The 288,358-nt window shown below is 43.5% G+C and overlaps 1 protein-coding gene across 1 annotated transcript; it reads left to right on the forward strand.

Annotated features, from left to right (window-relative positions):
* Positions 1-25,206: 25,206 nt before the first annotated feature.
* LOC308608491 (anosmin-1) lies at positions 25,207-220,780 on the forward strand. The gene is made up of 14 exons (XM_081221646.1): positions 25,207-25,483; positions 64,389-64,436; positions 140,491-140,553; positions 165,443-165,665; positions 174,916-175,100; positions 177,500-177,629; positions 190,240-190,445; positions 193,129-193,273; positions 202,210-202,356; positions 214,043-214,137; positions 215,261-215,432; positions 216,176-216,396; positions 217,509-217,650; positions 218,780-220,780. Exons 1-14 carry the CDS (start codon positions 25,286-25,288, stop codon positions 218,836-218,838), a joined length of 2,034 nt encoding a protein of 677 aa, XP_081077772.1. The 5' UTR covers positions 25,207-25,285; the 3' UTR covers positions 218,839-220,780.
* The last annotated feature ends 67,578 nt before the right edge of the window (positions 220,781-288,358 follow it).

Genomic DNA, 288,358 nt, shown 5'->3' on the forward strand with positions numbered 1-288,358 from the left:
GATTCCAGAGTATTTTCAACGCCCTGGAGAGAAATCCCACAGCCACTGGCGGCTCACCCTCCTTCACGCCTCGCCCCAGCGATTGGCAGCCACTAGTCTTCTTCTTCTGTCTCTGTGGATTGCGGACTGGTTGCTATTTAAGGCTCCCTTGAACTTGGGGATTCCGTTTCTGTGTCCCAGCTCACAGACACAAGCAGGCCTTTCCTGAGGGCAAGGAAGGCTCAGCAACTGGAGGTACTCTTACACTCATGTTCTGAGTACAAAGAACTGACAAGACACCTTCCTCATTTATTTATTTTTTAACATCTTTATTAGAGTATAATTGCTTTACAATGGTATGTTAGTTTCTGCTGTATAACAAAGTGAATCAGCTATACATATACGTACATCCCCATATCCCCTCCCTCTTGCGTCTCCCTCCCACCCTCCCTATGAGGCACCGTCTTTAAATCTCACATTGATCTCATGGCACTCACTCTCCATCTGAATAACCCTTAAGTGTTTACTGCACATAAACATGCACTGGTGAGTCTGTGACTTAAAGGAGAATCCTGAAGTCAAAAAGTGAAAACTCCATTTTACTCCTAGCCTCATTTGGTTCTACAGGAAATCTTAGTTTCTGTTCCTTTCTGACTGTTATGCAGTTACGGCTTGGTTAAAAGTATGAGTTCCCTTCCTCTCTCCCTTCCTTCCTTCCTTTCTTTCCTTCTCTTTCTTTCTATCTTCCTTTCGGAACTTGTGATTCTGAAAAGAGGAAGCAGGAAATTTAGAGCGCGCTTGCACTAAACCTCCTTGACATAGAGTGACTGGAGAAGATGTCCCTGGTCACAGTCATGATGAAGACGGGGGCAGGTCCCCCTTGTTCTGTGAGGACACCGGGTGGCCCCCATACTTGCGCTTCTTGGCTTTGCTTCAGCAGAGCATGCAAAGCCCGGCTACAGTCAGGCACTGAAGCGCCCGAGACATGCAGGATCAGATATGTTTTATGATAGGAGCATATTTAGGCTATGGTGGAGAGATCTGCTTTTTATTCCCAATATATCACATCTGGGTCGTCCTTAGCCAGAGGACAACCATGTTATAATTAAAAATGAATTTGAGTTCTTATAGAATTCAAAACTAGCAAGAGCCATGATTGAAAACACATGACAGTGACCGCTGGAAAAGCCAACACTTGTATTTATTTACTGTAAAGCTATCGTAAGAAAAGGGCTTATGTGGCAAAAGTAAAATACTCTGCAGCTAGACCCAAATACTTTCCCTGATGCTGTTCCTGCTCCTGGGGCTGTTCAGAGGGCTTTATACGTATTTGGAGTCTAGGAGAAGTTTCTGTTCAGTTCATGTGTAAGTTATGCACTCTGTGACGAAATACAGTGGATTCTTGGCCTCTAAATTTCATGAACTCACTTTTTTTCCTTAAGGAACTATCTTTGAATTTGATATAATTGAGGACAGTTAGTAGAGTCACCTCATACACTTGGAGCGATATGAGGATCTCGTGGCATCAACTGTTGTAGCACATAAATGCCTAGTGAATGGTGCATACGAGTTCTGGGGCTGCACAAGGAGAATCCTGACCTGCAGACCCGTGGGAAAAGTTTGCAAACCATTGAAAAACAGCACAAGGTACTAGTGGCTGTGTCACTGAGAGGACATCCTACATAATTGTGGCAAGCCACGATAGCCTGTGCTACGGAGCATCGGGACCCCAGCATGGGGCACTGGAGTCCATTAACAGAGGGTGTAAGCCAAGATGAAACCACCATGTGGTCCTGCCATCGCTAAGCACGGCCTGCAGCGTCTGCTGTCTGCTGGTCGGGCTGGCCACTCCTCCATGGACGTGGCCAGTGGGGACACAAGGAGCCCAGATGGATGCAGGCAGGGAGCAAGGTCAGCATGGCATTGGCTCCCCAGGACTCTGGTCTCACATGACAGCAAAGAACTCAAGCACGCAGATGGCAGAGGCCTTGAGCTGTGGGTGACTGAAACCAGGGACATGCAGCAGTGACCATCGGTGGGGGGAAGGGCTGGGAACGTGCCTCATAGCAGCTGCTCCCTAGGCTTCACTCCACCAGCTCCCAAAGGAATTGCAGGGTCTTCCACCAAGACGTGGGTTGAGGTGTGGTCAGCCTTTGCATGGGCGGCCTGTGGAGCACACACGAGATGCCAGGACACCACCGCGGAGGTGTTGCCTACAGAGAATTGCTCAGTGTCGGCAGGGGGGCATCTGTGCCCCCACGGTCCACAGCCCGGTCCCCTCGAATCTATCAGAAACTTGCAGTAGTAACTCTCCAAGGAATGTCTGGAGCCAGGCTTGGCTACGGGGGTGTTTAAGATTGTGCGGGGCTATGTGCTGGCGAAACTGGGACCAGAACTCAGTGAATCTTCCTTATCTTTCTTGGCTACTCATTCAGGCCTGGCGATAACACCCTGGACGACAGGGTAAAATAATTCCTCTGGCTTCTGTCCGCCCCAGCCCCCAGCCAAATCTCCTGTTCTGCGTCCTGCATCTATTTCAGTGTTTGTCCATGACACGTCAGTGCCCTGAAACGTGTGTGGACGCCATGGGGATGACCTCCCCCGTACAGGTCCAAGTTCTGAGTATTTCTCTCTCTGTCCTGAATATCAGTCAATCACTGTGGCCTGTTCCAGGATGTCTGAGGAGAAGGCAGTGACCACAGCTGTGGTTACTGGGGGTTTGGCCTGCGAGGTGCCCCGAGATCCACCAGAAAGGCCGTCCTCTCGTGATTCCCATGCATCAGTACAAACGTTTGCCCTCAGCAATTTCATGCTTCAGACTGGAGGGATTTTTCTTCATTCAGACGCTCATGGGTTGTCAGAATTCTTGTGCTATCTTATACTGTAATGCGGAAAGCGCAGCGGATGATGAGGACACCGAGATAGATTTAATGCGTCCCTTTGTGTAATTAAGGCCTCATGACGAATGACTTTGCCATATATGACTGTGATTCTACTGTACGTCGGATTATAGCTCTTGTCTACAATGGTGATTTATAGCGCATCTCTCTTGTGGTAATGGAGGAAACATTAAACCAGAGCTTATCTGCTAAACCTACTGAGAGGCTAAGTCACTTGGTTTTAGTCCGTGGTGAGTCATGAGTGTATCACTGGCCACTGCCTTGCTTCACTTTCTCCTACCTGACTTCCAAGAAGGCGTTAAACACAAGAAAGATAAATGTGTATTTCAAGGTCTACCAGGAAATCGGACAGTACTCTTGAGTATTTAAAACAGAGGGCACTTAATTCAGGAAGGTGGTGGCAGGGGATGGAAGAACTAAACAGCCAACCCGGGATGGGAGGGCAACGCAGAGCACAACCTCCAAAACCAGTAAGCCCCTTCGGGATGGAATGCAGGACGGAAGCAATGATTTCCAAACCCAGGGCCAGCACCGCCTGCTGGAAAGTGGAGGCACTGGGATCTGTTAAAAGACACAGAAGCCCAGACGCACTGCCCATTGGGCAATCCCAGCTGGAAGCCTGCTCCTTGGAGAGCCTGGGGACCAGCCTGGGGGGACCAGCCCCAGTACCAGGAAGGGACGACAGTGCAATACACAGAATGTTTGTGCCCCCTTCCGCTGCCAAAGTCCTCTGTTGAAATGCTATTGCCCAGTGTGATGGCATTAAGAGGTGGAGCCTTTGGGAGTGATGAGGTCATGAGGGTGGAGCCCCCCATGAATGGATTAGCTTCCTCGAGGGTAAAAGAGACCCCAGAGAGCTCCCGCACCCTGCCACCATGTGACGTTGTATTGAGAACGCAGCTATCCATGAACCAAGACGTGGGCCCTCACCAGACACTGAATCTGCCTGCACTTGATCTTGGACTTCTAGTCTCCAGACTGTGAGAAACAAATGCTTGTTGTTCATGCCTCCCAGGCTAGGGTATGTTTATATAGCAGCCCACACAGACAGGTACAAGAAATGGAGCAAATTGACAAAGACTTGAGCCTTCTTGAAGCTTCCCTTTTAGGGAGACATGATAAACAATAAGCATTTTATATCACTCATCATTACATAGCACATTATTATTCTAGTTTACCTAATGATAATTTTATGCTGCATTTTTTTAGACTTTAAAAGGGTGGTGAGTGTCACAGGGGAAAACAAGTTCAGCAGAGGAAGGGGGTCAAGAGGACTGGGGTGGAGGCAGTTCCCAGCCTTAGACGTGAAAGGCAGCGTGTGCTGACCTGACACGCTTGCCTCTGAGCAAAGACTGGACGGAGGCAAGTGTCGCTTACGTGAAATTCTTTCCCCTGGTGTATTTCAGGCAGAGGACACTGCAAGGACAAAGACCTCAAAAGAAAGCAGGCCAGAAATGTTCCAGAATCACAAAGAAAGAAAGAACGAAAGAGAGAAAGAAAGGGAGGGAGAGAGGAAGGGAGGAGGGAAGGAAGGAAGGAAAGAGAGAGAGAGAGACAGACAGAGAGAGAGAGGGAGAGAGGGAGGGAGGAAAGGGCAGTTTCGGAAGAGGTCAGAAAGGGAAGGGGGCACCAGATCACACACCCTGGGGAGAGGTACGGGCAGCTGTAAAGTAGAATCATCCCTTCAGTTTGGTCCAAAGGATGTAAATTATGTCAACAGAACAACAGGATCTGTGTATTATCAAGTAACATTTTATCTGTAAACATGGACAACTCACCCAATATTCGATAAATATTGAGTTCTTGTTGTGTGTCGAGTGGCAAATTTGATAGAAAAAAAGAAGTTCTTTCATGGAGATTCTATTCTAAGTAGACATAAAGAGCAAACAATAAAATAAATGTACAAACGCAGAATACAATCTCAGGCAGAGATAAGTGTTAGGAAGAAAAATGAAGCAGGGTCCAGTGAGTGATTGGGGATTGAGAGTATATACGTGACTAGAGATGGAGAAATCAGAACTTGACAAAAACATATTTTTCTTGGCTTCTTACAAGCCATTTTACAAATATTTTTGGTTAAAGTGATGATAGGGAAATACAAATCAACTTATGTACCATCTTTTATATATTGAGGATTTTGAGGAAAGTTGTCATTTCTTGTTTGATGACATTCAAAATGCAGTTCTCATAAAGACTAGGGGTATTTCTGCTGGACTTTGTGGAATTCTTTTCCTTGTGGCAAAGAGTGCGGTGGTGACACTGGCACGGGTGCTGGAGGATGAAGGGCTGATGTGGTGTAAAAATGTCTTTGGCTCTGGGAAACATTTGCTCACCTTCTGAGGAAGGAACAAGCTTGAAGTACAGCAAAATATACACTGGGGCCGGCGTGAACAGAACAAGGAGAGGACACAAGAGGGAGCCCGGGCCAACCAGGAAGGGCTGGAGGACAGGAAAAGAGATGGGGTTTAACCTACAAGTGATGCGGAGCCATGGTGGGTGGGGAGGTGGAGAGCTACATCATCTCCTTTGTACTTTGAGGGATCAGTCTGCTGACCTTGGTCAGTAGTAGGAAGGGTAGGTGTGAAGGCCAAGACCCCCTCGACAGCTCTCGAAGTAGTGAACAGAAAAGAGCAGTGTCAGAGGAGGTGCTAACGGAGGTCAGATGTGAAATAGGTGTGTCAGGGCTGTGTAACACGGTATCGCTGGCAAGACTCGGGCAAGAGTGCACAGGCAGGAGGCAAGCCACGTGGTTCCATCACACTGAGAATGCCATCTGCCCAACACTTGGTCTCTGCTTTATGCTAGGGGTGGGCAAACTTCTTCCATAAAGGTCAGGTAGTCCACCTTCTAAGCTTGGTACATAATAAGGTTTCTGTGACAACTACTCACCTCGGTCCGTGTAGTGTGAAAGCAGCCATAGATAGTATGCAAATGAGTGGAAGTGGCTCATTTTTTGTTCCAATAAAACTTTATTTAGAGAAACAAGGCAAGCAGTATTTGGCTCCTGGGCTCTAATTAGCTGGCCTTGTTTTAGAATCTTGGACCACCCGTAAAATTCCCTGACCTCTGCTCCGTGTAAGAGATTGTGGCCATGTTCTCTGGCCGTCCATGTGTCCAGGGACCCAAGCTTCTGGACATTTTGAGCCGGTCAGTACCTGCCACACACCCCCCCGCCAACTTCTGACCTGTAGGTTCACTTAGTCTCTGGACTACAATGAGTCTTTTGAGCAGCTCACTGAAATAATATCATTCTTCTTGGTGTTTACTTACAAATCTTTCACTTCTGTGTAAGATTTTAATGCTAGCCTTTAACTTCAGGATATTACAGATGAAGCTATGGGTGCATTTATTCTGCCTCCCAATTACTTTCTTCCTTCTATTATATCCTTGTCTGCATTTTTGGTGTCTGGAGGGATGGTCTAATGCAAAACGCGTGGAATTTGGAGTACCTGGACCTGGGTTTGGATAACAGATCCACACTTACCCACTGGGATTGGGCAATTGCTTAACTTCTGTGAACCTTCATTTCCTCATCTGAATACTCAGATAATATTTCCTTTGCAGCCTAGTTAATATTAAACGATAACCCTAAAGTACCAAAGTACCAGACATTGAAACAACTTAGGATTTCTTTCTTATTTTTTTAATTAATTTATACTGGAGTATAGTTGATTTACAATGTTAGTTTCTGCACAGCAAAGTGAATCAGTTATACACATACATATATCCACTCTTTTTTAGATTCTATTCCCATATAGGTCATTACAGAGTACTGAGTAGAGTTCCCTGTGCTCTACAGTAGGTCCTTATTAGTAATCTATTTTATATATAGGAGTGTGTCTATGTAAGTCCCAATCTCCCAGTTTATCCCTTCCCCCCTTCTCGCTTGGTAACCATAAGTTTGTTTTCTACATCTGTGACTCTATTTCTGTTTTGTAAATAGGTTCATTTGTACCATTTTTTAAAATGCCACATATAAGCGATATCATATGATATTTGTCTTCGTCTGACTTACTTCACTCAGTATGACAATCTCTAGGTCCATCCACGTCACTGCCAATGGTATTATTTCATTCTTTTTTATGGCTGAGTAACGTTCCATTGTATATATGTACCACATCTTCTTTATCCATTCCTCCGTCGATGGACATTTAGGTTGCTTCCATGTCCTGGTTATTGTAAATAGTGCTGCAATGAACATTGTAGTACATGTATCTTTTTGAATTATGGTTTTCTCCGGATATATGCCCAGGAGTGGGATTGCTGGGTCATATGGTAGCTCTATTTTTAGTTTTTTAAGGAATCTCCATACCGTTCTCCATAGTGGCTGTACCAATTTACATTCCCACCAACAGTGCAGGAGGGTTCCCTTTTCTCCACACCCTCTCCAGCATTTATTGTTTGTAGATTTTTTGATGATAGCCATTCTGACCAGTGTGAGGTGGTACCTAACTGTAGTTTTGATTTGCATTTATCTAATAATTAGGGATATTGAGCATCTTTTCACGTGCTTTTTGGCTGTCTGTATGCTTTGGAGAAATGTCTATTTAGATCTTCTGCCTATTTTTTGATTGGGTCGTTTTTTGGATATTGAGCTGCATGAGCTGTTTGTGTATTTTGGAGATTAATCCCTTGTTGGTTGCTTTGTTTGCAGATATTTTCTCCCATTCTGTTGGTTGTCTTTTCATCTTGTTTATGGTTTCCTTTGCTGTACAAAAGCTTTTAAGTTTAATGAGGTCCCATTTGTTTATTTTTGTTTTTATTTTCATTACTCTAGGTGGTGGATCAAAAAAGATCTTGACGTGATTTATGTCAGAGAGTGTCCTGCCTATGCTTTCCTCTAGGAGTTTAATAGTATCCAGTCTTACATTTAGGTCTTTAATCCATTTTGAGTTTATTTTTGTGTATGATGTTAGAAAATGTTCTAATTTCATTCTTTTACATGTAGCTGTCCAGTTTTCCAAGCATCACTTATTAAAGAGACTGTCTTTTCTCCATTGTATATTCTTGCCTCCTTTGTCGTAGATTAGGTGACCATAGGTGCATGGGTTTATCTCTGGACTTTCTATCCTGTTCCATTGATCTATATTTCTGTTTTTGTGCCACTACCATACTGTTTTGATAACTGTAGCTTTGTAGTATAGTCTGAGCCTGATTCCTCCAGCTCTGATTTTCTTTCTCAAGGTTGCTTTGGCTATTTGGCGTTTTTTGTGTTTCCATACAAATTGTAAAATTTTTTGTTCTAATTCTGTGAAAAATGCTATTGGTAATTTGATAGGGATTGCATTGAATCTGTAGATTACTTTGGGTAGGATTTCTTTCTTAACACATATCAAGTCAAATAGAAGGTGCTGAACCCACTAGAAAATGCTAAGATTTGTGAAACCTCCAATTAATATTTTACTGTTTTCTAATAGTTTCATAAAATTCCAGTGACCTCTTAATTTGACTGTTTATGAGTATTATGCAAATAAAGCACATCAACTCTAAGTATATATTTAGAAGAGATATTCAACTAATTAGTTATTCTTAGGGAATACAAGATGTAGAGCAGGAAAACCACATTTTCTAAATTTTTGTTAAAATGTCCTACCAATATACAGTGACAGAAATAGTGAATAGCTCTATAAGGGCAGAGATTTTTAATGTAGTGAGATAGGTGACAGTCACAAAACTCAAAATGTTTTAAGCCATTTACCAGTGCTTCATAAGTAGATATAAATACAGCTATAAGCATCGACATTATAATAGCATCATAAAAAGTGCCACACATTTTCTTTTATTCATTCCTAGTAGATCAACTTAATGTTTATGCTAGGCTTGGAAACCCAGCTAATAATCATCTACCAGCATCTTTATGTCCCAAGTTTCATTACATTATTTTGAACCAACAATTTCTTTTTCTCTTAAATTTCGTAGTTACTAGACTAGTCATTTAGCATGAAAAATAAAAATCAATACAGTCAGTCAGTGTAATTGCAAAGTCTGGGATGATGGTTCCATAATTGCTTTTAAACTATCTTCTAGAAATCTTGTGAGATTGCAAATAAATAATGGCCACACACATTTAGAGTATAGAGAGAAAACGCAGCCGAGTTGTAACCAGGGTGGCAGTTGTCGTCATACTGACTACAAGTAGAGTTGAGGTGTGTTCGAGCACCGTATTAGAAATCACGGCATCGGGTTAATTCAGGTTTTTGAAGAGACTTGCCCTCTTAACTCATTTTTATAGCTTTATTTTACAGAGATATTCATTCCATTTTTCATCCTATAAAGGATTTTAACATCATATGACAAATGTGGGTTCCTTTCTTATATTCTCTTCTGTCTTCATGGAAGGTACCAGGGTGCAGACAAATTCAGCTGGCCCAGAGAAGAAAGCAGGCAAGCAGTGCATGGCTTAAATGATAATGATGCTGAGTGTGTGCTATGACGTCCCATGCTTGTGTGCACAGGATAAAGATGAGTGCATTGCAGCCTCACAACCAAGCTGTGAGCAGGACTCTGCCCCCTAGTTCACAGATTCAGGAACATCTATTTTTACACATATTAACCTCTCTGAAATGGAGGTGGGGCTCCCAGCACAACCACAGCGTCTCACGGTCACGGGTGGCCAGACGGCAGGTGGGAGACAGTCATCTTCACCCGAACATCGTCACAGCCGTCGTTCACTTCTGCTGGGTTTTGTGAACTGGTGGTGCCACACACGCTGGTTCTCCATGCCCAGCAGATGACACGAACAGTGGGAGAAGTCTCCGGCTCTCCCCTTTGAGGAGCGGCTGTCAGCGTGCTGCTGGGCCCCTGTCCGTGCTGAACGCGGGTTCCGCAGAGGTTCTGTGCGTCTCCCACCTGACAGCCCCGTTTCAGGGCGGGTCACCTCTGACTCAGTGCCTAAGGACATGGGAAGGGCCCAGCAAGCCGCCTCGCTTGCCCCGCGTGAACGGGGCATTCAGGGAGGCACCTCGGCTTCCCACAGGGGCTGCTACCCCTTGGCGGGACCCTCTCGCTCCCACTGTCATCACCTGAAGCAAAGCCCTTGGTTCCCAGAGTTTCCCCTAAGTGCCGGGGTCTGGTTCACCAACGGTTTGGCTGAGATGAAACCCAGCAGGGTCCACCGGGCTGCAGTGGCTGTCCACCCTCAGCACCAGCAAGGCAGGTCCAAAGGTGGACAGCCCGCAAGGCCATTCTCACAGCTCTGAGCAACACTCGAATTGATGAACCCGTTTTATTTTACTGATCCTCAGGGGGTTGCCATTTAGACCACTCCAGACTTGACAGCTGTGATTAAACCCCGTGGCTCACCAACGCGGGTGACCCCAACCAGGGCCCCTTCTCTGCTGAGAGACTGATTGCAGTAAAGCTGCACCACCCAGATGGTCCCCAGTGCTACCTGGTGATGGGTGACCTTAGCGCTGCAGTCCCCCATCCGGGCTCTTCAAGGTGCCCTCCCCTGCTTGCTGTCAAAGCGTTCATTGCTTTTGAACTTATTCAACACAGTGTCAGGAATGCTTGTCAGACACCTCAAGACCAAGTGCAATTTGCTGGCTGGTTACAAAATAATCCCAGCAGACCAGTAACAGCCTTCACTTGCCTTCAAGTAGCTGGGTAGGCAAGTTCAACATTTTAAAAAACCCTCGTTCTTAGCATTCTTTGGAACTAGAAAAGTTCATTGGTTGAATATTTGTTGAAAAGAGAAGTTCATTCAATAAGGAAATGCAAACTGTAGGACTGAATATCATTGTCTAGAGTGATGTAAACATCTCCACCTATGAATAAGGAACCTCCAGAGGGTGGAGACTTTATTCTGTCTGTTACTGCGAGACAGCGTCTGGAACAGTGGTTGAAACATAGTGAGAGGCTCAGAGAGTCACTGAATGAATGAAGATTATTTTTAACTTGTTGCTGGACAAGTAAAATATAAAACTAATCATGTTAAAATCACGAGGCGGAGAGAGGAGAGCAAATGAGAAACAGAAACTGATTTAACTGTACCCCTGTCCTGCCAGGCGGAGGACAGGAGAAGGACAGCAGGTGAACGCATGGTCTTCCCTTCCGGGGGCTGCTTCTGGTCGCTGATTCAGGGGAAGAGGCCAGTCAAGTGCAGCCTGTGGGGACGGAGCTGTGGAGCCCTTAGCTGGAGGTGAGGCTGTGGAAGGGGGAGTTAGTTACAACCTTCCAGTAGTTAGGGAGAGAGAGAGAGGGAGAGGCTTTTATCTTCACAGGAAGCTCCACTGAGGCAATTTGAAGAGGGAGTGGAGTGAAGGCGGGGTAGGGGTGGGGATCCAGAAATGAAACCATACAAGAAACGGAAAGCTTTTATATGGTTCACTTCTAATTCAGAACATCCAGAACTTCATTTTGAAATATTGTGTCTCCTTTTTTTTTTTTTTTTTGGCATGGTTATATATTGTTGTTTTAATTGAAGGACACATTTGTTTATTTGTTTCATTTTTCCTAGAAGTACTGCTTGGATATCCTTCATGTAGGAATTAGTCACACTGGTGGTTCTCAACCTAGGAAAGGGAGCAAGATTGTCCCCCAGAGGCACGTGGCAGTGTCTGGAGACACCTTCGGTTGTCACACTGGGGAGAGGGTGCTACTGGCATCCAGTGGCTGGAGGCCAGAGATGCCACTCACCATCCTACAGTGCACAGGACAGACCTCGCAACAAAGAAGGATCCTGTTCAAAATGTGAATAGTGCTGATGTTGAGAAATCATGAGTTTCCTACCATTTTCATCAAATTCTCATAATTTTTCTCAAATCTATCATTTGAATTCACGGACAAAAATTCTTGTTGATTCTCAACTCTGGTGGCATCAAAATCACCTAAATGCTTTAAAAATTACTGATACCTGGGCTTCCCTGGTGGCGCAGTGGTTTAGAGTCCGCCTGCCGATGCAGGGGACAGGGGTTCGTGCTCCAGTCCGGGAAGATCCCACGTGCCGCGGAGCAGCTGGGCCCGTGAGCCATGGCCGCTGAGCCTGCGCGTCCGGAGCCTGTGCTCCGCAACAGGAGAGGCCACAACAGTGAGAGGCCCGCGTACTGCAAAAAAAAAAAAAAAAAAAAAAAAAAAAAATTACTGATACCTAAGCCACCCCAGACCATTAAATGAAGATGTCTTGAGTTGGGGCCTTGAGTTCGGCATCTGCATTTTTAAATTACTCATGGTCACAAGCATTGAGCAGCACTGATTTAAATGATGCAACACAAGAAATTAAAACCACCAGAGTTGATTTACCTTATCTGTGTTTAAAATATCTACAAATAAAATGATACAACTCTCCAGCTTAAATGAGAATATAATAGCTACCATTACTCCATGGCTTCCTATGTGCTTGCTTATATTTTGTAAAAGGATTTTCTTTCACTTAGATATGGAAAAATGTGCATTAAAAATGTTTCCTGTCTTGTAAAGATAGATCTGGAATAGGATAAAAATATTTACTTCTTTGTCTTGACATGTTGGTAGCAATGCTTAATTTCTAAGTCCTTATTTTTTTTAGTGAACATTTCAGTGACTTATTGGAGATACAAAATAATAGTAATAATAATAAAAGTTATAGAGTATTTTATGCTATTAGTGTGCTAGGCTGCAAGTCCAAATATAAGACCATTATAATTTCTCTATAAATAAAAACTGGAACATAAAATACCTATGGATTGGTAACTTTAAAATAACTTTTAGAATAATTGTGGTTTGGATTTAAACATTTTAGTTTTGGGTTGGATTATTAGTTTATTTACTTTCCTTTTAACTAAGTTTATGCTACTGTGCAAGTGTTGTGTTTTTGTTTTTCTTTCTCTTCAATGCCCTAGACTTTTCCAGAGTTACTTATGAGGTTAGAAATAGAAGCAGACTTTCATGTATTAGGATTCTCCAGAGAAACATAACTGATAGAAGATAGGTAGGTAGGTAGATAAATAGATAGACAAACAGATGATAGATAAATAGATTAGATACATGGATAACAGATAACTAGATGATACTGTAGATAGACATATAGATAGCCAAATATGCTAGATAAATAGAGATAGCTAGCTAGGCAGATAGATAGATAGATAGATAGAAAGAAGAGATAGAGATTTATTATAGGAATTGGCTCATGTGGTTATGGAGTCCAAGAAGCCCCACCATCTGTCAGCTGCTATCTGGAAAACCAGGAAGGTCCGTGGTGCAATTAGGTCTCAGTACCAAGACCTGAGAATTGTGGGGCAGATGACGTAGGTCCTGGTTTGAATCTGAAAGCCCAAGAACCAGGAATGTGGATGTGTGTGAACAGAAGCAGAAGAAGAAGCAGAGAGAGAGAAAAGGGCCCTTCCCCTGCCCTTTTGTTCTGATCAGGCCCTCAGTGGATTGGATGGTGGCCACCTGCACTGGTGAGGGCCATCTTTGTTCAGTCTACTGATTCATACGCTAATATCTTCCAAAGACACCCTCTCAGGCACACCCAGAAATAACATTTTGCCAGCCATCTGGGCGTCACTTAGCCTAGTCAAATCGACACGTGAAATTAACCATCACAGTTCCTTTATCATATTAATAAATGGTTTCCCACTAACGTGAAAAAGATCATGTTTGAAGAGAGTCTTTCCTAAAACTCACTCAAGTAATCAAAAAGGTAGATAAGTCTAACAAACATGGAGAAAACAATTTAGTAATATCATAGTAACAGAAAACCCTCAGATGGCTGATAGAAGGATTTCGGTTAGGTTAGGTTGTATCTGATACAGATACAATTAGGAACATATCTTTTCCTAATACTACATTACTTGAGACCTTCCCCAGATTACAGGTCTGGGTTTTCCAGACATCACCAACCCATGAGTCTAGGGAAGGCTTTGTTACAGTAGGAACTATTTTCCTGGCTTGTGATGGTCTTTAATCCTTGTAGCTCTTCCCTTTTACATATACCCATACTTGCTCCCCATGTGAGCTCACTCAGCCCGTGGTTTTGAGTATCATCTGTATGACGATGAGCCTTAAAATTTTCTGTTAGGAGAGTGAAGAGGTGAGAAACAAGGTGTCCCCTATCACTGGGCAGGCAGGAGGTGCACAGCAGACCATGCCATGGGCGGTGGTGGTTTAAACCCTGCAGTTCTCATAGTCTCCCAGTGAGTCAGTTCCCTGTCTTGTACTTTTTACCTTCTCATTTTTCTCACAGTCACGTATTGTCTTCCTAGGGACACGAAACAGTTCTACAAAGTCTGGAGCTATTGCATTCTCAAGGTCAACATTCTTCAGTCATTTGAACGCTACCTTTTTGTTCTTTATTATTCCCAAGAATAACTTTCGACTACTAAGACTTATTCTTCTCTGGCTATGTACTCAGAAAAAAAAAAAAAAGAATTGCTTTTTGACTTATTCTTTTAAGAAGAATACATTTAATATTACTCTAGAAGACCTGGGCCCTGAATTGCTGCTTAAATAAACATTTAGTATCTGTTACTGTTAATTTTACTTCATTTTATATATATATATATATAAGTCTATCTATTTATCTATCTATTTATTTATTTATTTATGTCTGCATTGGATTTTCATTGCTGTGCGTGCAAGCGGGGGCTACTCTTCGTTGCGGTGCGCAGGCTTCTCACTGCGGTGGCTTCTCTTGCTGTGGAGCACAGGCCCTAGGCATGCAGGCTTCAGTAGTTGTGGCACATGGGCTCAGTAGTTGTGGCTCACGGCCTCTAGAGCACAGGCTCAGTAGTTGTGGCACATGGGCTTAGTTGCTCTGTGGCATGTGGGATCTTCCCGGACCAGAGCTTGAACCTGTGTCCCCTGCATCAGCAGGCAGATTCTCAACCACTGCGCCACGAGGGAAGTCCCCCATATATATATATATATATATATATATATATATATATATATATATATATATATATATATATTTTTTTTTTTTGCGTTACGCGGGCCTCTCACTGCTGTGGCCTCTCCCGCTGCGGAGCACAGGCTCCGGACGCGCAAGCCCAGCAGCCATGGCTCACCGGCCCAGCCGCTCCGCGGCACGCGGGATCCTCCTGGCCCGGGGCACGAACCCGCGTCCCCTGCATCGGCAAGCGGACTCTCAACCACTGCACCACCAGGGAAGCCCCCCATTATATTTTTAAATTAAATTTCAGGAACATGGATGAATTATAATTCCTGGTCCAGACATTTTCACCATTTTCCAGATATGGCACCTTTTACGTATTCAACCAGCTATTTAATTAGTTATTGTTAAGAGTGTAATGGACACGAGAAAATCCCATTACCAACAACAAAAGCCAGGTCTTTCACAATCAACCAACCCTCTTGCTTTCTTCACCATAACCCTGCAATCTAGGTCAACTATCCCTTTTTCTTTCTTTTTAATGTAGATTTATTGCATATGTATGCTTACTAATTAATTTGATTCTACTTACCTTTAAGTTTATGAAAAGGATATCCTGCCATACTAATCTCTTGGCAGTTTTTTTCACTGCCAAGTTGTTTTCAGTTTTTAAGGTTGATCTTTAACATGTACATCTCAGTAATTAATTTATTTTGATAGCTGTATACGACTTCATTATGTGTATGCATCTGCTCTTCCACTGATAGACATTTTGTTGGTTTCAAGGTCTTGCTAATTTGAGCTGTGCTATTATAAAACTTGCTTGTCTGTGGTTTTTGCAATACACATGCAATAGCTTCTCTTGGGTTGCCCAGGAGTGTAATTGAGTGATCATCAGCTGTGTGAGTGGTTGGTTGTTTACAGGTGATGTCTGGCCCTTTTCCCGAGTCATTGCATCAATTTACAGCCCCACCAGCAATGAATAAAAGCTTCTGTGGAGCCACCTACTCTCTGAGATGTAGCATGGTCGGACTTTCAGTTGTAGCCGAGAGAAAGGGTGTAAAATCACATGTGCTCTGGTCTTATTTTAGATATTTTTTTCCCTGATCATCAGTGATGCCAAACATCCCTTCATCTGTCTTTTAGAAATATGTGTTTCCTCATCTGCCCGTGCTTGTTCATAACTGTTGTTTATTTTTCTTTTGGTCTGTTTGTGCTATTTTTATTGATTTGTAGGAATTCACTCCCTGGTCTTCATTCTAATATTTTGTCGGTGAAAATATTTTTCTTCCACTTTGTAATGAGTCTCTTTTCTTTCTTTAAGATGTTTTTGATGAACACTGTCTTAATTTTTAGTAGAACTGAATATATCTTTTTTTTAAATAGTGAATGCATTGTGTGTTTTATTTAAGAAATGCTTTTCTAGTCTGTAGTTCTGGATTTATCTTTGATCTAACCTCTGATTTGTCCTCTCATGTCAGATGATGGTTTGAGGACTTCCTCACTTTCCCGGGCCTAATTCAGGTTTTGCTGGAGGGTAAAGCTGAAGCTTTGAGCTGGAAGCTCTCTTACCTGGGACTGAGCTTCCGGCCCCAGCTCCACATCTCTGACTCTGGGGGCAAACGTTGGTGCTGCATCCCAGCCCTTTGCCGCCCCCTGCAGGCAGCTGTAACTAGAGTTGCTGCATTAAATCAGCCAAATTGCATGCTGGGAAGCAGAGAGAAGGGTGTGGCCTGATGAATTTCCATTTGTTTCAGGTCTCAATAATTTCAGATAATTCTTATGCGGTTCCTGAATCCCCACCTCATACTTTCAGAACCTCACATAGTTACAGGGATAAACTATTCCTGCATCAAACATGTTGAATTCAGAAACAACATGCTCCGTGAAAAAAAGCCAGAGACAACACTTCATACTGTCGTTTATATGACGTTGTGGAAAAGAGAAAAATGGAAGGACAGAAATCAGATCACTGGGAGCAAGGGCAGGAAATGGATACAACAGGGCACAAGAGAACTATTCGTGGTGCTGGGAATATTCTATATCACAGTCACATCGGTGGTCACACAACTGCACACTTTGTTAAGGCAAATTACGTCTTAACCATCCAATTGTTCATTTAAAATTTACAAATTGTATTTTATATAAGTTCTGTTTTTAGATTTACCTCCATAAAGCTGACGAAAAAGTCAAGAGTTTACTGAGGAAAAAATGTATAATTTAACTCCCCAACGATCAAATTTTATGCAGCAGGCACCTAAAGAGGTGTGTTTAAGATCAGGTAGAGTGTTTGACCAGGTGTAGAAAAACGGCTCTGGTGTTCACATCTGCTGTGCGAGTTCTTTTTGGATAACATCCGAGGTTTGACCGCTTGTCTTGGATACTTTGGAGAGGCAGGTGGTCGTTGTACCTGGGTATTTGCTTCTCTCTTTCGTCTGTCATCATTTATATATCGTCAAATAAGCTGTTTGGAGAAATCCTTTTAGAAAGTGGACTTGGTTTTCATGTTCAGAAGCTAATGTTCATTTCAGAAGTCATTTGAAAATCATCTTTACCTTTCCATTAGTGGGAACTGACTCCTTGCTCTAACACAGTGGTTCTCAGCTGGGAGTCATTGAGGAGACACGGTGCTATCGGGAGACAATTTTGTTAGATATGATTGTGTGGGGATGGGGTGTGGATGCTACTGACATCTAGTGGGTGGAAGCCAGATCAGCTTCCCATGGTAGAGGAAGCTCCCCATGGCAAATTATCCCCAAATGTCAATAGCGCTGAGGTTGGTATAAATTTTAGTATAATTTAGTATAAATTTTAGTATAAAATTTATACTAAAGGAGTAGTTAAAAAACAAAAACAAAACATACGTTATAAATCCATTGGTTAATACTGTGAATGCTATATGTACCTTGCCTAGTTTGGGCACTTATTATCAACTGAAGGCCTGTACCTAATCTTTTCCAAGTATTACTTCAGAATAATCCTGGGAGGTAGTTTCTGTTACGATCTCTGTTTTGCAATGGGAAGATACGGGAACGCAGGGAAGGGAAGGAATTTGCCTGGGTGGCACATCCCTCGTTGCTCCTGTTGACATTTTAACACCAGGTTGGTTCCGAACTGATATTTTTCACCCCTTCTGGTCTTCAAACTACATCATTTCTCACAATCCCTTAGCATCTGAAGAGGCACATATGAAGTCATAACTTTATAATTTTTACAGTTACAGCTATCATTTCAGTTCATTATTTGGCAGGGAGGGAAAAATCTCTAGGGTAAAAAGTCTTTGATATGAAATTAACATTGATTAACACTGAACATGTGCACCTAATTCTCTGAAAACAGGAAGGGGCTTAGATCACTTTCATTTCTTTCATTGTTTGTAATGACATGGAGCAGTAATGCACTTAGTGAGATCCTGCTAATGTGACAGAGTGAGCCAGATCTCAGTGATCCCAGACTCCGCTCACCTCCTCTTACTCTGCATCAGTGACCCAGGTACACGTCTGCCGGTATGGTTTCTCTCAACTGAACACTTTTCCTAGCACGGTCCTCACATATGAAGAACAGTATGAATATCAATATGTCGAACATACATTTCTCCAGGATGACTGTGGTCTGTAATCATCCAAAAGGGTAGCTACTAATTATTTGCAGGAGAAGAAAAAGAAACGGATTCAGAGTTCTTTTTGAGTTGAGAAGTTGTTGCATTGTCACCAAGGACCTTCTCTACATGGTGCAACATCCAGAAGGACTGTAAGAAAAATGTTCCCACTAGGAATCCCACTTAAACACTAGGGGAACCCCATTTACCATCTTTGATATCCAATTCTTGTCCATCTGTGTCCCAGAGAAGCACAGATTGCTAAGAAAACAGAGCGCACAGAGCAAAGCAGGCTTGGCATTCCTTGTCTGGAACTCAACGTCAACCTTTTGTGTGAGCCTGTGAAGAGGGGTGGGCAGGAGAAGGTCCAGAATCAAGTGTGTGGAGAGAGGAGGGAAGGGAACGACCTTTGATTTCTGATTCCTGGAAGCACCCAAAGGCAATCAAAGGGCAGAATAGCCTCCAGCTGGTTCCTGTTAGCCACTATAGAAAATCGTGGAAGTAAACCAAAACGTTTTTGTTTTTTGTTTTGTTTTGGTGCTAGGGGACACTTTTTTTTTAGCCCCTGCAGATACAGAAGAGAAAAATATTAATTCCGACCTTAGTTACATTCATCAGTCTATTTCCCTTGGTCCCAGGGTATCACAGTGCTTCCCTCAAATTCTTCAACGTGTTTATCTTAATCTCTTGACTGTTGGTTCATCTTGTGTAAAGTGGCCAGTGAGCGATGATGAAAGGCAGTTTCTGGGTCTTCCTTCTGTTTGCTAACACTGAAGATAAAGGCTGTCAACTTTATTTGCTTTAGTTTCCCCTTGTGTTGAATTTTATTCACCTAAGTCTCATATTTTAGGAAATCTTAACAAGCAAGCAACGCGTGAGCTGCAAAGGTGTTTGGAAAAGGAGCTACTTCAAATACAATTCACGCACAGGCTGCCTTTGTCATGTAGTTTTGTAGTGAATAGTTTGAGAAGTGCTTAAAAGCTGGGAAAAAATTCATTTGAAGACAGCTGTGCTCGTTTCCCTAGTTTAGTTCAGTGGGACCGTAGTTAAAGAGGAAAGCTTTGCTGTGTTGAAGTCCACAGTGGAATTAGTCTAGCTGCTATTAATTGACAACGTTGCATGATTATCCCAGTCAGATTTAGGCCTTAAAGTTGACGTCCTCAAATTAGCTTATCAAACAGAGGATTCTGTCGACGGCCATCATGTTTTATTTAGATGGCCAGCATGTGGCGCTGTTTCCTGCTAAAAGTTGCCTTTTTCATTTTCAGAAACTTCTCCGAATAATGGTATTTACATGGCTCAGTGAAAATTTCCATGGGCTGAACAACATCAAAGAACAGCCCCACTTCAGTCTTTCAACAGAATAGAGCTTCAGTTTTCTGAGGAGCACCTGTGTAGGTTTCTTTTCATGTTTAGGAATGAAAATCCGAATAAAAGTCTGATTATGTGAGCTTCATTTTAAAAAGCCAAAAAAGTCTCATTTTACAAAATTTTAAATATGAATTTTACTGCACTATTTATCATTCATTTCCCATGAAAAGCAGGCCTTTCAGAAGTGAGAAATGAGGTTTTTAGTTAAAGTTATCTCATTTAAGATTTGGGATAAAATTATATAATTTACATTTCTTTTAACTTGCTTATGCTGCTCAAAATGTATGTTTGGGGGCAAACTGGTCATATTTTGGTCATGTCAAGAACCTGAAATACACAAGTTACTTTTTATATTTTAGTGTCCAGCATTTGGCTGTTACATAGTATTTCTTTTACGGCTATTTATATGTTTTTCAGTATCTACAGCTTGTCTATAAAATCAAATGTGAGAACCCTGACTCTTTCTGGTTGCTCATTGTTGTGTTGCTAACATTAAAATTTGTGTAAAATCAGTTAATTGCCTGGTCTTTGGGACAAGTGTTCAATTCTACTGACATTGAGCATTCTTTGAAACCATGGGGTTTTAAAAACCCAGTGTTCCTTGCATGGGCAGCAGCTGTTATGCTCAAAGACACTAAAATCAACAAAAGCCCTCAAATAAGCTACAGTTAAAATTTTCTGGGGCTGGGAGGGTAAAAGCATTTACATTTGAACATCACCATCACCATACAATTGATCCCTGAAACATAAACATGCACACACTCCTATACATTTTTTTAGTAAGCACTTAAATTTTAGTAATTATTGCAGGAACAGAATAAAACTTTAGTGATGACTTAATCTGGAACAGGCTCTTAGCATGACTGCAGAACAGGCACCAAACAACTTTAACACTAATTGATGGATTGATGGTGACTTTGGGGGAGGGAAGGGAAAAAGGGCAAGGAGACAAATTCTTGAAGCGTAGTAGTAGCTTGAAATTGGGATATCTGACAATTTGTATATTTTGCAGAAAAAAGTTTAAAATTTTCATTAAAATATTCTTCAGCACGCAAAAGTAACAGCAAACACATTTCTGATACTTGTTAGTAATAGCTTAGTAAACATAGAGGTAATTAAAAATAATACCTTTAAACCTGTGGATATACTGCAACTGAATGTTTATAATCTTGCTGAGGAGGAACATGTCTTGTAAACTACAATTATCTCCAAATAGGATATTTACATTGCAAGATGAAAAAAGCAAGCAGATGATTGCAAATGGATATGTGTGTCCTTTTCCAAAAAGCTGAGTGTATATTCAGTGACCCAATGCAAAAAGCTGTAATTTTCGTTTGTAAATGATTAAATTTGCCATCAGGAAACAGATTGGTACAGCGCCACAGAGGTCCACCCCATTCTTACCTGAAATCATATTACAAAGGATACAAATCTGATATTTAGACATGCAGTTCTTAACTGCATCCGAGCTCCCCATTTCACGCTTTTTTTTTCTTTTTTCTTTTTTTAAGAGCTCTCTCTATGTTCCCTGGATCATGCAGTTCAAAGCTGAGCAGACAAGAGTTAAGTCTGGAGGAGGGGGAAAGCCCAGTTGAAGAAGAGATCTGGAAGAGTCTGGCTACCAAATTCTGACAACTCCGCATGCAGATGTAGAGGTGAGTATGGGGCCAAGGCTCTAGCATGGCTCACTTTTCGTTTTTTCTCAAGATGTTAATTTTTAATTTTTAAAAATTAATTTTAATTTCTCTGGATGTTAACTGCAGTTTCTGAGAGAAGATGCATGTTATTGCATCATCCAATGAAAGCAATTAAAAGGAAACTGGGCCCCATATGTAAGTTCCCTGCCCTCACGTCACTGTCCCCTATAACCCATAACCAATGACCATGGACCACACTAGGTTTAAAACTCATAAATGCCATCGAATTAAAGTATTGGTCTTCTCCAGTTTTAGAGCAAGCTCTCAATTTGCTTTTCCAAGAGGGGAATGTCAGAGAAAGATTGTGCTTGCTTCCTTCACAGTTTATTCTTATTGAATGCAGCTGAAAACCCTTTAAAAAGACAAGCCGCTGGCCCCCCAAGTGAGTCTAAGAGTGTCTTGGCTAAATGTTTTGGAAAAAATATATCAATATGATTATTAAGAAGTAGATAGGTATGTCCAATCTATATCAACACACATACCTAAAAAAGGTACTTTAAACAAAATGAAGTCCTAGATGCTACTGAAATCAAAGTTTCCACTCCATTTTAAATGGGGCACAGGTTTTCTAAATCAGTTCTCTCTCAAACCTGTCCCTGGCTCACTTGCTCTAGGATCAGGTGTTTCGAAGCTGAGATTCCAGGGCTGCCTTACCTCAGATATGCTTACTTAGAATCTCTGCACGTGGCGTCTTGGAGTGCACCTTTAGCAAACCTCTCAGGGGCCTCTTATTCTCTGCTTAAGAAAAAAAAGGAGAAGAAACTGATAACCTAAATCAATTGCAAGGAAGAGCATAGCTAACTTTTTGGAAACTGGGAATGGGGGCCTTGTTTTGTGTTTCTTCTGTAACCTGACTGAGATGGACCACACATTCTGGTCCAACTGTGTTCATATACATAGAGATAAGAGTTAATTAAGGCCCTTTTCTACTCTCTTTAATAGGTGGGTGTTTTGTCTATTTAAGTCCCACTGAAGTCAATATGAGGTTCATTTCTTCTCCACATTCAGACCGTGAGGTCCAACTTGGCTTTGAGGAAAGACATACTAAGCGCTTTCTTACTAAGGCACCTGGACGAGTCCCACCCATTCATTTACCTGTCATTCCTTCCACACCTACTTCTGGTTCCCCTCTCATGTGGTTGGCCTTCAGGATCGTAGGGTATGGCTTACCCAGTCATGTCAAAAGTTAGGGAGTCTCTGTGCCAATTCAAAGGGTGAGCTGTGTAATAGATTGCGCATATGTGAGCAGAATAAAATAGTAGATTTTGACTGTTATTCTGACTTTACCAAAATGCTTTCCTTTTTAAAGTTACTTTAAAGTGCAATTCAAATAAACAACATGAAAAAAGCCAGATGTCTGTGATAATTCTAAAAGAAGCAAGCAATATAACCGCAAGTATTATTTTAACATATGCATAATAAAGCAGCCCTATATGTTTAATCCTAAGCTTTTTGTGCAACTCACTAGATGTTCTTTTGTGGCTTATCATAAAATGCATTTATTCATGGAAATGAATATGTTATGTAACCCATATAAGCAGAACACACGTCGCTTTTTAAAAAAATACAGTGATTCCTTTGAACATTTAAAAGCTGTTTTAAAAGCTCAGCATGCTTGTCCTTGTGACTTCACTTTCTAGAATATAAATTTCACGATATAACATGCAGAGTTATAAATCAAAGATACCATAAGAAAATATAGGCATGCATAATATCCTTGCCTTCATGAAGACCAGGTATTTGCTTAACTTTAAAACTCAAACCCTGTGGGAAGGATCCACTGCAGCTTTTGGAAATGTTTGTAGTAATTCCTGAATGAAACCGATAACATTCAGAAGACAATCCCGGTATTTAGGTGCCTCTCCTCCGTTAGTTGACCTAAGGCTCAATGCACCTTCCTGCTTGGGGTCACCACGGTGAGCTTCTTTGCGCTTAGTCAATACTGAGTATGTTTAACATTCTTTAAGAATATTTCCATCCACAGTTCTGAGCATCTTTTAAACAAACTTATGAGTTCATGTGAGCTCATGTCTAAATTTTTTATGTTTCCGGCTCACGTGTAGCACTGTAATGCTAAAACCTACAGGTGCCGCCGGCTCTGTAATTCGTGGGACCTAGGGCGAAATGAGAATTCGGAGGACGGTGTTGAAAATGAACGTCAGGGTTGTGACAGAAGAGCATTACACAAGGTATGGATCCTTCTGAGGTCACACACCCATCAGGCCAGCTCTGCCTACAGAACCTTTTGAACAAAACAACTCTGGTTTTTAAAACTCACTGGGAAACACGCTAAGCAATTAATTTTATTGGCCTTGCTGATTTAAACTCTATGAAGAAATATACATGTAAGATGATGTAAAAGAAACATGGGTATAATAGGATAACTGCAGATGCTTGTCTTTACCATTGAACAGGAAGACCTCAAAATCTCAGAGTGGAAAATCTGCAGAGTTTTAGGGGGACAGGTATGGAGGTTGGAAAAAGCCACGGGCTCTATGGGAAGAAGACTCCAGCTTTGCGCGGTATCTTCGAGCAGGTTGTGTGCATCTAGACGCTCCAGCTACGCTTAGTGGCGTATTTAGGGAGATAGTGCGTTTTGGAATGTGTGAGTGCAATTCTGTATGAGAATGTGGCAGTGCCAGTTCATGGGAGTATCAGTCAGTTGTCCCGCATCCGAATGAGTGTGCGTAAGTCTTTTGGACTCTGCTGCGTTACATAAATATCCCCAAGTTTGGAGCACAGCCTTCCTCACATCCCAGCCCCTCTGTAGGCTCTCCTACCGGCAGGGGGCTGGAGCACAGTCACTTCCCAGTGGAGCTCAGGGCAGTCCAGAGCTTTGTTAGGGGTGGTGTGGCGTAGATGCTGCTGCGTCTCTTCCTCTGGTGGGGCCCTGGCTGGGGCTGGAGAACGCGCGTGGTGAAGGAGCATTGGAAGAGAGTACAAGAGGGGACGGGGCAGCAATTTTGCTGCTGAAAAGGCCCAATCAGAAGACTTGGGGCAAAGACCAGGAGAAGAGTGTAGGAAAGGTTTGTGTTGAATTAGTCACTCAGGCTGGGCGGGTGGTGCTTCCTAGAACAACAGACACCTGAGGAAACTAGGGGTGTGGGTCTCTGTAATAAATGCTCCCAGCTGCGCGCTCAGATCGGTTTCCACGGGACAATAGGAAGGAGGGAAGGAAAGGCCTGGAGAAAGGTCTGAAATGGAGGGAGGAAGAAGAGAGGGAACGAGGGAGGGAGGGAGGAGGAGGGTCGTGTCGGTCAAACGTCCCCGCCTGGCCTCTGTCTCGCCGTATTACACCCACCACGGTCCTGTCACTTGGCTCCTTCCCACTCCTCGGGAAAAGGGAAATTCAGACAAGCGAAAGCGTGAGCGGAGCTGAGCGCGGGGTAGGAACCGGGGAGAAAGCCCACAGCGCAGGGGCGCTCCGCCCTTCCTTAGCCTGTTCCCATGCCCTTGTGGGTGCCGAGGCCCTGCTGCCCGAGACAGCGCCTCACATCCAGGCCCGGGCTTGCTCGCACCTGACGTTCACCTGGACGGCGGGGGGAGGTGGGGCAGGAAGGAGCGCGAGCGGACCGTGGGGGAAGCTGCGTGGGAGCGGACCACCTGGAGAGGGGCGCGCGGCGGCGCTCGGCCGGCCTCCCCCTGCGCCGGAGCTCGCGGCTCGCTGCCCCTCAGACCTGCCCACGGCCCTCCGCCCGCCCCCCGTCACTCACTTCCCTTCCAGCCAATGGCGCGGCCGCCTGTCACCCTCGCCCCGCCCCTGGAGGCAGAGCGGGGAGGGCCTTGGCGGGGAGGGCGCGGGGCCGGAGTTGAATGATTGAACTTTCCAGCGGAGTTGCGGCGGCCGCGAGGTTCCCGGCAGTGCGGCCCCGGCGCGGAGCTGGGAGCCTCGGCCAGCGCCCGGCGCCCGCGCCCCCGACCCGCAGCCATGGTGCCCGGGGCGCCCCTGACCCTCTGCCTCTGGCTGGCGGCCTCCGGGGGATGCCTGGCGGCCGGCTCCGGCGCGACGGCCGCCCGGCGGCTGGACGAGTCGCTGTCGGCCGGGAGCGTCCAGCGCGCCCGCTGCGCCTCCAGGTGCCTCAGCCTGCAGATCACGCGCATCTCCGCCTTCTTCCAGCACTCCCAGGTACGAACCGCCGCCCGCCCGGGTCCTCCCCGGCGCTGCGGGCCGCGGCGGGTGCGCACGGGGCGCGCGCCTCCCGGCCTCTCCGCCCAAACTTCTCGCCCAGCTCAGCCGGCAGATCCGGCTTTCCCTCCGCGTGGATTTTACAGTCTGGGTGCGCGAACCTTCTTTTCCAGCCCCCTCCCTGCCCCTGAAAGGAAAAAGAAGCCTGCGGCGTCTTTACCTAACTCCCTTCTTCCGAGGGGGAGACGAAAGGCGGTTTCTCGGGGAAGGGAGAGCCGTTTTGTGGCTTCCAAGGGTGGGAGTGTGGGTTTGTTAGTTGCCCGGGACTCCCGCGCGGGACTGCGGGCTGCTGGCGAGTCCCGCAAACTCCTGGGCGCTCCGGGCCCTCGGCGCGGCGGGCGCGGCGGGCACAGCGAGCGAGGCCGGGAGGCGCGCACCGCTGCGCCCGGGGACCCGCGCGACGAGCCCCGGCCCCGCAGGTGCCGGCGGGCGGACACTTTTGTCTCTTTCGAGCTTTGCTTTCCCCCTCGGCGGGCCGAGAGCTCGCGGCGCACCCTTCGAGCCCTGGGCGGGGCACTTGGGCCAAGCCGTGCGTTCCAGCGCGTTTGTGTTGGGGCCCGGGGAGGCGGTGGTGATGGTAGCTGTGCGCGCCCCAGTTCGGAGCCCCAGAGCTTCCAGGTCTCGCCAACGAATGGCGTGGGGAGTAAGGGAAGGGATGCAGGGGATACGGGACTCGGAGGCGCCGTGTTTGGATGCTCTGAGCGGACTCCCGGGGGCCAGTATCTCCCCCCAGCCCTCGTAGGTTCTGTCGGCTTGAGGGTAGGAGAGCTTGTTTGTGGGAGCGTGGGTGTTGGGTGTGTAGAAGGTTCAGAGAACGGCACGCTTTTGGTGCCGTGGATGGCCGGGATCCTGGGGCGGGGTCCGGGGGGAGGGAGGGCGCCACAGAGGGGAGGACTCCCGCAGGACTTGCTCAGGGACACTGGCTGAGGGTGGGCGCACGGGAACCGCTCCCAGCCCCGACCGAGGTGCGTCCCACAGCTGCCTTCCGCAGCTGACCCGAGTGCGCGCACTCTGGAACCATTCACGCAGATATTAACCGAATCCCTCTCGTCTGCCCTGGTTCTCGCCCGCCCTGGTTCTCGCCCTCTCGTTTCGGTCCTATCCTTAGTTGCTCACCTGTTCCAAAGTCCCAGCTTCTCGCCGCAGGGAAAACTGCGGAGGCCAGAAGGAGACCGGGGCTCCTGGGTGGGCTTCTAAGCCGAGCCCTCTGCCCTTGAGAAATAAACTGGGCGTCTCTTCCACTCGGGCGGGATACATGAGCCTTCCCAGAGGCCCTGGGCACTAAGCTGCGACAGGAGGCCATCGTAATGACCGTGGAGGTGGGGATGAATTTCCGAAGTCTGAAGCGATGTTCATTCTAGCGTGAGAACTCCTGAAACCTCGCGCCGAGGGGCAAGAGGAGAACTAAAAGTTGGGCTCTGCAGAGAGTGAACCAGCAGGCGAAGTTTGCATGCGCCTGAGTGCGTGCTTCTCTGTCTTCTCCAAGAAGCGACATCGGTGGGTGTCAGAGATCTCGGCGCGCTCTGCTGTCCTCGTGGGTCTTCAGGGAAAGGGAAAAGGCAGTGTGGTCTCGTGCGCTGAAATTACGCGGACATCCTGGAGAGGGCTCCTTCCCAGCCCGCTGGTTTCCAAACCGCCGGCCCTGCGCCCGCAGTCACTCTCCTTAGGAGACGCCACACTCTTGTGTCAACGACAACAGAAAACAAAACGAAACGGCAGCCTGTTCCCAGGGAGAAAGAGTATCTTTTCTTTTTCTTCTTCCCTTCCTTTCTTTCTCCTTTCTTTCTTTAAATGGAATTGTCAGTTGCTGTAATTTATTTGTTTTACAGTTTCAGCGGCTAAAGAAGCAGTTTAGATCGAGCCAATTCCCGTGAAAGGCTTTTCTTGTGGTCTCTTGGCATGATTTCTCTTCGGAAGAAAAACTGCTGACAGAATCCACATTGCCAGACAATCCTGATTACATTTTAATTAGCTGGGTGAAATAAGCTGCAAATTACTCAGTTAGGACTTAATAACTGCTGTTTTTGCAATCAATTGCAAAGCCATTCTTGGAGGTTTAACCCTCACCTGGTAATGCCTATCTGATTTATCTAAATTGCAGGGATTAAGCGTTCTTTAGATTTGAGAAGACAGAACCACACACTCCTCATAAAGCGTCAAGCTTCCCTGCCCCTCCCCCTTTTAAATAATTGGAAGGATGCGGAAGAATCAGCCTGCGGGCAACTCATTACGCCGCACGTGGGATTCATTAATAGGCGGGAGCGGCTGGGCTGGGGGAAGGGTTCGGAAGAGCCCCTTCTCTCAGGGTCACCCCGCCCACTTGTACAAATAAACCGGAGCAGAAGGCTGTTTCTGGAGCAGGTGCCGGTTCGCAACTTCTGCACAGCTCCCGGCCTCCCTTAAAGGAGCTGCTAGGGACAGTGACCTAGGGTAGCAGGCCTGCAGAGGAGGCTGGGATCCAAACGTCCCCGCCCCAGTTCTGCACACGCTCCGGTGCCTCCCGGCCTTGCAGCTCGAGGCTGGAGGTGGATGGAGCGCACGCGTGCCTCCCCATGTGTGGGGCTAGGTCGGCTTCACTCGTCAATCATGTGGCTGCCAGCCTTGCCTGATGGCACAGGGGACTCAGTCCTGATGCCTGGAAGTGGGGGTGGTGATGGGGATACTGGAGTATCTGTATCCTGAATGGTCTGCCCACGGCCCCCCGACCTGAAGGCGCTTAGCATTTCATACTGCAAGGGAGATGGATGCTGAACTGAATCATTGATTTCACCACCGAGGGCTGCCTCTCATTTGTGAAAAGCAGAAACGGCTAGCATCTCACAGGTTATCAGTACCCGGCTCCACGATGCCGTGCGCAGGGCATCGGGCACGTTGCCATTTCAAGTTCACATGTATCATGCGTGCACGTGGCTAAAAGCCTGGCAACGGAGGCAGCTGGGAAGGGCGTCCTTTCCTCAGTGAATGCAGCCGAGGTCCGAGCTGTGGGGTAAGGAGCAGGGAGGTGGGCTCTGCAGCCGGGCAGGTGGGCTCTGCGTCAGGCTGAGCCACATGGCAGATATGTAGCTTGGGGAAGATCACCTTCCTGAGCTTCCAGCCTCTCGTGTGTCCGGTAGGACACCTGCCCAGCAAGGTGGAGGTCATAAAACCTGTTGGGGATAATGAAAGCGATGATAATAAAGGGGTCACTGTTCTGGGGGTCTTACAAGTCTGTCTCATTTCATCCCCATCACCGTCATACAAAGAAGGTACCGTTGGTGTCCTCCTAGAGCTGATAAGGACCCGGGATGCTGAGACGCTAATAGACGCGGGACCTGGGTTTCCAGCAAGGACAGCTACAGGTTTGGGATTTGTTCTTATTTTTAGGATCTTATTGGTTAGTGGTTTAACTTACTTCAGAACCGGCTGCCTTTTTCTCAGGCCGCAGCACCAAATGGAAACGTGCCGTCCATTATTCAGACAGCAAGAAGTGTTGTCGAAGGAACTAAAGTATAAAGCTTGTTCTTTCTTCTGTGACCCGTCTCTCTTGGAATTTGCTATCCAATGCTGTTCTCGGTAAAGCATAATTTAAACATGAAGTCATTCGCATGGATTTCACTGTTCATCTTTCTCTTGTGCAGTGCCAGTGTTACACGCAAACATCAGAGCATTTCACTTGTATGTGGAATCACCAGCAGTACACAGTTTTGATGTCCTGGGTCATCCCTGGAGGGAAAAGCGGGGACCAGACTCAGGAAGGTGGGAAGGAGGAAGCGAGGACCCCCAAAGTGCCCTGTGTAGGGTGTGCCCAGTGGGTGCCCCACAAGGGGATCTTGCAGGACACGTGCAGACCGTCCTGGGCACTTGGGGTCTGGCGAGCGCATAACGCCTGCTCAGGCACGGCACTTGCCCAGTGCCCTGTTCTGCCAGCTGCTGGACCAGCGCACCACACTTTGTTCTAGCCGGATCCTCAGGAAGCTGAGCTAGGGCTCTCCCCCTCCTACGCTCAACCTATAGCAGATGGTCAGCCCCCAGGTGTGCTTAGATCTGCTTGCCAGATGCAATTAGCTACCTGCCTGAGGGATGGGCAATAGGCTTGTTCCCGTGGAGTCTTGGACTCCGGCTGGCCATCCACCAAACACAGTATGATGGTCGCAGCCTGGGCCGGGGACAGCCACTACGAAATTCTGGGACACATCCACGCATGCATGCGCCACCCTGACCCTCGTCGTGCTCACTCAGGCCCCTGCAGAGGGTAGAGGGTGACAGTGACTTGGGGGTGAGGAGGGGGAGGCTGGGAGGGTTGGGGTGCCAGTGGGCCAGGGAGTGGGCAGCCGAGACTCTTCCCCGGGGAGGAGGTGGGTGGGGAGAGGCCGCATCATGCATGCCAGAGCCTCCAGAACACGCTCCCATATCCCACCAGACCGCACATACGAAACACAAGCTCAAAGACACGGTCGTTGAGGATTTCAGTATGGCCATCTCGGCACCTTAACCCTCAGGTGCAGGGCCCTTCTGAGCGAGGGCCACGTGCGCTGGTCATTTGTCCCTGAGGCTGGCCCCGGTTTGGGTTTTTTAACCCTTGGAAGAGGTAGGTTAAGCCCACTTGTCCTGGCGGTTCTTCATAGTCTTGCATCGTGTTCAAGGGCGCAGTGCTGACGTGCTCACTTGGGAATAACCTGCCGTGCACTTGTTTTGTCAACCTCGCTAGGAGATTAAAGAAGAGGGGGACAGTGACAATGTGCCTGGAATAAGGTGTCTGTTTGGGTGACTCTCATTTAACTTGAGGGTGGCCTCCTCCTCTGTGCTCCTTGGGACCTTCAGGGTGGAGACTCTGCCTGTCTCGCTAGGTTCCGCTCATCCTGGCAGTGATGGAGCTGAGTCACAGAGCCTTTCCACTGAGTATTAGCAGACCTGCAACCTGCTCTTTCTCTGCCCGAGTTTTCTCAAAGGTGGCTCAGTAGAATTGGGCTTGAGGAAAAAGAGGAGCCCACGTGTCATAAAATAGGAAGAGTGCGTCCGTCTATTTCTTTGCCAGATTTTGGGACCAGAGGGGAAAAGTGGGTGGAATCTTGTTGGAAGATAAGTAGCAAGTTGCTGGCAGCCTTGGTCCTAGGGCTCTAGAATTTTATTAGTGTTAAGAGATTCCAGCTTAATGGGACATTATTCAGTCTCCAAACTACTGGTGATAGACTCGTTTAGGTAGCTGATTAGAGATCAGAGGCTTTTTTTCTAGCAGTAATTGGAAGCTGTTTGTTTTGGCAAAAGAGAGAAGTAAGCTGGTGATTAGCTCATTCTGCTTAGAAGACTAGCCTCTCCTCTCAGAAAAAGTAAACAAACAATTAGCGCATCAGAAACCTTTAGCAGCCACAGAACTGCCCCAGGCTTGCAGATTTTTGGAGGAGCGATTTTGTGGTGAACATACTCAGCTGTGGTGTGTCCGTTTGGCCTGCCGTGAGATTGAAGTTATATGCTAGAAAGTCTCTGGGAAGAGAGGCCATCCTCAAGTTTGACCTTTATTTTTCCTGGTCTGGGTCACTGGATCTCTAGCTGTGGTTCTAAGAATTTCTGAATTTGACCCAAACTAAATATTAGGTTATTCATGGCAAATTTTCATGTTTTTAATACAGCATTTCTCCTTGAACCATGATTTACAAGTGTATCTTATTGTGACTATTACAGAACATTAAGAAAACACATTAGAAAATACGGACTTATTTATTTGTGCACTGTACTATTAGAGGAGAAATATTTATATTTATATATCTATATGTTTATATATTGAGTATAGTATGTATTTATATATATTTCAATATATTATATTAATAAATACATACATGTATGTATGTTTGGAGACCTACATTTAAAAGTTAATGTTGTTTAAGCATTCCCACCTTAATAACCTCCCAACTTATAATTTTTTTAATGTTTTTTTTTAAAATAGATTCATCAGATTTCACTGTATAACCTACCTGAGTATGTTTCGGCAAATGGGCATAAAACTTTCAGGCTAGGTAAAGAAACTTATCAAAGTGTCAGTGGGCATTGCTTGTATTCACTCAGAAATGGAGAAGTTCCTACGTGTGACTTGCTATTGCCTTCCGGAAATCTGATTCTTACACGATTTTGAGGGTTGGGCTTGGGACAGTGATCAGTGAAGCGTATCTGTATTATTGAGAGACATTTTTTATATGAACAATAGTACTGGGGAAAATAGCAAACGCCCTGTTGGAGTGCTTTGTCACATTACCCCATAACTCATGCTGTTGGTGCAGTGTCTGAGCTTCAAGTCCTTTCGAGTGCTGAAGCCAGCCACCTTTCAACATTTCCACTCAGCCTGCCCTCCATATTTTGAAAGTATGTTGTCTATCAACATATGGCCTTTATTAAGTATGACCTAGTTTTTCCTCTTCACATTAATCAAAGATATCCATAACTCCTTCAAACCTCAGATCAGCGTGAGGTCGCCCACAGTACCACAGCAGACTGATAAAACTGACATTCTTGACATTTTAGCTATTTTTGTACTATCTATCTTAGGAGAACGTGTAATTTGTTTTGGATTCTCTGAATATTGGAAATGGGTCATAGACACCTATTCCTTCTCAGGAGACGCTGTTGGTGACTTTCTGTCCCTCACCCTGCCAGCCCCCTGGCTCCTGGATCGGCAGCTAATAGCTTACAGCTGCTCCCCCTGAGAGACTAACCTTTAGCCCCTGGGCACCATCTTGCCAGCAGGGCAGTGTACCCTCCTTCCCTGATGAGGGCAGATCATGGCCATTGGCTCACTGCTGGGGGATCCAGGAGGCCAGCCCTCTGCTGGGATCAACTCTGGTGCAATTTATGCTCCAAAGCATTGCACGGGGCCAGGCTTATCAGGTCTCTAGCCGAGACCACATGCCTACTCAGGTCCTCCTGCATCCTTCCCTCCCCTTCCACTGAGAGCTTCCCCCCGAGACATCACATTCACAGAAAGACCCCCTTTCAGCCTCAGCTTCCAGGAAACCCAACCTCAGACACCTACCTTCAGATACCTCATCTAATTCAACCCTTTTGTTTTGCAGATTAGACAGCTTGATGCTTATAGGAATGATTCATTCAAGCACATACAGATAATAGATAGTAGAAGTAAAGCTATAACCCAGCGTTCACAACTCTCAGCTCAGACTTTCCCCACTATCCCCTTTGCTGGTTTTCTTCTTATTTATTTTTTTAACTTAATTTTTATTTTACATTGGAGTATAGCTGATATACAGTGTTGTGTAGTTTCAGGCATACAGCAAAGTGAATCAGTTATACATATACATATATCCATTCTTTTTCAGATTCTTTTCCCGTATAGGTTATTACAGAACATTGAGTAGAGTTCCCTGTGCTCTACAGCAGGTCCTTGGTGATGATGGAGTTTATATACTGTATAGTGGTGTGTACATGTTCATCCCAAACTCCTAATTTATCCCTCCCCCTCCTGTCCCCTTTGGTAACCATAAGTTTGTTAGATTCTAAGTCTGTGAGTCTGTTTCTGTTTTGTAATCCACATTCCCTTTAAAAAAAAAGTGAGAGTTTATACAAATTAAAAAGAGAATCCTTCTAGACGAGGAAGCACGAAAGAGCCGGTACGTTTTCTGTTATTTGAATTTAGTTTCTCTCTCCTGGTGATTTCAGTAAAAAGTCTCAAATCTTCATCCTAAGACATAAGCACATCATGCGCCTTCATTGCCTGTGTGAAAAAATATATATAGTCGGCGCTCCGTGTGTTCTGGTTCTGCCTGGCCGCAGCTGGTTGAATCCGCCAGTGAGGAACCCGTGGATACAGAGGACCGGCTATACTCTTATTATAATATGGACCAGCTGTCCGTATTACATAACGGAGTTGAGGATCCGCAGATTTGGTATCCACAGGGGTCCTGGAACCAATCCCCCAAGGTCTCAAGGGATGATGGTGCTCTTAAAGCCAGCTTGAAATAGTTGTCTGGTAGGTGGACAGTAGGTGGGGTGAGGGGACATCATTAACCTCAGTACCCCTGGCAGGTCTAAGAGGATGGCAAAGAGGACCAGTTAGTTCAGATATTAACCAACTTTGCATTTACTCAGCAAGTGACCAGGCTGCCACATCCCCCAGGACCTCGAGTCCCCTCCATATCTTTAAAAATTATGCACATGGTTTCAAAATAGTGAGCGGAGGCATTTTCCCTGATGGTGATGGAGAAGGTTAGATAAAAGTGGTTACCCCTGATAGCCAATAAGTAAGGATAGATTTATGGAAGCAGTGTTATGGCTCATTTTAATGTAAATCTCAGACCGTAGATGCTGGGTCTGTTTCTCCCTTCAAACAAACAAACAAAAAAACCCCCACAAAAAACGCCACTTGAATCACTTCTACTTATTTCAGCTAATATATCGATGGATTGCTGCAATTTCAAAGAGGAGGTGGTAAAATCCCTACTCCTGGGGGATTTATAGTCTGGTAGGTGCTAAGACTTATAAACAGACCACTGCAGTCCACAAGGGAGGGCTCAGGGAGAGTTATTTGTGTGAGATCTCAGGCTTGTTGCTGTAGGGGACGTGTCCTAGGGGAGATGACACTTGAGCTGAGCCTCAAAAGCTGGGCTCTTCCAACATAGAACAGCCGACGTGAGTAAATGCAGAGTCTTGCAGGAATTCGGTCTGTCTGTTGGGGGCTCTCGGTGGCTCCTAATGGACGGGATGCAGCGTCAGCCCGCCCAGCCAGCAGCCAGGCCTTGGGAACTTGTTGGTAAGAGCTGTGACAAAACTCAAGTGCTTTGTTCTCCAGGACGGGTTGAGAGCAGGTCATCACACTTGGTGGTCACACTTGGTGGTGTCTTCCTGCTTCTTGCTGATCTGGTTGAACATCGGGCCACACTACCAGCTGCCCTCATGCTACTGAGTTGATCTCTGTGGAGATCCTCGCCAGCACCCCTAAGAAAGAGCCCCAGATGAACATAAAAAGGAGAGAAGGGGGCTGCCTCTCCCATCTCCCTGCCATCATGCTTTGGTTTACGGAAGGACCCCAGTTCCGATTGGTGGGGCTGGATCCTAAGTAAGAAACTCTCCTGAATCACTGAGCCACTGGTTAGAAGGTATTTAGCGTTCATCGCATTTTTTGCTGTCTTGGTGCTGAGAAAGTAGTTTCACATAATATATATCTATTTGACCTTCACAACAACTCTTTGAGGTCAGGAGTGTTATTTTATTTTTACAGATAAGACAGCTGAAGGTTGTGAGCTATTGGGAAGTGAGATAACCAAGTCTTCGTAGCAGAAACTCAAGCCCTGATTGTCATGTTCCCAAATATTTATACTAAATGATCTGCTTCTCAGCATGTTGACAGTGAGAGAAGACAGAGTGAAAATATCAGCTGTAATGTCATCGACAATCATGGAGTTTTTTGGGGGAAACGGACCTCCATGTCTCACTCTCTCTTTGCCTCTTGGAGGTACCACTGCATCACGAAGTGGCACAATTGTGGACGACTGAAAGGTTGCTGGTGTGATAGGAAAAACCCATTCAAAATAGCAGTCCATCAACGACACCCGCTGTGCATCTGTCTACTCCAATCCTTCTTCCAACCAATATGGATCTGTCACACACAGTTGTTTTTCAGGTAGCTTAGATTCTTGGGACCCAGCATCAGTGACACGTGCTTCCTGCCCACAAAAGAATTATTTTCTACTAGAGAGAGAGGGAGAGAGAGAGACAGACATTTACACAAATAGTTGCAAAGAATTGTTAAAGTGAAGAAAGTGTTATGATCATGAATCATCTTTTAAATCTTTACGGAGAATTGTTTAACACATTGCCATAATTTCTTAGATGAAGAACTTTTTTCCCCCGTATAAGTTGATTTTGTTGAGGTCCACCCAGAATCCCACTTGTCTAGCAAAATAGCGGAGTAGTATTGTGATCCTTGCAGGAATGTTTCACGAACAGCTGAACACCTTGATGCCATGGAGGATGAGTTTGTTGTCTGGAAATAACAGAGGTCTCAGGGCTTCACCCTTGACCTTCATTCTTGGCTGCCTTTGCTGTTTTGTGCAGTGGTGGGACACATTTGGAATATTTGCAAGTGGTGTTCATGGCTTGTAGGTATGTGACAGCTACTTCTAAGAACTCAGTGTGTCTTATAAGTTTGCTTGCTTTTGTTTTGGTTTTGGGAGAGAGAGAGTGTGTGTGTGTGTGTGTGTGTGTTTACATTTTATCATTCTTTCCATCATCTCTGTAAGATATAAAAGTTGGGCAATAAGGAATTCTGAGAAGAGAATTTAGAAAATTCTCAAGGCTGCACATGAAAAGAAAATGGTGATGAATTGGGGTTCTTTAATCCCCCAGAGTGCAAAAATCTATCCTCAGGGGAATCTGAGAAACAATGGCTCATCAAGAGGGAAGAAAAGCTCTTAATTCACATGCTATTTATCCTTTTGTTTTTTTTTAACATCTTTATTGGGCTATAATTGCTTTACAATGGTGTGTTAGTTTCTGCTGTATAACGAAGTGAATCAGCTATACATATACATATATCCCCATATCTCCTCCCTCTTGCGTCTCCCTCCCACCCTCCCTATCCCACCCCTCTAGGTGGACGCAAAGCACCGAGCTGATCTCCCTGTGCTATGTGCTATCCTTTTGTTTTAAATTATAACTTTCGTCATTTAATAAGCTTTTCCGTCTCCAAGTGATTAATATCCTGCCAACTTGAGAAAATAGCATTCTGTTAGAGTGACCTCAAAATATATACTTTTGTATTTCGTATTACCTTCTTACTTTGAAAGATAAGGCACATATGCCGTCACCACTGAACGTCTGGTGACCGCCATCTTCATTTTAGGGAAGTGCGTGTTCTTACTGGCGTGCATAGGATCTCAAATAACCTTCAGAGAACAAAAATGGATGTTTCCCCTCAATTCAGTATCTAATTATCCTGGATGACTTTTTAAATTTCATAGCTAATTTATGGTTATATCCAAAGAAGGGACAATTTTGTAAGTCTGTAAGTGCAAACACAAAACAGAGGGTCCTTTTAGTGAAACAAGAAACATTAATTTTGCACAGTAATCCATCACCTTATGAAAATGTCATTAATCCTGCTGGTGCCGGGGACAAGAAAAATGCTGGGAATTCATTCACTTAAGCAACTTAGAGCTCTTTTCTCCATATTCTGTTGGCAGTTTATACCTTTTTCAACCCACTTTAATATTCTAATGCATTAATAATTCTTATGTGTGAAACGCATCACAGTGTTTTTGTTCTTCCTCTCTCCCTCCAATGCAAATGATGGTCTTGTCTGAGGACAAACCAGGTGGATCACATTCTTGGGAGATTACTGACAGCTTCTCTAAAAGAAAGACTGAAACGGTTGAGAAATTCTAAATGCAAACAAATATAAAGTTTTCAGGTTAAAGGTGATTTTACCGATTACTTATTGTTTCTCTGTTGAGTTCATATAAATGGTTCATCTGATGTATGTTTATCAACTCTTGTTTAATTCTCTGATAATGCGTAATTGAGAGAGACAGCACTTTCTAGACTTAAGTAAATGCCTCTATTCCTGTCTTTAAATGCCTACACTACTGGAATGAATAGCACTCTTTTGAAATTTATACTGTTTGTTATACTTTGTGGACTGGAAACAAAACTGACAAAGCCTTGCAATAGTGACAGAGATTTTGAAGAGGATGCACATCTTGTAGTGATATGTCACCCCAGCCGCTGAACAGGTTTCCAAGTGCTGTTATAGCAACTCAAATATGGCAAGGATCCTGGCATCTCAGGATCATTAGCTTGCTTTCCAACGGATGAGCAGACCCCTTCAGAATGCAAATACCAAGACCATTTCCAATCATGAGGGAATCATCACCACCACCACCATCATTATCACCATCATCATCATTATCACCATCACTACCATCACCATCATCATCACCACTATCACCATCATCACCACCACCACCACCACCACCATCATCATCATCATCATCATCACCACCACCACCATCATTATCACCATCATCATCATTATCACCATCACTACCATCACCATCATCATCACCACTATCACCATCATCACCACCACCACCACCATCATCATCATCATCATCACCACCACCACCACCATCATCACCATCAACACTATCACCACCATCATCATCATTATCATCACCATCATCACCACCACCATCACCATTATCACCATTATCATCATCATCACGACCACCATCACCATCATCATCATTATCACCATCACCACCATCACCATCATCATCACCACATTTGAAAATATGACACTGTTCCTTGAGAAATCTCTGTACAAACAATTCTGTTGAGATACTCAGATTACCATGCCTATCCATCATGACAGGCTACTTATTTTTGCTCCTGCTTACTGATGTCTGTTCTTCCCTTGATGGCCATTCCCCCAAGAAGAGGGTTTTGCTCACCATAGAGGAGAAACCTCTTGTGAAACAAGGATCAGAAGACCACCCAGGCATCTGGGGTGGCCCATTCTTGCCCAGCAGTCCTGCCATATGGATGATTCAAATGTAGGTACAGTTAAGAGCTGCAACATAGCGTAACTTGGAGCTTGCTTTCTGGAGTGGAAATGTGTTAGCGATAAGGATGCCAAGCTTATGCAGAAGTTACTGATTACTTTGAGGAACGATGAGCAGAAAATAGGAGACCGGTCTCTGCTAAAATGTTTTGGTAACTGCAGTTCTTTTACATTTCTTCTGTGGCAAGGAAGTGCAGAGAAATCCTCCAAGATGCTGCCCACAATTAAAGATAGTCATTGGTTGAAGGTGAGCACTTTCTTGGCTTCTCATTTTCTCGTTCACGTTTTGGGCTATTATAGCCGTTTAGAACTAGAACTTTGCCTTTAAAACCTAAGATATGTACCCCAGTTCCTTTCTTCCTCTTTTAGACATAGGTAGGCCCTTGGTAGAGGTCTGGCAAATATCCCTGGCACATGTTTGACTAGCAATGCACTTTCTCTCCCTTTCTGTCACCCCCTCCTCTCTCCCTCTCCTTCCTTTATTTTGACACTTGGCTGTACCATTCTGAAAGCAGCACAGCCAAACCCATTTGATGATCATTCCAGAAATGGCCTGCATCTGGGAAGTTATTTTCCCATTGGGCCAGAATGTAAAAGAAAGTACGGAACATCTTTTGTTGTTGTTGTTTCCACATTTTTTGTATCTGGAATTATGAGATAATGTCCTCACAGCTGCCAAGAAATAAAAAAACACTTCTGGACAGGATATATTCACTTGTTAAGTATCACCAGAGAAAAATATATTTAGAGGTGAGACTCCATGAGAACAGACATCCATTTGTATTTTGATGTTTCTCTTACACAGGGGCCATGGACTTGTATAATATTTTAAACCTGTTTTTTATTGGGCAAGATTGGCATACTCTAGTCCCATTTATGACTCCACAATTTTGAAAAAAAAGGAGGAAGTTTCTTCTTTTTTGAACAGCCGTATGAAGTTAGGGCCAAAATGTTTTTTTCCATATATACGTCTGTATGTGTATGATCCAGGAGTGTCTAGTTCATGGTTTCTCACCCTTGGCACTACTGACCTTTGGGGCCAGATTATTCTTTGTTATGGGGTCTGTGCTGTGCATTGTTGGATGTTTAGCAGCATCCCTGGTCTTTACCCACTAGATACCAGTAGCATCCCTCCTACCCCCAGTCATGACAAAAAAAATATCTCCAGACATTACAGTATGTGCCATAGGACAAAATCACCCTTGTTGAAAGCCACTGGGCTAGTTCTCTCTCTTTTTACTTTACATCTGTCTCGGTTGATGTGTCTCTAGTTCAATATCTGTATTCAGGTATGTATATCCATATGTAAATGTATATGTATGAGTCTTTTATTACATATTCAGTTACCCTCTTTGAAAGAAAAAACTCAGATATGAGAGTCAATAAATTGATTGCAGTAACAGTGTTCCTTTTCACTTATAACATGAGAGTTTGGAAAGGTGCTCATTTATGTCTCCATTTGAGAATCTAGGAAAGAATAAGGCACTTATTTTGAAAAAAATGCTTGTCTTCCATTCTATAGCAAACCTTCTCCTGAATGAAAACAGCAGTATCTCTGTCTTTAGCAGTGATGATTCTGAAGACATGTCATGGCATTTGTGGATGTGTATAAGAAAATCGGGGTTTTTCAGCCATGACCAGTCTAATGTGTAAAGTTGGTCATATTGCACCTTTGCCTTTAAATACCTGTTATGTTTTAAAATTCTGGTGAGCTGGTCCGAAAGTCTGATTCCCTTGGAACTTCTTTGCAAGTGAACTGTCTTTTCCTTTTAAGAAGCTTTTGTCTCTGAGCGTTCTTGCTGACTGCTCACGTGCTCTTCACCTCAAGTGCCTCGCCTGTAAAGCGGTGGCGATGGTAACACAGCTTCACTGGATCGTGCTGTGATGCCACACAATTCACTCGGAGCAGAACCTCCCGTGTACTTAGCTGTACAGAAGTACTGGCTGCTGTTGTTTAGGTGAGCGAGTGCTGGTGCTGAAGATCTTGGGACGGAAAAATGAGTCGTGTGCCCCCCTCGATCCTCCACAGGCTGGTCTGAGAGCAATAACAGGGAATTTAAACAACCTGATTTTCAAGTGCGCCAAAGACCTCAACTGACACCACACCGAAGAAAATATATAGATGGCAAACAAGCATATGCAAAGACGCTCCACATCACATGTCGTCAGGGAAGTGCAAATTAAAACAAGAAGATGACACCACGTACCCATTAGGATGGCCATAATCCAGAACTCTGACAGCACCAGGTGATGCCGGGGCTGTGCAGCAACAGGGACTCTCCTTCCTGCTGCTGGGAATGCAAAGTGGGACACTCACCTGGGGAGGTAAGCAGTTTCTTACAAAACGAAACGTACCCTTACTCCTCGGTGTTTCTTCAAATGAGACGAAAACTTACGTACACGATGTAACTTGCACTCAGATGTGTAAAGCAGCTTTATCCATAATTGCCCAAACCTGGAAGCAACCAAGATGTCGTTCAGTGAGTGAATGGATAAGGAAACGGAGGTACATCCAGATTATGGAATATCACTCAGCACTACACAGAAATGAGCTATCAAGCCGTGAAAAGACATGGAGGAACCTAAAATGCGTATCACTATGTGAAAGAGGCCCATCTGAAAAGGCTGCACACTGTATGATTCCAACTGTCTGTCATTCTGGGAAAAGCAAAACTGTGGAGACAGAAAGATCAGTGGTTGCCAGGGGCTGGGGATGGGGTCTGGGTAGGAATAAATAGATGGAGCACAGAGGATTTTTTCAGGATTTTAATTTTTGGGGGGGGAACCAACATGGTTTTCTTGTCAACAGAACCTGCCTGGGGAAGTAGGGGGCCCACTCTGCCCCCAGAGGGGCTATGGACCTTGGTTGTCTGGGGCCCGTGGGAGAGATGAGTGCACCCAGTGAGAACAGCTCTGGCCACCACTGGCACCTGGGTGGTCAGAGGCAGGGTCTGGGGGGCCAGCAGGGGGCATGGGAGCCCCCCGGGGACCTGAGTCTTGGTTCCCCCTGGCTCATCTGCAGGAAGCCAGTGAGGACGATCAGCTCAGGCCCACTGAGCCAGGCGGTGGGGCAGCCAGATGACGGAGTGGGGAGAACCCAGGGGGACATGACTGGGGGTGGGACTGGCAGTTTCAGAGAGCCCATCACCTGCTGAGGGGCCTGAGACAGGTGCAGGGGAACACACTGCCCACAGGGCAGCAGAGGGTCAGAAAGAAAGACATCTTCACAGCACATCCCTGGGAACCCTGCATCCCTGGGTACCCTGCATCCCTGGGTGGGTACTCTCCACTCTGATGTCCTGCTAGACTGGCCCTGAGGCCTCTGCCTGAGGCTGCTTTGTACAGAGGCCAGAATGAAGGATGGCACAGGGTATGATACTGTAGTTATGGACATGTCATTATACATTTGTCCAAACCCATAGAATATACAGCCAAGGGTGAACTCTAATGTAAACTATAGATTCTGGGTGATAATGACGTTTCAGTGTAGGTTCATCAGTTGTAACAAATGTGCCCCTGATTGGGATGTTGATAATGGGGGAGGCTATGTGTATGGGGGAACAGGGTGGGTATGGGAATCTCTGTACCTTTTAATTTTGCTATGAACCTAAAGTGCTCTAAAAAATAACTTTTTAAAAACAAATATTTTAAAATTTAATTTTTTAATTTAAAAAACCCTTTGAAGTTTCTTGGAAAGTTCTTAGTTCTAGGTGGTGAATGAAATTCAGATCTCTTATATGCTCTTGTCACTTAAAGATTTTCTGTTCCCGTATGATGCATGGGAATAGCTTAAGTAGATTTTTAAATTGAAATTTGAAATCCAGGATAGGTATTGTGTATGTAGAAAAGGCCATTGAATTCTAGGTCATCTATTCTATTAGGAAAACATAGTTGACTTCCCAGATGCTGGGTGCTTATAATTCTGCAGATAACATATTTTTCTTGAAATTGACTTTTTTTTTTTTTTTTTTTTTTGCAAAGCGAGGTCTTTTCTTGGGGTTATTGAGCTTTCTCTTGTATCCCATTTAATTCATCATGTTTTCTCAAGTGATCTCTCATTAAAACATACTATTTTTTTGAAGTTCATATTAAAATAACCCAGAATCATGATGAATGGACTAGAATATCATGTAAGTCAGGGTATAATGGACTATGAGGTGTTCTGTATTAGTTTGATTAATTATTCTGTACTCTCTAATGAATAGCATAAATTAGCACAATGAAGAAGCATATATCACAAGAAAACCATGTGACAAAAATCTGACTTAGTAAAGTCAATTAGAATGGGAAAACCATGTATCTCTAGTAATTCTTTTTTCCTGCTTAGGTTTTCTCCACTACAAATGAAAGTCAACTAAACTACATCCTGAGCCTTCCAGCCTATATGTGTGTATCAAGGTGGTAGACTTTGCTTTAGTATTAAAATAAGTCCTTCTAGGATTTATTGAGTGTATTCCAAAACGGGTTACTAAACTCTCGTGTAGGAATGCAAATAGTTTTCATTTATAGGGCCTTGTATGTTTTTTCAAGTAACATTTTTTAAATGGTTGTAGTGATAATAGCAATAGAATCCAGTTCATGTATCCAGTTCATGTTATCTGGCAACACATTGTCTCTGGTTACTATTAATGCTTCTGAGTAATTAGCTCGATAATTTAAAATTAATCCTTAGCCTCTGCTGGTCAACACACCAGAAACCAGGCCATAATGAGTCTTTTGGGAACTGCTTATTATGAACCACGGATCACCCCTGTCAAGTTTCACAGCTGCCAAGGATCTATTTTGAAAAATAATAGGGGACTTGAGAGTGCCTTTAAAGACTGCTGCGATTTTTCTCCTCACCGTTTTCCCAATCAATACATAGCATCTTCCTCGAGTTGTTTATTTTATGAAGATACTCAGAGACTGAGGTGAGGCTGAGACACAGTGGAGGCCAGCGTAGCCTGGACCTGCTGGGGATCATTGCCCTGGGTGATTCGTGCTCCCCGAGTTAGCGTCAGCCTTCGGGCTCAGAAGCAGAAACGGACTTGAGTTGGTGGAAAATTACACGTGCGCGCGCACGCACGCACACGCACACAGAGACATCCAAAGATCAATTTATTACTTGATACAGAGGATTGTATGTCTCAGTACCCAGAATGCTATGAGATACCTGAAGAGCTGGATGAAGTACTCAGGACTCTTCCTGGTAACATGGAGAGAGAGAAGGAAGCAACACTTGGAGTGGGATTCCGTGAAGTCCTGTGTAGCAAAGTATGACCAACAGTCCTCCTCCCTCTGCAGCCAGGTTCTCTAGCTTCAGCAAGCCTCAGAATCATTGGGTAGCCTTGTTAAAACACAGCTCACTGCCCCCCACCCTCAGAGCTTTTGATTCTGTGGATCTCGGGTCACACTCGAGATGTGCATGTCTGACAAGCTTCCAGCTGAGGCTGACACTGCTGGTCCCGGGACCCCACTTTGAGAACCACTGATGTAGGATTATTTATGCTCCGGGGCTTCTCTCTAGGGTCCTTCTCTGCTTGGTAAGTTGTGCCACGTTCCAGCATGGAAACCTTACGTTCTCTGCCCCCTGACCTCAGCATTCCTCTTCTGACCAACCTTCCTCCTTCGTTCAAAGTTACATAACATTTATTAAGATTTAGCTTATTAAGTAGGAGTCGGTGGTGGCTTCCTCAGCAGGAATGTCACCGAGGGCACAGTTTCAAAACAGTCACTTGTCTAGGGGGAGGGTTGGAGTCTCCGCTGGCCGTCATCTCTTTTGAAGCGTGGGTCACGGCTCCAATCTGTTGATGGGGGAAGAAGCTCATCACTGCTTCCTCTGACCATATGTGTTCAGGAAATCTAGGTGTAGGGGGAAGACGCCTTCACAAAGACCTCAGAGGGCAAAAGTCATTAGCAGTCAAGGTTTGTTATGAAATGAAGTCAAGAACATGACGTTGGGGGTCTGGACAGGGTAGAAAAAGCACTGTAAGAATGGACTGGTTCCCCTGTGGGGACAGCAGATGCTGGGCACGCCCACATCATCTCCTTGTGCCTGTGTGGTTGCTTATTTAAGAGGGCTGTTTTCTCCACAGACTGGACTGCTTGATCCTAAAGAGTCTACTTTATGGTTCACAAGTGTCTCCTTATGATGCAAGCATATGCCTTAAGTCCTTTCTGTAAAACACGAGGGACCGGTCGTCGCTGGCGAGATGGACAGACGATGGGACGTACGGAGACACTGCGCTCTGACCGATGCCGGGGGGTGGCAGGGAGGTCAAGGTGAGGGAATAAACCCCGACCGTGATTTTCTGAAGCAAGTGGAAAAACTGCATGAAAATATGAAGGCAGATTCTCAGTTGGGGTGGAGGTTGGCGTTTGGTTGAAACAACATAGCATGTCTTCCATGGCTTTGCTTTAGTTTTAGTCACTGTTATGGGATGAACTGTGTCCCCCACCCCCCAAATCCATATGCTGATGTCCTCCCCCCCAGTACCTCAGAAAATGAGCTTATGTGGAAATAGAGTTGTTGGAGATAGCATTGGTTAAGATGAGGTCATACTCGAGTAGCCTGAGCCCCTAATTCAATATGACTGGTGTCCTTGTAAAAAGGGCAGATTTGGACACAGACACGCATAGATGTGAGGACGCAGGTAGAAAACCATGTGACGATTGGATTTGCAAGGAGAACGGGCAGCTAACGCTTAAAGGACCCGCACTCCCTGTGGCTTTCGGAGGGGGTGCGGTTTAAAGGCATCATTTGGGGTAAGGGTTGCAGGGTGCATGACTTTCTTCTGATTGGTTGGTGGTGAGGGAACAGGAATCTTTAAATTTATTTATTTATTTATTTAGGCTGTGTTGGGTCTTCGTTTCTGTGCGAGGGCTTTCTCTAGTTGTGGCAAGCGGGGGCCACTCTTCATCGCGGTGCACGGGTCTCTCACTATCATGGCCTCTCTTGTTGCGGAGCACAGACTCCAGACGCTCAGGCTCAGTAGTTGTGGCTCACGGGCCCAGTTGCTCCGTGGCATTTGGGATCCTCCCAGACCAGGGCTCGAACCCGTATCGCCTGCATTGGCAGGCAGATTCTCAACCACTGCGCCACCAGGGAAGCCCAGTAACAGGAATCTTAATCATCAACCTCTGGTTCCAACCCGACTGGGTCTTGTGCTCTGTAGGTAGTCACCATCCTCCACCCGGGTGGGAGCCTTCGTTTCTGAAGAACAACTCAAAGATATGTGTCAGATGATGATGTATGTTCCTTGAAGAGCAACTAAGACTCTGTTTTACGCTGAACTAGTGTTTAAGCTCTCATTACTTTTTTTGCTTAACTGCTTTTCCTATGTTTCTGCATTCCCTCACTTCCCTAATTAGTAACTACTTAAGTCTGCTCTTTAGAACTTAGCGAAGGCTTAGAAGACTAAAGCCTTTTTCTGTAAACAAGGAACAGGGTACATGGAGGGGCTTTTGTACCAGGGAGGACCCTGCAGGGTCCTGCTCAGTTTCAGTCCCCCCTTTTCTTTGCTACTCCTTGGCCCTAATGGGAACAGGGACAGGACAAGCAAGGGAATAAAGTTTTGGATAGAGAGGTTAATTTTATACTTGGCAGGGGAACTCGGTTTTAGGGGGACTCAATTTGACCATAAAGCAAGGAACGGCTAAAAGTTAAGAGAAGGGCACGGACCAGATTCTCCCCTAGGGCCTTCGGAGAGGGTTTGGCTCTGCTGACACGTTGATCTCAGACCTCTAGCCTCCAGAGCTGTGAGATAATCTGTTTCTGTTGTTTAAACCATCTAGTTTGTGGTACTTTATTACAGCAGCACTAGGAAGCTTATTGTCACTGTGTTTCATTTTGAGATTTATATACTATTAGGAATAGTGTGATACTGTGATTTATAAGAATATATGTTTGGTTGTTCAGGTGACCAGAATATTTCTCATATTACGTATTTGGTCTTCACCCACCGGTTCCTGACTCACAACTCTTAAAATCCTTGCGATTTCCTGTAATAAGAGTGATGAAGGTATCTTTTGTTATGTTAATGAGAATGGGGGTGACTTTTGGAAAGCTCCTGGGCAATCTAAAGAAGGGGGTTGGTTGCCACCCCCTTCAGACATCCTGGGAGGGGAGGTGGGCTGGAGGTTGGATCAATCAACAGTGGCCCATGACTTAATCATACCTATGTAATAATAATAAGCCCTCTGTAAGAACTCAAAAGGATGGGATTCAGAGAGGTTTCGGGTGGGTGACCACATGGAGGTGCTGGGAGAGGGTTGAGCTCCGTGCCCCTGCCCCATGCCTTGCCCTGTGCATCATTTCCATTTGGCTGTTCCTGAGTGATATCCCTTTATAATACACCAGTAATCTAGGAAGTAAAATGTTCCTCTGGATCCTGTGGGCCGCTCTAGCAAATTAATCAAACCCAAGAAGGGGTCATGAGAACCCCTATTTGTAGCCAGTTGGTCACACGTATAGGTAACAACTTGGACTTGGAACTGGTGTTTAAAGCCAAGGAGGGATTGTTGGAACGGCCAATCTGTAGTTTGTTGGTCAGAAGCTCAGCTGATAGCCTGGGCTTGCTGGTGGCCTCTGAAGGCGGGGGGCAGTCTAGTGGGACTGAGCCCTGATCCTGTGGCATCTGCCACTGTCTCAGGGTAGATAGTGTCCTAATTGAATCACCCTGTTGATGTGCAAGAATTGCTTCGTGGGAGAAACTACCCTCCCCCTCGCAACACACATGTTGGAATCGGGTCCAGGAACTGCAAAGAAATAGTATTTGTTGTTATTAGATTTTTAATGTTCCCCCAAATGGGGTTATGAGTTATGAATTTAATTTAGTGCAGCTCTGCACTGAAGTACTGGTCTGAGCTATGCTTTGCATGGACCTCGTGCCTTTGCGAAGACTCCAACCAACCAGATGACATAGAAGTTCATGACTGACCTTATTCCTAAGCAGTTGAAAGTCATTTTCTTTATCATTAAATCAAAACTTATTGAGCGCTCTTAGAATTCTGACTTCTGCACAGTTAATCAATCACAGGAGCCAGGCAGGACTCCAGAACTCTCTGTGAACTTTTTCTAAGTTATTAAGAGTCACTGCTTGTGCGATGGATTTGCATCTTGCCAGCTAGACAGCAGCCTTGACTTTAGAGGATCCCAGGGGTCTTCATAAACATCTCTGTGAGGATCTTTATAAAAACACTCTTCTTCGCATTTTAGAAAAGAAGAAATTAATTTTTCCGAGAGCTCACAGTTTACGACGGAGAAGTGGCCTGGGATGCTAAGTAGGGTCTTCTGACTCCACATGAGGTGTGCTTTCTATTAACATATTTTGATTTGAATCAACAATGTGTTACCTATTTTTAGACTTCCTGGGGTCCACTGTCTGCATCAAGAGAGGGCATCGGTCCTGAATCTCCCTTAACTGTCCCAATTCTCATGACCTAGAATTTTCCTCAGAACCTGGTGTTGCCTGTATTGCTGATGGCTTTCATGTGTCATTCAAATCCATGATAATGAGTGACCCAAGTGGCGAGACAGTCCTAGGCCTGGTCATTCCGAGGTTTAGTGCCATCACTGGACACTTATAGCCTCCCTCCCCACGCATTGTGCACTTTCCCTTCTCCTCAGACCCTGGTGGGCATTTCTCAAAAAGTTCCCCATTTCACGTTCACTTCCAAGATGCGGGTTGTCTGCCTCATTATCTTGGTCCCGCTGTTGAGTTTCGTGGGGTTGAGGAACATCTCTGTGGTCTTCTCTCTTAGGACTCAGACTGAATGGACCCTGTGTTGTGTCTTTCTCATGTGGGTTTGGCTGTTCTTTGTAGACGTTGTAAATGTTTTGGAGAGTTATTATTAGAGGCGCTAGTTAATGAGAGGATAAAATATTAGCAGGAAGAAGGTCTGAAAGTTAATAACTTCTTACCCCTTTGCTCTTAAATGGTTTTGAGAGGTTTAGGTAGGAATTCAGGGATGGAAGCGTCGATGAGACAGGGTAACGTGACTGGGACACTGTAACCTCTTTCCTTTGGAAAGTGCCTTGTATTGTAAGACAATGGCATGTCATTAACGGCTTATATGTGTCTTGTTTTCAGCAAGAAGATGGATTAAATGACCCTCAAAGGTCTTCTCTGATTTGTAATTATATGGTAGCGTCTGAGTCAGAATTCTACAGTTTACAAACATTTTGAGTGGGTATTTGCCATCATGTCTTCGGTCCCTTTCCTTGTCCTGGTTGTACTTAGACAACAGGCTTGGTCTTGGTCGAATAGATCTTATATTTTCACAGAGAGGGATTGACAGAAATGCACACTGATGCAAATGCTTTGCACAAAAGGTGACTGTTTTAGTAATGTTGAAGGAGGTCTCAGCTCTGGGATCCCACGACTCATGTGATGAATGGTGGAGAGCCCTCAATAAGGTTTTTTTTTTTTTTTTTTTTTTTTTTTTTTGTGGTACGCGGGCCTCTCACTGCGTGGCCTCTCCCGTTGCGGAGCACAGGCTCCGGACGCGCAGGCTCAGCGGCCATGGCTCATGGGCCCAGCCAGTCCACGGCATGTGGGATCTTCCCGGACCGGGGCACGAACCCGCGTCCCCTGCATCGGCAGGCAGACTCTCAACCACTGCGCCACCAGGGAAGCCCCCCTCAATAAGTTTTGATATAATAAATTGGTTTTCAATTGCTTATGAATAAGAGCAGCTTTTATATACTACCCGTCCCAGGTAGGACAAGATTGAATCCCTCTGTAGCTCAGAGATCTTGTGAAGTCATTGTTTTAGTAGCTGACTACATCCCTTTAGATTCTGCTAATACTTCTCCTCATTTTCTGTTTTGCTCACGTCTAAAACATCCCACAATAAAAACACAACAGCAACAAGAGCAACAATTAAGGAAAGCAAAGACCTAAGAAGTCTCCTAAACATTACTAATCATTTAATGTTGCCTAAGTATACTTCAGTGAGTTGTAAATATGTACCTTATCACTGTTTTTCCAGACAATGATAGTAAAAGATGTAATTAAGAGTTGTGTAGGGCTTCCCTGGTGGCGCAGTGGTTGAGAGTCCGCCTGCCAATGCAGGGGATGCGGGTTCGTGTCCCAGTCCGGGAAGATCCCACATGCCGCGGAGCAGCTGGGCCCGTGAGCCATGGCCGCTGGGCCTGCGCGTCCAGAGCCTGTGCTCTGCAATGGGAGGGGCCATAGCAGTGAGAGGCCCGCGTACTGCAAAAACAAAACCAAAAACACACAAAAAAAGAGTTGTGTAAAGTTATGTTTATAAATTGCTGTTCCACATTGCTCTTGCATTTTTTTCACCTTTGATGATGGTTTGAACCGTTCACAGGAACTTTGATGTGTCTTTTAAACCATATTTCCACTGTTCCTTTCAATTGTTTGGTACACAGCCTCACACGAAAGTTGCTTTCAAAAGTGCAGTTAACATAGCTGCCAATAACAAGTGGAAACGTATTGGAAGAACAATACGTTCTTTGGTGAATGTGCTCAAGAGACCACAATTCTCTTAGTTTCAGGAAAAAGGTATTAACCTGCATTGAAATTGTGATGGCTCCTAAACTAGCTTGGTTGATTGAGGAGCATCTTGTTGGGACGTGAAATGAAGAGATGTGTCCTTGGGCTAAAATGCTGACCCCCTCACCAGCCTTTTCGTATGAACCCACTTTCCTCTTCTGCGCTGGAGGGGCTACACTTCCGTGCTGCTCTTAACACCTTCCCACCATGGGATTCATTTCTTCGACACCCCCATCTTTTTTGAGAAATACGCCTCATATCTGCTTGCCTTTTTTGAGACTTAGCTTCTTCCAGAAGCCCTTGCATTGGAGAAAGCGCATTCCCTCATACTTGATGTCTATGGTAAGATGCATACTTTTCTCGGGTTGTGTTATTCGTGCAGCGTATTCTGAGATTTTGAGATCTGAGCTCAGAACGTTCCTGGGTGGTGTTCTAAGGATCAGCCCTGGAGGGGAAGTGGACGGAGCCTGGAGCGGGAGGCGGATTCGGGCTGCGGGCCGGAGCAACTGCAGCCACCGCGGGTCCCATCGCACGCCCTGCAGCTTAGGGTGCCTTGAAAGTTACCCTGAATGGGACAAGGTTGGTCCTTTGTTCCCCAGCATCAACCAGGCATTGGATATGGGCTTCTCCCTGAAGAAACATGGTCTTGGGTCGGCTCTCTTCAACCAAGTACCACTTCCGGGCGGGGAGAGAGGGAGTTTAGCTGTGAGCCGTCAGTTCTAACAGTCTCAGGAGCCAGGAACGTGTTCATTTCAGTCACGTGGTTGGGATGTGGGGCCATCTGGGTGGTCCATGCGGTATTTCCTACAGACAATTAGTCTTATTTTGTAGAACAGAATTCTCCTACAGTTCCAACCATTGGCACACCTTGGCCCTCTCACCCACCAGAACTCTTCTGTCTTACGCCTTTTAAACTCCACTTTTCCATGCTGAGCACAAGCACCTGCCATTTTAGTGCTTTTGTTTCCTTTGCACAAGCGCTGTCTCTCGTTCACCACAAGACCTTCATTCTGGAATCCCTCAAAGTTCAGATAGTCTCTTGGCCTAGTGTTTACCACATGTGCCACATTGTAAGGAACGTTCGGGGCATCTGTTAATCTACAGGTTCCAGGGTCACGTCTAGGTCTACTGAGTCAGTCCCTGAGAGCCTTTATGTTGAACACATTTCCCAGGTGATTCTTTTTTTTTTTTTTTAAAGAAGATGTTGGGGTAGGAGTTTATTAATTTATTACTTTTGCTGTGTTGGGTCTTCGTTTCTGTGCGAGGGCTTTCTCTAGTTGTGGCAAGTGGGGGCCACTCTTCATCGTGGTGCGTGGGCCTCTCACTGTCGCGGCTTCTCTTGTTGCGGAGCGCAGGCTCAGTAGTTGTGGCTCACGGGCTTAGTTGCTCCGCGGCATGTGGGATCCTCCCAGACCAGGGCTCGAACCCGTGTCCCCTGCATTAGCAGGCAGATTCTCAACCACTGTGCCACCAGGGAAGCCCCCCAGGTGATTCTTTAACCAGGGAAGTTTGAAAGTACTCTTACATTGACCCTTGTAATTTCCTGCTGAGTCCTGTCTAGGACCCGTGATGCATCATTTTAATCTTTTTTTTTTCCCCCCAGTAGTTTCATTTTCTTGCCCATTGGCTACTCTCTAGCTATAAAATTCTAACTCTAAATCTGTCAGGCCCTAATAGCTGCCTCCTTGGATGTCAGTTCAGTGCTGGGTACTGCCCGAGAAGACTGCACACCTGTATGGAGTGGTGTGACTGTAAATCCATAGTCTCAGCCGCAGGTAAACATCTGAACTGTCCACCCATCCTCCGAGTGTACCTCAGGTCCACTCCAGCTCTCATCTTCCTCCAGCAACGAGTGCACTTTTCACTTCTCTCCTTAAATTCCCTCCCCCATTACACTCACTTCTTGTGGAAAATCTCCTCAGTTCTGGTCTCATTGGGAAGAATGAAGGGCACAAGAAGCTCCTTCCTCCCACCTTCCCATCAGGACAGATTGTGTACTCACATCGCACATAGACATCATCGGAGCTGACACTGGGTTTACCTTCGGTGTTTGCGGTGTGGGCAGGCCTTCCTACATCCGCTGACCATGCCCTGCTCTTTATCAGCACAGACCCACTTTCTAGAAAATAGTTACCAGTTTAATAAATCACCCACTAATTATTTCCTGGCTGTGGGTTAGGGAAAGGGGGAATAGTCCCCAAAAGAGTAACTATGAAGATATGTTAGTATGGAGAAGAAAGAGATTTGTGGAGAGCTGACATACATCTGTATACAAGATTTCACGGGATCTAAGAAGCCATGGGCAACACATCCATTTTTACATAACCCTAAGATTTTTATTTATTTATCTATTTATTTATTTTTGCAGTACACGGGCCTCTCACTGTTGTGGCCTCTCCCGTTGCGGAGCACAGGCTCCGGACGCGCAGGCTCAGTGGCCATGGCTCATGGGCCCAGCCGCTCCGCGGCATGTGGGATCCTCCCAGACCGGGGCACGAACACGTGTCCCCTGCATCGGCAGGCGGACTCTCAACCGCTGCGCCAGCAGGGAAGCCCAACCCTAAGATTTTGAAAAAGTGATTGTAAATAATGACAGATGGTTTAATGATGGTCATTTACGAAGCATCATTTGGTCTCACTAACAACTTGTTGCTTTGTTAACAGCTTTCATCTGGTCCAGCAGATTTGGTGATTTCTTCTGCCTTCGTTTGCATTTTTGCATGAGATTGTGAATCCTTTTGTTCATATATTAGTAAGAATGTGTAACACAGATTCATCTACCTGTGACATACTGCTTCCTTAAATCCTATAAAGTATTAGTTATTAGTTACAAGAAAATATGAAAATGTGCAAGTTCAGTCTTTCCACCAATGAATATTTGCCGCACCTCTTTAGTCTTTGCATTTCTGAGCACAGAATAATTTTTCCTTTCAATGTCCAATCTTAGCCTAATTATTTTAATCACATTTTTTAAAATTAATTTTTACTGGAACATAGTGGATTTACAGTGTTGTGTTAGTTTCTGCTGTACAGCAAAGTGAATCAGTTATACATATGCATATATCCACTCTCTTTTAGATTCTTTTCCCATATAGATCATTGCAGAGTATTGAGTAGAGTTCCCTGTGCTGTACGGTAGGTTCTTAGTAGTTATCTATTTTACATATAGTAGTGTGTATATGTCAATCCTAATCTCCCGATTTATCCCTCTCTCCTTCTTTCCAGCTTGGTAACCGTAAGTTTGTTTTCTACATCTGTGACTCTATCTCTGTTTTGTAAATAAGTTCATTTGTACTATTATTTTAGATTCCACGTGTAAGCAATATCTTATGGTAATTTGTCTTTCTCTGTCTGACTTCACTCAGTATGACAATCTCTAGGTCCATCCATGTCACCGCAAATGGCATTATTTAGTTCTTTGTTATGGCTGAGTAATATTCCATTGTACACATGTACCACATCTTCTTTATCCATTCATCTGTCGATGGACATTTAGGTTGCTTCCATGTCTTGGCTATTGTAAATAGTGCTGCAGTGAACATTGGGGAGCATGCATCTTTTCAAATTACGGTTTTCTCCGGATATATGCCCAGGAGTGGGATTGCTGGATCTTATGGTAGCTCTATTTTTAGTTTTTTAAGGAACCTTCATACTCTTCTCCATAGTGGCTGCACCAATTTACATTCCCACCAGCAGTGTAGAAGGGTTCCCCTTTCTCCACACCCTCTCCAGCATTTACTATTTGTAGATTTTTTGGTGACTGGTATGAGGTGATACCTCACTGTAGTTTTGATTTGCCTTTCTCTAATAATTTGTGACGATGAGCATATTTTCATGTGCTTTTTTGCCATCTGTATTTCTCCTTTGGAGAAATGTCTATTTAGGTCTTCTGTCCATTTTTGGATTGGGTTGTTTGTTTTACTGATATTGAGCTGCATGAGCTGTTTGTGTATTTTGGAGATTAGTCCCTTGTCAGTTGCTTCATTTGCAAATATTTTCTCCCATTCTGTAGGTTGTCTTTTCATTTTGTTTATGGTTTCCTTTCCTGTGCAAAAGCTTTTAAGTTTAATGAGGTCCCATTTGTTTATTTTTGTTTTTATTTTCATTACTCTAGGAGGTGGATCAAAAAAGATCTTGACGCAATTTATGTCAGAGAGTGTTGTACCTATGTTTTCCTGTAAGAGTTTTATAGTATCTGCTCTTACATTTAGGTCTTTAATCCATTTTGAGTTTATTTTTGTGTATGGTGTTAGAGAATGTTCTAATTTCATTCTTTTTCATGTAGCTGTCCAGTTTTCTCAGCACCACTTATTGAAGAGGCTGTCTTTTCTCCATTGTATATTCTTGCCTCCTTTATCAAAAATAAAGTGACCTTATGTGCATGGGTTTATCTCTGGGCTTTCTATCCTGTTCCATTGATCTATATTTCTGTTTTTGTGCCAGTACCATACTGTCTTGATGACTGTGTAGCTTTGTAGTATAGTCTGAAGTGAGAGAGCCTGATTCCTCCAGCTCTGTTTTTCTTTCTCAAGATTGCTGTGGCTATTCAGGGCCTTTTGTGTTTCCATACAAATTGTAAAATTTTTTGTTCTAATTCTGTGAAAAATGCCTTTGGTAATTCGATAGATATTGCATTGGATCTGTAGATTGCTTTGCGTAGTATAGTCCTTTTGACAGTATTGATTCTTGCAGTCCAAGAACATGGTATATCTCTTCATCTGTGTCAGCTTTGATTTGTTTCATCAGTATCTTATAGTTTTCTGAGTACAGGTCTTTTGCCTCCTTAGGTAGGTTTATTCCTAGGTATTTTATTCTTTTTGATGCGATGGTGAATGGGATTGTTTCCTTAATTTCTCTTTTTGATCTTTCGAATCACACTTTAGTAATTAAACCCAACATGTATAGAACCAACAAGGTACACAACTCAGTGTCAGTGGTGGTAGCGTGCACAACTGGGACCATCAAGTTCACATGTGTGAAGTGTTGACCTCTATGTCATGACTGCCACCTGGCCAGCAGTGATGGTGCACATTCATTGCAGTTGGGGTAAGAAGCACCCCGACTTCAGAAACAATCAGATTTTATGTCTTCATGGTGTATTATCTCAGGACTTTTCCTAAGGTTGTTGAAAGGGTTCGTTCTAGGTCCAAACAAGCGGATCCTGGTTACTAATCATGTTTCCAGAACTCATTGCCTCCTCGTGTCCACCAAACTTTCTTTCTGTGCTTTGTCTCTTAATTCCTGTGGACTGCAGGTGTAGCTGGGATACTCAGATTTTCGTGGGGACCCCATATCCAAAGTTGGACACGATGGCCCGGTGGTTGCCATGGAGACCGAGCTGAAGCTACATAACTGAGCATAGCCTCCTAGTGTCAGAAAGTGCCACCTCTTCATTCAGACACCCACCAAAGGGACTGCTGAGAGGCAGCCCATTGGCAGCTGATGGCAGTCCTCATGCCAATGGCTTTAGTGTGGCTGGGTTATAATAATCTTAAAGAGTGCGGAAGGTTTGCTTCGCCTCTTGATGACAAAAGCAAAATGTGCTTTTATATTAAATTTTAGAGAGGTTTTAACATCTCATGTTTATGCCCAAGGACTTAATATGCCACTTACCCCAGACTTTTGGGACCTTTTCTATCTTTCTTGCCTATTTCATCCACTTCCTTCCCTACGGCTCCTTCTCTTCTTCCCAGTCTTGTCTTTCTCACCATCACTGAGACCAAAACAAATGATCAAAACTAAAGTCAGGGACCCTTCAAAGTAAGGGTTGGAAACAGAAGTGGGTGTGGCCACCTCAAGCCACCCACCTTGTAGATAACCCTTCCAGCACTTTGAAGCAGATGGTCATTCCTACATGATGAACCGTTGTACCTCTGTCCTGCCGGCCTGGGCACTTTATTCCATAGGCATTTACTTTCTAGACAGCAGGTATGGCGACTGGGGAGAGGTTCCTGGAGTTGGGAGAATCCACACAGTTTACCAGCGAAGTAAAAACTTGAGAGTGATGTCTGAGCATGCCTGCCTTTATAATCGGCGTTCATCTTCATCGACACTGTTTCTTGTCCCTGCTGTGAAGGAGGAGCTGGGAAGAGAATGAAGTTTATACCGACGTTTCTTTATTTTCTAGGTTCCCCAGAAACGAGGCTGTAGTTGTTTAATTTATATAGGTACTCTACTGCTCATGCTTTCCTTACTTTGTAAGATGAGTCATTTACTAAATTTTAGTTAGTACATTGAATGCTCCCTCTAAACCTACCTAAGGTTGGATTTCTTGTGGCACAAGTCATTTATTCAGTCTTGAAATCCTCCAGGGCTCTATGTGATTTTGTGGAGAATGCACAGTTTACCAGCATTTTCTCCTGAAAATATAAATTTTACGACCAAACATGGTTCAGTGAATACATATCCAAAATCACAGCCATGGCAAGAGTGAATTCACAGCTAGCACGTCCTCTTGGAGGAGGTTACAGTCGGAAGACTAGTGCCTGAGGTGTGCTAACGGAAGCTAGTATCTCCGATTCTGTGGTGGGTCCCAGCCTTCTGTCAGAGACAGTAAGCAGTAAAAGCTGCGTCCTCATGTAGCGCTCTCCCACAGACAGAATTTGTAAGCATATTCCTGATTAAAATCCATAGTCAAGTGTTCATGAAAGTAATGTTTTCCCATATGGCGTCGTCGAGCCCTTGCTGTCCTATACATTTTTCTTCAGATGACTCTATTTAGATCTATAAAAAGCTAATGAGCATGATTCTTTCTTAAGTAATTTGTACTTGATTCTGAATACAAGTTTTTGTTCAGATTTTCATATTCTCAGGCCGAATCTCTTGGACATTGACTCTACAGGAAACAAAATAATGAAGCCATTTCCTAAAAGCTCCACCCAGAGAAGATGAAAAATCTGTTCAGCTCCATCTATTTATTTCCTTCTTTTCAGTTCCTCATGATCTAATGATTACATTTAAATGTATTTGTATGACTCCGTATTCCAGTCATTTATTTATTCAGTCAGTATTCATTAAGGTCATGAGGGAGCCAGTGGTGAGGGGGAGATATAGACACATTCTGTCTTTAAGGAGGTCATAGGCGGGGCTGGGTGGGGAGCGGTGGTGATGATCACTAAGGAAAAACAACACGAATATGTTTATACTTGGCAACTGTGTAGAGTGCCTCGGAAGAGAAGTACAGGTAGGCGCAGAGCATGTGCAACAGGGGAGCTGTTGTAGTCAGGGAGTGGGCGTCAGGGAAGGCTTCCTGGAAGAAGTGGCACTTGCAGTGACCTGAAGGGTGCATGGGAGTTGACTTGGGGAGGGGACAAGTTCTGGGTGGGAGGACAGCACTTACAGAGGTTCTCATTCCTGGACAGGCTTGCCAGGTGTGAAGAAGTGAAGCAAAGAACAACGTGGCCGGGTCCTGCATTCCATTGGTGGGGGCCAGAGGGGAGGGCTGGGTGTCTGGAGAGGTATATTTGTATGGTCCAATACTGTTTTCCTATAGAATTCAGTTCACTGTGAGAGATTTGTAGAATCCAGAGGGAAATGTTTTAGGGGGACTGGTTAATGAAGAGGCTGTTTATTTACTGAGGATGATCCATAACATTTGAAAGAACTCCTACTGTAAACCACAAATGTAAACACAGAGCTTTTTTTACCTTTTAAGTAGACTTTGTTTTAGAGCTGTTTTAGGTTCACAGCAAAATGGAGCAGAAAATACAAAGAGTTCCTGTATACCCTCTGACCCTGTACATGCACAGCCTCTCCTGTTATCACCCTCCCTCCCTGGTGGTACATTTGCTACATTGATGAACCTTCACCGACATGTCATCATCACCCCAAGTCCATAGTTTACATCAGGGGTCGCTCTTGTACATTTTATGGGTTTGGACCAATGTATAATGTATCCACCATTACAGTATCATACAGAGTGGGTTCAGTGTCCTAAAAATCCTCTGTGCTCTGCCTGTTATCCCTCCCTCCCCTCAACCTCTGACAACCACTGATCCGTTCACTGTCTCCATAGTTTTGCCTTTTCTAGAATGTCATAGAGTTGGAATCTTACAATATTGTAGCCTTTTCAGATTGACTTCTTTCACTCAGCAATATGCATTTAAGTTCCCTGAGAAATCTTTTGAATGAATGTATAGTTGTGATGATCACTAGCAAAGATTCATTTTAAAACATATTTTGAGGGCTTCCCTGGTGGCGCAGTGGTTGAGGGTCTGCCTGCCGATGCAGGGGACACGGGTTCGTGCCCCGGTCCGGGAAGATTCCGCGTGCCACGGAGCGGCTGGGCCCGTGAGCCATGGCCGCTGAGCCTGCGCGTCAGGAGCCTGTGCTCCACAATGGGAGAGGCCACGACAGTGAGGGGCCCGCATACCGAAAAAAAAAAAAAAATTGAGCCATGGAAATGCTTAGTCTCAATTTAAGTCTCCTGAACTCCTCTTTTAGCTGTTGAATACATGAGAAACTTCGTGAGTATATCGACAATAGAAAGGAATATCCTTAAAACAATAAATGAAATCAACTATTTTATTCCTTAATTCCAAAGTAATAGGAAAATATTCTGGATTAAAATCAACTGCTACATTCTAATCTATGCCTTCATTTTAGAAACCTTACATTTAACATGAAAAGAAAATCATTGATTGAGTCACCGCTGATTACTTGTGGTTTCATAGGGTTGATTTGTAAAGTTTAGGTCTGTGGCGGGTTTTCTGCAATGGTTTCAACTCAAATGTTCTGTCCTGCTGTTGGGCGGTCACTCAGTATTGAGTTTCCGAAACTGCACACTGGTTAGTCCTTGTGGCTCTTCCACACCATCACCTGCTTATGCTAAAAAACAAGTGGGATCTGTTCTAGTTCTCTTTTTTCTTTGCAAACGGTTGTATCTAGATAACTAGTTTTCATCTCTCTTTATCCTTCCCTTGAGGGCTGTCTTTGAGTGAAGTGTTTACTTGAAGCTTTTGAAGAATTATTTTTCTTAAAGGAAAAAATCAAAAGGCTAGAATGGAGGGACTTTGAAAGTATCATTGAAATAGTGTCTGGGTGCAGTTGATTGAACTTATGTAGACTCTTTGAAAGTTGGATTGACTGGCATTCATGTTTGATCTAGTTAAACCAATAAAATACAGGATATAATCTTTATATAATTACAAACTCCCGCTGTCTGATCCTACCTGGAGGTTACAAGGATGATTCTAGAGGCAGATGTCTTTCATGCCTAATGTACTTTGTCTCTTTATTTTGCTGGCTTTTAGCCAGAGCGAGACTTTTTTATTTTTGTTGTCAATTGGCTTTACTGGTGAAGGCTATTGTAATCCAACTAAAAACTTCCCCCAGGCGGGATGTTGAAATGTACTGGATTCTTGTCTTTTTCCATTGCTTTCCTGCTCAAAGAGCATTCCAGGTAAGCAGCGTAGGTGGATGGTGCAATGTACGTGCACACCTGGCCGAGACACAGTGGCTGGAGTTACTCAGCCACTTGATGCCATGAGGCAGGGTTTGTAGAAGTTCTTTGTAGAGATAAACTGTATTGTATGGCCGATGCTGATTGATACAGGCAAAAGCATAGGGCAGCTGCAATACCTTGACGTGGGTGGGGGGTGGGGACTGTTTTAAGAAAAATAGGAAACCCAAAACCCAAAAAGGAAATAGGGTGGAAATGTGTGTGTGTGTGTGTGTGTGTGTAGAAAATTTCTGCAGAGAGAAAACTCCATGAATAAATTCAAAAGACAAATGATGCAGTGGAAACATTTTACAACACCTATTACAGACAAGTTATTATTAGGTCTAATTGGTACTAATAGCTGCTACAATTGCTAAGAAAAGAGTAAACCATCCAAAATAGAAATGGTAAAATGCATAGACAGTTCACCGTAAAGGAAATACAAATGGCCAATCAAAGGCAATTAAAGCAATTGCCGTCTCATCACATTGGCAAACATTGGAAAATTGCTACCACCCAGGGAAAAATCCATGATAATTCCCCCCGCCCCCCTCCTACCCCCCAAGCCTCAGTAATAAGATGGAACCATTTAGCATAGGATGAGTGCTACACACAGGAGTTGGGAGACTGTAAGTCCAGGATTACTCCTCAGAACAAACATAATGGCAGACAAAGAAAGTAACATCAATAATCACAATGGCCTTTAAAAAAAACATTTTTTTTTTTTTTACATCTAACTCGGTGCCAAATGTTTTGCTAAATACTTTGCATGGATTACCTTTTTAATCTTCCCAAGCAAACTATGACATACTATCTTCAGTAATGAAAAAATAAATGATTATAATCACAATCATCTTTCATGCCTGCTTGCTGTTGCCCTGAATATTTCTTTCTAATGACAGCTTTTCATTTTATGATTAATGGGAAATTTTGCTTAAAATGAAAATGCTTTGGTTGAGGAGATGCATTGATATAAACTCCCAATAAAATGTAGACAACAGATGGGCTTTGTGGCCATTGGGGTATACGAGCCAATAGGACAGGGAACACTGTTTCAGCATGGGAGGGGTTAGCAGAGTTTGCATTTGCTGGGCTGCTGAAGACAGGCTTTGCTGGATTCTTTTATTGTTGAGGTTGGACCATTTCATCTACAAAGGGAACAAAAGGATTCTAAGCAAGGTGTGCCATGAACAGAGCGTCTCACAGATCTAATCCTCTTTTTTTTTTTTAAACCCTCTGACATGTACTAAATAAAATACTTTATTTCCAATAAGTCAAAATCCACTGTAATCTGCTTTCTACCTATTCAGCCGACCTCCTCTCCTATTGTCTGCTCCAGCCCATCCATCTGATCTGCTGTTCCCTGAGCTTACAGCGTTCAGGACTGTCTGGACCAATTCTACTCTCCTTCCAAGATTATAAACCTGGGGATTCCTTCACAGCCCACTGTAAATCTCACCCTGTGTCTCACTCAGCTTTCCTCACTGGGGTTCTCACGGTGGAGTTAACCACTGGCTTCAGGATGTCCATATTTTAGTTGCCGTCTTTGACTCCCAGTTTCTTAAGTAGAAAATGGGTAAATGAAACTTGTGTCGTATACAGGATGATGATATGGGGCTGAATATGTCCAGCACCAGAGCGAGTGCCTGTTCTACAGATGTGGACAGTCATGCAATCATGGTAATATTTATAGATAATAATTGGGTCAGTGGCATATTACCCCACGGGTAATATTTTTGTCAGCCACTAATTGGGGGCAGGCAGCAGTTGCCACGCCTACTTTTGCAGGCCCAGTCACCTTTGCGTGGCCTTTGATGGAGGCCACCTCTGTGAGAACCAGGAGCTGGTCCAGTGGCTCGTGTGAAACTTTGAAGCAGAGAACAAACAGGAAGGCCGGTCTGCTGGACCACCTCTAGCTGAGGAGCAAAGGCTTAGGTCAAAGAAAACAGATGCTACAGCAGGAGAGCGTGTGATACATCTCTCAGGAGCAGTGCAGCAAATGCAGAGAGGCAGACATCCAGAGGTCCTGCCCATCTCTCCAGGAAAAGGAAGACCTGGAAGGGAAGGAGGTGGAAGCTGGTCCGAGGTCAAGGGTCCAAGAACAAGGGGCCGGACCCTCTGACCTGACACAGGGAGGCAGAAGCTCCTCAGACCTGGTGCAGGAGGTTGTCAGGATGTGGCCCTGACCTAGTCTCTTAGATTGGCGTCCATTCACTTTAGCCCTGAGTCTCTTTAGAAGGAACCTCACTGGTTCCCATCTCTGGGCTGTGAGCACAGAGCACTGAAGTTGGGGCCAGGATGTTCTCTGACAGACGTGGTCCTCGGAAGTCCCAGCAGGACCCAACCCCGCATGGACCAGAGACCCTTCCGGGAAAAGACAAGGAGGGTGGACGTTCTCCCAAAGCTGCCCTGGACCCTGTTGTCAGCTTTCCTGTGATAATATACTCCTCAACGTTTGGCCTCTGCTTTTTGTTGCAGTTGTCACCCTATTTATGACCGACAGCTCAGTCTGCCTAACCTCCTCTGTGAACTTTGAGTGTGTCACCAGGCCCAGGGCTCCCTTTCTGAAACACCAATTTGCCCGTCATGCCCTCTTTCTTGCACCCTTTTTACTAACACGTCATTTCCAGTAATTAAACCATGTCCACTGTTTGTCCAACTTTGGCCTCTGCCCAATCTAATTATTTCTCTGATCTTGCCAAAGATCATACTTAACCTCAGCCCAGGCTGTTCATATACTGCTCCAGCTTCAGCCCTTGTTTGTCGGACTGATGTACAATGATATGTAGAGAGAGATAAGGGCCCCCTGAAGATGTGTGGACCTTAATAAGGGGATGAGTAGGTTGATACCAGATTATCTAAAATTGCAGAGATTTTTAGCAATTTGGGGGAGTTAAGACTGTAAAGGAGAAAGTTAGGGCCGCATGGTGCAGAGATTTAATAGCTGAAGCCTTACTGTGGGACTGAGATCTATAGCCGAGTGATTTTTAGATAGGAGGGGAAATTTTCTAATCCTAAACAGTTGAGATCTACCCAGTGGTTTTGGGAATCCTGTAGTATTAAGATATATTATTGTGAATGGAAGAGCAAATATCCATACAATGGAACGTGACAACGAAAAAGAATGAAGTATTGACATATATGACAATATGGATGAAGCAAAAATAGTATATCATTTAACATCATGTAAAACATTATGAAATGAAAGAAGCCGGACACAGAAGACTACATATTGTATGATTCCGTTTATAAGAAGTGTCCAGAGTAGGTAAATTTATAGAGAAAGAAAGTACGTTCGTGGTGGCCAGGACCTGGGTGGAAGGACTGCTAATGGGTACTGCTTTCTGTCAGGGGTGATGAGAAAGTTCAGAAATTACTGGTGATGGTCGCACAACCTTTCTTCTGAAAACCACTGAGTTATATGATTAACTTTTGTGTTTGTGAATTATATATGAATAAACGTGTAATAAGAGTATTTTTCAAAAGATATATCATTGGTTCAATTTTTGGGTTTTTTTTTTTAATAGTGTTTATTTTTGTTGACAGTTTGCTTTATTTATTTATTTATTTATGGCTGTGTTGGGTCTTCATTTCTGTGCGAGGGCTTTCTCTAGTTGTGGCAAACGGGGGCCACTCTTCATTGCGGCACGTGGGCCTCTCACTATTGTGGCCTCTCTTGTTGCGGAGCACAGGCTCCAGATGCGCAGGCTCAGTAATTGTGGCTCACGGGCCCAGTTGCTCTGCGACATGTGGGATCTTCCCAGACCAGGGCTCGAACCCGTGTCCCCTGCATTGGCAGGCAGATTCTCAACCACTGCGCCACCAAGGAAGCCCCTCAATGTTCTTTTAACTGCAAACAAAGGTGATACTATTCTGTTCATACCGATGTTCTTAAAAGTTTAGGCATTCATACATAGGAGATGGACTATTTTATCTCATACCCAACCTTGAACTTCAAAGAACAAGAGGCCACAGCATCTTAATTTTTGGGTGACTGTTTCTGTTATCTGTTACAACCACCCCAGCCTAGAACAATCTGATGTAAATATCACAGTCCAACCATCACCAAAATTTTAGTCATGTGGAATGACAAGTTTCAAGCAGAAATTCAAATACTAGGGATAATAAATCATAGTCCTACAAAACTATATTCAAAAAGATACAGGCACCCCTATCTTCATAGCAGCACTATTTATAATAGCCAAGACATGGAAGCAACGTAAGTATCCATCGACAGATGAATGGGTAAGGAAGATGTGGTACATATATACAATGGAATACTACTCAGCCATAAAAAAGAAGGAAACAGTGCCATTTGCAGCAACATGGATGGACCTAGAGATTATCATACTAAGTGAAGTAAGTCAAAGGCAAATACCACAGGATATCACTTATATGTAGAATCTAAAATGTGACACAAATGAACTTATCTACAACACAGAAACAGACTCACAGACAGAGAGAACAGACTTGTCGTTGCCAAGGGGGAGGGGTGTTGGGGACGGGAAGGATTGGGAGTTTGGGGTTAGGAGATGCAAACTACTATATATAGAGAATGGATAAACAACAAGGTCTTACTGTAGAGTACAGGGAACTCTATTCAATATCCTGTGATAAAGCATTACTGGAAAAGAATATGAAAAAGAATGTATATATTTATATAACTGAATCACTTTGCTGGACAGCAGAAATTAACACAACATTGTAGATCAACTATACTTCAATAAAATACATTTTAATAAACAAATAAATCCTAGTCCTAGTATTTGGTACATGTTGAGTAGCTGTCAAGCTGTGCGAAGTGGATTGTGTCTCACTTAGTTATCCCACTGACCTCATGCAGAAGGTATTGTCCTTATGCTTTGCAGACAGATACAGACTGAGGGACAGACATAGTAAGCCCCTTGTCCAGAGTCACACATCCCAGTGAAAGGGAAAGAGGAGGTTTTTCCCGTGGGATTTGACTTCCAGGCTCAAACACTTATTACTGAATTGGTTAAAATTGAAAGCCTCCAGGATGCCAACTTGTACATTTACCACAGGTACTCACTACGGAAGAACCGTCTAGTGGTCATTTTCCTGTTGGTCTGTATTCTGTTGCTCAGCACACCTGAGAGATGGCTCAGACACTTTTCCTTTTGAAACACCTTGAAATCTTCATTATACATTATACATATGTATTTGTATCATAAAGTCCAGGGCAAAAAATGATATCCTATTTTAGGAAGAGGGACATATATCAGGGTGCTAAAATTGGTCTGTCATTAATGCAGGTATTTTAAAATGATAGTAATACACACAGGTATATGTAGATTTCAAGTAGAAAATTATTTAATGAGTCAATATTTCTTTTTCTTTTTGCAGAACAACGGTTCCCTGGTTTGGTGCCAGAATCACAAGCAATGTTCTAAGGTACGTTCCCTACAACTATATCAGTATTTTAAAAAAACGTTTCATTTTGTAACAACTGTAGAGTCACAGGACGTTGCCAAGCTAGTACAGAGAAATCACATGTACTCTTCACTCATTTCCCACCAGTGGTTACCCTTTACGTATATGTAGAACAATATCACAAGCAGAAAATTGCCTTGGTACAAGGTATGTATATAGTTCTATGAGATTTTATCACATGTATGGATTTAGTTAGTGTAGCCACCACTGCAATCGAGGTACATATATCAACATTACTGTATACTACCTTATTTCTCTCTTTATTCTCGAATTATTTCAATCAAAAGTATTTTTAAGGAGAAAACATCTTCTGATTACACAAGAAGATTTAATGCATTCTCCTTACGCCTAAGTTGTTTTGTATGCGTTTATTGTGTTTGTGTGTGGGAATTGCTCGTTCGCTAATCTGATTCTTTAACTAAGCAGTCTCTTTTCTATCTTGGAGTATTTCTTGTTGCACACACATGCTCTAAAGTTATCATTATACTCATTCATATGTTTCATAGCATAGATTTCTTACCTCAGTCCCCAAACATCACCATCTTTAAATATATTTATATGTTTATAGAGAGAGTATATATGTATGTATATGCTTTAGCTCCAGTCTCAAAGTCGGTTTTATATTCAGAATACTGCAGCACTTTGGGATTGTAATAGCGTTTGATGAGATTTCTTTCATGGTTACAACTATTAGACCGAACATTGAAGCATTCCTTTATTTTACAACCAAAATTTCATCTGAGCAATACACGATAATATGGAACAGCATATTTATGAAGAACATTATTAGTTTGAAGGGTCTTTCAAACAAATTATCTCAAAGTAAATGATTGTAGAATAATGTTCCTAAACCTAAAACTTCACTATAATGATACATTCTGACATTCATGCATGCGTTGTGTCATTTAATCCGCATGAGCTTTATTAAAAACAGAACAGAATTATTATGTGAATGTGAAATAATTTGGTGAAAACAAACTTTGCTTAGTTCTGACTCTCTAGATCCTGGGCAGACATGAAATGTCTGGTTTATGATCCTTTTACTCTTTTTATATAATATCATACATATTTGCTCTGATTAGAGATTTTCTGCTTATCTATTATATTAATTGTTCTTCAGTTGGTGTTTTGGGTAATTTGTTTATGTCATCACTGCAGGAGAAGATATATGTGTGTGTGTGTGTGTGTGTGTGTGTATTTATATGAATGTATGGCTATGAGGCTGACTAAATTTCATAAGTAGTGTTTTTGTCCAGTTTTGTTCGTTGGGTATTACTTGAATGATAATTTGTTGTATGAGTATTATTTCTCATAAGCACCTCTTTTCTCCTTATGCCATCAAGAAATTAATTTTTTTTTACACACTTGAAATTTGAGTGGGACACGTTCATTTAAACTGCTTTTAAAATATCCTAATTAAAGAACATTGCAGCCCTAGGGAATACAGATTGTTAAACCATATTTTATAATTGAATGATCAAGGCTGACATGAGAGACTGAACTTGACAAGAAAAGAAATCAGTTCCTTTTGCCTGAAAGCAGAAATGAATCAGTAAGTCATAGATAACTTCAACAGAAACTTTGGAATATATTACAAAGCCAACATAAATTTAAGGGTTGTCTTTACTCTGAATACTTGGGGATGAATCTTACATGTTAATCACAGTTTATCTCTTTTGGATATTATCACCATGGGATACACTTGCAGATAATTACAGTTTGCACTTCTTCTGAGATTCATGAAGCATTGTGTAGGCTTTTCCTTTGCTTTTTAGGTTAATGAGGTGAAGGGTGAGCCGTGGTAACTCCATTTTACACATGGGGAAATTCAGGCACATACGTATTGGATAATGCCCTGGAATCACTCAGCCAATCAGCAGAGGTAAACTAAAGTTTGGAATGCCATCTCCTAAGCTGTGTTGTATAGAGACCAACAACTTGAAAAACCGTTGTGAGCAAATATTGGGACCGAAGAGTAAAAACACCTCACCAAATCAAGAAGTAATGCTGATGATATAACTTTCTGAATATATGTTAAAAGATAAAGTTCACATAACATTTTATAGAAAGTACACACTTTCTAATTCGTTCTCGTTGTGTTTGCAAAGCCCATCACCTTCAGGATCCCCCCAGAAGGTGAGTTCTTCTTCCCGTCTAACTGCCTGCCTTGTCCAATCTGCCATCATCTCTTGCCTGGACCAATCCAGGAGCATCCTCTTGGGTCTCCCAGCTTCTACTGCACCCACGTGGCTGCTGGAAAGACCCTTTAAACATATAAGCTGAATCTTGCTGCTGTCTGCCTCACACCTTTTAATATCTTCCTACCTCACTCAGTCTAAGACATCGATCGGCCCTGTCTTGTCTGCCTGTGCTCTCTCTCCAACTTCCTCCTTTGCTTTACCCCCATCAAGCCTGCTTTTCCCTCCACCAGAAGGCTCCTTCCGCAGTCACCCAGCTCACCGCACCCCATTCATGTCTCAGCACAAAGGCCACCTGCTCAGCCTTGCCCTCCCAGGTCACCTCCCACCCATTTACACACTTCCTCAGCCGTATATTATACCCGCACGACATTATATAGTTGTTCCTTTATCTCTGAGAGTCTGTCTCCTTCACCAGAAAGTAAGCGCCGAGGGGCATCGACTGAGTTGTCTTTGTTCACTGTGGTATTTTCAAGCCTAGAATGGTGTTTGGCACAGAGTAGTTGCTCACCAAATATTTGTGAATGAATCCATGAATGAAGTCCATACAGTACATTTTCTTCCTCCCCCAAAGTACATCACTACTGTATTACCTTCAGGAAAAAGGTTATAATCCATTTTGTATCCATGTAACTTAGCATGATTATTTATTATTAATTAGGAAAATCTTCCTCCTATAATGAAGCCAGTACTATGAAGTCAGGGGTCTTTGGCATCATTTAGCTCCTAGATGATGTAGAGCAGTGACTTACTGTCCTGCATGGTTTGAGGCCAGTGGTTCTCAAGCTGGAGCGATTCTGCTCCCAAGGGATCATTTGGCAATGGCAGGAGACATTTGTGGTTGTCACTACTGCCATCTAGTGGGTGGAGGTCAGAAATGCTGACAAACTACAATGCATAGGACGCCCTCACAGTGAAGAAGCTGTAAGCTCAATAGCGCCGAGGGAGGTTGAAAAACCCTGGTCTGTGCATTTTGCGAGTTATAAAGGAATTGAAGAACACATTCCTATTCTCAGCAGTTTTACTTTATTATATGAAGGAAAATAAACATATAACTTACCGAGCATGTGGTATGCGCCAAGCACCTTTTCAGGGGCTCATTATATGTTAGGAGTTCTAATGCTCATCATATACAATTTCTTTATTTTAATATATTTATTTATTTATTTTTGTCTGCATTGGGTCTTCATTGCTGCACACGGGCTTTCTCTAGTTGCGGCGAGCGGGGGCTACTCTTCGTTGCAATGCCCAGGCTTCTCATTGCGGTGGCTTCTCTTGTTGTGGAGCACGGGCTCTAGGCACGCGGTCTCAGTAGTTGTGGCTCGCGGGCTCTAGAGCACAGGCTCAGTAGTTGTGGCGCCTGGGCTTAGTTGCTCTGTGGCATGTGGGATCTTCCAGGACCAGGGCTCAAACCCATGTCCCCTGCATTGGCAGGCGGATTCTTAACCACTGCACCACCAGGGAAGTCCACATCATATACAATTTCTGTAAAAGGCCAGATAGTAAATACTTCCATCTTTGTAGCCCATAAAGTCTCTGTGGCAACTACTCATGTGGCCACTCTAGCATGAAATCAGTGATAGATAGTACCTAAACAAAGGACAGTGGCTGTGTTCCAGTAAAGCTTTATGTTTGGACACTGGAATTTGAATTTCATGTAATGTTCATGTCATGAAATTTTATTATCTTTCCCAACCATTAAAAAATGTAAGAACCATTCTTTGCCTGCTGGCTGTACACAAACAAGTGCCAGGCTGGATTTGCCCATTTGCCAGAGTTTGCCATTGCATTCACATATGCAAAATCAGTCAAAAACAAAACAGTAAAGTTGCATTTGTCTCTCAATACAAAGACATATCTTGATGTATTCAAACTAAAAGATGGACAGTTTCTAGCTTCCTGTGTGGAACATTTTTGGTCAGCTTGCGAGGATTTGTTGATTGAATGAAGGAATGGTAAACAACAGTAAGAAAACATCAAACCACAATTAATTTTTGAAAATTCAGTGTTAAAACGCAATTATTAGAGCCAGTAAAAATTGTGGAGCACTTTAAGATGGGCAAAATGATGGCTGGATGTCCCCTCTTGCACCCTTGCAGGTTATCTGCATTGTTCATTGTCTTTGAGCTATTTTCTTACTCTGTAAATGTAGAAAGCTGATAATAATGCAGATGATTCTTGTCCATGGAAATGCAAATGGTTGTGTGCAGTGTATTGCAATTGATGCTTCCCCCATCAATAGACCATTTTGCATCTAGTTGTAAATCCATTTTAGCATTTGTTTTTGTGTGTGAATATATTTATATTTGTATTTCTTGGATTTCTCCTTTGAACCACATGTAACATACTACTGGTTCTTGCAGTATTTCATGAGTTAAATCTTTGAGACTTGTTCATTTTATATTTGCATGTGAGTCATGCATTTACTTTATAAAATAAGCATCCTTTGACCTTACGCTGCTCAGTTACCCTTCTAAACATTGCATCTGAGAATGGCATTCTTGTTGACACGCACCCCTGTCTGGGGAGCAGGCATGCTCATCTTTCTCCTTTTGGGTGTTATAACTCACTCACTTGACTTTTGTTTCCCATTTGGTTGTGAGGATTTGAGTTGAAAAGCAGTAATTTAGGGCTCAATCTTGGTGCGGTGGCATGTTGCTTTGATCTCAGTGGGAGTTCGGTTCTTATAAGGGCTATAACTCCAGATTCTTAGTGATTTTCCAGGTTTATTCAGAGCCAAATTTAGAGGTGAGGAAGATTGGTTTTGCTTGTATGAACATCTGGACAGTTTCATTTGACATCTCTGAAATTTATTGGATAAAGGTCAAACCCCAGAAACATAACTGAATGTGACCGTTGAAGGTTTTTGTGTTGTGTTAGATGCTTTCTATGATTTATGTGGTAATGACAGTAAATCTATAGAGCCCCAGGAAAATACATCTTAAGGAGGGAAATGAAAACTCAGGCACCCATGGCAATGCGCTATGTCCAAATACCCAAAGAACCAAAGTCGAACAGTTTATTTTTTGTAATATTCTAGTATCCAACAGTTTGAAATTTCAGTTGTTTTATATCCTTTAAAACATTTAAAGCCTATTGTAATACTTACTGATATTCCTACAGTTTTCCCTGACTTTGTGTAATCAACTTCAAGGACAAAGTTGATGTATATCGAGCATCTCTTGTCCAACATACTGATATCTTTTGGGAGGTACCAATTATTTCATAGGCAAAGCCACCACTGACATTGATTGCCAAGAAAAGTTGTAGGTTTGTGCCACTGGCGGAGTAGAAAACTTCTCCAATGTTATAATTAATTCCCTTTATTTTGGATACCAATGTTATTATTTCCATAAGTAATGATCATGATATTATTTCTAAGTAAATGGGATGTGATAATCTAGGAAGAGAAGAGAAATATTCTATTTCCTTACACCAGTGGAATTAAAATGTGTATGGAATGCATATGAAAAGAAATTGTGAGGTGTGTGAAAGTTTGGCTAGTGTTCTTTTCAAATACCAGTCTGTACATGCAGTATTGTAGTGGCATGATGAATAAAAATTGTCAAATGCACATTTGTTAGACTATCCTATAACATCATGCCAGTACATGGCGTGATTTTAAGTACCCCAAAGGCCATTATGTGCTTTTGTGCTTAGCAGGAGATGAAGTCTGTCCTCCGGGAGACCTGAGCTCTTGGATTTCCTGGTCTCCATGAAGCTGAAAAATCACATCATCAGCAACCTTGAGTCAGGGGTCCATGTGTAACTGCATTCTCAAGTACTCCATCCAGTGTCCCTGTAGGGGAACATTCAAGTCGGTATCACCTCTGAGGTGAAGGCAGAAATGGAGAAAAAAAGAAAGGACAAAGTGAGAGAATGTGGAGCAACAGATAAAAACAAAAAGAACTTAACAAATGGGGGAGCTAAATGAATATCTAGTTTCCAAACTTCATTTCTGAAGTGGTAGGTGCTGAGGTTTGTGAGAATCAGCGAAGGCTCCCATCAGGGTCCCTGCTAGGGCTCAGGCAGGTGGATCGGTGAGTTGATGATTTTAACAATGAGAGATTTGCCATCTGTCACCGCCTCCTGGAATGCAAGCTCACAGCTCTAATTGGAGCCTTCAGCATGGAAGGCAGCCTGAACTGGTGTCGCTGATTTGCTTTCCCTCACACTGTCATTCTTATGGTAAGTGTTTTCTGCCCTCACGCTGGGAACTTTTATCAAACATATTAGTGTGCTTTGGGGCGATCATTAGCCATCAGTAGCTGGAACATTCCAGGGTTTTTTTAGCCTGGAAACTAGCCTGTGCGCTGCAGTAACTTGCAACGCTTGGCCAGGCTCACAGCACAATCAGTATTTAAGGAAAAGAACAGGTTCGTATTTGGATGTAAATCCAACATGTGACATGTTAATAGCCCATCGTGTTTCTGAGTTTCCATATCAGTTTTTACGGATGCGAAAGACTTCCACCTGCTGTAAACTTCAAAGCAAAGACATGTGGAGGGGCAAAAACATCTGTATACAGGTCTTTGTCCTCACCCCTTCCTCAGCTCTTCCTATTAATTTCTCCTTCCATCTGATGAAAGAAGGTGCCAACGAAATCTCTTAGTTGGTTCATGACTGATCAAGGGTTCTTGAAAGCTGGCTTTAGAAAGGGGATGCATTTTGAACGTATGAAACACAGATACATCAGGAGGCGTCACAGGGTGATTATGGTCTGACAGACGTTTTGAAGTTGTATTCATCAGAAGGTACACAGAGGAGCCTAGATGAGCTCCGATTGCTTGAAGATGTTGGGTTTGAGCTGGCAACTGGCAAAGAGCACCAGTGTCGATTGAAGGATGCGAATGGTTGTGTTTCAGAGAGAAGATCGACTTGGACTTCAGTAAGCTGGGGAGGGCAGAATTTGTGGGCACTGAATACGTCAGTGTGCTGAGTTGCCCTGCCTTTTCCAAGGAGAAGTAGTCTCCCCTGAGGTGAAAACTCTCACTTGAATTGGGGGGGGGGGGCGGTCAGCATTTGTTTTTCTATGTTCATGATTGTGACCCCATCCTGTAGGTAATCCTTGACATGAGGGTCAAGTTGTTCTACCGAATCATACACAGGAATTCCTCTTAGAAGCCTAATATGTGTTGGTACATGGTCTGACTTGGAAACATTATTGCTTTATGTTTGTAAAAGAGCAGTTGTTATAGGGAAATAAATCTAGGTATTAATTTCAACTCTGTTTTTACTACCTGACACTCTCTTTACTAGGAGATGCTCTTGTGTCTAATTTGCCTAAAGAAGGAATATAGGCTAATTATTTGAAAAATTAATTTTCCTTTCTCAAGATTTCTCACTTTTTATCTATTTGATGTGGAAGAACTTCCTTCATCCTATAAATAATCACATTCAGTTACCTTAGTTTATTTGTTTTCTAACCTTTGGGGTCATAGGACTTTCTGTAAGATTCATTGCTCAAAGCATGACGTTCTTTGGGTGATGTTGTTACTGAACCAAAAACTTGGGTCTGATTGCCTGTGCAGTAAACCCAATCTACTGACACTGGGTTGTGGTGAAGGGAAGTGTAGTGTTGATTGCAAGGCCAAGAAAGGAGCATGGACAGCTCATGCTCAGAAGACCCAAACTCCCTAATGGCTTTCAGGGAAACGTTTTTAATGACTCGGTGAGGAGAAGGGTTGCAGGTGTATGATCAGCTTGTGGACATAATTTTATTGGTTGGTGGTGAGGTAATCTGGTGGTATTTTGGGAGTCAACGTCATCAACCTTCTGGTTCCAGCTGGTCTAGGGTCGACGTGCTTGTGGTCAATGTGAAGTTAACTTCTTCCACCTGGTGGGGGTTTCAGTATCTCCAAAACAGCCGAAGGACATGGCTCAGAATATTATCTATAGCCCTTGAGAAGGAAAGGAATGTCCTTGATTTTGTTTAATGGCTAAACTATTATTTTGTCTTGCTTGACTGTTTTCCTTTGTTTCTGCATTTTTCACTTCTCAGATTAAATTTGTTCTTTGGAACTCAGGGAAAGCCTAGGAGGCTAAAGTTTTTCTACAAACAAGAGGAATGCAGAGGACATGGGGGGATGGTCTGTCCTGGGAAGGTCCCATAGGGTGCTGCTTGGTTATAATATGGTGTGTGTGTGTGTGTGTGTGTGTGTGTGTAATGGCTAAGCTGGGCATTTGTTCTAAACTCTTTTTCAGCCTAAAATTACCGTAGCTGTGCATGGGATCTACCATTGAGTTTGTACCTTTTGTTTTCTTCTGGGTTGGAAGAGAAAATTTTTCCTAAGGAGGATCTTTATCAAGTACTCCCTTCATCTTCTTTGGTGCGTGTCTAGGCAGAGTTAGGATGACGTTTTTATTCAGGCAGTCATCCTCATTAGGATCTGTAATTTTTGCTGTGGATGTCAGAGCTCACAGCAGTTCTGCTGGCTGTGAAATGACAGTGATGTATCAACAAGCCACTGCTCTCCTGCTACTTGCCAAGAACTAGAATATCAAACCTTTTGTATCCTTGCAGTACCAAAAGGCACCAGAGAGGAACAACATTTATACATGCCTGATAGATATATAGTTTCCAGATGCTGTACAATCCATGCTTCCATTACAGGACTAACTATGTCCTTTCACAATCTCAAAATTGTCCTTTGACAAATGACGTTTACTGAATCCCATGTTGCTGCAATGCAGCACGTGTAATATTCTCAGAAACTATCTCACAAACCCAGTCACCAAGGCCACTCTGAGGAACTTGCCAAGGACATCGGTCTGTTATTCCATGCCATCTTTAGGAGAAAACTTGGGAAAGCATTCATCGTGTTCACTTTATCAGTACTAATTATGCGTCCCTTAGAAACTGGTAGATATTTTAGCCTGTGGACACTGTTTTCCCCTTAGAACTGTTAGAAAGCTGAATGATAAATAAAATCACCTACTTTAACAAGGTTACTGAAATTTATCCCATGTATATGGGGACTAGCTTCATCCCTGACTCCAGTTTTTATTTTCCTTTATCTTGTTTTTATCACACATACGTAAGATTTGTTTTCTAGCTGTATCCCGTGGATCTTTGTAAACTGTCTTGAATCCTTTTAGGAGTGAGAAAGGCAATAGATAAATCCATAAATCCCTAAAATAACAAATAACTAGAGAAATGCCGCATTGTGGCTGACACTTGCCTGGTGCGTTCTTTAGTTTCCTGAACCATTTTATCCACAGTTTCATGGTTCACTGAGGTGAGATGACAAGACATCTATATTCCTAGCAGAGCTCTTTCAGCTGGTGCTGCTGACAACTAGGGCTTCATTCCTTGGAAAGGCGCGAAGGTGGCCCCTTGTCATTTAGGTAGTGGCTGTGACTGGGCCGAAGAAAGAAGAAAATGCAGTTTAAGTTGTGAAACCAGGGGGTGAGTATGGACGTGTTCTGAGGGGGAATGAGGTAAGTGGAACAAAGGTGAAAAGCTTTTGTTGGTGAGCGCCTTTTCGAGCCAAAGGGGTTTGGCCCTGTCTTCACAGATCTTAAGTCATAAATAGCAGAGGTCAAAGAATAGTCTTTAAAACCGCACAATAAAGAAAGAACTTCTCTCAACTGGGTCTTTTCAGAGCAGAGCTACCAATGTGGGTGAGTTCATTTTCCATTCGCATGGGGGAGGCAATGACTTGAAGTGCGCACTCTGTAAAGATGGCCCTCCCTCCCTCCCTCCCTCCTTTTCCCTTTTCTTTCTCTTTACTTACTTTTTCTCTCTCTCCCTTCCTCCTTCCCTCCCTCCCTCCCTTTTTTCTTTCCTTCTTTCTCTCTATTATAGTATCTCTTAGAGTAGCAAATGTTGATGTCTGTGAAGAACCTTCCCAATCTGCCTTAGGTGATGGGAGTTCCTCTTGAAAATTTTAGGCACAGAGTAATAGAAGTGCTTGAACTGGGCATTTTACCTTCTTTAGCTACAGCAGAAATCCCACTCAAGCTACAGCGTGTGCATCTCCATGTGCTTTTCCTTACGCCACTAGCGCAGTTCACATGGATGTTGACGTATATTCGTGTTGGAAGCCAGGTCGCGGTAAGGCGGAGCTGAAGGAGAGACGTGTGCTGGTGGTTAGAAAACTGGGGTCACGTGGCATTGCCTTACTAAACACCGGGCGTTTTAAGTAATTACAAGTGACGGAGGCTGCGTCACATCCCACGTAGGGAATGAGAACCGTGGAAGCTGCCTGGGCCAGGATGGGCCTTGCGCTGTGCAAGCAGAGGCCACTGGGTGTTCGGCCGCCTGCAGATGTGGCCCGTTCAGCCTTTCGTAGACGTTTCTCACGTGCCTCGATGGCAGCTTTGTGGAGAGGGGCCCGGGAGCTGCCCGCTCTTCCTCCGACGGAATGCAGCTCTTCTGGAGTCCATCTGTGGATGAAGGTGGGGCTCTGGAGGGCTGCGCGCCTCCGGGTTCTCACAGCTGCAGGGTTGAACTTGGACGGTTGCAGATGAATGAGCTGCCTTTCCCCAGAGAAGCTGCATAATGGCTTCGGGACTATTAAGCTGTGAAGATTCATGCTCTGGCGTTTGGGAGTGTGTGTTCTGCATCTTTTCCTTGGGGAGCGAGGGGGGCATTGCGTTTTTGGCTTTTTACATCTAACTGTATGCACATTTTCCCTTTTTGTATGAGGAAATAAAGCCTGCACTAAGGGTAAACCCTCCCCTCCTCCTAAATCCTTCCACAAAAAGATACTTATTAAGGCTGGCATTCTGAAGAACTAAATGCTTCTTTAACTTTGCTTTATCTGCTTCAATGAGCACAGTGTACGGAGTCCGGGGAATTCACATTATGGCCGCGAGCCGCCCTCCCTATTCTCTGGGGCCCTTTGGGCACAGAAATAATCCCTTCCTAGAAGCTTTTGAGAAAGGAACTGAACTATGCGGGCTAATCAACTGTAAATCTTGGCCATCCCCAAAGTCTTGCATGAAGTTGCATCGAAAAGTGTCCCGATCACCAAGAAGCCTAATTTTAAGATCTAGGGCAAATCTGCCGCAAACATGTTGATTTGCTGTGTTTTAAAACTCTGGAGTGCTGCTCCTTTCTGCAGCCATCCTCCGCTTTTGTTGTTTGCATCCTGTGTATGTTTCTTTCGTTTTTTTGTCATTTGGAGACAAAAAGACAATGAAACTCCTTAGAACTTTTGTTTTCCAACTGGTAATGGAGAATATTATAAGGAGACGTGAACTCTGATGGAACGTTAAATTACAAACACTCGGAGGCTTTTCTATGTGACTTCTAAATCATTTTCTGCTCAGTCAGAGGACAATATTGGGGAGGAAAAAAATAACCTAGGTTGGGGGAGTCACATCGCCAGGCCTCTGTGAGCCACCGTGCTGGAATCCCCCATGTTTTCACAGTGGCTGTCATTCTGCTGAGAGGTTGTGTCTTGCTCAGGACGAAGGCAAAGCTAGGTTGCCTGCCTTCTCCTTGGGCCTCTAAGATTGTATCAACAATGCATTTATAGTAGCATAAATCAAGCCTTAAGACACTTAATGTACAGAGGTGAAGGCTGTCTTTCTGAATCACCAAAACCTAATGGAAATGGGACAGTGGCATTGGCTCTCTGATATTTGGAAGGCAGGATGAGACCTTCATTTTTGGCCAGTGAAATGCCCCCTCTTTACCTGCCTCATTCTTGCTGATAGTCCTCCGTCTCTACGTGCACAAACCACGGCCATTATTTCTATCCTGAGCTGTGGGTTCAGCTCCATACTGATCATTTCTGATTTACGGTCCTTTAAAAACCCTTTAAGTTGCTGTGTCCTCATTAAGACACATTTCTTCTGCCCTTTGCATGCGAGGTGGTGAGCGTCATGTGGAGAGTCTGGTCTTTGGGCTCCAGGGCTGAGGGTGTGACTTACAAGCTCTGTGACCTGGACCAGGTTGCCTCTTTGCCTTCTCCAAACCTGTCCCTCACCCTGGATTCTCTATAGTCATTAAAAACATGGATATTCCCTCAATCACTCAACCTAAAAACTCACAATTCTCTTTAGTGCCATCCTCTTCCTTTACCTTTATACCCATCCTTCTGCAAAGTTCTTCCGTTTCATGCCTCAAGCTAATTTGCCATCCTCTCTGCTGTAACTCACACATGTATCGTCCTTGAAATATACTTGTCTCATGGCCTCTGTTTTCTCCCTCTTTCGACTGTTTTATGGCTCCCAACTTCTTAGAGCAATGCTTCTCAAACATTAGCATGCTTAAACGTCTCCTGGTGAGCTTACTCTAGTACAGGTTCCTGGGTCCCACCTCCAAAGATTCTAATTCAGTAGGTCTGGGCTGGGTTTCAGATTCTGTGTTTCTAAGAGACTTCCAGTGGCTTCTGGTGTTGCTGGTCCAGGGTAGCTTCAAGTTTCTCACCATTAAGTCTGATGATAGCTGTAGGTATTTTTGTCAATAGTCTTTATCAAGTTGAGAAAGTTTCCCTCTATTCCTAATTTACTGAAAGTCTTTATCATGAATGAGTGTCAGATTTTGTTAAATGATTTTCCTGCATCTATTAATATAATCATGTGATTTTTCTCTTTTAGTCTCTTATCGTTATGGATTACATTAATTGATTTTTGAATGTTGAGCCAGCATTGCATTCAATGCTGGGGTAAATCCCTGTTGGTCAAGTGTTGTGAATTCTTTTTATACATTTTTGGATTTGGTTTGCTGATATTTTCTTGAGGATTTCTGCATCTGTGTTCATGAGAGATAATTTTCTACAGCTTTCTTGTAATGTCTTTGTCTGGTTTGGGTATTAGGGTAATGTTGGCCTCATAGAATGAGTGAGGAATTATTCTCCCTGCTGCTATCCTCTGAAAGAGACTGTAGAGAATTGGTATAATTCCTTCCTTAAATGTTTGGTAGAATTCACCAGTGATCCCGTGTGGGCCTGGTGCTTTCTGTTTTTGAAGGTTATTAATTATTATTATTATTTTTTTTTGCGGTACGCGGGCCTCTCACTGTTGTGGCCTCTCCCCCTGTGGAGCACAGGCTCCGGACGCGCAGGCTCAGTGGCCACGTGTCACGGGCCCAGCCGCTCCACGGCACGTGGGATCTTCCCGGACCGGGGCACGAACCCGCGTCCCCTGCATCGGCAGGCGGACTGTCAACCACTGTGCCACCAGGGAAGCCCCATGAAGGTTATTAATTATTGATTCAATGTCTTAACATAGATATAAGCATATTCAGATCATTGCTTCTTGTGTGAGTTTTGGCAGGTTGTATCTTTTAAGGAATTAGTCGATTTCATCTAGGTTATTGAATTTTGGGGCATAGAGTTGTTCATAGTATTCCTTTATTATACTCTAAATTTCCATGTGATCCATAGTGATGTCCCCTCTTTCATTTCTGATATTAGTAATTTGTGTCCTCTCCCTTTTTCTTTGTTAGCCTGACTGGAGGCTTAATGATTTTATTGATCTTTTTAAAGAAACAGCTTTTGGTTTTGTTGATTTTCTTTATTGATTTCCTGTTTGTTTGTTTGTTTTGTTTTTTGCGGTACGCGGGCCTCTCACTGTTGTGGCCTCTCCCGTTGCAGAGCACAGGCTCCGGACGCGCAAGCTCAGTGGCCATGGCTCACGGGCCCAGCCGCTCCGTGGCATGTGGGATCTTCCCAGACCAGAGCACGAACCCGCGTCCCCTGCATCAGCAGGTGGACTCTCAACCACTGCGCCACGAGGGAAGCCCTGATTTCCTGTTTTTAATTTCATTTATTTCTGTTCTAATTCTTTATTCTTCTCCTCACTTTGGATTTAATTTGTTCTTTTTTTTCTAGTATAGTAAATTGGAAACTTAGATTATTGATTTTAGATATTTCTTTTCTAATATAACAGTCAATGCTGTATGTTTTTCTTTAAGTACTGATTCCCCTACATGCCACAGGTTTTGAAAAGTTGTATTTTTATATTCATTTAGTTCAAAATAATTTTGAATTACTTTTGAGATTTCTTCTTTGACCCATGTCTTATTTAGAAGTGTGTTGTTTAATCTCCATATGTTTGGGGGTTTTCCAGTGATCTTTCTGTTATTAATTTCTAGTTTTCATTCCATTGTGATCTGGGAGCAGACATTGTATGATATCTCTTCTTTTAAATTTGTTATAGTGTATTTTATGGCCCAGAATGTGGCCTGTCTTCATGAGTATTCCATGTGAGCTTGAGAAAAATGTGTATTCTGCTGTTGTTGGATGAAGTAGTCTATAGATGTCAATTATATACAGTTGACTGTTGGTACTGTTGAGTTCAACCATATCTTCACTGATTTTCTGCCTGCTGGATCTGTACATTGCTGAGAGAGGGGTGTTGAAGTCTCCAGCTATGATAGTGATTGCACCTATTTCTCCTTGTGGTTCTATTTGGGTTTGTCTCATGGAGTTTGTTAAGAACCGTTATGTCTTCTTGGAGAATTGACCCCTTTATCATTATGTAATCGTCTTTTTTTATCCCTGATAATTTTCTTTACTTTGAAGTCTGCTGTGTCTGAAATTAATATAGCTATTTATGCTTTCTTATGATTAGTATTAGCATACTTTTAATCTATATGTGTCTGTATATTTAAGGCACACTTCTTATAGACAACATATAGTTGGGTCTGGTGTTTTGATTCATTCTGACAATCAGTGTCTTTTAATTGGTACATTTAGACTATTGACATTCAAAGTGATTATTGATTTAGTTGAGCTAATATCTATCACATTTGATACTATTTTGTTTGTTGCTGTTGTTCTTTGTACTTTTTGTGTTTTTTTAAAATTGAAGTCTAGATGATTTACAGTGATTCAGGTGTATAGCAAAGTCATTCAGTTTTATAGATAGATAGAGATATTCTTTTTCAGATTTTTTTCTGTTGTAGGTTATTACAAGATATTGAATATAGCTCCCTGTGCTATACAGTAGGTCCTTGTTGTTTACCTGTTTTACATGTACTAGCGTGTATCTCTTAATCCCAAACTCCTAATTTATCCCTCCCACCCCTTCCCCTTTGGTAACCATAAGTTTGTTTTCTGTGTCTGTGAGTTTAATTCTGGTTTTTTAAATTTGTATTATTTTTTTAGATTCTACAGATAAGTGGTATCTTGATACTTGTATATCACTGACTTCACTTAGTATGATAATCTCTAGGTCCATCCATGTTGCTGCAAAGCATTATTTCATTATTCTTTTATGACTAATATTCCACTGTGTATATATACCACATCTTCTTTATCCATTTATCTGTCAGTGGACACTTAGGTTGCTTCCATGTCCTGGCTATTGTGAATAGTGCTGAAATGAACGTTGGGGTGCATGTATCTTTTCGAATTATGGTTTTCTCCAGGTATATGCCCAGGAGTGGGATTGCTGGGTCATATGGTAATTCTATTTTTAGTTTTTTGTGGGACTTCCATACTGTTCTCCATAGTGGCTGTATCAATTTACATTCCCACCAACAGTGTAGGAGGGTTCCTTTTTCCCCACACTCTCCAGCATTTGGTGTTTGTAGATTTTTTTTTTTTTTTTTTTTTTTTTTTTGCGGTACGCGGGCCTCTCACTGTTGTGGCCTCTCCCGTTGCGGAGCACGGGCTCTGGATGCGCAGGCTCAGTGGCCATGGCTCACGGGCCCAGCCGCTCTGCGGCATGTGGGATCTTCCCAGACCGGGGCACGAACCCGGGTCCCCTGCATCGGCAGGCGGACTCTCAACCACTGCGCCACCAGGGAAGCCCTGTAGATTTTTTTGTGATAGCAATTCTGACCAGTGTGAGGTGGTACCTAATTGTGGTTTTGATTTGCATTTCTCTAATAATTAGGGATGTTGAGCATCTTTTCATTTGCCTGTTGGCCATTTCTCTTCTTTGGAGAAATGTCTATTTAGGTCTTCTGCCCATTTTTTGATTGGTTTTTTTTTTTTTTATTGAGCTGTATAAGCTGTTTGCATATTTTAGAAATTAAGCCCTTGTCTGTCACATTGTTTGCAAATATTTTCTCCCATTCTGTGGGTTGTCTTTTCATTTTGTTTATAGTTTCCTTTGCTGGGCAAAAGCTTTTAAGTTTCATTAGGTCTCATTTGTTTATTTTTGCTTTTGCTTCCATTACTCTAGGAGAAGGATCCAAAAAAAAATATTGCTGTGATTTATGTCAAAGAGTGTTCTGCCTATGTTTTCCTCTAGGAGTTTTATAATATCCAATCTTACATTTAGGCCTTTAATCCATTTTGAGTTTATTTTTGTATATGGTGTTAGAGAATATTCTAATTTCATTCTTTTACATGTAGCTGTCCAGTTTTCCCAGCACCACTTATCGAAGAGACTGTTTTTTCTCTGTTGTATGTTCTTGCCTCCTTTGCCATAGATTAATTGACCATAGATGCGTGGGTTTATTTCTGGGCTCTCTATCCTGTTCCATTGGTCTGTGCGTCTGTTTTTGTGCCAGTACCATACTGTTTTGATGACTGTAGCTTTGTAGTATATTCTGAAGTCAGGGAGTGTGATTCCTCCAGCTTGATTCTTCTTTCTCAAGATTATTTTGGCTCTTCGGGGTCTTTTATGTTTCCACACAAATTTTCAAATATTTTGTTCTCCTTCTGTGAAAAATGCCATTGGTAATTTGATAGGAATTGCACTGAATCTGTAGATTGCCTTGGGTAGTACAGTCATTTAAATAATATTGGTTCTTCCAATCCAAGAACATGGTGTATCTTTCCATCTGTTTGTGTCAACTTCACTTTCTTTCATCAGTGTCTTATAGTTTCTGGAGTATAGGTCTTTTGCCTCCTTAGGTAGGGTTATTCCTGGGTACTTTATTCTTTTTGATGCAATGGTAAGTGGGATTGTTTCCTTAATTTCTCTTTCTGATAGTTCATTGTTAATGTTCAGAAATGCAACAGATTTCTGTATATTAATTTTGTATCCTGCAGCTTTACCAAATTCATTGATGAGCTCTAGTAGTTTTCTGGTGATGTCTTTAGGATTTTCTGTGTAAAGTATCATGACATCTGCAAACTGTGACAGTTTTATTTCTTTCTTTCCAGTTTGGATTCCTTTTATTTCTTTTTATTCTCTGATTGCTGTGACTAAGACTTTCAAATCTATGTTGAATAAAAGTGGTGAGAGTGGGCATCCTTGTCTTGTTCCTGATCTTAGAGGAATTCTTTCAGTTTTTCACTATTGAGTATGATGTTTACTGTGGGTTTGTCATATATGGCCTTTATTATGTTGAGGTGTGTTCCCTGTATGCCCACTTTCTGGAGAGTTTTTATCATAAATGAATGGGGAATTTTATCAAATGCTTTTTCTGCATCTATTGAGATAATCATATGGTTTTTATTCTTCAATTGGTTAATGTGTATCAAATTGATTAATTTGTGGATTTTGAAAAATTCTTGCATCCCTGGGATAAATCCCACTCGATCAAGGTGTATGATCCTTTTAATGTATTGTTAGATTCAATTTGCAAGTATTTTGTTGAGGATTTTTGCATCTATGCTCATCGGTGATATTGGCCTGTAGTTTTCTTTTTGTGGTATCTTTTTCTGGTTGTGGTATCAGAGTGATAGTGGCCTCGTAAAATGAGTTCGGAAGCATTCCTTCCTCTGCAATTTTTTGGAATACTTTGAGAAGTACTGTTGTTACCTCTTTTCTAAATGTTTGGTAGAATTTGCCTGTGAAGGCATGTGGTCCTGGACTTTTTTTGTTGTTGGGAGTTTTTAAATTACTGATTCAATTTCAGTACTGGTAATTGGTCTGTTCATATTTTCTATTTCTTCCTGGTTTAGTCTTGGGAGATTGTACCTCTCTAAGAATTTGTCCATTTCTTCTAGGTTGTCCATTTTATTGGCATATATTTGCTCATACTAGTCTGGTGATCCCTTGTGTTTTTGTGGTGTCAGTTTTAACTTCTTTTTCATTTCTGATTTTATTGACTTGGGCCCTCTCCCTTGTTTTCTTGATGAGTCTGGCTGAAGCATTTTATGATTCTAGTTTCTCTCCTTTTTTTTTTTTTTTTTTTCTTTTTGCGGTATGCGGGCCTCTCACTGTTGTGGCCTCTCCCGTTGCGGAGCACAGGCTCCGGACGCGCAGGCCCAGCGGCCATGGCTCACGGGCCCAGCTGCTCCGCGGCATATGGGATCCTCCCAGACCGGGGCACGAACCCGTATCCCCTGCATCGGCAGGCGGACTCTCAACCACTGTGCCACCAGGGAGGCCCCTAGTTTCTCTCCTTTTTTAGCATATTAGTTATACTTTGTTTTCTACTTTATTTAGTAGTTGTGTTAGAGTTTACAGTCTACATTTACAACGAATCCAAGTCCACTCTCAAATATCCTATACCACTGCACTGGTTGTGTGAGTACTTTACAATAACAAACGAATCCTAATTACTTTCTCTTGGCCCCTCTATCATTGCTGTCCTTCACTTAAATATAAGTATACAGAAATATATATATCTACAATTATATAAATATATTTATATAATATATAAATATATATTTAGGTATAAATATATACATTTTATATACATATATTTTTATATATGTTATATAATAGATAAATGTATACATTATAAAATTAAAAAGCACATATAAATATATATTTATAATGTATAATGTATATGTAAGCACACACAAGTGAATAACTTGATGCTATTATTATTTTGAAGAAACTTATCAATTAAGAATAAGATAAATAAAATTTTAAATTTTATCTTCACTTATGCCTTCTTTAATATTCTTTCTTGCTTGCTTTATGTAGATCTGAGTGTCTGATGTTATTTTTTTCTCTAAAGAACTTAACACTTCATGCAAGGCAGGTGTCCTGGCAAAAAATTTTCTCAGTTTTGGTTTGTCAGAGAGTCTTTATATCTCTTTCACTTTTGAAGGATAATTTTACAGGTTAAAGAATTCTAGTTGGCGGTTTTTTTTTTCATCTCAACATTTTAAATATTTCTGTCCACTCTCCTTGCTTGCGTGGTTTCTGAGGAAAAGTTGGATGTAAACCTCTGTTCCTCTATAGGTCAAGTATATTTTTCTCCTTTGGCTTTTTTCAGGCTTTCTTTTTTTTATCTTTGATTTTCTGTAATTTGAAAGTGATATGCTGAGGTGTAGGTTTTGGGCATTTATTCCACTTGTTTATTGAGCTTGTGGATCTGAAATTTTGTGTCTGATGATTTTTTTTCCTGAGCTGTGCACTTATCTACTCATAATTCCATCAAAGGCATTCTTCATTTCTGTTACAGTTTTTGATAGCTAGCAGTTCTTTTTGGTTCTTTCTTAGGATTTCCACCTCTCTGCTTACATTGCCCATCTGTCCTGGCATACTGTCTCCTTTATCCATTTGCGTCCTTAGCATATTAGTCACAGTTGTTTTAAATTTCTGGTCTGATATTTCTTTTTGTGTGTGTGTGTGGTCCACGGGCTTCTCACTGCTGTGGCCTCTCCCGTTGTGGAGCACAGGCTCCGGACGCGCAGGCTCAGTGGTCATGGCTCATGGGCCCAGCCGCTCCGCAGCATGTGGGATCCTCCCGGACCGGGGCACGAACCTGCGTCCCCTGCATCGGCAGGCAGACTCTCAACCACTGCGCCACCAGGGAAGCCCTGGTCTGATATTTCTAACATCCCTGCCATGTCTGCTTCTGATGCTCGCTTTTTCTCTTCAAATTGTGTTTTTTGCCTTTGGATATGGCTTGTAATTATCTCTTGAAAGCTGGATGTGATCTACCAGGTAAAAGGAACGGCTGTTAAACAGGCCTTTAGTTACGTGGTGGTGAGGTGAGTGGGGAGTGGAAGCATCCTTAGTCTTACCGTTAGATGTCAGTCTTTTCGTGAGCCTGTGCCTCTGGACTGTGACCTTCACACGTCTTTCTGAAATTTTTTCTCCTCCCTCAGGTGGGACAGAATGGCTGAAGCCAGCTGGCATTGGGTATTCCTTGTCCCCAGGTCAGGTAGGCTCTGATAATACCCTGGCCAGTTAAGGTCTGGTGAACTAGTTTCCCTGAAGCTGGCCCTCTTGGGAAGAACAGAGTGCTCCAGCATATTTCAGAAGGGTTCCTTTTGGAGTCCCTCTGGAGTTTTAACCCTCAGACTTGTCCCCTGGAGCCTCCAGCAGTTGGTCAGTTAGATTTGAGGTTCCCTGCCCCAGCCCTGGTTCCCACGGTGGCTTCCACCTGGGCATCTCTGCTCTGGGAAGCTGTGACTGCCTGTATCCGCCTGGCTGGCTCTCCATCCAGTCTTGGGAGCGCTGGTTTGCTCTGTGTCCTCCCTTGCCTAATGGGTCCAAGAGCAGTTGTTGATTTTTCAGTCTGTTCAGCTCTTTATTTGTTGTTAAGATGGAGAGGCAACTTCCATGTTCCTTACATGTGGACCTGAAAACCGGATGTGCCCGTTCCATATGTTTTTGCTGTGAAATTCTCCTTTTCCTCCAATGGCCAGATTTAATTCCTTCTTTTTTTTTTTTTTTTTTTTTGCGGCACGCGGGCCTCTCACTGTTGTGGCCTCTCCCGTTGCAGACCACAGACTCCGGACATGCAGGCTCAGCAGCCATGGCTCATGGGCCCAGCTGCTCTGAGGCATGTGGGATCCTCCCGGACCGGGGCACGAACCCGCGTCCCCTGCATCGGCAGACAGACTCTCAACCACTGTGCCACCAGGGAAGCCCTAATTTCTTTCTTTTGTGCAGCCTTTCCTGACCTTTATATTTCCTCAGCTCCAGGACTGATGACTCAGTCCCTCCTGGGCGCTGACACGATGCTGTGTTCATGTTAATTGTCTTGGAGCTTTCTGCTTCTGTGTGTTGGCGTGCGGCACCCGAGATTCTCGAGGCCAGGAACCTCGTTATCCTCACGCCTCTTTATTATAGTTAGTTTATCCTTCTTCACTCGCTTTATATTGGTCCAGCTTTAATTACATTATATCTGTGTGCCTAGTCCAGCTTGTGGGGGGATAAGTAGGACGAGGGGATGGGGTGTGGGTTGGATGTAAATTTCATCATCTGATCAGAATTCTTCAGTTTTCTGCTCTCAGAATTACTTTCTGATCAGTGTAATTCTTTCACGTCCTAAATGTACATTAATGGTAATTGGACATTTTTATTCTAGATTCCTTCCGAAATGTGTTGACAGCAACTTTGGCTTGGTCTTCAGTCCTGATGTTAATATCTTTTCGCTTGGTTAAGATTTACAGTCTGCAAAACTCTTCACATAAATTAATACCATTTGCTTTTCAAAGCATCTTTCTGAAAAGAGAAGGGAAAATATTCACTTTCTTTTTTGTGCAAGATATGGTGTAGTGGATAGCCTTCTCAGTGTCTTGTGGCTAATAGGGTGTGAGGACAGTGGAATGTACCCCAGTGGCCTTGGTGACTTTGAAGGGGAGGGGGTGGGAGAGCCTGGCTAGCAGGAGCCTGACTGCCTGTGAGTTGAGGAAAATGTGGAAATGGACAGATTTATTTCATGTTACAGTGCCTCCTCCTTTTGATAGTGTGGCCATAAGGAAAAGAGGCTAACAACGGAAATCAGGGTTTTGAGAGCCAGGACAGTCTCTCAAACAATAGATTTAGCTATATTTTCTTGAGTATGCATACATTAATATTACTCCTCACGTTTTACTAGTTTGTATGGATACTGATTTTCATTGCCTGCTTTATAATTGCTGGTTTCCTAGACTAGCGTAGAGGGAAAACACTGTCCCCTTACCCTCTTAGGTTCCTCAGCTTGGTCTCTTGGCTAAACTTGACAAGTATGCTAGTTTTAAGGCAGGGCGTAAAGAACTATGGCAGAATCTTGGGATGGCTCTTAAAACTTCTGCTCCAATGTGGTACTTGGCACTTCTCACAGCCCATTGGCCAAGCAAGACACAGCACCCATGGACAGAGAAGTGTACGTAGTCATGGACCATCCCCTTCTAGGTGGGGCAGAAAACATTTGGGATCAGCGTACAATCTGCCTTACTAGGAAGATGACTTAGAATGATGAATTATTGGTTTTAATCATTAAACATGTTTGCAGGTCTGCAGAGAATGGCAGTAACTGGAGATAATTTCACTCACTCACACTAACATATCCCCCCTAAGCCATTGTTTATTTAGCTGGGTTGGAAGCCGTGTTCTCTTGCCCTAACAGGGGCATGAACCTCTTGTGAGACAGGACTGGTTCCTGCACCTCACCTGGATGCAATGGTGTGATTTCTTTAACGTGTGAAATTTCAGGCAGTGTTTATGTAATATGCACTATATGCATAATACTCTGCTACACGTAATTTTTCTATCAGCTAAAATTTTTGAATTATTTTACATGTTATTCTGCGTGACATCTTGACGTCTTAATAGTGCTTTATGATCCCAGGGGTGCAGACCTTTGGGTCTGGCTTTGGCTGTATCTTTTCCCTTCTCCCCACTTCGTTTCCCAGTCAAGGAACCTGATAGAGACGCAAACAGCTAAGATTCTCATTTTAGATGAAAAATCATGGATTTGCCCACATGTACGTATTTGACATTTTTAACTGTTTTTGCTATTACAGACCACAAATTACTAGTGCCATGTCACACAACATAGTGCAGTGCACCAGTGTGTCAAGACCCCGTTTGGGGGCCTACGTACGTAGACCAGAGTCCTCAGACTTGACCGTGCATCACTTGGAGATCTTGTTCACATGTAGATTCAGATTCAGCGGGTCCGGTGGGGCACAAGGGTCTGCATTTCCAGCAAGCTCTCAGGTGATGCTGGTGCCGCTGGTCCATGGACCACATTTTGAGTAGCAAGGGTCTAACCAATTAACTGGAAATACTGTGCAGCCCTTCGGGGGTGGCGTCATGTCTAGAATAACATGGCTCATTCGTTGCAAAGGTTATGACATGTAGTTGAGTGAACTTTCCATTTTACTGTGTGTAACTGGGTTTCCCTCCCCTCCCCTCCCTCCCCTCCCTCCCTTCCTTCCTTCCTTTCTTCTCCTAATGGAAATGATTCTGTTGCCCAAGGCATTCATTTATTTTATTTCACCACAAACTAAAATTAATCCGGACAAGCTGAGTTCCAGGAACTTTTATTGTCATTATTTACAAAAGGAGATATGTGCCCAAAATACGACTTGTTAAAGTGTTTTTCTTCTTGTTAGCAGTCTGCTTGGTCATCCACCAGAAAAGCTTCTCTGATGTGGCTGCAAGACAAATGGGTCACGTTACACCACAGGACATGGACACCCGGCAGGAGACAGGGGCCCTTTAAGCACTGTACCCGCAGCAAGGAGTGTCAGCTAACATTCTCTCCTTAGCACTGATTCTGCAGTTCAGCCACAGTCGAGATGCGTGCCACAGGGCATACTTTCAGGACTGTTTGTTTCCTGTGAGTGTGCTGTGAGGGGTAGCCAAGAGGTTTCTCTGCCGTTCTCTCCCATCTCAGTGCCAAGGGGCCCATAGGTGCAAAGTGTGTGTGTGTGTGTGTGTGTGCGTGAGCCTGTGTGTGTGTGCATGTGCCTACCTCATAGCTAGGAGTGCTGCATAACCAGGCTGTTCATCTTTTTTTAATTGTGATAAGATACACATAAGATTAAAATGTTACCATTGTCATCACTTTTAAGTGGCATTAAGCACATTCCCATTGTTGGGCAACCATCAGTGCTATCCACATCTCTAGAACTTTTCCATCATCCCAAACCCGAAATTTGTACTCACTAAACACCTGACTCCCCATTTCTCCCTCCCCAGCTCCTGGCACCCCCACCTCCTACTTTCTGCCTCTGTGAACATGGCTCCTCTAAGTGCCTCATGTAAGTGGAATCGTGCAGTGTTTGTCATTTCGTGTCTGGCTCCTTCCACTTACATTATGCACTTCTTTTAAAGCCAAGTTGTTACTTACTTGACCATTATTGTTATTTTTTATGCTAAATTGTCAAAACAAAGGTTGGTGGGACAGGGTGGGTCATCATTTCATCTCTAGGACTCTTGAGTTGAATCAGTGCTCATGAATCAATGGTTTTGAACTATTTGTCCTTTGGAAGAGCTCTTGAAACTAACAGATGCTTGACCCTTTTTGTTTTACGATTAAAGAGAGTTGTTTATTTTGCTCTCTTTTGGTAGCTGTTCACTTAGGGGGCATTTCCTCTCCAGATTATATGAGCCGTGGCGTCCAGGTTGCTCCCACAGTAAGTGGTGTGTTCCCACTGTGGACCTCTTTCATCTACTGCGGTGTTTATGTGCCTGTCTCCTTAGATGGGCGTCCCTGGAGCCGAGAGACAGTGCTGACAGCCACTGGGGCTCCGTGAGCTCCTTGCTGGGCAGGGCAGTCTTTATTCTTTTCTGTATCTTCTAGCACCACGAGCATCAAAATACCCTCGGTGAAGGGAAATTGAAAGTTAGAGCACGTGAAATGGGTGAAATGTACGGGGTGGCACATTCTGAAACGTGCTCTTTTCAGTTTTTGCAGTGACCCCAGGAAGTGGCTATTATTTTTCTCACTTTACAGTTCAGAAAGCTGGGCTTTGCTTGGAATCACGAGTTGTCCAAGGTTCCCGAAACTGGCCAGTTGTGGGCTCGATGGCAGGACTGTTTGTCTCTACAGCCCATGTTCTTTCTTTGTACTTTAACTGTTCCTGGCATCAGAAACGTTGAGTAGATTCCCTCTCCAAGTATTTGGGAGGAAATATAAAATGTTAGTGTATTTCACCACACTGAATATTGTTTCTCTCCAGAAGTACCCCTATATTTCTTGGGATGTAGAACTGGGAAGTGAGACATTTCAGCCTCAGGGCTCTTGCTGTTCAATTGCCTTTGACATTCCAGAGAGGCGGATTGCTTTAGGCGCCACTCCCTTTGAACTTGGACTCCTTCTGGGGCCCTTGGTTGTTTATGGAGTCTCTGACCTGACACAGTTATCTCATGTCCATGGGGGATTGTCTTCCCTCCTCCTTAGTCACTAAACTTTCCACGTATCCCAGGAACCTGTGTAACCCCACTTGAAAGGCCCCGGCGTCCGCTCAGGGTCCAGTGATGGAAATGAGGTGACCGTGGCGGGCTGAGGGACAGCTCGCCGGGTCAGGTCACTCCTGCTGCCCCAGAGCAGCCGCACCTGGTCCCACGTGGTAGAGGTGTTCGCAGAGAGGGGACAGCCAGCCAGCAGGCACAGCTTGGGGTGGTCGCGGCTGTTAACTCCCTCTTTGGTTCCAGCCCCTGCTACTGAGGGATCTCTGCTCATCTCATTATTCCCTCCCTGGGTGGCAGGTATGGATTTAAAAAAAAACAAACCTGTGGTGGTTTTTTAAAAATCTCCTTTTCCTATTAATTTTGTACCTTTTTACACATTGCTGGGTTAGGATTGCTGTCAGTGCTCTGAGTTGAAGACAGCAAATACATAATTATTATGCAAATAAAGTGAAAGCTTACATTGTTTTAATCCTTAGCCCTTTCAGGAAAGAAAGTTCTGAATGTCCCATCATATTTGTTGACTGTCAGTCTAGCTATTTTTTTTAAATAAATTTTTAAAATTTATTTATTTTTGGCTGTATTGGGTCTTCGTTGCTGCGTGCAGGCTTCCTCTAGTTGCGGCGAGCGGGGGCTACTCTTCGTTGCGGTGCGCGGGCTTCTCACTGCGGTGGCTTCTCTTGTTGCGGAGCACAGGCTCTAGGCCTGCGGGCTTCAGTAGTTGTGGCATGTGGGCTCAGTTGTTGTGGCTCACGGGCTCAGTAATTACAGTGCACGGGTTTAGTTGCTCCGCGGCATGTGGGATCTTCCCGGACCAGGGCTTGAACCCATGTCCCCTGCCTTGGCAGGAGGATTCTTAACCACGGCGCCACCAGGGAAGCCCAGTCTAGCTTGTTATACTAATTTCAGGAGTTTTAAGACAGTGCTGTCCAAAATAGTAGCTGCTTGACACATTTGCTATTTAAATTAATTTAAACTGAATGCAATTAAAAATTCAGTTCCGGTAGCCCCATGGTTCTCAACCAGAGATAACTTTGCTGCCCCCAGGGGACATTTGGCAGTGCCTGGAGTCATCTTCGGTTGTCACAGCTAGCAGGAGGAGGTGCTGCTGGCGTCTAGTGGGTAGAGCCCAGGGTTGCTGCTCTAGACATCCTACGGTGCCCAGGACAGATCCCACCCCAAAGAAGTATTTGACCCAAAATGTCAGTAGTGCTCAGGTAGAGAAACTCCACATTAGCCACATTGCAAGGGCTCAGTGTCCACTTACCGCTAGAGGCTGCAGTGTGGGGCAGCCCAGGCAGAGAACATTTCCAGCCCTCGCTGTGGACAGTCTTACTGGACAGCACCATCTAAGGTGAGAGGGAAGATGTGCATAAAACTGAGGTGAGGAAGAGAGAGAGCAGGGCAATAATATACTTCTAAAATAGATTTCTCTGGACAAGGTAGTGAAGTTTCTGTATTGCTTCTCCAACCTCTGTCTTAAGTTTTGGAGATTACGGTCCTCATTGAAGTCACACCATTAGTAATGTTAGTGCTCATCCTCGTGTAGAAATCCGTGACTGACCATTACTTTACCATCAGCTGTCTCATTTAATTTTTGCAGAAGTCTAAAACAGATAAGCTTTCCATTTTACAGATTTTTAAAAACGAGAGAGCGATTTATTTGACTGTCTTCATACCTGAGTGAAATATATTTTAAACAGAAAACTGGTTTGGTCATGCCCGTGTCACAGGGGTGGAGCCCAGGTCTTCTGGTTTGGGAGCCGGTGCCCTTTCCACTTTGTCACCGATGTGTCCTTTGAGAAAGTTTTTAAAGACTGCACTAGTCAATGTCTAATGTTTAGAAACAGGCCAGCTCTCAAAACCCCCAATCATTTTTGCATCTCAATTTTCCATGGTCAGTCTTGGAAGGGAAAGAAAGGTATAAAGAAAAGGTCGTTCTTTTCCCCTCACTGAACATTTATGAGACAGTTATGGATCTTCCTAAGTTTATAGACCATGTTTTCATAAATACATTTTTACTGGAACATCTCAACTGAAGAAGAGAAGACATACCCCGCCCCCCACCTCCTAAGTTCAGTGGAACTTATGGACAAGTAATGCGACATTTTACAATAAGTATCAACTCATTTTATTTTTCATATTTGGAAAGCTCATTTTCCCCAGATTAGCTTATGCAAATAAAGATAACATATGCATGTGCCTTAGTTTTCTTAGTTTCTTTCCAAAGGAAAACCAGTTACAGTTATGCTCTTTCAACAAAATGAGCGATTTTGGAGAGGAAATCAAAGTATATGATATTAAACCATGCATAAGGGAACCCAATTCTCAACTTCGGCTGGTTTGCCATTTGAGTTAAATGAAAAACAAATCCGTCAAAACAGCAAGAAATATATACTCGGACACCCAAGGAGAAACTCCTCTTAACAATTTCTAAACAAAATCGTTGATGTCGATATGCTTAATTTTAGAGACCAAAGACATGGGCTTCTTATATTTAGATATCTTGATGATTGCGTTCTCCCAAAGGTTAAGACCCATGGCTGTTTTCAGCTCCACGTTCCGATAGAGACTGCCGTTGTCATTAATTTCTCGAGACTTTACCTGGCATCTGGGTGGACTCTCTCTCTGAACACCAGCAGAGAGGACGGGATTTCTGGGGTCATGGTTACCATGCCTTTCTTTGAGAGATCCTTTGAGATCCTGCTTCTCTGCTTTGAAGGTTGAAGCCAGCATATGATCAGTTTATGTATCTATGTGTTACCACATGTTTTGGCCCAAAAACGATACCTAGGAAAATATGGAATACATTATGTTACAAAATACTTGGGAGAGTCTCTCTGTTAATTTTTGTGCCAGTTCAGGGGTGCCAACTTTTGAAAGGAAATTTGTGCTAGTTGAGGGTGCTGCATTCATAGCTTTTGGATCTTGAGACATTCCTTTCTTGTATAGGATGTACGGTAGTTCATGCGTGTAAGACTCAATTTCTAGACTTCCATGGCCCACACATGCCTTTCAGATCGTATTTGGTAAAAATAACTCTACAATCAAAAAGGGGTTGAGGAAGTGGGAGCTTGCTATTATGTTACCCAGAGCTGATTGCATGGAGACGGGGCAGAGATGGCCTAGTCGGGAGGTCAAATGCACAGATACCACAGTTTGCCTGAGAAAATCTGTTTGGGATTCCTCTTTTGCTCCTGGGATCACCCACATTTTAGAGGCAATTCAGGAATTTCTGTGTGTGAATTAAGAATTTCACATGGATGAGGCACATGCATTTTATTAGGAACTCCTCAGGCCTAGAGTTTTATGCTCATCATTTGAGTCATCTATGTCTTTAAGACCTTAGAAAGTAGATAAAGCAATCCTATCACTCAATTAGTAATGTGTTACTTTCTTTGTGAGGCTTGTTGATTTTATAACTCTGACTTAAGGGGATCACAGAAATGTTAACACAAACAACAAAACAGACAAAGTGGGCATTGTTTTCATTTCTGAAAAGAATAAACAAGAGTAGTATTTTTGAAACCTAAATTAGCTGAGACCTTGAGGGAATGCTTTCTGTGCTTTTGCAACAGATACGCACGTGGATTCTGCGCCTCCCTTTTCTATCACGTAAAAGTGAAGGGGCTTTGTAGAGTCTTCCCATGTTAAAAAAAATAAATAAATCCAGACCATGAGTTTCTTGGTGGAAAGTCAAGAAATAAGCCAAAAGGTCCTTACATTTGGTTTATGTGGCCCTTCTCGGGAGCTTGTGAAGTTTCCTTTACTGTTGGCATTTGGAACGCGGTGACAGGCTGGTTGACACCTTGGGCAGAGAGAGACAATAGGCACCCTTGCAGTGCAGAGCTTTGGGTGGTGGGGGTGGCCCCTCGCTGAGGCTGGCCTGCCTGCAGCGTCAAGGTCATCACAGTCTACTCCACTTTCCCTTTGCCCTTGCTGGTTGCGTTCTCCAAGCATGTGCACCTTTGGCCCTATCAGTCTCACTCAAATGTTGACTGCACTCAACCTGGACAATGAATTAAGCATCGTCTCTGGTGATTTTGGGAAAGGACCCAACACAATCATTTCAAAAACGTGAGTTAACTTTACCTGACATTTCAAGGCAGAACAGAGTTCATTGCCCATTTCTTGACACTTGGACATGGAGGAGGACTGTCTGGAAGTAGGAGTTGGTGTGTGTGCCGTAGGGGAGACCCTCAGACCCACCTTTAAGGCGACATCACTGCCCATGCCATCCTGGATCCAGAGGGCGGATGTGTCTGAAGGCTGCTCTGACTCTTTGTACAAACCAGGGTTCTGTTTTTGACAGCATTTGGAAAAACTACCCTCTCAGACAGAGATTTTCCTTTTCCATGGAGATTGTAGTAATGGCTAGCAGAAATGCATACGATGGCCAAGTTCCATGGTTCCGAACGTTTTTGAAGCACCGTCATGTCCTGTGAAATCTCTTGTCAGTTTCCGAAAAAGAACCAAAAAAAGTCATTCCTGGGGGCATCAGTGAACAGAGAAAAGAGCCAAATTCAGTGTGACACGCCAGTTTTAAAAATACATTAGATCAGCGGTAGGTAGTCAGTCATGCATGAAGCATTAAGTAGCGTTTACCAAATTAATGCCAAAAGGTGAACGGATGTTGGTGGCACAGAAACAATTTTTAAATATGGGTTTTACCTTAAAATCATGTTACATCACCTTCCTATTTTTATGTTAAAGGACGTCTAAAGTAACAAATGATTTCAGTGTAAAAAAAAATAGCTGTCTTATTCCGTAATGTGCATAATAAAGTTGAATACTGCGTCGATACTCCATTTTAAGTAATATTTATTTAGTTATATGCTACCGAGATAAAGTTCTAACTTCTTTGTTGGTTCTATGATTTTATTTATTTTTATGTCCCCTGGAACAATTAAGAAAATGTCCTTTTACTCTTGTTTTTTGCTTCCTGGAAGAAGACTCATCCTGTTGAGATCCATTGTGATCTGCTGCTCTGTGAGACCAGCCACCCCCTGGGCAATGAGTTTTCCTGTTACAATCAGGATATGACTGGTGTTCAAGTTGAAGACCCCAAGATGATGAATTAACAGATTGGTTAGCCCTGTCATGGGCCGGTTAAGGGCGAGGGTGTCTGGCACTGAATTCTCATCCAGGGGACAAGAGATGAGCCCCTGTGCCCAGTGCTCCCGGCTGCTTAGCTGCAGCAAAGCTTGTTAGCAATGAATGACTCACATGCTGGGAGCAAGGGCACCCCTGGCCCTGGCGGAGATTATAAACTGACCCCCGTCCCTTGACGGGGAGCGCTCTGGCGTGGGTCGTTCCCACTGCTTCAGGCCAAGCCTAAACAGACCGTTCGTGGGAACTGGGCTGATAGATTTGGAGTTCATATGCACAGGTTAGGGCCTGAGCAGCAGATGGATTCCATGTACACTGATTCCCTCAGGCAGTGCACATGCAGCCACCACCGAGAACCTGACACTTTCCTGCTGTAAAAGTAGGTTTCTAAACTCTCCTTGGCATAACGGGGTGGGTCCAAGTTTTAATTCTCTTTAATGTCAGGGGAGGCATGTGGTACAAACAGGAGTGTGTGTGTGTGTGGGGGGGTCTGTGATTTCTCTGGGGAAGTGATTTTTTTGATCCAGTCAAGAAAATTGATTTCTATCATTGGATTTTTTGAATGGTCTTCTGTACGCACATAGTATATATACATATAATATGTGCCATCATAATATAAAGCATGTATAAATGTTGCTTTATTTGAGAGAAGGTTGGTTTTTATAAGCATGCCGAGGCATTTCCTAAGTCAGAGGAACACTCGTGACTACTGATGGGTCTGGGCATTTGGTCAGGTTACATCCTGACTCAGCACAGAGGCTTCACAGCCATGTTCTTTTTTTCTCTTTCGAAACCAGCAGGAAATTACTATTCAGAAGAGTAATTTAGCACTGTATCCTCTGGTACCAACCAGAAAGGAAATGTAATTTTCACCTTTCTACAAATATCCTCTTATCTGACTTGTACATGCCTTGACCCACTTTTCTGGGAAAAAAAATATATTTGAATGTTAAATATTTAAATTAAGCCATTTCCCTTCATAGAGATGAAAACATCTTTCCCCAAAGTAAATTATTTGACCTTTTATAAATGCCTCAGATGAAACATGGAAATATTAGTAAGACGCTAGTATTTAACCTCTCTCTTCTGGAAGTGAGGTTCTCTCCTACACAACAGGTACCTTGATACCATGTAATGAATGACACATATTCAATATTATGAAAAGGGCTTTTCCCCTTCCTACGACAAAATGAGGGGGAGGATGGTAAATATTTACTAAATGAATGAATGAATTCTGATACCTAACATATTTCTCATGTTTAAAATCATTCATTCATGTATTCATTCATCCATTCACTTAAAAAAACACTCATTATGGCACATCATAGTGTGCTGATTCATTCATTTATTCATTCATGCATTCATTTAAAAAACACTCACTTTAGCACATAATAGTGTGCTACTAAGCCTTTTCTCTGCAGGTTGCTCTGCATATAGGTACAGACTCGGGCTTTATGGAGTAAAATCGGTATTATTAGCAAAGAAGGAACTGAGGAAGGCAGCCATTTCAAAAATGGACAGACATTTTATCAAGTGTTTTGGAAAAAATAGGATACTAAGATAAGAAAGATAGGAGGGCTTCCCTGGTGACACAGTGGTCGAGAGTCCACCTGCCGATGCAGGAGGCACAGGTTCGTGCCCCGGTCCGGGAGGATCCCACATGCCACGGAGCGGCTGGGTCCGTGAGCCATGGCCGCTGAGCCTGCGCGTCCGTAGCCTGTGCTCCGCAACGGGAGAGGCCACAACAGTGAGAGGCCCGCGTACCGCAAAAAAAAAAAAACAAACAAACAAAAAAGGAAAGAAAGATAGGAGATGTGACATATTGAAAAAGTTCTCTGACGATGAAATTTCTTGGAAATTTTGAAGAGCAGGCAGAGTCGATGGCATGTACCAAGGCACTGGGGCAGGAAAGAGCTCACTGTCTTTGGGGGAGTTTAAGAAACTGTTACATGGCCACAGGAGTCCTGGAGAAGAAGGCCGGGGCCTGCACTCTACAGGGCTTTGGAGGATCAAGTATTTTATATCCTGTCTGGAAGTTCAAAGATAGAAGCCAATGAGGAGTCATAACTTGGGGGGGGGTGATGTGATACAAGTTATATTTGGGGGAGGTTCTTAAGACAGAGACTGGGAATTGGGGGCCTGTTCTGAAGCACATGGACTGATTCAGGCAGAAAAGAGAGACTGTGGTGAAGGCAGGGTGAAGAGGATGGTCGTGGGGAACATCCACTCAGAATGGGCCAGACTTGGATATGAGGTCTGAGGGAGCGGGGTGCCTGGGTTTCTTGGGAAACTGGGGAGAAGCGTGGGCCAGTTACTGAGATGGAAGAGATTGGAGGAGGGGCTGGGCTCTTCCTCTTGGGGAGGGGAGGGCCGTGTTGAAACTTCCTTTCCAACATGATACATTGAAGCCTGTGAGATAAGGAAAGGCAGCTCTTAGACAGAGGTCGCTCAGGAGCAGTCGGGACTAGGGACGTGAAGTTGAGCTGTCAGTGGTTGTGTGACGTTTACAGCTTCCTAGGAGAGCCCCTTGGGTAATTCCACGCTCTGTGCCCGTGGAGAGTGTTTGTCACTACTTCCCTCCGTGGTAATTTAATAAGCACAGTATGTGGGTGAGGATGGGCAGGGACTCAACCTTGGCAGACAGTTAGGGTGGTTCATCGGATGGGCGGGACCAGAGGCCTGGTCAGCGTGACGTCCACTTCCCATTCCTCACACCTGCTGTGTGGCCACACCCGGTACCTTCATCTCCTTGCCTTTTTCTTCCCCAAAATAAGAATAATGAAAGTTAAGTTTTATCTTGCAGGTTCATGTAGTTTCAACCACATAGGGAAATCTGGGTTTATGTCGGTTTTCTGGCACATCACGGGTGTTGTGCTGATAGATGCTTTATAAACGCACCGGGAGAAGGAAATGGTAAGCCCGAATGCGGGTGTCCGGTGGACCACTGCTGAAGCGGATTCATTTCACAGGCAGTGTCATTCCACAATGTACAGACAGGGTGAATATCCTACTTTTAATGGAAGTAATGACATAGTTGCAATACCTATTTCAGAGGGCATTTCTGAATCCACAAAAAAAGGCAGGTGTTTACTCTCTTCTTTTCTTTCATTGATTTCCTATTTGATTTCCTAACTAAAAATAATTCAAACAATAGTTTCTTGTGTTTTTTCTTAAATTTCTATGTAGAGTTCTAAATTGTGTTTTCTTTTTCATCTACCGTGTCAACTCAGTCCATCCACCTACTTGGAGTGGCATTAATTTCAACATAGTTTAGGTACTTGTGTGATAGATTTCTTACTAGAGATATCGTCTTTGATGGAATGTTTGCATGTTTGCCATATGTCTGAGAACATTAAAAGATCGTGGATTTTTTAATGAATAGACTTCTACTGGGTTTTTTTTTTTTTTTAGCACTTCCACCCAAAAATTGAGTGGAAAATACATTGAGTTCCCTCTGCATGGTTTTCCCTACCATTAGCATCTTGCTTTAGTTTGGTACCTTTGTTACAATCGATGAGCCAATATTGATACATTATTATTAACTAAAGTCCATAGGTTACATTAGGGTTCACTTTTTTAAAAAAATGTTTATTTATTTATTTATTTTGGCTGTGCCAGGTCTTAGTTGTGGCACGTGGGATCTTCAGTTGCGGCTCACAGGCTCTTAGTTGCAGCATGTGTACTCTTAGTTGTGGCGTGCGGGATCTAGTTCCCTACGCAGGGATCAAGCCCCGGCCCCCTGCATCGGGAGCCCAGAGTCTCACCCACTGGACCACCATGGAAGTTCCAGGGTTCACACTTCATGTAACCAAGAGAAGGGTCTGGCTGCTCACCCCTCAAAAGCCAATAAAGAGGCCAGGTTGGTGCAAAGGAAAGCTTTCTTTATTTTGGAGGCCGGCAAGCGGAGTGGGAGGGTGGACACCTGTCCAAAGGCTGACTCTCCCCACCCCGCCAAAACTGACAGTCAGTGGGCAAGAGCTTTTATAGGCGGAGGGAGGGGACTGCATTGTAGAAACAGCACAGTCAGCTCTGACCGTCGTCTTGAAATTGGTCATTGGTGGTCTGACCAGCGTCATCCTGACTGTTTTAGGTGCAGTTAGTCTCCAGTTCCAGGGTCGGTTTGTTCCCATTTCCTTAGGCCAGTTCTCGGAATTGTGGCAGCTTATATGTCATGGCTACAGTCTGGTCATCATGGAGTTCACTTCTTCCACCTGCTGCGGGTTTCAGTATTTACAAGACAGCTCACAAGATATGGCTCAGAATATGATCTATAGCCCTTGAGGAGGAGCTAAAGGTCCTTGACTTCGCTTAATGACTAAACTATTGTTATTTGGTCTTGTTTGACTGTTTTCCTTTGCTTCTGCATTTTGTTACTTCTCTCATTAAATGTATTCTTTGGCTAAAGTGTTTTCACAGACAAAAGGCTGTGTGGGTTTTTTTTGTTTTTGTTTTTGTTTTTTTTGCGGTACGCGGGCCTCTCACTGTTGTGGCCTCTCCCATTGCGGAGCACAGGCTCCGGACGCACAGGCTCAGCGGCCATGGCTCACGGGCCCAGCCGCTCCGTGGCATGTGGGATCTTCCTGGACCGGGGCACGAACCCACGTCCCCTGCATCGGCAGGCGGACTCTCAACCACTGCGCCACCAGGGAAGCTACTCTGTTTCGCTCATGGTGTGCATTCTGCGGGTTTTGACAAACATATAATGCCACGTATGCAGAAGTACAGTATCATGCAGAGTAGCCTCACTGCCCTAGAAGTCCCCTGTGCTCCACCTGTTCTCGCCTCCCTCCCTCCCTCCTCTCCTGGGACCACCGATCTGTAACTGTCTTCTTAAGAGGCTTTGGATTTTTACTCTCACCTCGCTTTTTTGTTAGTTTTCATTGGGCCCCAAGGAAAGGATTTGCTGTTACACCTTTGATGCTGAGACCCTCCTACCTCAACCCAAAGCTTTCGGACCATAGTTGTTGATTCCAGCCATTGGGTTACGGGTAGGACAGGGGAAGGTTATGGCTCCCACAAAGTTGACGTAGCTTTCCTGGGTCAGCGTTGTTTTGGAAACTGGCTCCACGCACTTTGGTTTATACTGTCATACTGACCCTGCTGCTGTGGACATAGAGGTATTCCTAGCTGCTGTTGTAATTTAATGGACCTTATGTGCTCCAGGCAGTTAGAAGCACTTTGCAGGTATCAACTCATGCGGGCCCCATTGCAGGCCTATGAAGTAGCTTCTCTTCCTTCCCCGATTCTACACGTGGAGCATCTGGAGGAGACGGGATTTGAACCCGGGACACCTGGCTCCACAGTCCATGCTCTGAGCTTCCACCCGCTCCTGCTTCTGCACAGCTGCAGTCTTACCCTCCTGACCCAGGCGGGATTTGGGGGAGAGCCTGCCTGAAAGAGAGTGGTCCTTTCTGGTCTTTGGCAACTAAATTCCTTAAATTGCTCCCCCCACCCCAAAAGAAACCCTCCATATCCCCGATGATGTGTGATATCAAATAAACTTCACAGTGGAGTTAAGTGGACAAGGACAGTGACCCGTGATCCCCTGGGTCCCCTGCCTGCTGTGTAAGCCAGGTCCCAGGGTCGTGTTCATTCTCTGGAACTCCGATCTTCTACTTGAGAACTGAAGGGTTTTCATGAGATGCTCTCCTGGGTTTGACCTCTAAGATTAAGTTCTAAAACTTGCATGAAATTAGGGAAGAATTTCATTTGTGCAATATCAGGAAGGCTTGAATCTCTTATAAAAAGCTAATGGAAACTCATTTTTCTCTTCATTTTAGACTTGAACTTTCTTAGATATGTCCTAGAATTTCGAGGAAAAGGGTCAGCAACTCTGAGCGTCTGACGGGGTAGGGCTGGGTGAACGAATCTGGGCAGAGTTTATAGCTCCCATACAGGTCGATACTATTCAGCCCAAGGCTGTGGGTGATGGCTGGGGTTTCCGTTCTTTTCACGAGTCTGATTGGCCTGGAGCAGGATGTATTTTCCCCCAGGTGGTTCCGCCTGTGGGCACGTGACGTGCTTGTTCGGGGTGGGTAGCAGGAGGGTGGATTGCTGGCGTGGGTGATCCTGTCAGCTCTCGGGCACCCCTGGCCCTCATCCCAGGGCTCAGAAGGAGAGTCGAATTTTCCAGTTATCAGGAAGTCTGGAGGCTGGGAGGAAATACGGAATTAAAGGGCACTTATCACAAGCGATGTAAATCTCCACGTTTTGGAGAGATGCCACTGTTTCATTTAGTACAAAACCAGTTTGTCCGTTTTTACTTCTTGGCCATTGCAGAATGTAGAACATTTCCTCTCGAGGTTCTCACCATGTCATAGACACCAGCCCATGCACAGCTGAATTCCTAAATTCTTAAGGTCCTCTGTAACCAACTATAATGATGCGTCAACACGTTAAAAGTTAAAACTTGAAAACATCACAATTTTGCAAATTTTCTGACTCCATTGTGTGTGTGTGTGTGTGTGTGTGTGTGTGAATTTTCCTTCAGCTCACAGTAGCAGCATTACTTAATTTCTTGTTACAACACCTATGATATAGGAAAAGATAAGCTGTTACTGCTTTGGGAATTCCTGAATTGTTAGTAGTGAACACTGAACACTGTTTCCTGTTTCCTTCGATTCCCTGTATCGACATGTTAATCTTTCAAATTTGTGAAGCGTGAACAAGGAGATTGTTCATACTGGTACATATGTGACAGAGATTACACAGTAAGCTGGAAATACGAGACCCCTTCCCTTCCCTCTGTTTTTTCTTTTCTCTCTTCTTTTCTTTTCTTTTGTTTTCTTTGTGGAGTGTTTATGAGTCAGACTGAAGGAATGTCAGTATTTTTAATTTCAAAAAATATCATCAAAAGTTGTTCACTTTGGGGCTTCCCTGGTGGCGCAGTGGGTGGGAGTCCGCCTGCCGATGCAGGGGACACGGGTTCGTGCCCTGGTCCGGGAAGATCCCACATGCCGCGGAGCGGCTGGGCCTGTGAGCCATGGCCGCTGAGCCTGCGCGTCCGGAGCCTGTGCTCCGCAACGGGAGAGGCCACAGCAGTGAGAGGCCCGCGTACCGCAAAAAAAAAAAAAAAAAAAAAAGTTCACTTTGCCAGAGTGAGCATGGTAAATACTGCCACAGTTACCTGCTGTAATATTTTGAAGGTCAAATTAAGTGACCACTTTATTTCTCAATAGTCACTTATTTCTCAGTAGTCGCTTATCCAAGAGGAGAATTTTTTTAAATGTTTACCTCATCGGGATCCCCAACATTTCAGCACCTGAAACATCTACATCCTTATCGAGTAGTTTTAAGAAGGAAAAAATTTGATATTTTAGACTTCAACAGTTGTCTTAATGAGTGCATAGTATAAAAACGCTGCTTCCATGTTGAAGGCAATATACACCCCTTCAGAAACACGTAGAGAGTGCGAATGGGGAGAAAAAAAGGTCGCCCATAGGTCCACTACTCAAATATGAGCCTTTGTTGGCATTTGCTTCCTGTATTTTTTTCTAGGACTAGGAAGCCCTTTGGTACCAGTGGAACCTTTTTGCTGCTGATTCTGGCGCATGGGGCGGGGACTAGCTCACGTCTCAAGCACAGCTCTGTCTGGCAGAGCTCTGGGAACCACCGGGGTCCTCTTTCCTTCTGCGTTTATTAATTTGCATCCTGTTTTAAGGAAGAGTTTACTTTCATATTTGTGTTTCTGTTATCAGTGTGGACTCATGAATTTTTATTCACCTTGTGAAAGAAAACCAGAGCCTGAGCACTGCAGAAGGGCCGGCTGAAGCATGGACGTGCTCTTTCTCATGCTCTGGGAGGGCCACTGCTAATGGTGATGAATGCCAGTTGTGTGTGCGATGGCACAGGCCCACACCATCAGGACCGCTGGCCACACCAGGAGCCCAGGAACGGTGGCCTTTATTATTTTTACTATGGCAGCAGGCACTCTTGGTTAGCATCAGCTTTCTGAATTGTGGTCAGAGCCAATCCTTTATAAAAATCAAACAAGCAATAGAATTCCCAAAAGTCTGCCATTCTGGGCTGAATCGTGTCTCCTCTCTCCTGCTTTATATGTTGCAGCCCTAAGCCCCAGAACCTCAGAATGTGAGTATTTGGAGATGGAGCCTTTAAAGAGGGAACTGAGGTAAAGTGAGGTCATTAGGGTGAGTCCTAGTCCAGTAGGACTGGTGTCCTTATAGGAAGAGGTGATCAGGGCACAGACACGGAGAGGGGTGACCACGTGAGGATACAGGGAGAAGACAGCCGTCTTCATGCCGAGAAGGGGGGCCTTGGGAGAATCCCACCCTGATGACACCTTGATGTCAAACCTCCAGCCTCTAGAACTGTGAGACGGTGAATTTCTGTGGTTAAGCCCCCGGTCTGTGGTACTGTATCATGAGAGCCCTAGCAAACTATACATCTACCTAGATCCGTACACTTTCTTACCTGGTCGATAGGTCTATTGCTGTAACCTTTAGCATATGATTGAGAAGTGCCTTTAGGTAGGTACTGCTGTATTCCTCTTGTCTCCTCTGCCTGCTGTTCAGCTTCCTGGTCTGCCCTGGCATGCATCACTGTCTGGGCCATTGAAGTTCTTTCTGTTTTGATAAATGTACAGTGAGGCCCTGCTGTTGACAGGGCACTCCCCACCTCCTCTAGGGTGTACATGCATCCGAAGTGTGAAGCACAGTGTGTATATGCAACAGGATTGTGACATGCTGTGGGTTAAGGTAGACATATCTCCTTGTTTTCCACGGTGTTCTGGTGCGTGCCTTTTACCTGCAAATCAAGAGCGGAAGAGGTGGACCTCCAGGGCGTGTAAGCTGAGGGCCCGTGAAGATATTTTCCAAACGGCCCTCCTTCAAGGAGATTGCATCCTGTCTGCAGTTCTTCCACTAGTTTCTTGGGATCCCTTCTAAAATGACAGTGCTTCTGAGACCAAGTTTTAAATCAGTTCTATACCATTATTCCCAGAATAAATTCCTTCTTTCATACTATCAACAGATATTCATTGAACAATTACTAAATATCTTAGTCTCTGGGGATAAATCGGCCAAGTCAAATCTCATGGGGGGAAAACAGGCGATAAAGAGGAAATGGTAACAGAACTTGAGAAGTGCTGTGAGTGGATAGGGCACATCAGACAAGGCCCCCAGGCCCTGGGACGGCAGTGGAGCTGAGCTGACTCCGGAGGATGAGTCGGCCAGCTGGGAGGGTGGGAGGTGGAGGGCGTGTCTGTGTTCCTGGGAGGTGAACGGCCGCTACAAGAAAGCCAGATGGGCCAGGCTCACTGGAGGAAATAGAGCTGACCAAGCAGATGCAGATGGAGTCTCCTGTGTCCCCTCTGTGGCGCTGGCTGATCCCCTCACACCCACGGCTGCTTCTGCACGTGTATGTCACTCTGCCTGGGAGCCTGGACACAGGGGGGACCCCGCCCTCCGCCATCTGAGGGACGGCCGGGAGGGCTGGGAGTTGCCGCCCTGAGAGCAGCCCCCGAGCCCTGACGCCGGGAGCTGGTGGACGATAAGGACCTGGGCTTCCCTGTCACTGGGGTGGGAGAACAGTCCGCTGTGGTCCCCAGGGCCGCGGAGCCCCAGGTGCTCGGAGCAGGAGCTCTGCGTGGGTGCGTTCGGGCTCCTGCCCTCGCCTGCCTCACCCCCCTGCCACTCCCTGCTCCGTCCCAGCAGCGCGCTGACCAGGGCTCCTCCAGACCGGGAGGTGACGGGCACAGTCCTCCTGACTGTCACGTATGTTCTGCTCGTGTGACACCGACTATAAGTTCAGAGGTTCCGCAGACCACCCTTAGGCTGGAAAATTCACTGAAAAGATACAGCATTCGATGGTTCCTGTTCATTACAGGGAAGGGATGCACGTGTGGACCAAAGGAAGAGATGCACAGGGCAGAGTCTGGGAGGGTTCCAGACAGAGCTTTTCCCTCCCGGCATCCCCGTGTGACACTAGGCACCGAACATCGCCAAGCCTGAAGCTCACCTGTGCTTCGGTGCCTAGAGTGTTTTCTCAGGGCTTCGGCACGTGGGCATGGTTGGTTGAGTCACTGCCCACGTACCTCCATCTCCAGGTGCCCCCGCTGACCTCCCCGGAGGCTGCGCGTGTACCATGCGGCCGCCACATGAGTCAGAAGGACTCCCACCCCTCAGGGAATTCCCGGGGTTTAGGGGGGAGGCCACCTCCCGGGAGCTGGAGGACCAAGGCCGGACCTCTCTGAGGGAGGCCACCTTCCTTACCACGCAGCTCCCACAGCATGAAGCTGGGGGAACCGAAGTCAGGAGCCTTAGGTCTCAGATGCTGGGGAGCGAGGGGCCTGCTTTCCAGCTCTGCTGACTGCGCTGATGTTGCTGGGCTGAGCTGAACGACACCGCTTCGGATAAAGCCACCTTCTCTCCTTCATCTTGGCTGGGGCGCTTCCTACAAGCGATAGACTTGCTTTGTATCCGCCAGAGCCCCGTTTTGCGGATGCTGTTTAAGGTACTTTACGAGATAAAAGAAAACAATTTTGAGGTCTCAGATTCTTTCCAAAGGTCAGAATCCTGCTGGTTTGAATTTGATACAGGTTTGAGGGGGGCCCTCTGTGTTCCAGGGCCCTGCTGTATTGTGGGGAGGAGTGATAAACTATTGATAGGACAGGGCTTGGCGAGTTTTCTTTAAAGGGCCAGATAACAAGGATGAGGGGCTTTGTGGGGCTGAGTGCCGCGTTCCAGCTTCTCAACCCTGCCTGCCTGGAAGCAGCTGTGGACAGTATATCAATGAATGGGAGTGTGTGTCAGTCACACCTTGGTTTGGACATTGACATTTGATTTTCATGTAATTGTCACATACTATGAAACTCTTCTTTTGATTTGTTTCAACCATTTAAAAATTTAAAAATCATGGTTAGATTGTGGGCTGTACAGAAACAGGAGTCAGGCTAAGTTTTGCTGTTGGACATAAGTTAAAGGCTTTTTATGTTCAGTTCTTAAAAACCTGCTACAGTTCCTATATTGGATGAATTAATGGATATAAAAAGGAAGAATCAAGGAATATAAAATCTTGTTTGCTGAACATGGACTTTTAAAAAATAATTAATTTTTCACTGCATTGGGTCTTCACTGCTGAGCACGGGCTTTCTCTGGCTGCGGTGAGTAGGGGCCACTCTTGGTTGCGGTGCATGGGCTTCTCATTGCAGTGGCTTCTCTTGTTGCTGAGCATGGGCTCTAGGCGTGCCGGGTTCAGTATTCATGGCATGTGGGCTCAGTAGTTGAGGCTCATGGGCTCTAGAGCTCAGGCTCAGTAGTTGTAGCTCGCGGGCCCTAGAGCGCAGGCTCAGTAGTTGTGGCGCACGGGCTTAGTTGCTCCGCGGCATGTGGGATCTACCCGGACCAGGGCTTGCACCCGTGTCCCCTGCATCGGCAGGTGGACTCTTAACCACTGCGCCACCAGGGAAGCCCCAGACTTTTTTCTTTAGGCCACAGCACGATGAATTTTTAGCAAAAGATCAGACATAGTTTTTGTTGCTCTTGGGCAGGTGGCGTAGAGACAGACCTTCACCAAGACCACAGTTTATCGTTTCTTTAATGGTGTTATATTTCCTACTAGCAGAGCTCAGGTTTCTTTTTCTTGGGGGGGAGGGATTGTGTATTCAAGTTTACTGAACGCTCTTTGTAAATATCCAAATGCTAATACGGACGTCCTGTACCGGTAGACTCTGCCCTCCTGATGCAGACCGATGGGGAGAAGACACCAGGTCCGGTTTCAAGGGGGCATGGCTGGCAAAAGAGGTGTCAGCTCTGCGGCTGGACGGCTTGGCCTTGAAAGTTAGAGCAGGGACAGTGTCTGAGGCTGAAGCTGAAATGCAGAGCCATTAATTTCATCCCGCTCAGGGCCAGTGCCAGGGGATTTAGCTGAGATGTTCCCTGGAAGCGACAGCCATGTCTATTTTCGTCACCACTGAATCCTCAGCACCTGGCACCATGCGTGGTACTCACTACGGTTCGGCTGGAAAACAAAGACGTTGTTTCATACCTGGAGCCGCCTGTCAATCTGGTTTATTCTTCCGTCGTACATGGATCGTTTATTGAGTGCCAAAGACTGCGAGAGACTCTAGTGATTCTAGAATGAAAGGGTGGACACGTTCCACGTCCTCATGGGGGGACCTTCTAGTGCAGAAGAGAAACCAGAAACACAAGAAGCAAATCTAAATACTGTGGTTGGCAGGGAGCGCAAGGGAGAAAACTGAAGGCAGATTAGGGGAAGGTGGAGTTTGGCGAAGGTATGTTTATTGTGCAAAAGGTTCCCGCTAAAGGCCTTACGTATCGGCACATCTGGAGAGAGTGAGAGAGAACGTAGGTGTTTGGGAAGGATTTTGAAGGTGGAGCCACCAAGACCTGAGAGGGTGGATGGATGGCAGTTGGGAGATGAGAGGGCGGGATGTCCAGGACGACTCCAGGGATGGAGGGGCGCCTTCCCCTGCTGGGGTGGACGCCACGCCTTCACCGTCTGGGCACTTCCTTGCCACCTGGGAGAGGAACCCAGCAAAGGGATGGTGGGTTCACAGAGACGTGTTCACGCACGGCTCTACGATGAGCTTGGTTTCTTCTCTGTTCCTCGAAATCAGCAAACCCAGAACATGTCCACTGAAGAGGTGAGCACGTGACAAACGTGAGAATGAAAGCATCAAATCTCAGGGTGAGTGATATGAATGAAATGGAAGGAAGACGGGCTTCATTCACTGGACAGAGGACTGGCTGTGCTCACACAGTTGGCCGGGCCCTGTGGAGTGGAGGCTCCTGACTTTGCTCTGGAGAGATGCTACCCTGCGGTGACACAGGCTGTGAGAAAGGCCCTAGGACACCCCCAGCGTCGCTCCTAGTAGGTTCCTCTGGCATATGTTCTGTTACCAGAAGGCGCTCTGCCTGAACTTCAGCAGGACCTTCTACTTAGTATTTGTATCGGCAGTAATTGTTCCCACAGGCTACTTCCTTACTTTTAACTTCTACATGTGTGAACCATGTGGACCGGTCAAGGTCTCCTTTCCCTGTTGGGTCATTGAAAGCTGAGACCAGTATTTGTGGCCTCTGTTCAGCGCGTGTTAAGGCCTTTGGAGGGTGGAATTTGGTATCAGAGTATTGATTCCACTTCATGACCTCATTTCCTCTCTTTTCTTCTCATTAACTTCCAATTTAGGTCATTTTTCTATTTTTATGAATATGTATATCATTTAAAATTCTTCCTAAGAACAAAATCCAAGGCCTCAATGTACCCCCGGCCGTTGCTGGTGACCTCCGCCTTCTCTGTGGCTGCTGTCTGAAGTGCCTGTCCCCTGGGGAAGTTTCACCCTGACCGAGGACGTCTGATCCCTTTGCCCGCTAATTATGATGGGAGCTTTAGGACAGTAAATGCAATTTCAGCTAAACTACTGGTTTGACAGGAGTTTATCTCACATAGGTAAAAATGCGGCAGCGATCTGCCGAGTTTTGTATGTGCCGTTTTCCACTCTGAAGTGTTTTATTGTGTGACCTTGTGGAAGCCAGTGCAGAAATCTCAGTGGGGGGAATTGTTTCTTGATTTAATATCATTTTAAATGGTTTTTAGTGCACTCGCTTTAGTATTCCACAAATCAGAGGCCCGTGCCTCAGACACACTCCTGTTCTAAATCAGATAAAAGTGATGACACTTGGTCGCCTATTACATGAGAATATCGTTCTGAAAAAGGTTTTCTCTTTAAGCCCTCCCAAGTAATCTTCTTTTCCCCCTACAGTTCCGTGACTTTGCTCATCTCTGGCTAATTTTATTTAACATTCCCCGCCCCCCCCCCCCCCCGTTCTTCAAGGCCTTAACGTGTCCTGTGCTCCTTTTCCTGCAAAGGGTAGTATTGGAGGGGTCTGGGAGGCGATTTGCATTGGCTTGAAGACAGAGGGCATGAGAAGGCCGCCTGCTTTGGAGCAGGCTACGTGTTTTGAGGTTTGAGAGGTGGCGGGCCACCTTGGAGCATCTCTGAGTCCCTCCGGTAGGCTGGGAGGGACCTGCGTGCTTGGCCGCCCCGTGCCAGCAGCCCCGGCGTTCCCAGGGTACGCGGCACAGGGCTCTGTGTCCCGGCCAGGCCATTTTTCCCAATCATCTGTCCAGTCTGGAGACACTGTGTGCTTTCTTTCAGGTGTCAGTGTGGATCAAAGCCACCCAAAGGACATTTGCATGAGAATCTGTGGAATGATTAATTAGCAATGGTCATTAGTAATTTTCCTTTTAAGGCTTTGAAATGTCTTTCATTGATAAACTGGTTCTGTTAAGCCTTGACTCCTTTTCACATAGTCTTCACCCGGTCCTCCCTCTGTGACTACAAATTGGATTTCCCCCCTGTCTACACCTCTCCTGTTACTTGGATCCGGCAGTGTGGTTGAAAGGCCAGCCTCCTGTGAGGGTGGCAGTCTTCATCATCAACCTACACCTCTTTTTCAGACTGTATTTTATACGAGGGTACCTTCCATCCTCTCTGTTGGTAATTCCTACAGTTCTGTTTACCCCATCTTCTGGTTCTCTCTGAATTGTAACAGTGCTGTTCTCTTTTTACAAATAGCACTGGTTTGACACTCTGATTCTCATGTGCCTTTTCCTGATGGTCCAGGAGCCCTTGGGGATGTTCTCGTAAAGGGCAGATGGAAAGTGCATCATCAGACAGGGTCACAGGCACATCCTGAGGCAACAATTTCACACCCAGGAGAGACCCTGGAGAACTCTGGAAAACATTGTAGTCCCCACAAGGGGATGGTGGCAGGTCCCCCAGGCAGCTATCATGGGCAGCAGATCAAACGAATACCAGCCAACCCTTAGCCAAAAATGGAGCCTGTCACCATCACACAGTGGAGGTGTGTGGAATGGAAGCTTACATAGTTAAGAAAAACGAATGAAGCTATGTTCATTTTGCAGATTTCATATGTGGACACATAGCAAAGACTTCTTTCAGGGCCTTGGAGGGGGCTTATATGGAGTGAGGTGCCGTGAGCTTTCGACTTGGGGAGCATCCTGTGAAATTCACTTCAGCACCCAGGGAGGGGGGGCTCAGCCACCTGCTGCCCCCGGAAGGGGTACCTCAGAAGTAGCTGGTCCTTGTGGGAGCTCCACTTGGTGCTGGTGAAGCGTGAGATGACAATTCCTGTTTGTGAGAAATGTTCAATTACAGGACTTGGTCCTGTGGAGGTTGGGGGCGCTGGAATCTGATTGCCGTCTCATTCGTGGAGTATGTCCTGCTCATGCAAAGTATCCCTGAGGACAGAGACAAAAATCTCATCCTCCTGAGCATAAGAAAAGACGGTGATGGGGCTATGGCAGAAAATATAGTGAAGAATGTGGTGGTAGCCATTCTCCGTGGCTCAGGAAGATGGTGTGACCACTGGGTGAGTGAGTGCCGGGGGCATATGATGGGGGGCTGGCGGGGAGGTGAGGAGATGGGTCTTCAAGTCCTGGTTTTGTCATGAGACGGTGTTAGTCACATATGTCAACTCCCTGGACCATAACGTTCTCAGCAGAAAAATGGCATCCTTTAGACGCTTCTGGATCATTCTTAGGATTTATGAAGTCTTGTATTTTGTTTTCTCCATCTCATGTCTGGTTTCAACAATTCCATCCCTGTATACCTCTTACCATCAGAGATGTTGGGATCGTTTTGATTTTGCATTTTATGAGGTGTCGTGGAGTTAAGGATGAACCCCTTTGTAAATACCTGGGGTACTAAGGGAATTCAGGTGTCATTCCTGGGAGAGACGTAGGCTAGAGCAGTGTAGCATTTTTCTAGTGGATTTTCACATCTTTAAACCTTTCTCTATTGGAACCACTTTAATGGACGGTCTGGTGAGAAAGGAATTGCTGGCTTGGGACACTGCCATTCCTTGCTTGGTTCTTTATATTAAAGAAAGGAGATTTAAGGCAATGTTCAGTCATGGGTTCAGTTTTTATTCATTAAACATCTAGAGTGCACCTGGTTCTGTGTAGAATCCTTTAGAAAACCATATGTCCATGTCTATAAGTATATATTAAAACTGGTTATAGGGCTTCCCTGGTGGCGCAGTGGTTGGGGGTCCGCCTGCCAGTGCGGGGGGCGCGGGTTCGTGCCCCGGTCCGGGAGGATCCCGCATGCCGCGGAGCGGCTGGGCCCGTGAGCCGTGGCCGCTGAGCTTGCGCGTCCGGAGCCTGTGCTCCGCAACGGGAGGGGCGCAGCGGTGAGAGGCCCGCGTACCGCAAAAAAAAAAAAAAAACAACAACTGGTTATTAATTTTTAAAAATTTAATTAAATGAGCATATGTGTTAACATTGGCTATTTAGTAACATATCTGGAAATTAAATTAATAAGTAAATTCATAAGTAAATAAGCATATATGTTAAAACTGACAGTTGAGTAACTGGTTCTCTTAGAGATTCATAGGAGTATTTTAAATACAGTATTGTTGCTTAATATGAGTAACAAATTTCTATGGTTCTTTAATTTTATGAAGTGACAATATATACTGAAAATATAAAGGATATAAAGTTAACATGTGTTAAAGAATTGTTCTTCAACTTGGATTAGGTATAACAAAATGAGAAAAAATTGGCCCACTTTTGAATTACTTTGCTTCTTTTAGACTCCAGAATTATGGCCAATAGTAACTTAGTTTGAATGCTTATTGGATGCTTTCTTTTAGCATTTACTTGACCTGATTAGATTTGTTTCCTTTGCAATAAAATTATCTTGATATAATTATTCGGTTTTAATATATCATATTGGTCCACTTTATAAGGAACATATAAATTATTTTACACTGTGAAGATTAACCCGGGAAGCATTATTTTAACTGGCTCATCTAACAATTTATAACATCATTACAATTTAATGCACTTCACCAGGTTTTGAATGCTTAGTGGAAATGGGAAGTTTTGATGATGTTTGTTGCCCTCAAGTAGACGGCTGAGTGGAAGAGAACAGAGTGACTAAATGATGTACAATCAAAATGTGTGCGTTTAAGGTGCTCCTTTGGCTAAAGAGAGTGTAATGAGGGAATTTCAATGATGTAACGATTCATTTTTCTCTCTGTCCCTCATCTTCCTGGAAATCTTAGGTCTTTTCTCAAGGTTGAACATAGTAACTTATTTGCTTACTGCTTACAGCTAAGAGGGAAAGTATCTCTCAGAGAGCCTCTAGCTAGAAACATTCTGTTCACTGAAAAGCTAACAGATTTGACTTCTTTACATAAATATTCCAAAGTACCACAGAAATATTATTCAAAACAATGTTGATCTGCGGAAATACTTTTAAACTCTACAGTTATTTTCAAGTGTTAGTTATAATTGTTCTTTATTTTCCTTTTCTTTCACCCTTTGAATTGTTACAGTGAATTACTTCTATTCTGACCTACTGGCTTTAACAATCTGGATTATATTGTTGAGAAAACCATGTTGTGGGGATGAGCGTTCCTATTCAGAATCAGTAGGGCGTGCTCTGAATGCTTTTCCCCTTGGTGCTGATGGTTTTAAACCCATTTATTCATATGCTCTTACCACATCCTATTGGTTCTCTGCTGGGGACTCGGCAATATTTTGAGATATTTTGGGTTTTCGTACGTGGGGCTGGAGGTGCTGCCGGCCTTTAGTGGGTAGAGGTCAAGGATGTTGCTAACATCCTACAATGCACACGGCTCAGCCTCCCCCAGCAAGGATATAAAGTCCCAAATGTCCAGAGTGCTAAGGATGAGAAGCCCTGCCTGTTCCATAAGGTGAACAGTATATTACGTAGCAGAGGCCTGCTCAGAAGGTAGAAGAGAGTTTGCTTTGCATATGACAAATTGTGCCATTTGGGGGTCAAGCCCTCAACCTCGGTTTCATTAGTAGCCTCCAAATGACGCATGACGTAGTCTCTTAAAATACGATTCTATCTTCAAGACTTTGCCTTTTTTGTGGGGGCGGGGGTGAGGAGGGATAGCCTTTACTGGTAATTGCAGTCTACAAAAGATATAAAGCTTTTATCATAGCCAAGTAAGGATGCAAGATGGGTGTTATGTTTTACATTTATGTTCATGCTGAGACATATGATGTCATTTCCTTGTAGCCATTCTTAAAGCACTTCAGTATCCTGGCAGCAGTTTCCAAAATCATTGGGCCCACAGAATTCAAATTTCACATGCCTGAACACGTCTTCCTTGATGGTCCCGCATTTATTACTCTTGTTCTTGAACTCTGCAGCTTCTCCTTTGCTGTTTGTTACTATTTTGAAGCGTAGAGTCTATGATAGACACGTTGCATGCTACTACTCTTCTTCCCCAGGTAAAGACTCCCATAGGCTAAATGCCTAGATACAGCTAAGGATAGTCTTGCCTCTTTTGAGAAAGTAAATTATGGGGAATTTTAAAACAGTCTTTTTCCAGAATCAGAGGGAATCTCTATATCTGTATATAGCCACCCTCCCTCCCCAGATCTTTTTGTGCAAGAAGAAAAGACATACGAAACTACATCAGGTAGACCCAGCTTCCAGGCAATGTTTGAGTTCATGTTTCTTCTCTGAGAAGAGAAAGATAGGATGAATTCCAAAGTAAATTGAAAAAACAAAAGAGCGTCACGATAGCACAGTAAAGGTGAGTGGAGAAATGTCATAAGAGGAAGCAATAGTAGAAACACAAAGTACACTGGTCTACGTCTACCGCTGCATTAGGTCGGCAGGGTTATTGAAGGTAGAATCTGAGGGTCCACACAAGAAGTCTTCCTTCAGGGAGGCCAGCAGTTGGAAATCTCAGCCAGTTCGTGCTTTGCCAGCGTTTGCAGAGAGCCCTTTGGTTCGCCCTTCTGGGTCTGGCGGGCGTGGACGTTTCTTCTCCTGCTGGACAGCCGGACACGTTGACCTCCCTCTGCCGATGGGAGGTTGCACACAGCGCCAGGGTTCCTCTGCCTCGTTGCACTTCTCCCCCAAGGAGCCTTGAATTCCATGTTGAGGAACATGCATTTGAAATTGGGTGCTTTTATGGTAAAAGCATTTCACTTCAAAATTACATATGGGAAGCCCATCCAATACAGTGCTGAGGCCAAAAGGTACACCACATAAGCCATTCCTTTCAACCTAGATCTTCAAAAGAAGCAGAACAGAACACTAATATAACTTAGAATGGGAGGGCCCGATTCTTGAGGGCAGTGGAGGGGTTTTAGCTTAAAATTGTAGTCACCAGTATCTCGGGATGATACGTCATTTTGCTACATTGATTAGAAAAGAGTCCAATGATTACAAGTTGCAAACGCACCTCCTATTTTTTTTTATTATAAAGACCTTTGCTGGATAACGTATGCAATGTCAGGAATCCATAAAGGAGTGCCAGTTCTTGCACTGGTATGTCTAGAATTTATTTTTCAAGAGGTCATTTCATTTTCAAGAGGTCTTTTTTCCCCCCAGGTGACAAACAAATAGAAAAAAATGTTTTGACTGCCCTATAAAACTTAAGGTAATGTCAGTGTTTTCTAGCATCTTCTAGATTTATTGCTTGTGGGTGGTTAAATATGTTGTATGGAAAATAATTATTCCAAAATTAACATGGAAGTAGAAACATTGAAAGTTCTTCAGAAAGAGTCCCATTTTTATGTGGCCAGGTCTTCTTCCGGTCTCAGAGTGATTTGAAGTATTGTTGTCATTTGGATCGTGGTCCTCAAATTCAGCCTGCATAAGCATCACCTGGAGTCCCTGTGGACACATCTCCCTGGGTGCTCCTTCAGACTGAATCCCAGTCTTGGTGAGATGCTGGGGAGGGGACCAAGCTCACACCCTGAGAAAGACTGATCTCTGTGCTCAGCCCACTGAATGGGATGGATGCGTCTGACAACATGAATCTATTCAAAATGGGAGAAAGATGACTAAATTTTTAACCTATGTGACTTTCATTTTCGATTATTATTCAATAAAATTACATATTGGTGGATTTATAAACATAATTTTAAAAAATAGTAACATTATTGAGATATAATTCACATGCCATACAATTTACCTATTTAAATAATTCATTGGTTTTTCGTGTCCTCGCAAAGTTGTGCAGCCATCAGCACCATTACAGGATATTTTCAACACCATCCTCAGAAAACACCGTAGGCATTAGCAGTCACTCCCATTTCCCTCTCATTTCCCCAGTGCTAGAGAACCACTCATCTATTTTCTGTCCCTGTGTAGATTGGGTCCTTCTGGACATTTCATATAAATGGAATCGTACGCTACCTTGTTTTCTCTCTCTGGCTTCTCTCACCAAGTATAATGTTTTTAAGGTTCGTTTACGCTGCAGCACGTATCACATCAGTGTTTCATTACTTTTCATTGTCAAATAATATTCCATTGTACATTTTCATTTTTATTCATTCATCAGACAATGTACATTAGGGTTGTTTCCACTTTTTGACTATCATGAGGCGTGCTGTTATGAACATTTGTTTACAAATTTTGGGTGGCACGGATGGAATTATTAACCTACTGGACATATTTTATCCTGAAATTTTTGCATTAACTTTATCCTAGAGTTGTCTGTTACAATATTAAGATAAACTCTTTTCATTGTTTGTCCCCATTGTAAGTTCCTGACATAAGAAAACTCACACCTGACATTAAAACAATAACAAAACAAAACAAAACCAGAGTGGATGCCTTTCTGGAACACTAAACACTAACCTTAAATCAGCTTGTGGGGAAATTTGCTTAGTACTGTTGAGAAAAGATGAAGAGGGTGCGTGCACACACCCACCTTCCCTCAGAGTCACATTCCCTTGAGCACACGGGCATAACTGGGGTCTACATTTGGTATTTGAGGTGATATCTTGTGGGCTTTAAGAGATCCATGATGATTTCCAACAAAATAGCATGTGAATCTGTGTGTGTGTATGCCTGTGTATGTTATTTGCTTTTCAGTCTTCTGATTTTCAGGTCTTGTACTTTCTCTTTATAATATTCTAATGGGTCAAAGAAGGTTGACAGTTGTTAACGAGATGGATTGATTTTCCAGTGATATTGTCTTTCTTTTAAGAAGATTGGTGGGATAATTGCATCTACCTAAGTGACAGTGGGGAAAAAGGATCACAAGAAATAATAGTTTAATGAGAAGGTACATATGAGGATCCCTATTTTATTTCACTGACCACTGTCCTGAAGCCTCTTTTTTTCTCTTTCCACACATCTGATTATTGATTATTCTCTCGTTTAACAGCGATGAATTAGATAGTTGGCAATGTGTTGCTTTTATTTCTTTGCTCTGTGTGTGTGTGTGTATGTATCTGGTTATGTTTATGACCCTTCAGAGTCATAAAATATATTATTTTTTATTGCTTTCTCCCCTGTAAAATTCCTTACTCTTTGGGCATTCCATATGTCTGACTAACCCACTTATTTCCAGTAGTTTCCTCATACTTTAAAAATGTTTCTTTTTCTTCATATAAGCTGAGCTATTGAGGTATAGTCTTAAAGAACATCGGAGAAGGAAGTACAGTCGTGTTACAGTGAGAAAGCATTGCTCTGTTGATTATAACGACATTAGAAAACTCTGTTTTTTAACTCCTGACTTGGGTCATAGTCAGTGATGGGGCCATCTCTACCCATTGGTTTTTTTCTGGGGTTGAAATTGTAGCTATAACATAGAAATGATCGATATGAATCACGTCCTGTAAAGCTTTTCTCATAGAGACTGTCTTTAGATAGAATGGGCTCTTTATTTGCCTCAAATAGCAAATATCTCTTCACAGTCCAACAGGGTTCCTGAATCGAGAAGAATTCATTTCAAAGTCCTGTGTACGATTTTATTGCAAGCAGAAGAAAAAATAGCCCAAGAAACAGATCTTCAATATTTCCAATACTATTTTTTGCAGGTTCTTTTTGCTAATTAAAAAGTGTGAGCAAAAGGCTAGGCTTTGCTTTTTTTTTCTCTTTAGAGCAACACGTTGAGAGCCGAGTCTGCAAGACAGAGGAGGCTCCGTGTCTCACGGCTTAATCGCATTGATTTGGTAGGGCCCTCAGTGCGGTGGGCAGCCGATTTACATGTGCCTGATTTCTGTCGAGTGGCAGGCGGGGACTTGCCCCCGCGAAGACGAAACCCCCTCCCTGCAACGGGTTCCCTCCCCCCCCCCCATTAGGAGACTCGCTGAAGACAAACAGATGCCTGCTGCCAAAACGCAGGACTTAACCTGACCCTCCATGGCTCACAAAGGAGGGCTTTCAGGTCCCCCGGGAAACAGCCCCTGCATTTTATCAGGCCGTGAAATTCGGAGTGAAAAGCCCTTGCCTCTGGCTGCCTAGCCATGCGGGGCAGTGGTGAGGGTGTCCGGGAGGGAGGCGGGGGGGAGGTTGGACAAAGTACCCCCGCACAAAGGCAGCCTGCCCCCCCCTTCTTTGATTGCTAGGTGGTCTGTAAGTCTCCTGAGGAGCCGTCCACCCGGCCCAAGAGCATTTTGTTGTCACTGGGTCACTCGGGGGGCGGGGAGGGCTGGAGAGGAAGACTGGAGTCTTCTCTGCACAGGAAGGCCCCTGGCTTCTCCTCATTAACAAACAGCAAGGGCAGCTTCGTGTCCAAAAAATAAAAGCTAGAAGAGGGAGAAACTCCTCACTTCACGGGGAGGACTTACCTTATCGGACAAGCCTGGAGTCTCTAGAAGTGTTTAGCAAACTCTCTCTCCTGCAGGCGCTGGAATGCTCTTTGCAATGAAGTCTGTGTACGCTTCACTCACATTTCCTGCTTAAAGTTAATAACGGGGTACACGTTTCGAATGTTTTGTATCAACACGTAGAGACGTTGTGAGCGTGTTCAAGAAATGGGAGAAAAGCCTTCCTCAGAGTGTAAAAGTGCATTCATTAGGTGCCGTCAGGAAGAAGGCAGAGTGGCTGGCCATCCGTGATGTGGCTACATTACGGTGTCTTGGCTGATTTCACTTCTACTTTATTCTGCAGATTCGAGGTGTTTTAGGTCCCTCTCAGGAAATAACAAGTGGACAACACACTGAATGAACTGGGAGAAAATAATAGAACCTGTGGCAGAAATACCCTTACTTTTCCTCTTGCGTGTCCTTGGCCAGCTAACCTACCAAATTTAGTGGTGCTCAGTTATATTGAGCTGCCAACTCAGATTTATGGGGTTTGTACACCTTCTCTGAAATTTCCAAAATAATCTTATGTGTGGGTGAGATGATTTTTAAGCTCCCCTAAAATGGAAGAAAGCCGTCGTAATATACCAGCTATGTCATAAATACCCCACGTGTCTGTTATAATATAGGAGCGTCCTAATATACGCTGTTTTCAAGTGCATGGAATCTTACTTAGGAATTTTACCATTTCATAAAGCAGCTCTCTCCATGCTGTATTTATTAGGTAATTGAAGAATTGGTTCTATAAATGGCGCTGGATATCTGGAGAAACGGAAGCTAGATCATTTGTCTCTGATAAAGGGAACATAAATTTCTTTAATAACAGAGTCATTTTCTTTCCTCTGTTCTACACTTTGACATCATGTCTGCTATGCTTTTGGAAACACATTCGGCAATTACTCTAAGGACTGCTGAGATCCCAGCTTCCATTTGCCCAGCAGCTAAAGTTTACTCTCAGTAGCCTGTGTGTCATAAATCATGTATGTTTCCCATCTCACAACCCAGCAGAAACTACTGGGGTGGATCTATATTGCCGAAATTTACAGCTTTATTTTCATGCTTCTGAAGGTCAAATTTGACAAGAACATCCCACTTGCTTTTGCTACGCATTCTTCTCCCACTCATTATTCTTTTTACAGCCTAGACATCCCTTCACGCAGAGAGCTTTGTCCAGCTCTATGCTAGGGTTACGTTGTCCCCGTCTGTGCTTCTCTCCATCCTTATTCCATGGTATTGATCCCACGTGTTGCACTGGCTTGATTAATTTTGCCCTCCATCACACTTAAGATTGAAGCAGGCAGACTGCCTGTCTTATGTGCCCACGAACTTCCCGTGTCTCTCAGGGTGTCGGACACACGGATGTGGCTCAACAAATACGTTTGCAGGGGCTAGGGAGGTAACAGTGAAGGCAGAGTTTATAAACTAATGCGGGTGACACAGTAGACAATGGGAGAAGCCATGGGTACATTTTGCATTTTTGATGGCGTAGGGGTTAAACCTGAATGCACATCTGTCTTCCTAGTTGCTTGTGTCAGCCAGTGTCAGTGAAGAAAACAAACCATTCTAGGTACATAAACTAGAAGGAATTTAATACAGGGAATTAAATGCTTCTAAAATGATTGGAAGTGTTGAAGGAACGGGCTCTGCGCTAAACCTCCAGAGGTGACTCCAGAGCGATACAGAGCCAACCCCCTTGCTCGTTCTGAGGTCTCTCTAGAACAATGACCTCAGAGCTAGGAATCTCCCCCAGGGAAGTCTCTTCAGACATCTGGGAAGCTGAGGAGTGAAGACAGAAGAAAACCTGCACACATCCACAGTAGTTCTGAAAGGGTAAAGAGGGGAAAAGCAAGAAAATACCTTCTGCTTCACTTCCGCCTTCAAAGTTTGCCCTGGAGCATTCATTACCGTGGCCAAATTGCATTCCGAATCTTAGTGATACAGTCATCTGGGAAATGTAGTTTTTATTTGCTTTCCCACTAGAAGGAGTATGTATAGTGGATATTGAATGTGCACCCTTGTACTTTCTTTTAACACTCTCCAAGGTGGTTGCCACTAGCCACATATGGCTCTGCAAATTTAAATGAATTAAAATTAAGTAAAATTAAGTGTTTACTTTTTCATTTACACTGGCCACATTTCAGGCTCTCAATTGCCTCCTATGGCTGATGGCTCCCATATTGGACCATGCATACATAGAGCGTTCGCACTGTGGTCTTACGTTGGGTAGCCCTGGTCGGGATGATGCAAGTGCCTTCTTCTTCTGGCCTTTTTGGTCCAGCAGAGCCACGGATGAATGAGCGGGTAAGGTGGTCGAGAGAGTCAGCATAGAGTTCATCAAATGGGGTTGAATTAGCTGAGTTGGGACATACAAAACAGCAAGAGGAGACTTCTTTGGTTGGGTCCTTCATTGTGTGTTTCAGGTCAAAAGAGGTACAAGGGAAAATTGGCAAAGAAACCCACATCTGCATTGCCCACAGTGTAAAGAAGTCTATTCTAGACCTTGTGCAAAATCTGAACCGTTAAACAAATCTTCATTCTGATCCAAACTTACTAAGTTTGCTCTTGCTGCTAGTTTTGTTTTGTTTTGTTTTGTGGTAAGTGGGCCTCTCACTGTCGTGGCCTCTCTCGTTGCGGAGCACAGGCTCCGGACGCACAGGCTCAGCAGCCATGGCTCACGGGCCCAGCCGCTCCACGGCATGTGGGATCTTCCCGGACCGGGGCATGAACCCGCGTCCCCTGCATCGGCAGGCAGACTCTCAACTACTGCGCCACCAGGGAAGCCCTTGCTGCTAGTTTTGATTGGGCTCACAAGTAGGTTTAATTGCTGTTTTATTATAATGGAATTCCACTGGACACAAGAACCTCAAGATCAGTCTTTAAAGGGAGAACAAAATTTAATATCCAAGTGAGATTGTGCAAGTTCCAAGTTTGGTTTAAAGGGCAAACAGGGTCTATAGAAATAGGGTCTCCCACCCATAACTAACGTATATCCTCCTCCCCAGTGTTTTCAGCTTCCGGAAAGTTAACGAATATTATGACTCACTTGTTAATTTTGAGCAGACCTACCGCATAAGGCCTACTTGAATGGGTTTGTTCAGGGATGCCCTAATGTGCTAGAGGCCCTTTACTGTCAACAAAGCCGGGCTGATTTGATCTGGCTCGGGAGACAGGAAACATGAAAGTCCTTATGAGATTCAGCACACCCCCCCCCATCCTTTCAGGAGCACGCCATGCCTTCCTGGAGCTTGACGTGTCAGACAGCCGAACCACACAGATACATATTAAGCTGTCAGTGTAACAAGCTGCTTCTCTCTGAAAAGGATTAGCACTGACACTCCTGATGATTTGTCTGACTGTAAGGACTTGCTTCATTCCTGGGTCCTTGCTGAGTAGCTGCTGCAATCACTCACCTCTCAGACAAATAGATTCGACTTCTTGGAAATAATTAGCCACAGTGTACATCTGCCTAAGCCATTCATATATATTGCTGACATAAATAATCTCATTAACCCAGAGCACGTATTATAAATAAGTTCAAAAGTACCTCCGTGAGGTTTACTATAGGGCCACATTGAAAACTCAATTACTCCTGTGACGTAGGCAAGATATCATAAGGCCTGTAGCTCAGGGCAAAAGGACAGCAGGCCACCCAGCTTGGGGGTGCGATTGACACGGTTCTCTGACACCACCAATTATGTGATTTCTTAGGAATTGTGTATTGTTAAGAAGATGTGTAGAAGAAAATATATACAGAGATAAGGATCAACGCTGGACTTGCCTAAGCTTTTCAATGTAGCATGAAGGCAGGGAACTCCTAATCTCCATTCAGCCTGTGGCATGTCAGGAGCAGTGCCTCAACCTGGGCCTCCGTGCTGGCGGAAGCATGCTGTGCAGATTACATTCCGGCTTTCACGAGGGAGCGGGACCTGGCTGGTTAAACCCACAGGATGCTCTGACCAGGGATTCCTCTTGAGCTGCGCAGCATCTGATCGAATGAAAGCACAAGACCATTCTTAATTCAGTCTCTAAAATCTGACATATGTTGGGAGACAGGCTTCCCAAGTTATTTTGATTACCTGGGGGTCAATATTGGAGAAAGATGAGTCGTTGATTTGATAGCCTGCAAAGGACACATGACTGTAATCAAACTATAATAAAAAACGGTGTGTGTATGTGCGCGTGCATGCATGCATGTGGGGGGGGGAGATATCTGACTTTGAAATGACAGAGATAATATTCTCCAGCCATTGTTGATTTGCTGAGCACCCTGATGAAATATACATTTTTAATTTTCCCAGAGGAAAGGCTGTCTTGTCGTGTACATCATTTGGGTGGGCTGTCTGCTTCTGCAGTCCGTATCCCACTGAGGGCCCATTCTCAGGCGTCTTTAGGGAAATGTTCAAGTTAGGATGAGGAAATGGAACACACCCTTCTGTTACATCCCTGCCTTGGCCAAACACCAGGATCAGTTTTTCCTCGTTGGACTTGTAATAGGGATGGGCTGATTCTGCTGATTTTAGAATTTAGGTATGAATTTAGGCAGCAGGTGCAGATACTACTGGAAGCTGATAATTATGTAGGCCGTCTCACTGACTGGTTTGCAAAGGCAAAATAAGTAGGTTATACTCATTTCCTACTTTCATTGTGAGAAACGCTTTGCTTTGATGTTGTAAGAATGGTTCCTTTAGTACAAAGGAGGGAGGGACATTTTCAGAGGCAAATTGGACCACAGGGCTGAGTGAACTCATTTCCTGTGTTTATAATCAGAAACCAAGACAAGGGGTTGGGATGATTGGGGTCGTCACACCGCCCCCCCCCCCCGCCATGGAATTACCCTGGGACTCCAGGATGACGGGGCTGCTCCAGCCTCAGCACCATCAGGGTTCCTGAGGCTGTCCTTAAACCACCTGTTTATAGAACCTGTTAGATACAGCTTTGCAGAGCCTAGACGGTTTTTGTTAACCATTTTGTGGGAAGACGTGCCCCTCAGTCACTATGAGGTTTCAGGTCTCAAGCCTTTGTCCCTAAGTCTCCATTTCTTCCCACAACTTGTTTAGAACTGCTTTACTAATTTTAAAATCACCTTTTGCTCATAGGTCTATGTCCATAATAGATTTCAGTGATGCCTGCTGAAGAAAATTTGTGATTTTGAGTAATTTTAAGATTACTTGATGTGTTCATTTTTAAAAATTTGAAGTATAGTTGATTTACAATGTTGTGTTAATTTCTGCTATACAGCAAACTGACTCAGTTATACACATATATACATTCTTTTTTGTATTCTTTTCCATTATGGTTTATCTCAGGATATTGAATATAGTTCCCTGTGCTCTACAGTAGGACCTTGTTGTTTTGATCTATTCATTTTTTACTTCATTTAGAACACTTCAGAAAAGTTACGAGAATAGGACAGAGAACTTCCATATATCTTTCATCTAGATCAGGGTACAGCAAACATTCTTACAAAGACATAAATATTTTTGCCTTTCTTGGCCATACAAACTGTTTCAACTATTCAACTCGGCTATTGTAGCCCAAAAGCAACCAGTGACAATACATAAATGAATGGGTGTGTCTGTGTTCCAATAAATTTTATTTACAAAAACACATGGTGGGTCAGATTTGGTCCCTGGTTTCTAGTTTCTGACCCCATCCTAGATTTACCAGTTAAGTTTTATTTGCTTTATCACATTCTCTCTCTCTAGATAGATAGATATAGGTGTATGTGTGCATTTACAATTGTTATTTTTTTCCCAACCGTTTAAAAGTAAGTTGCAGACATCATGACTCTTTATGCCTAAATGTTTCAGCATGCATCTCTTGCATAACTGCCGTGGAATAATCAAATTAAGAGAATTTCACATTGATGTAATCTTAAGATCTCCCATTTGGTCTGAATTTTAAATTTCACTAATTGTGTGAATAATGTCCTGTCTGGCATTGTTTTCTCTGATTCAGGATCTGGCCCATCAGCATGCTTTGCGTTTAATTGTCACATGTCTTTACTCTCCTTTCATCTGGAAGCAATCCTCAGCCCTTCTTTGCCTCTCATGATATTGGTATTTTTTTTTGAAACTAATAATATGAATTTTAATGTGGGTAAATTCAAAGTCCTACAAATACCGACCACATAGATACAAAGATGAGAGACCAGTTCTTACAAAGGAATCGTCTCGTTGTGGCTTCTTCTTTGCCTTTGGATGTAAGGTCTTTTTTGGTAGGTTCCAGTGTTTTTGTTTGTTTGTTTTTGTTTTTTTGATTTTGGTGTTTTCCTAAGAAGGGGTGAGCTCACGTCCTTCTATTCCGTCGTCTTGCCAGCAAGTTCCCGATGTTGGTATTTTTTAAGACTAGAGGCTTGTTGCTTTGTACAAGGCGCCTCATTCTGGATTTGTCTGATACTTCCTCATGGTTCAGTTCAGGTTCTGCCCTTTGGGCAGGACACTGCCTCAGTGATGGTGATGCTTTGTTTTTACCAGTGCATCACATCAGGGGCACACCAGGTGGGTTTCCCTGTTCCTGGGGATGTATCCTTTATCACTTAGTTAAGGTATTATCTCCAGGTTTCTCCACTGTAAAGTTGCCACTTTCTCTTCATTATTAATATTTTTTACCTTTATTTTTAAAAACTTTTTATTACAAAAATTTTTAATTGAGCTATATTTGATGTACAATATTATATGTTACAGGTATGTATACAGGTATACATAGTATCTTTTTAATATGAGAAGTAACCATGGGCTATTATTTGGAACTTCAGTACTATGCCAAAATGCCATAGCAGATGATCAGGTGGAAAATCTGGATGCTAAGAAAGTCTGTTTGGTCTTTAATGAAAGAGAATCCCCTGACGGATCTATTTCAAGAGACTGAATAATAGGCATAATGGTATGAGAAAGAATGACAGTGACAGGATGGTTTTCTGATAATAACTACCTCAATTCGTTTCTTTTTTCCATTTTAATTGCTTTTGTTTGTTTCTAAATACTTTCGCTGAAACTAAAAGAGCTCTTGAAGTTAGAATTCCCTTTATTGTGAACAGTAGTTGTGATAAATGAGGCCCAGATTTCTTTTTCCTTTCTTTTTTTTTTAACACCTTTATTGCAGTATAATTGCTTTACAATGGTGTGTCAGTTTCTGCTTTATAACAAAGTGAATCAGTTATACATATACACATGTTCCCATATCTCTTCCCTCTTGCGTCTCCCTCCCTCCCACCCTCCCTATCCCACCCCTCTAGATGGTCACAAAGCACTGAGCTGATCTCCCTGTGCTATGTGGCTGCTTCCCACTATCTATCTACCTTACGTTTGGTAGTGTATATATGTCCATGCCACTCTCTCACTTTGTCACAGCTTACCCTTCCCCCTCCCCATATCCTCAAGTCCATGCCCTAGTAGGTCTGTGTCTTTATTCCTGTCTTACCCCTAGATTTTTCATGACATTTTTTTCCCCTTAAATTCCATAACTCAGCATCGTGGCAGGAGAGTAACTATCCTTTGAGTGTTTCAGAGAAAGTTGACTTCTGATGTGAGATGTCTGAGGTGTGACATTGCTGTGCTGGGCTGGCATGCTGATCCTCTCGGGTTTAGGCCCTGCTGCTTGTTCAACTGTACTTCCGTGGGCTGACTGCCAAAAGATTTCATTATTTTGGCAAGACATGGTACACTTTTTGACACAACGGGATTGTAACAATTTCTATACCAATTTAGAGCTGGAGAGAGTCAGTGAATACTTCTAAAGCCAGTATGGTGCACATATTTCAGGAAATATATTGGGGGAAAAAACGCTTCCATCTAAAAAACAGATCTACAGTTTCCTAGAGAAACTTGCTGCCATTAATTCAGGAAACAGAAAAGGTCTTTGGAAACGTCTATTGCTGGCATTATTATATACTATGAGTATATACCTGTATGAAATGAAAAGTGGATTTTTTTTTGTGGAACCCCAAATTTATTCTTTACATCCAGCCAACCATCCAGAGAAAAATTAAATATAAATCACTATTTAACTTTTTTTTTTTAACAGAACATTTTTTTTGTGTGAGAGCATACCATATGTCCTATAAAACGTATGGTGCTCTAGTCTCAGATTTTTCCTTCTGATTCCACCTTCCGGCCACATACACAAGAATATGCCACCTCACCCATCCATAGCTGTTGGAATTTGGGCAAAAAATTGGCACTTTTAAAACAATTATTGGAACATGCTTGAGAGACTAGACTTAAAAGAAGATTTATTTTCTTCTTTAATTAAAAGAAACAAAGGTAGATATCAGGGAAATATGAAAGAACTAAAATTAATTCTCCTTTTTGGTCTTCTAGAAATGGAAGGGAATCTCATTCACTGAGTACCTACTACCTACGGGCATTTAAAAATGTGATCATTAAAGTTTTTATTCTGAAAGAATCCTCTTGGGCAAATGTTACTCTTTCATGTATCAGAAACCTCAGACCTGGCTGGAATCGTCAGTTTCTGTGTCCCTCACCTGTGTTGTCTATCAACTCAGGACCTCTCAAGCTCAGTCACCAGAATTGCCCCTAGAAGGGCACACACATCTAATCATCAGCCCTGTCTCACCACACTGGAAAACTAGGGACAGATTGTGCTTCTCATGACCATTGTTGTGTGTCTCTGCCTCCAGATTCTTACATCCTCTAAGCTCAGCAGTGAATTGAATGGTCTGTTTCCAATCACAAATGGAGCCCTGGACTTGAATCCTGCTACCCAGCCATTGCTCCTGTAAAGATGTTTTAGTTCCCAAATCTGGAAGATGTAGGGTTGGGTTAGATGCCATCAAAGATGCTTGCCTTTCTAAACTTCTGTGTTTCCATGTTGTAACCCCTGCACAACTTCTGGGACCTGGATCTATTGATTATTTCCCATTTCTCCTACATCTTCAGTCAGACCCCCTCCACCCGATCCTTTTTTCCTGCCTACCAGTATGTTCCAGTCCCTTCTTTTTCAGTCTCCCCGGGCACAAATACAGAAGAGGGGGCAAGAGAGATCACACAGAAACATTTTGCTGAACTGTGAGCTCGCCTCAGTGTTGCCATTCTAGCTCTCATATATCCCGGCCCCCCAAATTCTCGACATGCCAACTTCATATTTTCTCTGCTTCCTTTTGACATGTATCATCTTGGACTTTTGCTTAAAAGTGAACATGCCTTGTTTACCTTTCTAGACTGTGAAGAACTTGAAGGCAGGTGTGTGTGTGTGTGTGTGTGTGTGTGTGTAATTCATATATTTAACAGACCCATCACTTAGCATGACGCCGTGGTGATGGAAGTCAGCACATGTTTATGAAAGAAATGAATGAATGATGTAGAAAGAAAGAGAAAAGAAACCTGTAAATGCTTGTCATTAGCTTTACCCTTTCTCCAGAACTGTGTATCCATAATTCCAGTAGCTCGGTGGGCATCCTTCCCTGTATATCCACTTGACAGCTCAAACTCATCAGGTTAAACGCTTAATTCCACCTCTTGCCCCATGTTTGTTTCGCCTGCACCCTCCGTCATATTGACACATTCAGCTCCTTTCCGATTGAGGTTAGAAAGTTGGGTGCCTTTCCTATTCTCACTTCTCCCACGTTGCCTTTCATAGGTTGATTTTTCTTTTCCTTTCACCCAATGTCCTCTTCCATCCAAATGGCGTATTGGCACTAGAAGTGCTGGAGAGAAGGTTTGGAAGAAATTATAAAAACTTTTGCTCTGGTTTCATTTGCTGCATATTTTGCCTCCGTAATCCATCTCCTATTCTAACACTCAAGTCATTTTAAGCACAGATAGGGGCAAGCGACTCCTTTCTAAGACTGTCAGTGGCTCTCATTGAATTCCAAGGGCCATCTTCCTAGCCTTGGGTTTTATTGCGTCTTCTTTTTTAGCTCTCACACTCCACATATTTACGACATTGTCCAGGCCCCAAATCTATTTACAATTGATCAGGTCCTCCTCATCCTTCTAAGCTAATTCATGAGCCCTCAGTTCTGTGAAATCCTCTCCAGTTATCCCATATGGAACAACATACCACTTCTTTGGTTTCTTATGGGACTTTATTCTTCTATCACTTATTGTATACTTTGTTGCTGTAGACTGATTTATTTGCATGCTTTTCTCCCATGGAGATTATAGACTACCTCAAGGCGGAACAAATTTCGACCAGATTTCCCCCACCTTGGTGAGTCGACGAGCACTTAGCACATAGGAAATATGAATCCACATTCATTGATTTAGCAGAAGTTAATTTGATCAGGTTGAAAAGTATGGAATGCTGGCTGCTTTGTTTTAACGTGGGTTCTGTCTATTCAGCATAATGCAATTATGGGTTCTGTTTCCTTGAGGATTGGGCATGTGTGAAAATTTGAATTTTGTAGGAAACTTTTTTGCCTCAGAATTTTTTGTGATTGCCATTTAGGTAACGTAATTTCCTTTTCTGTACTTTTGCGTGAAAGTTTTGGGTTAAGTGTAAGGTATGGAACTTTGTGCTAAACCGTCCAGATGGTAGTTCACCAAAGCAATATCAATAATTTTCTTCTTTGTCAGTACTTTGGCTCAGAGGAGTGGGATCTCTTTGTCTGTGGTATACATAAATACCTTGGAATTTGTAGCACCTAGGGCATTCTGGAACTGAATCCTCCTTGGGATCATAATAATTTAGTAATCTCATAGATTTGCAGACTGCTCTTCAGTTTCCACATCCTTGTCACATATCTCATCTCTTTAAGCTCTTGTAGCATGTGGCGTAAATGGGGCAGTGCTTTATAATGGAAATAACATTCCTTGCAGTGTGCCAAAGCGTGGCTCCAAATTCCAATTCCCATAGCCTCACCCACAGTCACTTGCTTTGTTTCCTCAACCTCTCTAAACTGCAATTTCCTCTCTCTAAAATGTGAGAATAATAGCACCTAATTTTACACACTTCCGTAGTTTTGTTGCTATGAGGCTCCACTGAACAAATGATTTTAAACATGCTCCATAAATCTGTAAAGATTCTCTCATATTCAGTAATAGTTTAACAAGTTAATATGGAGGATTGTGTTCTCATATTTGAATTATCAAGCTGAGGCTAAATAGATAACGTGATTTTCTCAGTTGTAGATCAGACACATGGCCAAGTTAGGGCTCAAACCAAGGCTTTCCATTCCGTGGTGCACATGGCTTGTTTTTTATAATCTGTTCTCTTGTTTGCATGCTCAGTTCCATATGCCTTGTGAGGGATTATAAAAGGGTTAGCAGACATATTCCCTCCTCAAGAGGATCTGGAGGTAGTGTAACTTTAATACAAGTCACAGGCTCCACAAATCAGTCAAAAATGTGAGAATTCTTGGGGGGAACTCTAAATGCTACATGGCTGCAGAGAGGGCAGATAGATCAGTGTGTGCTGTGTGGACAGCAGTGGCCAAACATAGATGGTTTGAAGCAGCTACTGATCTGAGTGGAGAAGGCAGAATAGCTTGTCTGTCAGGAAGACATATCGTAACGGAGTGGAATTAGAAAGGATCTTGTTTTGGGGGAACAGAAAAGCAACCAGCTTCACTGGAAGCAATTCACAGGAGGTTGAAGGAGTTGGCTGGACAGGATTTGCTGGTTGACCAGACGCTTTGAATGTAAAACCATGTACTTCAGGTTAAATTAGATAATTCTTGACTAATTGTATCAGTGACCTCACATCTTCAAAACCGTGTTTTAGAAGGATGAATGTGCCCAAAATGTGTAGAATTGTTCCATGATTGCAGGTCATGGTGCTGAGTAGCATTTACTCCTTCATCCTGGGGAAGTTGTTTCTCAGGACCAGCTCTGTTACTGTGGTTCCTTTGCATGTTGTTCAAAAATTCTCAACCTTGGCACTGTTAACATCTGGAGTCAGATAATTTTTTTTTACCATGTGAGTGCTGTCTGGGCCCTGGAGGATGTTTAAGCAGCATCCCTAGCCTCACCCCCAAGAAGCCAGTACCTCTCCCCTTAATCATAACAAAATGATTTCACACATTGCCAAAATCACTCCCATTTCAGAACCACTTACTTAGAGCAATTTAAAAAATTTACCTACTATCTTTTTTTTTTTTTTTTTAAGCCACGCCACGCAGCTTACAGGATCAAGCCTGGGTTCCCTGCAGTGGAGGCATGGAGTCCTAACCACTGGACCACCAGGAGATTCCCTCTAGTATATTATGATATAAATTAATTACAATAAAAAAGACCTATACAGTGTTGTACAATATATTTAAAAGTTGGAAGGGTTTATATAAATTCTGCATCATTGACTTCTCTGTAAAGTTTGAGTGTCAGGCAATTCTGGAAAACAACCAGAAGGCAGTAAAGAGCAGCTGTTTCCTGGATATGGGCTGACCTCTCCAGTTTCCCATTCTTTTTGTCACCCCAGTTATCCAGAATTTACCCCCTTCACTCTTCCTCATTATCTGCTTCATCTCTAGAAGTACTTGGGTATCCCAGTCCTAGGTACTAGTTCTAAAAACATTTCAATTTATCAATAAATTTATTCAGCAGGTGTTTATTGAGCTGCAACTAAATGATAAGAATATTGTAGTAAATGTAGTAAATGTCACAAAGTCTCATTGCTCACTACGCCATGAGTGGAATATTGTATGAACATGTTTTATATTACGGTACATTTTATTTTTTATTTATGTATTTTAAACACAACATATCTCTCACTTTCTTTCTTTTTTTTTTTTTTTTTTTTTTTTGCGGTACGCGGGCCTCTCACTGTTGTGGCCTCTCCCGTTGCGGAGCTCAGGCTCCGGACGCACACGTGCAGCGGCCATGGCTCACGGGCCCAGCTGCTCCGCAGCATGTGGGATCTTCCTGGACCGGGACATGAACCCGTGTCCCCTGCATCGGCAGGCGGACGCTCAACCACTGCGCCACCAGAGAAGCCCTATTTATTTCTTTTTTAACTTCACTTAAAAGTATTTTGGGTTTTCAGCATATAGGTCTTGACATTTTTTAATCAGATTTATCCCTAATTTTTTTGAATTTATTTTATTTATTTTTCTTATACAGCAGACTCTTATTCGTTATCTATTTTATATGTATTAGTGTATACATGTCAATCCCAATCTCCCAGTGCAACCCACCACCAACAACAACCCCCGCTGCTTTCCCCCCTTGGTGTCCATACATTTGTTCTCTACATCTGTGTCTCTTTCTGCTTTGCAAACCAGTTCATCTGTACCATTTCTCTAGATTCCACATATATACATTAATATACGATATTTGTTTTTCTCTTTCTGACTTACTTCACTCTGTATGACAGTCTCTAGGTCCATCCACGTCTCTACAAATGACCCAATTTCATTCCTTTTTATGGCTGAGTAATATTCCATTGTATATATGTACCACATTGTCTTTATCCATTCGTCTGTCGATGGGCATTTAGGTTGCTTCCGTGACCTGGCTATTGTAAATAGTACTGCAGTGAACATTGGGGCGAATGTGTCTTTTTGAATTATGGTTTTCTCTGGGTATATGCCCAGTAGTGGGATTGCTGGGTCATATGGTAATTCTATTTTTAGTTTTTTAAGGAACCTCCATACTGTTCTCCATAGTGACTGTATCAATTTATATTCCCGCCAACAGTGCAAGAGGGTTCCCTTTTCTTCACACCCTCTCCAGCATTTGTTGTTTGTAGATTTTCTGATGATGCCCATTCTAACCAGTGTGAGATGATACCTCATTGTAGTTTTGATTTGTGTTTCTCTAATAATTAGTGATGGTGAGAAGCTTTTCATGTGCTTCTTGGCCATCTGTATGTCTTCTTTGGAGAAATATCTGTTTAGGTCTTCTGCCCATTTTTTGATTGGGTTTTTTTAATACTGAGCTGCATGAGCTGTTTATATATATTTTGTAGATTAATCCTTTTTCCGTTGATTTGTTTGCAAATATTTTCTCCCATCCTGAGGGTTGTCTTTTCGTCTTGTTTATAGTTTCCTTTGCTGTGCAAAAGCTTTGACGTTTCATTAGGTCCCACTGTTTATTTTGGTTTTATTTCCATTACTTTAGGAGGTGGGTCAAAAAAGATCTTGCTGTGATTTATGTCAAAGAGTGTTCTTCCTATGTTTTCCTCTAAGAGTTTTATAGTGTCCGGTCTAACATTTAGGTCTTTAATCCATTGTGAGTTTATTTTTGTGTATGGTGTTAGGAAGTGTTCTAATTTCATTCTTTTACATGTAGCTGTCCAGTTTTCCCAGCACTGCTTATTGAAGAGGCTGTCTTTTCTCCATTGTATATCCTTGCCTCCTTTGTCATAGATTAGGTGACTATACGTGCATGGGTTTATCTCTGGGCTTTCTGTCCTGTTCCATTGATCTATATTTCTGTTTTTGTGCCAGTACCATACTCTCTTGATTACTGTAGCTTTATAGTATATTCTGAAGTCAGGGAGTCTGATTCCTCCAGCTCCATTATTTTCCCTCAAGATTGCTTTGGCTATTCAGGGTCTTTTGTGTCTCCATACAAATTTTAAGATTTTTTTGTTCTAGTTCTGTAAAAAATGCCATTGGTAATTTCATAGGGATTGCCCTGAATCTCTAGATTGCTTTGGGTAGTATCTTCATTTTCACAATATTGATTCTTCCAATCTGAAAACATGGTATATCTCTCCATCTGTTTGTGTCATCTTTGATTTCTTTCATCAGTGTCTTAAAGTTTTTTGAGTACAGGTCTTTTACCTCCTTAGGTAGGTTTATTCCTAGGTTTTTTATTCTTTTTGTTGCAATGGTGAATGGGATCGTTTCCTTAATTTCTCTTTATGATTTTTTGTTGTTAGTGTACAGGAATGCAAGAGGTTACTGTGCATTAATTTTGTATCCTGCAACTTTACCAAATTCATTGATTAGCTCTAGTAGTTTTCTGGTGGCATCTTTAGGATTCTCTATGTATAGTACCATGTCATCTGCAAACAGTGGCAGTTTTACTCCTTATTTTCTAATTTGTATTCCTTTTATTTCTTTCTCTTCTCTGATTGCTGTGGCTATGCCTTCCAAAACTGTTGAATAAGAGTGGTGAGAGTGGACATCCTTGTCTTGTTCCTGATCTTAGAGGAAATGCTTTCAGTTTTTCACCATTGAGAATGATGTTTGCTGTGGGTTTGTCATATATGGCCTTTATTATGTTGAGGTAGGTTCTCTCTATGCCCACTTTCTGGGGAGGTTTTATCATAAATGGGTGTTGAATTTTGTGAAAAGCTTTTTCTGCATCTATTGAGATGATCATATGGTTTTTATTCTTCAGTTTGTTAATATGGTGTACCACATGATTGATTTACGTATACTGAAGAATCCTTGCATTCCTGGGATAAACCCCACTTGATCATGGTGTATGATCCTTTTAATGTGCTATTGGATTCTGTTTGCTAGTATTTTGTTGAGGATTTTTGCATCTATATTCATCAGTGATATTAGTCTCTAATTTTCTTTTTTTGTAGTTTCTTTGTCTGGTTTTGGTATCAGGGTGATGGTGGTCTCATAGAATGAGTTTGGGAGTGTTCCTTCTTCTGCAGATTTTTGGAAGAGTTTGAGAAGTGTTAGGTCTTCTCTAAATATTTGATAGAATTCACCTGTGAAGCCATCTGGTTCTGGACTTTTGTTTGTTGGAAGATTTTTTAAAAATATTTATTTATTTATTTGGTTGCACTGGGTCTTAGTTGCAGCAGGTGGGCCCCTTAGTTGCTGCTTGTGGGCTCCTTTAGTTGTGGCTCGAGGGCTCCTTACTTGCAGCATGCAAACTCTTAGTTGTGGCATGCATGTGGGATCTAGTTCCCTGACCAGGGATTGAACCCAGGCCCCCTGCATTGGGAGCTCGGAGTCTTAACCACTGCGCCACCGGGGAAGTCCCTGTTGGAAGATTTTTTTTTAAATCACAGTTTCAATTTCATTACTTGTGATTTGTCTGTTCATGTTTTCTATTTCTTCCTGGTACAGTCTTGGAAGGTTATACCTTTCTAAGAATTTGTCCATTTCTTCCAGGTTGTCCATTTTATTGGCAGAGTTGCTTTTGTTAGTCTCTTGCGATGCTTTGTATTTCTGCGGTGTCTGTTGTAACTTCTCCTTTTTCATTTCTAATTTTATTTGAGTCCTCTCCCTCTTTGATGAGTCTGGCTAAAGGTTTATCAATTTTGTTTATCTTCTCAAAGAACCAGCTTTTAGTTTTATTGACCTTTGCTATTGTTTTCTTTGTTTCTATTTCATTTACTTCTGCTCTGATCTTTATGATTTCTTTCCTTCTAGTAACTTTGGGTTTTGTTTGTTCTTCTTCCTCTAGCTCCCTTAGCGGTAAAGTTAGATTGTTTATTTGAGATTTTTGTTGTTTTTTGAGGTAGGATTGTATTGCTATGAACTTCCCTCTTAGAATTGCTTTTGCTTCATCCCATAGGTTTTGGATCATTGTTTTTTCATTGTCATTTGCCTCTAAGTATATTTTGATTTCCTCTTTGATTTCTTCATTGATCTCTTAGTTATTTAGCAATGTATTGTTTAGCCTCCCATGTGTTTGTGTGTTTTACATTTTTTCCATGTAATTTCTAATCCCACAGCATTGTGGTCGGAGAAAATGCTTGATACAATTTCAGTTTTCTTAAATTTACCAAGGCTTGATTAGTGACCGAAGATGTGATCTATCCTGGAGAATGTTCCGTGTTCACTTGACACAAAAGTGTAATCTGCTGTTTTTGGATGGAATGTCCTATAAATATCAATTAAATCTCTCTTGTCTATTATGTCATTTAAAGCTTGTGTTTCCTTATTAATTTTCTGTCTGGATGATCTGTCCATTTAACAAGTGAGGTGTTAACGTCTCCCACTATTATTGTGTTACTGTCAGTTTCCTCTTTTTTTTTTTTTTCTGTATGTGGGCCTCTCACTGTTGTGGCCTCTCCCATTGTGGAGCACAGGCTCTGGACACGCAGGCTCAGTGGCCATGGCTCACGGGCCCAGCTGCTCCGCGGCATGTGGGATCCTCCCGGACCGGGGCACGAACCCATGTCCCCTGCATCGGCAGGCAGACTCTCAACCACTGCGCCACCAGGGAAGCCCAGTTTCCTCTTTTATAGCTGTTAGCATTTGCCTTATGTATTGAGGTGCTGCTCTGTTGGGTGCATATATATTTATAATTGTTATATCTTCTTCTTGGATTGATCCCTTGATCATTATGTAGTGTCCTTCCTTGTCTCTTGTAACATTCTTTATTTTCAAGTTTATTTTATCTGATGTGAGTATTGCTACTCCAGGTTTCTTTTGATTTCCATTTACATGGAATATCTTTTTCCATCCCCTCACTTTCAGTCTGTATGTGTCCCTAGGTCTGAAGTGGGTCTCTTGTAGACAGCATATATCTGGGTCTTGTTTTTGTATTCATTTAGTGAGACTGTGTCTTTTGGTTGGAGCATTTAAACCATTCACATTTAAGGTAATTATCGATATGTATCTTCCTATTACCATTTTGTTAATTGTTTTGGGTTTGTTTTTGTAGGTCCTTTTCTTGTCTTGTGTTTCCTACTTAGAGGAGTTTCTTTAGCATTTGTTGTAGAGCTTGTTTGGTGGTGCTGAATTCTCTTAGCTTTTGCTTGTCCTTAGAGTTCTTGATTTCTTCGTTGAATCTGAATGAGACCCTTGCCTGGTAGAGTAATCTTGGTTGTAGGTTCTTCCCTTTCATCACTTTAAGTGTATTGTGTCAGTCTCTTCTGGCATGTAGAGTTTCTGCTGAGAAATCAGCTGTTAACCTTATGGGAGTTCCCTTGTATGTTATTTGTTGTTTCTCCCTTGTTGCTTTTAATCATTTTTCTTTGTCTTTAATTTTTGTTAATTTGATTACTATGTGTCTTGGCGTGTTTCTCCTTGGGTTTATCCTGCCTGGGACTCTCTGCACTTCCTGGACTTGGGTGGCTATTTCATTTCCCATGTTAGGAAAGTTTTTGACTATAATCTCTTCAAATATTTTCTTGGGTCCTTTCTCTCTCTCTCCTCCTTCTGGGACCCCTATAATGTGAATGTTGTTGGGTTTAATGTTGTCCCAGAGGTCTCTTAGGCTGTCTTCATTTCTTTTCATTCTTTTTTCTTTATTCTGTTCCGCAGCAGTGAACGCCACCATTCTGTCTTCCAGGTCACTTATCCATTCTCCTGCCTAAGTTATTCTGCTATTGACTCCTTCTAGTGGGTTTTTCATTTCAGTTATTGTATTGTTCATCTCTGTTTGTTTGTGCTTTAATTCTTCTAGGTGTTTGTTCTTTAATTCTTCTAGGTCTTTGTGAAACATTTCTTGCATAGTCTCGATCTTTGCCTCCATTCTTTTTCCGAGGTCCTGGATCATCGTCACTATCATTATTCTGAATTCTTTTCCTGGAAGGTTGCCTATCTCCACTTCATTTAGTTGTTTTTCTGGGGTTTTATCTTGTTCCTTCATCTGGTACATAGCCCTCTGCCTTTTCATCTTGTCTGTCTTTCTGTGAATGTGGTTTTTGTTCCACAGGCTGTAGGATTGTCGTTCTTCTTGCTTCTGCTCTCTGCCCTCTGGTGGATGAGGCTATCTAAGAGGCTTGTGCAAGTTTCCTGATGGGAGGGACTAGTGGTGGGTAGAGCTGGCTGTTGCTCTGCTGGGCAGAGCTCAGTAAAACTTTAACCTGCTTGACTGCTGATGGGTGGGGCTGGGTTCCCACCCTGTTGGTTGTTTGGCCTGAGGGGACTCAACACTGGAGCCTACCTGGGCTCTTTGGTGGGGCTAATGGGGGTCTCTAGGAGGGCTCATGCCAAGGAGTACTTCCCAGAACTTCTTCTGCCAGTGTCCTTGTCCTCACGGTGAGACACAGCCGCCCCTTGCCTCTGCAACAGACACTCCAACACTAGCAGGTAGGTCTGGTTCAGTCTCCTATGGGGTCACTGCTCCTTCCCCTGGGTCCCGATGTGCACACTACTTTGTGTGTGACCTCCAAGAGTGTGTTTGTTTCCCCCAGACCTTTCAAAGTCCTGCAATCAAATCCCAGTAGCCTTCAAAGTCTGATTCTCTGGGAATTCTTCCTCCCGTTTCCTGACCCCCAGGTTGGGAAGCCTGACATGTAGCTTAGAACTTCACTCCTGTGGTGGACTTCTGTGGTATAATTATTCTCCAGTTTGTGAGTCACCCACCCAGGGGTTACAGGATTTGATTTTATCGTGATTGCGCCCCTCCTACTGTTTCACTGCAGCTTCTCCTTTGTCTTTGGACGTGGAGTATCTTTTTTGGTGAGTTCCAGTGTCTTCCTGTTGATGATTATTCAGCAGTTAGTTGTGATTCTGGTGCTCTTGCAAGAGGGAGGGAGCACTTGTCCTTTTATACTCCACCATCTTGAACCAATCTCTATTACTGTACATTCAAAAAACATAAATTTAATATACAGTTATCATCTGAGCAAGTGATAGTGTGAATGTATCTTTCTAGATTAAGTAAAAAAAAAATTGATAGCTACCTTCCAAATGATGATCAATGTGATTAGCTTGCTCAACCTTTTTTTTTTTTTTTTTATGTTACTCTGAAATGTGAAGTTTTTCTTCACTGGGCTTGAAGCAGTAGCCTAGGAGGAAATGATTTCAAACAGTTGATCAGCCTAAACCTTGAAAGCCTAAACCACTTGCTAAATACTAACTTTGATTACTGTTTTTGTGTGTTTGTTTTTGTAGTTGGACGCAGGACGTGATCATGGCCCTTAGAGTTGCAGTTGTTTGCTTGTAGTATTGGTTCCCTTCCGCTCCCTTCACACATGGAAGAGAGTTTTGCGACTACCTTTTTTTGGCGGCACTTTTTTATTATTATTACTTGGAGAAATAGAAAGTGTTTTCTCCTTGTTCAAAGTGTGAGAGAAATGGCTGTCATGTTTTTCCTCTTTGGCTTTTGTTGAAATCATTTTACCTGGCCAGTAGCACCATAAAGAAATAGAGCTTTGGAAAATTTATCCTGCAAAGATTTACTCAGATGTTTACATCTAGGCTGTTCTTGTCAGGTAGTTTTCACAGAGGATTACTAAAAGAAAATGTTGGCTGTCTTTAGTACCATTTTGAGATGTGTCTTTAGGTGCTACTGATTAGTGGTGACTGGAAATGAGGCAAGCATGCAATTAAAATAGAACTTTAAATGAATCGCCTATACCAATGCTAGACTTGACAGATGGAGATTCTGGATTAACAAGAAGACAAGTGCATTATGTATTGCTGTTGTTAGCATTTCAGAAATATGCCCACTTTTGTAAATGGTATCTAGTTTTTATAAGGCATTTATTCCACAAGTTGTCAGGAATATGGTTATTTGGAATCATGGACATCACAAAGGACTGACTTTTTTAATGCACTCATGCATGTCTCTAGTTGTGAAAATGCAACTGTATACGTGTAATATCTTGTTTTCATAATTTACATTTTCAGCAATGACAGAAAGCAAGAATCACGTAATTATTCTGAGACATTTTTAGCCACATTTCACTGAACAGTTTTTATATGGAATAAATGCTTGTTGGATGTTTCCCAAGTGAAATGACAGATACTTAACTTGTAAGTAGCTAAGCCTCTGTCCATGAAAAATCCCCAGGTCTTGTGGTGCAGTCCTGCTCCGTTGTAGGCCACTTCTTCGAATGAAAAAATTGCAAGGTATTTTAAAGAGTGCCATTTATTCATTTCAAGTAGTCTTGAGAAGGAGTTAGGTCTAAGCATATTTATTAAATGACCAGTAAAGTTTTTTGGCTAGGAGCCAGTGTCTTGCAACAAATAAGGATAGCTCTGTGGTAAGGCATTGGATGTACCTTTAGGAAACAAAATTCACTGTTTAGGGAGCTCATGAAGTATGTAAGGTAGACAAGTTTTTTTTTTTTTTTTTTTGCGGTACGCGGGCCTCTCACTGTTGTGGCCTCTCCCCTTGCGGAGCACAGGCTCCGGACGCGCAGGCCCAGCGGCCATGGCTCACGGGCCCAGCCGCTCCGCGGCATATGGGATCCTCCCGGACCGGGGCACGAACCCGTATCCCCTGCATCGGCAGGCGGACTCTCAACCACTGCGCCACCAGGGAGGCCCGGTAGACAAGTTTTAAACTATTTCATTGCTATTAGAAAAATGGTATTCTTTTAAAATTGTTATATTGGTGAAAAATTGTGCATTTGTTTTAGAACATGCTTGGAAGAGCTGAACACTAATAGACTTGGGACAAGCTTATATAGGTCTTGGAAAAGCATCACTGACGAGCTCAAGTTTTTTTAATTAAAATAACTAAAAATGAATTATTCATATGCAACATTAAATGATATAAAATCTAGAATATTCTCACAAGCAGGAGACTGATTCTTAAATGATATTTACATGAACCAAGAAAGAGCCATTACAGACTCTGTTTTCATCAAATTCTACAGCAGTTCTTTTTTCCCCCCAGCTTTATTGAGATATAAGTGACATATATAACGTTGTGTAAGTTTAAAGTGTACCGTGTGATGATTTGATACACGTATATATTGGGAAATGTTTACCACAATAAGGCAGTTCTTTTTAAAGTTTAGTGTAAGCACCAAGATTTTCAGGAGAACTTGCTGAAAGAGATTCTCAGCTCCCAACCCCAGAGACCTGACACTGTACACCTAGTGCCTTTCCCATGAACTCCAAGGCGATGCTCATATTCTTGGTGATTTATCGCACTTTGAGGGCAGTACTGTGACAGACTGACAGCTGATACAGTCAGTAGTTTGTTGTTTTCATATATGCATTTTTGATTGAAAAAAGTAGCAATGGATATTTGCAAAGTCAATTTCACCATAGAGTCTTCCAGTTCATCTTTAAACTGTATCTTTATTTTTATTATTATTATTTTTTTTGCGGTATGCGGGCCTCTCACTGTTGTGGCCTCTCCCGTTGCGGAGCACAGGCTCCGGACGCGCAGGCTCAGCGGCCACGGCTCACGGGCCCAGCCGCTCCGCGGCATATGGGATCCTCCCAGACCAGGGCACGAACCCGTATCCCCTGCATCAGCAGGCGGACTCTCAACCACTGCGCCACCAGGGAGGCCCCATATCTTTATTTTAAAACAGGGAGGTTACTAGAAAGTCAAGTGAAACTATAGTACAGGTGTATGTTCTGAATTCTACATTATATATGTCTGAAATTTAACTGAGAATTTTGATATCAACTGGAAAATTTATCAATAATGAAAGTCAGATACGTAGAATTATCATGAGTTTATGGGAACCAGGGTATGCCAATATTTAGATAACTGTCATTTAACTCTACGAGATGATTAATTTGTACTAATTAAAATTTGCATTAAAATATAATTTTGAGAATCACATATCCATTCATATGAATGTAAGATTTTAATTTCAATCATGAGGCCTGGCTGTTATCTCTTATTTATTACAATATATTATATAGATACTATATATAGTACTATATTTTAAGTGTTATAATTATACATTATATATAGTAGTATGTATACAAAACCTACATTTACATGTATATATACTTTGTTCATTCAATAATATATTGTTTATTATTACAATTGTTACTGAACAGTGGATCCTGGCTGTTATCTTTGATTTATTAAATCATGTGTAAATTATATATATGTATTCAAACTTTATTCTGAAGCTCTTATGGCAGAGTCTCATATTCAGGTTTATTCCATACACTTTAATAGAGTAATTAAACTGGATAAATGTGAATGCTGCTGGATTCACTGAGATAAACACATAAGTTAACAATAATGGGTGTGATATATATAAACATATATATATATATATACATATACATGTATTTAATGTAATACTTCAGTCACTTAGAGAAGAATATTCAAAATATAGCCCTATATTGTCAATTTAAAAGCAAGTTATTGTTAAGGTTGATGAAAAAAAAATTCATCTATAACAACAGCCTTTAGAAAATATTTTTTACTGAATAAAAATAAATATCCAAACTGCTGTGCCTGACAGTGAATATAACTGCTTCTCCTACATGTCGCCTCCAGACTGTGCAGCTTTCCTTTTTCGACTGTGTGGAAACGTATGTCTTTCTGTCCCTGGTCGGTCATGATGCCCTTGCTCGGGTTCCTATGATACACACAGTTAAGATGAGCTGCTGATTAATTGGATTTCCTAAAGTCACTAGGAAAAGTAGGCCCTGAAAAGTCAGGAGTGTGCACAGGTGGGTTCTTTCCTTGTGGGCTTTGTTTCTTTCCCATGTTTACTGACTGGTTTTCACTGTTCATCTCTCCTAGTGCCTGGAGCCCTGCAAGGTGTCCTGGGACCTGCGGAAGCAGCAGTGCCAGAGCTTCTGTGAGGTAAGAGGCCCGGGGCGTACACAGCCACAGACACTCAGGACACAGTTACAGGCTGACCACGTGCCAGTGGGTCCTTGGCATGGGAGGGCATCATGTTCTTCTGTGGCTGGAGAAGTGCACTTTCCTTCAGGTGTGTGTGTGTGCATGTGTGTGTAAATTCACATTAAAAAAATTCTCGAGACTTCTTAAAACCTAGCCACCCACTGCTTCCATTATTAATCAGACACTAAAACTTTTTTTTTATCACCATTGAAGAGGGTACAAGCTGTTGCCATCCTCCCACCTCACATCATGGCTCTTCTGCGGGTGCTTCTCGGCATGATGATTCTCATGCCTTTTGGAGGAAGCCAGCATTTTATTAGTGGTGGGGCTTCTCAGAGATTTTCACCTGACTGTTCACCCTCTGGGCTGCCCATACTCTGGGCTGAGGCTTGCCCACGTTTTCCCGTATGGAAGGCACCTTACTTTCCCTGTGCTCTCAGGTAGATGATAGAGCGTTGCTGTCCCAGACAACCACTGTCTAAAATCATCAGTTGTGCTGACGAGGGGGAGGGCTGCTTTGCTGCACTGTGTCTTCCAGGGCAAACCAGGGACCCAGGGACCTGCTGTGAAGCAGCCAGGCTGATGGCACGGTGGCTGCTCAGAGTAAGAGCAGTCGGAAAGCCCACAAGGGCCATGAGCACAAGAGTTGGAAGAGTCCACTCTGGGGACCAAAGAAACACCGTGGAGGGTGGTGGTGAGGGAACGCCAGAAGACATGCCCGTGCGGCATCAGAGGGAAACGACGCTGCAGGGCTTCTTTGAATGGAATTGGGGGCTGATAGGGCGCTTCCGAACTTCTCCAAACAGACACGGTGGTCCCACCACCGTGCGGGAGCTGCCAAGGTGGTCCTGTTGCCTGCGTTTCACCTTGGAGGGCACACAGATTCTGTTCTGCAAACATGCCTGTGGACCTGGGGTCATAACAGTGCCATCAGTTTGTTTGTTTGTTTGTTTTTAATTACTTTGTTTATTTATTTTTGGCCACATTGGGTCCTCATTGCTGCGCGCGGCCTTTCTCTAGTTGTGGTGAGCGGGGGCTGCTCTTTGTTGCGGTGTGTGGCTTCTCACTGCAGTGGCTTCTCTTGTTGTGGAGCATGGTCTCTAGGTGTGTGGGCTTCAGTAGTTGTGGCACGTGGGCTCAGTAGTTGTGGCACGTGGGCTCAGTAGTTGTGGCTCGTGGGCTCAGTAGTTGTGGCGCACAGGCTTAGTTGCTCTGCAGCATGTGGGATCCTCCCGGACCGGGGCTCGAACCTGCGTCCCCTGCACTGGCAGGCTGATTCTTAATGACTGAGCCACCAAGGAAGCCGCAGCTCCATCAATTTTAAGGTGTGTGAAATACATCCTCAGTCCTGATACCGTCTGACTTTCCCAATAAGCATGGAGATAAGCAGGGCACACTGTAAGTCCACAGAGCTGTGTGTGGATGTGTGGAGGCCTGGGAAGCTGGAAATTATCAAGTCACGTGGCTCACCCACTGCAGGTGGCAAGACCGGCTCTCAACTGCATCTCTGACCCCTCTCCCCACGTCCATGTGCTGCTGTGGCTGGATTCCCCTTGGACAGTTACAGGGGCTCACTGTGTTACAGGGTTATTTTAGAAAAGTGTTTAGTGTTGTTTTGGAAAACTAGGATGGAAGTGTTTCTCAAATGCTAACGTAATCAATAGGGGATCTTCCTAATCTCAGTTTTATTTTGCTCCAAAAGTTTCTACTCAACATTTTGTGAATGGCTGGAATATGGGTGATTTGCAAAGTCTTACCTAATGACATCTGTTGCCAGAAGTACCTGGGGGCTGAGGATTTTACCATAAGTGAAGTCTTTGTAGTAGTGAACTTTAAAATGCTTCCAGTAATACATAGGACTGGCAGATATTTGAAGTTACATAGCCAACTGCTCTGCTGCTGACACACACAGCTAAGCTGATGATTCAGTGTCAAATCAAACAGAAGAGCTCTCCTATGTCTTTTTGTATCTTGTCCTTTTCTGGACGTTGGAGATGACGCAGCTCCCTCAAGGGAGTGGACATATTACGCTTCAGGTTTTCCAAAGTATCTTCAGGCTTCTTTAGGGATCCAATCCAAACTTTCCCAGGAAACGTGCTCACCTGCCATTCACATGAATGTTTCTTTATATTACTTACCTCTTCCTGCATAAAAAATTACCCCCAAACTTAGTGGCTGAACACAGCACACAGTTTCTTTGGGTCAGGAGTTTGGGCACAGCTTAACTGCATTCTCTGCCCAGGGTCTGTCAAGTCTGTAATCAAGGTGTTGGCTGGGCCGCCTTCTCATCTGGGGGCTCGATTGTAGGAGAATCTGCTTCTAAGCTCATTGCAATTGTCGGCAGAATTCATTTCCTTGCAGTTGTAGGACTGCGGTCCTGTTTCCTTGATGACTTTTGGCTGGAGTGCACTCTTAGCTCCTGGAAGTTGCCTGTGGTCCCTCCCCATGTGGCCTCCTTCACTGGCAGGTCACAAAACTGCTATGTGCTTCTTTAAGGCCAGAATCCTGATTTCCAGTCTGGTGAGATGCAATTTTATATAACACAACATAATCTCAGGAGTGGCAGTGCTTCACCTTGGCCATGTTCTATTGTTTAGAAGCAGACGCACACGCACGCACACACACACACACACACACACACATGGAGGTGATTACACCAGCACAGGTCATGACTCAGTGGGGCTCATTCTAGGCTGTGCAGGGATTCAGGTCCCTTGAGACACAGAACAGAGACGATTGATCAGAAATGGAAATAAACAAGCAATAAACAAAACTGATGAATCTGTGCAAAGACAAGGGAGTAAGGCCATCCCTGTGTCTCCTACATTCTGTAAAGTGCACTCCTACTTTATTTTGTATTCTATCCTGTACACAAACTGTACATATATATGCTGCTGTAGAATCTAGAGGAACAAGATGGGCCCTGCTGTTCGCTTGGTGAACACTTTATCCCTTAATATCACTGACTCTGTGTTGATAGTTTTCCCTCTGATCCCTGAGAAGGGAGATACAAGTGAAACCTTCCTGCCTGAAATTCCAGATGTAATAGTGGGCTTCTCTCTGAAGTAACCGCGGGGACTTCTGAACCACATCCGTTTATTAACATGGGGCTCGTGTGTACAAACTATGATCTGCTGTGGCAGAAAGGTTCATTGAAACTTGAAAGGCGGGGAAAACAGAGGCCAGTTAATGTGAGGGACTTTGTGGAGAGACCTCAGCCCACTGGTCCAATAACTCAAAGCCTTAACGTTCCATTTTAGTTGCTTTGATTGTTCTTATCTCTCTGTGTTTTTTTGCTTCTGTTTTATTTTGCAGTAAGTGTCTGACTATTATGCTTAAACAGACTGAATTCTGAAAGGACTCGTCCCTGTTTCAGTATTTTTAAGGCTAGTCATTCATTGAGACAGACCCGTCCATCCCCTTGGTTATCACATTATGTATTAAGAATGCATACAAGTTCCATATTGTCAGGAACCTAAGCTTTCCTTTTGTAAGAGTTCAGACCCAGAAGGACTCCAGGTTTTGTTCTTCTCCAACAGAAACAACTAGACTGTTAGATATATTTGGCCCAATGTGTATATTTGCAAGATGGTCTGAGCTTTATCTTCTAAGGCACGAGCTTGCAAACCACACCCCACAGAGCAAAACTGGTCTGCCTTTTGTTTTTGTAAGTAAAGTTTTATCGGAACTTGGCCAAACCAGTTTTTTTTTAATATATCTCATGTATGGCTGCTTTTGTGTTACAACAGCAGAGTTGGGTAGTTGTGATATATCGTATGGTCCACAAAGTGGGAACTTCCCAGGAAGTCTGGCCCTTTACAGAAAGCACGTTCCAACTCCTGCTCTAAGAAGAACCACAGTCCTAATGATGTCCCACAACCTACCTGACCATTCTGACTGTTGTGATTTCTTAGTCTGTATTACCAGCACCAATTTCTAAACGTAAAGTATTTATTTTCTTGGTAATTTTAGTCGTAAAGTTGTGCTATGTGGAAAAGATTTTCGGGGGCATGTTAATAGTAACATACCTAGAATTCATTCATGGCCTCCTCATGTATTGATCTCTTTAACTTCTCATATGATTATCTATACAGTTCTACTTTTGCTACTTTTTCAGGCTGATGGCAGAGTTAACAATGTTATTTTTTTTAAATAACATAGTTAAGTATATTAGAACAGGAATCTTTTTTTTTAATTTTTCACATTTATTAACTCATCATAGGGGTTCACTCCAGAATATGTTTTCTGCTTTTGGATAACGTATGAACTCTGACAAAAGTCACCATCACCATTCATTGGGAATGTCTCCAGTATGAATCTTTGGGGGCAAATTAAGATAAACATCTTCATCTTGTCTCAAGAACCCTTTGGGATCCTGATGTAGCTTACAGGAAAAAGAGGCAGTTCTGGTACACAGAGTATTAGGACACTCTGTTCACCTTTCAGTGTTTGGGATAGATGACAGCCCAAGGCTATGGATGTCTCTCAAGCCTAGGTCTGACTCATAAGGGATGATTTCTCTGACTCATAGGGGATGAATTCTCCTGTGTCCTTTTATGAAACGTGTTATTTTCCACGATAGAGACATAGATAGATTGTGCTTCATTGCTTTAGTTTATTAACTAACCATTAGCCCCTTCCTCTTACTTTTATAAAACCTTAAGAAACATGATAAACTATTATAATTTTTCATACTAGTCATAAAATGCATGTTTTCCCATGTTTAAATGTACTTTTCTTACAACTGATGTAATCTTGAATTATAAATGAACATGTCCTTTTAACTTGTTAATGGTATATAAAATAGTCACGTGTGTTACAGCTGTTGTTGTCTTAGTTTCATTCTTTTTTTACGAAGTAAATTTATTTATTTATTTATTTTGGGCTGTGTTGGGTCTTTGTTGCTGCGCGTGGGCTATCTCTAGTTGTGGCGAGCGGGGGCTACTCTTTGTTGCGGTGCGCGGGCTTCTCATTGCGGTGGCTTCTCTTGTTGTGGAGCACAGGCTCTAGGCGCACGGGCTTCAGTAATTGTGGCTCACAGGCTCTAGAGCGCACCCTCAGTAGTTGTGGCACACGGGCTTAGTTGCTCCACGGCCTGTGGAATCTTCCCGGACCAGGGCTCGAACCTGTGTCCCCTGCATTGGCAGGCGGATTCTTTTTTTTTTTTTTTTTGCGGTATGCGGGCCTCTCACTGTTGTGGCCTCTCCCGTTGCGGAGCACAGGCTCCGGATGCGCAGGCCCAGCGGCCATGGCTCACGGGCCCAGCCGCTCCGCGGCATATGGGATCCTCCCAGACCGGGGCACGAACCCGTATCCCCTGCATCGGCAGGCGGACTCTCAACCACTGCGCCACCAGGGAGGCCCAGGCAGGCGGATTCTTAACCACTGTGCCATCAGGGAAGGCCCCTGTTGTCTTAGTTTTGATGACACCTGATACATCGTCGTTTATGAATGGCCTTCTTGCTGACGAAACACCTCCCATCTTTAATTCTGATGTTTTTGACTTCATAATATCCCCACCCTAGTAGGATGTCAGCTGAGATGTCAACCTTGGCTGTATGAAATGTGCACTAAGGGTCATGGAAAGCTGAGACCTCACCTGCATCAGGGGTCAGTCAGTGAGGGAAGCATCCATTGTTGTTATTGAACTTGTCATTCGATCAGCCTGGATTCTCATCGATCCAGCCCTGGTCAGGATGAAATTAGGAATAAAAAAGAGGTTTTCACTCTGCCACAGATAGCATTATTGATTCATTTCTTTGTGCTTTTTTTTTTTTTTTTTTTTTTTGCGATACGCGGGCCTCTCACTGCTGTGGCCTCTCCTGTTGTGGAGCACAGGCTCCAGACGCGCAGGCTCAGCAGCCATGGCTCACGGGCCCAGCCTCTCCGTGGCATGTGGGATCTTCCCAGACCGGGGCACGAACCTGCGTCCCCTGCATCGGGCAGGTGGACTCCCAACCACTGCGCCACCAGGGAAGCCCTCTTTGTGCTTTTTGATTTTCAAAATATTTTCCCATATTACTCCATTTGATTTCATAGCAATCCTTAGAAGTTAGGTCTGGATTTTACTAGGCGAACTTTATGGACAGTGAAACCAGCACACAAGGAGAAAATGTTTTATTGGCCCAAGATGACGTGGTTCAGAGGCAGAGGAATAAGGTCTAAAATCGAGGGGCTGTGCCTTCTAGTTACGTTTCTTTCCCACTGTCCTCCATCCCAGACATCTCTGTCTACCTCTGCTCCATGAATGAGCCTGTCTCTTATGTAAAATTGTTGGTCCAACCATTTGTGTGTAAACAGGCTTACTCTCAAATGAGAGGGAAGTTTTTGTTTTTGTTTTTGTTTTTGCAGTATGTGGGCCTCCCACTGTTGTGGCCTCTCCCGTTGCAGAACACAGGCTCCAGACGCGCAGGCTCAGCGGCCATGGCTCACAGGCCCAGCCGCTCCACAGCATGTGGGATCTTCCTGGACTGGGGCACGAACCCGCGTCCCCTGCATCGGCAGGCAGACTCTCAACCACTGCGCCACCAGGGAAGCCCGAGAAGGAGGTTTTGATGATGCAGAATTATAGTTAGTTAAAGGTACTTCAAGGAACTGAAGGAAGAACAAGCCTCCTTACAAGGTTCTTCCACGGCAGGGTCTCTTTGGCCTTGGGTTGTTCCAATGTGCCTGGGAAGACACCTCGAAACTAAGGTGTCAGATGTATCACACTCCTCCGCTTGCTGTCAAAACTTGTCCTCCATCCGCTGCTCCACAACCCAGTGTTATGTCTTCAAATCTAGGGTATTAAGTAAATGCATCGCTTCAGGAACTCAGGCAGAGCCATCACCTGTGTGGGAATGTCTCTACAAGACGTAAAGGTACTGAAAGAAGCTGATGAGAGCTAAACAGGAAAAGGATGTAATCTGCCCCAGATGTTTGCATGCCGGGGGAGGGACCGGCACGTAGAATTTAATACAAGTTAGCAATCTTTTGCTTTTGTGTACCAGAACAACAGCTGACCTGATTAGAATATCCTTGTGAAGGGACGAGTGGAGATGGACCTTGGTGCTGTTTTTTGAACGTAGTCATGTCTTTTCTTTCTTGGGGGTTGGGGATATTTCAGAGCGTAATAAAATAAAGCTGGCTTTGGGTGCCACACCGTGGGAGTCATGATACAGTCACCTCTAGTCTTTTGAAAAGTCAATTAGTGAATCATTCTGAGTCCATTAAATTAAGGTCCAGTGTACAAGATGGACTCAATTTTTATTAAAAAGGTTTGCTATGTTGGAATATTTTCCCTAAGAAAGTTATATTATTATATGGCTCCTGAGTCCTCCCTTTAGGGGAGTCGTTCATATTTGGGGGGGGCACCAGGATGGCTCTTGAGGTGTAGGACTGGTGGGTAAGAAGCACAGGTTCTTCTTACTTGTACAGTGTGAGTGCTTGAGCAGAAGAGAGATGTTGGTGGATTAGTCCAGGGTGGCAGTGGTGGAGGTGGTCAGCACATATTCTGAAGGTAGAGCTGACAGGATCTGATGACAGGTTGCATGGGATGAATCGGGGGAAAAGAAGCGTTGATGGTAATGGTGGGTCTTTGTCATGAACAGCTGGGTGAGGAAGCTGGCATGACCTTGAGCAGATACTGACATGTGGGGTGTGTGAGAGGCACAGGTTTTGTGAGGGAGGCGGGGAGAAAGGACGGCCAGAGGCTTGGTGTTGAGCATGCTGTGTCTGAGATGTAAATCAGACCTCCACTCCAGATGTGTCATGGGCACGTAAGATACATGAGTCTGGCGTTGAGAGATCAGGCTGGACATAACAGATGTCATGGTTGATAGATGGTATTTAAAGTCATGAAGCTGGATGAAGTGGTAGGAGGCCAAGAACATCATGGGACATGTCCTGAATCACACCAGTGTAAGAAGGATGGGAGCCAAGGAAGAGCCAGCAGGTGGACTAAGGGGGGCTGTTAAGATGGGAGAAGGTCCACGCGAGGGTGGAGCTCTAAAGGACACATGGCAACAGCTTTTCAAGAAGGAAGAGGTGATCGGTTGCATCTGCAAGACTGTGGAGGTCTGGAGATTGGTCACTGGGTACCGTGATGCACAGGTCACGGTCGACCTTAACAAGAGCAGAGTTAACGGGTGGCTGCAGAGAAAGCCTGACGGATGTGTTCCAGAGGAGTGGTGGGGCGAGACGGAGAGAGGAGGGGGTATGAGAGCATTTCAGAGAGCGCGGATTGCTGTGGAAGGTTGTGGGTGAAGGGGTGAGCAGGGCGACCCCACATTACATCACGTTTGGGGTGAAGCGATCATCCCATAGTCTAAGCGGATGGGAACTGTCCTGAAGAGAGAGGGTGTTTGATGCTGGAGGAGAAGGGAGAACTGCAGAAGCACGTGACCTGAAGCGGCAGCGGCGTCCACTGCACCACGTGAGGAAGGTTTGACGTGGGAGTAAAGGACCATGCGTGCCTCCTTGTCACAGGACGAGGTAGCGAATGAGAGCGCACGGGCCAGCTTCCGGTGCGTAGGCGGGTGTGAAAGGGGATTCGTGGAAGTGTCCTTCTCAACACTTCACTTTTCTCCGTGAAATGGGATGGTGAGCTGAGAGTGATGGAGCCTGGGGTGACCAGCACGTAGCGCATTTCCCAAAAGCGTTAGCTTTTATCACTGTAATGAATAAACTTTTATTTTTTTACAAATGATAAACATTTACCTTTTATATTTTTATAGTAAAGAAAAGTGTTAATGATATAGTCTGGATTGTGGTCCTTGGTCAAGGTGCAGATATGGTCCAAGTTTTCTTTTCCACTTAGTGAGGGTGGGAGTAATGGAATCGAAATGTTTCAAGGAAGGCTGAGGACTTTTATAATCGTTACGAGATTTCCTTTACCACCATCTTATAAAGCAAGCTGTCCTTATGAGATCAAATTTCACAGTCCTGGAAAATGAGGATATCAAGAATATTGAATGACGTTTTATGGTCGTTCAGTAAATGTTTCACTGGGTGGAACGTGTTCTCCATGGAATGCACCCTCTTTTTTCTTTTCATTTTTTTAAACAGTGAGGCTCAATTTTCATTGAATTTTTATGTGTTGCTGGGGAGTATACCATGAGACTCTATTTAGGAGAATTGATGAGTTTTGAAAATTTATAAGAGGCTGAGACTGGAGGCTATTTGGAATGATTTAAAGACCTGTCCTGTCTGAAAAGAGGGACTAGCCAGGTAGCTACACAAGGAGTTAGGGGAACATCACAGAAATTACAAAAGCATCTAATTTAAGTAAAAAATCAAAGGTGCATGTAAAGCACTTCAACAGTGTCTGAACATAACAGACACTGGATAAATAGTAGCTCTTTTTATTATGAAGGCAGAGGGCCAGGTCGCCCCTTTGGAATTCTATGACGGGTCAGTAGAAGACAGCCTTAAAAGGTCCCACTCGAATAGTAAACATATAGGAGGAAATGTACAACAGATGCACACAACTCTGTCCACAAGTTCAAGTTCCTTCCTAAGACCACCTGGGTGGGAAAGAGGAGACACAAGTGGCTCGGTCAGGGGCTTTGATTTGGGGGAAACGGTTTTTGTGTTTTTACCTCGAGAAGACGTGAATACATTTATAAGCCAAGGGGAAATGACCGTCATCGGGAGTGTGAAGTGGGAGATTCGCTGGGGGAAAAGCCCAGATTTCTGGAGTCAGAAACTAGGCTTGAATCAACTTTCAGTGCCGAGATGGAGAGACTCAGCTTCTGCAGATGCCAGCTGCAGCTCCCCGGGTCCAGAGCAGTGCTTGCCAGACTTGGTCCTTCATACACATCACCTGGAGTCTTGCTAAAGTGCAGATTCTGTCTTAGCAGGCGTGGGCTCTCGGCACGAGAGTCTCCGTTTCCCCAGCAGTGCTGATGCTGCTGGGTGAAGTGTGGGCAAGTGTGTGGATGCTCCTTCTTTGATAGTGGGGTTCTCTGTAAGCTCTCACTTTGAGGTGCCTACTGATGAAGTCTTGTGGTTTCTTCTGTGGTATTCTATAGAGAGAAAATGTGCGATGGCCGAGAATGATTGAAAATAAACAGATGAAAGTGGTTTTTAAAAGTGGAAGGGCTTCCCTGCTGGTGCAGTGCTTAGGAAGATTCCCACATGCCGTGGAGCAACTAAGCCCACGAGCCACAACTACTGAGCCCACGAGCCACAACTACTGAGCCCACGTGCCACGACTACTGAGTCCACGTGCCTAGCGCCCGTGCTCCGCAACAAGAGAAGCCACGGCAATGAGAAGCCCACGCACCGCAACGGAGAGTACCCCCCTGCTCGCCGCAACTAGAGAAAGCCAGCGCGCAGCAACGAAGACCCAATGCAGCCATCCATCCATCCATCCATACATACATAAAGAAATCAACCCCTCACACTTTTATCATTCAAAACGCAGAATTATAACTGTCGGTTTGTCTCTGTCCCCAGACAAAAGGTATTTCACTGGGTACAGAATTTCCAGTTAGCAATATTTTAAAAATTAGTTGTTTAAAAATCTTTTTATTTTCTTTTGTCATATATTTTCTGAAAAATCTCCAACATTCTTTTTTTTTCAACTGTTTATAAAGAATCTTTTTATTTCTCTGTCTGCTTTTAAGTGTTTCTTTCTATGTCTAGTTTTAATATGATTATGGTATGCCTTGATGGGGTGACCTTTATGTGTTTTCTGTTTGGGGTCACTACGTTTCTTCTAATTGTGGGCTTATACTTTTAATCAAATTTTAAGCATATGGGCCAATTTTTTTCTGCCCCAGCCTCTGTGTCTTGTCTTCTGGGGCCCTAAATATACATGACAGACTTTATGTGGTCTCCTGGGTCAGTCAGTCTCTGATCATGTTCTTTGCTCATTTTTTCCCCCACTGTCTGCTTCATTTTGATCGTTTTTATGATTGTGTCTTCAAGGTCCCATCAAGTGATCTTTTCTTCTACAGTGTCTGACACTTTTTAAATCCTCTCTGGCATGTTTTTGTTTCTTCATTTTTACTTCTGGAAGTTCCATGCAGGTCTTTCCTGCATCTTCTGTTCCTCTCCTCTCTGTGTCCATGTTTTCTTCTACATTCCTGGGCATATAGAGCATATTTATAATATCCTTTTATCGATAAATGTCCTTTCCTGCTAATTACATCACCTGTGTTGTTTCTGGCTCTGTTTCTTTAGATTCTCTATTTCCCTTTTGGTTGTGTGTCATAGTTTCCTGCTTCTTTGCATGCCTGATGATTTTTTTTTTTAAAGAAAGTACTTTTTTTTAAATAATTAATTTTTGGCTGCATTGGGTCTTCATTGCTGCGCACGGGCTTTCTCTAGTTGCAGTGAGTGGGGGCTACTCTTCATTGCTGTGCGCAGCCTTCTCATTGCAGTGGCTTTTCTTGTTGCGGACCACGGGCTCTAGGCACGTGGGCTTCAGTAATTGTGGCGCGCGGTTTCAGTGGTTGTGGTGCATGGGCTTAGTTGCTCCGTGGCATGTGGGATCTTCCCAGACCAGGGATCGAACCTGTGTCCCCTGCATTGGCAGGCGGATTCTTAACCACTGTGCCACCAGGGGAGTCCAGTGTGCCTGATGCTTTTTGATTGGATGTCAGATTTTCGTGTTCTGAATTTTGGTGTATTTTGTAAAACGCATTCGATTGTTCTGGCATGTAGTTACTTGGGATCAGTTTGCTTTTGTAGAGACTTGCTTTTAACTTTCTTAGGGCAGATTCAGAGCAGCCTTTAGTCTAGGGCTAATTTGTCCCCATTACTCTAGTGATATTTTTCTGAGGGCTCTATCCGATGCCCTGTGTATTATGTATCCTTTCTGCCCTGACGGTTAGAATGTGAGGTAGTAACCTCCTTGGAAGTCCAGGACTTGCTTGCTCTAGTGCTTTCTGTCTGTTCCTCCCCCAGTCTCCTGTGCCTTCTCCTCATGCATGTTCAAGAAACAGACTTGATGGACATAGAGAACAGACTTGTGGTTGCCAAGGGGCAGCGGGTTGGGAGAGGGGTGGAATGGGAGTTTGGGGTTAGCAGATGTGAGCTTTTACATGTAGGGTGGATAAACAACAGGTCCTACCGTAGAGCACAGGGAACTCTCTTCAGTGTCCTGGGATAAACCATAATGGAAAAGAAGATGAAAAACAAACAAAAGGAATGTTAAAAGAAAGCAGTATTCAGCCCCAAACTTGAGGGGTCCCTCACAGCTCTCTGGGTTTCTCTTTGCCTAGTTCCATCCTTCCTGATTTTCTGCCCACAAGACCTACTCGTTTCAGCCGCCTCAAACTTCGATCTCTTTCTCCTCGACTCAGAAGAGCTGCAGGACGACCTTTGGGTCACCCGTCCTCGCACTGTGGACTTGAACCTACCCCCAGCCATGCAGTGTCGTCCATCTCCAGGCTCACCTCATTTGTGTGCTCTCTCAGGGCGTACAGCCCTGTGCTAGCTGTTGGCCATGGTCTGCTGTTACACATATTCTGTCCAGGTTTATGGTTGTGTCCAGAAGGTCAGTTCCCACATTCCTCAACAGGCCTACGTAGAGGGTTTTTGCTAAATAAACCAAATGAATGGAAGCCCTCCAGACTGTGCTCTGACTACTCTGGTTTTGCACAATTGATTCTTTATGGCTGAAAACAGCACTGACGTGCGAACGGTCCTCATCACTCCTGCCTTTCTTAATGTAAGACACAGCCGTCACATCTCCTGAGCGCCTTCTTTGACCTTCCTGTGAGCTCGTGTCCCTCCTGTGTTTATTAACTGATACGGTTATTTACATTTTATCGCCCCTGAAAGGCAGGCAGCCTGGGAGCAGAAGCCGTGACGTCCTTCTCTCTGTCCCTGTCGTATGACACACTGCGGGACACTGTCGAGATGTTTTTTGAATACGTGCTACCAGTCGTTCTGGCTGGATTTGTACGTGTCTGTTAACAGCGCTTATGACATCGTGGTTTGGTTGTTTCGATGTCTGTCTCCTACAGAGGATTCTGGACTTCTCCAGAGGGTGATGGAAACTTATCTCTCTTTCACATTTGTGCTTTTCTGGCTAATTCATCAATATATTGCTCTAATCCAGTCTTTGAACTCCGACACTATTGACATTTTGGTTAAATACTTCTTTGCCGTGAGGCTGTCCTGTGCGCTGTAGGATCTTTAGCCGCATCCCGGGGCCCTAGCCAGTCACGAGATGCCAGGAGCACTCCCCTCCCGGTTGTAAGGACCAAAAAATGTCTCCAGGCCTTGCCTTAGAATACTCTCTGTGGGGCAAAAGTCACTTCTGCTGAGAAGCCTTTTGCTAACCTATGGTATTTGTAATTTCCTTTGCACATTATAATGAGGAAATAACATTCTGTTCACATTAATTCCTAGTTCACTTGGCAATGGTACAATCAGTCTAAAAGTGTGCTATCCATATAGTAGTGTATAAACAAAGGAAGAGAAATTTCAAGGAAGATTTCTGGGATCTTGCGATTTATAAGAAGAAATGTATGCCTTTGGTTTTCAACTCCCTTCTTGGCACAGAGGTCCTGGGGAATGTCCTAAGTGGTGAGACCTCTCAGCAGGTGTCTTTTGTTACTTTAATGAGGTGACCTTTGCAAAGCACCTGCTCACAGGGGGCTGGTTGCCAGTGGAACGACCCTGTAGTTAGGGGTTGGAACTTTCCTCCCACCCTCTGACTTAAGGGAAGGAGGGAAGAGCTGGACATGGACTTCAGTCCTCAGCGGCTCATGAGCTGATCAGTCATGCCCGAGTAATGAGGCCTCCATCAAACCCCCAGGGGACTGGCTTCAGAGAACTTCCTGGTTGGTGAACATGTGGAGATTTGGGAAAAGTATCTTGTGTCCTTTCCCCATACCGTGCCCTATGCACGGCTTCCATTTGGCTGTTCCTGCGTTACATCCTTTTGTAAGAAACGGGTAATACAGTAGGTAAAATGTTTCTCTGAGGCACTCTAGCAAACTAATGGAACCTGAGTGGGGCTTGTTGGAACCTCCAATCTGTAGCCCTTTGCTCGGAAGCACAGGCGACAACCTGAACTTGGAACTGGCCTGTGCAGCGGCAGTAGGGGATGTCGTCCTGTAGGACTGAGCCCGTGACCTGTGGGGTCTGATGCCGTCTCCAGGAATATAGTGTCAGAATTGAGTTGAGTTGTGTAAGCACCCAGCGGGGGTCTGAGAATTGCTTGGTGTTTGTGCGGGGAATGCCCCCCGCCCCCGGATGACATTGGAATTGGGGGTACAGACCTTTTATAACTTCTAAGACTGTGAAAGTGTATCTCTTTTCTGAAGTATGATTTTGCTTGTAACTTGGCTGGGACAGTATTTGCAAAATTCTCTGAGATGGAAACATGTTAGAAACTTAAAACTACAAATCAGAGTAAATATGTACATTTAACAACTTGACAATTTATTCCTCCCCGAAAGGAATTTTTCATATGAGGATGTTACGTACTCTATAATTAACCTCTTGTGTTTCTCATTGTTTTTTTGTTTTTGTTTTTTTGTAGAATTTCTAGAATGACGTTTTAAAACTCCAATACTTCTTTTCGGGGCTAGCCCTAATTTCAGCAGGATTATGTGGCCGAACCTGTGCCAAGTGTTTAATACACGTCAATGCTTAGGGTCATAGTACACAATAAGTATTATCGTTATTCCCCTCTTACATTTGGAGAAACCAAGACTTGCAGCACTAATGCTGTCACCACAGCACGCAGCTCCTGCCTTACTGATGTGTTTGCCGTGCCGTGCATGGAGTGCCCTGTATTTGCTTCTTCCCTCGTACTTGTCATCGTTGCCTTCTAGAATAGTCCTCGGCCCTCCCACACCACGCTTACCCAGTTAACTCACGCTAAGCGTTGGCAGCCTATCTTAAAAGCTTCCTCCTTGTCTAATCATCTTTTGACCTCACGTGTGTGGACCTGCGTTTCCTCCCGTGTCTCGCTCTATTTTAATACAAGTGAAACTGCTTAATGATGTCACCTGTCTGTTAGTAGAGACATAAACTGCAAGCATAGTGCGTCCTAACTGTCACGCTTGTCTTCTGTTCATCAGTACATCCCTAGTACCTAGAATGCCAGTTTGGCTTCTGAGTCAGTCTGTAAAGGCTTCGGGGGGGGGCTAATTATTCATAGACATGCCTGGTAACTCCTAGTAATGAAATGCAGGACGAAGGAGAGAGCAGGAAATGGTGGTTTATCAAGTGTCCTAACTGTCCCTGATTCTCTAGAAAAATTTGAATTTTTTGGAATTATTTTTGTGCCTGGCGATCTTCCAAAGATCTTGCAGCATGACTCTGGAGTGGTGCTCCCAGTGGAGGATTTGACCGTTGATACCCTCATACACTGTGTCACATTTGCCTTCAAAATAAATAGAAAAGCCAAGGAAGAGGAAGCTGAGAGAAACACACGTAAAGAGGACTCTAATGTAGCAAAAGGGGCATGTACTCATAGGAAAGTGACTCTTTTCAAATACATGTTTCTGATTTTCTCCTAATTTTACAGTATTCATGGCCAAGGTCTACAGTTTGCCTGGGAACCAGATTAACTGTAATCACATTTAATAAATTAGGATGTGTAGCTGAGTTTCCAAGCAAATTATAATTTCATTTCCAAGCATAAATTAGAAACATTTGAACTGAGAAGGCTTTTTCCTATTTCATGCATACTTAGTATTTAGTTGCCTTCTTTGAAAGATACAACTGGCAGTGTGGGTTGTTTTTTTAAACAGTATAATGTCTTTCTTTTTTATAGAAATTATATACGCCCATTGAAACATTTATATAACAAACTGCACAGGAGACTAAAACTTAACCTTTACTGCAAAGTCTACCATCTGGAAATAGCCATGGTTACCTGAGCGTAGGAGTTATCATAGCAAACCTGTCCTTAGAAATTCCTGCTTAAAAGGTTGGCCCTTGGCTGGCTTCTGGAAACTTAGACTTGGGCGGGGGGAGATTTTCCCACCAATCCCCAACTGAGAAGAGGGGCTCACTGTTCTAAACTATTTTTCTTTTCTTCCTTGTATTTTATTTGTTTATTTATTTATTTTTAACATCTTTATTGGAATATAATTGCTTTACAATGGTGTGTTAATTTCTGCCGTATCACAAAGTGAATCAGCTATACATATACATACATCCCCATATCCCCTCCCTCTTGTGTCTCCCTCCCACCCTCCCTATCCCACCCCTCTAGGTGGTCACAAAGCACCGAGCTGATCTCCCTGTGCTATGCGGCTGCTTCCCACTAGCTATCTCTTTTACATTTGGAAGTGTATATATGTCCATGTCACTCTCCCACTTGGTCCCAGCTTACCCTTCCCCCTCCCCGTGTCTCAAGTCCATTCTCTACGACGTCTGAGTCTTTATTCCTGTCCTGCCCCTAGGTTCTTCAGAACCTTTTTCTTTTTTTTTCTTAGATTCCATATATATGTGTTAGCATACGGTATTTGTTTTTGTCCTTCTGACTTACTTCACTCTGTATGACAGACTCTAGGTCCACTACAATTAACTCAATTTCGTTTCTTTTTATGGCTGAGTAATATTCCATTGTATATATGTGCCACATCTTCTTTATCCATTCATCTGTTGATGGACACTTAGGTTGCTTCCATGCCCTGGCTATTGTAGATAGAGCTGCAATGAACATTGTGGTACATGACTCTTTTTGAATTATGGTTTTCTCAGGGTATATGCCCAGTAGTGGGATTGCTGGGTCATATGGTAGTGCTATTTGTAGTTTTTTTTTTTTAAGGAACCTCCATACTGTTCTCCATAGTGGCTGTACCAATTTACATTCCCACCAACAGTGCAAGAGGGTTCCTTTTTCTCCACACCCTCTCCAGCATTTCTTATTTGTAGATTTTTTGATGATGGCCATTCTGACCGGTGTGAGATGATATCTCATTGTAGTTTTGATTTGCATTTCTCTAATGTTTAATGATGTTGAGCATCCTTTCATGTGTTTGTTGGCAATCTGTATATCTGCTTTGGAGAAATGTCTATTTAGGTCTTCTGCCCATTTTTGGATTGGGTTGTTTTGTTCTTTTTGATATTGAGCTGCATGAGCTGCTTTTATATTTTGGAGGTTAATCCTTTGTCAGTTGCTTCATTTGCAAATATTTTCTCCCATTCTAAGGGTTGTCTTTTCATCTTGTTTATGGTTTCCTTTGCTGTGCAAAAGCTTTTAAGTTTCATTAGGTCCCATTTGTTTATTTTTGTTTTTATTTCCATTTCTCTAGGAGGTGGATCAAAAAGGATCTTGCTGTGATTTATGTCATACAGTGTTCTGCCTTGTTTTCCTCAAGAGTTTTATAGTGTCTGGCCTTACATTTAGGTCTTTAATCCATTTTGAGTTTATTTTTGTTTATGGTATTAGGGAGTGTTCTAATTTCATTCTTTTACATGTAGCTTCCAGTTTTACCAGACCACTTATTGAAGAGGCTGTCTTTTCTCCATTGAATACTTTTGCCTCCTTCATCAAAGATAAGGTGACCATATATGCGTGGGTTTATCTCTGGGCTTTCTATCCTGTTCTATTGATCTATATTTCTGTTTTTGTGCCAGTACTATACTGTCTTGATTACTGTAGCTTTGTAGTATATAGTCTGAAGTCAGGGAGCCTGATTCCTCCAGCTCTGTTTTTCTTTCTCAAGATTGTTTTGGCTATTCAGGGTCTTTTGTGTTTCCATACAAACTGCAAAATTATTTGTTCTAGTTCTGTGAAAAATGCCATTGGTAGTTTGATAGGGATTGCATTGAATCCGTAGAGTGCTTTGGGTAGTAGAGTCATTTTCACAATGTTGATTCTTCCAATCCAAGAAGATGGTATATCTCTCTATCTATTTGTATCATCTTTAATTTCTTTCATCAGTGTCTTATAATTTTCTGCATACAGGTCTTTTGTCTCCTTAGGTAGGTTTATTCCTAGGTATTTTATTCTTTTTTTTTTTGTAATGGTAAATGGGAGTGTTTCCTTAATTTCTCTTTGAGATTTTTCATCATTAGTGTATAGGAATGCAAGAGATTTCTGTGCATTAATTTTATATCCTGCTAATTTACCAAATTCATTGATTGCTCTAGTAGTTTTCTGGTAGCATCTTTAGGATTCTCTGTGTATAGTATCATGTCATCTGCAAATGGTGACAGTTTTACTTCTTCTTTTTCGATTTGGATTCCTTTTATTTCTTTTTCTTCTCTGCTGTGGCCAAAACTTCCAAAACTATGTTGAATAATAGTGGTGAGAGTGGGCAACCTTGTCTTTTTCCTGATCTTAGTGGAAATGGTTTCAGTTTTTCACCATTGAGGATGATGTTGGCTGTGCGTTTGTCATATATGGCCTTTATTATGTTGAGGCAAGTTCCCTCTGTGCCTACTTTCTGGAGAGTTTTTGTCATAAATGGGTGTTGAATTTTGTCAAAAGCTTTTTCTGCATCTATTGAGATGATTGTATGGTTTTTCTCCTTCAATTTGTTCATATGGTTTATGACATTGGTTCATTTGTATATATTGAAGAAGCCTTGCATTCCTGGGATAAACCCCACTTGATTATGTGTATGATCCTTTTAATGTGTTGTTGGATTGTGTTTACTAGTATTTTGTTGAGGATTTTTGCGTCTGTGTTCATCAGTGATATTGGTCTGTATCAAGAAAAAAAGGGAGAAGACTCAAAGCAGTAGAATTAGAAATGAAAAAGGAGAAGGAACAACTGACACTGCAGAAATACAAAGGATCATGAGAGATTACTACAAGCAACTATAAGCCAATAAAACAGACAACCTGGAAGAAATGGACAAATTTTTAGAAAAGCACAACCTCCTGAGACTGAACCAGGAAGAAATAGAAAATATAAACAGGCGAATCACAAGCACTGAAATTGAAACTGTGATTAAAACTCTTCCAACAAACAAAAGTCCAGGACCAGATGGCTTCACAGTCAAATTCCATCAAACATTTAGAGAAAAGCTAACACCTACCCTTCTCAAACTCTTCCAAAATACAGCAGAGGGAGGAACACTCCCAACCTCATTTCGCGAGGCCACCATCACCCTGATACCAAAACCAGACAAAGATGTCACACAAAAAGAAAACTACAGACCAATATCACTGTTCCTAAACTATTGACACCTGTTTCCTTCTGGGAGTCTGGGTTTTGGTACATGGTATGCAGGAGGTGCCTATGTGACCAGCCCCCCAGAAAAGCTCTGGGCTTCAAGTCTCCCCTGGACTTCTCTGGTTGACAGCATTTCACACGTGTTGTTACAACTCATGGCTGGAGGAATTTAATGCATCCTGTGTGACTCCGCAGGGAACGTTTGCACCTGGTTTCCTCTGGACTTCTCCCCACAGGCCTTTTCCCTTCTGCTGATTTCGCGCTGCACCATTTAGCCGCAGTACATCATAGCCCTGAATACAGATGTCCTAAAATTAAGGTCAAGATTTCTTGCTCCATTCCTTCTAACCTACCGGTTTTTTAAGACGTATTCTTTTAATTTTATTATATCATATTATCTTTTAAAACTGTAATTCCTACTTTTTTCAGTTTTAGTTTTACATTTATGTGGATGACAAAATGATTAGTAATTCTTTTATGCTAATTTCTTTATTTTGGGCTTTCTAAATTGGATCATGTCTCAGTGCCTTTTTAAAATATACCATTTTCTTTGAGATTATTCATGACAGGCTCTGCCTACTGTTATACCTGATGTCCACATGGGTTTGCACAAACTTTTTTCTCACGTAATGTGTAAGTACACGCTTTATTTTTTTTTCAGGGGGTGCTGTGCTACCCACCTACTCTTCATTTCTGTGAATTTGTGGAACAGCTGAATTTTACCATTGCATAGTTTTGCAAGAAAGGCTCATGAGTGTCATATTCTCTGAATCTTTATGTCTTTGAGAATATTTCTGTCACATGTTTATTTGAGTAACAACTTAGCTGATTTTACATATATATATTCTTTAGTATTATATAGCCACTGCTGTATTGCCGTCACACATTAAATTTTATAGAGACAAATGAACCTGGGAGAAACCTTATTTTCTCCATCATAACCAACTTTCCTTCTCTACCTGGATGCCTGAAAAATTATATTTTTCTCGTCGACATTCAGTGGTGCTAGCTATATCTCAGTGTTGCTCATTCTTATCAGTATTTGTGGACTATAACTGCCCTTTTGATTTATAATATATATATACACATATACATATGATTTACATGTATACAGGTATATAAGTGTGTGTGTTTGTGCACCCGCGTGCATTCTTCCCCTCTGGTCTAGTCCTAGATATTTCCAGAATGCTAGAAGCCCCCAGGTTATCCTAGTAGGGAGGCAAGTTGAAAGCCACTGGCTTAGCCATCTTCTAATTTTACCCTGAGATACGGGGCAGCACTTAGATAAACACTGGCCCACACTCTTACTTGTTTGTGATTTTGGATACATTACAGCCTCCCCGAGCTTCCGTCTGCTCATTTGTGAGATGGAAATAATCCTGGCTGTAGGGCCCGGGGAGGAGTACGTGGGGTGAGCTAGGAAAGCAGCTGGTACAGGTGACGGGGTGGGAGACCCTCGGCAGCTGTTAGTGATGACCTACCACGGCTGGTTCCTCGGCTTGTGACTGGTGAGGGTGGCAGGGATGGTGGTGATGATGGTGGAGAACTCATTTCAGGGGTCCACACTGAAGGTTGCATGCCTGTGTGTTGGCTGGAGCCAGGAGAGAGCCCCCAGGCCCTGGCTCCTTGCCAAGGCTGTGTATTGTGATTGCGCACATGTGCAGGTCTGGTGAATTGAACCAGACACCAAATGCAGAGTTTTCTCCATATCTGAGGCCTCATATTTATATGATTTCTAACGTATTAGTATATGTTACTGAATTTGATGTGTTTGTGTTCATCATTCCATGATTGCTGCACAAATTATTTTATTGTGCAATACCTTGCATTTTACACCAAACAAAATGAAGATCATAGTATCTTTTTAAAAAGCACCCAAGAACAGTTAGTGACTATTGTTAGTATTTCATTTTGTTTTTACCATTTGCCACAAGAAAGATGAGCTTACTGTGTTGCCTAAGTGAGGCACTGAAAACACATTTTAGTTTTGGGCTAAGAGATGGGATGTAGGAGAGATTTATAAGAATTTATTAATATTGTGTAGAATGTTTATTAAAATATGGAGGAGTTTCCCCTTAATGCAATGCACCCAAGGGCATTTTCCTTCACCTCTTTGCTTTTTTGAGCCCGTCTTTGGATGCATAATGACATCTTTTAGGCACTAACTACTCTAGAAAAACACATGATCTTTGAAGACTATTCCGCTCTTATTTTTGTGTATGGACAGGGCAGAAAAAAACAAACAAAAATTAATCAGCCTAGTAACTACGTTTTCTCCAAATTTTAAACTCGAGCCAGTGACCTGGCGAAATGGTTATTTGTGTGAAATTATTCATATGAATAGTTTTATAAAGGAATTGTAGTTACATAGTTTTACAGTTCATAATTTGCCTTAACAGACTGTATGCAGTTGTATAAACAAGAAATGCAGCATTTAGTAGATGCATCTGTTGTTGCCATGCGTGTTTTCATTTCTGTGAAGTTGAGGGGCATGACACTCCTTGTGGTTTGGATAACCCGCACCTTTGCTAAAATGTTCACATCCCTCTTGACAAGTCTATGAGTTATTAACTTGTAATAGCCCAAGAAATATGACACGCTTAAAGGTCAGAAGTTTCTTTTCCTGCACCCAAATGATCTTTTGCTCACAGGATTTCCAACTGGTGATCAGGGGACCAATTTACACATTTTCTTTATATATAGAGTACTCATGTTCACACATCGTTTTCTATCACCTATGAGCATTTTTGCCTTATTCCATTCAATGGTAAATTCTCATTAAGCAATGATTAAAGACATGGGGAGAGACCTTGTGTACAGATACCATATGTTCTCTAATTTATATTCAGACCATTAATAGTTTTCAACCTAATCCAAGAGGATTATCCAAGATAATTGATAGAGAACATCAAAATTTGCCTTCAGTAGAGCTGAACAAATAGAACTGTTAAGTAGAACGCCTCTATACGATTACTGTACCAAATCCACGTATTTGTAAGATGATCTTCATTTAAGTTCAAGGACTGAAGACTATTTCTTTATTATAAATTCCGAGGGGCCCCAGTTCCCTCCTTGCAGATTTCAGTGCTGGCCCTGGTGGGGGCATGTTGGAGACTTGTGGATGGTCATGCCGTAGGAGAAGTGGAGCCACCTCTCTGTCTTTGGCTCTTGTAACGTATGATCAGAATAACAGAAGAATTTGGAAATGTTAAACAGGAAACATGGAGCAGTGGGAAAAGAAAAGATACATCCATGAGTCAAGTCCTGCTGAGTAGCTGTTAGGAGCTAACTTGGTACAGCCCTGCCTAGTTCTCCGTGTACACAATCTAATATAATACTCATAATGTCATCTGGAACACGGCAAGCTCAGGGACCAGTCTAGAAAGCTCCAGTGCAGAGAGGAATTTTCTTTGATTCCCGATTTGTTTCCATGCACCTCAAAACACCCACCCCCCCACACACCAAAGAATCACATGTTTGAATCCATAGCAAAAAGGAAAAGAATTGTACAGAACGACCCTACATCAACTGGAAGATCCAAATTACTGTGCTAATTATGATCATTCTTCTTTTACACTCAGTGGGAACAAGTGTTGCAGATCTGTCTCCACCAGTGTTTTTGTTTATTTGTTTTTAATTCTGGCCCGTTAGCTCTGTGAGTAAATCAGTAAAGGGAGGAGAGAGCAGCTCCTGCTCTCCTGTTCCTCCCAGTTCAAGGGCGTGGCAGTTGGCTTGAAGATGATTAGAGTCATATGAACAGACAGCCCTTACTTTGTTATCTGATTCCCAAGTTATACTCCGTGTTCATGTGTGAAGAAGTTTGCCGTGAGTTGATTTGATTATACATAGTGCAAACTAAGTCCCTGTAATTGCTAACTTCGCAAGCAGTGAACACTTGCCAGATTTAATAAAATTATGCCTACTTGCAAATCTCAGCCGGTGTGGCAGGGGCCAATGATTTTAGTAACTTTAAGTAGCTTCTTTCAGTGCATGTAATGTATACATGTTGTTGAAAGAGGAAAGCTGGCCAAAACTCTATAATTGTTCCAGGTCCTTTCACATGCTTCTTTGATTCCTAACTTAGATTTGGACCTGAATTTAGAACTTCAAAAACCAATGAAGGGCTTCCCTGGTGGCGCAGTGGTTGAGAATCCACCTGCCAATGCAGGGGACGCTTGTTCAAGCCCTGGTCTGGGAAGATCCCACATGCCACGGAACAACTAAGCCCGTGCGCCACAACTACTGACCCTGTGCTCTAGAGCCCATGAGCCACAACTACTGAACCCATGTGCCACAACTACGGAAGCCCACGCACCTACAGCCCGTGCTCCACGAGAGAAGCCACTGCAGTGAGAAGCCCACGCACTGCAACGAAGAGTAGCCCCCACTCTCCCACAGCTAGAGAAAGCCCGCATGCAGCAATGAACACCCAACACAGCCAAAAATAAATAAATATATATAAAAAAAAAAACCCACACCATACCAACTCAGTATCCTTAAAAAAAAAAAAAAAAAAAAAAGGGACTTCCCTGGTGGTGCAGTGGATAAGACTCCGCACTCCTAATGCCGTGGGCCTGGGTTCAATCCCTGGTCAGGGAACTAGATCCCACGTGCATGCCACAACTAAGGAGCCCAGGAGCTGCAACTAAGGAGCCCACTTGTCACACCTAAGACCTGGTGCAACCAAATAAATGAATAAATATTAAAAAAAAAAAAAAATGAAGTAAAACACATCTAGCAGCTAACAGAAAAATGAGCTGTGAAAGTGAATAAGAGAGAAAAGCCTTAAGAACTTAAGAACTGATGATGCTTTAAATGTTTATAAAGTTTTTTTTAATTTAAATTAACTAGCTACAGATTTGTGGTACTTCAGTATTGAAAGCATGACCTTTCTTCTGTTTTTACCTGGAAAGTTCTTGAATTGAGACACCGTTTTAATCCAGTCAATTTATGTTATTTTCAAATTTTATATATCATTAATATAAAAAAAATTTTAACTTTTTTTTTAATGAATTAATTAATTAATTTTGGCTGTGTTGGGTCTCCGTTGCAGTGTGCAGGCTTCTCATTGCCGTGGCTTCTCTTTTTGTGGAGCACGGTCTCTAGGCGCACGGGCTTCAGTAGTTGTGGCACATGGACTTCAGCAGTTGTGGCTTGTGGGCTCTAGAGCGCAGGCTCAGTTGTGGTGCAAGGGTTTAGGTGCTCCGCGGCATGTGGGATCTTCCCGGACCAGGGCTTGAACCCGTATCCCCTGCATTGGCAGGCGGATTCCTAACCACTGCACTACCAGGGAAGCCCTATATATGATTATTTACAATCAATTTTATTCTCATCTACAGTTCTAATTCAAACCTTGAAATTATACTTTTTCTAGCTAGTGTTTCTAGTTTTCTACCTTTGGTAATTAAATTAAGAGTGTGAAATTTTCCCCTGGTATTTAATTGTCTGAGTATTTATGTCTCGATGTACATTAAATGTACAATATCAGAACTCAGAATGTAACAATAATCTGTGAATGCATGTATCTGTAATTGATGTGTATCTGTTGCATGTAAAATAAAGTTCTAAGTCATGGGTCATAGTCCTTTAAAAAATTAGCATAAAAGATCACTTCTTTAGGGGGAAAGAAAGCAAGTACATTTACTCTGTAAACAATTCAAGGGAGAATTTGATGCAGTAAGAATTTTGACCTGCCTTTCCGATGTCTTGGAAATCAGACCCCATGTGTCTTTAACGGGAGAATTTTTTTCTATTCTCTCCCAGCCTCTGTTCCCCAAGAAGAACTATGAATGCCTGACCAGCTGTGAATTCCTCAAGTACATCCTGTCGGTAAAGCAGGGGGATTGCCCAGCTCCCGAGAAAGCCAGTGGCTTTGCCGCCGCCTGTGTCGAAAGCTGTGAAGTGGACAATGAGTGCTCTGGGGTTAAGAAGTGTTGTTCCAATGGATGTGGACACACCTGCCAGGTGCCCAAGACTCTGTACAAAGGTAAGGGGCAGAGTGGAGTAGGTGAGGGGACCTCCAGGGTCACAGGGGGATTTGTGTGCCTGTGAGGGAGGGTGTCAAAGATGTGACTTGGAAGGAAAGAGAGAACTGTAAGAAAATTTACCTTGTGCCACATACTAACATCTGAAAATACTTACTGGGCCGTAGAAATCAGCCCCAGTGAACTCATATTGGGCTGGAGTAAATCCTTCATGGGAATTCTTATTTTTTATTGAAGTATGGTTGATTTACAGTATTTGTTTCAGGTGTACAATATCGTGGCTCAGTATTTCTATAGATTATACTCCATTTAAAGTTATTATAAAATAATGGCTCTATCATATGAATTCTTTTAGAAGTTAACATGTAGGAAGGCCACCATCAATTCAGGAACTTTTTTTGTGTTTTTCTCCAACATGAGTAAATGAATGAAGCTCCACCGGCTACCTTGGAGTGACTGTATTCAAATCCTTGGAAAACAGGCTGGCGATGGGGCCCAGCTGAAAAAGGCTTAATAGACGCATGAATTTTGTGGGGTTTTCTGTTGGCATAATCCAAGAACAGAAGTGTGCTTGCAGGGAACTTTCAATATTTTGATTAGTATCTTAAGTTCCCAGATGGAGGAATTGCCCTCTTCCAAAAGATAGGGATGCAAGTTATCCAACAGTTTAGCCGATGTAACGGTTTACATCCATAGGCAGTTTCTAGAGCGCTTAACTCCTTTATGCTGTTACATGCCTCTTTCTGTAAGTGTGACAAAGTTCTTGTATGTTAAACCGATGCTGTTGTATTATGTATAGTTAGGCATGCCAAAAAGTATACTATGGGAGACATAACATTTCGTTACTTTTTTAGGTCTAATTGGAAGAGAAAAATAGAATCAGTCGCTAGGCATTATTCATTATAAGTAGAAAGAGAAATCTGTCTTGCTTTCTCTCACTTTCCTTCTCACGCATCAAGCATATGTTGTTGCAATGCCGGTTCTGAATGATGGGCTTCTTGACTATTTTCACAAGTCCATTCTTAGGCTTATAACAATTCAGGTCTCCCAGAAGTCACATACCTGCACCATCCTCCTCCAGCTGTCACTTGGAAATACTCTTCTGTGAAATCTATGGAATCCATCCAGTTTTCCATTTTTTTCCCCTAAGATCCTTGGAAACCTGGCACAAATACTGTCTCAAATTCAAAATAATTGCTGCTTTCCCTTTCTTAGCAGACTGACGTTTCCTTAATGGATTTAAAGTTTTATTGTTTCCATGCCTTTTATTAGAAACTACGTAAAATCACTTCTGCCCGATCTAACACCATTTAATTTTTAAAAAGTCTACTAGTATGAAACCTGTTCAGTTATTATAGATCATTTGCTATTTAAGTATCAGCATTTACTATAAAAATAGGATGCTTTTAGAATGATTGTTGAAAACCCATTTGTAAAACCTTTTTTGTTTTAAAAGTAAGGTGGTTAAAGGACTCAATATACATTAAAATGTGCTTTTCATGTGAAAGCAGTGAAGAGTCAGTATGAATTTCAAGTATGCCTGGTTCACCGAGAATCTGGGAAATATTCTATAAAGGGCCAGCGTAAATGATTAACGATTAAAAGATACCTGCAATTGAAACTTAATACGATGGGCTTTTTTCAAGTGCTGAAGTCACCTTTCTACTACAAGTAAGTCTTGACCTGGGTGTTTGTGGACAGAGGCAATTCACGGAGCACTAACCACAAATAGAATAAAAAAGACTCTCTTGACCTGACAGTGACTTTTGCATAATGAGCACAAGGATAAAATAGTAATATTTTGAAAAAATATATATACACACACACACACACACTACATAGAGATTTTTTTTCCTTGCTCTCTGAATGAAGGCTGGCTTCCATGTCCTGGGAGCATCTGACAGTCATCAAAAGAGCGTTCTGGTGCTGATGGCCCCGGCCTCTCTGGGAAAGGGTCCTTCCTGACCCAGCGCTTGGCTTTGTGAGGAGAAAAACATGCATGCAGCCAGACGACATGCATGCAGATCAACCTGTCAGTCTTTGGAGGCCCAGCTGTCCCTGTCCCCTCTCACCTTCATAAGGGCCCTCTTACTGCTCCAAAACAACCGGCAGGAAATGAGCTTGCCTGCCTGTCTCTGCTCACACCACGTCTGTGCAGGCGTTTTCCTTAGGAAGAGGGAGCTGCACCGCTGGTGGAGCTGGACCAGTCCCGCTGTCCGTTCACAAGTGCTGAGGCTGAGGCCACAGGCCGCCTCTGAGGGGATCCAGTGGTTGGCAGCAGCAGTGCATCTAGTGCCTGTTCCCGCCCGGGCCAGCTCTCCTGTCAGTTTTATTTTGACTCTATCCAGCTACTGTAATAGGACCCTACACTTCAGGCCCTCTTTGGGCACCCCTGTATTATTATATTATAGCTCAAGTAAAAGATAGATCAAGATCAAATAGATTAAATCTGATACAATCACTGATTTATCAGTATTTTTTAGGCTCATAAATAACATGGAGCTGTTTTTCTTTGAACTTTATTTCCAACTAGTTTGTGGAGTTGTAATATTTAAATTACATACAAAGTATACCTCGTGAAGAACCAACTTCTATTGGGCAAACCTGTAAGTTCCTCATGGCCATTTCATTCATTCATTATTTACTTATTGAAGTGTCGTAGGAAATCCCAGAGGGCATTTTCTTAATGTCTTCCCCATTTTGAGTTTAAAAGGGACTGATGTCACCTGGATCTACAAGTACTGACACATTTCAGCTCAGTTGGTAATTACTGACTGTGTGTTAGGAGTTACAGGCAGTGCCTGACATTGGTTATGACCTGTACTGGGTGAGCACCGGGATGCAAAATCAAGGGACACCAACCTCCACCCAGCCCAGCAGTTCCTCATCAAGGTGGTCATACACACACACTCACTGAAGTGGACCGATCACTTTCTTAACTTCTGCCATAAATTGCTATATGTGCCATCCGCTGTCCTGTTTTTCCTTTTATCGCTTATTGAGTTAATGAAAAATTTTTAAAATACATGGAAACGCATATATCCTTTCTGTCCAGTCCACTTTTGTAGAAAGGAAGATGGGCTGTGGGCTGATTTCATACCTTTGAAGGCTTTATATGCTGGAAACTTGAGTTTTTCAAAACACTGTGTGTTTTGAAAAAACGATCAGCAGAATGTCCCGCGTTGACATTTGCGCATCTAATTTGGGTTATGCTGTGAGAACTGTCCCTGGCTGACGCCTGAGTTAACTTTACAGACTGGTGTTAGGGTTTGAGACAAAGGAAAACGAAAGAGAGCTTTTCCTTCACCCTTCAAGTAAAGACGATGAGAAGCAGCCCCCTGGAAGACTTGACCATGTTACCGTGGGTAAACCAGGCCCAAAGGTGCTAGTCTCTGACACGCACACCTTCGTGAGATTGTGGGAAATTCACAAGCTGGTCTTCTACGGGTGAAACACAAGCTCCGGTTCGTCGGGGCACTGGTTTTCCTTTGATCCTCCCCTATTTTGGGTCTGGTTTACAGCTTAGTTGGACTGTCCTCTGTCTAGAGGTGATGCTTTAGTACCTTGCTGCCTCTCCTCACTCCCAACTGGGACATTTGGTTTGGGGAGGGAAAGAGAAAAGCTGAACTTGTTTTCCAAATGTAAAGATTCAGAGTAGTTTGTGGCCTTCAGTTAGGTAGGTGGCCGTGACACAGCAGTCATTTTTCTTTACCAGGTGCTAACTAGGAATTAATCCTATATCAGTTTGTTTCTTCCCAAAAAGAGCTGGTGTGGTGATGGAGTTGATTTACTATTTCCATGAAACTCTTAGTATTTGAAATACATAAACCTCAGGATTTTAGAGGTGGGCCGCTTTTCACAAATTAACTTTTCACATTTTGAATATAGTGACTGAGTGCCTTAATGTGATGTAAAAACACAAATTCCTTGAGTACAGTTGTCCTTATGAGAGATATTATCCCTGGAACACAATATCTTTTTTTTAAAATTTATTTTATTTATTTTTGGCTGCGTTGGGTGTTTATTGCTGCGCACGGGCTTTCTCTAGTTGTGGCGAGCAGGGGCTACTCTTCGTTGCGGTGCATGGGCTTCTCATTGCGGTGGCTTCTCTTGTTGCGGAGCACGGGTTGTAGGCACGTGAGCTCAGTAGTTGTGGCTCATGGGCTCTGGAGCACAGACTCAGTAGTTGTGGCGCATGGGCTTAGTTGCTCCGCAGCATGTGGGATCTTCCCGGACCAGGGCTTCAACCCGTGTCCCCTGAGTTGGCAGGTGGATTCTTAACCACTGTGCCCCCAGGGAAGCAGCCCCACAATATCTTTTAAATTTTAATTTTAATTTAATTTAATTTAATTTATTTTTGGCAGCGTTGGGTCTTCATTGCTGTGCATGGGCTTTCTCTAGTTGCAGCGAGCGGGGCCTACTCTTCATTGCAGTGCATGGGATTCTCATTGCGGTGGCTTCTCGTTGTGGAGCACAGGCTCTAGGCATGCAGGCTTCAGTGGTTGTGGTGCTTGGGCTTCAGTAGTTGTGGCTCACAGGCTTAGCTGCTCCGCGGCATGTGGGATATTCCCGGACCAGGGCTTGAACCCATGTCCCCTGCATTGGCAGTCGGATTCTTAATCATCGTGCCACCAGGAAAGCCTGGACCACAATATCTTGCTGCATTTTCCTACCTAGACTTGTGACAAGTATATTTATATGAATAGTCAGATCTTGTGGTGATTTCCAACTGCTGATGGTCTGTCTTTATTGAGTTTTCTATCAGTATAGTTTCAACATTTTTTTGAAGCATTGGGTTTCTGTTCCTTTGCTTTCACCAAAATACTTGTTATGTTGTAAAGAAAAAAAATGCACCGATATTGTCCTATATTGTGGGATGTTCTATGATAGCATTTTTGAAGTTTTTAACAGAACAGTTTAGATTTCAGATGACTAATACGTTCAAAAATACTAAAAAAGAAAGATCCTAGTCATTTACATAATAAACACCACACTGAGGACAGATCCATCCTCTGCATCTGGTTATGCAGCCGGGATGCTGGGTGAGCTCGCAGGGACTACGAAAGGACTGACATGAGGGCTGAGGGTCCAGGCCTGAGCCCCATCTGCACACAATTACAGCAAGGGCTGCAGTTACTCCCAAAGAGGGGAGCCAGCTGACCCTAAGGCAAGCCAGATGGACCATTTCTTCAAATGCAGATCGCAGGACCGTTGCACGTCATAACTGACGAGATTCTCCAGTGAAGGTGTTTGAACTGACAGTCACTCGTCATGTTCCATGAGGGCTCTTGGTAGCTGAACGATATTCAAGACTGAAGCCTCAGAGCACGGGGTGCGGATGCAGCTCCGCAGCGGCAGCTCTGCTGCTGACGGGTTCAGGGTGCTTCAGTGACTTGAGGATGTGCTGTAGCTGCGTTTACGCCGGAGGCGTAGACATGGAGAGCCAAGAACGTGCTCTGTGAGGTTCAGGAACTAGCCAGCCGTCTTCTCTTTAAACAGTAAGTAAAGGAATGTTTGAGCCACAGGACCTGGACAGAAAAGGAGATGTGAGCTCCTTGAAAGGATACACACGCCAGAGAAGGTGGCACCGAACGCCTGCGATACGTCTTCCCCTTCCCCTCCGTGAGTCTCAAGCAGAGAGGGGTTTACCATTGTCCCAAAGAGGTGTGTAAATGTTCCGAGTCCTCTTACGTCCCCAGGTGTATTCTTGAGAGAAGAATAAGAAAGCGGGTTGGGCTGTTTCTTCAGCGAACAGTTGCGGGCCAGTCCCTCTTGCACAGTGCTTTCTACGAGGACATGGTGACGTGGAAATTGAGGAGACGTGGTTCTTGACCTCTGGGGCTTTAGCTTTGTGGGGAAGACAGACGTCATTACACGAGCTGGCTGTGGGGAGAGGCAGTTAAGTGCGCTTCGACGGTTGGGTACAGGTTAAACACTGAAGAGCTGGCTGAAGAATGGAGCCTTTATTTCCAATTGGGAGCTTCAGGGAAAGTGGCGCCGAAGGGTGGCATTTGGCCTGAGCCTGGAAGTATTCCAGGGTTTGTGGTCAGAAAATAGAAGGAAGGAGATTTCAGAGTGAAGAAAACACCATGAACAGGCCATGGTCGTAGGGAGTGCCAGGCAGTGTGTTTGTGGGAAAGCTGGGTGTAAAGGCAGGGTGTGTGACAGACACGTAAAAGGTACCACGAGATCAGCTGAAAGACAACTGGTAGGCGGTGGTGAAGATGGATGCCTCGAGTGAGATGCAGAGACGTTTCCCTCCCTGCTGTAGAAAACGGATGTGCTTGAACCTTCTGAGAAGGAGAAGGAGACCCCCTCTCCTCCACTTGAAGAAAATAACCACAAATACGGTGAAGAGGGAATTAGAGAAAAGAGATTGGCTTCCAGGGAGATGGGTTAGAGGCTACGGTGAGGGTCCAGACAGGAGAGGAAAGTGCCTAAAGCAGGTGGTCACCATGGAGACAGGATGACTGAGGTGTTCCTGAAATGATTCTCTGCAGTAAAACACCAGGATGTTGGTAGGTGCAAGCGCTAGACAGAAGGTTCTGGGAACCCTTCAATGTCCAGGACCCTAGAGATGTCATGAAGACCTGAGTCTCAGGAGGAGGGATGTATCCGGGGAGAGGCATTCGAGAGGGGACTTACGCAGGTGGATGAGGTCCTACAGCCCCGAGAGGGACTGGGGGTAGATGTGAGAATCACTCGCTCTGCAGAAATATTCCAGGCATGGAAGCGTAAGTGTAAGTTACGCTTAAGTTAACCGTAAGTGTAAGTTACGAGAAGTCTCTGACATGAGCTTGAAAAGGACTCTTGCAGGGGCACAGCAGGAGCAAAGACTAGGAGGGGGGCCTCCCTGGTGGCGCAGTGGTTGAGAGTCCGCCTGCCGATGCAGGGGATGCGGGTTCGTGCCCCGGTCTGGGAGGATCCCATATGCCGCGGAGAGGCTGGGCCCGTGAGCCATGGACGCTGGGCCTGCGCATCCGGAGCCTGTGCTCCGCAATGGGAGAGGCCACAACAGTGAGAGGCCCGCATACCGCACAAAAAAAAAAGACTAGGAGGGAAGTCCCACCCCAACCAGGAACTTCAAGGACGTTAGAATCAGAACGTCCAAGGGACTTGCAGAGCTACGGAAACCACTTCGTTTCTCTACCTTTCTAAGTGGCTTTTCCTCATCCAAAATGCGGCAGAAAATTCAGAGAGAAACCGGGGATGGGTCATAGCTCCAGGCAATTTATTTAATCGTCCTCAGACTCAATTCCCTGGTGCTCAAAATGTAGCTGCTTCACCCTTCACCCACTTGATGAGGTCACAGCAAGGATCCCATGAGACAACTTTATGGTAAAGTGCAGGGCAACGTACAGATACAACCCGCCAGCAAATCAACACGGAGAATGCAATAGGGGCGGTGACCGTGGTTGTTTAGAAAATAGCTTTTTGGGTTTTTTTTTTTTTTTTTTTTTTTTTTTTGCGGTAGGCGGGCCTCTCACTGTTGTGGCCTCTCCCCTTGCAGAGCACAGGCTCCGGACGCGCAGGCTCAGCAGCCATGGCTCACGGGCCTAGCCGCTCCGCGGCATGTGGGATCCTCCCAGACCGGGGCACGAACCCGTGTCCCCTGCATCGGCAGGCGGACTCTCAACCACTGCGCCACCAGGGAAGCCCTGGGTTTTTTTTTAATTTATTTATTTTATTTTTATTTTATTTATTTTTGGCTGCATTGGGTCTTCGTCGCTGCACGCGGGCTTTCTCTAGTTGTGGCGAGGGAGGGCTACTCTTCGTTGCGGTGCGTGGGCTTCTCATTGCGGTGGCTTCTCTTGTTGCAGAGCACGGGCTCTAGGCGCACGGGCTTCAGTAGTTGTGGCACATGGGCTCGGTAGTTATGGCTCGCGGGGTCTAGAGCGCAGGCTCAGTAGTTGTGCTGCACAGGCTTAGTGGCTCCGCGGCATGTGGGATCTTCCCGGACCAGGGCTCGAACCCGTGTCCCCTGCATTGGCAGGCGGATTCTTAACCACTGCACCACCAGGGAAGCCCTAGAAAATAGTTTTTAAGAGTCAGTGAGCTTTTGAGCAGATATACATGTGCCATTTTTGAATTATCCAACTGTGTCCACCTCACTGTTTAATGACTTTAAAAGTTCCCAGCACAGGATTTGGCTTGGATTAAGAGAAAAATGAAATGAGTTGAATTCGGCCACATCACTAACATGCATCAGAGCTCATATTTTGTATTTGCACATTTTCTAGTTTTCTCAGTTTAAACTTAAGAAACGGAAAAATTAATGCCGCATTCTGAAGTAACCATTTGAAATGATAAGTCGTCAGTGCTTTAGGCAAATGCTCATTCTCAGCAGAGAATGATTTTAATGCAACTGGTGTTCTTGGTTTGGATGGCATTGAACATCATGATGCCATAGACTCTACCTAATTCAGTTAGTTTCATATATCCTCTTAGTATTATACATTTGTTTTAAAACTCCCTTTCCATAACGGCTGCTATTTTGAACCGTGGTTCTTAAATCTTTCAGTTACCAGGCAACTTGCATGCACTGTAGGGGGAAAAAGAAATCAAAATGATGAACTACTTTCCAATGAGGCACCTGTGAGGGGCTTCTGAAGCCAGGCACTCACTCATGCCAAAAGCAAACATTATAAATTCATCTTTTTCCAATTTTAGACGGTAAGTCAATAAGGCAGAGGCCCAGCAATCAGTTGGGGAATCCACAAGACCCATGCTTTGGAAACCATTCTTGTGAGATTTGACCACATGAGGGGACTGGGCTTTATAATGTTTTCCTTAAGAGGAAAACTCGTTCAGATAGAGAGGAGAGGAAACTTGAGAACCGTGCTTGAAGGACCCTAGGATCTATCAGCAGAGACGGAGCGTGTTACGTGGGATAAAGGACTCAAGACTCCTCATGACTGTTGCCTCGTGTGGATTCCGGGTTAGCCTCCAGTGCTGCAGCTTGGTAACAGGATGTCCTTGGAAGAACACACATAAAGGAATTGCTCTAGAGGTTACCTTGTCCAGAATCAGGAGTTAGTTTAGAGCCTCTAAAAAAACTGGGAAAGCGAAACTGAACTTAATGTCAGGAGATTTCAAATGTGAGCCCCTGATAGGGAGAAGCTGCTTTTAAGAAAGGAAATAGAGGATCTGTTGTTTAGATGAGATTTGTCTCTTCTGTAGATTTTCTTCTTCAACCTTCACCGCACTCCGAGTCACACACAGGCTGTTTTAACTGGCGCGGTTCTGTTTCAGGTGTCCCCCTGAAGCCCAGGAAGGAGTTACGATTCACAGAACTGCAGTCCGGGCAGCTGGAGATTAAGTGGTCCTCAAAATTCAATATTTCAATTGAGCCCGTGATCTACGTGGTACAGAGAAGATGGAATTATGGAATCCATCCTAGTGAAGACGATGCCACACATTGGCAGACGGTAGCCCAGGTTAGTGCTTCCTAGGCTTTGTTTTCCCCTTGAGGTAGTGTCTCCTTCGCCAAAAGAGAGAAACTTAGCTTGCTGGGCCCCAGTCAGAACAACCAGGGCACCGAAATCACGTAATCCGAGGTGGACATGCCCTGCATGTTGGCGGAAGACGGGGTGGGCTCTGTAGGCATAACCGGGTACCACGAGGAACTTGGCTGAATGTGTTCACGGCGCACGTGGAAGGGAGACGGTTTTCTAATGAGTGTTCACATTGATTCCGAGAAGTACACTTCCCTGAGATAAACTTAAAACCGACTAGAGTGAGGGAAATGCAACACCCCTAGGACTGGTCAATGTGCTATTTGATCATCTCAACGACTTCTCCTCTTTTTCTCCTACATTTAAGCCTTTATTCCACATGGGACTTTCGTGGCGGGAGGAAGATTCATATCACACAACTACTTAGTGGGAAGCGGCCAGCAGCTCATCAATCTCCCCTAAGTGCTTTCTTCTTCTTGGTCAGCTTACCAACTGGGAGGCCACCTGGATGGCAGCCCTCCTGGAGTTTATCTTCCCGGTGCTTTTCCTCCTCTGTCTTGTGGATGTGAAAAGCAAAATATTTTCTTTCTTTTTAAGAGCTGTTAAATGGACTACCAGCTGCAAGCAGACTCCACGGATGGAGAAGAGAATAAATTCTCAATATGCAACTGCTTTATGCTTTTCAGCAACTGAAATGCCTTCTCTACATGTAGGTCTATAGGGGGAAATTCTTTCCTGAAGTTGATCAGGTCACTTTTTTCTCCAAGGACAAGATTCCCGTGATTTTTTTTCAGTAAATATAAAATAAATTTCAGTATTCAGGTGTTTAGAAGAAGAATTTAGTCCCTTTTGCAATAGTAGTATCTCAGAGAGGCTAAACACTAAAATAATTTAAATACCACCCAAATCAATGAGAAATGTGATGTTAAGAGAAGCATCTTAAATTAGGGAGGGAAAAATGGTCAGATAAATTTAGCAATTCTATTCCATACCTATTTTGTTAAAAAATTGTGCTTTAACAAAACATAAAGATCTTCAGAATACAGCCTAAAATTATATTTGGTTTACATGGCATTCTCCCTCAAACAGTGCTACGGTATCATTTGTAACTTTCCCAAATTATGCAGTTTCCAAATATTTCCAAATTATAAATTTGAAGATTTATGAAAGTAACTGATGATAAGCCCTTCTCTTTCATATCCTCTTATTCGGAGAGAGGAAAGACCTTGCACTATTGTTTCTGTTATTATTACTATTTTCACTAGTTAATGCCACATGTAATGCTTCCTTTCTCTGTCTGCTAAATGCTGTGGCTAGCATGCTGGCTTTAGTTCCTTAAATTGAAGGCTAAAACTAGACAAACTAGTCAATGAAAATGTTGTCTCAAATTCTGCCAAACGAGGTAGAAAGCCACACTTGAGGTCATCTTCTTCCCTTGAGCTCGGAAATGCTTAGCTTCTTTTGAATGTTAAAGTACACATGACGATCCTTTTCAATAAGTTATTATAAACTCAGGTTTAGGAGGGTTTCCATTCAGTTCTGTTGCCCAGTTTTATCCATCGAGCGCCAAGCTGAGCTCAGCCCTTGGCGCAGATGAGGCATAGAACTCGGGCGTTTACCCCTCGGAGTCAAGGCCAAGGTTTCACGTCTACCCTGGGACATTGCTGGAAGCAGGCATATCGCCCTGAGTTTGATGAAGAGGAGGGCAGTGGGAAGATGCTCAAGTTGTTTGATATCTTGGGACGTAGCTGTAGGGACAGCAAGACCTGTGGACCTGTCCCATTGTCCAGTTTTCTTCTCTGGACCTTTTATTGGACGAAACCTACCTCACCCTTCAGGAACACGACTCTTGGCAGATCTTACATGATTTACTCAAATTAAACAAAAAAGTCTTGGGTTGCGATGTACTTCCAGAATTTAAGTGTGTGGGTTCACATACATACTTCCAAAGTTATATTTGGCACGCAAGTAGGAGGCATTTCCCTTCTATGAACTAAAGTTGATTTCATTTTCTCTATACTGTAATGATTACTTCATGTATTTATTCATTTATAAGTATAATTTATTGATGAAATCTCTCCAATGCTGTATTTAGTCACCAGATTTTAAAACAGCCCAAGCATTTGTCACGAGATTTTGACTTCCAGAGAGCTTTAACTCTTCGAGGTAAAATACCTATGAATGGAATCAAGCAGTTGGAACCTTCCCTAGGAATTCCTTGGTCCCCGACGGCCCTTCCCGTACCTGAGCAGGATGGGCTGCCCTCATCCAGGAGGGCAAGGCTGTGTTGCATGGGCTGATGAGCGCGTGTGTTTCTAAAACAGACCTGATGGGCACGTCAGGATAAAGGGGGTCTCTGTGCTCTGTGACTTTCCCCTCAGACCACGGATGAGCGGGTCCAACTGACCGACATACGGCCCAGCAGGTGGTACCAGTTCCGAGTGGCAGCCGTGAATGTGCACGGGACCCGAGGCTTCACCGCCCCCAGCAAACACTTCCGCTCCTCCAAAGGTCAGTTTTGCTTGCCTGCCCCTCTATGCCCAACTCGCCATGGGGGCACATCCATCTCATTTCCAAGTTCTTTTTTTTTTTTTTTTTTAATTTATGTATTTATTTTGGCTGTGTTGAGTCTGCGTTTCTGTGTGAGGGCTTCCCCTAGTTGCGGCGAGCGGGGGCCACTCTTCATCGTGGTGCGCGGGCCTCTCACTGTCGCGGCCTCTCTTGTTGCGGAGCACAGGCTCCAGACGCGCAGGCTCAGTAGTTGTGGCTCACGGGCCTAGTTGCTCCGTGGCATGTGGGATCTTCCCAGACCAGGGCTTGGACCCGTGTCCCCTGCATTAGCAGGCAGATTCTCAACCGCTGCGCCACCAGGGAAGCCCCATCTCCGAGTTCTTATGTGTGGTTGGCCAACAGGTGGCTGTGCTGTGCTTAGCGAACGGGACCAGATGGGTCTGAAGGTGCCGGCGAATTTATGATTAGGACCATCCCTGGGCTTTTTACCTCTGAGAGACTGGAGAAGATAATGTGATGGGGTTTTCTCAACTCTGAAGTCATGGTTTTCCATGATCAACCTCCGTTGGCTGTCTCAATATCTTCTGAGTCGAGCAGCATTCAGTTAATTTTTGGAGAGAAAGGTTTAGTTTCTGCCACATCAGACTATGCAGGTTTCTTGAAACAACTGCTATGCTGAGTGTGAATTAATCTCTTTTGTTTCATAAGAGGCAGAATTTAAATCCCTCCCAAGTCACTTTATCATGGCTGTCATTTTGTTCAGTTCCTACTTCAGTGCTATTTTAAAACCTCTGTGGGATCCGATGAATACTAAGTATATTACATTTGTGGGTAGTTTAGTCTGTGACAGTGGGAGGACATCATTTGACTGGATATTAATAATAGCTCTGCGTTTATTTCTCCAGTTGTGTTGAGATGGCTGTGTGTGCTCTGAATTAATGATACATCTGCTTGGCTAGTAGTCCGTGAGGGCCAGTTTCATGGATGGAGATTCGTCAGGTGATTCCCTTACCAATTAGCAGTTATCCTCTTAGGGAGCTCGTTTAAGTTTATTTTAAGAATACATTATGATATTAATGAATAACGTGAGACTGGTAACATCAGTCATGTCTTTCAAAACGGGAAGGTTTGAACTGGCTGCTATAAATTGCAGTTTCCATTCCATTTTGGGTAAAATGTATGTTTACATTAGTCCATTTCTCACCAGATAATATTGCCACACCTTTCTCTGCATAATCATAGGTCTCAAGTGGAAACCTTGCAACCAGATCAATTGAGTATTTGAATTCTATTACAGTGTATGTTGTAGATTTTTAAGTCTTTCTTTTAAAAAAAGTCCTTTTAAGAAAAGAAAAGTGCACTGCACACACCCCCGCCAACCCCGAGGCAAATACACTGAGCAGGTCCAAAAATGAAATAAGAAATACAGACATCAGACCTTCCTTGTCTGAGGACTGCCTCCAAGTGGTCTGAGGACTGAGAGAGGCCGTGGGAACAAATAATTCACAGTGGGTTCAGAGGCAAGGATCGGTACAGGGCTCGAGAAGTCTTCACCTTGACCTTGGCAGTTCAGATGCGGTCCAGGCGCGCGGTGGTCACAGTGCGTTCCCATCTCCTCCCTTGCCGGCAGGCTTGGGGTCTGGCGCTCTCAGATCATGGCTGCCTGTCCAGACATGACGCAGAGCAGCTCCCAGCCTCTGCAGACAGAGGTGGAATCCCTGACAGAGTCGGACGGGGTCTGGGCAGAGGCCCTGCGACAGTCCCCAGGGCCGGCCCGGTGGCTGCCAACCAGCAAAGAGGCATCCGTCCTGGGCAAGGAGCAAGGCCGTAGTGTCCCAGCCCTTCCTGCATGTCTGAGGACCGTGTTATGTCTAGAATGAGAGCGGCACCCCTCAAATTTCAACAGGCTTTTGTTGAAGGAAAGTGCACCAGTTTTGGGAAACCTTGCAGTCACCATTTAATTGTTCTGTTTCTTGGTTTTACAAATATGCCCAACATTCAGCTTTCCAGACTTCAGTTCTTGCACTTCTGAAACCAAAAATACATGCCCAGAATTTATGGCAGATTGTACTGTTTCCACTGAAGATGCACCACAGAATGATGGGAATATAATAGACCCACTAAACGGTTGAAAGCATTTCCTCCAGGATATGGCTAAGGATACGTCACCGTTTACAAGGTGGTACCCCGTGTTCCCTCACCTTAGTCAGTTCTCATCAAGCGTAGAAATGTGTCTTACTGGGAAAATAACTTTTAACAGCCTTATTGAAATATAATTTACATACCATAAAATTCAGTCATCTTAAGTGTGTTAGCCAGTGATTTTTAGTATTTACCATAAAGTCGTGCAAGTATCCTTTATACAGTTTTAGAATCCTCCAGGAGACTCCCCGCCTCACTGGGAGAATTTTAAGGTAGAAATAAAGTGTTTTGGGGTCTCGTTTTATCACTCACGTTTCATTCCCTTTTTTATTAAACAAATGTTTGTTGAGCATCTGCTCTGTGTCAGGCACTGTGATAGGCACTGAGGTAACAAGTAAAAGACAAAAATGTTTGCTATTGTGGAAGACACACACACACACGGATGCACTCTAATTGGGGGAGAGAGGAAACAGTAAACAAGGTTAATACCTAAAACACTCTCATGTACTAGGGTAGAGAGTGATAACTGACAGTGCGGAAAATAAAGACTAGACACAGGAGCTGTGGGGAATGGGGTGCTTTTGTTTTTTTACTATTTCAGGGAGGGGCGGCCACAGAAGAGATGCTGTCTAAAGGAGTAAAGGGCTGGCTTTGTGCCATCCGAAGGAAGAGCCTTCCGGTTCCGGGGCGGTGGAGCCTGAGGGTGGAGCAGAAAAGGGTGCAGACTGACAGGAAGGAGGGTCTGGGCGTGCCGGGCCTCCAGGGTCATGGCACACAGCGCCAGTGCAGTGTTCCTGCTCAGAGATGACGGTCGCCTGGAGGGCACTGCGCTGAGTGAAGTGAGCCAGACAGAGGAAGATGAGTGCTGTGGGTTGTCGTTTACATGTGGATCTAAAAGGTACAGCAAACCAGTGATGCAATAGCGGTACCGAAAGATGACAGTAAGTTGGACAAAGGCAGACATCAGCTGGCCGGGGAGCACACATGGAAAGGTGACTCTGACAGGCTTTGGGGATTTACCCGTGGCCTGTAGGAAATGACTCCAGGGTCTTCGGTCAGGAGCTGCTGGGAGATTGCTGTTGCCAGTGTCTAAAACAGAGATGACTGAGACAAGAGGGTGCTTCTTCCTTTGGGGATGCACATATTTCCAGAAGAGGAGTAATCCTTGCCCAGCCAGTATGACTGCTGTGTTTTAGGGCCTTTCCTGCACACGGGCTTTTCTGAGGGGTGGACGTACCCAGGTGAAGGACCCTGGACATGCTGGAAACACGAGTAATCAAAGGAGAAGCTGAAGACACAAAAATAACTTTGTTTCTGCCTTAAAATTTTCCCGGCAGGGCAGGGAGGATCTTGATGGGGCAGCGGAATCCTTCTAAAATGGATGGTGGTGGTGATGGTCACACAACTTAGTAAACACTAGAAATCACTGCTTGCACACTTGAGTGAACTGGATGGCATATAAATTATAGTTCAATAAGATTGTTATGTGTTTTCCCCCAGCAAGCACTTTTGTATATTTGTAAGTGCAGTGGAGTAAGATGGGGAGAAACGAGGTGGACCGTCCTGGCAATGTCTTCAGCCGTCAAGCAGGTCTGTTATCCCCATGCCCCCAGCCCCATTCTGTGATGCATCTTCCCTGAGACCACCAGAGGATCTGTGACGACCACCGCACACACGTTTTTGGTTTGCAGCGCGCAAGGACTGAAGTCTGGAATCCTCCTCACCTTGAGATGTATGGAAGAATGGATGAGCGGTGTGGTTTGTAAAAGGAAATAGCGCCACATTTTAACGGTCACTGCAGCGCCTCCAAAAACGGTGCATTTTCATTTAATTAAAAGCCCACTTATGCCCGCCGTGCTCCAGAACCAGCTGACACTGTACCAGTTGTACGTCTTCTAGTGGTTTAAAATTACTTTAAGAAAGAAATAGTGCTTCCAAAATAATTGTCTGTGCAAAGGGTAGGCAATTTTCTAGTGCATTTGGATTTGGATATGGGACCAGACTTGATCATTTAAGGCTGGGGCAAGGGAAGGGGCAAGGATCTTATCCATGTTCCACGAACACCTCTGAAAATAAAAGCAAAATTAAATAGGACGATAAAAAAACGTGGTAAAATGGGCGTCATTTAGTTTAGGTCTGCTGCCTGGTACTCATCCTGATTCTCACAGAAAAGCCAAAATTCTTGTCTTTCTCTTCTTTAGGGTTACTTTTAAATACAAAATTACTAGTCTGTGGTTTGCCGGAATAGATTTGTTACTCAGTTAATTCCCCGCCCCCCCCCTTTTTTTTTTTTTTTGCGGTACGTGGGCCTCTCACTGCTGTGGCCTCTCCCGTTGCGGAGCACAGGCTCTGGACGCACAGGCTCAGCGGCCATGGCCCACGGGCCCAGCCGCTCCGCAGCATGTGGGATCTTCCCGGACTGGGGCACGAACCTGTGTCCCCTGCATCAGCAGGCGGACTCTCAACCACTGCGCCCCCAGGGAAGCCCTCCCTTTAACTCTTATATCTCCCTATAACTTAATCCTAACCCCTTAGAATACCTATTTTCTATAAGAAAATTCTGAGTTGCTCATAGATTGGTAAGTCAGTTTCAGGCTTTTTCTTTTCCAGGTGAATACTGTTTCTGGATATTTTTATTGCTAACCCCTGCCAACCCTCCTCCCCAAGGTTGAGGTGATTTCTGTATTTACTTATTTAAATGCTCTATACTGTCTTTCTCCCTGGTACTTGAGAAGGAAAGTTGGCTACAACCTTAAAAACTAGAATTACAGATAATTTAATAGACTAATGTATAATGTCCCTTTCTACTTTTTGTCTCTTAATGGAGAAAATGGAAATGGTAACCCTTCCACATGGTGAATTGCCTTCCTAGGCTACTCCTGGGATGAAGCGCTCGCTTTTCTGGGCACCAAGCCTGCCAGACCCTAGGGTCTTGGAAACTTTTCCATCCCGTGGCGTGGGGAGTGAACCCTAGGAAGCATCGGGAGACAGGTGTAGATACGTGTGGAATCACAGGGGCATTTGCACGTGGGACTCCTGACGTGGGAGATGACCTGCCAGGGACATGATCCCCAGACGCCCATGCAAGTTAAGGCTCCGCATGGAAGCAGTTTACAGAGGCAAGGATCCAGGACACTGGGTGGGCAGGGGCGGGGGTGAGAGGGGAAGGTGACCGGGAAGGAAGGCGGAACACAAAGGCGCGTTCTCACGCTAGTTGCCACTGTGGGCAGCGCTTCGCCCTCTGGGGAACTGGGGCATTGCAGGCGGGCTGCTCCGGGGTGTCTGTGTCCTGCACACGCACAGAGCCAGCTCTGGGTGCAGACAGAGGCGCGGGCGTTTACAAGCGGAGCGGACGTGCCCGGAAATAGCACAGGACAGGGGACGGGTGACACCCCGAGAGCCTCTGCTGTCTGCCTCTTGGTTTACTCAGTATCTGCAAGATTCCTGTTACAGACGTGTCTACTGTAGTTTGAATTATGGTTTAAAACAAAGATACAAAGAGTTTGATGGACGCAATTCGGTGAGATCATGAAAGGAGTCCCCCCCACCCCGTGTTCCCGAATGTGGGACAGACGTAATAGTAAGTGGAGACAGACAGGCCTTCCCAGGCTCGCTTTCTTCCCTCCCCCGTCTGCCGTCACCCTTCCCAACATCAGATCCGTTTCACACTGTCGTCCGCTGCTTTGACGAAGACGCCCTTGACTGCTAACCCACAGAGCGCCCCAAGGTGGCAGGCATCAATGTAGAGTGACGCTTTTGCCAGCAGAAAACATACTTTGGTATACACTGGTCTCTAACATTTTCTCGATCGTGTTGATATTTATGGACGGGGCAAAAAATGTGCATATACTGCGTGCTTGGTATTGGAAGTATATGTTACTAGTACTACTTCCTGTTACAAGGGACTGCTTACAAGTTGACTGAATTTGGGAAATAAAGTGCTACCGAGACTTCTGTGTGTCGACATCAGCAGTGAAAGCAGGTAGACGGACAGTTTCGCGCATTATATTAAGCAAAACCCAGATTCATTTTTTTGCATGTTGCCAAAAGCAGGCAAACATTTGTTTGGATGTTTGAGATTAGTCAGTATCCATTTAACACTGAATTAATGTGCTTTTAAGAGATCTTATAAAGAAAAATTTTAAAATCCACCTTCCATTGTCATTAACCTAATACGTCTTCCAATGTACATAATACAGTTATTATATTCACTTCCTTCCAAATTCAGAGTTTTCCATCCATCTTTTCCCCCTTATTTCCCCATGTGTACAGGATACATTAAAAAGGAGAAGAAAAGCAGACAACATTGTTTTCACAGCATACAAGTATCACACGGGATGTTATTCCACGCGTACACTACAGAGTGTTAGGAAAGCGAGAACAGACTCCACTGTGGTCATAAAGTTCCCTGTTGCTCCACGGGGACCCGTGACTTTCTGCACAGCTGCTCTGTGTGCCATTTCCACTGGATAACACTGTGCTGAGCACATGTCCTGAAGCTATTTAATAGCTGGAAATTCGCCTGCCGTGCAGCTTCTGCAGCTTCTCTAAGCTGTTGTGTGTCTAGATACTGCAGGGGGATTTCTTCCTTCTCCTTCCCTTTCCCTTTCCCTTCCATTTCCCTTCCCTTTCTTTCTTTCTTTCTTTCCTTTCTTTCTTGTCTTTCTGTCTTTCTTTTCTTTTTTTTTTTTGTTAATGAGGGAAGTAAAATTATTCCAACTGCTGTGTCTGGAAAGAAAAAACAGTTTAAATACCAGAACTAACCTACTCATTAGCTGGAGAACGTGTGACTGGTTGTATCATTGCTTTGAAAATCTAACTGCCCTTGATCACCGCCCCACACCTAAGAGGCAGTCCTCTGATGCATTTCACATGGGAAGTCTGTTCCCTGGACATCCTTTGAGGAACTCAAATAAGTAATAAAATGAACATTCATGCTCTTAAAGCATATCTTGTTCCTCTCTCTGTGTCTATGTATATATACGTACATATATATATATCCCTTCATGATTGTGTATTTATAAAGGTCTCTCTTTTTACTGAAGTAGAGTTGATTTACAATATTGTGTTAGTTTCAGGGGTACAGCAAAGTGACTCAGTTATAAGTATATATGTTTTCAGATTATTTTCTCTTGTAGGTCATCACAACATATTGAGTTTAGCTCCCTGTGCTGCACAGTAGGTCCTGCTGTTTATCTGTTTCTATATAGCAGTGTGTATCTGCTAGTCCCAGGCTCCTGATTTATCCCTCCACGCCTTTCTCCTTTGGTACCCGTGAGTTTGTTTTCTGTCTGTGAGGCTGTCTCATTTGTGCCACATTTTCGATTCCACATGTACGTGGTATCCTGTGATGCCTGCCTTCCTCTGTCCGACTGACTTCACTGAGTACGACCGTCTAAAGGTCTCTCTCTTCGCTGCCACTGGCACCCCACTCTGCTGTTGTGCTCACACGCGCGGCTGGGTCTCCGTGTTTAACCAACAGGATCGTCTGGACACGTGGAGGCGCCTGCCTCACAGTCAGTGCTGGGCTTTCCCCTGGGATGACAGGAAGGGCCCCTTTCCCATGAGAGTTCACATCAGTGTGAGAACAGGCCTGCCTTTCTCCAGGGGTGACAAGTGATTTCATTTGGCACTTTACCCGTGGTAGGCGTAAAGCTGTTCCCCCGTGCCTGTTACTTTGTCACAAAAGGGTCAGAGATGAAACCGTAAATCTATCTGCTGAAACCCAAAGGTTCCATGTCCCTTTGCCAAAAGCACTACCTATGATCATTCATAGAAGGAACTATTTTTCTCCAAGGCTGAAGTTGGTTATTCCTGCTAAACATTGAATATATCTTTGCCCTGGAAATCATGCAAGCTGTAAAAGGAGCTAATACGGGCTTCCTATTACGTTTATCTTTGAAAGTGTCCTTGCTGTCTGCTTTGTGAGTTGTGTTTCTGCAGATAATTGGGAAGGTGGCAAAGAGGGAGTGGATGAAGCAGAAAGAGAAGTGAGGTGGGGGAGAAAAGCTCTCATTTAAGCTTCAGAGGGAGGGGTCCAGGGGGCTCTGGTCTTTTGATGGGCCTCTGGCCTTCTCCCCCTGCACTCTTGAACTAGTGAATTAAACTCTCTGATCCTCAGTTTCCTCATCTGCAAAATGGGAACAAAATGCCAACATTAAAAAAACAAAGTACAACCATAGGCATATAAAATTGGAAATAAGCTGTGTTTATGTCCAGTTCCAAGAGACTAAAGGGTGTCATTGCTTTGGAAAGACGCTAGCTCAGGGGTTGACAGTCCATGGCCTGTGGTCCCTATTTGGCCTGCCGCCTGTTTCTGCAGATAGCGTTTCACTAGCACAGAGCCGTGCTCATTCGTTTCCATATTATCTGCAGCTCGTTTCAAACTACAACAGCAGAGTGGATTCGTTGCAACAGAGACTGTCTGGTCTGCAAAGCCTTGAGAGTCACTGTCTGCCCCTTTACAGAAAAAGGCTTTCAGTCCCTGTGCTAGACTGTAATGGGCACTTTCCCCAGCAAACGGCTTCACATGTTGACTTTCTGTAGAGACGGTGGCCCATCGTTATGATGATGATGATGATGATGATGTTGATGACACATAACAGATGTAGAGGTGTGGCCTCAAACCCCTCTTTCCCCCCTTATTGTCATCCTCATGCCTGGCTCTGCCATCGTTACGTGAATGACCTCGGGCAGGTCACTTTACCTATCCAACCCTTAAGATTGTTTTTAAAAAAAGGTCATATAAATAAGTTATAAAATCCCTTAGGGCTTTATCATAATGTGGAGTTGCTCTATGCATGTAATTTTTCCCACAAGCTTCCAACTGCATTTCAGTGTTTTAATAGAATTAAAACATTACGTAAACTGACAGAAAAGATTTTGTGTATTTCCACAAAGTGAATATACTTGATTTCACACCGCAGGGAAGCATTTCACAAGGCAGTGAATAACAGCAATCTGGGAATTTGTTGGGCCTGAATGAAATCCTTCAGGTTAGACAACCAGGACAGACTGTCTCATCTGATTCGTCTTCAGTGACTAGACAGATAAATGAGTAGCTCGTTTACAGAGGGTAATTGGGGCGATAAACAGATAACCTCTGCTATTCCCCTTTGGCTTCAAAATTTTAAAAAGTGGTTATTTGGGGGGAGAAAGAGATTGGGGGTGTCTCATGTTGGTAATGGGAGTAGGCCACCTGGGTATTGTGAGTACTCAAACGGGCCTTACTTTTAAGAAAATGTGAAGCAAATATTACTAATTCATTTATTGGAAAGCAGTGCTTCCTAATGCCATTGTCATAAGTTATGTTGTTTCATATTTTATCATGTGTCATAATAAACTAGATGATGTTATTCTGAATTATGATCACATCTAAGGTATGAGAAATTTTTCCAGGGCAGTAAGAAATGATATCGTGAATGAAGTAGATTAAGGAAATGATGAAATACCAAATACTAGTTGCCTTCCTTAAACCTGGAATTTCTTTAGAAAAGGAGATGATTTGGGGCTTTTCCTATGAACCTAGACTCTCTGGAAAATTCACATAACTACTTATTTTCAGCATGTAGACATCCAGGTGCATCACTGAAAACATGAATGGCTGTAATTATCTTTACACATTGTGATTTTTCTCTTGCTTTGAAGTGACGATGAGCTTGCCAACCAGCTTTCTGTAAGAAAGGTCTGCAGTAACCTGCTGTAGGTTAAGGGCTGAGTCATACCGCAGAGGTTGATCTTAAGGGCGTTGGAGAAAGCAAAGCAGGAGAAAATCACGGTGGAACTCTGCTGGTGCGCGGAGGAAATCACATGTAACCGTTTTGAATAGGGTGACATCTGGTCGACCTGCAGTAGGTAAAGACTCTCGGGGCGGGGGGCGGGTAGGGAGGGAGGCGTTTAGGCTAAACCGGTGGAAAAGCTTCAGTAGCTCCTGGTTCTCATCTGCACATAATCAGATGGGAACCAGTGTGGCCAGGGCAGCAGGCTCAGGTGGGGACAGGAGAGGAGGTTTGGGAGGTTATGTGTGGTAAGAACGCACAGGACTTTGGGGAGGCTGCCAGCACTTGGACTCTAAGTGAGAGTGGAGGCCATCGAGAGCTTCCAAGCTGAGGAGCCTCAGCTTGGGTCGTAAAGAACCACCAGCTGCCGCACTGAGAAAGGCTCGGAGGCCTTTGCCGTCGTCAGGGAGCAAAGACAAAGGCTTGGCACACGGTGTTCTTCTGGTGGAAACAGTAAGATTCCAGATTTTTAAAAATTTATCTATTTGTTTATTTATTTTTGGCTGTGTTGGGTCTTCGTTGCTGCGCGTGGGCTTTCTCCAGTTGCGGCAGCGGGGACTACTCTTCGTTGCGGTGCGCGGGCTTCTCACCGCGGTGGCTTCTCTTGTTGCGGAGCACGGGCTCTAGGCGCATGGGCTCAAGCTGCTCCGTGGCATGTGGGATCCTCCAGGTGCAGGGCTCGAACCCGTGTCCCCTGCATTGGCAGGCAGAGTCTTATCCACTGTGCCACCAGGGAAGGCCCTCCAGATAGATTTTTGAAGGTACTGTTAGCTCAAGGAATGAAAGCAGAAGAAGTATACGACCTCGAGGTTTGGGGCGGGAGCAGCAGGAGAGAGGAATTTGTGTTTCCTGAGACGGGGCGTCTGTGGTGGGCAGCAGGGGCTGGGAGGGACGGGGACTTTGGTCTTGGGCACATTCCTTTCAGGCTGCCTCTGGGACCTCCAAGCGTAGCTGATGCAAAGACCCTTTAGTACGTGAATCCAAGTTCAGGGGCAAAGTCTGTATTGAAGCCATACCTTTGAGAGTTATCAGCTCAAAGACTTTTTAAAGCCGTGACTGGTGAGGTCTCTAGAGATTGGGTGTAGATGCCGAGAGGCCCCCGAGTTCAGAGGCCGGATGCCCCCCCGCTTAGCCACGGTGGGATGGGGAGGTCAGGAGGGGGAGGCCGAGGAGGGACACGGGACCAGAGGGACAGCCAGTGGGGAGCGGAGGCAGGCGGAGAGCACGATGCAGGGTGAAAGCGGTGAGGCGTGTGGCGCCTCCGTGGGGGTGACCAGAGCGGGGCTCCCAGGGGCTCCGCAGAACCTGCAGAGGGAGGAAGGCCATGCCTCCTGAGCCCGTGATAACAGGACCCAGCACTTCCCTCCTCGCGGGAGCCAAGGGCTGTTTACACCTTTGCTTGGCCGCCACCAGCTGCAGGACTGTTCAGCTTCTGACCTGTGGATCATCTCCTTCAGAGTAGCGTGTGTGCTTTACATAAAAGTGTGTATTTTACATAAAACATGAATATATATTTAACGTGGGTATATCGATGGGCCACACCTGTGCTCACTGAATCGGCATGCCTCAGTACAAGTCTCGGGCGCTCCCAGAGGGTTCCCCACGGTGACTGTTTGAGAACCGCCGTGGTCAAGCATGTCAGGTAGTGTGCTTTGGATGAGCCATTAGCCTAGGAAAGCAACTACAAAGCTTTTAAAAATGACACAGCCCAGCACACCTCCAAAACTTACCTATCTTACAGAAAAGCAACAGATTTTTAAAAAATAATTCATGTTTCCATCATCCCTGAAACACAAACCATCCCAAGAGTAAAAACCATGGGTATTTTTCCCCAGTCTTCTTCATTTATAGGGAGTTACATATAGCGTCTTTGCCCCTTTGATGCAGATGGTATTATAATTAGAATTATTGACAGCATTTTCCCGGGCAGGCATCTTAAAACAAAACCATCTGTAAATCGTCTGTGGTGAGTGGCATCTATACTTGCTCAATTTGGGGCAAAAAATGAAGGAAAGACCCTCAGCTTTACAGGTACTTGTCATCTTCATGTATATATTTCAAATGGAGGCTTGTAGAGAAATCACTCCAGAACCTAATCTCTCTCTTGACAGCTGAGACGGTTTTGGCTTATGCGACAAACTAGAAATGGTGAAATTATAAAAATGTTACCCATCTGTCATCCACTTTGTAATGTGGATAAAAAATAAATGGTTTGTTTTTGCTGATGTTTTCATGTCACTCTTAACTTCTGATTCAAGGATCTAAAGCTCCAGGACCACTCGGATGAAAACAGTTACTTGAATGAGCTGGTCCTAGATTTCTGTCTTGTCTTTTCAGAATTTTCAAAGGCATTTCAACCTTGCTGACCTATTTAATGCCAACCAACCTAAATGGAATTTGACCGTGTTTTACAGAACTTTATCAATTTCGGGACAGTGAAAATTTGGCTGGGTTGTCGTGGTGTGGAAATGCCTAGATTACAGATATGGCCCAAACACACTGATCTTACTGTTCTATATAGGCTGTATTTCAATTTGAGGCTTAAGAAGGGGACCTTCCTTAGTGCTTGTCTTCAGCTATTCTCCATATCAAGGCCAGTCTTCCTGCATCGACCCTGTAGTCATTCCATGTCCAGAGGCGATGCTTTTGTGGTCATCCTGGGCCCTTGTGTCTTTCTCCTGGGATTTCAGATCCATCTGCACCACCGGCCCCAGCCAACCTCCGGCTTGCAAACTCCACCATCAACAGTGACGGAAGCTTGACTGTGACGATCGTTTGGGATCTCCCCGAGGAACCAGACATCCCAGTGCATCACTACAAAGTCTTCTGGAGCTGGACGGTCAGCAGCAAGTCACTTGTGCCCACGAAGAAGAAGAGGAGAAAGACCACGGGTGGGGTGAGTGAGAACTAGGGGAAAGAGGCCCATGTCCTCGCAGTGGTGTTTGAACTCAGGCACCTGGTCTGAGAGTGGCCTCTGCTGAGCCACAAAGAGGGACGCATGAGGGTTCCCATCCCTCCCCTTTGAACGAGGAAGTTCAGAAAACAGAGGACGACGCCAGCCGTTTAGCCGTGCACATGTTAGGTGACAACGGTTGAATTTAGTCTGTCGACTTACTCATATCCAAATGGCTGGCACCACTCCAGAAATCACAGGAACAAAAATGTCTCCATCTTAACCTGTCTAGCCATTGAAAACGAGACAATTCAAAATGTCCTTGACATTTAGGTCTCTTTTTTTCTAAAGAGATCCTTGTAAACTGAAGAGTAAACGTTCATGGCTTTATCTGTTGTGTATGGTAAGGTGCGCCCATCTATAATCTAATCAGTGGGACAGCAAACAGTTTAGAAAATGCATGTTGGACAATATGCTTTTCTTATTGATTAAAAGACCTTGGAACGGCTTATTTTCCACATGCCAAGAAATAAAATCTTCACTGAACCGTTTTATGCGATGAGACCTCTGTAACACTGAACATTTTGCATCATATGAAATGCTTAATGCATAGAAATGAGTGTTCGGTGTCCTTTTAGTACACATTCCTTTATCTTGTTGTTATAAAACTTAACACCTTTTCCCCTAATTCATAAGGTTGAATTCCATAAATAAATGTTTGCAAGTGCTTTAGAAGGACACCAAGACTTTTTTTTTTTTTTTGCACTGAAGATTCCAATATCTGTGCCATTGAGAATTATAAAACATATCTCCAGAGGTCCATATCACTGATGTTTAGCTGTGATACTGTTTTGGTTTTATTTTCAAGAAACTTTCTGACAGTTCCAGCTTTTATTTCGTAGGACTTTGTGCAACAAGTGACCATTGGTAATGTGTGCTTATCTCACAGAAAGTGCTGAAAGAGATAAACTTGTTCAAGCACAGGGGTGGAAAGCAAAAAGTGATGCGATGAAATGCTGACAGACCCCTGCCCCTGCCATGCCCTTAATAACCAAACAGCATCAAGGATTAGTAGGGAGGTTTGCAATTTATTTCCAGTATACGTCAATTCGATACATAAAAAATGAACTGCAAATTTAATTATAATTGTTAACAGGCCCAGAGTAGCCTTAATCACAGGTCACTGTCTTACGGGTGACATGTTTTTTTGGATCCACAAGAGGCGTGCTGTAGGTCATGTGACTCATTAAAGTTCTCAGTATTAAAATTTGACCAACTGAGAATTAGGATCAGGAAGTGGAAACATATAGAAGAACATGAGAAATTGTGAAATTTTCTTCTTGGGGATCAATGTCTTTTCCTTTCCTAAGAGTCCATCCTAATATCCGTGAAAACTAAGAGGAGTGGGGATTTTCAAGGAAATGCTCTTTCGAAAGTGAATTTTATTTTACTTGTTTGAAGATAATAGTTTAGGAAGAGTGACGCAGAACATAACAAGAAACCCTAACTCAAAAAAATTGGGAATTGGTAGTTCATAGACATACTGTAGGTAAAAGGCAGAAAGGACACGAAGATGCACGGTTCATACCACAGTGGGTGTGGCTGAGAGGCGGCCCAGCCTCCCCTGGGAACAGGGACCACGGTCCACAGCCTGCCTCTCAGCCTCCACTTGTGAAGTGCAGTCCTTTCAGCCATCCAGAGCCGACCTGCTGCAAGGTGGCCGAGTTCTGATAACCGATCCCTCAAAAGCCTGAATCATGTAAGGGTGCCAAGCTATTAATTTACAGGGAGCGTTGTGCTCAAGGGTCTGAAATGCCCGTGGAAATCATGTTCTCTCCCTGAAAAGAGATCTCACGTGACCCAAAATGATGCGGAGAATTCCGACAGGTCACTGTGGTATTTAAACAAGGGACCGGCTTATGTGATTCAGTATTTGACAATTTCAAGATGACGATACCTTCATGTAGCACAATGCACGCATACAGCTGGCCTACTCTTTGCGGGGAAGCACGTGCTACTTACTGACTGCCTGATGTCTGGTGTCGCGTTAGTGATGGACACATTTTTCCCTTCATCGGTGTTCATACCACCAATTAGACCATTTAGGGCCATGTGGTATCACGTGTACTATATTTTGATGAATGTTTGAATTCTAAGACAATGACCTTCTTTCTCTTAATTCCGAGTACTTGTAAGGGACTTTATTATGATACCTGCAAGCCATAAAAAAGTGCTTTAAGCATTTTGTCAGGTTGATTTTTCTTACAACTTTTCGTGGAAATTTACTCATAGAAGATTTAGGATAAAATCAGAGAAATACAGGGAATGCCAATTCATAATCTTTCCAGATGTGTGCTAACACGAGCCTTTATAGCTCTCTTCTCTCTGTAAGGAGGGAGGGGACATAATTATTCATTTTCTTGCTCCCGGAAAGCATCCAATGATGGGATTAGGAATACAATTTCAAAAAAAAACCTGTTTGTGCTTTTTGTATGCCATTTATTTAGATCCACGGTAAAAGTGGATTTTCAGATGCTGAAGATGTAGAACGATCTGTGATCTTAGATAGTCCCGGCAGACCTCAGAGAGGAGCTGCTGTGCTTCACGGGGACACAGCAGCTGGGCAGGGAGGCGGAGAGGCAGGGAGGCTTGTAACGGAGTCTGTGTGTGTTCCCTCCACCTGCAGTCTCAGAATTCTGTGACCCTGGAGCCACTGCAGCCCGACTGCGACTACACAGTGGAACTGCAGGCTGTCACCTACTGGGGCCAGACACGCCTCAAGAGCACCAAGGTCTCCCTGCAGTTCACGTCCACACACGCCGTCCACAGCAGTAAGTGCTTCGAGTTCCTTTTTCTTATTTGCGGTCTTTACATGGAGAATCTTCATACCCGTGTACACGTAAATATGTCCTTTGAACTATGATGTGTACAAATTTTACCTTTGAGTCTTTCTTAGGATTTTTATCCGTTTTATGTGCAATATTTTGGCGACATAATGGAAATTTAAGAAGAAAGGGTGTCTCATTCAAACAGATGTTTATACTTCCATGATTTGGGGTCCTTATGCATATGCGTACTTGTTTTTAAGGAGGGTCTGCACAGTTAAACTGTTAGAAACTGTTGCTTCCCTCCTAAAAATGCGACATGCCCCCGCCCCCCTTTTTTTTCTACTGGTTTTACACAGTGGTCACAATTACTGCAGAAGGCTACCTAATTCTCCACTGGGGGCAGCGACCAAATCATTCCCATACCCACTTCCTGTTGCCAGTGGTTCTAAACTAGTCTGTTTGCCATGAACTGAGCAAAGCAAGAGGAGAGTCGTAGGAGACACTCATCTCTGAGCTGGAAACTGCGTTACGTGGTGTTTCCGGCTTTGCTCAGAGGTGGGGACTGGTGAGAAGAGCTGTGGGGAAGCTCCTGGCCAGGGATCTGGGGACGGGCAGATAGAAGGCGAGCCCGAGAGAGGCCGCTAGGGGTCTCCGCGGGTGCTGCTTCCCCAGGCTCGCAGGGTCCCGTGGGATCTGCCTTTCATCCTGGCACGGGGCCTGGTCAGACACGGAAGGTGTGACAAGCTTGTTGAATTTAGGAAAGGCAAGGCTGGCTCCGCACTGTTGCAGGGATTGCCCATAAGTATCTTCTGCCACCTGGGAAACAACAGGGTCTGAATGAGCGGGTCCATTTGAAATGACGCTTTCAAAATAGTTCTAGAAACAGAGCTTCCTACCTACTTGAGAAATAGTCCTTTTGGAGATTAAATGGATTTGAAAAGTCTACTATTTCTATGTTTAAGTTTACATACAGTACAACTTTTACATAAAAATTCTCATGGAAACATTTCTATGTATTTAGTAACTTCACTGATTTTTTTATCAATATTTTTTATTGAAGCCGAGTTGATTTGCAATGTTAATTTCTGCTGTACCGCAAAGTGAGTCAGTTATGTGCACACACATACACATACACACACACACACACATATATATATTCTTTTCCATATGGGTTATCCCAGGAGATTGAATATAGTTCCCTGTGCTCTACAGTAGGACCTTGTTGTTTATCCATTCTCTATATAATAGTTTGTATCTGTTAATCCCAGACTCCCACTCCATCCCTCCCTCTTGGCAACCACAACTGTGGTCTCTATGTCCGTGATTCTGTTTGTTTCATAATAGGTTCATCTGTGTCATATTTTAGGTTCCACATGTAAGTGATATCGTATGGTATTTGTCTTTCTCTGACTTACTACACTTACTATGATAATCTCTAGGTCCACCCATGTTGCTGCAAATGGCATTATTTCATTCTTTTTGATGGCTGAGTAACATTCCATTGTATATATGTACCACATCTTCTTTTTATCCATTCCTCCGTCGATGGGCATTTCGGTTGTTTCCATGTCTTGGCTGTGCTGTGACTGTGCTGCTATGAACATAGGGGTGCATGTATCTTTTTTTGGATCTGTAAAATTTTTATTTTACATTGGAGTATAGTTGATTAACAGTGTTGTGTTAGTTTCAGGTGTACAGCAAAGTGATTTTGTTATATATATACCCGTATCTATTCTTTTTCAAGTTCTTTTCCCATTTAGGTTATTACAGACTATTGAGCAGAGTTCCCTGCACTATACAGTAGGTCCTTGTTGGTTAAAACCACCGTTACACAATTCAGTTTTAACAGCATTAATTTGTGTGCCTAATTTCAGCTTGACTGTCCTTAGGGAGGTCCAATCTGACAATTTGTAAATAGGCCCAGTATGTCCATTATATGATTATGAATCAATTTCAAGAGTAATTTTAGAGTCAGATTTAGTGATATCTATGATAACACTTATGGAGTACGTGGCATGTTAAAGGCAAGATATATGCATGAGAGCTTTCAGCTGAGCGGAAGAATGAGGCACAAGTCAATACTAGTGTTATAGGTGTGATGAAACAGGGCCAGAAAATCCTTATATGCATTGGACAATATATACCACACGTGTAGGGTCTCAATAGCTTTGTTGCTTGAAGTCATTTTTTCTTTAGCCTGGTTGCACATTACGGTCAACTAGAGAGTTGTTTGTAAAAATGTTAGTGGTAAGGCACCATGCCCAGAGATTATAATTCAGTGGTGGCAGGAGGTGGGAGGGTTGGGGGAAGATGCCTCTCAATTTCTTTTTCTTTTCTTTTTTTAATTCTACTGAAGTATAGTTGGTTTACAATATTGTGTGTTTAATTTCTGGTGTCCAGCAAAGTGACTCAGTGATACATATATATTCTTTTTCATGTTCTTTCCCATTATGCTTTATCACAGGATATTGAATATAGTTCCCTGTACTGTAGGGTAGGACCTTGTTGTTTATCCATCTTATATATACTAGTTTGCATCTGCTAACCCCAAACTCCCAATTCCTCCTTCCCCCACCCTCCTTCCCCCTGGCAACCACAAGTCTGTTCTCTATGTCTGTGAGTCTGTTTTTGTTTCGTAGATAGGTTCATGTGAGTCATATTTTAGATTCTACATACAGCTGATATCACTTGGTATTTCTCTTTCTGACTTACTTCACTTAGTATGATCATCTCTAGGTTCATCCATGTTGCTGCAAGTAGCATTATTTCATTCCTTTTTATGGCTGAGTAGTATTCCACTGTATATATGCACCACATCTTCTTTATCCATTCATCTGTTGAGGGACATTTAGGTTGCTTCCCTGTCTTGTCTATTGTAAATAGTGCTGCTATGAATATAGGGGTGCAGGTATCTTTTTGAATTACAGTTCTGTCTGGATATATGCCGAGGAGTGGGATTGCTGGATAATATGGCAACTCTATTTTTAGTTTTCCGAGGAACCTCCATACTGTTTTGCATAGTGGCTGCAACTTACATTTGCACCATTCATTGATTTCTTTAATGCAGTCCTCCATTCATTCATCAAACTGTGTCTAATGATGGGAATAATTACTACCTTATACCATTATACACTGTATTATAGTATAAAGATATGTACACTGTAGGATATATACTATATAGACTGTACATTATATAGTATATGTGTACCATGTATTTATATATGTATGTGTGTTCATGTATATACACACATGCCTACATATACATGTGCAAACACACTCATACACACACATTACTGCAGCACTAGACACATTTCCATCTCTGCCTTCAAAGCGCCTACTGTTGAATTTGGGAGATAAACATGTCAGCATGATTACACAAAGACCAGTCCGTTGCACACAGGGCTGCAGGGAAACGTGGCGCAGACGGACAGACATGGCGGTGGGGACCAAGAGCACAGCACTCCTCCTGGGTCCTGAAGAATGGGTGCTCCGGGGGACACAGGGCACAGGGTGTCACCCCACACAAGCGCAGAGTTGGAAGAGAGCATCGTTTGTGCAGAGAATCAGCTTGGGGGTGGGGAGTGGAGGGGGGGGCAGTTCCCTCCCTGGGAGACCTCAGTGACTCCCGTGGGTGTCATAACCATCCACGTGCGAAGGCCACCCTGTGTCTCCCACCTGATGCTCCCTGAAAGCCGAGGTATGTGTTCAGCTGCCTGCTCAGCACCTCCACTGGGATGGCTAACAGGTACTTCGAGTGTAACATCCCCAACACCAAGCTCTTCACTTCCCTCTCACACCTGTTCCTCTCCCAGGCTCTCCTGCCCCCCGAGTTCCCACCGTTCCCCCTTTTGTTCAAGCCATCCATGGAGGTCATTCGTCATGCTTTGCTTTTCTTTCTCTCCAGAAATCCAGTCCATTAGAAAGTCCTTCTGACTCTAATTTCAGATTCTGGGTGGGATCTGTCCAATTTTGCCCGTGTTCAGCCCATTGTCACCTTTCTTATAAAATAATCTCCTAATTAATATTTGTTTCCACTCTTTCTTAAATATCCATTTTGTAGATAGCTGCCAAAATATTCTTTAGGAAATATTAACCATATCTCCTGAGTTGCACTCTCAAGACTGTCACCTACATCTTCTCTTTGCAGGTCTCCACAGGTCTCATACTTTATTGCTTTCCCATGTTTTCCTCCCCAAATGTCTTCTCAAACCAAAATCCTTTAAACTTCTGCTTCCCCTAAGACCCTTTTTTTTTTTTCTATTGGTGATGGGGATTTCCTCTATTGTGTAAAATAAGTTTGCATTTTAGTCTCCTGGCTTTTCCAGTAAACCACATTCCTTCCCCATTAGAGACTGGTATGGGATTGCAAACGCCCATAATTTAACATGTGTTTCTGCCCACAACCAAGAACGAGGTGAGGAAAACCCAGCCTCGGCTTGCCATTGTTGAAGTCACGTCATCGAGAATCTCTTCACGGTCCAGCCCACAGACACAATTGTTACACACTCTGGGTCTCCAGAGCACATCTAGGGCTTTCTCCCTCTTCCCGGGGCATCTCCCCACACACCCCTGGTGAGATCCTCTCTAATTAGCCCCCCTCCCTTCCTCTCAGGTATGATTACAAACCCTTCTCTCTCCCTTTAAGCCATACGGCATCACATAGACTGAATTCTTCCCTCTCAGTGAGCCACTCAGATCCCCCCCCAGATACAAACACATCTGTCCTTCACCCCTATCTTCCCCTGTCCTGTGGACTCTCCGGTGGAAGTGTCCTTCCTGTTGCACACGACAGATTCCAGTCTGGGGGGTCTAGACCCACCCCTTGGAAAGTACATCCGCTCAACTAAGGTCTCGTGTAGGTCGGAGAACAGGGACTGTCCGCCTGTGTGCCCACAGCAGCCGTCAGAGCCCACGTGCTCCAGAAGCCTAGGCGTGGCCTGTAGCACTGCTTCAGGAGCTCCTGTGGCAGCAAACCGGTCAGGTGTTCCCGCTCTTACCTGCGCACGCAACCCACTCCTGTTCCCGCAAGACGCTGGTGCTGAGCGTTACGGCCACTTTCTAATCATCCTGTACAGTGAGGTAACGTTTTACCTGACCAATAAAGAGATGTGACGGTTAACCTACCAAAGGCCACTTTATGCTATAGGGTTAACTGGTGCCTGTCATGCGGATTCAGAAAAAGAAAGAAAGAAGTGGTAGGCAAGGGGCCTGTCATAATGCATATTATTTGGGTGTCAGCGTAGCCGACAGAAGAGACTGGTTTTACAAAGGATGAGGCAGGATATAGCTGAGTATGTGTCACGATGTTCTTTATAACCCAACGTGGATATATAATCTCATAAACACTAGTATATGACTTTTACAAGAACACTATATATTTCATCCTGAAGCAACTAAAAGTAAGGAATAATGACAACTTTATAGTATAAGCAAGGGAACTTATATTTTATAGGAATGAGTGTAGTAAATGTCAGCGTATAAATTTCTTTTTGACTTACAGTCTTCCAGCTCTGCGGGCTGCTAGGTGTTGTAATGATAAATATTTCGACGCAAGCAAAGCCTGAATGTGCATACAGTTTTATAAAAGGGTCCCTTGAAGGAGGAAGGACATAATACTATCTTTAATGGAAATGTAGCTTGCTTTTTTGCACGCGGGAGGAGTATTTCCAGGGTTGACAGATTCCAAATGTTCTTCCTAGTTGCCTCATGCAACTGGAGTATACTTCCAGCTCTCCAAAATAAAACTGGAGTGGAGAGAAAATACTCTGAATCTCTCATGCTGAAAAGGTGATGGGAGTTTTGACATCTGGAGAAATAGCATAGTCACTCAGTTCTTTTAACTTTTAGGACTGTTAAAGAGTATACATAAAGCCAACCTCATACCTCTTCAGAATGTGAAGGAATTTTATTCCATTTTTGTTTCCGGCTTGAAGTGGAGGACACACTCCGAGTCAAGGACGTGCTCCCCGGACGGAAGTATCATGTCTGTCCCCACAGGGGGGTGAGACATGTCCATGTGTGTCTCTGCTGGAAATATTCAATAAAGCAGCAAAGATTCAATCTTGAGAGAGATAGATATATATATATATATATATATATAATATATATATTCTTATATTTATTATATATATAAATATATATATATATATTCATACGTTCTTACGTCTGTAATGAGAAGTGAATGCTTCCATGGCATATAAAAGACAGCAGGAAGACAGAAATCACAGAGAGATGAAACACGGTTCTCTAAGCTGTCTTGGTAGTCTGCTGGCGACTTCTTCCCATCCCAGGTTCTTAAAGGAATTAGAAGCATAAATGGGCGGGTGAAACTCTGAAGCCTTTAATTCTTTAAAAGAAAAATGCTTTAGGCGTTAGCAGCAGGATCCTTTAACCGCCTGGTGGTGTCAAGAAAGGGATGCGTTTGGGGGCGGAGCCTTGTGAGGGCTCCAGCTGCGCTGGCGTCTGCAGGCTGGGAAGCAGCGCCTCCTGCTATCTGGTCTCGGCACATTCCTGGCCCCCAGAACGCTTGGAATTTCCTAAGTGAGGAGGAGCGATAAAGGCATCTTCTGGGATGTGAGAGAGGTGACTGGGGGGAGCGGCTGAGCATGGGGGTGACCACAGAGGAACCAAGGAGTGACTGGAAGCCTGGAAGGTTCAGTCTCCCGTTCCCACCTCCACCTGCGAGCTGAGGACGGAGATCAGTCATCAGTGGCTAGTCATTTAATCAGCACGCCCGTGTGATGACGCCTCTGTAAAAATCCAAAAAGACGGGGTTCAGAGAGCTTCCAGGGTGGTGAACACATGCTGGGGGAGTGACTCCCTTAGACCCTCAGAGGTGGAAGCTCCGCCCCCTTTCCCACACCCTGCCGCGTGCATCTCTTCCAGCTGCCTGTTGCTGACTTACAGCCTCCTTTTCCCACTTACTTTCCATATATCTAAATCAAATTTTATACTCAGACATTATTAACTTTGAAGATAGATGTTCTTGTTTACGTGAGCTAAATATGAGCTTACATGGCAAGCAATATCGATGTGAACATTTCTATACAAGGTCTTCTACGTTATAGATCCTCATCCCTAGAACGGTCTTGTTTGTTACCGTTGTCTGTGGTTTTGTGTTTCTTTTTTTAAATCGAAGTGTAGTTGATTTACAATGTTTTGTTAGTTTCAGGTATACAGCACAGTGATTCAGTTATACACATGCACATATTCTTGTTCAGATTATTTTCCATTATAGGTTATTACAAAATATTGAGTATAGTTCCCCCTGCTATACGGCAGGCCCTTGTTGGTTATCTCTTTTATATAGAGTAGTGTGTATATTATAATCTCAAACTCCTAATTTATCCCTCCGCTTCCCCCTTTCCCCTGTGGTAACCATAAGGTTATTTTCTATGTCTGTGAGTCTGTTTCTGTTTCATAGATAAGTTCATTTCTGTCATATTTTAGATTCCACAGATAAGTGATATATGATATTTGTCTTTCTCTGACTTACTTCACTTAGTATGAGCATCTCTAGGTCCATCCATGTGGCTGCAAATGGCATTTCATTCTTTTTTATGGCTGAGTAGTATTCCATTGTATATATGTACTGCATCTTTATCCATTCCTCTGTCGATGGACACTTAGGTTGCTGAGTTATATCCTTTTATTATAAACAGGTAATCTAGCAAGTAAAATTTTTCTCTGAGTTCTGTGAATTGCTCTTGCAAATTATTTGAATCTGAGGAAGGGGTCTTTGGGGGACCCCCCATCTATAGCAGGTCATCAGAAGCACTGGTGGCAACCTGGACTCGTGATTGGCATCTGAAGCTGGGGGTGGGGGGCAGTCTTGCAGCACTGAGCCCTTACCCTGTGGGATCTGATGCTGTCTGCAGGTAGAAACTGTCAGAACTGAGTTGAACTGTAGGACACCCCGCTGGGGTCTGAGAATTGGTGGTGTGGGGAACCTCTCATACACACACTGGATTTGGGTGCAGAATCCTTAACCTAATCAATGTCTGAGTTATCCAAACATTCCTTTGAATTATTTAAACTAAAATGTAAGTACCAAATAATGTAAGTATCCCATTCCTTTTAATCAGATCCATTGCATGGATGGTTTGACAGGCACACCCCTGTGAGGAGAGGTACACATTCGATGTACTTTTTCTTCTGGGTCCTCAGTTTTCCCTTGCTTCTCCTGATTCACTGCAGGTCAGCATTTCCCTGCGTTCACCCTCATCTTTCCCTCTTCCTCCCACCTTCCCAAGAATGCAGACCTCACAGCTCTATCGGAAAAGTTTTTGATAACACATTTCTGACTGCTTTATAACCAATACAGCTTAAGCTGTTATCTCTCAAAAGGGCTACTTGGAATTCTGAAAGCAGCAAAGTCTCGTCTCCAAGGACGGAATTTCTAAATGTGCAACTTCTAAAATCAGTGAACTGGTAAAGGAGAGATGTGAGGGCAGGCGTTTTTGGTATACTTCCTACTAAGCCGTATAAATTCTCATCTGGCTCTCTAAAGGTGGAGGAACATAACATGCTGGTACTTCTGTGAAAAGCTACCTATACTGTTTTCATGAAATGGTATTTTAATATTACTTCATTTATTTCATAACCGCAAAAAAGTCTATCTGTTGTGAGAAATACTACTTCCCCCTATTACTGAAATCAGAGCATCTTTCCAGGCTGGTGAATGCATGTTGATTCCCAATTTAAGTTCGGGGGATTCCGTGTAATATATACAGTCTACTTTTAGGTATGCATTCCAGCGTGTGAGGGGGGAGGTGTCATCAACTTGAGCGGAAAGGAACGTGTAGTCACATTACATTTTACTTTAAACATCAGGCACTAACTGTGAATGAATAGCAGAGTGAAATTAAATACACTGGGATTACTATCAGGTTACAGATTTATTTTTAACCAGTAAATCAGAATGTTGTGCTTTGTTGTAGAAGAGCAACTTGGGAAAACTAGAAAAAGTGTGATGCAAATCCAGCCTCCGTTTCAAAGACGACGGCCCACTCGCCTCCTGGAAATCGGAGCTCCGTTCTATCAGGACAACCAGCTGCAAGTGAAGGTGTACTGGAAGAAGACCGAAGGTGGGCAGATGCTTCTGTTTATTTGTTGCTGTTCTTGCTAAGTGTTAGTTTGTATCGGAGTCGAGTTGATTCACAGTGTTCTGTTAGTTTCAGGTGTACAGCAAAGTGATTCCGTTGTACACATACACGCGTGTATTCTTTTTCAAATTCTTTTCCCATTTAGGTTATTACAGAATACTGAGCAGAGTTCCCTGTGCTACACAGCAGGTCCTTATTAGTTATCGATTTTATATACAGTAGTGTGTGTATGTCACTCCCAATCTTGCAATGTATCCCTCCCGGCCACCCTTCCCCTTTGGTAAGCATAAGTTTGTTTTCTAAGTCTGTGAGTCTGTTTTTGCCTTGTAAATAAGTTCATTTGTGTCATTTTTTTAAGATTCCGCACATAAGCGACATCATATGATATTTGTCTTTCTATGTCTGAGTTCACTTAGTATGATCATCTCCAGGTCCATCCATGTTGCTGCAAATGGCATTATTTCATTCTTTTTTATCGCTGAGTAAAATTCCATTGTATATATGTACCACATCTTCTATATCCATTCATCTGTTGATGGACATTTAGGTTGCTCCCATGTCCTGGCTATTGTAAATAGTGCTGCAGTGAACATTGTGGTGCATGACTCCTTTTGAATTATGGTTTTCTCAGGGTATGTGCCCAGGAGTGGGATTGCTGGGTAGTTCTATTTTTAGTTTTGTAAGGAACCTCCATACTGTTCTCCGTAATGGTTGTACCAATTTACATTCCCACCAGCAGTGCAGGAGGGTTCCCTTTTCTCCACACCCTCTCCAGCATTTATTGTTTGTGGACTTTTTGATGATGCCCATTCTGACTGGTGTGAGGTGATACCTCATTGTGGTTTTGATTTGCATTTCTCTGATAATTAGCGATGTTGGGCATCTTTCCATGTGCCTCTTGGCCATTGGTATGTCTTTGGAGAACTGTCTATTTAGGTTTTCTGCCCATTTTTTTCACTGGGTTGTTTGTTTTCTTGATATTGAGCTGTGTGAACTGTCTGTATATTTTGGAGATTAATACCTTGTCAGTCACATCGTTTGCAAATATTTTCTTCCATTCCGTAGGTTGTCTTTTTATTTTGTTTATGGTTTCCTTTGCTGTGCAAAAGCTTTGAAGTTTCATTAGGTCGCATTTGTTTATTTTTGGTTTTATTTTCATTAATCTAGGAGGTGGGTCAAAGTGATTTTGCTGGGATTTATGTCAGAGAGTGTTCTGCCTATGTTTTCCTCTTAAGAGTTTTATATTTGTTGTTTGCTTTGAAGAGCGCTGTGATGTAAGGGTGCTTGTGCAAGTGTCACCATCAAGCCACACTATTAAGGAAACAGTAGCTGAACAAAACACATGCACGCTTTTTAAAAAATTATTACTAAATGCCTTGCTCTTCTGAAGTCTGAATGGGTTGCCTTTGATTCCCAGGAATCTGTATCACATACTGAAATCTGCTGCTTACATTTTATCATTTCAGGGATATTGACCTGTCTTCATGTCTTTCCTAAGAAGGCTGATCTTGTGTCCCAAACACTTAAGGCAGTCATTATTTTGCACTGTAAATTCTTGTTCTAAATTAAAAGACCTAAATGCAAATAATTTGGAAAATAGAATAAAAAAGCCAATTCTCTTCTCAATATCATTTCATGGAAATAGCATTTTACTGGGTTTTCTTTCAGAAGTCTCCTATACCTCTGTTTCTCACTCAGTTGTTTTATATGTATATGTGTGTGTTTGTAAAGCACAACACATTTTCATAAAATACTAATTTGCATTCTACATTGTTAGTATTTTTAATAACATTTTTAAATGGCTGCCTTGATGGATATTATGTCATAATGTCAAATGTCAAACATTTAGCTGCCTTCAGAATTTCCATCTTATAATCAATACTGCAATGAACAGTCACCCTTAGAATAGATTCTTTTTTCTCTTTATCTTTGGGATAAATTCCTTTTGTTTTTCTGTTTTCTGTACTCTTAGAATATTTATTTTGCATTATTGAAATAGTATTTTTAGAGTTACTTGACATTTTTATATTTATCACTTTTGTCCATTTTAAGACATAAACTCTTTTAAGCAAAAAACAATAGATTGTTTCAGCAATTCAGTTTTAAAAATTCGTATTTTTTTGAAGTGCTATCTTACTCAGGGTATCGGCTCACGAGCCATTGGGGATATTGGTGTTGGAGCTCTTCTTGTTCCAGAATTTTCTTCCAAGCTGCTGAAATTCATTCTCTAGCTAAAATAACATTACCAATCATGTTAATGTTTTATGACTATCATATGTTAATTTAAATTAAATTTTATTTATTGAATATTCATTATTAAATTAAAATTATGTTATATCCATATTATGACATTTAATGATAGTTTTAAGTTAATATTAAATTGTAAAATTTATTTGATCTATTGTATAGTCAAGCCCCCCACATCATTGGGTCCTGTATCTGCGAATTCAACCAACTGGGGATTGTGTACTATGTTTTAAGATTGGCAGTTGGTTGAATCCAAGCATGCAGAACCCACAGATACGAAGGGCTAACTGTGGGACTCGAGCAGCCTGGAATTTGGTATCCAGGGTGTGGATCCAATCCCCACTCTCCAATGGGTACCAAAGCATGACTGTATTTATCAATTTCAAATTAGACTTGTATGTCAATATGACATATTAATATTAATAAAATAACATATTAATATAATACTGAAAATGTACACATCTCACGTAAGGAAATGAAAATGTACACACACGGGAGGTGCAAACATCTTAAGCACAGAATAGTAACCACCATTTCCTGACTTCTAAAATTGAAGATTTGTTTTACGTGTACTTGAAGGTATACAGATGGAATCATACAGTTTGCATTAGCCTTCTCACAGGGAACACTCACTGCATGTGGGAAACCCGTCCATCCTGTTGCAGGAAGCAGTGATTCATCCATTTATATCACTGCATAGTCGTCCCTGGTACAGCAGTTGACGGAGATTTGGTTTGTTCAGATCTCTTCAGCAGTTGATGGAGATTTGGTTTGTTCCAGGGATGGGCTATTCAGAATGGCCCTGCTGTGAAGAGCCTATGAATACATGTCTGTTGATGCACATGTGTACCTGTTCCCCCACAGAGGTGGGATTCTTAGGTCACAGAGGATGTTGACCTTTAGAAGATAGCGAGAATTTCCAAAGTGGCTGGACCAATGCACATTCCCACCAGGAGGGTAAGATGGTCTCCACTGCCCCACCTGCTTTCCCCCATGAGGCATGTTCCGTCTTTCTCAGGTGAGCCTTTCCGGTACGTGTGACGTGATGGCTCAGTGCTGTTTGAATTTGCATTTTTCTGGTCATCCAGGCGTTGAACACCTTTTCATAAGTTTACTGGCAATGGAGCTCCTGTTTTTCAAAGCACTTTTCAACTGTTTAGCCAGCCTGTCCTGTAAGAGTCCTTTACATGTGGAGTATATGAGGCATCTGCTGGTTTCATCTTAGTATCTTCTAGTTTTATTTTTTTCACATTCTTAATAGTTCTTACTTTTAGAGGTGATCAGTTCATCATTTTGTTTCCTTGAGGCTTACCGTGCTTTGTGTCCTGTTTAAGAAATCTTTGCTTAGGCCAGGGTCACAAAGATACTCTTATCTCCTAGGACTTATACTGTTTCATCTTTCTCTAGCTTTTACCCAGATTTGATTATTGTTGTAAGCAGCTAGTGTAGGGCATCAATGTCCTTTCATTTTTCTTTCCCTATTTTTTTCCCCCAAAACAAAGAACTTTTTATTGAAGTATTAGTTGATTTACAATTTGTGTTAGTTTCAGGTATACAGCAAAGTGATTCAGTATTACATATATATATATGTCTATTCTTTTTCACATTCTTTTCCATTATAGGTTATTAGAATATACTGAATATAGTTCCCTGTGGTATAAAGTAGGACATTGTTGTTTATCTACTTTATATACAGTAATTGGTATCTGCTAATCCCAAACTCCTGATTTATCTCTCCCCTACCCCCTTTGCCCTCTGGTAATCATAAGTTTCTTTTCTAACTCTGTGAGTCTATTTCTTTTTGTAAGTAATTTTATTTTTATAATTTTTTTTACATTCACATATAAGTGATATCATATGGTATTTGTCTTTCTCTGTCTGACCTACTTCACTTAGTATGATCATCTCTAGGTCCATCCATGTTGCTGCAAATGGCCTTACTTCATTCTTTTCTATGGCTGAGTAACATTCCATTGTATATTTGTACCACATCTTCTTTATCCGTTCATCTGTCGATGGACACTTAGGTTGCTTCCACGTCTTGGCTAGTGTAAACAGTGCTGCTACGAACACAGGGGTGCATGTATCTTTTTAAATTATAGTTTTGTCTGGATATATGCCCAGGAGCGGGATTGCTGGATCATATGGTAGCGCTATTTTTAGTTTTTTGAGGAAACTCCATACTGTTCTCCATAGTGGCTGCACCAGTTTACATTCCCACCAGCAGTGTAGGAGGGTTCACTTTTCTCCACATCCTCTCCAGCATTTATTATTTGTAGACTTTTTAATGATCGCCATTCTGACTGGTGTGAGGTGGTACGTCACTGTAGTTTTGATTTGCGTTTCTCTAATAATTAGTGATAATGAGCATCTTTTCATGTGCCTATTGACCATCTGTATGTCTTCTTTGGAGAAATGTCTATTTAGGTCTTCTGCCCATTTTTGGACTGGGTTGTTTGTTTTCTTGTTATTAAACTCTACGAGCTGTTTGTATATTTTGGAAATTAAACTGTTGATTGCATCATTTGCAAATATTTTCTCCCAGTGCATAGGGTATCTTTTTATTTTGTTTATGGTTTCCTTTCTGTGCAAAAGTTTGTAATTTTGAATAGGTCCCATTTGTTTATTTTTGCTTTTATTTCTATTGCCTTGGGAGACTGACGTAAGAAAACGTTTGTACGATTTATGTAAGATAATATTTTGCCAATACTCTATCCTAGGAGTTTTATGGTGTCATGACTTATATTTTTGTGTATTGTGTTAGAGAATGTTCAAATTTCCTTCTTTTACATGTAGCTGTTCAGTTTTCTCAGCACCACTTATTGAAGAGACTGTCTTTTCTCCAATGTATATTCTTGCCTCCTTTGTCATAGATTAATTGACCACAAGTGTGTGGGTTTATTTCTGGACTTTCTATCCTGTTCCATTGATCTATATTTCTGTTTTTCTGCCAGTACTATAGTATTTACTGTAACTTTGTAGTATAGTCTGAAGTCAGGGAGCTGTGATTCCTGCAGCTCTGTTCTTCTTTCTCAAGATTGTTTTGGCTATTTTGAGGGCTTTTGTGTTTCATAGACATTTGAAAATTTTTTGGTCTAGTTCTTTGAAAAATGCCAGTGGTAATTTGACAGGGATTACATTGAATCTGTAGATTACCTTGGGTAGTATGGTTATTATAATATTGATTCTTCCAGTCCAACAATGTGGTCCACCTCTGTCAACTTCAGTTTCTTTCATCAGCGTCCTATAGTTTTTGGAGTACAGGTCTTTTACCTCTTTAGGTAGGTTTATTCCTAGGTATCTTATTCTTTTTTTTCTTTCCCCCTCTCCACGGAAATCTTTAGTAAAAGGCAAAAGATTTATATGATCTGAAGAGAAACCAGAGTATGAATGGTATTTTATTCTTTTTGATGCAATGGTAAATGGGATTGTTTCCTTAATTTCTCTTTCTGATAGTTTGTTGTAGTGTATAGAAATGCAACAGATTTCTGTATATTAAGTTTGTATCCTGCAACTTTACTGAATTCATCGATGAGCTCTAGTAGTATTCTGGTAGTATCTTAAGGGTTTTTTAATGTATGGTATCATGTCATATGCAAGCAGTGACAGTTTTACATCTTCCTTTCCAATCTGGATTCCCCTTCTTCTCTGATTGCTGTGTCTAGGCCTTCCAAAACTATGTTTGAATAAAAGTGGTGAGAGTGGGCCTCCTTGTCTCGTTCCTGATCTTAGAGGAAATGCTTTCAGTTTTTCACCATTGAGAATGATGTTTGCTGTGGGTTTGTCGTATATGGCCTTTATTATGTTGAGGTAGGTTCCCTCTATGCCCACTTTCCGGAGCGTTTTTATCATAAATTGATGTTGAATTTTATCAAAAGCTTTTTCTGCATCTATTGAGCTGATCTTATGGTTTTTACTCTTCAGTTTGTTAATATGGTGTATCACACTGATTGATTTGAGGATATTGAAAAATCCTTGCATCCCTGGGATAAATCCCACTTGATCATGGTGTATGATCCTTTTAATATACTGTTGGATTTGGTTCACTAGTATTTTGTTGAGGATTTTTGCATCTATGTTCATCAAAGGTACTGGCCTATTATTTTCTTTTTTTGTGGTATCTGGCTGGTTTTGGTATCAGGGTGATGGTGGCCTCATAGAATGAATTCGGATGTGTTCCTACCTCTGCAGTTTTTTGGAATGGTTTCAGAACCACAGGTATTAACTCTTCTCTAAATGTTTGATAGAATTTGCCTGTGAAGCCATCTGGTCCTGGACTCTGGTTGTTGGGAGTTTTTTAATCACAGTTTCAATTTCAGTACTGGTAATTGGTCTGTTCATATTTCCTATTTCTTCCTGGTTCAGTCTTGGGACATTGTACCTCTCTAAGAGTTTGTCCATTTCTTCTAGCTTGTCTGTTTTATTGGCATATAGGTGCTTGTAGTAGTCTCTTCTGATTCTTTCTGTGTCTCTGGTGTTGGTTGTAACTTTTCCTTTTTCATTTCTAATTTTATTGATTTGAGCTTTCCTTTTTCTTTCTTTTTTTTTTTTTTTTTTGCGGTACGCGGGCCTCTCACTGTTGTGGCCTCTCCCGTTGCGGAGCACAGGCTCTGGACAGGCAAGCTCAGTGGCCATGGCTCACGGGCCCAGCCGCTCCACGGCATGTGGGATCCTCCCGGACCGGGGCACGAACCCGTGTCCCCTGCATCGGCAGGCGGACTCTCAACCACTGCGCCACCAGGGAAGCCCTCCTTTTTCTTCTTGATGAGTCAGGCTAAAGGTTTATCAACTTTATCTTTTCAAAGAACCAGCTTTTGGGTTTCTTTGATCTTTTCTATTCTTTTTTTAGTCTGTTTATTCAAAATAAGGATTAGTCAGAAGCACTTTTTTTTCCTTGCTTTCTTCTTAGTTACTTGGTTGCTTATTTACTAGTTATTCACCAGAATATTTATATGGAAACAAGCTAACAGTATTATTTACAACTAAGCAAAGTCACTGCAAACAAGTGTCTGTAAGCAACTATTACAGGTAAAACATTGTACAGTTGTAAAGTAGTACTTGGACCTGAATAACGTAGACTTTAAGAATAAGTTCTTGGGCTTCCCTGGTGGCGCAGTGGTTGACAGTCCGCCTGCCGATGCAGGGGACACGGGTTCGTGCCCTGGTCCGGGAAGATCCCACATGCCGCAGAGCCGCTGGGCCCGTGAGCCACGGCCGCTGAGCCTGTGTGTCCGGAGCCTATGCTCTGCAACGGGAGAGGCCACAACAGTGAGAGGCCCACATACAGAAAAAAAAAAAAAAAAAAAAAGAATAAGTTCTTAAATAAGGGTGGGATCCCCTAGAGAGAAGAGGGACCAGGACCAGGTGTGAAGGAACTCCAGTTTCAGGACAAAGAGGGGTGATGCAGCAGAGGAAAGTGCAAATGAGTGCGGGGAGATGTGAGACAGAAGCCAAGGCGGGCAAGGGGTTTAAGAAGAGGGAGGGGGCTTCCCTGGTGGCGCAGTGGTTGAGAGTCCGCCTGCCGATGCAGGGGACACAGGTTCGTGCCATGGCCCGGGAAGATCCCACATGCCACGGAGCGGCTGGGCCCGTGAGCCATGGCCGCTGAGCCTGCGCGTCCGGAGCCTGTGCTCCGCAACGGGAGAGGCCACAAAAGTGAGAGGCCCGCGTACCGCAAAAAAAAACAAAAGAAGAAGAAGAGGGAGGGATGTCAGACACTGCTGAGACTGCATGTAAAGTGCCGGAAACATGGGCCTGCAGTGATCACTATTTAAATCAAATGATAGCACTGGAACCACTTCAGTCAATACCTCTGCACCAAAGGGTGAGGACTGGCTTAACGGTAACATATGAAAAGGTTGTGGAATTTGTTTTTTAAAAAGCTACCTTAGGGCTTTCCTGGTGGTGCAGTGGTTGAGAGTCCGCCTGCCAATGCAGGGGACATGGGTTCGTGCCCTGGTCCTGGAAGATCCCACATGCCGTGGAGCAGCGGCTGGGTCCGTGAGCCATGGCCGCTGAGCCTACGTGTCTGGAGCCTGTGCTCCGCAACAGTGTGAGGCCCGCATACTGCAAAAAAAAAAAAAAAAAAAAAGCTACCTTATGCTACTGATTTTAAAATGAAAGGGGACACAGTGGATGCTCACTACTCACAGAGTGTGTATTTGAAGATTCGTGTCGTCACTAAGATTCATTTGTAACCCCTGTAACCAGTACTGGGGGGCGCTTGTGTGGTCCTTTGTGGGGGTGCTCGTGCAGGGCGTGGCGATGGGCTTGAGTTGCCCCACGTACACATTCCCACCTGACGCTGAGGGGACGCTGCCCTCTCGTTTCCGCTCTCACAGTGGCAACACATCCTTTGCCCGGTCTGTTTAGCGCCGTGGGTTTCTGATCTGTTTTGTTGCATTTCCTTGCTTTTTGTTGGAGATTTGTTCTGGTTAAGTGGCCCCAAGCATAGTGGTGGAGCGCTGCCTGGTGTGTCTCAGCCTTCTCAGTAAGAAGGCGACACGGTGCTTTCCGGTGAAGATATGTGGCTGGCTTGTCTTCCTCCAGGTGTGAGTTCAGTGTGAAGGAATCAGTAATACGGTGCACCCAGAAGGAGGAGAAAAATTGCTGATTTATACATGAGGCTGCCTGGGAGGTGCTCGTCACATTGGTAGTGTGTGATGAAGTTCTGAAAAGGTAAAAAAGTGGCTAAATGTGTCGTTTTTGAGATGGTGATGGATTAAAAAAAAAAGTACAGTGGAGGCGTTCTTGTGAGGCTGAAAGCAAAAGAAATTTACTGTCCTGCTACCCAGGATCATGAAAATAATTTCAACTAGAGTTTTTTCAGTAAAGAAATATTACAATTAATTATGACTTTATTAAATATGTTTTTAAAAAAGAAAAACACACATAAAATAAGATTATGTATTGACTGGCTGGCAAAAATGTGGTGACCAGAAGAAGCTCACGGGAAACTAACACTGTATTTCTCCAAGAAACAGCCATCCAGGATTTGCTAATTCGGCATTCTCGGTGATTTTCTAAACCCTCACTTGTGTGAATAACGAGAACCGATTGTGTAGACCTGCATGAGGAACGCATGCCAGTTTTTGATTAAGCTTGGAAGAGTGTGGACTGCTGTGTATGTGTCTGAAAAAGTGCCATGAAGGACTGCTTAAAAGACGGCCTGTTCATTTTAATCATAGCTTAAAGAGTGGGTTTTATTCGGGTTTGGTGAAGGCAACAGATCCAGAGACAACGGCCACTGAGAAGGTAGTTTGTTACTCACAGCTCCCAGGAGGGGGGGCCCTCCACACCACTCGGGCCACATGGGGAGGCACCAGGGTCGGTCAGGAAGCAGGAAACTGTGCTCAGGAGCCTTTACTCTGGCGCGTAGGAAAGGCAAGATGGCAGGGATCAAGGGTGTGGTTTTAGAAGCGCTGAGTTTGAACAGCATCTACATGGGACAGGAAGTCGGGAACACCAGCTCCTCCAGGGAACAGCTCAGGTGAAGGGAGAAACGCAGAGCCACCGTGGAAAGCCTCGGGCTTGGGTGACATTCTTCACGGAGGTGGCAGATCCAGAGAGAGCGGGCGTGGACCCGGGCGGGGCGGCCTTGAGAGCTGAGGGGTCCGATGTGCCGCTCGGTGCGTCCTCTTGTGAAAACACGGTTACGCCGTCAGATACGTGTGGGGTTCTTTGGAGCCACGGGTATCAATTGCACATCACAGCACTGGAGTGCGGCGAACTGGACTCCAGCCCTGGCTGCTCCAGACCAGGGACTGTCAGGCCTGCTCTGTGCCCGACTTTGGAACCGGGTCCTCTGTCCAGTACGGGAGCCACGAGCCCCGCGGAGCAGCCGAATTTTAAATTGATTTCAGTGATTTAAGAATTTGATTCCTCAGCGGCAGCAGCAGTGTGGTGACGCGGGGTCACCACATACAGAAGCTTTCGTCACGGCAGACCGTTGTGTTGGGCGGTGCCCTGCCCCCCGTCATCCACAGCGACCAGGCCCAGTGCCAGCCTCCTTCCAGGTCCCCCTCCGAGGTCAGCGCCTCTGTGAGCTGCGCCAGTGCTTCAGTGACAGCCGCAACCCTCTGCCGGGACGCCGTACCTCTCTCGCTCTCCGTCTTCAGCTGTAGGCTCATCTCCCTCCGCCCTGGCTGAGATCTGACTCATGCGCTTTATTACTTGTCCAGCCCCCTTAGGATTTAAGAGGCGTGAGGGCAGCTGCTCCTGGGAGGTTATTTCATGACGATGCCTAGAGCGGCACCACTTGTTGAAAGAAAGGGTATGAATTCACTCAGTGATTGGCTTCAGACTTAATGTATAACGTGCAATTCTTTTCTTAAAAAAAAAAAAATGCCCTTGATGTCTGCCATGTAAAGAGTTAAAAACCTCTAGTCAGGGGGTTCTCCTTTTAGCTAAACACCATTGGTGCCCTCTTGTTTATTTTCTCAGATTGAAAGTTGTTCTTTTCTCGTTCCAAAGTGCTCGGAGCAAGTTCCCACCAGACGCACCCAGTTTCATCCAAGAGTTTTCCCCTCGGAAAACCTCCATCAAACGCTTGGCGTGAGCATTCGGACGAGATGCTAATCACCCAGGGAAGCGACGCCTTTCCCACCCGGGGACACACTGGGGTGATTATTAAGCCCAGGATTGCCCAGATCTCCTTTCCCACACTCAGCGACCGGATTCTCATCACGGTGGCTTTTTTTCCCACTCGGTCGGCCCGAGTAAAGACACGTGCAGAAAACGCACTGCGCCAGCTGGAAGTAAACGTTTAAGGAGCCCGTATGCTGGGCTGGCTCTGCGAGCAGGCCTTGTTTCCGTAGCGATCGCACACACGCACTGCAAGGATGCACTTACCGTAAGGCTCCGGGAGGCTGTTCACCCTGTACCTTCTGGTGAGGGGACCCTGTCACAGCAAGGCTTGAGACGGGGCACATCTGAAGGGCCATGTCTTCAAGTTGAGGGAAAGGCTTGTGTTCCTGCCTGGGCTTGACAGCCTCTCCATCAGCTTCGTCAGAAAAACATAGGATTCAGAGACTTGAGACGAGTCTCTCTTATAGCCTAGGAAGTAAGAGAATGGCTGCTGAGTGTTACCCTTTGTTGGGGGATTTACTTACTGTGGACACCAAGGCTAGGTTATTCTCAAGACCTCTGTGGAGTCACTTTGCTGTGCCTTTTCTAATTATTTTTTTCTATGTGGTTCTCGTATTTCAATTCACTTTTCCTTTGATGGTTTATTACTCCCCCCCCTGACTTAACTCGAGTCAGAATTTCGGGAGACCCACCTCCTCTGGTTGGTGTACGCAAGTCTGGATCACCTGCAGGACTCTGTCCGTCCTTCCTGGTGTGTCGTGCTTTAAGAACTTGGGGCTGCGTGCACTGTGACTTGCAGACTGTTCTTTTTTGCTGATTGGTGTTGACCTTACAGATCCCGGTGTCAGTCGGTATCACGTGCAGTGGTTTCCAGAAGTCTGTGCCCACAACGAATCTGCCGGGGCGGAGGCATCCTCGGGCATGACCCAGGTGAGGAGGTGGCTGAAATGCCGGATTCTGAATGGCTTCTAGACTCACCTGATCGGGGGACAAAGCTGGACGGAGAGAGGTGCAGGCCGTGTATCCAGTGGGTAACTCGTCTTCACCAGGCTCCCTACGGGACCCACAACCAGGTGGGAGCGGGAGACACAGGGTCACCTGTTCACTCATCCCTCGGCCTTTCACAACCTCACACGTCATCAGTCAGCACAGGGCGGGCCCTGAGATGCAGACATTCAGGACACAGGGGAAACGCTGCCAGCCTCTGGGTGTCTCAGCTTAATTGCACGAAAGCTCTGAATTGTATTCTGAATTTTGACTCAGCACCATGACCTAAAAGGTATCATTTCCCCGGGGAATTTCTATATGACACTATCATTCAGCATCTCGTTTGCTGCGTCCCTAACTTCCATCACCTCGTCCAGGTGACGAAAGGTACGGCCTGTCCTGTGATGTTCTGCCTTTAAGGGTCCCAGAGATGCTGCAGCTCTCGTACATGTACACGAAGCCCTGACAACCACACCCAACAGCCAAAGGCGAAGAAACCTCGCACAAGCTCGTGAGGCCCGTCAGTGTCAGCTCTCCTGTTAGCGTAAGGTTATACCCTCAGCCTCTCACTCCGCCGCAGTTGAGGCTGGTTTTCGTAATCCTGTTTAATCTCAAAGTTCCTGCCGGCAGCAATCACAGTCCCCCCCCAGCAGGGGAGGAAATACACTGCTCAAGAATGTCTTCCTTTCCGTAAGGAAAAACTCACAGCTAAAGCACGCCTGTGTCTCAGAGAAGCCCGCGTTACTTCGGTGTCTGTTTACAGCGTTACCCACCACACTGCCTCCCACCTCACCCAGGCTGGTCGTGAGGGCTGCAAGTCGGCTGCTGTGACATGGAAGCGCTGCCGTCCTGTCAGGTTCTGGAGCCTGTGTCCCACCCCATGGGAGCCTCTCACAGCTGTAATAAATGAAAGCAGGGCCCCTGTCTCCTTTGCTCTCGTTATGAAAGCTGTGTTGCACACGTCCCATATATAGGAAGACAGCCTTGGTGGAGGTAGGATTTCCTCTCCTGCCAATTTCGTACCCTCGTGAGAGTGACTGTTAGCGTATTCTCTCTCTCTCTCTAGGAAAATTACATGATTCTTCAAGATCTGTCATTTTCCTGCAAATATAAGGTGACCGTCCAACCCACATGGCCAAAGGGCCGCTTGAAAGCAGAAACCGTTTTCTTTACGACCCCGCCGTGCTCCGCTCTGAAGGGCAAAAGCCACAAGCACGTCAGCTGCCCCGGCGACGCAGGTACGTTTCACACGAACTTCCACGGTTGCGGCTGTGATGCTGGTAACTCTGTACACATTTCCAGACCCCGTTTCACAAGCGCCTACAAACCCAAAGTATCGCCCTTTCTAAACCGCAGCGTGCCGGCCCAGTTGGGAGGTAACATACGTATGACGGCACGCATCACTTCCTCATTGCAACAGCTTTGGCGAGACGGCCTTTGCTGGCGTAACAGCCCTTTAGAAATGAAGCCAAGGGTCTGTGTACCGCTTGTGCTCTGACGCACTTTATGTCAATGATTTCACTTTTATCCCGGCCCTCTGCCGTGGGCGTTACCTCCACACGCTTTCCGAACGCCCCGTCTTTACCTTCCCAAGCCTCTCCTACAACGGGGGCGGCTATTCCCAGACGCAGACCCCTGAGCGCCTTCTAGTAACTTCTGACGACTCGTGTAGTACCTTGAATATTCACCCGTCTCACCGCAGTCTCTCCTGTTCTCTAAGTGGCCAGGTCCCGCCAGATCACAAAGTTCTTCCTCCGTCTCCCACCCCCAAAGCAGGACTCTCAACATAGCGCCCAAGGGAACGGAAGCACGTGGCACGAAGGCGCCGGGCTGAGGCTGCCTCCGCACAGGTCGCCAGGGCGACCGTCGGACCCCGCGCTCCCAGGGTGGCCGGCCGAACCCCACGGGACGTACCTGCCACCCAGGGCCCCGCGCGCGCTCTCCATCCCCTGACCTGGCCTTCCTCTTCCCACTGCTCCAGGTCACATTCATTCCAAAGTGCAAGCCAAGCCCGAGAACCTGTCGGCCTCCTTTGCGGTCCAGGACACGAACGTCACGGGGCGCTTCTCCTGGAAGATGAGCAAGGCCACCGTCCAGCGGCCCGTGACCGGCTTCCACGTGACGTGGGCTGAGGTCACGACCGAGAGCAGGCAGAACGGCCTTCCCAACAGCCTCATCCTGCAGTCCCAGATCCTCCCGGCGGTGGGTGCCCCTCCCTCCTGGGCCCTCGGGCAGGTACCTGCACTGCAGGGGAGTTACTCACTGTCGGCGCCCATGTCCCGTCACGCTGGGGCGAGCTGTTGAGCCGCGTGTGTGCGTTTTCTTCTCCCGAGTGTATTATTTTGCAAGTACTGAAAGACACCACAAGTGTGGCTGTGAACAAACTGTCTAGATGAACTGTGATGACTAGAGCCCCGCTTCAACACACGTCTCCTGTCGACACGGGATGCACGCGGTGTAACCATTTTCTTCTCCTTTGTGAAGCCCGTATCCCTCTGGCCCAAGTGGACAGGCCCTGTTTGAAGGGTTAAATTTGGGGGAAAATAGCCAAGAGAACCTTATTCTTTCTCTTCGTTTCCCCGCTTCAAATCTGGCCAGAGCCCATAATGAGTTGGCCTGTCTTCCAGGCCACTAATTCCTTGGCTTGAAAAAAAAACCCATGTACGGGTTTTTACCCACTCTAAAAATGCCCTTAGAATATCCAACTCCTGCTCCAAAAAGAAAAAGAAAAAACAAACAAAACAACCCCTTAAATCCCGGAAGGAAAAATTCCATGGAATTGGAAAGTAATTTTTCTATGTGTGTATATATTAGGTTATATTGAGTTTTGAGAAAAATGTGTTGGCATAAAAATAAACACTGTTGGCTATGGGCACTGACAGGTAGATACTGCATCTTAAGGAATGTAGTTGGCTCGCGCATGGAAAATGTGGATTATCAAGCATTCACATCACAAGATGTGCAGATGAAAACTTTAAACCAGGGGAAAGTCTTGGGTTGAGGAATACAAAATGTGGTCCCAGGGGTGAGCCCTGAGACTGGCCCCGGCCCATCTTAACTCTGCAAGTGTCCCCGGCTGCCAAGAGCTGGTCTCTTAGTGTCGAGGCTGCCCGGCAGGGCAGGACTCTAGCAAACAAGGACAGACGTTCGACCGACCACGCTGGGGTGTCAAAGCAACCGCACCCGTGTCTACACGGTGATCGCGGGCGGGCGGGAGGAAATGGGCAGAGAATGAGAGAGTCCGTCGTGCGCCTTTGTGGTCAAGAGGTGCCTGACGGGCGCATCCTCTCCTGTCCCCCTCTGTTCCCCCTCAGGATCGCTCTGTGCTCACAGTGCCAGGTCTGCGGCCGGCCACCCTCTACCGTCTGGAGGTGCAGGTGCTGACCGCGGGCGGGGAGGGACCCACCACCATCAAGACCTTCCGGACCCCCGACCTCCCACCCTCAGCTGCGCACAGTGAGTGCCGGGGGCCCCCGCCAGCCTTGGGGACACAGAGAAAGTCATGGTGAAAAAACGAAAATCAACAGATCACTGCAGGTTCCTACGGACAGGGAATTCTCTGCACCTGAACTTCTTCCAGCCCTTTGTATGTGCTTTTCCTGGCGGCCACGCCTGCTGCCCGCAGCCCACCTTACACGCTTCCTGGTCCTGCTCCCTCCTCCCTGCCTTCCTGTTACTTCCTTTTCCATACTTCCATTTTTTTCCCTACATGATGCATGCTTTCTCCTTGTCTTTTAACCACAGATACACATGGTGGGGGGGAAGTCTATCGTCTCATATCAATCTGAATTTTTTTTTTAATTAAGGTGTTCAAATATGACAAAATAGCAAATAGTATTTGGCAGAGCTTATCTTCTTATTACCTATATTGTTACTGTAATCTATATTACATGAATTTTCTTCATAACATGACCCAAATCAATCTACTTGACTTACTACTACGTTAAAAATAACTGTCATGTATTGTTTCAAAACAATGAGCCTCTTGTTGGTTTTTAAATTATGCACTTTGCTTTTCTAGCTTAAACCTCTGACATGGCTTTTTAAGTTCATGTGTTGATAAGAAAACTGAGAAGTCGTCTCAGTTTTACTTCTGTTTTTTTAAAAACTGATGGAGCAAATTTGCCCCCCAGTAGCTTTCTGCACTTCAAATTTAAAGGAAAAAACCATCACGTGGAAGAGCTCGATGGCCCCTTACGTTTATAAGGGTGAATGCGGTCCCCATGTGCCTCCAGTGAAATTCTCTGTAATAAGAGCATGGGTTAGGTTTTAAACTTTCTTGAGGAAATGCAAAGGATTTTGGCTTGCTTATAATTGTGAGCCTAAAGAAAGGGGCTTGTCTTCTTTCTCTCATGATTTTTGGCATTAGGGAGGGAACCAAAGAGCGGGGGGAAGGCAGAGAGAAGAGAGGGAGAGGGAATGTCTGTCCCCCTGCACGTTCAGAGCCGGGAGAGGAGGGACCTGGCCGGGAGGGAGCGCGTGCCCGGGGCCAAGGCGTTCACCAGAGTCAGCGCGTTCCTACTGTGCGTTCAGCCAGCTGGGGAAAGCGTCACGACCGCCAGATGTGTCTGTTCTGTCCCCCTAGGACCCCACCTGAAACACCATCATTCACACCATTACAAGCCTCCTCCAGAAAGATACTGACCTGTTCCCGGAGATGTCTGAACCCTGAGCGAGCATGTAAGCTTGCAGACCTTCGAGGACCGGCCGCACCCGCTTCCGGGGGCACCAGGCCTTTCCCATAGGACCTCCCGCCCCATCTAACTTTACTGCACTAAACGCTTCTGTCTGTCTCGGGCGCGCCTGGACACCAGGGACAAGTGGTGAGACAGTGGACGTGGACACGGTTTCCTGTGAGAATGGAGAGAACACGAAGGCCAGGCGTGTTTCACTGCAAAATCTGTTTCCATACATGGTTTAGCTATGACCTCAAGTGAGTTACTGGAGATCTGAGACGTCCCTGAATTTAGAGCGGCAAATTCTCAAGAGAAACTGGCGTAACAAATACACAGTTTATACACGTAATAAGCATGCTAAGCGTACACATAGTAAGCGTCACGTTACTCAATAAACATTTTAAAATTAAATGATTGGTTTGGTTTGCAAAATCGACTGAAGACTATACAGTTTTTTGGCCCTATTTATTCAAATACTTCTTAAGATGATTTTGATCACGTGATTTTTTTAGCTGAAAACTTGTAACCTGAAATATGCCAATTAATTTAGACTTAAAATGTTCCCACTTGAAGCACCTAAGCTTCATTTTCTGCAAAGAAGAGTGCAGCCTGTCAATGGGGATTTAGGGAAGACATCCACAGCAGAAAGGAGTCAGTGCCTTACGCTGCTATCCAGAGTCTGCCTTGGAGAAACTAAAAGTCTTTTCTGGGGATGCTTTTTAATATTTCATCCTGTACTGTAAGAGATTTTCCTGATACGCTACTTATGCTTTTCCTTAATGTGGGAAACGGCTGCTGATGTGCTTTGTTTTGCAGCTCTCACGTATCTAAGACTTTACAAAACCTCTTGCTTGAAATGAAGGAATCCCAACGATTGAATATTTTCAAATCTTTACCGATATTTGCCTTTTCTTAACGAAAGCAAGCTCTTTACATGGTAGAATACTGTCCGTAATGTAGAAAAGGCAGAAGGGCTTTGGTTGGTGGAGAAGGACAGCTACTTGCCTTTGACTAACCTTCCTCCACTCCTACAGATGTATTATAGCTTATTTGAAAAATTTCCCAGGTTCCACGCTAAGCCCTCGGAGCATGAACGCAAGTCAAACGCGTTGTCAGTATATAGTATAGCAGGGTATGTCGCGGCAGCCTTAAACCAAAATGTTTAGTTTAATATAGTTTTTTTCTGGAGGGAATACCCATGTTTTGAAACAGGCATGTATGTATGTGTGTCTGCGTGCTTCCGTGTGTATATGTATACACATAGGCGCAAACACACATACATACACACACTCATAGACTCACACGTACACACATATACACCTTGAGGATGGATCTCTGAAGAAATTGTTTTCCCAGCTTGGCAATGGTGGATAAAGACACAGTTCTCCTAACGATCATTAGGGTCATCTATTTTCCCCATCAGTATTGACACTATGAGAAAAGATCAACTTATCAAAATTGAACATTTTAAAGGATAGGCCTCCTCGTTTCATTACCTACACAAGTAAAACGAGGAAATTTTCAGTACGCTTTTCTTGGGTTTTCATGGTGGGACTTGGAACTGGTCGTTTTGTTACGTTTCCTGAAACCCTACGGGCGCCCTGACTGCTCCTGGTGGGGTGAAGAGGAGAGAGAATGTGTTGGCTTTGTGGGGCTTCCCACGCTAAGAGCAGAAGCCATGCAGAATGCAGACGGACTCTGTCTGTTACCAAATCGATGCCTAGCCTTAGGGAACACAGTCTGTAGGCATGGATCCCTGAAAGAGGATATTGAAAACTGCTTCCTGCGCGTTCAAATTGTTTAAAAGTTGAGAAGGCAGACAATGCTCTGCGGCTTTGGACATGCAGCTCTGTGGGAAATCTCAGAACGGAAGTTCACAGTGCTTCTGGCTGTTTCTCTGCAGCTCCTAACGTGGCCTGGGATGGACGTTAGCACAAGGTGTCCTGAAATCACCTGGTTCCAAGAGTTCCAAATTTTGAATGGAGAGAACAGGAACACCCTTCATTTCAAACGCCCTTGAGCTTGAGCAAACGCAGAGATCTTCTCCGAAACTACGATCTACTCTAGGGCCATTCCCAACATCTGAATTTCAAATTCTTAAAACTTCAAAAATGAAAACTCCACATTATTGGCTACAAGTTTATCTTTTACCGTAATTTGTCATGAAGAAATCCACCAGGTATTCGTGCCAGCAAATTTTTGTACTGTTGTATAGTTTAAAATGCAGGAGTATATACATAGATACAAAATATTATTAAATTATTAAATAAGCTTAATTTTATAAAATTTAATTATGTTTCTTTTGTCTGGGTAAGAGACATTGAGCAAATATATTTTCAGTTCAGATAAAGGGTCTGTAGCTTACACCTTCCTTAAAAAAAATCAAGCAGCTCTTATGAGCATTTCATTCTGCTATAATATTCAATAATTTAAATTTTATTAGTATTATTGGAAGAAAATGCTATTAATTAGGCAATGAGAGAAACCTGAGTTTCTTTTACGAATTTCAGTAATCTTCAATAATAGTCAAATGAACAAAAATATAATTACTACTTTTTGAATTTTTAAAATTTGAGAGCCCTAATAAAGGGCTAAAAAGATCTGTTTCTTATTTTAAAACATAGTTTTAGTGGCTGACTCTCTGATACGTTTTATCGAAATTAGATGCATTTCTCTCACATGAGAAAAAGTATATTAACTGATAGTATTTACTCTTAAAAAAACTGAGCTCGTCAAACATATGACGTCATCAAAGACAGGCGGCTAATTCCATGTACATCGAGGCTACACGTGCTCTTTTTACTTAGAACGTTCACTCCTCAATGATGGATTTATCTGTGCTACCCCTAATTCTAAGTGGCCTCTTTGGAGCAATTTTTATAAATGAATGTGTGCCCTTCACATCATCTAGTGTTTTTAATATGGCATATTTATGACAGTTAATTTTCTGAAATGTTTATTAAACAAAATTCAAAGTTGAAAAACAGATCTATGTCCTAGAAAGCTGAAAGAACCTATACCCAATCTATAGAGCAGGGTTTCTCCACTGCAGCGCTGTTGAGATTTGGGGCTGCACGTTTCCCTGTTCGAGGGGCCCACCCCCTGGGCGCTGCAGGACATTGAGCGGCATCCCAGGTCTCCACCCAGCAGCTGCCACGAGCACCTCCCCCAGGGGGTGACAGCCACAAGCTCTCCAGTCATGGCCCACGCCCTCTGGGGGGTAAGGTCACCCCCAGTGGAGAATCACTGCTTCGTAATGTTTACTGAACAGATGAGAATTTGAGGAACCCAGTAATTCGCAGGTATAGAAACGGCTAGGAAGTGATTACACCGGACTTCAAAGCCCTTGATTGTATCTTTGATCGCCGCTGAAAAATCCGATTAAAAGGCTGAATTTGGACTTGTGTCTGTATCACGTGAGTACAAATATTAATTTTGTCCTACGAATCGGTCAGTGTCATTTGTGATAACGGCTTATTTACTTAATGCCCTTTCTGACACCGCGTGCTGTGGGGTTCCTCAAGTTTACTCCTTCCTACGATTGCAAATATCTCAATCTTGTTTCGCAAACTTTGACGACGTGACCAGAACACAGAGGCTACATATCTGTTGCATGGACTTTAAGATTCATTTAAAATATAAATGCATAAAGATGGCGACTCTTATCTACGGTTTTGCACGGCCAGACTGAGCTGCTTACCTCTACTGAACATTTTATAGCAAGTTATACCATTCACAGGGTGATTAACAGAGGCCTGTATGTAAAGCTGTTATGACTTTTTCTTGACTTAATTATAGTGTGCAGATAACACAACGGCTACCTTCTCATCCAAATGGCCTGTAGAAACCATGTCCCTTAGAGAGGTCATTTAAAGTCAATATTTATTTATGTATGTAATAAAAAATGTTTGATTTCTGTGTGTCTATTATGTTATTTTAGGGAGAAGTAATCTTGTAAAAAAAAATTTGTAAAAAACAAAAAAGCCCTGTAAATAGGCTGATACCCCGTGACTCATTATTTTCATGGTAGAGTTTGTACATACTGATTCCATAATAAAGGATCTTTAAACCCGCGCAGTGGACTAGACTCGTTTCCTGAAAACACACACACACACGCACGCACGCACATTTTCTTTCCATTTAAAAAGAAAAATTAGCAGTTTCCTACGGCCCCAGAGAGAGATGCAAAAAGCCTCACTCTCCTGTCAGTATGAAGGGAATTTGAGGTCTGGTAAGTGCCACAAGGCAGCACGTCATCCTGAAGAAGGTATCCTGGCCTTGGACAGTCAGCGCTTCCGAGTTCTTTCATCGCGTTTACAACCCTGACTCCTGATGGTTTGGTGGCATTTTCTAGCAATAGTCTACAAGTTTACATGGCTCCCCGCCCCCAGGATGTATCCATAAAAGGCTAGGTATGTGCAGTGCTAAATAAGCTTTCACCCATACCCCGGTGTTTTCAACACCAAAGGTCACTGACGGCTGCGGTCTCCACTCCCCATGCAGCGTCTGGAGAGGTTCCTGTGGCCGCCACGCTGGCAGGCGCTATGCCCACAGCATCTCCACGGGGGACTTAAAATGCTGTTCCATAAAACACGAGTAGGAAGGTGTTAACGTAGGGAAGCCGGGATTCTTTTTCTCTCCATAAAATCACCTATTTATTTATTTATTAGACACTCACTCAGCAGAAATGTCCTTAGTCTCTGCCGTTGCCTGGTCCTGCTCTACAGGTGGGACACTGACTAAGCACGGCAGGTTCCAGGTGTTCAGGGGTCTTCCTCTAGGAGAAAGAGGCTGGCAGTAAGTAAGGACATCGTACGTGTGAAAAGCCAGGGGTGGGAAGGATGCGCGGCGCCGGGCTAGGGGGCGGCTGTGGGGTGCTGAGGGTGGAGTTTCAGGCAGGACGCACTGTGGGCTCACGTGTCAGATAAGCCCCAAGGGACGGGAAGAAGCTGGGGCAGGGGGCGGGGGGGGACCCACACTGAGCCAGGGGCCCGGCCCTGGGGCGCGAGCCTCTCAGCTGTGCGTCTGGGGTTACTGCTGAGGGTCTTCCAAGCCGCGTGCCCTTCTTTGGGTCTTTCCTAGTTGCTACTTCAAAATGATGGGGTTTGCCTGACAAAAATTATGTAATCGTTTCTTTCCTTTCTTTGTAATCAGAAGCCGTGACATGGACAGAGACGGAAAATTACTGGGCGCTGCCCCGAATGAACAATGGTGATAGGTTCTTTGTAAAGACTATTAGCAACACCTAAGAATCTGGACACAAACGGTTCCCTGTTGCGTGACTGCATTTTTGTGAACATTCTAGAACAGGAAAGTCCATGGAGGCAGAAAATGGATGGGCGGTTGCCTGGGGCCGGGGGGGACGGGATGGGAAGTGACTACTTCATGGGGGGCGGGATTTGCTTTTGGAGTCAGTGAGACCGTTTTGGAACTGGCTGCACACTTGAACGTGAACTAAAGGCCACTGAATTATACACTTAAACTGGCCCAGCTTATGTCACGCGAGTCTTAACTTCAATGGAAACAAATACTGGCAATACCACCTAATTTCCAAACACAAACACGTGCATATATCATATTCAGTTTTAGTAGTAAGTGAAACTTATTTGCAGGATAACTTATCCCTCTGACTTTCAAATGAAAAGTAAGCAGAAGTGACGCCACAGACGGAACGTTCCTGGTCTTGACCTTGACTAGGGAGCGTCTGGGTTTCAGTCCCACTCCTCCCGGGCATCCTGTGGGAGGTGGTGGCCCTCCAGTCGCTGAGCCCCACTGCTCGCTGGCTGAGCCACCGTCACCACCGAGGCTTCAGCGCCGAGGTCCCGCCGGCCCCGGCCCCCCCAGTGTCCTCCCCCCTGTGATACTGCCCTTGTACAAGCCAGGGTCTGAGGCGTCACCGCCCCACAGCTGTAGGGCTGTGGCCCCTCCGACTGGCGTCCACCCTCCCTGCTTCCAGCCACCCCTGCCAAGAGCGGAGGGACCGTGGGCTCCTGGCCCAGAGCCCGGGCTTGCGACTTACAAGAGAGACTCAACTTCCACATATTCTTGAGCCCCTGAGCTAGACTACGGGGCCCACAGTGGAGAGGGCTGGTGGAGGGCCGTGGCAGAGATGCGAAACCAAGGAACGTTTTCAGTATGGTTTCCTTTGGGGAGAGGCTTTCACGCAGGTGTGTCTCGGGAACATGACTGTTATAAATTGGAGAACATGTTTACATACAACAGCCGCTTACGGAAAATGTCATGCTCGGCGAGGTAGCTGTGGGTGACGGAGAATTTTTAAAAGAGTAGGAACTGGGCCCCCTCTTGTGCTGTGGCACATGGAGTGTGATGGTCCCGTTCCACCCCCCCCACCCACCCACTGCAGTTTGCAGCCAGATCGGGGCCGACAGGTCCCGGGAGACCCAGGCCCCAGGCGACGAGAGCACCAACAATTCAACTCCTGCAGCCACTGCGCCCCTGCCCCAGCACCACCCAACTCCACACTGCAGCCACGCGCTAGGTCTGCAACGAACACAATGGACAAGGGGACACGACCTTGGCCTGCCTCTGGGCAGGACCGCGGATGCCTGCACAGGCAGTGGGTAGGGTGCTGTGACCATGTGGGCCTCATTGCTGCACCGCTCACCTCCTTGGGGACACAGCACACACTTAAGGGCGATGGAGCCTCATCAAACCTGACCTTCAAGGCTTGTACGCCAACGCCCAGGGAGCAGACCCTGCCCCCGATAGGGCAGTGACAGCTGTGGAGCAAAGAGAAGGCCCCGCCCGACATCCAGTGCAGGCTCTGGTCACAATGCCCGTCGCACCCCCTATCAAGGGGATAATGGCCAGCACTCCAAAGAAAGATGTGGCTGGCATCCGTACCAAAGAGAGTCCTCACACCAAAAATACTGGACTCACAGTTTACGTGGAAACACTCCCACATACAAATACCCCTTCAGACCACAGCAGATAACTGTTTCTCCTAAATTCACAGAGACAAAGGAAAATGAAAAAGCAGACAAACTACACCCAACTAAAAGAACAAGAGAACCCCCCTGAAAGAACAAATAATGAAACGGACCTCACCAGTCTACTAGACCCTGAGTTCAAAAAGGAGGTAATTAAAATGCTAAAGGAATTAAGAAAGATGATTGATAGAAATGCTGAGTACTGTAACAAGGGGGCAGAGAGTATAAAGAGGAACCAGTCAAAATCAGACAACTCGATTGCCAAGATAACAACCGATCTAGAAGCAATGCATAGAAGACTAAGTAATGCGGAAGAATGAATAAGTGGTCTGAAAGACAGAGTAAGGGAAATCAGCCAATCAGAAGAGCAGAGAGAAGACAAATGAAAAAAAGGAAAGCGACATAACGAGATCTATTGGATAATATAAAGCATGCCGACCTACACATAATAGGGATCTCAGAAGGAGAAGGAAGAGAAAAGGGGATTGAAAACGTATGTCAAGAAATTATGGCTGAAAACATCCCAAACCTAAAGAAGGAAACAGATATCCAGGTACAGGAAGCACAGAGGGTTCCAGACAGGATGAATCAAACAGACCCACACCAAGACATACCATAATTAAAAGGGCAAAACTTAATGAGAGGATTCTAAAAGCAGCAAGAGAAAAATAGTCAATTACAAGTGAACCCCGACAAGGCTACCAGCTGATTTCTCTGCAGAAACGTTGCAGGCCAGAATGCAGTGGCAAGATATATTCAAAGTCCTGAAAGGGAAAAACCTGCAACCTAGCACACTCCACCCAGCAAGATTATCATTTAGAATAGAAGGAGAGAAAGAATTTCTCGGTGAAGCAAAGACTGAAAGAATACAGCAATACTAAATCTATCCTGAAAGAAAAATGGAAAGGCCTTCTCTACATAGAAAAGAAGCAAGAATCTATAGGAAAGGGAGAATCACAATAGGAAAACCACATACGTAAAAGGATTGAAGATCACCTAAGTAAGCCAGTACACAGATTAAAAAAGAATCAAAACAATTCTGTAAAAGTGATTATAACTACAATTAACAGCCAAAGGATAAACAACATTAAGATGTAAAAGAGGACATTAAAATCACAAAATGTAGGAGAGGGAAGTAAAAAAATGTAGATCTTTTAGAATGTGTTTGAACTTATATTACTATCAGTCAAAGGCAAGTAGGTGTAGTTATGGGTTAACATACCCAGGGTAACCACAAATCAAAAATATACAAGAGATTCACAAAAGCCAAAAAGAAAGGAACTCCAGCATATTATAAAAGAAATCCATCACATCACAAAAGGAAGAACAAAAAAAGAAGAAACGAACAGAGAAGAACTACAAGACGAACTGCGAAACAAAGTTTAAAAGGGTAATAAGGACACACCTATCAATAATTACTCTAAATATCAGTGGACAAAAGGCTCCAGTCAAAGGACACAGAGCGGAAGACTGGATAATAGAACAAGAACCTACAATATGCTGCCTACAAGAGACACACTTTAGGGTGAAAGACAGATACAGACTGAAAGTGAGGGGGATGGAATACCTATCAGAACGGCTATCATCAAAAAGAACACAAATAACAAATGTTGGTGAGTATGTGGAGAAAAGGGAACCCTTGTACACTGTTGGTGGGAATGTAAATTGGTGCAGCCACTGTGGAAAACAGTATGGAGGTTTCTCAAAAAACTAAAAATAGAATACCATATGACCCAGCAATTCCACTCCTGTGTATATATCTGAAAAAAACAAAAACATGAATTCAAAAAGATACATGCACCCCCATGTTCACAGCAGCATTATTTACAACTGCCAATATATGGAAGCAACCTAAGTGTCCATCAACAGAGGAATGGATAAAGAAGATGTGTATACACACACACACACACACGAATACTACTCAGCCATAAAAAATGAAATTATGCCATTTGCAGCAACATGGATGACTTGGAGGGCATTATGCTAAGTGAAATAAGTCTGACAGAGAAAGACAAATACTGTATGGTAACACTTATGTGTGGAATCTAAAAAATAAGACAAACCAGTGAATATAACAAAAAAGCAGCAGACTCACAGATATAGAGAACAAAGTACTGGTTACCAGTGGGGGTGTGGAGGGACAATATAGGGGTTGGAGACTGGGAGATACAAATTATTGGGTGTAAGATAAGGATGTATTGTACAACACAGAGAATATAGCCAATATTTTGTAATAATAGAAAATGGAGTGTAATCTTTATATAAAATTTTTAATTAAAAAATAAAATATTTAAAAATAAAAATCAGGGCTTCCCTGATGGCGCAGTGGTTGAGAGTCCGCCTGCTGATGCAGGGGACACAGGTTCGGGCCCCGGTCCGGGAAGATCCCACATGCTGCGGAGCGGCTGGGCCCGTGAGCCATGGCCGCAGAGCCTGCTCGTCTGGAGCCTGTGCTCCACGACGGGAGAGGCCACAACAGTGAGAGGCCCGTGTACCGCAAAAAAATAAAATAAAATAAAAATCATAAGTTAAAAAATAAAGATATTTTCCTGCAACCTGATAAAAAATGGGTCAATGATCAAATTTAAGAGGAAATCAGAAAATACCTTGAGACAAATGACAATGAAAATACAACTTTACAAAAATCTATGGGATGCAGCAAAAGCAGTTTTAAGAGGGAAGTTCTTAGCAATACCTGCCTTCCTCAAGAAACAAGAAAAATCTCAAACAACCTAACCTACCACTTCAAAGAATTAGAAAAAGAACAAACAAAACCCAAAGTCAGAAGAAGGAAGGAAGTAATAAAAACCAGACAGGAAATAAACAGAGATCACAAAAACAGAAAGATCAATAAAACCAAGAGCTGGTTTTTCAAAAAGGTAAACAAAACTGACAAAACTCTAGCCAGGCTCATGAAGAATAAAAGAGAGAGGACCCAAATAAACAAAATAGGAAATGAAAGAGGAGAAATAACAACTGGTACTGCAGAAATACAAAAAAAATCATAAGAGAAAACTATAGTTTTCTACAGTTAGTTACAGGCCAATAGTTACATGCCAACAAACTGGACAGCTTAGAAGAAATGGGCAAGTTTCTGGAAACACACAGCCTGCCAAAACTGAGTCAAGAAGAAATACATAACTGTAATAGACTGATCGCTAGAAGTGAAATAGAATCTATAAAACAAAAACAAAAACAAAACAAACAAACAAAAAATCCTCCCAGCAAACAAAAGTGCAGGACTGGACATCTTCACTGGGTAATTATACCAAACATACAAAGAAAAACTTATACCTACCGTTCTCAAACTATTCCAAAAGATTGAAGAGGAGGGAACACACCCAAATTCTTTCTATGAAGCCACCATCACCCTGATACTAAAACCAGACAAAGACACTACAAGAAAGTAAAAGTACAGGCCAATAACTTTGATAAATATAGATGCAAAAATCCTTAACAAAATATTAGCAAACCAAACCCAACAAGACATCAAAAGGACCATACACCATGATCCAGTTGGATTCATTCCAGGTTCACAAGGATGGTTCAATATACACATATCAATCAACGTGATACACCACATTAACAAAAGAAAAGACAAAAACCACATGATCATTTCAACAGAAAAAACATTTGATAAAATTCATTGTCCGTTCATGATAAAAAAAAAAACTCTCACCAAAGTGGGTATAGAGGGAACATATCTTAACATAATAAAAGCTATTTATGATAAACCCACAGCCAACATAATTCTCAACAATGAAAAGCTGAAAGGCGTCCCACTAAATTTAGGAACAAGACAAGGATGCCCACTCTTGCCACTTCTATTGAACATAGTATTGGAAATCCTAGTCACAGCAGTCAGACAAGAAAAAGAAATAAAAGGTATCCAAATTGGAAAGAAAGAGGTAAAATGGTCACTATTTGCATATGACATGACAATCTATATAGAGAGCCCCAAAGACTCCACACAAAAACTATTAGAACTAATCAATGAAGTCAGCAAGGTAGTAAGATAGAAAATCAACATACAGAAATCTGTTGTATATCTTTACACTAATAATGAAATATCAAAAAAACAAAAAATCAACAAGCCAATCTTGTCTCAAATTTCATTTAAAAAAATACCTAGGAATAAAGTTAATCAAAGAGGTGAAAGACCTATACGTTGAAAACTATAAAGCATTGAAAAAGGAAAATGAAGATGATTCAAAGAAATGGAAAGATATCCCATGCTCTTGGATTGGAAGAATTAATATTGTCAAAATGGCCATACTACTTGAAGGAATCTATAGATTTAATGCGATCCCTATTAAAATACTCATATTTTTTCACAGAACTAGAACAAATAATCCTAAAATTTGTATGGAACCACCAAAGACCCAGATTGCCAAAGCAATCCTGAGGAAAAAGAACAAAGCTGGAGGCATAAACCTTGCAGACTTCAGACTCTCCTATGAAGCTACAATAATCAAAACAGTGTGGTACTAGCAAAAAAAAAAAAAAAACCCAGACATATAGATCAATGGAACAGAATAGAGAGCCCAGATATTACCCACACACCTATAGTAAATTAACCTACAACAAAGGAGACAAGAATATATAATGGAGAAGAGACAAACTCTTGAGCAAGTGGTGTTGGGAAAGCTGGACAGCAGCATGTAAATCAATGAAGTTAGAATACTCCCTCACACCATACACGAAAATAAACTCAAAATGGCTTAAAAACCTAAATGTAAGACATGACACCATAAAACTCCTAGAAGACAACATAGGCAAAACATTCTCAGACATAAATCATAGCAATATTTTCTTAGATCAGTCTCCCATGGCAAAACAAATAAAAGTAAAATAAACAAATGGGACCTAATCAAACTTAAAAGCTTTTACACAGCAAAGGAAACTATCAACAAAATGAAAAGACAACCTAATGAATGGGAGAAAATATTTGCAAACAACATGACTGACAAGGGATTAATAGCCAAAATATACAAACAGCTTATACAACTCAACGACCAAAAAAAACAAACAACCCAATCAAAAAATGGGCAGAGGGGGCTTCCCTGGTGGTGCAGTGGTTGAGAATCTGCCTGCCAATGCAGGGGACACGGGTTCGAGCCCTGGTCTGGGAAGATCCCACATGCCACGGAGCAACTAGGCCCGTGAGCCACAACTACTGAGCCTGCGCGTCTGGAGCCTGTGCTCTGCAGCAAGAGAGGCCGCGATAGTGAGAGGCCCATGCACCGCGATGAAGAGTGGCCCCCGCTTGCTGCAACTAGAGAAAGCCCTTGCTCAGAAACGAAGACCCAAAACAGCCAAAAATTTTTTAACTAATTAAAAAAACAAAAAACAGGGCTTCCCTGGTGGCGCAGTGGTTGAGAGTCCGCCTGCTGATGCTACAGGACACGGGTTCGTGCCCCGGTCCGGGAAGATCCCATATGCCATGGAGCGGCTGGGCCCGTGAGCCATGGCCGCTGAGCCTGCGCATCTGGAGCCTGTGCTCCGCAACGGGAGAGGCCACAACAGTGAGAGGCCAGCGTACCGCAAAAAAAAATAATAATAATAAAATAAAAAATAAAAAAATAATAATAAAAATAAAAAACCAAAAACCTAGAAATCCAAAATATCAAGCTTGTTGTTAACATTTGCCTCTAAAATTTCAGTTAAAAAAGAAAGATAGCATAAAATTATTTATAATTAAAAAAAAAATGGGCAGAGGACCTAAATAGAGATTTCTCCAAAGAAGACATACACATAATCAACAGGCACATGAAAAGACACTCAGCATCGTTAATTACTAGAGAAATGCAAATAAAAGCTACAATGAGGTATTACCTCATACAGGTCAGAAAGGCCATCATCAAAAGGTCTACAGTTAAAAAATGCTGGAGAGGTTGTGGAAAAAAGGAAACCCTTCTACACTGTTGGTGGCAATGTAAATTGGTACAGCCACTATGGAGAAAAGTATGGAGGTTCCTTAAAAAACTAAAAATAGAGCTACCATATGATCCAGCAATCCCACTCCTGGGCATATACCCTGAGAACACCATACTTTGAAAATATACAGGCACCCCAATGTTCATAGCTGCACTATTTACAACAGCCAAGACATGGAAAAACCCAAGTGCCCATCAGCAGACAACAGATTTATAAAAATGCGTCATACACACACACGTGCACGCAGGCACACACGCACACAGAGGAATATTACTCAGCTGTAAACAAGAATGAAATATTGCCATTTACAGCAACATGGATGGACCTAGAGATTATCATACTAAGTGAAGTCAGTCAGAGAAAGACATATGTTATATCATAACATTTACATGTGAAATCCAAAAAAGTAATACAAATGAATCTATATACAAAACAGAAACAGACTCACAGACATAGAAAATAAACTTACGGTTACTAAAGGGGAAAGGGAACAGGGGGATAAATTAGGAGTATGGGATTAACAGGTACACACTACTATACATAAAATAGATAAGCACAGATTTACTGTATATTACAGGGAACTATATTTAATTTCCTGTAATAACTGCAATGAAAATTAATCTGAAAAAATATATATAAATATATAACTGAAGCATTTTGATGTACACCTGAAACAAACACGATATTGCAAATCAACTATACTTCAACAACAACAAAAAAGAAGGGAAATTATTACCCTAGAATTTCATCTGGTTTCCCCCAATGGTGAAGATCTTCCAAAACTGTACTGTAGTACAGTATCATGACCAGGAAACTGCCATCAACACCATCCACAGAACTTATTCAGCTGTCACTGGATTTACATGCACACGTGTTTGTATTTAGTTCTATGTGATTTTATTACATGTGTACGTACCATTGTTTTTTAAGCAAAAGAACATCTAAAAGACCATAACTTAAAGAAATTCATTTTAAGGAAGTATTGCATATTTTTGCAATTTCCCTCAGGCTGAATGCTGTTTGCTTCAAGGATGATTTTAACTTTAATGCTATCGAAATGATCAACTCAATATGCACTTGATACTGTCTTGAATTTCAGGCAATGAATTGTTTTCCTAAAGCTGCATGCACACCAGTTCTGTCTATAAAGATCTGTCTTGTCCAATGGAACTAAATTAATGTATAAGTAAAATCCACAGATTTGAAAACTCATTTCATGGATTGAGAGGAAGGTAGGTGCATATTTATGATCTAGAAGTGGGTCTTAGGGAGGAAAAAAAAAGGAACAGTGAAATTCATTCCTGTTTAGAAAGTCAGACCTTGCCTAAAGTAGGAAATAGATTTGGGTTTCAGATGAACATAACACTTAAAGATAAGGTTTGGGGCTTCCCTGGTGGCGCAGTGGTTGAGAGTCCGCCTGCCGACGCAGGGGAGGCGGGTTTGTGCCCCGGTCCGGGAAGATCCCACATGCCGCGGAGCGGCTGGGCCCGTGAGCCATGGCCGCTGAGCCTGCGCGTCCGGAGCCTGCACGTCCGGAGCCTGTGCTCCGCAACGGTAGAGGCCCCAACAGTGAGAGGCCCGCGTACCGCAAAAAAAAAAAAAAAAAAAAGATAAGGTTTGAACAAACACCTCCAGTTGTGAGCATGAGTCCCACACGGCTCAGATGCTTTCAACACTAGTTGCCTATTAGATCCCAGGGGAGTTTTAACCCGTGTCCTCCGGCACTTGCAGGTCTGGAATGAAGCGTGGACATCAGGGCTGTTTTAAAGGGTCCCTTGGCAATTCTAAGATGTGCCCATGGTGAGAACCAGTCCTCCGGACCCTGAGGAGGTGCTGAATAGTACATGTTATAAACATCCAGCTTGTGGAGCTGAAGAAGTAAAAGTCATACCAAAGCATCACATTCTGATTACACCAGAGTGAACCGAAGTTTTTTCTCCTCTAGTTTATGCTTGAGTAAATGATACCTAAAGATGTAGCGGCAGATCTGAGGATGCATGCAGATATATACAGGTGTAGACGGATGGAGGTATTCCTATCCACAGACGTCTGCCATTCAGTCTTTTGGTTGTAATTGAGAATTTATTGTGGGACCCATTGATAAAACACAGGGTAGTCAAATATAGTTTTGGAGATTCTAGTGTGTGTGTTAGTAGAAATTACATTGCTTTCCTGGCTGTTGTGGAAGACCTTTCACAGAGGCAGCTTAAGTGGTTTAAATGCAGTCCTGGGGAGCCAATAGGAATGGAGCAGGCGGTGTAGTTACAGCCCCAGGTCGTGTGGGATCCAAACCTGACTCTGACTGACCTTTTCACTTCACGTATCTCTCTCCTCATCTCAAACAACAGCCCATCACATGCAGTTGGGTTCATTACCAATAATGGAAACCATCCCTCAGTCCTTTGTTGATTGGACACACCTGGTATTGCACTGGGTTGATCGTTTGATTGTAAGACACCCTTTGTATTTTACTAGAGAAACGGCTAATAGAATCAACCCCAGAGCTAACACTGAGAGGACCATCTGTAAAGCCCTTGGCTAAAGGTGCTCTTTGCATTAACTCATTCATTTCTACCATCCAGGAGGCAGACGGCATCTGAAAGCTCAGAAGTATGAGACATAAATTGTTTAAGTCAATTGCTCAGATCAGGTAGCGGGTGAGTTCCAGAGAATGAAGATGAACCCAGGCCACAAACGTCAGGCCAGCATCCTAGCCGTTAACCACTGAACTCTGCCTGCCAGCCTGTCTTCCATCAGCTCCAGTTACAAAAGGTACCATGTAGCCTTTATAAGTAAGCACGTGATCTTATATATGTGTGTGTAAATAGATGCTTATGAAATACTATGTATATATGTTTATAAAATACTATGTATAGGGCTTCCCTGGTGGCGCAGTGGTTGAGAGTCCACCTGCCAATGCAGGGGACACGGGTTTGTGCCCCGGTCCCGGAGGATCCCACATGCCGCGGAGTGGCTGGGCCCGTGAGCCATGGCCGCTGAGCCTGCGCATCCGGAGCCTGTGCCCCGCAACGGGAGAGGCCACAACAGTGAGAGGCCCGCGTACCGCAAAAAAAAAAAAAAAAAAAAAAAAAAAAATACTATGTATATATGTGTAACATACATAGATATATATATGAAATGTAAATGATACTAAATATATCTTTTTATGTATATATGTGACTTGCTAGGTAGGAGGGGTTTTGCTTGTTTGTTTATCCTGTTTTGTTTTTGTTTTTGGAGTTACCCTCATGGATTCCCTGACAGTTTTGATGGTGGAATGTCCCTAGGGCTTCTGGATGGATTGTAACATGCAGCCAGACAGAGAACCACTGCCTTACGGGGTTGTCCAAACTCTCAGACAGAACTGAAGCCTTCTGCAATGTGCCCACAGCATAATTTTCTGGCAGTATGGCTTGGGTTTGGCGACTGGAACGCAGACTAATAAATATGGGTAACCGTGAAGTTCCTTTACAAAATCTTTTCCTTTTTTCTCTCCTCCTTCCCCTACCCAGATAGCAGGGGAGAAATCATAACTGTTTTATTATTTTACACAGAAAATCGTCCTTACATGTTTGTTTCTGAGTAAATTTGGGAAACCAAGGAGACATACTTTTAAGGACTTGGTTGACCAGCTGAATAAAAGTGCTGCATTTATACAGTCATCAGTTTTATTTGCAATGACTCACTCTGGGGTTGGCAAATACTTTGCCAGTCAGATGGTAAATTTGGACGTCTGCCTAGAGGTTTTAAGAAAAGAATGAAAAAGAAGCTCCTTTTTGCAGGTTTGATGTGACTGAATGTTCCGGATGGTCTGGAATATAGAACAGGTGGTGAGGTCTGTACTCTTGGCTCATGCCATGCTTCTGAGCTCTCGATATCTGCCCAGTCCTTAGACTGCAAGTTGAAGATGCATTTACAGGGGCAGGTGTTTCCCAGTCCTTTTTTTTTTTTTCCACTATATTTGTATATAAATAAGTGATTATTGGATGAACTCTATCAAAGGTTAAACACATATATCATGGGGTGATTATTTTCCTTAAAACACGTTTATTGACTAAGCAGTAGATGGAAGACCCAGTATCACTGTTTGTCTTTGTGAGGATAATTACAAGTTCTTCCAAAATAACTGCATGCAGTGGTTTAAGATTTAACAGCGAAAGGATTTACTAGTCCTCCGTTCCCAGAGGTAGTCATGCAAGAGGGAAGAGTGCTGAAAGACGCCCCACTATTTGCAGGAACAGTGACGCAAAGCATTTCCGTGCTTTCCTTATCATCAGATTCACTCACGCTTCTTCCTCCAAAGCATCAGGGTGTGACTCTGGTTTCAGGCTGACTCGTTGTCACCCGCCTCCCCACAACCCCATCTATGAGACTGTCCCTTGGGATCTCCCAGAGGCTCCCAGAGGTGTTCCAGACCGAAGCCCAGGCCCAGTTCTGTTCACGTGGCAGGAAAGGCACAGGCTGGCCCTGCAGCTGTGGTCCAAGTGCTGGCATGAACGCTCCACACGGCGTGCACAAAACCCCTGGGCACCTTCACCCCTGTGCGTTTACAGGTGCTGGACTGTCATCTGGCCATGTGCCAGCTTCCTCAAGGAATCCCTGAAGCCAAAACGTCAGCATTTATCCAGTTGCTGACGAACCAGCACCTGTAAGAAGCAAAAGAAAACACCGAGGGACGGGGCTGGGAGTCACACAGGGCGCAGCATCTCCATCCCGCCCACGGGCTTGGCATCGCAAGCTGGCCAACGGCAGCCCCGCTGCGTTACATGAGATCAGCTTAAATCAACACGCATTTTACAGCAGACAGCACGGCTGAGGGCCTGAAACCTGCCTCTTATGGAGATGGACGGTGAGCTCTGTGGAGTCTCCAAAAGTCTTCAAGAGATGAACCTTGGGCATGATTTTTTTTTTTTTTTAACCGCCTTCAGAAGTCATTTTTTTTTTTTTTTTTTTTTTGCGGTACGCCGGCCTCTCACTGTTGTGGTCTCTCCCGTTGCGGAGCACAGGCTCCGGACGCGCAGGCTCAGCGGCCATGGCTCACGGGCCCAGCCGCTCCGCGGCATGTGGGATCTTCCCGGACCGGGGCACGAACCCGTGTCCCCTGCATCGGCAGGTGGACTCTCAACCGCTGCGCCACCAGGGAAGCCCAAGCAGTATCTCATTGTGCTTTTTTTTTTTTTTAGCTGCATTGGGTCTTCATTGCTGTGCATGGGCTTTCTCGTTGTGGTGCGCGGGCTTCTCGTTGCGGTGGCTTCTCTTGTTGCAGAGCATGGGCTCTAGGCACGCAGGCTTCAGTACTTGTGGCTCACGGGCTCTAGAGCGCAGGCTCAGTAGTTTTGGCGCACGGGCTTAGTTGCGCCGCAACATGTGGGATCTTCCCAGACCAGGGCTCGAACCTGTGTCCCCTGCATTGGCAGGCGGATTTTTAACCACTGCGCCACCAGGGAAGCCCCAGAAGTCATTTTTGAGGGTTGCTTTTTGCTGTGGAGTTTTCGGTCCATCCTCAACAACCCCCCACAGAGCATGTAGGGCTTGGCTGGGGCCTGTTTTCTTGATGTCTGTCCAGAATCAAAAGGCAAGGAAGCTTTAGTCCCAGAAACAAAGGCTGGGCTTTGGGGGTGGGAGGGGGGCCTTCCAGTCAATGCTGGCTTAAAGGGGGAGAGCTTATTCGCGTCCACAAGCACAGCTTTGTCGACCCAGCGAGGCCTGTACGGCTGACCGCCCTGCTCAGTGATGAACTGCTGATGGTGGGTGGGAGGTGGTTAATGGAAGCGGGACATCTGATCAGGAAATCAATCGGAAGCTCCCGCCCACTGGGGAGCCAACGCAGACAACGGGCCGCGTGCCAATGGCACAGCGGCGATGCTCCCGGCCACCAGGGAAGCTCTGAAAATGGAGCTTGGGGTCCAATACAGTAACTCCCCAAGCCACGCTTTCTCGAGAAAGCCAGAGTCTATGCATCCCCGTGAGTGTCTACACTTTATCACTGCATTTGAAATTTGTAAGCCACGCCTTATTACCTTGCTTAAAAATTGGTGCTCTCAACCACTGCGTGACCTTCCAGATTTTTCCGTACAGTACGGTATTGCAGAAGAAAACTTTGATTTGCTTCTCTCTTTCCCTCTGTTTTTTAACTGCAGCAGAACATTTGGTGCTTGATATGCCATAAACTCTATTCAAATGCAGCCAAAGTCCTTGACTAGACAGATCCAGAAAACCTGAGGATGTGAGGCCAGCCCTGGAGAACCTGTTTTCTTGCCTCTTCCATCTTCCAGGGGCCACCTTGCTCCTCGGCCTGAGGCCCCCTGCTGCACCTCCAAAGCCGGCCACGGTGGGTGGAGTCCTTCTCACGCTGTATTCTTCTGCCTTCCTCTTCCACCTTTATGGATCCTTGTGGATCCATCCAAATGAGCCAGGATGCTTTCCCTGCTTTCAGCTGGTTAGCAACCTTAATTCCATGTGGAACTTTAACTCCCCCTTGCCCCATTAAGTAATATATCACAGATTCCAGGGATTAGAGAATGGACCCTTGTGGGGCAGCATTAATCTACCTTACACAGGACCTGGATGTGTTCTCAGACTACAACATTCAGGTGGGAGACACACACATCTCTATTAAATACGAAAAGTTCCTGTTTCTTACTCCCTACCTTCTCAGTGACACAGAGGTACACGTTGCCAACATTTTCATGTGTATCCTTGCATCCCTTCCTCTATGATTTTACAGAGCAAAATCTTTTTACATAAATTCAAACTATATGCATTGTTCTTCAACTTGCCTTTCTCATCCATTAATACATTTTGTTGAACTGTCCATGTCAAGGCATATAAATCCATCTTCTTCTAATCAGAATGTCATGAATTTGAATGCCATGAATTACATAATCATTTTTCAAGGGATGGAGTTTGAAGAATCAAAATTCTTCCCTTGAAGACTGGTTAGCTTTAGTGATGCATTTTTTATGAACACAATAGGGGTGAAAGTGACCCCTGCATGACTTTTAAATCTAGGTCATGCTTCAGACTATACTACAAAGCTACAGTAATCAAGACAGTATGGTACTGGCACAAAAACAGAAAGATAGATCAATGGAACAGGATAGAAAGCCCAGAGATAAACCCACGCACATATGGTCACCTTATTTTTGATAAAGGAGGCAAGAATGTACAGTAAAGAAAGGACAGCCTCTTCAATAAGTGGTGCTGGGAAAACTGGACAGGTACATGTAAAAGTATGAGATTAGATCACTCCCTAACACCATACACAAAAATAAGCTCAAAATGGATTAAAGACCTAAATGTAAGGGCCAGACACTATCAAAGTCTTAGAGGAAAACATAGGCAGAACACTCCATGACATAAATCACAGCAAGATCCTTTTTGACCCACCTCCTAGAGAAATGGAAATAAAAACAACAACAAACAAATGGGACCTAATGAAACTTGAAAGCTTTTGCACAGCAAAGGAAACCATAAACAAGACCAAAAGACAACCCTCAGAATGGGAGAAAATATTTGCAAATGAAGCAACTGACGAAGGATTAATCTCCAAAATTTAGAAGCAGCTCATGCAGCTCAATAACAAAAAAACAACCCAATCCGAAAATGGGCAGAAGACCTAAATAGACATTTCTCCAAAGAAGTTATACAGACCACCAACAAACACATGAAAGAATGCTCAACATCATTAATCATTAGAGAAATGCAAATCAAAACTACAATGAGATACCGTCTCACACCGGTCAGAATGGCCATCATCAAAAAATCTAGAAACAATAAATGCTGGAGAGGGTGTGGAGAAAAGGGAACACTTGCACTGCTGGTGGGAATGTGAATTGGTACAGCCACTATGGAGAACAGTATGGAGGTTCCTTAAAAAACTACAAATAGAACTACCATATGACCCAGCAATCCCACTACTGGGCATATACCCTGAGAAAACCATAATTCAAAAAGGGTCATGTACTAAAATGTTCATTGCAGCTCTATTTACAATAGCCCGGAGATGGAAACAACCTAAGTGTCCATCATCGGATGAATGGATAAAGAAGATGTGGCACGTATATACAATGGGATATTACTCAGCCATAAAAAGAAACGAAATTGAGCTATTTGTAATGAGGTGGATGGACCTAGAGTCTGTCATACAGAGTGAAGTAAGTCAGAAAGAGAAAGACAAATACCATATGCTAACACATATATATGGAATTTAAGAAAAAAATGTCATGAAGAACCTAGGGGTAAAACAGGAATAAAGAGACAGACCTACTTGAGAATGGACTTGAGGATATGGGGAGGGGGAAGGGTAAGCTGTGACAAAGCGAGAGAGAGGCATAGACATATATACACTACCAAACGTAAGGTAGATAGCTAGTGGGAAGCAGCCGCATAGCACAGGGAGATCAGCTCGGTGCTTTGTGACTGTCTGGAGGGGTGGGATAGGGAGGGTGGGAGGGAGGGAGACGCAAGAGGGAAGGGATATGGGAACATATGTATATGTGTAATTGATTCACTTTGTTATAAAGCAGAAACGGACACACCATTGTAAAGCAATTATACTCTAATAAAGATGTTAAAAACAAATTCACCTCCTTGAAACATACCATAATGCTAACATTTGAGAGAAACTCTGCAGTTCAGGATGGAGAGAACAGAGAATGAAACTCCAAAGGGAAATATTTATTATCAAGTTTTACCAAAACACTACCTCATGTCCAATGCCAAATGATTAGCAGATGCATTATACCTTTCCTTAGAAATAATCATGTAGACAAAAATGGTGACCAAGATCAAGATGGTATGCATCCTTGGTTTTTTTCTTGATTTTAATAAGAAGTAGCTCATTGCTTCTTTCTTTCTTAGGATAATTGGTGGTAAGCAGCCTTCTTCATGATTAGGTTGCTTTCCTCTAGTCCTATCTCAGACTTTTCTTAGGAGTAGCTGCTGAATTTATCACATGCCTTGCATCATGAGCCACCATGAATAGGAACAGATGGTTTTCTCCTCTAGTTTGTTAGGACAAAAGATCTTCAACCATCACTGCATCCTGGACTTAAAGTATCAGTCATCTTCTTGAATACCTTAGACTCTACTGAGTAATAATCTATAATTTTTGCATCTGATCATAAATGATAATCATATATATTCTATAATGTTTCCAATTATTTTGTGCCCTAGCAAGTATTAGCATTAAAATTACGCTAATATCATGCAACTGGACAGTTTCCCAGTTTTCTTCTATAGCCTAGAAAAGTTTACATTACATAGAATTGATCTGTACCTTAAAGCTCAAATAGACTTCAGCTGCAATACCATCTGGGCCTGAGGGATATTATTTTGTGAAACTTGCATCTCTTTAAATTACGTTTTCAGCACCTTCCTTGATTATTTGTGGATTCAGTTTTCTGCCTCTTTGGGAAGAAAGTTTGGATATTTCTTCAGGAAATCAACCATTCTCTTCAGAAGTCTCATATATATAGCAATAGAGGTGTACAAAATATGCCCTTAGAATTCTTCCCATCTCTTTAATATGTGATTACATTGCTGTTTTTATTCATAATCTCATTCTTCTTTTTTTTTTTTTTTTTTGGTGGTACGCGGGCCTCTCACTGTTGTGGCCTCTCCCGTTGCGGAGCACAGGCTCCGGATGCACAGGCTCAGTGGCCATGGCTCACGGGCCCAGCCGCTCCGCGGCATGTGGGATCTTCCCAGACCGGGGCATGAACCCGTGTCCCCTGCATCGGCAGGCGGACTCTCAACCACTGTGCCACCAGGGAAGCCCTCATTCATTTTTTGCTTCATCTAATTTTCCCTAATCTAACTTTCTGAAAAAAAAATATTTAAGTTCAAAGAAATGGCATTCCAATGTATTTATGACATGTTTATGATTGCTACTATTTATACTACCTTTAGTAATTTATAGTTTTATCTTTATTCTTTTTTTTTTTTTTTTTTTTTTGCGGTACGCGGGCCTCTCACTGTTGTGGCCTCTCCCGTTGTGGAGCACAGGCTCTGGACGCGCAGGCTCAGCGGCCATGGCTCATGGGCCCAGCCGCTCCGCGGCATGTGGATCTTCCCGGACCGGGGCACGAACCCATGTCCCCTGCATCGGCAGGCGGGCTCTCAACCACTGCGCCACCAGGGAAGCCCTATCTTTATTCTTTTACTTTGCTTTTATTATGGATATTTTTTATCAAGTTGAGGAAGTTCACCTCTATTGCGAGTTTACTGAGAGTTTTTATCATGAATATGTGTTGGATTTTGTTAAATGGTTTTTGTGCATCCATTGATATAACTATGTGGTTTCTCCTTTTTAGCCTGTTGATATCATGGATTACATTAATTGATTTTTGAATGTTGCACCAGCATTGGATTCAATGCAGGATAAATATCACTTGGTCACGGTGTATAATTCTTCGTATACTTTTTTAGATTTGATTTGCTAACGCTGTCTTAATGATTTTGCATCTATGTTCGTGGGAGAGCTATCTGTCTACAGTTTTCTTGTAATGTCTTTGGTTCTCATAGAATGAATGAGGAAGTATTCCCTCTGCTGCTCTCCTCTGAAGGAGACTGTAGAGAATTAGTATAATTCCTCCCTTCATTGTTTGGCAGAATTCACCAGTGAACCTGTGTGGGCCTGGTGCTTTCTGTGTGGGAAGATTATTCATTATTGATTCAATTTATATAAAAGAGATAGGCCTGTTCAGATCGTCTCTTTCTTCTTGTGTGAATTTTGGAAGATTGTGTCTCTCAAGGAATTGGTCCATTTCATCTAGGTTATCAAATGTGTGGGTATAGAGTCATTCATAGAATTCCTTTATTATCCTTTCAATTTCCATGGGCTCTATATGATGTCTCTCTTTCATTTCTGGTGTTATTAATTTGTATCTTCTCTCTCTTTGTCTTAGCCTGGCTAGAGTGCTTTGACTGATATATTACCAAAAAAAAAACACCCCAGTTTGAGTTCACTGATTTTCTCTATTGATTTTTTATTTTCAGTTTCATTGATTTCTGCTCTGATTCTTATTATTTCTTTTCTTCAGCTTACTTTGGACTTACTGTGTTCCTCTTTTTCTAGTTTCCTAAGGTAAAAAAGTTAGATTATTGATTTTAGGTCTTTCTTCTTTCCTAACATTATACATTCACTGCTGTACTTTCCCCTCTAAGCACTGCTTTTATTTCATCCCACAAATTTTGCCAAGTCGGGTTTTCATTTTCATTTACTCCAAAATAGTTTAAAACTTTTCTTGAGACTTCTTCTTGGACCTATGTATTATTTAGCACTGTGTTGTTTAATCTCCTTGTATTTGATTGTCTTCCTGTTATCCTTCTGTTACTGATTTCTAGTTTAATTCTACTGTGGCCTGAGAGCAGATATTCTATGATTTCTACTCTTTTAAATTTGTAAAGTTGTGCTTATGGAACAGAATAGGGTCTGTGTTGGCAAATGTTGCATGTGAACTTGAGAAGAACGTGTAGTCTGCTGCTGCATAAAGCAGCCTACAGATGTCAATTATACACACTTGATTCCTGGTATCTGAGTTTCTTTCCCCTTCCTCCTACTGGAATCATGAGGCCATTTTTCTCTGATATTTATTGTAAGAACCTAGTTGAGCTCCTTGCAGTAAACTCACAGAAATCCCCCACTCCTGGACTTTTTACTCTCAGACTTGTCCACGTGAGCCTCCAGCAACCCATCATCCTGGGGGCAGTGGTTTGGTCGTGTCCTTCTCTCTGTCATGCATTTAAGAAGAGCTGTTGATTTTCCTCCTTTCTTATGGAACGAGAAACCAGACGTCTTATTCTGCATTTCCAATTATGTTTTCTAGTTTCTTATACTGAAGATGTAGTTCATTTACATTGCATCTTTTTCATTTTAATAATAAAAGCTTAGGTGGATATAAATGGGTCTGTCACAGGCTTTGCCAGATGGATTAACCTTTTCAGTACTTGCTAGATAATTGACAGTTCTGTTAGGATTTTCCCTTTGATCTGGGTGTTGTTTCACAGAACACCTCCCCCCATTTTTTCCCCCAATTTACACATGAATCAATTTACAAATGACTAGGTTTGTGTGTGTGTGTGTGTGTGTGTGTGTGTGCAATTTGTACTGCTGATATCTAGCTTTGTGTATGAAAGTGTTTTGTAAAATCTGGACATTTTATATTTTATTAGGATTTTTTTTTTTACCAAGTCATAATCAGAATGTGGATAAACATATGCAGACATACCTGTATGTACAGATATAAATGTATAGCTATAGATGCAATTATAGATGTAGATTCTGATACAGATGCAGATATCCTACCCCTAGTTCCTTAGCCCTTATGATTTTCATGCACACTGCTCTGGTCCGTCTACCAGTCTTCTAGCACCTGTGTCCCCTTGGCAGGGCCACTGGAACCTGCTCTGCAAACCACACAGCATGCCGGAAGTGCCCAGGGCTTAAGGCCTCCTACACTGGCCCCAGCCAATGGCTGATGGGAGTCGATGCCTAAGCGGTCAGCTCCCTCTTCCCTTGGGAGTGAGAACTCTGAGGTTTGTGTTCTGTACCGCCCCCCAGAGGCCCTCAAGGGAATTAAGCTCCAGTTGCCCACACTAGAAACTTGCTGGAAAATCCACCTTTTCTTAGCTTCTTTCCTTTCCTTACTTCCCTTTTCTCTGATATTTCTTAACACCACACCCTAAATAAATTTATGACATTCAAAATCACTGTCTCAACATCTGTTCCTGACACACACAGACACATACACACACACACACCCCACATACTGGAAAATAAAGAAAGCACCGCTTTGTCTCCCACTATACTAATAAGGACAGGTAATTCCATTACTTAATTTGACCAGAATAGAAAGATCTGGAATGATCTACTCACACTCTTTGGTGAGTAATACATACACTACAGAAGTTAACATTTGTATTCTAAGTCACATCACGACCTATTCTCTTGAACAAAGTCACATGACATCAAGCTCGGCAAACTGCACAGAAGGACCTTCTCCGTCTGTTACGTAAGCAGCTGCGTCTGGCGTCCCTCCCTCTTGGTCTGATAACGCTTCGCAAAGCAATAGCTGACGGGGTTCGTTATCCCCACCTTCCATTGGGGCATTATTTCGACCTGGCTAGAAGCTGATGTTATCTCAGTTCAGTGCCTTCTTCTAATAGAAATCCAAGTTGGGACCATCCAAAATCAGTACTTGAGGCTTTGAGGGGAAAAAAACAGCATGAAAAGTCTGGCACACACCATGATGTATATACAGTACGACTTAGCCTAGGTCAATGCACAGTTGCTGGATTGAGAAAGAAAACCCGAGAACCCAACCAACCAAAAAACGAAAAAAAAAATCACGTAAATCTAATACATTCTGCCGAATTACACTTCAGTAATCATTTCAAACTAGATGCAGCTGAAGTTGGACAAAGTCCATCAATGTTTCCTATCTCTGTAGCATCCAAACTGATACAAATTGACAAATTGAGGGATTCCTGGAATGTAAGCCTTTTAAAGTTCTTCATGAATGGTTTGGAGCTCGGGCAGTGCCGCGCCGGAGGCGGTTTCCCAGAGGACCGGCCAACTACTCTTCCCTCTATCTCCTCCCCATAACCTCCCCAGGCAGATCCGAAGTCCTGCAATGCATGAACTGCTACCAGAGATTAAATGCTTAGAAAGGAAATGGATACAAATTGAGATGAAAGCCCCTATTCTGCTATCTGGTCTTTCTCAAGGGGTATTTAAAAGAACAACAAGAGCATTTCTACTTTAATGCATTGAAGCCTCTTTGAGGCTTATCCAGTCATCCGGTGTATATGAGGATTTTCAGGAGTTCTTACTCAACGCTGATTGCAGAGGCCATGAGTTCACCTGCATGGTGAAGTGTACACCGTGACCAAGGTATTCATCTGATTCACCTCACTCCATGAAAAACTAGTCAGAATTATTAAGTAGCCTTCCTCTTTGGGGTCACGTGGATATGATGTTTAAATAGTTAAAGTATTCTCCTATTCCACTGAACAGTTCCCTACTCAGTTTGTGGTTATGTTGATGAAATAAATGCTTGGTCTTTTTTTTTTTTTTGCGGTACGCAGGCCTCTCGCTGTTGTGGCCTCTCCCGTTGCGGAGCACAGGCTCCGGACATGTAGGCTCAGCGGCCATAGCTCACGGGTCCAGCCGCTCCATGGCATGTGGGATCTTCCCGGACCGGGGCACGAACCCGTGTCCCCTGCATGGGCAGGCGGACTCTCAACCACTGTGCCACCAGGGAAGCCCTTTTTTTTTTTTTTTTTTTTTTTTTTTTTTTTTTGCGGTACGTGGGCCTCTCACTGCTGTGGCCTCTCCTGCTGCCGAGCAACAGGCTCCGGACACGCAGGCTCAGCGGCATGTGGGATCTTCCCGGACCTGGGCACGAACCCGTGTCCCTTGCATTGGCAGGCGGACTCTCAACCACTGTGCCACCAGGGAAGCCCAACGCTTGGTCTTTAAACAGTCCAGATAATGTTACATTCTTTGTTACCTAAAGTTTGTCAGTGCACACACACTGGGTCTATGTGGATACAAGCAATTATTATAACTACGATTACGTTACTTGTAACAAACACTCTCAATAAAGCCAGAGGACAGTGTTTGATTTTCCTCCAGTGTAATGTAGTTTAACTCAGACTTGCTGTTGGTGTTGTTTTCGTTTTTAATATACGCTCTTACTAGAGCTGGGGAGGCTAAAGCCATGGATAAACACATCGCAGGACCTCCAGAGACTTATGGAGAACAATGCTAAGTAATCATGAGTGGAAGACTGCATCGCTGTTTCCATTCTTCCAGCTCTCCTGGTCCTAAAATTATACACCTTTCCACGGGAGTGTGAGCTCCAGCATCTGCCCCGTTGATGCTGGGCTTGGAGGGAGGACCTACGTGGGCCCATATGGGAAGTGAGTGACATGACACTGTTGGGGTTGAAGCCTCAAGAAGCATTACGTGTTGCCTGCGCTCCTGTGATCTGCCTCTGGGAGATCATGTCCCAGGTAGTCACTGATGAAAGGAATGGGGTGGCACATGGCCCCTACGTGGAACACCAACCCCCGCTTGAAGCACAGCGGCCCAGCTCACCTACACAACCACGAGCCTTCAAATGTTTGCTGCTCTCGGCTGGGTTTTTGGATATTTTTTTTTCTCTCGGCACGATTACGGGAATGGCTCCACAACAGATGACATAACCCATGGTTTGGCCGTGTTGCCACAACCTGCCTGCAAGCAATTTGGCTAAAATCGTTAACAGTTCAAACAAAATAATCATCTGGCCCAAGCCCTTGGTGCTTGCACACGACACATACCGCTGTGAGGAACGCTCCATCACCCACAGCTTCCGACTGAGCGCACACGCCTAGGTCGTTTCTCACACCTAAGCTCCTGACCTATATTTTGGAAATCTTGGGCCAAAGGAGAGAGCCACTGTGTTGGAGATACGGAACATGTAATAGAGAGAAGAGAAAGCAAAAGTAGTGAAAACTATTAACTTCTGAGGCCAGGAAAGCAACAAAGAAATGGTTGATCGAAACTGCCTGTAACTCTTAATTTTCTCCACAATTCTGGCTGTTTGGGTCGCTGTTCTTTAGTGAGACCGCTATGGGTGATCTCAGTGGAACACCTATTCAGCATGGTGGCCCCCTCATGGAGATTCTGCAGGTTCCTTATTTTCATATGTATCCTCACCGTTTGAGGTAAACGGTGGTATTTTCTGGCTTTAAAGCTGGCAAAACCTACTTAACATGCTTGTCAAGATAAGGCTGCTGTATTAAGTTGCTGATGGCTCTCCCTAAACTAATGCTAATACCAGAAAATATCTATATTGCAAGTTCAAAACTGTTGCTGTTATGTTTAGTGATGGTTTTCTGACATTTGAGCATCTGGTCAGTGCCAGGCGTTGTATTACGTGCTGGGTCACAAAGATGCTGAATCACTTCTCCCAGGAATCTAGTTGGACATGCAGACATACACAAAGATAGTTTCAATGATGTGTATTAAAGACTAGTTTATACTGGATGTTAAGGAACTGTAGGGGAGACACAGACCAACAGCTTCATGGAATTTTAAATAACTGGTTGGCAACTCCTCTTTATGAATTAAAGAAAAAAAGAGTACTCAAGTTTCCACATGCACGCTAGTGCATTTATACCTGCCTCTGAAAGCGAACATCCAAAAGTACAAAATACATAGAAGGAGCCCAGTGCATTCCTCCTACCATAGACCCTTGTAACCATATCAGAGGTGATGAAATCTAACAAAGAAGGGAAGAGTAGGGACATTTTAACAATACTGATTCTCCCCATCCAAGAACACAGTATATCTTTCCATCTGTTTGTGTCCTGTTCAATTTCCTTCATCAGTGTTTTATAGTTTTCCAAGTACAGGTCTTTTGCCTCCTTAGGTAAGCTTATTCCTAGGTATTTTGTTCTTTTTGAGGCCATAGTAAATGAGATTGTTTCTTTATTTTCTCTTACTGATAGTTTGTTGTTAGTGTATAGAAATGCAACAGGTTTCTGTATATTAATTTTGTATCCTGCAACTTTACCAAATTCATTCATGAGCTCTAGTCGTTTTCTGGTGATGTCTTTAGGATTTTCCATGTCATCGGCAAACAGTGGCAGTTTTACTTCTTTTCCAATTTGGATTCCTTTTATTTCTTTTTCTTCTCTGATCGCTGTGGCTAGGACTTCCAAAACTACGTTGAACAAAAGTGGCAAGAATGTATATCCTTGACTTGTTCCTGACCTTAGAGGAAACAGATTTTCACCATTGGGTATGATGTTGGCTGTTGTTTTGTCATATATGGCCTTTACTATGTTGAGGTATGTTCCCTCTATGCCCACTTTCTAGAGAGTTTTTATCATAAAAGGGTGTTGAATTTTATCATAAAGCTTTTTCTGCATCTTTTGAGATGATCATATGGTTTTTATTCTTCAATTTGTTAATGTGATGTATCACACTGATTGATTTGTGGATAATGAAAAATCCTTGCATCCCTGGGATAAATCCCACTTGATCATGGTGTATGATCCTTTTAATATATTGTTGGATTTGGCTTGCTAGTATTTTGCTGAGGATTTTTGTGTCTACGTTCATCAGTGATACTGGCCTGTCATTTTGTTTTTTTTGTGATATCTTTGGTTTTAGTATCAGCGTGACTATACCAACCAATGCAATCTACAGATTCAGTGCAGTCCCTATCATAATACCAATGACATTTTTCATAGAACTAGAACAAATAATTTTAAAGTTTGTATGGAAACACATAAGACCCTGAAAAGCCAAAACAATCTTGAGAAAGAAGAACAGAGCTGGAGGAATCATGCTCCCTAACTTCAGACTATACTACAAAGCTACAGTAATCAAAAGTAATCAAAACAGTATGGTATTGGCACAAAAACCGATACATAGATCAATAAAACAGGACAGAGAGCCCAGAAATAAACCCAAGCACTTATGGTCAATTAATCTACAACAAAGGAGGCAAGAATATACAATGGAGAAAAGACAGACCCTTCAATAAGTGGTGCTGTGAAAACTGGGTAGCTACATGTAAAAGAATGAAATTAGAACATTCTCCAATACCATATACAAAAAACAAAACAAAACAAACAAACAAAAAACCATCAAAATGGATTAAAGACCCAAATGTAATACCAGATATTATAAAACTCTTAGAGGAAAACAGGCAGAACACTCTTTGACATAAATCACAGCAATATTTTTTTGGATCCTTCTCTTGAAGTAAAGGAAATAAAAGCAAAAATAACAAAAGGGACTTAAACTTAAAAGCTTTCGCATAGCAAAGGAAACCAGCAACAAAATGAAAAGATACCCTAATGAATGGGAGAAAATATTTGCAAATGATATGATTGATAAGGGATTAATATCCAACATATATAAACAGCTCATACAACTCAACATCCAAAAAAAGAAAAAAAACACAAACAACCTGATTAAACAATGTGCATAAGAACTGAACCACATTTTTCCAAAGAGGAAATGCAAATGGCCAACAGGCACATGAAAAGATGCTCAACATCACTAATCATCAGGGAAATGCAAATCAAAACCACAATGAGATATCACCTCACATCTATCAGAATGGCTATCATCAAAAAGACCACAAATAACAAATGCTGGAGAGGGTGTGGAGAAAAGGGAACCCTCCTACACTGTTGGTGGGAATGTAAAGTGGTGCAGCCCCTATGGAAAACAGTATGGAGGTTCCTTAAAAAAACTAAAAATAGGGGCTTCCCTGGTGGCGCAGTGGTTGAGAGTCCGCCTGCCGATGCAGGGGACACGGGTTCGTGCCCCGGTCTGGGAAGATCCCACATGCCGCAGAGCGGCTAGGCCCGTGAGCCATGGCTGCTGAGCCTGCGCATCCGGAGCCTGTGCTCTGCAAGGGGAGAGGCCACAACAGTGAGAGGCCCGCCTACCGCAAAAAAAAAAAAAAAAAAAAAACTAAAAATAGAGCTACCATATGACTCAGCAATCCCACTCCTGGGCATATATCTGGAGAAAACCATAATTCGAAAAGATACATGTACCCCAATATTCACTGAAGCACTGTTTACAATAACCAGAACATGGAAGCAACCTAAATGTCCATCGACAGAGGAATGGATAAAGAAGATGTGGTACACATATACAATGGAATATTACTCAGCCATAAAAAAGAATGAAATAATGCCATTTGCAGCAACATGGATGACTTGGAGGGCATTATTCTAGGTGAAACAAGTCTGACAGAGATAGACAAATACTGTATGATCTCACTGATAAGTGGAATCTAAAAAATACAACAAACTAGTGAATATAACAAAACAGAAGCAGACTCACAGATACAGAGAGAACAAGTGGTTACCAGTGGGGAGAGGGAAGGCTGGAAGGGCAATACATGGGTAGGGGATTACAAGGTACAAACTATTATGTATAAAATAAGCTAAAGGGATATATTGTACAACACAGGGAGTATAACCAATATTCTACAATGAATATAAATGGAGTATAATCTTTAAAAATTGTGAATCACTATATTGTACACCTGTAACATATAATATTGTACAGCAATGATATTTCAGTTTTCAAAAAAGAAACATCCCAAAAAAAAAGAAGGGAGAAGGACAGAGAGGTTTGCTGAGAAGGGTAGACCAGAAGGCTGAAAAATCTGGTCAGCTTGAGTCCAGTCTATATGGCTGTATTTCCCATTTGTGTTTTAATTGTCACGAGTTCCTCACATATTAAAGATGCATATTCAAATAAATCCCAAAATGTATTCAAGTTAGACATAAATTAGTTTTTCATTATCTTAGTTTTAGGATAATCTGTCTCACTAGAGTATTCTTTCCAAACACTGCAGAAATAAAAGTTAAGAAGATTCTAATTGAATTTGAAAAGCTTTCCCTTAGAAAGACATTAGTATTAATAGCATTTGAACTATTGAGTTAAAATATTAACATTTTCCACTTAAAGTGAAATTTAATAATGTATAGTAAAGTAATGTATACACTAGTGGTTCAGAAGTATAAACGATAAAAGATAATGAGGCTCTTGTCTTTGTAACATGACTAAAACTCAGAATCTTCTAAAATGGATTTTATAAGCCTTGATTCTGTCATTCATTAGTGTGCAGTTTCCAGGCTGATCTTATTGAAAACCTCAGGGGAACATATTTTAAAACTTTCTAGTCTAATATGCTTTGTCACTCATGAAAAGTGACTTCTTCACAGACTTGTGGCTGCCAAGGGGAGGGGTGAGGGTTGGATTGGGAGTTTGGGATTAGCAGAGGCAAACTAGTATATATAAAATGGATAAACAACAAGGTCCTCCTGCAGAGCACAGTGAGCTACATTCAATATCCTGTGATAAACCATAATGGAAAAGAATATGAAAAAGAATTTATATATTGCATATGTATAACTGAATCACTTTGCTGTACAGCAGAAATTAACGCAAATCAACTACACTTCAATAAAATAAACTTAAAATAAAATAAAAAGTGACTTCACATAGTTTCAGATAAGGTCTGTAATGTGTTACATTGTTAAAAAAAATAAAACTCGGGGGCTTCCCTGGTGGCGCAGTGGTAGAGAGTCCGCTTGCCAACGCAGGGGACACGGGTTCGTGCCCCGGTCCGGGAAGATCCAACATGCCGTGGAGCAGCTGGGCCTGTGAGCCATGGCCGCGGAGCCTGCGTGTCCATAGCCTGTGCTCCGCAACGGGAGAGGCCACAACAGTGAGAGGCCCGTGTACAGCAAAAAATAATAATAATAATTAATAAAAAATAAAACTAGGCAGTTCATTTTTTCATATTATATTCTATACACACACACACTTTTTCTCACATTTTTAAAAAGCTTTCAGAGCTGAAGTTCAAGAGGTAACTCCAGCTCTTTCACTGTTTGACAACTCAGTAGTGACAGGCAATAAAACATCATAGTGCTTACTTAATTTGCAAAATGTCCATGGCTCTGAAGAGTAAAATATACATATTATATATATATATATATATATATATATATATATATGTATAAAATATATGTTTACATTTATAGTAAATGTCTAAAAAGAAAGGTCTTGCAACGATTATGCTTGAATATTATTTAAACGTATTGATATGATTCTGGTTAAAAGACAACTTTTAATGTTGCCAATTGGGTGTCAGTTGGAATTACAATCTCAAAAAATTCACCCCACTCTTTCCTATATGGGGAACTGTAAGTGTCCTGCTCTAGACAGAATGTTCCAAGCCTTCCTTTTTGTGTTCACTGGTGTAGGCAGCCTTCTGAGATGACCCCCAATGATCCCTGCCCTCCTCACCTTCGTGCCCTGGGTAACCCCCTCCTGTTGAAGGTGGCGCCTTGCTTCTAAGGGACAGAATACTGCCATGTATTAGGATAACACTTCTGAGATGAAGTCACAAACGACTGTGACTTCTATTTTGAAGGAGGGACCTCTCCTGTTTGTTTTCATGAAGTGATCTGTGAGCTGCCTTTTGGAGAACCCCATACACCAAGGAACTGAGAACTTCTATCCAGGTGAACACGAGGGGCTGAATCCAGCCATCCTTCCCATAAACACGGGAGTGAGCTTGAAAGAAGATGCGTCTAGGCTTGAGATGTCTCAGGTCCCAGGGGAATGCAACCTCATCAGGAACCCTAAGCCAGAGGACCCAGGGAAGCCACACAATTCCTGACCCATGGAAAGGGTGAGGCAATACATTTTGCTCTTTGTATCCATTACATTTTGGCATAACTTGTTACAAGCTATAGATAACTAATGCATTCACCAACACCATCTCTGAAAGTGGTACTTTCCCACGGACTAGATCATCTGTAAGTAAATACATAGAAAGCCCTGTGTCCTATCTCTTGGTATGTGGAAAAACCTCAACTGGATATTTACTAGATATTGGTTGGAATTACCTTAATTATAGATCAAGCACAGGCCAGCTCCTAGGAGTACTAAGATTAATACAAGTAATCCATGGCGGTTCTTACAACGTCTCCAGTGGTGATTTCTGGCAGGGCTGGTTTCAAGTCCAAAACTGACCACGGATCTGTGGTAAGATCTTGATCGATAACCTGGTCTTTTTGAGTCTGCCGTCTCATTAACCAAACTGAAATCATAAAACTTATCATGGAGCATTTTTTGTAAGACTAAAATAATATGTGTGGAGGATCTGACATTTAGAGGGGTCTTAACCCACCACAAATATTATTTTTATGTTCCCAGTCACCAAAGCGCTCTTAATTTAACAAGGAAGGCAGAAATGATTATGGGGAAATGTAGTATGTGATTTAATACAGGTAGATGCATTGTACAGTGGGAACACAGGCTTAGAAGCAATCATTCTTCCATCTAAATATTGAGAACATCTCTAGTTGGTTGACTCTGAAGAGAGTAAAATGAAAACCGTATCGGGCTATGATGGCCCCCCTCTTACTAAGACTTCATTAGCTAGCTTTGAAGATGAGACCAGACTTCTCACATACTTACGCGTTTTCCTAAGTCAAGTTAGAAGGAAGAGAACATGCAGGTTTGATCTGAAATTAAACTACAAGTGATGCCAAGATGTTTTTTGAAATACACACACACACACGCACACACACCCCTTACCAAATAAATGGCTGCCCTTAATTCATTGTACAATGTACAGTCTTTGACAGTAAATGCTAGACCTGTATAGTTTTAAAAGTTTCATTAAGTGTTTCTTCACTGCAACCTTCAGCAAATGGGAATTTAGAACAGGCACAAATACCTCATAAAAATGGCTTATTGCAAACTGCTTTGTTTTAATGTTCAATTAGCATTCACTGAGCTGCATTTCTCCACCTTCACCAGGCAGCTGCAGTTCCTCACTGTTTAGCTCCTTCGAAATTTTTACATATCCAGATATTTATATCGTCAGCTGAACACATTACAAGTATTTAGTGAGAAAACTTATGTTTGTTTTTCTTTTTTTGTCTGGCTGCTGCACTGCACTGTCTTAAATAAACCCCATGTTGCTTCAGAGCACTGAGGGGAATCAAACGCCAGGAGCTTTTTTGCAAGAGAATAGCTAAGCCTGGGCTCTTTTTAAAAATTATTTATTTATTTATTTATTTTGGGCTGTGTTGGGTCTTCGCTGCTGCGTGTGGGCTTTCTCTAGTTGTGGCGAGCGGGGGCTACTCTTCGTTGTGGTGCACGGGCTTCTCATTGCGGTGACTTCTCTTGCTGTGGAGCACGGACTCTAGGCTCAGGGGCTTCAGTAGTTGTGGCACGTGGGCTCAGTAGTTGTGGCTCGCGGGCTCAAGAGCGCAGGCTCAGTAGTTGTGGCACACGGGCTTAGTGGCTCCGCGGCATGTGGGATCTTCTCGGACCAGGGCTCGAACCCATGTCCCCTGCACTGGCAGGCGGGTTCTTAACCACTGCGCTACGAGGGAAGCCCCTCAGGCTCTTTCTTGACTCTTCAGATGGAAAAGGGAGGTGGCAACCACCTCCTCAGGTGTCAGGAAGAATTCTAAGGTCTCCCAGACACTGAGTCTGTTTTCTCATCCCTCAGTCTAGTCTGAATGCAGCATGAGTGCCCCAGAGTAAGAAAGCTGCATGCCAGTGTTCCCGTCTGTTACAGGAATGGAAGATTCCATGCAAACGTAAGGTATCATTATTATGGTTCTTGTTCTTGTTGTGTAGCACGGTCTGTTTACCTCTGTCAGAACTGTATGGGGTTGTGAGGGAGAGTTCCTTATCGCCAGGTCCTCCTCCATGGTGACAGGGGGACACTGAGACAGGTTCCTTCTTTTTGGGTAGAATTCCCATTTCTGCTGCTTCATCAAAGAGAATGAACACAACCTGGACAAACTATCTTCTAGAGCCTTTCCTATAAAGAATACCGGAATTTTTACAGTTTTTAAAATCATGATGAACATTTTAAATTAAAAATCAAAGTGACCAACGGTCAAAAGTATGCACTTCCTAAAACACACAGTTATCTTTAGGAAGACGGAATTCTTGGGACTATTACCACGGGGTTCTCTTGAGGGAGTGCTTTACAGAACACGAGTGACTCAATGTGTTGAAATGAGAAACTGTTTTCACAGGTAGAAGCCAAAGCTTTTTTGCTTTCTTCCTTCAGCAACATCTACCTTTATCGTGTAGTTTGCAGCAGCTTTGCACTTTTCTAAAGTTATCATTTTAGACTACAGGGCTGTGGATATAGCTTACTGTACCTTCTGAAAAATTTTGAAAGGCTTTCTAACACCTATCACATCTGAAGCAAGCATTTATTTAAGCAAAGAATAAGCCCCTGAGCGATCTTTTCTATTAGGTCGAATGTTTACTGTCATGGTTTATTATTTCTCCCCTAAAAATCTTCATTCACAATATAGGATGGAGAAGCCCATGAAACAAAAAAAATAAATATGTATGTGTTCTAGGATAGTGAGACTTTATGAAAAACGTTAGCACAGTATAATTGTTTCATGTTTTCAGCTAGGTAAGCATCAGGTAAAGATTAAACACGTAAATAGAGCTTTTTTCCCTTGAAAATCTTGACATACTTTTCTTGTGTTCTGACACACTCAAGATAATTTTCATATAAACAAAAGTGAAGTAAATTCGCACCTCTTCTGCACTTTGGCATGCTCATCTTTTAAAGCTAAATAAAAAAGCTGATATTTATTCCTTTAATTTCACCTCATTATATCTATTTTCAGTTTATCCAATCAGGACACTTTCTAAGCCTTCTGGCAATAATGAGATTACATAATAGACCATGATCCAGAAAGCATGCCACAGGGAAACAAAAGCCCTGACATGTCAGTTGACTACAAATTTGTTCTAAGTTAGCAACGTGATAAAATCGAAATGGTTTTAAACATCAGCACAGTAGAAGAGTAATTTAATTTCAGTGTCAAGTACGCTAGCCTGGTTAGAGCACATCTCCTGTTTCCAAACCACCGCCTCTATCCACAATATAGGGTGGGCCATGAACACCACACTCTCCTTGGGATCCTGGCAGACAGAAGTAATCAACAGCAACAGTGTTTCTGAAAGAGCCTGAACCACAGTAGTGCAGGTAGTCACAGTAATTCATCAGCACTGGTACCTTCTGGGATACAGACTGGACAGACTACGCTGAGTAAAGCAAATCAAGAGCGAACTCAAGCCTCTGACAATGAAGATGGGGGACCTGGGAATGTTTAGCCAAGAGTGACCAGATCCAGAAGAGCCTGGGTGCTCTTCAGACACTTGAAGAAGTACCGCCCGAAGAGGAAGGAGACGGACTGTGTGTGTTACGCCTCTTCAACTGAAAACGAAGAACAGGGAGAGAATTCCAGGGAGGATCCTAGCTCATAACCAGAAGGAAATGCCACTTAGTAAAATTAGCCAAACAAGCACTCTTAAAATGTAGCAGGTACCCTCAACCACTGTAACTACTCAAAAGCAGCTGAGGGGTCAGTGCTCGAGAGGAATTTGGTAACAGTAAACAAGACTGTCACTCAAATTAACAACCCAAGGCTAGATTAGGACATTAGAACACTCTTAGGTTTTCATGAAAATTATTATTTTGTCACCATCTATACCAGATTAGCTCTCATTAAGTTCAAATATTTTAGCACAGCATAATTACTGAGTTTGGTTGCAGGCATGATTTCTGTATTCATAGTAGACTGTGGACACCTCTCCTGTTGAAAGCTCTTTGGGTAAAAACTTGAAATAGATCCTACATATTCTATGAATTTATCTGCACCACTTTTGGGCGCCACCAACACTTGGAAGCATTAACTGGACATAAAAGTATTTATCATCATGGAAGCCAATGAATTCTCTTAATACATTAGTAGGTGGAGACAGTCATTCTACATTTATTTTTACCTCCACTGTGACATTTAAGAAACTGTGATAATATTACGTTAAGGAGGTGCTCACAAAATGCTGGGAACATCTCAAAAGTGCACAGATGCCGGTGTGAAAGGACTCACTTAAAAACAGCTGCATTTGTGTTATCCACAAGTCCATACTGACGGTAAATAAAACCACAAAGGACAAAGGATAGCCCTTCTTTCGCCACTAATAAATGCCGAAGAAATGCAGTTAGCAAATCACCATTTTGCAGTCATCACACTGGCATTAATGCCAGCTAGACGTCAAAGTGAGTGCGATCAACAAGATACACAGGTAGTCTCAAAATATCTCACGGATTTCTTATCAGTACCATAAACTTCTTATGAGTTACCAAGGGAAAATTAGTAACTTTATGGGAGAGAACAGAGCAAAGTAAATGTGGCAAAGTTTTAACGTGTCCTGAATCTGGGTAAATGCTTACTATCAATTTGTCTATAATTAGACATTTTCTGTATGCTTGAAAATATGTCAAAATTAAAAGTGACTAAAATAAAAGAGAAATAGGGATGAAAATGGAGACAAATGAAAAATAAATTGGATAATGCTACTTGCGTGAACATTTTCTGCAAAATTTGGAGTAACCAGAGAAGGAAGCATATACCACATTATATTACCACTCACCATATATAAATAAGCACATTAAAAAATGTGTGTGATTAAAGTCTGAATTTAGAAGAGCATGGTAGTTTCCAGCTTTTACATTTGGCATTGGCCTTGGTAGAGATTCTGCACTTGCTTCTGAGAAGTTCAGGCATCCGCAGGGACAATGGGATAATCCCACACAGCTTGGAAACCTAAATATTATTATGCATGTTTCCGGTTAAGGTAAGTCCCACTGCACTTCATGTTACAAGGTGTTCTGCTGTCTTCCTCTTCAATGTTTCCTATGAGTCTTTCCGCTTCCTTTCCGCTTCCCTAGCACCTGACTTTTGCATATCGGCCTAATACGACAGTGCACATTGACCAGAAAGCAACATCCCTCTCCTGAGTCAATTCCTCACAAACTTCAGTCAGAATGACCTCAGAAACAGCTTATTGGTTTCCCAGAGATGTACAATTATTTACATTTTAATTCAAACTTAGCTTCCAGAGGCAGAATCCAAGTTAAATTAAATGTATACAATTTGCTCATACCATTTATGGAGTTCAGTGTCATTACTGATTTTCAGAAATGTATCCGCATGACATGTATGTGAGGAATTTCGGCCCGAAATCCTGGGTGCCCATTGTCTTTCTCCATATGGGAAAATGCATCTCTCAGTCCCCTTGTCCACGAGGGGAAAGCACAGGGACAGCAGAAGGATTAGAGGCAGAAAATAGGTTTGAATAAAATAAATGATCATGGAGTGTCTTCCTTCTGTTTTGAATGGGTTTTAAGAATATTATAAGTAGTTCTCAATGAAAATACTAGATACTGACCAATGACCCTGATCCCCGAGACTTGGTCTCGAATGGTTTCTTCTCACTGTGTCCTGGAAGGAGCGTAGGGTCTTTTCTACACTGACGCCTGAGCCTTAGATGGTAAATGAGCAGAAAGCATTGGGCCAAGGGGCTCAAGCTAAAGCGCTAGGGCCTTACGTATCTCTGGCTTTTGAAATCCCAGCACTGTTGAGCCCCCTCGAGACTGAAAATAGCATCGTGGAAGGGCCCTCCGTGACGGTGGCTCTCAGAAGAGCAGCCTCCAGGGCGACGCTGGGGGCGGGGGGTGACTATTCACCACGTGGTCAAAATTCCTATGCTGTTGGCAACGGTTCTTCCTGCAACTAGCAAGTTACTGGTGGTCTCTGGTACCCAAATAACATCAGGCTAAAACTAAAAGCTTGCTCCTAGAAAATAAAACATGTCACTCACTGAAGTGTGTGCTATTCACACGAAGATGGCGTGAATGGTCGCTCCAACACGAGACTCAACCCCACCGTCCCCCGCCCCATCCATTCTGAGCCCTCCAGCCGTCCATGTATCTACTCTACTTTCTAAACAAGTCATCTCCCCACCTGGCCCTACTTTCCAGATCCCTGCCCCAAATTCTTGCTCCTTGCTGTGAATTAGGGCCAAATGTTGAAAAGTAACAGGTCTTGGAATGATTGGGAGATTATATCCAGATTAAGAAAATCTTAGCAAAAGAGAATGGAAAAGAAAAACAAAACAAACAGGAAACAAAATTTTGATTTGTCGTATCAACACCTTCAAAGTGTTTCAGGGGACTCATTCAGGACTTCTGTAAAACTTTGCTGACATTTCATCTCAGATACATCCCTTCTCTTTTTGGCTTCAGATAAGGTTATAAAAATCTAAATGTTTCCGTTAAGTGAAGCTTCTTGATTCAACCTCTTTCATGTAAGTGTACATGAAAAAGAAATGTGTCCGCTTCTTAATTATTTTCTGGATGATCACTGTCCAAAAGCATCTTGTTCAGATTTGTACTGTTATTTCCAAACATATGAATGTACCCTACTTGAAGTTTTTTGGAAATGATATCAGGTACATGTTTTCTTCTTGGTGCTTTTTTATTTTCTGCAGATCCTCACCATTAAAATCAGCCTTTGGCCTGAAGCTTATTGCTTCAGGATGAGCACAAACAAAGATCAGAGTTAAATTCCTGGCTTTGAAGAGCTAGGTAGAATTCTCTTTTCCTTTGTAGCAGAAATATGGGTCTTGAAAGCAAAGCATTTCTTCCAAGAAATGGGTGCTGGAGAAATTATTTTTGTAATTCCAAATGTTGCATTTGAATACCAAGAGGTGAATACCAGAGAACTCAAAACACTTTAGCCCTGGAGTGAGAGAAATGCACACAGAGCTAAGCACCTCCCCAAGCCAAGGGAGATGAGAATCCAACAGAAAGGAAACGACTGCAGGACCAGATCTGCAGTAAGTGTCCTGTGGGTAGGGGAGTGTGTGCTTTTACCAGGAAGCAGCGGAGACATCAACATGCATTTAGGCATCCTCGCCTCACCTGAAACTCTGACAGGAAGCAGTCTCTTCCTGCAAAAGGAAACGCATTATACATAGGAGATGGTGGTAAGAAAGAGGGATGGAGACCAGTTTTGTGATTCTCTGGGGACCCCAGTGACACAGGGGGAGCTTTAGAGCAGAAGAGGAACTGGGGGCGGGGGGGCGGGTACCAGGGCCCAGATGAACTCACAATTCAGCAGAAACGAACAACAGGTAAGCTCCTAGAAACTGAGGCTTCCCCAAGAGGAAGGAGAGGAGAAGACAGACAATACACTGGCATAATCACTTCCAGGAAACGACAGACTTCAGACGGGCAAAGCGGAGGTTTGAGAGCTGAGCTGCAGCCCGATACAGAGGAAAAAGGAACAATCTGTAGGCACTTGAATCTCCGATTTCACTTTAACTCGCTATACATGATACAAAGAACAAGCCAATGAACCTCTCAGAGCTTAGTATCATCACAGCAAAGCTAGAATTTGAGGCAGTTACACATCAAATAACACACAGAAAGCATTCAATAACTTGCAGTTAATATTATAATTGCTATCATTATCGTTGTTAGAAAAAAATAAGCCTCTGAGGTATGTTACGCACTATGATCACCGTGTCTGAATTTGACTACATGAGGGTAATCTGTGCGCATCATCTTTCCCCATTAGCCGTTATTACACTAAAAGAGGGAAGAGATATGGGAACATATGTATATGTACAACTGATTCACTTTGTTATAAAGCAGAAACTAACACACCACTGTAAAGCAATTACACTCCAATAAAGATGTAAAAAAAAGAGAGAGAGAACAAATAACAAAACGTTCCAATCCGTCTGCAGGAATAAGTTTAATGTAGATGGATCACTTTGTAAGGGCAGCCGTAAAGGTCATGACAGGCCATGCGAAACCACTCCAAGTTGCCAATGATCCCTCAAATTAAGAAATCCCTTCAAGGGACTTCCCTGGTGGTCCAATGGTAAAGACTCCACCTTCCAATGCAGGGGACACAGGTTCGATCCCTGGTCAGGGAACTAAGATCCCACATGCCACGGGGCAACTAAGCCCCCGGGCCACAACTTCTGAGCTCACACGCCTCAATGAGAGAGCCCGTGTGCTGCAAAAGACAGAACCCACGTGCCCTGAAGCCTGCTCGTCACAACTAGAGAGAGAAAACCCACACGCCACAACTAAAGAGAAGCCCGTGCACCACAATGAAGATCCCATGCACCGCAACTGAGACCCCATGCGGCTGAAAAATAACTAAATAAATAATAAATAATAAATAAAAGTACTCTTTTAACAAAAAAAAAATTTTTTTTTAAATCCCTTCAAGACAAACTGGTGTAAGGAAATGGCACTTGGGTGAGAGCCCGTGTAATTCTGTGGATCTCATGACACTGATCTTATCTAAGTGTGTTGCAAATATGATTGAATATTCCAAATCACCAGGACCAACAGCAGAGATGGTTTAAGCAAAATGGATCAGACCTAGAGTTCTGGATCACTTGCTCCAAGGGTGGCCCATGGACCGGCATATCAACATCTCCTGGGACATACTGAGAAATGCAGAATCTCAGGCCCCAGCCTAGTCCTGTTGAATCAGCATCTGTATTGTAACACAACCCCTGAAGCTTTACACACAATGAAGTTTGAGAACTGCTGGCCGAGACCATTCTCCGTGTTACAATGCTAGCACTTGCATTACACAGCACAGGGAAGTCTGCTCGATATTATGTAACAACCTAAATGGGAAAAGAATTTGAAAAAGAATAGATACATGTATATGTACAACCGAATCACTTTGCTGCACACCTGAAACGATCACAACATTGTTAATCAATTCTACTCCAATATAAAATAAAAAGTTAAAAAAAAAGCAGGAGGAATAATTCTGAGTAGTGTCTTTTAATAAAGCTTATTTGTATGTAATGTAACATGAATAGATCAATTATCTAGTAATATACAGCGGCACAGATGAACATATTTTGAGATAGAGACATGAGTAAATAAACGCTGGTGAAACGTTGTGTTCATATCGTTTAAAAGTGAAATGTGTACTCCATAAGTGTTCTGTTTTGCTTGAACTTATGACACTGCTTTCAGAAATTGGCAAAATTAAGGCCACTGTTCTGAAAATAAAATATCTGTGCTCTTTTCTGTGGTGTCACTTTTTCACATATTTATGTACTGTAGATGTCCCTTTGTCTCCCAGCCTGGACACTAATGAGTTATCATCTTTCCTGCAAAACTACAGGCACAACTTCCAGCATAGGATCATTAAAATAGTTTGCAAATAAATAATTCCAGCATCCAAGATATAATTTTTTTTTTTTACTTATCTAATGAGAGTCACTGATCCTGTTATAGTCAACCTGATCTCCCTACCGGTGAGTATTGTACCACATCACCTGCTAAGATGCTTGGAAACTAATGCTTAGAGAACCCACATCAAAGACCACAGGGTACAAGCACCGTTGCATGCATGGTCTTGTTCTCTCACCAGGCAGGGAATGTGTCGTCTTTATCTTTATGTATCCATGCATTAATCATTGCCTGGCACACAGAGGATGCTCACCAATGTTATTAAATTAATAATGAATGATTTCAGCAAACTGTATGTGCTTTTCTGTCTTTGTGATATTTTTAGGAACGACCTGCAATCGGTCACTTCCTATCAGGTGCTTCAAGACACAGTTTTCCATGTAAATTCAGCTTGCCAGCCTTTGCTTTCACTTTATTTTTACGCATTGTCTCTTGAAATCAGTTCAGTACAATAATGAATACTGCACTATCTTTCAGGAATTCTAACGCCTGTGATATCTACTGGCTGAGAGGTTGGTGGTGGTTGTAAGCTATGGGAGAGGAGACAGCTACTGTGCTCTTGCTCACTTTGTACTGTCAGGCAGGCTGCCCAGAGCTGAAGACTTGGAAGGTCCCTGCCCACCCCCAGGGCTGCAGTACTGGCTGCAGCCCAGACCGTTTACAACCAGTTACTAACCAGCAGTTGCCTTGTAACCTGCCCTTTTAGTTCACTGCAAAGTCTATTTGGAACAAACCGTGTTCCATTCTGCATTCAAAGTAATACAGTTCTGGGTAGTTTGGCATTGTTAAGTGGTACTGTAAGCAGTAATGGTGTTTTCAAACTCACTTTTTCTTCCTGGAAGAAATACATAATTTCTGTTTTCTAAGGATTCTGTCATTGCTTCAGCCAGCTTCTACTTTTTATGTTTTTCTTCCATCCCATGTCTTTTGGGGTTTAATTGTTTTTTTTAATAGTTTTTCACCCTTGATAATTCGGAAGCTTTTAACATGGCGTGGACAACAGCAGTAAAACCAAGACAACAATTTTCTGTTTAATCCGGATTTCATTTGTGAGAGTTCAAGTAAATTTTACCTACAATGTCAGTGTTCACTGTAAAATAGCAGCATTATTTACAATTGCCAAGATATGGAAGCAACCTAAATGTCCATCGACAGATGAAAGGATAAAGAAGATGTGGTATATATTCACAAGGGACTACTACACAGCCATAAAAAAGAATGAAATTTTGCCATTTGTAGCAACACGGATGGACTTGGAAGGCATTATGCTAAGTGAAATAAGTCAGACAGAGAAAGACAAATACTGTATAATATCACTTAAATGTGGAATCTAAAAAAATACAACAAACTAGTGAATAAAACAAAAAAGAAGCAGACTCAGATACAGAGAACAAACTAGTGGTGACCAGTGGGGAGAGTGTGGGAGGGGTAGTTTGGGGTGAGGGAATGGGCAGTACAAACTACTGGGCGTAAGACAGGCTACAAGGATGTTTAGTAGAACACGGGCAATAGAGCCAATATTTTTTCATCACTGTAAATGGAAAGTAATCTTTAAAAATTGCATAAAAATTTAAACATGAACCTCAATCACAGCACCATTTTACTTTTTAAAAACTAAACCAGAACACGTGCACATCTCCTCATGGGCGCAACACAGGTCAGCACCCCTCCTCCAATTCCCTGATGCTTAATGGACACAAAACAAAGCCTCTGATGGATGCCTCTGATCACCCCTCTTAAACATGATGCTCAGAAGTTAAAACTGCCATTAAAATGTGAAACTCTTCACTGCAATTCTGGCAATACAAATAACACCCATTCTACGTAATGTTATTTTTAAGAGTGCACACATAGGACGTGAAAAAAAAAATCAGCTGATTCTAGTCCAGTTAGCTGTTTGCCCAGTTAAATGAAGGAAAAGAATTCTTAGGCAATCCCTCAGCCAACTGGTAGGTGTTCCTACAGAACTAGATACATTAGTGAGTCAAACTCTTGACCAGTGGGTTCTGGAGAGATGTCCAGAAATAGTTGTGGTTTCCAGAGCCATCGAAACAGTGTGACCCAGACAGTGCTTACTGGCAGACCAACGCCAAGGGCACACAGAGCGAATTTAAGGGGGCAGTGACGTCTTTAGGGTCACCTATGCTTGGGAAGCCCTCTGGTTACTTTGATGAATTAGCCAGTTAAGTACCTAACCATTTTCCTTCTTCAAAGCTGGTCAAGTTCACTTTAGGTACACAGTGACCATCAGTCCCCCAAAATACATCCAGAGTACAAACTCCCAGGAGAATCATGGAGAGCTCTCTCACTGATGTGAACTTGTGTAGGAGTCAGCGGGCCCGAGATTCCAATTATGAGGGTTTATAAATTAATTTGGATCAATCTGTTAACTGCTCTGTCTTTTTCTCTCTCTGTGAATTGAGACATACACTCTTACCCCCATGGAAGCTGTGCTAACCAGACGACAATGAAATGGCATCCAGAAAGTGCTGAAAAGGAAAAAACAAAAACAAAAACAGCCAGCCACCTGTCAGTCTATACTTCTACACCCAGTGGAAATTTCTCAGCTTTTGCAGCAGACCTGCATTTTAAGAAACAGTAAACAAAATTCCTCAGGCACAACAGAAATGATACCAGACGGAAAATGGAATTTATACAAAGAGTGACAGAATGTTAAACCTGTGGGCAAATATAACAGACTTTCACTTACTTGTTTTAAAATTTCTTTAAAGATAATTAACAGTTCAGAGTAAAATTTAATAATAAATTATGGGTTGAATATATATGTTGAAGGAAAATGTGTAACAAAAATTGCACAAAAGACAGGGTGGGTAGTATACTGTTATAAGCTTCTTACATAGTAAGGAAAGGGGTAAATTATTATTTGAAGGTGTTAAAGATGCATGATAAACGCTAGAGTAAGTGCTACAATAATTTTATTAAAAAATTAAAAAGAAGTATATCTAGGGCTTCTCTGGTGGTGCAGTGGTTGAGAGTCCGCCTGCCGATACAGGGGACATGGGTTCATGCCGCGGAGCGGCTGGGCCTGTGAGCCATGGCCACTGAGCCTGCACGTCTGAAGCCTGTGCTCCGCAAAGAGAGAGGCCACAACAGTGAGAGGCCCATGTACCGCAAAAAATAAATAAATAAATAAAAATAAAGAAGTATATCTAATAATCCAATGGCAGAGACCAATGAGATCCTACAAAATGAATTTTTATTTTGTACAAAAACTTTTACCTTTATTTCTCTTAAATACTACTTATAATTTTAATACAAATAATAAGAGGCCCAAACCAGATCAATGTCAAGGTCTTCCTAAGATTTCTATGCAGATTAAAGGTGTACGAAGAGTACATCTTTTAAACTGAAGAGTTTAAAAATGGATGAATTGTTGCTTTTTATGTTTGCTAACTGGTTTCTTAAATGTGGCAGATCTAATATCATGTTTCATGTCTTAAGTAACTGCAGGGCTGGGTCAGCACTATGTGAGTCTCCCCAGTCCCCCAACCCTACCCACCATGGCAACACACCCAGCATGGGCAGGCGGGTCTTGATTTCCAGAGCAACCACCAATCAGGCAAATCCTGCTCTCTCTCCCTCAGTGACTGCCTGAGGTACCCCAGACCTTGGAGACCAAAGCCGTCTTCTTCCCTGGCTATCAACTGATTCAGAGATGATCCACCAATACCAAAGTCCGGCCTTATGCTGTAAATTCCTGGACTGATTTTCAGTGGTGTTAACTGGAAGGGGCATGAAATAGTCCAGAATGAGGAGAGGAAAGTAGGAAAAACCAGGAAAATTGCAGAAAACCAGACCCAAGGCCCCAATTAGTCCATCCATGAGCTAAACGAAGACTTTTATATGACATGAGCCATGAGTTAATATTTAAGAGAATGGAAAATAGATCTTCTGTTACTTCTGGTGGCCAATCCACAACAAGAATACTTCAAAATAATTTAATAAAAACTTTGGAAGGTACATATGATTAAAAACCAGGAGCCAGGGGCTTCCCTGGTGGCACAGTGGTTGAGAATCTGCCTGCCAATGCAGGGGACACGGGTTCGAGCCCTGGTCCGGGAAGATCCCACATGCCACGGAGCAACTGGGCCATGAGCCACAACTACTGAGCCTGCGCGTCTGGAGCCTGTGCTCCGCAACAAGAGAGGCCGCAATAGTGAGAGGCCCACACGCCGCGATGAAGAGTGGTCCCTGCTTGCCACAACTAGAGAAAGCCCTCGCACAGAAACAAAGACCCAACACAGCCATAAATAAGTAAATTAATTTTTAAAAAAATTAAAAAAAAAAACAGGAGCCAAATTATCCCAAGTTTAAATTAATGAATGAAATACCAACAGTGAAACGTTGACCCTAAGCTGTATACAAGGCTTGCTGCCTAGTTTGATGGGGAGTCGAAGGACAGAGAAAGACATAATTGCTGCTCTTAGCTGAACAACACACTCGTGGAAGAGACAAAACTTATTAAGCATGAGAAACACGACAAGGATCTCAGGACATATTTAAGCCTCGTTTACTAGGGCCTACTCCAGTTTCAAAGAGAAAAAAAATACGATCTCCATCGTCTAAAGAATGAGTTCAGAAATTTTCTCCCAGGAACTGGCTCTTCAGTTGGGCTTAAAGTGACGAAATTGAATGGAAAATGAGTAGAAGAGAGAACGTAACTCTAGAAATAATGTGGGCAAGAATGTAGGGGTAAGTACTCATACACATAGAGTGTATTTTGAAGAGAGGGAGAAGGCCGGCCTTCTGGAACAGAGAAGCATATCTGAATGACTCTATTACTTCAGTCACAGATTTTTGAAAAACGTATCGCTTCTTCATTCTTTCTCTCTCACATCTGCATTGAGATGCCTTTTACCTCACTTTGTTTCTCCCTTGGATTACAAGTGAATACAGTCAGGAATGAAAATATTTTAGCAAGTGGGGAAACTTCACCCCAAAATAAATCATTGCTAGTTGTAAATTTCAGCAACGAAAAATACTTTATAGACAAGCTACCCTAAATAAAAAGACATAATGATAGATGCTTAGACATAAGATATGATCCCTGCCCTTAAATAGTTTATCTATAAGGGTAAAAAACCCATACACATGTCTGATTATAGTTGGAAGCAGGTTATGACAATAGCAGTAAGATAGTAAATTCAGAGACGTGGTTACCACTTCCTGCTGTGGGGATTATAAACTGTAATAATGTATGTATTAGTCAGCTAGGGCTACTATAACAAAACACCAGAGACTGGGTGGCTTAAACAACAGAATTGCATTTTCTCACAGTCGTAGAGGTTGGGAAGTTGGAGACCAAGATGCCAGCAAGGTAAGTCTCACTGCGATGCCTCTTCTCTTGGCTTGTAGTGGCCGCCATCTTGTTGTGTGCTCACATGGCCTATTTATGTACGCTCTTGGGGGAAAAAGAGCAAGGTCTCTGGTGTCCCTTCTTGTATGGGCACTAATTGCAGCATGGGGCCCCACCCATGCAGCCGGAAGGTGTGGAGATGTGCCTGTTTTTCATGCCCCATGCTAGGGGTCTGAGATGGAATCCCATCCAGGCAACTGTGAGAACAGTTATTTTGAGAACTGTTCATGTGAATATTGCAGTTTCTCAAGGTTCAGAGGAGGGCAAGTTAGCAAAAAGAGGGGAAAGGGAAAAAAAGGAAGAGAACAAAATAGGGGAAAGGTTTTAGGGTCCAAGGGAAGGAAACTGGGTTGTTTTCATCCATTCACACCCCCTTGGGATGTTTCCATGGACGTGCTTCATGGCTTCAGTTATTTTCTACCAAAAAGACTGTGCTCAAATACACAGGGAAGACTCTATTCTGAACATTTCCTACTAAAGTAGAAAAATAGCTTCGTGTTAAAAAGACCCTGAGGTTTATCAGGTTTTTCTTGCTTTGCGGTTCAAGCTGTCCCTCCTTTTTGAAAATATCTTTGGGTCTCATCTGTAATTATTCTAAAGATCTCCAGATTTACATAGAAGTGCAGGTTACAGATTGTCTTTCCACATCTTTCCTCTTTTACGTGGCTCTAAGTGGATCACTGGGATGAGACAGATTTCCTCTGGTCAGTGATGTCAGCAGGCGTGGAAGGTTCTTTCCTTTCTGTTTCCCAAGGAAACACATCTGGTCCCTGACGTGCGTGTGGGTTGCAGACAAGTTGTTAAAATGGAACCTTCTGTTTATGACAAATAATAATGGGCTTAATGTTAGAGTTGTGATATAAAGTCTATCTTTCAGATACAGTTACTTAAACTTCAGGAAGAGTTATTTTAAAGGAAAACATTATTAAACAGCAGTACTGGGCTATGAGGGTGTGGCAGACTTCCTGACACTGGAACTCAGTGACTGAGTTTGGGGAAATGGTGCTGGAGATTCTGCTCTGGCCATATAGCTTCTCTCCCACAAGTACGCATGGCCTGATAGCAACCTCACTGTGATGATAGCAACCTCTGCTACTCACTGTGCGCACGGAGCACGATGACGGTCCCTTCTCCTGGGTCCCCAGTCTGTGTCCCAAGCGTCATGTTCTCAGTGAGACACGAGTCATACATTTCCTCCCCATTCATAAGGCAGTGTCCTGACCTGCACGGACATGAGCCGGAAGATTGTCTCAACCCTGCCTGGGCCATATCATGGCCCTTGGTGCAAACCATAACATTCGATGTGCACAGAAAACATTTCCTGTGAAGAGTTCAAGGTTTTAAGCTCAGCCCTTGAGTCAGCAACTAGCTAGTGTGACAAAATGTCCAACCAACAGAGGAAGAAAACAGGACACATGGAGCTGTACCAAGGACAGAGACTGTGTACAGACAGCAGGATATGACAAGAAGAAAGAAACCCCAGGAAAATTTAGTGGACATCTATGTTTTTTATGATATTAATTTTTATTGGAGTACAGTTGATTTACAATATTGTGTTAGTTTCAGGTGTACAGCAAAATGAATCAGTTATACATATACATATGTCCACTCTTTTTCAGATTCTATTCCCATACAGGTCATTACAGAGTACTGAGTAGATTTCCCTGTGCTATACATACAGTAGGTCCTTCTAGTTATCTATTTTACGTATAGTAGTGTGTATATGACAATCCCAATCTCCCAATTTATCCCTCCCCTTTCGCCCTGGTAACCATAAGTTTGTTTTCTACATCTGTGACTCAATCTCTGTTTTGTAAATAGGTTCACTTGTAGCCTTTTTTTAGATTCCACGTATAAGCGATATCATATGGTATTCGTCTTTCTCTGTCTGACTTACTTCACTCGGTACGACAATCTCTAGTGATGGATGTCTCTTAACTGGTGTTACCCTATTAGATGTCGTCTCCACAGTGCCGACGGGCTAATATGTTTGAGTGTGTGCTCTGGGCCAGACCCTTTACAAGTCTCACTCACTCCTCTGAGCTAAGGGAGAAACAACTATCTCTGATTTATGCACAGAAGGCAGCATAGCATCATGTAATGAGCAGACACTTTGTAAATCTCAGGACTGCGCATTATCTGTTGTGTGATGCTGGGCAGTTAGGAAAAGGGATTACCAACCATGCCTGCCTTATCGGGAACCTTTGAGGATTACATGGGATGCCCCACATAAAGCATTTAGCTGCTAGTCCTTAGGAGGAGCGCAGTGGATGCTAATTATTATTATTTGCCCAGAAAAGGACATTGAGGCCTTAGAGAAATACACTACTCTGTCCAATTTCATGTAACTAACAAGCTTCCTGGCTATGGCTGTAAGCAACTAACCATAACATAATAATTGAGGGCAGGGAATCCTTTTTTTTGTTTACATATGTCCACATAGCACACAGTAAGAACTCAAAGTTGCTTTCTCCACAACACCTCGTCTTTCTGCTCCTATTCTCATTTGAAGGGCAACTGTGCTCGTGTTGCGGCTTTTTGAGAAATGCCGTTCAGTCCACTTCTGTGGTCAGAAGGCCAGACCAAAGAATGCTTTTCAGTGGAAGGGCTGCAAAGGTTAGGCTCAAGGTAACGATGCAAAGAAGCACCTGCACCTTCTGGGTCTGACCACCATGGAGGGGAGATTGATTGTCAATGGAGTCATAGACCCCTACAGCTGGAGGGGGCTTATAGTTCAGCTGGTCTAGCCACGCCGTTTTCCCCAAAGGTAGCAGGAATGGAAACTTCAGCTTGTACCTGCCATGCACGAGGCCACTTTGTCCTTGGGGGAGAGCGACTCAGCAGGACCAGGGATGAAAGGGACATAAGGATCACACACTTTCCTACAGGGAGGGGGCAGTTATGTGATGGTGCTAAGGACACCTTCATCTCAAGAGCAAGCAAACGATTTCTAAGGGCTGGAGCTTCTCTGTGGTACTTTCCAGTGAGACATGAAAGCCCTTTAACTGGATTAAAAACAAAAACAAAACAGAAAGTTGATTGCCAATCAAGATAGCTCAGGGCCCTGAAACTCCTCTGCATTACACGCAGCAATGCAAATAAAAATTAAAAGAGAAGATTTATATATCGGTAGGATAAAGCCAGAGGTCTGCCAACGGGGCTCATGATTTCCCATGAGTTGGTCTCCACTGAAACAGCAAGACTTGCATTTTCCTTACCCATGAAGGAGGGGCACTGGAGCTAAGTGTACCTGCATGAAACTAAGGACTCAGGAAAGGAAGCTGAGAGAAGTGGTGGCTCTCTTATACTGCCTGATGGCTATGGCTTCAGTACTCAGATGCAGTGGACACACTTCCAACCAGGAGATAAAGTGACTGCCTCACTTAGCAATACAAGGATCATCCATGTTCCCAGGCTCACTGTGCACAGAGATTAACAACCACGATGGACCCCTGGACTAAAGACTCCTTCTCTAAATAAACTTGCAAATACAAGTTCACAAACATTCAGAGAATTATGAGACTACGGAAAACAGCCAATGAAACCAAAGGTTGTAAAATAAGTTTAATCCACTTGACAGTAAAAAAAAAAATAGAAATGTGATGATTTAAAAATAACTGTTTTGGATGCCCAAAAGGATAAATGGAAGGTGAATCTTATAAAAAAAATAAATTGGAAAAAAAAGCAAGATATGGAATAAAGGTGGACTTAAGAAAAGAAAGAGATAATTGGAAATATTGAAGATGAAAAGGACATTCTTGAAAATTTAAAAAGAAAAAAAAAACACTAAAGGAATAGGATAAATACTAGACTGGACAAATCCAAACAGAGAATTTGTAATGAGGAAAGTGGTGTGTACAAATTTACTCAGAGTCAGCACAGAGACAGAAGAAAAATATGAAAAAGGAGTTAAGCAATATGGGGAATAAACTGAAAAGCTGCTACATATACTGAATTAAAGTTCCAGAAGAATATAAACATTTAAAAAAGTAATAGCTGGTAACTTCACAGAAATTAGGAAACAGTATTCCAATCACGAGTGCAATCAAATATCAAGCAGGATCAATAAAAACCAACCAAATCCTTGGCAATCACAGTGAAACTGCACAATTTCAAGGATTCATATAAACTGATAGAATGAACCAAAAAGAAAGCACAGCTTACCTGAAATGAGTTGCAGTGCCAGCAGATTTCTCATTTACAAATTTATAATTTCTAGTTTATAAAAATTGTGCCAGAAGGTAATATAAGGGAAAATATACAACTGTCAGAAATCTCCTCTCAGGAATTGCTAGAAAAAGTAGGCAGAAAACAACAACAACAACAACAAAAAAAAAAAAAACAAGAAATCATTACGGACACAGAAGAGTTGAACAGCACTCTTGGCATCGTAACCTAACTGACATTTATGGAACCCTCCACCGGACAGTAGCAGAATACACATTCTTCTCAAGGGACAAGCGGAACATTTATCAAGACGGGTGATGTGTGTGGGAGGGCATGATAAAAATGTTTCCATAAAGTTAAAGGGACTGAAAATGTACACAGTATGTTTATTGATTAAAAAATTAAAAATCAATAGCAAAAGTGTCATTAGGTCCCATGTGTCGATTTTTGGTTTTATTTCCATTTCTCTAGGAGGGGGGTCAAAAAGGATCTGGCTGTGATGTATGTCAGAGCGTGTTCTGCCTATGCTTTCCTCTAAGAGTTTGATAGTGTCTGGCCTTCCACTTAGGTCTCTAATCCATTTTGAGTGTATTTTTGTGGGTGGTGTCAGGGAGTGTTCTAATTTCATTCTTTTACATGTATCTGTCCATTTTTCCAGCACCACTTATAGAAGAGGCTGTCTTTTCTCCATTGTATATTCTTGCCTCCTTCATCAAAGATAAAGTGACCAAAGGTGTGTGGGTTTATCTCTGGGCTTTCTATCCTGTTCCACTGATCTCTTTGTCTGTTTTTGTGCCACCACTATACTGTCTTGATGACTGTAGCTTTGTAATATAGTCTGAAGTCAGGGAGCCTGACTCCTCCAGAGGAAACCATAAACAAGATGAAAAGACAACCCTCAGAATGGGAGAAAATATTTGCAAATGAAGCAACTGACCAAGGGTTAATCTCCAAAATATACAAGCAGCTCATGCAGCTCAATATCAAAAGAACAAACAACCCAATCCAAAAATGGGCAGAAGACCTAAACAGACATTGCTCCAAAGAAGATATACAGATTGCCAACAAACACATGAAAGGATGCTCAACATCACTAATCATTAGAGAAATGCAAATCAAAACCACAATGAGGTAACACCTCACACTGGTCAGAATGGCCATCATCAAAAAATCTACAAGCCATAAATGCTGGAGAGGGTGTGGAGAAAAGGGAACCCTCTTGCACTGTGGGTGGGAATGTAAATTGATACAGTCACTATGGAGGTTCCTTAAAAAACTAAAAATAGAACTAGCATACAACCCAGCAATCCCACTACTGGGCATATACCCTGAGAAAAGCATAATTCAAAAAGAGTCAGTACCACAATGTTCATTGGAGCTCTGTTTACAATAGCCAGGACATGGAACCAACCTAAGTGCCCATCGACAGATGAGTGGATAAAGAAGATGTGGCACATATATACAATGGAATATTACTCAGTCATAAAAAGAAACGAAATTGAGTTATCTGTAGTGAGGTGGATGGCCTTAGAGTCTGTCATACAGAGTGAAGTAAGTCAGAAAGAGAAAAACAAATACTGTATGCTAACACATATATATGAATCTAAAAAAAGGAAAAAAAAAAGGTTCTGAAGAACCTAGGGGCAGGGCAGGAATAAAGACGCAGACATAGAGAATGGACCTGAGGACACGTGGAGGGGGAAGGGTAAGCTGGGACAAAGTGAGAGAGTGGCATGGACATATATACACTACCAAACGTAAAACAGATAGCTAGTGGGAAGCAGCCGTATATCACAGGGAGTTAGCTCGGTGCTTTGTGACCACCTAGAGGGGTGGGATAGGGAGGGTGGGAGGGAGACGCAAGAGGGAGGAGATATGGGGATCTATGTATACATATGGCTGATTCATTTTGTTATAAAGCAGAAATTAACACACCATTGTAAAGCATTTATACTCCAAGAAAGATGTTAAAAAAAAATCAATAGCAAGAGTGTCTAAGAAATTCCAATATGTTTGGAAATTCAACAACATGCTCCTAAGAACCCATGGGACAAAAAAAGAAATGACAACAGCAATTAGAAAACATTTAAAACTGAATGATAAAGAGAACGCAACACATCAAAATTTGTGGTAAAGTATGCTTATATGAAAATTTATAGATCTAAACACTCACACAAGAAGAAAGGTTTAAAATCAACAAACTGGGCTTCCCTGGTGGAGCAGTGGTTAAGAATCCACCTGGCAATGCAGGGGACAAGGGCTTGAACCCTGGTCCTGGAAGATCCCACATGCCATTGAGCAACTAAGCCCATGCGCCACACCTACTGAGCCTGTGCTCTAGAGCCTGCGAGCCACAACTACTGAGCCCATGTGCCACAACTACTGAAGCCCGCATGCCTGGAGTCCGTGCTCCGCAAGGACAAGCCACCGTAATGAGAAGCCCGCACACCGCGAACTCTCCACAACTAGAGAAAGCCCGTGTGCAGCAACAAAGACCCAATGAAGCCAAAACTAAATAAATAAAATAAATAAATTTAAAAAATAAATAAATAGAAATAAAATCAACAAACTGACCTTCTACTTAAGCTAGAAAAAGGATAGCAAATTATACTCAAATTAAGTTAAAATGAAGAAAAGGTAACTTTGGAACCATTGAAATAGAAAATAAATAAGAGCAAATACTAACCAAACTAAAATATGGCACATTGAAAAAGATCAATAGAATGCACAAACTTTATCCAACATGGGGGGTGGCATGGGGAGCAGGGGAGATGTGAAGGAGGGAGAATGAGGTAGACAGAGGGAGCAACCGCCAGTATTAATAAGGGACATTACTGAACTTATTACATGACGTTAAGGAGATGCTGTGAAAAATTTCAGGGCAATAAACTTAAACACCTAGATAAAATCGACATGAAAAAAATCTGCCAGAAAGAGACATAACAGAAACAAATATCAGAACAGCCCTGAAATTAAATTTGTAAAGAAAACCTCCCTCCAAACAAAATGTGATACCAAACAGATCTACTGATGAATTCTAAGAAACATGAAAGGAAGGAACAATATGAAACTTACAAACTCCTTCAGAAAATGGAGGAACAGAAGACACTAAACATATGATTTAATAAAGCCAGAATAAGCCCAATACCAAAACCAGATCAGAATAGTGCATGAAAAAAAAAAACACAACAGTCCTTAGCAAAATCAAATCCAGCAATAATCAGGAATAGAAGATAATATATTATGGCCAAGTGAGATCTTCCACAAATGCAAGGCTGGATTAGCCTTACAAAAACCAACCAACATCGGGACTTCCCTGGTGGTCCAATGGTAAAGCATCCACCTTCCAATGCAGGGGACGCAGGTTCAATCCGCAGTCGGGGAACTAAGATCCCACAGGCCTCGGGGCAACTAAGCCCGTGCGCCGCAACTACTGAGCCCGCGCGCCTCAACGAGAGAGCCTGCATGCCGCAAACTACAGAGCCCACGCACCCTGGAGCCTGCACACCACAACTAGAGAGAGAAAACCTGCACGCCACAACTAGAGAGAAGCCTGTGCCGCAATGAAAGATCCCACATGCCTCAACGAAGATCCTACATGCTGCAACTAAGACCTGATGCAGCCTAAAAAAAATAAGATAAATATTTTAAAAAACCAACCAATGTAACCTGTTGTATTAATAATTTAAAAGAGAAAATAAGGTAATTTGAGTAGACGGCTTTTGATAAGTTCGAGACCTAGATGTGATTATGGGAGTCTGATGGTGAAAGACCAAATACTTTCCACTAAAACTGTGCACCAAGACAAGGATCAAAAAAGAAAGAATATTCACTCTCATTTTCATTTGATATTATATTAGAGATCATAGTTAGTGCAGTAATACAATAAATTGTATTATTTAAGGTAAGAATATTAAGAAGGTAGAGGTAAGCTTCTATCACTGCAGAAACACGATTTTGTATGTAGAAAATGCTGAAGTATATAAAACAGTTATTCATCCTAATTAGTGAATTTAGTGTGGGTACAGAATCAAAGGTCGATATACAAAGGTTAGTTCTATTTTTATACAATAGCAACAAATGGAATTTTAAGTACCAAAATGCCATCCATGATAACATCGTAAAACACAGAAAAATAGGGATAAATTCAAAAGGGGAGCCAAGCCTCTACCCAAAAATAACAAAACATTGCTGAGAGGGAATTAAAGTGGATTTAGATAAATGAAAAGTTAAATCATGCTCATGGATTAGAAGACTCAACATCGTTAAGATGTCAGTTCTCTTCAGGTTACCTATAGGTGGAATGCAGTTCTAATTATATTTCCAGCAAGCTTTGCTGACAAGCAATTCTCAAAATTTATAAAAAGTTGCCAAGGATCCAGAATAGCCAAAATAACTTTGAGAAACAAACCTGGAGGACCCACATTACTTGCTTTCGATAGTTATTCTGAAGCCAGAGTAGTCAAGGCTGAGACCAGGTCTGCATGGCGGTAGGGAAAGGACACACAAGTGGATCAAGGGAATAAAAGTGGGTGTCCGGAAAGGGACACACACACACTGCACATACTGTGAAACGAAACCAGGCCAAAATATCACTAATTTTATGGAGGAAGGGAGAGATTTTTCAAAATACAATAATGGGGGCCAAGAGGGAGTCAGCTGATAATCAGAGTCTCCTTCTTCCACTGAATACAGCTAAAGCCTCTGGACAAAATCCCCCCAACGATGACCTGAGCTAAGAAGTGAAAAACAGGCATGTGAGGGACTAAAATAAAAGCTTGAATAAGTTCCTATAACAGGACTGAGTTTCCCATTTTTTCCTTCTTGGTTTCCTGGCTTAGACCGGAAGGCTGACGGGTCCGGAACCGAGCAGTGAGCACGGACAACGTTAACTGCAGGACGGAGCCCGTGTGTCCAGCCGAAGACCCAGAGGAAGGGGCTCCTGTGTGCCGAGAGTGAGGACGGAGGGGACACACGCGCCTCTGCGCTCTGGATTTTCCCCTCTCTCTCCTGCCCGACCCACACTGGACAGCTGCACTGCTGTGGCGGCAGCTCCCGGGGCAGACAGCTCAGATCCATCCCAAAGGGAGACCCAGCCCATCTCTTTTCTCCAGAGAAAGAAGGAAAAGAAACTCCTGTGGCCTGTGGAGTGTTGACGAACCCCAGTTACCACTTCCTCTCTTTTATCTCTCTGTGTTTCACCCCAAAAGCGGCCCCAAGTCACACAAAACCTCACCTAACGGGCTGGGGGGCAGGTAGGCTAAAACTCTGATAAAAACCTGTCTTTGTTTCTGGCCAGAGGAATCAGGTACAGGGGTGTCTGGGAGCCACAAAGTGCGCGGTATGCTTGGCAGACAACGAAATGAAAATACAGGATTCCTAGTAAAGTTAAAATTTGAGATAAGCAATACGTCTTTGATGTAAGTATGTTGCGTGTTCTATATTAAAACATTATTCGCTGTGTATCTGAACTGGGCATCCTGTATTTTCCCTGGTGACCCAATACGGGGCTAATTCCACAGAGAGGAGAGCTGGGAAAGGCATCCTCTGTTCTGTGTATGAGCGAACTGAAGTCTCAGTCTTATCTTACTCCTGAACTGTGCATGCACGGAGCAGACCCAACCAGAGCAAAGGCTCTGGGACCTTAACCAGGATATCAACCCCTTCTGGAAACCCAGACGACCCTCTAAGGGACGCATGCGTCAGGCAGACTCAGAGTGCCCAGCACAGGCTCTGAAACTTGATCTGGGTTGGGATTGCCACCCACAGAAAGTAGCAGACGAGGTAGGGTTTGAACTGAACCAATTAATTGTAGGCCAATTAAAAAAATAATAAATTCCCCAAACTGGTTATGAAACAACTGGACATCTACATGGAAAACCAGTAAATCTGAACGCATCAGACACCAAAACGTAAAATCTGATGTTATGAAAAACTTCTGGAATAAAACAAAAGCATGTTGTGTGATGCCAGGTGGCCAAAGACTTCTCAGACAGGACACAGAATGCATTCATCATACAGGAAAAGGTAATAAATTAGGCTTTTCAAAATTAAAAAAACAAAAAACAAACTTCTAGTCATCAAAAGATACCTTTAAGAAAAGGAAAAATGAAGACACCAAATAGAAAATAATCGCAATACATACATGTGGTCCATCCTTGCCTTACAATACTATATAAAAATATCCATTTATCTTAAGAAAAAGGAAAGGAATTAAGGGCTTGGTCAGACACTCCACATAGAAAGATACTGACATGGCCAAGAGAAAGTCCTTACCATCCTTATTCATTAGAGAAGGGCAAGTTTAAATCCCAGAGAGAGACCACTCAACACTCCCCGGCATGACTGAAACGCCCCAATGCAGCCGAGACTGTGGAGCGACCAGAACTCTCATACTGTTGACGGGGTGTGTAGGGTGTGCTACTCACAAAAACAGTTTGGCAGTTTCTCACAGTTAGACATACACCATGATCCGGCAATTTCCATTCCTGAGTACTTACCCAAGAGAAATAAAAATGTATGTCCGCACAAAGACTTGCTCATGCAAGCTTTATTCATCAGAGCCCAATGCTGGAGAGCATCTAAGGTCCAGCCACAGGAGGAGAGACCAACAGACTGTCTATTTATGCAAGGAACGCCCTCAGCAGTACAAGGAATGAGCTATTTATACATACCCTCCCATGCACGCATCTCGAGAACACCACCCTCCAGTGAAAGAAGCCGAACGCCAAAGAGAACACTCTGTAAAATTACGTTTATAGGATGTTTTAGAACAGGCGAAGCTAATCCACAGTGAAAGAACTGAGAACGGTAGGCTCGGGGGGAGGGTTGGGTGGGGTGGGAAGAGACCAACTGGGCAGGTGCACGAGGGAACTTTCTGGGGTGGTGGAACGTTCTGTGTCTCGATAGGGGTGTGTTTTGCACAGGTGTATGTGCTTTACACTATTCCTCAGACTAGCACTATGTAAACATTTTTTAAAACCTCTTAAAGATGTTGAAAATTTGACATTATTTCCTTTTATTTTGCACAGGGGAAGACACCACAAATGAGGTAAAAATCAAGACACAGACAAGAACACAGCTTATGCAACTTCAACTTACTGACATGGATGGTATCAGGATATGTATTTTTTTAAGCAACAAATTCGTCATTTTAAAAATCCTCAAGACATTTAAAAGTGGGCCAATTATCTGGAATGCAGTTTTTGAAGAGCAAACCCAAATGGACAATGTCCCGAAAAGAGCTTGACCTCACTGTGAGTCAAAGAACTACAGAATCTCACGAAGGCAGGCACGTCCATCCCAAATGAGTAGAATATCACCGTGTGTTCAGGGGAACATCAGAGTTGGTGTGATTCCTTTGGTGGGCAATTGGCAACACTGAGCTAAGTCAGTCATGCGCTGGATCCTACCAGCTGGACCACCTGGGAAATCCACCTCCCCGTGTATACGCTGGAGCACAAGCTCCCAACCCTGTCTGCAAGCCAGAATCACTGCTCTACAATGTGCTCTACCAAACGTTCTTGGGCCTTATTCCTGGCCCATCAAATACAAGTGCTTCTCTGGAGGAAGAGTTTATCTCAGTCCCAGGTGCCTGTTAGACTCTCCCGAAGAGTTCTTCACAAAGGGCAAAAGCTGGTCATGCTTCACCCACTGAATCTGATTATGCTGGTCAGCAGAGCTCTGGTCAAGGAACCTCAGCTACCCAGTATGTTCTCCTGGGGAACTCTTGAAAATCTTGACACCCAGATTGCAACCCAAAAATCTCGGATTTGGGCTCCATATACTGTACAAGCAAACTACAGCATCGTGTGTAATAGGGGAAAAAACTGAGAGCAACTTAGATGTTCGCTGATAGGATAATGCCTAAGTATATTATAGTGGACATATAATAAAATCTATCCTGCACTGAAAATGAATGAATTTATACCCTCACCTAACAGCATGACTGAAACTCAAACACACAATTTGGGGAAAAAAGCAAGTACAAAACAATATAGACACTGGGATGCCATTTCCATAACTTAAGCATATTGAACCATACTATGTATTGCTTACAGATGCACACGTACAATAAAAGTGTAATAGCTCACACGAGGATAATAAAAACCAAGTAAGGGTTAGGTGTTATGTGTGGGAAGGGAAGGAGAGAAAGGGGATGGAAGCGATGTGGTCAATGATTCTGTCTGTATAATACTTTAAAAATGTCCACAGCAAACAAGGCAAAATAGTAAAACTAAGTGCAAGCTGCAAAACTGTTCATTATAACACTCTTTATACTTTTGTGTGTGTTAAAAAATTTTATTATCAGAAAGCATTTATAATAAACACTACTAAAAACAGAACCAACAAGAAAGCAGCAGAACCAACAAGAAAGCAGAACATACATACCCAGGTGTAACACCAAAGTTGTGTAACCCTTCCTTCTTAAAATTTCTCCCCTTTTCCACTTTTCCTACTTGTTATTAACACAATAAGCTTCACAAAGGTGAAAACACACACACTTTTAAACTCTACTGTGTTTACAATATGGTTTATTCATCCGTAGAGAAAAATGCACATAATAGGATCTAATTTCACTGCAGAACGGAATTACTTCTAGCTCAGTGTTGGAATCTGGTCAATTCGTGATTGCTTCCAGACCCTAACACCCAAGCATGATGAAGTGTGAACTCAGGATACCTTTTAGTATAATAAGTACCACGATCCTGGCTATTTCCAAGGAAAAGTCTCTCGAAGCAGATTCTCAGCTTACTAATAGGTTTAGAAAGGATCAGTCTTTGCCATAAAAAGCAACTTTTCTCTTCGGCTCAACAGCACTGTTTAAATAATTTACAAAAACCTTGCCTTGCTTTCTTTTCTCTGTTGGAAATGTCACTTTGTAGCTGTCAGACTCCTTCTTACATCAGAACCAAGAAATCCAGGGAGGTGGAGAAAGAGGTCTGGCACTGAAAATGTTTCAAAGCGGCTGCTCCTTTCCATAGCAGTTACTTTACACTGGGGACGTCATGCACATCTGCATCACCCATGTCCCTCTGGAGTCCAAGATCGCCCACAGTCACCACAGTGGAACGACCGAGTTGAAATGAACTGCCCAGGGCATGATGCGCCATCCGTTTCTTTCTGCAGTGACAGGGGTGCAGCCTCCAGGTCCACGCATTCTCTCCACGCACATCCCAGTTCCTACGGAGCACGACTCAGGGATTCAAATATTCCTGCTGCAGCAGGGACTCCTCGGAGGGGAAAGAAACTTTACGTCTAAAGTTGCATCCTGTACAACTACAGACTAGCACTATGTAAATCATAGTATAGCACCCTATACGCTACACGCATGAGACTACTTATTTTATTAAATTCCCAACTGGTACGAAATCGCTTCCTTACACTCGTCTTACGCAAGAGGAACATGAGGTTGGGGGTGCAGATGTTCTAGCCCTTGCAGCACAGCTTGTGTGTGGTGAGCCCTATGCTCACAGAGCCTGTGCTCCTCCAGTTCACGCTTCAGCCCCAGTGCTGCTTCTCCAGGGTCTGTGTCTCTGCCCACCCCCAGCCTCTCCTTACCCCCCCACAGTCCGTGCTTTCACTCTGCCACCTGCTCCCTGCACTGCCCGTCTCACACCTGCCCGCTTGATCCCGCTGCCTCTACCTCGGGAGCACGCTGGAAGCTCCCTTGACCCTGCTCAGTTTCCTCTCCTGTGTCCTATGCTTTTGCACCAGTCCTGCCTTGGTGGGAGGATTCCTGGATATACAGAGAAGTTGGGGAGGTTCTAGGAATAGAGAGAGTTCTCCCGTATCCCTCAGCCGGTTTCCCTCACGTTATCTCACGTGACCACGGGACGTTTGTCACAGCTAAGAACTCAGCTACTATTAGCTACACTCCAGACTGTATGTGGATTTCCTAGTTGCTCCATTAAGGTCCTCTTCTTGTTCCAGGTTCCATTTCGTCATCGTGTCTCATCCGCCTCCTCCGACATGGGGCAGTGTTTTGTCTTTCCTTGTTTTTCATGACCTTGACGACACTGAACAGTTCTGCTCAGGTACTTGTGGAATGTCCGTCCATCCGGGTTTGCCAGACGCTGCTGTCAGCATGACCGTGGGGTTAGGGGTTTGGGGGACGAATACACACAGGGGAAGCACCCTTCTCACCACGGCGCACTGGGCGCGTGATAAGGGTACGGTGCAAAGACCCTTGAAGCCATCGTGTACTAACAGGGAACGCCTGCTTCTCAAAGAGTCTGTGAAGCTTCTGGAAACTCTCGTTTTCATAATGTCTTGTCGAGCACAGCATTCTCGGCTGCATCCAGATCACGTGATGTCACACGTTTCCAACAAGACCAGTGAGAAGTGACCTACTGGGCAAACAAATGAAGAAACAGACCAGCAGGTGGGCGACGATGACTTTGGAAAATGCCCCCTTGCTCCGTTGGCTGTGAGACCAGCGCTGCCACCGTGATTCTGTTCTTCTAGCATCTGTTATAAACAGCTGCACCCCTCGGCAAACAGTGCCACCTCCCGTGCACAAATACATCTTCCCGGGCACTTGTGGCTCTGTGTGTGGCCCAACTCAGCCTGGGATCTGGGCCTGCAAAAACAGAATAATTCTTCCACTTTGAGAGGGAATGAGTCCTTGTGAAACTTTAGCTTGGTTGAAAGGACACACACAAGGCACACATTTCCTGTCTACAAAATTCATCCAACAGATACCACGGGGGTGGCGTTCTGAAGTGTATTAATGCTGGTGGACGGAGTTTGAGATTTTTACAAAGTAGAGATAGATGCAAATATCTCCTTCCTTTCTTTTTATCCGCTCGAGTCTTCTCTCCCTCACAAACTAAACTTTAACTCCACATCAGTCGTTCTCACCCCTCCTGACTGCCCCCCAGCTCCCCAGGGCCCCGGCCAGCGGGATGTCTGGCAGATGTTTCTGGAGCCAGTTTTGATCATCACAGGTGAGGGGCGGGGAGCGGTACTGGCGCCTGGTGGGTGGAGCCCAGGGGTGCCACTCACCATCCCGCAGGGCACAGGGCACCCCACGATGAAGACCCATCGGCCCCAAAGGTCAGTAGTGCCAAGGCTGGGAACGCCCGCAGTGGGCGTGCTGATTCTCCACATTCTCATGTATCCATCCCAGCGCCGCTGGGGCGCAACACCTCCCTCTCTTCTCCCCTCTCCTTAGCGTCGCGGTTTGAGCACTGGCTCCCTCAGCTGCGACCTGCCTCGGCCGCACTGGGGCTTGTGACCCTGCGGAGACCTCACGGTTCCTGTGGGCCCTGCTCCTGGGTCTCCCCGAGACCCTGGATGCCTTTATGCTCTCTGCTGGTCCAGCCCCAGTCCTCCCTGCCCGAGCACAGGACTAGGAGGGCCCCAGCGGAGAGTGCCAGCCTCAGCTACACACTGTTCGTAGGTTACGGTACTTTGCGTTCTCGCACGAGATGCCCCCCCTAAAATTACCCTTGAAGCCATTAGACTCACTTCGGCTTGAGCACCGTGTCTTTCCCGTAAATCAGTATGTCCCAACCTGAGTCCCCCCCACCCCCAACTCTGTCACGTGACTTCACTTCTGTAAACGACACTGATTTCCCAGGCATCCAGGCTCAGACCTTCACTCCTCCACTGGCTCTGTGCTCAGTCATTCCAGTCTATGACATCAGTCATCCTCGCCCGGATACAAAACTCACGACTTCCTTCTCGGAAATGCCTTCCCCAGGCATCTCTTTCTCGCCACCTCATCGGAGAATATCACGTTTCTCGCTCACAATGTCTCTGTCTTTAGTTCATCAACCTCCTTACTAGGCTGTCATTCCTAATCACCTCGTCTCCAGTGGTGGATAATTTTCCTCGCTGTCCCTGGTTCATGTCCCAGCCTCCACCTGTCCCTCCCTCATCTCACTCCCTTCTGTGTCACCCATCGGTCCCGCCAATTTGAAAAAGAAAATGAGAACTTTTCACTTGGGAGCATGTTTAGATTCACAGAAAAGCTGCAAAGAGAGTACAAACAGTTACCCTTCACCAGTCATCCAGTTTCCCCTCCAGTTCAAGTTTTCCATCCTGTAAGCGTACCCGTTAAGGAACGCTAAGGGACCCACATCGGTGCACTGCTATTAACTAAACTAGATTTTCTTTGAGTTTTAGGAGTTTTCCCACTGAAGTTCCTTTTCTGTTCCAGGATCCAGTCCTGGACACACCACTGCCTTTGCTGATGGCGCCTGAGTCCACTCGGGATGGGAACTTTCCTCAGACTTCCCTTGTTTTGGATCACCTTGACCGATGTGAGAAGCACGGGTCAGATATTTAGCACAACCCATTCAATTTGGGTTTTACTAGTTGTTGTTGTGACGATGAGACTGGGGTTATGGGTTTTGGAAAAGAAGACCCGAGAGGTGCGGCGCCCTTGTCATGACACCAAATCAGGGGTGCACGCTGTGCCCACGGCATCTCTGGGTAAGAGAGTGTTTGCCCAGCTTTCCACTACAGTTACCCTCTTCCCTTTTCCATGTGCTCTTTTGGAAGCAATCTGTCAAGTCCAGCCACACTCAAAGACTCAGTGATGACAGCTCTCCAGTCTATGCTTGCAAACTTATTTCTAATTTTTTTTATCCCACCCAGCACACATTTATCGTTTCTCCAATTCAAATTCTCCATGAAGGCCTGAAAGCTACTTTGTACCTGGGGCATTCTTTGACTTCCCCTGTGATGGAATTTTCTTATCAAGTTCCCACGTGATGGTTCATTTTATGTGTCACCTTCCTTGACTGGCCAAGGGGTGCCCTCAACTACACATTATCTGGGTGTGTCTGTGACGGTGTTTCTGGATGAGATGGGCATTTGAACGGGTGGATTCAGTAAAGCAGACAGCTGTTCCCAGTGTGGGTGGTGGCATCACCTGATAGGTTGAGGGCCTGAAAACAACAAAAGGCAGAGGAAGGAGGGATTCACACACACACACACACACACCCGCCTTTTTTTTTTTTTTTTTTGGTCTCACTGCCTGAATTGGGACGTCTTATCACATCTTCTCCCGCCTGGGATTCACACCATCAGCGGCCCTGGTCCTCAGGCCCTTGGACTGAGACTGAATTATACTACTTGCTTTCCTGGGTCTCCAGTTCACAGAGGGAAGATGGTGGGACTTCTCAGCCTCCATGATCACATGAGCTAATGCCTCATAATAAGTCTCAACACACACACATATACATGGCTTCTATTGGTTCTGCTGCTCTGGAGAATCCTGACGAACACAACATAGAAACTAAGTGCAGAGCTGCACTCAGCATATTTTGAGGATGCTTCCTTTCCTCCATCCCCCACACACCTCTGCTGTGTTTTGCTGCCTTCCATTTCACTTCAGAGTTTTGTGTTTCTCTGATTATCCCCTGCCTCTGCTCCAGGATTCCTTGCTTTCCTGCAACAGAAGTCCTGTCTCGTGCAAAACCGTGTCCATCAGAAACATTCAAAAGATACTTTGCCGAGGGAAATGAATGAGCCATTCAGTGACAGCGTGCGTTTATATCCTCGCTCACAAGATCATATTTCTTGCACCGAAGCACCACTAATGCGGGTTTAATTAAGACAGTGTTGAAATATTTTTTATTGCAAAGCATGGAAGCATGCAAGGGCTCCCAAATGCAGCCCAGTTTTACACAGGAGGCAGAGGCACAATATATTTTTTAAAATATATGTTTTGCTGTTAAAAAAATTAATTCCAGGAAAATGAAAGCCTAGGTAAGCGTAGCAGAACAGAGCAATTTGGAGGCACCAATATGGGTTGAGTGAACCCCAGGGGCACAATGGCATGAACTCAGAGATGCACCCTGCAGAACCAGGCTCGGCTCTGAACCTTCCAGAAAGGCTTCCCTTGGTACTCTCGTTGGAAACCAATCTCTCCTTCCTTTGAAACCTGAAAAAATCTTTCCTCACGCTCCTTTCCACCGTCTTTATTCACTTACACTGTTACTTTGCGTTGCATGTACGCAGAATGATTATTTTTGCCTGTTGTTTCTAGAAATGGCTCTCCTTGGGGTAAACCTCCCTCTCCATGTGCTTTTTCTCCCTGGGCACAAACGATACCCACAGAAGATGACTCTATGTCAACAGATTCTGTGAGTTCTGACAGTCACACGTCTTCACTTTGCTTCCCTCAGCGTGAGGCGCTGATCTTGAATGTTTAGGAGGAAAGACCAGCAGCTGCTCCTCTTCTATGAAAAGAGACCTGAGAAACTCACATGGGCCTTTTGTTTAAGCAAAGTGAGCTACTTTTTCCAAGTAAAACCCATACAGCAGGGGTCCCCAGCCTCCTGCTGCCTTGGGACTTGTTCAGTAGAAACCTGCACGCCAGGAGACTCCCTTCCCCAGCTTTCCACCGGTGCATTTATTCCAAGAGCTCTGTTCATCTTTAAAACTACCAAAAATATTTCCAATTCGGCTTCTCATAAGCAAACACAGAAAGACTTAGTGATGAGAGCTATCCACTCTATGCTTGCAAACTTATTTCTAATTTTTTTATCCCACCCAGAACACATTTATAGAAATATACCAATATAGAAATATAGAAAATATACCAACACTACTTTGATCACGTTCAAATTATGGGTTTTTTTTTTGAGATGTTTGTCACATTCCTTTTTAAAAAAATTTGTATTGGAGTATAGTTGATTTACAATGTTGTGTTAGTTTCAGGTGTACAACAAAGTGACTCAGTTAGATGTATACATGTATCTATTCTTTTTTAGATCCTTTTCCCATATAGGCCATTACAGAGTACTGAGTAGAGCTCCCTGTGCTATACAGCAGGTCCTTATTAGTTATCTATTTTACATATAGTGGTGTGTATCTGTCAATCCCAATCTGCTCAGCCACAAAAGAGAAGGAAATAATGCCATTTGCAGCAACACGGATGGACCTAGACACTGTCACACTGAGTGAAGTAAGTCAGACAGAGAAAGAAATATCATATGATATTGCTTACATATGGAACCTAAAAAAAAAAAAGGGTACAAATGAACTTACCTACAAAACAGAAATAGAGTTACAGATGCAAAAAACAGACTTATGGTTACCAGGGGGGTGACAGGGAGGGGAAGGGATACATTAGAAGATTGGGATCGAGAGATACACACGACTGTATATAAAACAAATTATATATAGTAAAACAAATTATGTTTTCTTCACAGCCTGAACTAGATACCGGGCTCTCCGGAGGTATCAACCTAGTGTATTTTTACTCCAAACAAGATCATTCACGCTTAATGATTAAATAACTGACTTCATGATTTAAAAGACCACACCTGTTAACTGCTGAGTCTATTTGGAGTGACTGTTCCACTTTTTACCTCATGCTTTTCTGGGCTTCATCTACTCTGCATTGTTAACATGTATGTGTCCACTAAATAGTTCTGGAAAATACAGACATGGCTCAAATAAGACCGCCGCCCTTGCCTAAGTAACACTGTTGGCTTTGGGAGAACGATTCTGTCCTGCTCAGACCATGCAATGAGGCCGTGTCTCGGGAGCTGTCCCTCAGCCTGCTGTCAGATGCAGGAGACCCACACTCGTCACTCTCATGACTCATGACTCTGAGCTGACCCAGTGTGACGGCACATGTATGAACGCCTCGTCACAACCCATCCATCAGCAGGAACAGCTCAGGGCAGAGCGCTCTGAGTTTAATTATTGTTGAAACTGTGCGTTTCTCACGTTCAGCTATCTATGAACAGTCAAATAAAGAAATGAGACAAAAATTCAGATCATTCAAAAATCCCTAATCTTGGGCTTCCCTGGTGGCGCAGTGGTTGAGAGTCCGCCTGCCGATGCAGGGGACGCGGGTTCGTGCCCCGGTCCGGGAGGATCCCACATGCCGCGGAGCGGCTGGGCCCGTGAGCCATGGCCGCTGAGCCTGCGTGTCCGGAGCCTGTGCTACGCAACGGGAGAGGCCACAGCGGTGAGAAGCCCGCGTACCGCAAAAAAAAAAAAAAAAAAAAAAAAAAAAAATCCCTAATCTTTATCAGTTATCTGAGTATGTAAGGGAAGGACCTGAAGACTAAAAAACAGGGCTTAATCTTTTAAATGGGCAGAGATAAGGGGTAACTTCCAGGGTTAAAATACAATTAATGTCTTTGTGGTTAAGATGTTAACATTTAATCTAAATATCTTAAACACAATGAAACAAAGACAGGATAAAAGACAGAAGAAACACTGTATATAACCCGAATAAGAATCATAGGACAGAAACGTATTAATGAATGAATGAAGATTTACACACACAAAACGTTCTCGAGGTCACTGAAATGATCAAAATCAAATACTGAATTTTCAGCAATGGATTCATTTCAGAGATACATATATTAGTAGTAGTACGTGACTAAGTCTCTAAACCACTGA

This window comes from Mesoplodon bidens, assembly GCF_964165515.1.
Source record: "Mesoplodon bidens genome assembly, chromosome: X".
Lineage (NCBI taxonomy): Eukaryota > Metazoa > Chordata > Mammalia > Artiodactyla > Ziphiidae > Mesoplodon > Mesoplodon bidens.

Excerpts from the sequence above, each read along its gene's own strand:
- LOC308608491 (XM_081221646.1), top strand. The coding sequence starts at position 25,286 with ATGGTGCCCGGGGCGCCCCTGACCCTCTGCCTCTGGCTGGCGGCCTCC. Across the intron at positions 175,101-177,499 it reads ATTGGCAGACGGTAGCCCAG|ACCACGGATGAGCGGGTCCA; the intron begins GTTAGTGCTTCC and ends CTTTCCCCTCAG. Across the intron at positions 202,357-214,042 it reads GTACTGGAAGAAGACCGAAG|ATCCCGGTGTCAGTCGGTAT; the intron begins GTGGGCAGATGC and ends TTGACCTTACAG.